Source organism: Camelus ferus, chromosome 11 (assembly GCF_009834535.1).
Source record: "Camelus ferus isolate YT-003-E chromosome 11, BCGSAC_Cfer_1.0, whole genome shotgun sequence".
Classification (NCBI taxonomy): domain Eukaryota; kingdom Metazoa; phylum Chordata; class Mammalia; order Artiodactyla; family Camelidae; genus Camelus; species Camelus ferus.
This window is the reverse complement of record NC_045706.1, coordinates 54,234,638-54,496,949: the sequence shown is the minus strand read 5'-3', so window position 1 is coordinate 54,496,949 and position 262,312 is coordinate 54,234,638. Positions and strand designations below refer to the sequence as shown.

At 49.9% G+C, this 262,312-nt stretch overlaps 1 protein-coding gene, 2 long non-coding RNA genes and 1 other non-coding gene across 5 annotated transcripts; 1 reads left to right on the top strand and 3 right to left on the bottom strand.

The window, feature by feature from the left end:
* Nucleotides 1-33,588: 33,588 nt before the first annotated feature.
* TRNAG-ACC lies at nt 33,589-33,661 on the bottom strand. Its single transcript has one exon. It is a non-coding gene; the product is annotated as a tRNA-Gly (tRNA).
* An 8,871-nt stretch (nt 33,662-42,532) lies between these two features.
* LOC116667206 lies at nt 42,533-149,487 on the top strand. Of its 2 annotated transcripts, none has more exons than XR_004324020.1 (8): nt 42,533-44,064; nt 44,800-45,070; nt 45,174-45,515; nt 78,133-78,249; nt 86,669-86,738; nt 120,538-120,684; nt 147,334-147,466; nt 149,128-149,487. It is a non-coding gene; the product is annotated as an uncharacterized LOC116667206 (long non-coding RNA). The 2 variants fall into 2 exon arrangements; XR_004324019.1 differs by having other exon boundaries at nt 149,066-149,487.
* Nucleotides 149,488-178,194: 28,707 nt separating this feature from the next.
* On the bottom strand, nt 178,195-179,997 carry LOC116666854. The gene is made up of 5 exons (XM_032490532.1): nt 179,990-179,997; nt 179,782-179,900; nt 179,076-179,470; nt 178,711-178,911; nt 178,195-178,320 (listed from the first exon to the last, which is right to left on the bottom strand). The coding sequence occupies exons 1-5, from the start codon at nt 179,995-179,997 to the stop codon at nt 178,279-178,281; spliced, it is 765 nt and encodes a 254-aa protein (XP_032346423.1). The 3' UTR covers nt 178,195-178,278.
* Nucleotides 179,998-224,331: 44,334 nt separating this feature from the next.
* LOC116667207 lies at nt 224,332-242,818 on the bottom strand. Its single transcript, XR_004324021.1, has 4 exons — nt 242,622-242,818; nt 235,245-235,342; nt 233,808-234,233; nt 224,332-224,422 (listed from the first exon to the last, which is right to left on the bottom strand). It is a non-coding gene; the product is annotated as an uncharacterized LOC116667207 (long non-coding RNA).
* Nucleotides 242,819-262,312: the final 19,494 nt, after the last annotated feature.

Below are 262,312 nucleotides of genomic sequence, written 5' to 3'. Positions count from 1 at the left end.
TGTGTAATCTGGGCAGCTTCCAGGAGGATAATGTCTTTCCACCGTGAATCGCCTCCTCCCTCCCAGGCTGTTTTCACAGGAAGCAAATCCTGGAGCATTTTCAATGTGCCCCTCGAGGCAGAACAATGAGGCCCTTGAAGCCTCGGCCCCGAGCTTCCTCCAGTTATCCGGAGCCCCGGCCGAGCCCCTCCTGGAGCGGGGCGGGAGGCGGCGGGAGCGGAGGGGCGCGGGGACCAGCTCTGGGAAATGGGGGAGGGGGAGCCTGCGGGGTGTTGCGGAGCCGCACGAGGGAAGCCCATTAGCCAAATAATAGGTTTGGATCCGACTGTTTTGCCAAGGTACCCGGCATTTATCCGGCTCCCCGATTGGGGGCGGGGAGCTGGGAGGAGGCGGCGCGGATCCAATTACGGCTGCTCCTGCCCGGTCGCCGGGAGGTGGTGGTGGCGGCGGGCCGGGCTGGGATGGGCCGGGCGGAGCAGGCGGAGAGGGGCTCGTGCGCGCAGAGCCCGGGCTGTGGGTCGGGGGGCGCCTCTCCCCCGATCCCCGGCCCCGGCCCCGGGTCCCGGCCCGCGCCGCCTCCCCCCCCCCCCCCCCGCCGGCTCAGCTGCCTCATTGTTTATTGTGGAGTCTGGCTCGCCCCCCTTCCCGTCCCCCTCCCTCGCTCCCGCCTCCCTCCCTCGCGCTCCACTCTCCCCTCCTCCCGAAAGAAAGAAGAGCCAGTCTGTGGAGACGAATGAGTCATGAATAAACAAACAGCGTGGGGGAGCTGTCACTCCGGGCTGACTTCCTGGCCGGGCTCGGGCTCCGCGACCTCCTGGCGGGGCGCAGAAGCCCGGCTGGCTGGGGTGGGCAGGGGCGGTCTGGTCCCCCAGCGGGCGTGGGTGGGAAGCGAGGGACCCCAGTTGCCAGACTGGCCTTGACCACGGCCCTCACAAACAGCGTGTCCGGTAGAGCAAGTGAGTGTGACCCAGTGTCCCCTATCTGTACACGTATGCTGAGGGTTGTGAGTCTGATTTCCTTGGATTTGACAAAAGCCATACGCCACAGACAGGGGAGGCATGTGAGCATCTGCTGTGTGGGGTTGATTTCCCTGTGTGGGCTCACCCTCTGGGAATGCCTCTGTGTGTGTGTGTGTGTGTGTGTGTCTGTGTGTGTGTGTGTGTTTTGTCAGTGTGTTTTCTCCTGCATGTGTATGTCTGGTATATGCTGCAGACGCCAGGACACTGTGAGGACTTGTATATGGGATGTGTGTGCACGTGATGTGTGTCTGGGTGTCTGGAGTGTGGGATACACAGCAATGTGTGTCCATGTCAGGGCTGGTGGTCTGTGTGTCTGTTGTGTGATCATTTTTCTGACTCTGAATCTGCTCCTGCCACTTTAAGGTTTGAAATTCTTGCTTTGTGCTTAAGTTCTCTACTTGGGCCTTTTCCCTTTCCCTTGTGTGATCCTGTGGGTCATTCAGGGCCATCTCTTCCTATTAGTGAGGCCCCAGGGCCCCAGCAGACCTCCAGGGCCTGGCCTGGCTGGCCTCAGCGTCCAGCCAGCTGTGGCCACACGCAGGCTCCCGGCGCTGACTCACGCCTGGCGAGAGCTGAGCAGAGCAGAGCAGAGTCTGACCCGGCCCGGGCTGGGTGAGCCCCCACTGTGGTGAGGGCACTCTGGGCCTGGCCTATGGGAGCTCTCATGAGCTCTTGAGCTTGGGGAAAGGGGTCTGAGCTAGCCCGGACTTTCTGGGGGATTCTGGTGCAGAGAGGAGCCCACCCTGTGGGCTCAGAGTCAGGGACAGGAGTTGGGCATTTCTTCTAGCTTCCTTGGCAACCACACACCCACACAGAGGTCCATCCAGGGCTCGTGCTGACCGCTAGGCCTTCAGGAAGAAGAGGTGGTGAGACCGAGCGTGGCTATGTCTCAAGTTATAGCCTGGGACCTTGCTGCTTGACTGGGTCCAGAACCCTGCAGCCCTGGCCCTGCTCCCTCTGCACAGGCCAGCCCCAGCTCCTAAAGTTCTCCAGCTTTGGAGATTTGCACACAGGGCCAGATCCCCCTGAAGCTGCAGCAGGGTGCAGGTCTGCTATTGTCCCTCCATTTTCACCCTTTCCTGCAGCTCCACAGCCAGAGCCTACTTGCTAGATTTGGTTTCCTGCCACTGGAATCACAGCACTGGTTGTGACCCTGACCAGGGAGGCAGGCTCTGGGGGCAGCAGGCCAGCCCTGGTCACTTCCCATCCTTCAGCTGGCAGGCAGTTTGTAAGACTAGATCAGCATGGGTTGGGAGGCAGGTAAATGTGAGCTCATAGCCAGGCTCCTTGGTAGCTGTGTGACCTGGGGCAAGTCACTTAACCTCCCAGAATCTCTCTTTCCTCTTCTTTAAAATGTACATTCGGCCCCCACCTCATGGGATGGTGTCAAATATTAAGGAGAAAATGCCTCTGAGCCTTGAGCATGGAATAGCGGCTCAGAAAAGGAGAGTTCACTCTCTGTCCACTCCCAGCCCTGCCTGGACCTGGATCATCAAGGCCAGAATATTACCTGTCTGATCTTGCTTATCCTCTGACCTTGGGAAATGCTGGGCTCTGAGGACCTTGTCCGGAATTTGAGGACTCAGGAGTCCCACATAGTAGTTGGGGTCTCTGAGTCCCAGGGTAGTGTGGGGTCCATTTAGGCAGGACAGCTTGGACCCACAGTCCTTCTAGGGCTTTCCCTGTGGGGAGAAGTCTCCACCCATCAGGTCATACTCTAGGTGTGCCTGGGCTGGTGTTGACTTAAGAACATATTGTTTGGTCTATGTGGGATTAAAAAAATAGCCAATACTTAGGAATGAAGACATTTCCCATGAAAATGTGGATTTTCAACCTCCTTGAATAATTGGGGGATTTGGTCACCCTGGGTTCACATTCTTATTTGGCAACTGTAGGCTGGAGCTGAGGGGTGGGGGTGTGGGACCCTTCAGGCAGGACATGTGTTCTCTGTTTTCCACAGTCTCTACCCCTCCCTATTGCCCTGGTTCTCAGACTTGAGTGTACAGGTGAATCACCTGCTTGTTAAATCGGATTGCTGGGCTCCACCACAGTTTCTATTTCAGTGGGTCTCCGGCGGGCCTGCCACTTTGCATTTCTAACAAGCTCCCAAATGATGCTGACACTGCTGGTCCAGGGACCCACTTTGAGTATCCTACCCCCGCTGGTGTTGAGCCCGTTACCATATGTCATCTCACTTGGCCTGTTGTTTCCCTGCAGAGTAGGGACATATTCCTCTGTGCTCAAACTCTAGCAAATGTAGAAAAATAAAAAAGGACAGAAAGTATCATTTGTTCTAATAAAATGGGAGAAGTGTATATTCCTTTGGGGACATGAAGGATATTCCCTTGTGTTTGCATGCTAACAATTTACATGTATGTTAAATCAACACTACTTAAAATACCACAGTGATGCCTGCCCTGAGTGCATCCCCGAGGGGAAGGGGCCAGGTGGGCACTCTCTGCGCTGGATTCTTCTAACCTGTCCATCTCACTCATTTATGTTATCTGGCCCAGTGGGTGTTTGAGCACGTGACCCCTGCACATTGCGGTTTATTCATTGAAAAACCCTCATTGGGATCAGTTCTATTTCTGTGCTATGTTAGGATACGGAGATAGAACAAACAAGACATAGTCTCTACTCTTGTTGGACTCAGACCATTGGAACAGATGGACAAAACATTAAAGAAGGAATTACACATTGTAATAACAATCAGGGTGCTAAGATGGAGATAATGGGGGATGTGGGGACCTCCTTTGGTCTGAGTGGTCAGAAGTCTCTTGGAGGTCCCCATTCTATGTGGGGGGAGAGGATGTCCAGGGATCCTGGACCAAGTCACCCTGAATCTGTGCCCAAAAGATGGAGTGCAGACCACAAATCAGGAGACCAGAGCTCTAATCCTGGCCCTAGGGTCTGTCTCCTTGGGCCCCCTGCACCTCTATCATTTTAACCCTTTTCAAAACCCAGCTCCAGTGGAGCCAGGGAGCATTCCTGACCTTCTGGTCCAAGTTTTGCTCTCACTCTCTTTCTCTTTCTAGTTCTCTCCATCCTCTGACCTGCAGCTCAGTCTGCGGCCTCATTCTTCGGGGGGTGGGAAGCGGCTAGCCACACAACAGCTCTTGTAACGTAATGGCTTCAGGAAGCTCAATTGGTGCGTTCAGGAGGCTGGGCCAACCCTTGGCGAATAACTTAGTCTTTTTGACCTCAGAACCTCCAGGGCCACTTTGAGAGCTTCGGGAGCTCCCAATCCAGTGCTTTCAGTGCCCCCCACTTCCCAGTCATTCTTCAACAACTTGGGTCAGAGGGCAGAACTTTTCCTTCCTCTTGGCTTTCCTCACAGAGTCCGGCCCAAGGCTGAGCCCAGAACAGTGATTTCAGATGTGCTCGGACATGGGACTGGGAACTGATACTTCCCATATTTATATCTCCTAAAATGGCTAAAGACTCTTGCTTGGTGTGGCAAACCAGTGGCACATTCTTCCCATAGTGTGCTCACAGCAGACATCACTAATCAATCATGACACTCTTTCCCATTGAGCCCACACATAGCATCAGAATCCTTCTCAGTATGGTCCTCTAGGAAGCTGATGCCAGTGAGTTGGAGATGCCTTGTGGGATGATATTTATTGGCCACTCCGGTTTTAGGAACTGGTCTCATGTCATGTGGGTCTCATGTGGCCTCTTAAATAAGTAGAACTCTGAGATATAGACTTAAGATGGGATTTTAGGCACCTGAGCTGGGCATGGGGGTGGGGGCTGGACTGGTCTGTTAGTTAATGAAAAGAGCTGTGGGAAGTTGACAGGCAGCGGTAGGGGTGCAGCCAGATGCAAATCAGTTTAGAGTCCCACCTGAGTGTCCATCTAAGGAAGGGAGCACAGGGTGTGAGGCGATTGGGGCGAAAGTGAGGACCCAGACAGAGCTGAGTTCCAGGAGTGAAGAGCAGGCGGTGGGTCCTGCTGGGGACCCCTGAGGGCCGGCAAAGGGCTCCTTTGGCTCTCCGGAGAGTGAGGACCGGGGAGAGCAAAGTCAGAGCTGAGCTGAGACCTGTCCTCCTGCCCACCCAGGCTGAAGTGTCATCCACCTGAAAGGTCAAGAAGCCCCCTCCTCTCCAAGTTCAAGCAGAGGCAGCCCAGACTTTGGAGGGTCCCTTTGTAAACAAAAAAAGCTTTTATGGAAATGAAATGTAGAAACCTGTGTTCCCGGAACATCAATATATCTGACAGAGCTGTGGTCATTAGGAGAAGGCACAGGGATGCGGATGTCTGTCAGAGCTCCTGTCGGGGTTCTGAGGAATGATCCGGACATCCCGTAGCCCTGCTGTGACCAAAGGCCTGGGGCCTGGCTCCCAGGGCTCTGGCCCCTCCCCGGGGCTGGAAGTCAGCAAAGTGTATGGCAAAGGCCTGCCAGCTCCCACCGTGCTTTGCTTGCCCTCCACCCCTCTTGGCCCAGCTCCTGGGCTCTGGGATGCAGCAGGGGGTGGGCGCAGCTCTGTGGACTCTAAGCTCCGTCGTCTGCTCGTTCACCATCCCATGGCTGGTGCACAGCCCTTGAACGAAGGGAGCACTGACTGATGGCCCCTCTCCTCGTGTAAGCTTGCCTTGCTTTCACGCTTGCTGAACACCTGCCGTCTCTGCTACACCATCGCTGCGTGAGGACAGGGCCCAAGGCTGGGAGGGCCACGCTGGATCCGGAGCCCAGAGCATCCCCCATACACAGTGGTGGTACACAGGCCAAGGGAAGGCCACATCTTGCTGCGCCCTCACGCTCTGCTGAGTTCTGGGACTGAGACATGAAGGGCTTCGGGCGGTTCTGGAGCTGGGGCCCTGATGGTCCCTGAGACTACCGGACATCTCAGCCCCTGGGCCCTGCACGCTGTTCCCCTGATGCTGCAGGCACTCCCGCTGCCAGGCCTTTGCTTCCGTTTTCCAGGCTGGAGTTCCTTTTTCTCCTCCATTGTGCCTGTTCGAAATACTGGCAGTTCTTAAGGCTCAACTCCAGGGCCACCTCCTCCAGGAAGCCTTGCTTGGAGAAGGTCTCTGCCTTCCACACACCCTGGGTTCTCCCCGCTGCTGTCCTCGTAAGGACAGTGGGCTGCATCATGGTGTCTGTGAGAAGCTGAGGTCAGCATGCTTTAAGCAGGCTGGGAGGGCAGTGGTGGGACCTCCCCCAACCCTGCGGCTCAGGGGCGAGGCCTTGCTGGACCTCATTACCAGCTCCAAAGCTATCTGAGGAGACACTTGGGCCTGTCACTGGGCCCCCCACCCCTAGCTCTGGCAAGAGAACACGTCTGGGTCTTTCTCCTGCAAGGAGAGCCCTCACTCTCCTCCACGCGTGTGGGCTGCAGGCATGAACAGATCCGGCCTCTCCCTCCACACCTTTGCCTCTTAGCTTCAGGGCTCAGGCGCCAGGCTTTGGGGATTGGGAAGGCATGGTGTGTGGTGTAGGGCCTGGGTCATGCACCCCAGCTGGATGTGTGGGGTCTATGGTGACTCAGCCTCTCAGAGTTTCAGTTTCCTCAATTATAAAATGGGATACCTGTTCCCACTTCATAAAGCTATTGTGGAATTACTGGCACCTTTGTGCCTGCTCCCTCTTGCCTCAGGGTCACTCAGCCTGAAGTGTTTCTCCCTTCTTCTTTGTCTGGCTAACTCCTCTTCTTCCTTCAGAAAGTCTGGGCTCAACGTCACCACCTCCAGGAGGCCCTTCCTGGTCACTGGTTCGTGTGCGACTCTCTATTTGACATTGGCCTCCCCCATTAGAGGGTGCGCTCTGTGAAGGCAGGGGCAATGTCTCCCTGGTACGCAGACAGGGCCTGGTACTTCAAAGACACTCAGTGAATATTTGCTAAGTAAATAACAATTTTAAAGAGCCTGTACATAGTAGAGACTCAATCAGTTGCAGCTCTTCTTATCAAATGCAGCTCCCAGGGGCCAAGTAATTGCTATTCATTTCAGGCTGCCTATGGGAAGCTCTACTGGCAGAAGTTTCCATATCCAGTCTGCACCAATCTGCCTTTGCTGGGGAAATGCCTGCCCACTGGGCGATTTACCATCCTCTTGGCCCCTGATGCAGTGGGGACAGGGAAGGACAGGTGAGGTGCACCTGCGACCTGAGCCCCGAGCGTTGATCTACCTGAAAGAAAGCCCTGTGTGCCAGGGCCTCCCAGGATCCATCCCGGGCATGGAGAGCGTCCACACACAAACTGGCTGGCTTCCTCAGCCTGATAACGGGGCCTTGCCTGCCCCTAAGCCCACAGCTAAGAGGGAGCGTCTGTGCCCACTGAGGTGGCTGTGTTCAGCCTGGGTTCTGGCTGTCATTGTCCACACATCCTCAAAATTGTCTGGCTCTTGAATCCACTTCTGACCACAAGCCTGGTGCACATGTCTCCTTAGCAAGCCACCTGGGTCCTGGATCCTCTATTTCAGTCCTCTGGGCCTTGGTTTCTTCATCTGTCAAATGGGCATTAGAACCTTGTAAGGTGGGTGGTATTTTGGGGATCCAGTGGGATCACTAGCCCTCCTGGTGCCTTGCAGTCTGTAATAGCCTGTCGTGTATGTTTTCCTGACCATGCAGAGACCCTTCTCTAGGGGAACCAGAGATTAATGGGTGCTGGGGAGATGAGACACCCACAAGAGAAAGTGCAGGGTGCCATGGTGTGAGTGCAACTCTGGGGGCACCAGTCATGTGGATACAATGTTTGTGCCCCTAGCAATAGAGCAAGGTGGCTATCCTGTGGCCTGGGACGGACAGACAGCTGACAGCGAGTTCTGCCTGTTGCTTGGAAGAGAAGGTGTCTGAAGCAGCCAGTCTGCCCTGCAGAGCCATGGCGTACAGCTTACCTGAATTTCTCCCATCAGTCATGAGTGTCCAGGGGAGCCCCGAGCACTGAGAATAACGGCTTTGGAAACCTTTTGCCTTAGGCCCTGTTCTGCCTGGGTCATGGCTTGGATGGCCTGAAAGATGGACACATTCATGGTGGGGACACAGCTACCTGTCCATTCATGTGTTTCACATGTGCACACATATATGCACACACACAGGTGTGCACATACACAGGTATGCGTGCACACACACACACACAGAGGCACATGACGCAGACACACAGTGCACTTGACGGCCCCTTCACTTCCGTGGACCTGAGCGAATGTCTCACATCTTTGTCTACACAGGACACATGGAAAAATGATTCCTCAGCAACTTCCAGGAAGACTGCTCTGTCCAGTCCCTCCCTCCTCCCCATCACCATTTTGTGAACTGAGAAACTGAGGCCATAGACGGTCAGCACTTTGCCCAGGGCCCCGCAGCAGGGCAGTGGCAGAGCCAGGAGCAGCAGGTGTGAGTCCAGGATGCCTGCCCTTACCTGTGTGTGAGATGCCCTTACCTGAGTGAGAGGGCAGCCAGCTCTCCTCAGCTCAGCATTCCATTTTACAGACAGGGCAAGGGACATGGCCATGATCTCCTTCAAAGGGCACGCACATCCCAGATCATGCAGAGTGGAGACTCAGAGGCTCTGAGTCGGAGTCCTGGGTTGTGGGTTTTGTCCCATACTGCTGGGAAATTCCAGGTCTACAGCTGCTATTAGGAGAGCAGAGCTTATTCAGGCTGTAACTTAAAAATAAAAAAGGGAATTTAATAAAAAGGGTATCATGCAGAGGCTGGGGTAGGGGGCAGCCTCTCCCAGTGACCACCCACTTGGGGCTGCCCACCCAGAGGACCTTGTCCCACCGTGTGTGGGTTGTGTGGCCGTGGCCAGCAGTCCTGGCTGGGCAGCCCTCCTGCGGCTCTCCCCCTCCAGTCCTGCTGACACAGGCTCCCTCCTGGCCTCTCACCTCCCCAGCCCTCTCCACCCTGCCTTCCCGCTGGCAGGCTGTGGTAACAAGATGCCCTTTGTGTGTGCTGGGCGGGGGAGGGGGCTCCGGTACTTCTTCTTGCTGCTGAGTCACAGCTCCCTGCCAGGCTCTGGGGACACAGAGTCGCAGGTGACTGGCCAGGCGGCACGGAGTCCAAGACCTTGGAGATGACCTCAAGCAACCCCTTCCTTGCACTGATGGGGAAACCGAGGCTCAGAGAGGGGGAGGGGTGGCCTCATGCTTTCCTGTGGGCAAACATCAAGTTGCCCTCCCCCCACAAATCCAGTCTTATGGGTACCCAGAATTGTGGTCACCATAGTGTCCTACTTCTCAGAACGGCCTGTTGTGTCTGTGTCCATGTGCATGTGCACACATGCTCACGCACGATAGGGAGCATTCGAGGGAGCAATGGTTTGAGTATGAGTTTGTGTGTCAGTATGTGTGCTTTTCCAGGGTCCCCCATGCCTTCTTCCAGCGACACCCACGGCCCAGCCGGGCCTCCACAGCACTGCTTGTTCCATCCACCTCTTAGGGCTCACCTGGCCTTGTCCTGCCCCACTGCAGGAGCCCCTGCCTGCCTGCCTGGAGAACTTTCAGCCCAGGGTGGGGCTGCAGTTGAGCACCTGTGACAGGCAGCTCATTATCTGGCAAGTCATCCCCCTGAACCTAAGTTAGGGGGTCCCTCTGCCCCCCTGCACTATGCCATGTAGGACTCACCAGTGGGGGCCCGGCCAGAAATGTGGGGTGCTTAAGAACATGGACTCCAGAGCCAGGCTGCCTGAGTTTGAATCCTGGCTTTGCCATTTCCTAGCTGTGTGGCTTGGCAAGTTACTTCTCTCCGAGCCTCTGTTTTCTCATCTGTAAAATGGGATAATAGCCTTGCCTCAGTGTCATTACCAGGGTTGAATTTGTACTTGAGAAGCTCTTAATGTGCAGTGCATAGTAGACCCTCAAGAAATGTTAGCAATTATTATTACTGTTAGAATTATTCATCATAACCTAAGAGATCCAGTTAGAGACTCAAATGGGGACTCTTCAGCTTTCAAGCAGCATGAAAGCTCCAGCCCTTAGGTAACAGACAAGTAGGCAACGAGGGGTGGGGGCTGAACCTGCGAGGAGCTTCTTGTTCTGGGCTGTGCCCACTAAGTGGTGCCACCCTCAACAGTAGGGCCCCGGCAAGGTCTGTACAGCACGGGGGCCAGCCCCTGCCTCTATGCTGATAGCCTCCCTGGCCTCTGAGCCAGCCCCAGGAGGCAGGGCAGGGCAGCCAGGAGGCTGGAGCTGGCGCTTCTGCTTCTCCAATGGGCCTCCGGTGGCCTTGGCAGGCAGAGGGCTTCCTGTTGCTGCTGCTGCTGCGATGTCCCACCCAGTGCCCAGGACCGCCATCTGGGCCCACGGGCTGGGCGAGGGGCCCGCCGGCCATCTGCCTGCCTGGAGCTGGCTGCTTCCGAAAGGCAGCGGGTCACCTGTGAGAACTGGAGCTGCTGCAGGAGGCTCGGGGGTGGTTCTCATGGCCCCAAGCTGCCCTGGGAAGGCCTGGTCCCCCAGCTTCCTGCCCTAATGTTCCTTGCACACACCACACAGGGCCCAGGAGTCAGGAAGCTTGGTGTGTTGTATCAGCCACTGCAAGGACTGGCCTGTGAGTTCAGGGGAGTCTTTGCCCTCCCTGGCTTCAGGTCTTCCATCTGTACAGTGGGTGGCTGGGCTCTGGTGCCCCAGACTTCCGTTCAGTCAGAGCTGCCTTTCGGCCCAGGTCTGACTAGGGGTCATGCTCTGGGTTGGAGAGGGTTTCTTAGCTGTAAATTTTTTCCCTAGCTCAGACCCTGAGGCCTGGTTTCCCAGCCATCCGTGGAATTACACAAAATCTCAAATGATCAGGTGCAGATCAGGCCCAAGCTGGGGTTCTTGCTTGGCCCCAGCCCAACCCCGGTGCTTTGCCTGGTTGCTGCAAGGTGACAAGAACCTGAGAGACATCTCTCCAGAGATTCAGAGATTGGCTAGGCCTGAGGAGGCAGCCTCTCACTCATTCATTCATTCATTCGTTTACTCATCCATCCATCCATCCATTCATTTATTCATTTACCAACCATCCATCCACCCACTCATCCATCTATCTTTCCATTCACTCATTCATTCATGTATCCATTGATGTATTCATTCACCATCCATCCATCCATTCACTCATCCATCCATCCATCTATCCACTCATCCATCTATCCATCCATCCATACATCTATCCATCCATTCACTCATTCATTCATCTATCCATTCATGTATTTATTTACCATCCATCCATCCATCTACTCATCCATCCATCCACTCAGTCACCCATTTATCCATTCACTCATTCATCCGTCTGTCCATCCATCTATCCATCTATCCACTCATTCATTCACTCATCCATCCATTCACTCGCTATTTAATCCATTCCCTTATTAATCCAATCATTCACTCAGCAGTTTACTGAGCATCAATATCATGCTCCACACAGCGCCAGCTCTGAGGACATGATGGAAAACACAACAGTCAGAGTAGGAGACATGCCTGTGGCTTGTCAGTTACCACACAGTGTGACACACTCTAGGGTGGGATGACCTAACAGGGAACTCACTTCAGTCTAGGGAGCCAGGAGGACCTTCTGAGATGCCACAACTAAAGGAAAAGTTGGAGTGAGCCAAGGGTGTTTAATCTCCATAATAACCTATGAGATAGGTAGTTACTATCCCCGCTTCATCGGTGAGAAAAGTGATGCTCAACCAATAAATACATGAGCAGCTTTCCTATCATTGTACCCTAAGTAAATGGCAGAACAAGGATCGAAACCTTTGTCTGACTCCACGCGCCACTGGGCCCCAACATGCTCCAGGTTCTATGGCGTTCCTGCCAGCTGTGTGCTTCTCACCCTCTGGTGAGCAGGTACTAAGCAGGAGGGGAGTGGACAGCAGAGGGCAGCGGTCCTGGATGTCCTTTCTTTCACCTCGCTGTGCAGGGTCAGTGGGTTGCCTCTGCTTCCACCTCTTGGAATAGGCTAGGATAGAGCCAGGCAGCCCCTGCACTTCTGTTTGGGAACAGCAGTCACACCTTGGCCACCTGGGGCCGGGGAGCTTCTGATCTGAGATGACACAGCCAAGTGGGAGCTGGGAGTTCCAGTCCTGCTTTATTGTAGACACCCATCCCCAGTGGCTCAGCCATTGGGTATTGCTGGTCTGGTCCCTTGGTTTCTTTCTCTGGGATAAATTCACTGGAAGTCATCGGGCAAAGGCACTGCAGTCCCTGCCCCACAGGCAGCCTCGGTCCGACCTGCACGCTCTGAGCAGGCTCAGAACTCGGGGTACTTCCTCCTCTAGATCTCTCCTTGAAGGGAGCTGGCACTAAGCCTTACATCTCCTGGGCTCAGGGAGGGCATTTACTAACCCACATGGCTGGGCAGACTCTCAGAGGGTACCCCATCCAAAACGGTCACGGCTCACACCAGACTCTTGATTTCTCCCCAAGCCGGTCTCTAGGAGTGCTCTGCACCGCCCTGAACCACTCTTGATTCCCTGCCTTTCTTTCCTTGCTGAAAACCAGTTCCATTGACTCTACCTAGGTGCCAAATTTCTCCATGTCTCATCACATCCATTGTCACCAATCCTGTCCACACCCTCATCGTCTTTCTGCCAGATGACTAAGCTGGCCTCCAATCTGGTCTTTGATAGTCTGTTTCTGCACCCTTACGCTCCCCTCTCCACACTGCTGCCAGGAGAGCCCGGCTCTCCCCTGTGGGACCCCGATCCTGCCCCAGTGGTTACTGCCTGTGTGGCCCAGTCCTGCCTACCTCCCTTGCCCTCCCGGCCTCATCGTGCCTTGGCACCACCTCTCCTCTCTCATCCCTGACTTCTCCACTGGTCCCACCTCCTGGCCTTTGCGTGCTGTTTCTGCTGCCTCAGATTCGCTTCCTCTGGGTCTGTGTGGCCTGTCCTTTACACCTAGGGCATGAATGCTACTCAAAGAGGTCCCCCCAGCCGAGAGGTCCAGCATTGCCCACCCCACTCACTCTCAACCCCATTGCCCTATTTTGCTTTCTCCAGAGCTCTTACTTGTTTTGTTGTCCTCCCCACCACCCCAGCTAGAATGTAAGCTCCAAGATGAAGGACACTCCCTGTCTCGTCCATCCTGTGTCGCAGAGCCTAGGCCGCAGCTGAGCGGGTACTCCAGGAACATCTGTCAAACGAAGTGGATTTCATAGTGCTGTAGACACCCACTTAGAAGGGGTCTAGGTCTTTTCTTGGCTGGATCTTGGAAACTCCTCTACCCTCCTCCCCAGCCCCAAGAGGCAGGGAGCTCATTGGCCCTAAGGTAGCACTTCTTATCTCTGGGCAGCTTGGACTGTTAGCCACTATGCTTGTCCAGACCTGAAATCTGGTCTGGACAAACCGCCTTCGGTGGTTCCACTGGGCCCGGCTTGGCTCCCCTAGCCTGACACTCCTCTGCAGGAACTTCTGCTATTTGAAGAGCGCGGCGTGATGAGGACAGAATGGGGGACACGGCGTCACAGGTCATGGGTTTGAGTTCCCTCGATTCCATTTCTCCAAGGTCAGTTGGCGGTCACTGAGGTCTTTGACCCTCAGCTTCCCCTCCGGAAACACTAGAAACCGTGTCCCTCAAGGCTGCACTTGGAGCAGAGGAAATGCTTCCAGGGCAGGTACTTAGTAAGTGTTGTTTGAGTTTGGAAAAGTCTCCATGATTCTTCCCGCTCCGGGGCATCTAGGACCTCACTGCTCCCTCTGCCTGGGGGGACGTCTTCCACATAAGAAAAAAACAGATCAGCAGGCCCTCCCTGCTCAGGTGGGCCCTGGGTGCAGGAGGGAGGTGGGGCATGGGTGGAGTGCCAGCTCTCCGGCAGTGATTTATGGTGTTTTGCCTTTTGGAAAACATTGCTGTGCAAGGTTGCCCAAGGTCAGTACCTCTGTACTGTGATCGCTTTATAAAAAAGGGAGGAGAGAAAGTGGGCAACGTTTCCAGTTTTTTAAGGAGCTGGCTCAGAGCCAGTCACTAAGCATCAGAGCATCAGAGGAAGGCAGCTGACTGCGCTCAGCCACATCCCGAAAGTGTCTGGAAGTGGCGGAAGGAAGCAGATGTTTCTTAAGGAACTACTGTGTGCCCGGCCCCATGCTAGGGAGGTTGAAATAGGGAACAGTTAATGCTTGCTTGGGATGGGCCAGACATTCTTGTAAGCACTTTATGTGGATTAACTCATTAGGGATTTAATCCTCACTCCATCTCGATGAATGGAGTGAGGTTTATTGTTCCTATTTTAAAGATGGGTTAGCTGAGGCAAAATAACATGTTCAGGATCCTGCAGCCAGCATGGACGTTCTTTAATCCCATTGTCACAGATGCCTGGAGGTGAGAATCCTTATCACCGCCGTTTTATAGATGAGACTGCCAAGGATCAGAGAGTTAGGCAGTTTGTCTGAGATCACACAGCAGGAGGATGTGGCGAAGCTGAGGTTTGAATTCTGGTCTGGGTGGCTGCAAGCAGTGCATCGTTCTGTGCTGTGCAATTTGGCTGTTTTCCTCGTCTGCTCCCTCTCCTCTGTCCACTAAAATGGATGAACCAGGGAAGGGGTGGGCTGGACAGACGGCTGCTGACAGTCTTTGAGGACCAGGAGAGGGAGTGGGAGTTAAGCCAGCTCCAGAGCTGCCGTGGGTCCCTCTGGTTTCCCTGCCAAGGTGCCTTGGGTTTTATGTGAACATCCGTGTTTCCAACACAGACCTAGAGGAAGAAGCTGAAATCCCCAGTAAACCTTCCGCTCCCTGTTAAGCTGCCTTCTTTGTTATCAGAGGGGTGTCAGGAAAGACTCAGATAAAGAGGCCATGTCTGGGCCCCACCGTCCCGGAACAGACCCCCACACACTACAGGATGAAGTCAGATGGGAGAAGTTCCTGGGCTGGAGCCAGGGCTGCCTTGGGGCCAAGGCAGGAGTTGGCCCAGTGCGTTGGCCTGCATCCAGCCTGTGAAGCCCTCCCTGCCTGCCTCAGGGACAGTCCTGCTCTGCCCTCCCTACCACCATCAGAACCTCCTCCCCAGAAAGGATGACATGTCCCCCAGAACCTGGGAGGCTCTGGAAGTCAAAGTGCCTGTCTTTACAACTGTCACCAAGGGTGAACTGTATCTGTGCTGATGTGGGAAGAGTTCAGCTCTGAGGGTCTGGAGAATGGTCTCCTGTCCAGCCTTAACAATGACTGTCACAGGAGACAAGGCAACATCCTAGGCCTTACTTTTCTCTTCTATACAATGGGTATAATAACATGGTTCCTCAGCCAGCAGATGATGATCAGATGGATGGATAAGAAAGCACTTTGAACATGGTCAAGTCTTGGCCAGCTGCCCACAATTACTGTCCTGTCTTGTTGCCCCGTGGTTCCCAAAGTCTGAGTCAGCCAGAACTACCTAGGGATCCTAAACACACTTACGCCTGGCTCCTCCTCCCAGGCATTCTGCCTTCATTGGTCTAGGATGCGACTGAATCCCAGGAGATGCTAGAGCTTCTGGGGGATTTGAATGTGAGGTCACAGGAGGGAACCACTGCTTGGCCCTTCCATTCTGTGGTTTCACTGCTGACAGAGGAGCCCGGAGTCAACCTCAGGCCTAGGTCTTTCTCTGTTCCTTTCCTTCTCCCTGTCCTAACGAGGCCTGCTGAGAGTTTTGAACCCTAAACACCTGCTTTCAATGGAACATGCCTCTGGTGGATGTCTGGGGAGCAGAAGTGCCCCATGATTTTTGCTGACCTCCTTTTACCAGTGGGCTCTGAGTTGGGAAGGGAGGAGGAGGGGGAGACTCGAGCAGGCAGGTCCTTGGGGGCTCTCACCTTAAATGTCCAGGGCAGGAAGGGGAAGATGACAGAGCATCTCTGAGCACCTATTGCCTGCTCAGTGCTTTCACGTGGATTAGCTTGACTAAAGGAGGAATGGCTCCCCGACTTCCCCACTCACAGAAGAGGAAGCCGAGGCCCTGAAACGTTCCATACTTGCCTGAGGTCTCAAGGACCACAAATGGCAAAATGCAGTTGAACCCTGACCGCCTGCTCAGCCCATGCTGGGGCAGGAAGGGGACAGGTGCAGATGGAGGGGAGGTGTAATTCAGTATAGGCAGGCAGCAATGGGGGTGGTGGTCAGGGTTTTGGGGACAGAGTGGATCCAGGGTCCCCTCTGCTCTCTCTCTGGCCCTCCCCATCCCCCCGTTCCCCAGAGCTGAGGACCGTTCTGGATGTCTGGCGCAAAGGAGGATGAGGAAGAGATGTTTCCTCTCCCGGGGTTGCGCTCTGGGGATCTGTGGGTCTATAGTTCTCATCCTGCAGTGCTGGCTTGTCTTCTTCTTCTTCACTTTTGGAATAATCAGGCAGGAGTCAAGTGATCTGTGAGAGAAAGGACGACATCCTCAAGATCAACCTCAGTCTCAGTGGCTGGATCTGGAGAGGACCAGGAAATCAGGGCCAGGTCAGGACCTGGGAGCACCACGTGATAAGGTGACCGCAGGGAAGACTCCCATCATGGTGGAGGTCTTCTATGCCAAGCGACAGTGATGTAACTTGAGTGGGGAGTCAGGAATGGTGTTCCAGGCCCTGCTTATTCATGTTCCCTCAGTGAGTTGGACGTGGAGTCCTGTCCCCTCAGCCTCACTTTTCCCCATCTGTAAAATGGGAGGAGCTCTAAATCACTACCTAGCCAAGTGCAGGGTAGAGCCTTATAATGAGAGTGCATAAAAGCCCCCATCCATCTGTGCTTTCTTTCAAGCAGACACTGAATCTTACGAGCTCCTTTGGGGAGCTGGCTCTGAGCAGATATTCACACCCAGAGATGGAGCAGAATTACACCTCCTTCCAGGGGCTCTCAGCCACAGTGGGAAGGCCGGTGCTGTGGGTGAAGAAGGCCATCATCAGCTCGGCCTGGGCCACTGGGACAGACTTCATAGAGGAGGCGCCCTTTGAACTGGTTTGAGATGAAGGTGAGAGTTTGCTAGGGGGTGGTGGGGATCAGCATCTTAAGTACAGAGAATGGCCAAGGCCAGTGTGGAGCAGGGTAGTGAGGGCTTCTTGGCTTCTTCCTTGGGGCTGAAATTTGGCGGTAGCCACAGACGAAGCTATTGGTGGCGGTCCCTGAGCCAAGGACAACATGCTAACAGACCCCACTTTAGGCAGCAAAATCTGCTTGACTCCATTGGGCAGGGAGGGTCTGCTGGCACAGCAGGGCAGAACAAGGCGGGGCCGGGCAGCTGGGGAGGGTGATGCGCTGATCTGTCTGTTCCCCCCACCCACAATGGATTGGGTCTCCCCACTCTGCCTAGCTTCTATCTCTCTTATTCTGTGGGTTAGGAGGCTTGTCCTGAGCAAATGTGGACAGACAGGAGCTGGGAAGCCCCAGCCTGACCTTCATCGTTCCCCATTCAGCCCCAGTGGAAGTTGTGATGCCGTCATTTGCATTTCAAAACCTGTATCTCCCCTTATCTTCCCTTAATAAGAGCCAATTACACCTCTGCCCCAAACCGCAGGTTGCCTGCCTGTCATTGGACTTTTATCCTGTTTGGGGTGGGGAGGAACTGCTCCCTTAAATGTCACATTTAGCATATGCAAATAAAGATAATTGTCCTTAATGGAAGATGAACTCACCTGCTTGCTGAGAGCTCCTGACAAAAGCAGGCATTGATGAAATAGGCACCAGGGTAGGCCCAGGGTCTGCTCTTCCATTTCCTGCCTCAGCCAGGGGCTCAGCTGGCCTTGCCCACTTCCCTCCACCCATCTGGAAGATGGCAGTCCAGGAGTCTTTGCCGGTTAGAACGCAAAACACCACGTAGACTTCATTCTTGCATTTGATATCTGTGGACACTGGGACCTGGAGGTGGGGACTTGCTCAAGGTCACAGGCTGAGTCAAACCTCTTGGGGGCAATACAAGTGGACGCTTTTAGCAGTCCAGGCCGGGGAAGTGAAAGCTCAGGAGATCTGATGGTTCTCCAACTAGGCAGACAGGGATAGAGGCAGGCCTGGGATTTAGCACTTGCTGGGAGCAAAAGTAGGTAATGGTCAGGTCCTGAGTAGGGATGATTTCCAACCTGGGAGCTGTGCTTGGAGATCTGGAGGCTGAGAGGAGAGGGTTGGAGATGGGAGGGGCTTTGGAGACCCTGTCATCCATTTCCCTCGGATCCTAGTGCCTCCACCCATCCCTGCTGGGTCTCAAACCCAGGGTGGAGGTGAGATGCACTCAGGGCGTGAGCTGTCTGTCACTGCTGTGTACAGACAGCATGGAGTGCCCTCTGAGTGTGTAGCCCCCAAAGGGTGGGGGTCTCTCTTTGAGAGTGAACCCCTATTGGACGCCACTTGTGCCGTGAGCTGACCACAGGATGAGGAATTTAAGGCCTGGGTGGAGCTTGGAGATTTGGCCTGCCCTGCTCCAAGAATGAAAACTCCTGCCTTGTCTAATTCTAAGGTCAGGAGTTGGGATTCGTGCCACATGCCTGGGTCCCATCCTGGTTCTTGCCTGGCCTTAGGGTCTAGCCCCTGACCCCTGGGAATGTGGTGTTGTAGAGTTTAAAAAGTCTAGATTCTAGTCCTAGCATGTCCACTTAAGCTACTTGACCTTGAATGTTTGTCTTATCCCCTCTGAGCCTCGGTTCCCTCCCCAGTGAAGCAGACGTGGCGTATCTGGTTCCTCATGGTATGGAGAGGGTAACACCACTGGGCTCAGTGTGATGCTGGGTACATGGAGGAATTCACTAGTGATTTGCTTGAAAAATCACTTGCTCTCTCCCCTTCCCCTGGTCTGTGGAGGACCCTGCAAACCCCACCCCAGGGGTCTGCAACCCCCCAGGGGCCCCGTGCTCTGCCCACCAGCCTGCCTGGCTGCCCTGGACTGTGTACCTTCTGTTGTCTCTTGCTGGGTCTCCCAGATGACCAGCTCAGCTCAGCCACCTCATTGCTGTCTCACCCAGGAATGTCAGTGACCTTGGGGATGGGGAAGAGTCACGTGAAGTCACCAGGCTGTCTTTCCCCAGGTGTCCTGATGGGTCTCAGACAGGATCAGGAATTTGCCCAAGGTCACATGGTGAGGTCAGGGGTCAGCCAGCCCATCTCCAGCTTTGATGGCCTATGAGATTCTGACTGTCACCATGAGGTCCATCCATCTAGGATATGGAGAGCTTAGGTGTCCCAAGGGGAGGCCACAGCCCTTGGCACCAAAGGCAGGGTTAGGATGGGGAGATGGGGCTTGGTCTGAGCAGGGTGAGTGGAAACCCAGCTCCTGGCAGATGTCTGTCTTCACTCCTGCCACTGCTCCCAGCTTCCTGCTCTCTGCCATGGCTCCTCCAAGAGCCCTGCTCCTGTGGCTGCAGTAAGTCAACTCCCACTGCCAAGCCTGCTCTGCAGACAGGCAGAGCCAATTCCCAATCCCAACTTGCCCAAGGTCTGCTGCCTTATTTACCACTGGGTCTTGGGTGACTTCTCTGGGCCTCAGTGTCCTCATCGGTAAAATGGGGATGGAGATACATACCACGTGTGGTTTGGGGGAAATAAGATAACGTATTTGTGAAGACCATCCTATGCCTGGGTTCTGGTGGGTGTCCTACTAGGTCAGACAGACCCTGGTTCCAATCCTTGCTCTGCCACTTTTCATCTGTGTTATCCCTGGCAATTGTCAACCTCTATGGGCCTAAGTTACCCCACTGTAAAATGGGGCAATAATAAACCCTACACCACGGAGCTGCTCTAAGTCTCCAATGAGATGACGAATGCACTCTAGCACAGAGCAAGTGCTCCGGGAGGCCAAGGTTAGCCAAAGCTCTTATTGAATGCCTAAGTTCACAAGATGGGTCCAGGGTACATTCCGACAGGAGCTGGCTCCTTAGCATTATAGTCGAGGCCATTCTTAACTGGGCCCAGCCATCCCTTCCATCTCATCTCTGTTCCCCTCACACGCACTCCCCTGTGGCCACTCCCAACTATGAATCCTCCCCTGAACGTCTTTGCCTTTACCTGCTATTTCCCAGCTCAGCCACTTGACAGACACCTACCTTTCATTCAGAACTCATCCCAAATGCCATCTCCTCTGCCTAGAGGGTCAGAGAACCAGGAGATGATAGCTCCCCTTACCCGACCATGTAACAGCCACTCAGACAGAACTCAGCTGAAAGTGTCACGTTTATGTTGTGTGCCTCACCTAGACCCTGAGTTCTGGGGCAGGGAGTCTGCTCTATTTCTCACTGCATCCTCCCAGAACTTGGCATCCCAGCATCTCAGCGCCTGGTACAGTGCTAGGCCCGGGAGCAGCTGCTCAGGGGTGTCTGTGGGAGGGTCAGGAGCTGCTCCGGGTCTGCTGCCAGTCTTCGTGTCTTCTGCATTTCGCAGGCTAGAGCCTCACTCAATCTACCAGAGGCTGTAAGTTGCTGCCTCTGGCATGTGATAGTCATTAAGACTTCTCAGTTCTCCTTCTTATGCCCTCCTCATGCCCCTCTGATGGGAGGTGAGGCCATATGACTTGCTTTGGTCAGTGGAATGGGAGCAGAAGCAAAGGATGCTGCTTCTGAGTGGAGGCTGCAAGGGCAGAAGTGTCACTTGCCACCTTCCTCCCTGGCCTTGGTGACCATGTAAGCACGTGATGAGATAGAGACTCTGTCAGCCCGAGTGACGCAAAGACCCTTCCAACCCAGGTCTGACGTGTACCTTGAACAGAAAATCTTTGCTTTGTTAAGCCACTGAGATTTGGGGGCTGGTCCTTCCTGCAGCAAAACCTAGCCCATCTTGACTGATTTCAGGGACCATGTAGGCAAGTTAAGTATGAGAAGGTGTGGGTTTCAGGCAGTGTGCAGTGGTGGGGATGGGTGTGTCTGACCAGAAACATCTCCCACCCAAAGACATTCAAGTGCATAGTTTTTAAAAACACCATGCTGGCATGCTGGCCCAGTGACACCACTGCCAGTGACTCAGATTAGGCCAAGGACCCCAGCTGACTTCCTCTTATGTGGGTCTAGGGATGGAGGGTGTGGGCATTGGTAGGGGCCCTCCCCACAGTGTGAGGACTAGTTCTAGGATGTGTACACAGGTAGAGCCAGAGCTCTTTGCCCAGTTTGCAGAATCTGAGGCCCTGGGAGGAAAAATCACTTGCCCAAAGTCACACGATCGGCCAATGGCCAGGCAAAGAACCAAGGTTACAAACTTTCTGACCTCGGAGGCTTTTTTGGATGCTCACTGGATAGAGGAAGGAAGGCGTGATGGCAGAGGACACACCTACAGGAGGACCACCCTCTTCTCCCAATGTCCAGGCTGCAACCAGGGCTGACTGGCTCTCAGAGATTCCTGGGGCACCAGAAGGCAGGCCACCGACTGACGGATTCTGTGCTGGGTCAGAGAGGGAGCCCTGACCTCCCCTGGGAACTGTGGGGAGCTCCGTCCCAGCTCCAGTCTCCTCGGCCTGTCTTCGAGGCTGCCCGGAAGCCATCTCCTGGTGATTAACGAGCATTTCCCCTCCCGTGGGCCCTGCACTGGGGGACGGATGGGATGTGGCTTTGGCCGTTGTGGGTACTGCTGGGGTTTGGGGAGCCTCGGAGCGTGGGCTGCAGCTGTTTACTTGGCAGGCCTTGCTCGCAGATGTGAGGCTGCCGGGGTGAGCGGGGACGGGAGGGTTGGGGTGGGACCCGGAGAGAAGCCTGGGCCTTTGGCCCTCCTCAGAAGAAGGGGCCCATGCTTCAGCCCCACGTGCTCCCGAAGAGGACTCATACTCACTGCTGGGAGTTCAGAGCCACTGCTCTCAGAACCTGCTCCTGATGGTGGCCCAGCTGCCTCAGCTGTCTCCAGATGCTGGTCCAGCTTCCCCTGCGCCTCCTACATGCTGACCCCAAGGCCCCTCTTACTCCAGCCAGTGTGGTTTTGGTTTGGGGATTGAAGCAACATCGGGCTCAGGCCTCAGCTCCAATTACCCTGGGCAGTGGAATTTGGAGCTGGGAGAGGCCCGGCTTGGAAGAGTTCTTAGCTAATGGAAAGGCAGAACTGCGGGCTACTCCCTGCTTAGCTCATCTCAGGGGACAGGGCAGGCCTGCGTCTTCCTAGAGTACAGCCACAGGTTTCCAGGATGTGAGCTCAACACAGAGGGCGGGGGGCCTTTCCCACCCCGTCGGGGACATGTTTCTGCTCCTTGCCCAGAGGGGCCCGCCAGGTCTTTTTCGACCTGGAACAAAAAGTTGTATGAGGTGCAAGCAGGGAGGCTTCTTGAGCTATTGGCTTAGTGAGGTTCAAGGGGAGGGGAGGGACGATACTCCACACAGTCCCCCAGTGCTGAAGAGCTGTGTGCCCGTTGATGTGAGTATTTCGCCTGTTCCTCCTTCTGCCGTCCTTCCAAGCTCCATCCATCTCTCCATCAGTTTTTCCATCTTCCAGTCAAGTCATCAATCCATCCACCCAACCAATTATTGCAATATTTTTTCACATCTCTCTGTCCAAGCATCCATGCATCTATTCTTCCATCCATCCGTCCATGCATCCATCCACCCCACCACAAACTCTAGCTGAATGCTTGTGTTAGGCCAGGCCCTGTGCCAGTTGCTAGGACACAGTTCACCGTCTCTGTCCTAAGAGCACTGCCAGCCTGGTGACCAGATATAAACACAGTGTCTCCTCAGCAGTATCACATTGTAATGAATGTGAAAGTTGTTTCATGAATCCAGAGGATTAACTGACTCCAACTCAAATGACACCTCCTCTAGGACACTTTCTCTGATCCCACCATGTGACCTGAGAATTTGACCGGCAGAGAAGAGGGCGAAGGGCATTTCTGGCAGACGGACCAGGCTTTGCCAAGGCCAGAGCCCTGCAAATACCTAGCATGCTCAGGGGAATGCGGCACCGTGGCCTCAGGGGGCCAGTGGGTGGGGGACCGGCTGGAGAAGGAGCAGTGCTCAGGGCCAGTTGGTGGATAGCCTTGGATGCCGGGTTAGGCTCTTGAATTTCCCTGTGGTCCTCGAGGCACCAGGGAGCAGTGGGAAGTAGAGACGAGGCTTGGGCAGATCTGTATTTTAGAAAGATCATCTCAGCTGCATTAGGCATTTTTGAGGCATGTGTACCTGGGTTTGGGTCCTTCTATTTGTGACCTTGCACAAGTGAATTAATTGCTCTGAGTCTATTTTCTCTTCTCTAAAATGGAGGTGATGCTCTTTGCCTCACTGACTTGTGTATAAATGAGGTGTTACCTGAGAAGTCCCTGACACAGTTCCTGATACTTAGTAGATGACCAATAACCACCTTATTCTGGGCTCTGCTGGGACCCAGTTGGGATGAGAGCTTGGGTCTCCTGCTGCGGATTCCGACTCAGTATGTGTGTTTGGGCCAGTCATTTAATCTCCGAGGATCTCAATTTTCTTATCCCCAAAATGGGCACAGAAGTAGCCACCTTGTAGGGTTGCTGTGAGGAGTGGACCAGGCGATGAGTGTGCCTGGCAAGTTGCTTGGGTTGCCAGCACCGTGAGAGTATCAGAGTCAGAGAACCAGTGATGTTCCAGCTTGGGAATTGGGGACTGGACCGGTGACCCCACGTGCTCTGGCACGGGGCCACCCAAAACTCTTCCCGCCCATGAGCAGCTCCCTCATTCCCGCCCTGCCTCTCCTTGCCCAGCTGCTCTGAGGAGATGGCTCTCTGGCCCCATGACTGCAGCTGCTAATCTCCGGGAGCAACGGGTGAGGCGAGACCCGACATGTCCGTGGCATTTGGCAGCCCAGTTTACCCAATGCTGTGGCTCCATGCCATCCCCCCAGCTTTGAGGCCGGCGCCGCCGCCTGCCACCCCTGCCTGGCTCTTCACACTGACCTTGGCTCCTGCCTGACTCTCGATCCTGACTGGCCAGGAAGAAGTCAGAGAAAAATGTGTCCAAGAGAAGAGCCATGTACATAAATGGCCCGCTCCACCTGCCCTTCTTCAGTGACAGGGAATGTGGAGTGGGGAGACCCTGTACACAAGTCCTCCCCTCTCACTTGTCCCTTGGCCTCTGGGGGGGGGCCTCCATTAGCTCATCTGAAAAATGGAGATGATGATACTAACCTCACGGGTTCTATCTGGGAGTCAAGAGAAGACAGGGAAGGGAAAGACCTTTGTAAATCATCATTGAACGTGCGTTCCAAGCCTAACGGCAGAGTTACCTAGTTCCCAGCCTCGTTCTCGAGGAAAATAACACCATTCTGGTGGAAGGGCAAAGAGGGGCAAAGGGCAGGCCAGGCCGATGGCTGCAGCAGGAACACCTTCCAGAAGGAAGTAAAGGGAACTGGGAACCAGGACGGGCCCTCGAATTCCATCCCTTCTACCTGGCCCTCACTGTGCTGCACACACACGCATGCACACTCATGCACCCGTGCCTTGTAAGTGCCCATATGTCACAAAGCCACAAATGCATACGTGTCCATGTACACAACACATGTACACACAGCACGTGCCCCATCCACATGTACCCGCACTTTTCCAGGATGCATACATGTGTCCACACACAAATGCACAAACCCGTGCCTGCATCTGTATGCACATGCCTACAACCCCCTCCCGAATGATGGCTTTTCAGAGGTAGAAACACCCACACTTAGTTGTGTTGACTTTGATACCCTGCAGCAGAAAGTGCCAGAATCAACCTCACACTATAAAATTGCAGCTCTATAGATCTGGAAAATAGGAGAGATGACAGAGCCCCCCTCCTCACTGGCTACTTGCTTACTTGCCCATGGGGAGAGGCAGGGGCCAGGCGGTGGCCAGCTCTGTGACCTCGGCCAAGACAGGAGTCTCACTGTGGAGACTGACAGCCCACGCCTCTCCCCCTCACTTCTCTGCTCTGAACACTGGTAGTGGCCGTGGTCACCCAGCCCCCAACTGTGCTTTCCACTCATTTGGAGCAGGACAGAGGTAAAGCTCTGACTTGAGGGGCATGACCAGCCCCTGCTGCGAAGACACAGATGGTGGGCCAATTGGCAACTGGGCCTTCAGAGAGGACAGGAAAGCCTGACCGTTTACACCAGGTAGGGTGGTGTCCAAGGGTTGGTTTTTCCATGGGCACCCCAAACCCAGAGCCTGTGGATTACTAATTTTTCAAGAGCATTTGATACCTAAAAAAAGCGATCGACTTCAAAAAATGACTGTGAAATCAAAATTAATTGATGTTTAATTGAATATGTGCATAATGTAACATCATGTCAGCTTGTTAAATTCAACTCATCTCAGCTCCTATGAAGTTATATGTAAATGATATTTGAAGTGGGATGTAGACACATTCTGATGTGTGATGTGTTTATTACAACGTGGTATGACATTCCAGAGTGAGAGGGTTGCAGGGAGGCTATGAAGATTTAAAAACAGCTCTACTGGGGTGCTGTGGGGTGGGGGTGCTGCTCATAATAGCTGAGCTGCTTTCTGACTGTCCTGCCGATGACAGAGGGGCACCCCCTGGAAGAGCTGAATGTTTGCAGTGCCCACCGATGGATAAGCTAACCTCTGGAGAGCCGTTTGAACTCTAGAATATTCCAGAATCTTCCTGGACAATCCAGTGAGTTCATGCAGCAGCTGACTCTGTTCTGCTCCCCTGGCCTGTCTCCCTGGGCGGGGCGTGCAGATGGGGTAAGGCAGGGCAGCCTTGAGAAGTAAGACTTAACCTTGGCCTCTGTAACTGAGGCAGCGCCAAGGACCCACGGGCAGCACTCTGGGGACCAGGGACCACCAGATTTTGGGTGACTGTGGGAAGAATGACAGAGCAGCTCTGCTAAAAAGAACTACAATCGGGGGCTCACTTCTGCATGGCCCGGGGCTATTTGCACAGCCTTTTTAGGCTCTAGCTCTTGTTTTCTCTTCACAGTCACGTTGGGCAGTCAGGATCAGTTTACACACCTAGGCAATGGAGCCAGAGAGGCGCAAGAAGGGTTGAATAAGTCACTGGGTTCTCACTGTTGAGAAGGCACAGCTCTGGGACCAGAGCCCCACCCTCCTGACTCTGGCTGGGCGGAGCTCCCCTGCCCCGCCCTCCCTCCTGCTCTCCTGGATCCCTGCACTTGCATCTGGCTTCTGCCTGCAAGCCTGCACTCCGCGGGCCTCCATCACCCAGCTGCCGTGAGCTCAGCATGCTGCTGGAGAAGGTGCGTGTTCACAAAGAGACAGGTGCTCCCTTCCACCTCCCAGCCTCCTAGGATGAGACTGGGCCCGTGTCCTGGTTCCGGCCAGTGGATTGTGAGTCGCTTTCCCGCCCGGCGGATGCCGATTTACTTTAAGGTTAACGGAGTGTGGGCTCCAGGGCCCTCACTTGACCCGGCCCCTCTCTCTGGGGCCCATGGGTATGTTGTTTTTGTAGTTTCTGTGTACAATGGTGTTGGAGCAGCCGTAAAAATGTATATGTAAAATATAGGTTAAAAATACATACATATGTTATATGTATAATTTTGTAAAACTTTTCTTAGAGAGCGCTCCTAAGCTGTGTAAGTTTCAGACCGAGAAAACCTAGATGTGCCCCTTTGGCTGAAGTAATACACACCTCCGCCATCCCGCTCTCCCCTCTTCTGCAGTGGCCCTGGAGGCCAGAGCCACCAGATGAAGGAGGGCTGCTTGCCCGATGCAGACCTTTATGTGAGTGGGAATAAAGCTATCCAGTGAAGTCATCGAGGCGTGGGGATTTTTTATACAGCTTAACCTACGATGCTGACCCATATACACACGTTCTTATTCCCATTTTACAGAAGTGGAGACTGAGGCTTTGTCCTTGGTGAGTAGTGTTGGCGCTCCCAGAGCTGTGGTGGAGGGGCAGGGACTTGGGGCTTACTTCCCACAGAGACCAGGACCATACGAACCCTGGTCTGTGGACCCTAGTTCAGAGCTGTGAGCACTGGAGCCTTGGGTTAGGCCAGGTGTCCCAGAAGCTTCATGGAGACCAGCCCCATCTCCCAAGGAACCCCAGAGGGAGGGGTAGCTGTTATAGGGCTGAGCTCTCAGCCTGGACTTGCAGGGTGTGGGCAACGCTGGGAGTATCTAAAGGTGTCTGGTTCTCTCCAGGACATCTGGGTCCCGGCAGCCCAGCATCCCTGATGCTAACCTCACAAAGGTCAGAAGTCACAGCCTCAGGGCAATCTGTTTCTCTGTGCATGGATGGAACAAGTTGTCCTGATTTCTGGCACAGCTGTCCCCAGACTGGACTCTAGAACCTGGCTCAGCCCCTTCCTGGGAGTGGGGAGAGGCTACAGCTTCAGAGATCTGAAGGACCAGGGCAGGAGGTGGCTGCGTACTGGGGGCTGGCTCTGCTGGCTCTGGTCTTGGAGGTCAGTGGCTACTGGAGCGCAGGGGATGACAAGGGCCTTTGAACTACAGCTGCAAGGGCGACAGGGAGTTCTTGCTGCTGTCTTAAGGGCAGCATCCTTAATAAACTGTTCCATGCATAGTACTGCATTTGTTCTTCAACAGCTAATCAGAACAGTGACACGTGGGCTGTGTGCCGTGTGTACGTATGTATTTTTCTGGCTACATGCAAGCACAGATGTGCTATGCAAGTGGGCGTGGCCACCATTTTATCTAAAGTGGAGATTGTAATCCTCGCCTAGAATGGTGGGAGGAGTAAATAACAGACTTTGGGCTGGCAGTGGCTTGGCCCAGAACAGCACTTGTTGCATGATACATATTATAATCACTGTTATAATTGCTCTTGCCTCTGTTGTAAATATTTGCGCAGTTTGGTACAAATAGTGCTAGTGCTCCGTCTTGTGTCTGTGCTGGTCCCCAGTCGACTAGGCTGAACTGGTCAGCAGTGCTTGAGCCCCAGTGAGTCCTGCAGCTTCGGGTAACCTCTACCGGCTGAACTGTGCTCCAGTCCTGTCGGGGCTGCTGTGGCCTGGGCTGGTCGACCCTTCTGGGTGTGCCAAGCTGCGCCAGGAAGCTCTGACCCCGCCAGATGCCAGCTGTCGAGTGCCCTCTGCTCTCTCCTGCTGCTGGGTGAGCAGCTGGACAACTCTTTTGGCTTTAGATAGGAAAGACTGCTCCTGAGCAGGGTCTTGTCTAGAAAACTCTCCCCGTCATCTTAGGCCAGGTTCACTAGAAACAGAGGGTAAAACCTGGATTCCTGCAGGAGTCCTGTGTTGAGGGGTGTTCTCAGGAGAAACCTGTAAAGCAGTGAGGGAAGCAGAGGAGGCTTCCTGCCAAGCAGAGATGTGACAGTCCCTTAGTCTGATCCCATGGGGAGCTCTGGAGTTCAGTGAATTATACCAAAGATTTGTCCCAACTGGAGGCAAAGGGGCTGAGATTTAAACTCTGCCACCTGTAAGTCATGGGTAGAGGGTTGCCGTTTAGAAGGATGGACCGATTCCCTGATATCTTCTGATGAGACAGCTCCCATCACCCAAGGGCAGTTCTGTGAAGGGTACAATGTGTGCTGTTGGCAACCCACCCCCTCGGCAGCTGGGGGATGGAGATATGGGCCCAGCAACGGTTCCAAGGGGGGCACTGATCACGCCCACCGCCTCCTCCAGGGCCATTTCTTCTCTTCAAGGATGGTCTTGTATTCTTTCCTGATTCAATTCTGCTTGGCTTAAGAAACACGGATTATCTGGACCTACTGCGTGCCCGGCCATGGGGAGGGTCTGTAATATGCTGAAGTGCACACAGATAATAGGCTGGTCCGGCAGGGTCTGTGGTTGCTTTTGCCAAGGGCTTCCCCCTCTGATCCCATGGGGCTTGCTGTTTTGCTGTAAGACCTGCCCAAGGCCATGTTCACGAAGGCTGTGTGATGGTGTCTGCTTCAAAGCAGATGGAGGGTGCCCTGGAAAATGTGCTTTCTGTTACAAAAGACGTTAGGAAGAACCCGTTTTCTTTGGAATTGGTGCTGGGCGGTGGAGGAAGGGGCTAATGCATGCATGTTTTTTCCTTTTAGCAAACTTTCTAGCCAAGCAAAGGAGGTTGCACAGAGAAGCACTCTCTCTCCTGCTCTCCTCCCCGCCCTCTCCCTCCCTGCTGGGCTGTCTCAGCTGCAGCCCTGGCCTTGTAGCTACTGCAGGGGAAAACAGAAAACCACAGCTATGCAGCACCAAACAGGCCTGCATCATGTTTACGCAATGACAGAGGCCTGGGACCGTCTCCAAAGAGGTGGAGGCCCTTGTGGCGGTTCAGACAGCCCTTCCACATCCAAGGCTGTGCTTCAGAGGCCGAGAGGGCTGAAAGGCCCTTGGCGGTCACTGCCTCCAAGTCTCTCATTTCTCTGGGAGGCCTAGAGACAGGGAGTGAGCTGGCTAAGGTCGTGCAGAGCACCAAAATCTGGTTGGGGAATGGGGGAGGGAGGCTGAGGCTGAGGTTCCTAGGGGTGGGAGAGGGAGGACTCGTTCAGCTCAAGTGTGGCTGCTCTCAGCTCCTGCCCACACCTCCTCTCATGTCGAATCAGCTGCTGGCCTACACCCTGAGGTCACCATCACCGGACAAGAACAAAGAAGGGGAAGCAGAGGAGACCAGGCCTCCGAGCTGGCCTGCAGAAGCTCTGTTTTCCCAGCCTCACGTCTTGTACTGAAGGGACGAAGACTGGGACCTCTGCTGATAGACCGGGGGCCTGAGAGGGCCTGGGTTCCGCCTGGAGTCACTATGGGGATTTTCTTCGCTGCCACTGCCCTTCAAATACCTCTTGCCTCTCCCTGTCCCATTCTCATCTCATGACCTTGTCTCCCGTTTCTGCGCAAAACTGGGATGGATTTCTTTTCTTTCCATCTTCGATCTGTTCATCATGGGTGCCCAGCCTCTCCCGCTGGCAAAGGAGGGGGAACCCGTATCCTGGCTCTCCCTTCTCCTGTGCTGTCCCATCCCTTCGAGACTGGCTCCAGGAATTCACATCCTTCTTCTGCAACACCAACCCCTCCCCAGGCTGGGGGTCCTGCTCAATGCGAACAAATTGACTCAGTTTCGGAGGCTGCCATCTCAGTCTCCCACTGTTTCACTCCTCAAAAAAAACATGTGGCCAGCCTTGCTTCAGAACTCTGGAAATCTGGCCACTGGTTTCCACTCTGCTCCAGTGTCTTTGAGGTCACCAATGAGTGGTCAAACCTTAGTCCTACTCTACCTAGTCTCTGTCTTATATCTGACACTGTGACCCCCACCCCACCACCGCTTGGTCATCTCTCCCACCCCTCTTTCTCAGAACAACTCTAGGATCCCTCCTCAGTCTCCAGAAATGCCTCCTCCTCTGTCTGATGTCCAGTACTGGTTCTTCCTCTGCTTTCTAGTCTTGACGCTTTTTGCCTAGGAGATGAGTGTGAAATAAGGAAAGCTTCGTTTATTCCTATGGATATAGCTCTGTCTACATTGTTGAAGACTTGAAAGTCGCACTCTGGGATCACTCCTCCATTCTTTGCTCTGAATCTGCATGGACCATGGTCTATTGGATCCCCTGGCTGGCCGTCTCCCAAGTTTCTAATTAGAATCATTATCTCCTACATCAAGCTCAACATCTTCTCCACCAACCTCCTCCATTCTTGGTTGAAAGTGTCACTTCGTCGCCAGTGTCTGTGATCTAGGTTTCATCCTTGTGGTAGGCTGAGTGACGCCTCTCCCCCGCCCCAAGATACTGACATCCTAATCCCTTTGCAGATGTGGTTAAGTTTAAGATTTTGAGATGGGGAGATTATCTTGGATTATCTGGGAGAGCCTGGCATAATCATACCAGACCTTGTAAGAGGGAAAGAGGAGGGTTAGAGTGAGTAGTAGATGTGATAATGGAAGCAAGAGGTTGGAGTGATGTGGCCACAGGCCAAGGATTGCTGGCAGTCACTGGAAGAGGCGAGGAAGGGTCTTTCCTCTGGAGTCCCCAGGAGGAAGAGCCCTGTGGACACCTTGATTTTAGCCCTGTGAGATGCATTTTGAACTTCTGGCCTACAAAACTGTGAGAGAATAAATATATGTGGTTTAAGTCGGTAGGTTTGTGGCAACCTGTGATAGCAGCCATGGGACCCTGATAGGGTTCTAACCTTCTCCATCACAGGCTAGACTCGTATGTCCCAAATCCTATCACATTTCTCTCCAAACCATCTTTCAGGTTTGCTCCCTCCTTTCTACCGTCAAGCCCATAACATGACCATTTCTCCCAAGAGATTTAACCTGATTACCATCTCTTTCTAAACCATCCATTCTATGGCTTCAAGAGTGAGGCTCTGACCTGCGTTTTATGGAGAAGATGGTCCCTTCTTTCACAGCCTTGACTTACAGAGCAGGAGACTGATGTGCTTAGACTGTGGGCAGTGTGTGTGATGATCAGTGCTCTGGCCTCTCTCTCCCGCCCGTATCCCTACCTCGTGCCCTACCACCTGGTCTCATGGGACGACAGCGGCAGGTGCTCTCGCTGGTGCCGTTTCCTCACTTGAAAATTCTCCTCTGTGACTTCTACTCAATCTTGAAGAGTCTGGGCCTTTTTAGACCTCAGTTTTCTCATCTGTCCCATGAAGGAGCTTGTCCAGAGGAGCTCCAAAGCTGTATGGAACTCTTCACTCTGAATAACTAAACCAAGTAGATTTTGTTGATCACCAGTGCTCAAAATGTACCTCAGTGGCCATGAACCCGCCCCATCTTGGGAATCAATGGTGTGTAACTGGTTGACTTCCCAGTGATGCCCTCTCAGAGTCAGTGGGGTGTGCATACATGTGCAGCATATGTGGGCTTGTGCTTGTGTGTTTTAGGGGGAACAACAGAATTCGAAACAGTTTATTAAAGAGCTGCTAAAGGCGCCTTGGCTATGAAATTTCTCTAGGAAAAAAAAATCTCTATTTTGACGATTTAAGTGTTAATGATTCAAAACCATATGGATCGCATTTTCCTCCCATCCGTATGGTTTTTAAAAAGTATCAGTGAGACTGCTTAGGGCAAAATGCATTTATGATTCTATCGATCCGGCAGCTTTGCGAGGGCTGTTCAGCAGATCTGAGTGAGAGGAGAGCCTGGTGGGCCAGGATGTGGGCCCGTCCCTGGGCTCTCTCCTCAGAGTCTCCAAGGAAAATCGCTCTTGGCGCCTGGGGAGAGTTTTCAGCATGCAACTTGGTAGGAAAGAAACGCTGCATCCTGGTGGTTTTTTTTTTTTTTTTTTTTTTTTTTTTTCAAAACCTCCAGAACTAATTTTAAAATGACTTAGGCTTTGGCAGACTGAAGAGGTGTTAACTCAAACCTGGGTGTATTTCAAGGGAAATGTAATTAGAAAAATGCTCTCCTAGTTAGCTGGGAGACTGTGCCGAGCACTACAGATTCTTGTTGGAGAACTGTTTGGTGAGATAAAAATGTGCTGCATCAGGGTCAAAGTGCAGACATGCACATGGGCTCCCCACCTCCCTCTCCTGCCCAGGTACTTAGGCCATGAAACCCAGTGTGAAAGGGACACGTGTAGAGACCGAGCAGGGGTTCCTGCCATCTCCACCTAGTCCTGCCCTGAAGGACCAGGTTGTAGCTGAGCCAGTTAATGCTGGTATCTTCCATGAACCAGAGTAAGATGGAGTGAGGGCACCTGGTTGACGGTGAGGGCAGGTTTTGATCCATACAGATTCCTTGGCTTAACTTTTTTCTGAGTCCAGTCAGAAGACTCTGCCAGTTGGTCTGATTTGGGCATCTCTGGCTTATGGGTTAAGTCCCACCTCCCTGTGTGATTGTCCCACAGCCCTCCTCCATCATGTTTCTTTTGCTAATAGCCCTTCCAGAATGTTCATGACCCCACTCGTACCCACCTGGTTCAGGCATCCCTCTGCCTGGGACACCAGGTCCCCTTTCTTCTCTAGAACAATCCATCCTGCCAGGACCCATCAGAAATTCTGCTTCTCCTGTGGAGAAGCTCCTACGGGAGTTTGTCCCTCCTTTCACTTTGACCCTTCAGCACAGCGGATACACATCTGTGACCGCACTGTCTACAGCACTGCATGTTGTCTCCCCATCAGGCCTGAATCTTGGCCCCAGCCTTGTGCTCTTGTGCAGAAGTGACTTGTCAGACTTATATGCACATGGTTGGAGACTAGCATGGGGCTTGACGTGTGGCCAAGTGGGATGAATGTGGGATGAATGTGGAGTGAATAGGGTAAACTTTGGGGATCTCTAGCACTGTTTCAGCCATCCATTCGTTTGACCATTTACTGGTCAATCTGCCCATCCATTTACCTGTCCAACCACGCACCACCCATCCATCCATCTATCCTTCCAGCCACCTACCCATCCATCCTCCACCATCCTTCCATTCACCTATTACCCATTTGTCCTTCCATCTACCTCTCCACTGACCCATGAGGGAATCATTCAACAGGTTGGATGCTTTTTCTTTGATCACACTGCATTCACTATAAAATGATCTTGGACTTTTTCAAGCCCTTAGACTCTGCTAGCATATTCTAACAAACAACCAAGGACTACCCACCCAGCTCTATCTTATCTTAATATTATGCCATATGTACTTTAGATTTTCTTATTAAGAATGAAAACACTGTTAGAAATGATTGAAGAATCATATGTGAATCTCCACAATTCTGTCTTTCTTCTCATCTTCCCGAAGATAGTATTTCTCATTCTCATGCATATTTTAATTTTTTTTTGCTATGCATTTATGTGTTCACAGACAATAGGTAGGTTGGTTTTTCAGGTTTTAAAGTTCTACTCAAATGATATTCCTCTGTATGTGTTATTTTTAAAAAGCTTTTAAAATTTATTTTTAAATTTTGGGGAGGAGGTAATTAGATTTATTTATTTGTTTCTAAATGGAGGCACTGGGGATTGAACCCTGGACCTCATGCATGGTAAGCACGTGCTCTACCACTGAGCTATAGCCTCCCCCCATGTGTCATTTTATAACTTGATTTATTTCTGCTTATTCTTATGATCCTGTTGCACTTTTTACGTGCCTCTCCATTAAAGCAATTAGCTTGCCATACGATCATCTTTGTCTCCGCATTTGGGTTGTAAGCACACTCCTGGGGGGCAGAGAGCCCATCTGCACAGCCCCACTTCCCCAGCACTTGGCATAGTCTAGTCAGTTGATGGTGTGGATAATGGGCAAACTTCTGAGTGCCACTGCTATGCCAAGCACTGTGCTCTGTGGTGGGCACCCAGCTGTGGCCCAGACTCGGCCCTGACTCCAGGGATCAAAGACAGTCCAGATCAAGGGCCAGGCAAGAAGAGGGGGCGTCTACAGAAAGGCAAAGGAAGAATGAGAGTTTCTCCTCTCATTCTGAGAGTCTCAGGAAGGGCTTGGCTTGCCACGGGGTGACAGGAGTTAAGCATTGAAAGACAAGTAGAAGTTTCACAGTCAGGTCAAGAGGAAGCAGAACACTCATAGCAGAAGAAACAGCACAGCTGAGACGCGGCTGTCTAACGTCACTGGTTCCTGTTTCCTGGCCTGGGAGATGCCTCCGTTAGAATCTTTTCTTCACTTGAGGCCTTGGGTTCCCTTCCCACGGAACTTTTGAAGCTTTATTTCATTTACCCATTCATCCCTTCATTCGTTCATTCAGCAAAGATTTACTGAACACCTACTACGTGCCGGGCTCTTTGCCCATGCTAGGACACAGCAGTGAGCCATAGGCATGCTTCTTGCCCTCGGTCTTGCGGGGAGTGAGACAGAGAACAAAGCAAACAATTAGGGAAAGTGTCAGACGGTGGGCATTCTCCATGCAGAGTCCTTAAAAAGTCCAATGGGATCTTGAGTTGCAGATCAGGTCCTTACGGGGGTGCTGGGGACTCCTCTCTGAGGAGGGGACACCTTAACTTGAAATGTGAATGAGAAGAAGGAGACAGCCACAGGAAGACCCGGGAGAGCACCCAGAGGGAGAGAACCTGGTGGGTGGGAGGCAGTCGTCAGTTTGCCTGCAGAGCAGGTAAGGGCCCTGTACTTTATTCCAACCAGATGAGGAGACTTAAGAGGGTTTTAAACAGAGAAGTGATGAGATCAGTTAAGTTTAAAATGCATTAAAGGTAAAAGGGCCTGAGTCCTGGAGTCGGAGGGAAGTCAGGAGGCTCCTGTGCAGTCCAGGTTGAGATGGCTGTAGCTGGCCCTGTTGGCTGGCAGCAGTGATGGAGGGAGGTGGCTTTGGAGTGTGTTTTCCAGGCCAAGTTCATAGGATGGCTGGAGGAGGAGACGGAAAGGGCGAGTTTGTGACCTTGAGCCTTGGGTGGATAGTGGATGTCACGGTCACTGGAAGAGGAGCAGATTTGGAGGTTGGGGCAGGAATAAAGAGTTTTACTTTAGCCCCATTGGATTTTGAAATGCCTCTGAGATAGCTAAGTGGAGCTGCCGATCAGGTGACTCATGTTGGGGTCCTAGAGAGAGGCCGCAGCTGGAGATGCAGCTCTCTGGGCATCTGTCCTTAGAGTGGGGATGGTATCTGGTAACTGGTAGGTGCCCTGTCCCAGCCACCTACCAGTAGATGCTGCTCACAGCCTCCCCCCCCACATTCACCATGTACCTTCTGAGGGTTGAGCAGGGAAGGGATTAATGTGCCCATTTTAGAGCTGGGGAAACAGAGGCCCAGCAAGGGCAGTGAGAGGTCTGACCACCCAGGCAGAGCCAAGATCCCATGCCCTGCCCCGGGCGGGGATTCTCTTCCTGTAGGCCTCCACATAGCTGGGTGAAGGAGGGCAGCTTCAGCCTTCTCTGGGTCTCTGGATCTTCCTCTGTAAACTCCCTTTTTCATTTTCACGATGCATCCAGGATCAAAGTGGCTAAAAGGTACCAGAGTCAGAGCTCACACCAGGCCTGCCCTGCACATGCTCGTGTGTTCTGGCTGTCCTGGTGACCAGTGCCGGCCAGGGGCTGACGGGCCCCCAGTGGGGAGCACCATGTCGGGTTACTAACCCTCCACATTGTCAAGGAAGGGCAACAACCAGATCTAAGCTTACGGCGGGCAGGGAAAGGGCTTAGAAAAATCATAGCTTGCACCCCTAAGCGCTTGCTGTGGGCGTGGTTCTAAGTACTTGCACGTATTACGCACTTGGAAAGTAAGTACCCGAATCCTAGTCATTTTACAGAGGGCCAGCAAGGCACGCCTTGGTGAAAGGATCTTGATCCTCAAGATCCTTCAGCCCTCAGCAGTCCCCTCCCTTCCCCAGCTCCCACCTCTCCCTCACCCCTCAGGGTGCCACGGTGAGGAGCAGAACTGGGACTCAGACCCAGGCAGTCAGATTGTGAAGCTCAACCCTGGGCCACTTCACTCCAGGTGATGTTAAATCAGTAAGTGGTTGTCATCTATCGTGTCAGAGGTGGGGAAACTGAGGCCCTGTGTGTGAGCAGTTTCCAGCAGGAACACACAGAAGCCAAAGGTGCCCATGGCTAAGACCTTGTGTTGGAAGGAGGTTCTGGGGACAAGGTTCCCTAGGACACGGGTCTCTGCCTGACTGTTTGCGATAAGCCCTTGACAACGTAAACAGCTGTGTCCCGGGGAAACAGGAAGGGCAGACAGAAGGCCCTGGCACATGGGTCGTGGCCAGATTAGCTAATGGCTGGGAAGGACAGGCTCACGCGTCTGGGCTGTGCTTCCCGCCCACAGGGAGCTGCTGTCAGGGAAGGGGAAGACACAGGGCCCCTTTCAGGGATGGGGAAGCCTGGCCTCCACTTCTCCCACCAGCTAAGCAACTGAGTGACCCCCGGCAGGGCCTGGTCCTCTGCTGGGCTTCACCAGCTTTGTCTGTAAAACCAGGGCTGGGTTAGAGTCAGATCTTCCACTCAACAAGTAAACATAGTTAGGCCTTCGCATCTGCGGGTTCCACATCCACGGATTCTACATCCACGGGTTGAAAATATTTGGGAAAAAAATTCCAGAAAGTTCCAAAAAGCAAAACTTGATTTGCTGTAATCCAGCAACAATTTATGTAGCACTTACACTGTATTTACAAAGGTTTACAGAGCACTTCCATTGTATTGGGTATTATAAGTAATCTAGAGATGATTTACAGCATACGAGAGGATGTGTGTAGGTTACAGGCAAATATTGCACCACTTTAGATAAGGGACTTGAGCATCCACGGCTTTTGGTATCTGTGAGGCCCTGGAGCCCATCCCTGTGGATACGGAGAGACAATTATACTGAGTGCCTACTCTGTGCCATATGAGGGGCAGCGGTGGCTGGGAACCACACCCTGCCTCATGTCTTAGTGAGGTACCAGCAGCTGGACACTGAGCAGTCTGTGATGATGTCCCTGCCTGGGTGGGGAAGGCATAGCGTTAGGGGGCATCTCCTTGACAGGCCCGTGGAGGAGCCCTGGAGGAAATGACTTCTAGGATGAAGACTGAAATGTGAATAGGAGCTAACAGAGCAGAGGGAACCGCCAGGGTAGAGGCTCAGAGGCTGGTGAGCATGTCACATTTAAGATTGAAAGGAACTCGATTTTTTTTTTTTTATTGAGGGAAAAGTCACATAACATAGAATTAGCTGACTCGTAGGTATTTCATACATCCAACGTGCAGCCATCGCCTCTGTCTAGTTCCATCAGCTGTTTCTCACCCTGACCTTGCTGGTTTCTTACTCTAAATGCTACGATTCCATGATTCAAACGGCAGAGGCAGGCTTGGCAGCATCGTGACAAAACACACTTTGGTCCCACAGAATGATGTCATATTTATAAAAACCATTTGGCGGTAGAGGTGACACCCCCATTTTACCCATGGGGACACCGAGCAAAATTGAAGCGATCTCTCTAAGGTCACACAGTTGGGGATAGAGCCAGGATTCGCACACAGGCATCTGAGTTCACGTCTCGGGCCCTGGTGGTTCCCAAATGTTGGTCTGCAGACCAGCTGGGCACCTGGTGGAGAATCCAGATTTGGGGCTGGGGCTCAGGCATCCGTGTTTCTCATATTTCTGTCCCCCCAGGGTGTGGAGGCACCTCACCCAGTGCCTCAGGGAAGAGTCAGCCAGGGACTGTCTGGCTCAGGCCCGGGGCACAGGGACCTGGGGCTGCGGAAGCCTGAAGGTGGGCCGTTTCTGGGGTGGCAGCTGGTGGGCCTGTAGCTCAAGCATGGTGGGCGTCTGGGGGCAGCAGGGAGGGCAGGTGGAGCTGGGAATCAGCCCCGGCAGCTCTAGGACAAAGCCCTCTCCACCCGCATCCCTGGGGCATTGGCCCTGATGACAAATGGGCCATGGCCTCTCTTATTAATTTGCGGAGTTGTGTGTAATAATAAAACGCTCCTTAAAGCCGGGACGTGGCTTGACTGACTGCTTTCTCAGGTCCTAATAAGGATCATTAACAGTGTATGAAAAGGTTTTATAAACATTTGTTAAACTCCCCGAGCTTACCGTGCCCATGGCTCGGGGCTCCCCGAGACGTCTCGGCCAGCTGGAGCCAGCTGGAGAGGGGACAACGCGGGGCCCAGGCTCCCGCTGGCAACTTCGGAGGCTCCCCCACTCCCAGACACCCCCCACCTGGCTGTGAAGTGACTCAGGGCTGCTCATCCAGGAGAGCCCTTGCTCTGAGGAGGACAATAAATACTGCTGAATGAGTGGGTGGCTAAGTGGGTGGGAAAAAAGCCAAGTCCACCACTTCTTAAATCTGAAATTTGGGCAATTCCTTTTACCTCTCCCAGCCTCCCACGCCTCACCTGTAAAGTAGAGATCATACACACTTCCCAGGTTTCTGGGAAAAGATTGGGTGAAATAAGAGACAGATAATGGGCTCCCAAATACTCTCTCCCTCCCATCCTCTCCCTCCTCCTGTCTTCTCTGTAGTAGGGACTCCCTTCCCCATGGAAGCTCGAGAGGAAGAAGGGATTGGGGTTGCAGGGATTCAGAAGAAAGAGAGGATGGAAGGACCCTCTCCTAGGTGAGGAAGAAGGTCTGGGGGTCAGTCTCCTGCTGCCCGTCAAACCATCCATATTAAGTTGTTCCCACTGTGCTCTGTGCAGTAATTACTTCCCAGAGCTTCCCAGTATTCAAGAAAATGATCTTATACATCATAGTCTGCTGTTTATGGCCTTTTGGGCCATGGAAGAGGGTGGGCCCGACGGGGCTGAGCAAGGCGGCTGGACAGCAGGAATCAGCCACCATGGACTGGCCCAGAGCAGCCTGGCCTCCTTCCCAAGGGAGAAAGGAAAGAGAGGAGGCCACGGGGCTGGCAGGGTCCCACCTCTCTCCCACCTGCAGGATGGCTTGGCAGATTCTTCCTTGGTTGAGGAATCCTGTACCTCTCTCCGTGTCCCACACATGGTTTCCACGGAGGTCTGGACCACACCCCGGAACTGGCTGGTCCCCAAGTTCCTTCAACCCTCAGCAGTCCCCTCCCTTCCCCAGCTCCCACACCTCTCTCACCCTTCAGCTGCTACTTCTTCGTTCCCGAGGAAACTCAATTATAAAACCACAAACAACACTGGTTTGCTTCTTTAAGCCGTGCGCACGTGTGGCCCACGCCCCCAGGCCGACCGAGTAAGAGTTTCCAACAGGACAGCCAGGGAGGAAGGGTGTGGTGGGGGCCGGGGTTGGGGGACCAGTACAGAGACAGACCCGTGGGCTGGGAATGTTTGCAGAGGAAAGGTCTTTATCAGAAGTGACCCTGGTGAAGTTGAAGCTGGAGCTGGGGCTGGTGGGATGTGTGTATGTGCACATGTGTGAGTGTGTGTGTACGCACAATGCACGCTTGGGAAATAGTGCAGATGGGAGTCGGGGAACACATCTAGATTCACTGACCACGTTCCCAGGACCACCGTTCACCAGAAACTGTGCCAGGCTCATTGACAGCCATCTGACCACAGCGCTTCACCCCAGTCACTCTGAGAGGGGCACACTCCTTTTATTCTCATCTTGCACACAAGGAGAGTGAGGCTTCAGAGGTTAGTGTCTTGCCCCACAACACACTGCCGGACACCTCAGCTGGAAATCCTGCCTCTGTGCTCCCACCTTGACCTGCCTGCACGCTGGTTCTAGTTACACTGCATTCAGGGGGCCACACCGTGCTCCGTGTCCGCCTCTGGCCCCTCACACTCAGGGCTGCGTCTTCTTCGCCCTTGTTGCACTGGTAGGTGGTATGGGTCCTGAAATGCGGGAGGGAGTCAATAAAATCTGATGGACCCATAAGCAATTGTACTTATGGGGGTGCTCTGTGGGGATGGGACTGGCTGCCCTGATGGTCTAACTGCATCAAAACTTCATTCCAGTGGGATTCGGGGCTCCAAATTGGGCCCGCATCAGAATCACCTGCACAGTCCCACTTGCTCAGTCTGCCCTGGGGTCCTGGAATGCATATGTAAATGAGCCCCCCCAGGGGATCATGACACCAGCCTGGCTTGGGGACCACTATGCACGCCTTGCTCTGTTTTTCCCAAGGAGTCCTGAGTGTAAGGGTTGAGAGAAGGTTCTAGATGACTTAGTCTCAAGAGAGGGAGAAAAAGCAACCAACCCACTATCAGCTGAGAACCTCGCAGTCAGGACTCATGGACAGATAGGGGAAGCCTGGCCCTGAGAGGGGACAGGCTCACACAGTGTGTGGGGGCAGAGCTAGACTGAGCCTCAGTTTTTTGTCACCTGGACTCTCAGCCCTGTCTTGGCAGCTAGAATCAAAGTCTGAGAAGGGAGCATGTGGATGGCGTGGAGGAAGAGGAGGGACGGGGGAGGCGGGTATGAGACTACATAATGCTGTCGGCTTTTGCTATGAAACCACTAGCTGCCTCACTTAGTTAAATTTATTTCATGTTTTCCTCCTTCAGTCAGCCAAGCACACTCAACCTCAGGCATCTCTCATGAAGCTAGAAAGAAGGACAGGAAAGAGTTATAAGATTCTCTTTCAAAAGGAAAAGAAAAAAAAAAAAATCCTCCCATCTTTTTAGCTCCCTCCCCTTTCCTTAAGGGCAAAATATGGATCGGAGATGTTTTTAGTTGCAACGTTTCCTTGCAGCTCCTATGCCTGTTTGTCTAGCTCCTCGTGGGCGCTGCGAATTTACAGCTTGGCATCGCTGGAAGTAGCTTCAGGGAGAAAGATGGTGGAATTTTAGTCTTGCTAATTTAAAACAATAATAATTGTTCACGCGTTAGGAAGCATTCCTATTAAATCAATCCAATCTTTCAGAACAACTGCGATAGAATGAAGCCAAATTTCCTGATAGGGCCTCCGTTGGCTTTGTGACATTCACTGATTCATCCTGCCTTTTGTTTTAGCAAACGGTGGCTGGTGGCTGAGAGATGACCATGGGCCAGTCCCATGCTAGGCACCACGCGTGGGGAAAGGGGAGACGGCAAGAAAGAAGTGGTGCTCCCTGGACATGAGTGTGATGCGATTATTCTCATGGGGACTAGGACAGGGGTGTAAACCGCGGTAACATGGTTACAGCTATGGTTCTGGGGACCAAGGGCGCTCCCCTTGGTGACTGGACACCTGCTGATGTCTTTTACTGGCATCAGGCATGCAGGAGGAGGGTAAGTTCTGGAGAAAGGTTGGGGGTTCACTTGGGCAGGTTTGTGTTTGGCAGGCAGTGAGCTGGGGTGAACATGATGGAATCAGGTCCAGGATGGGGGTGGGAACTGGCTTAAGATGAACCAAGACTTGAGTCAGACAGGAGGTGGGTAGGGGTTTGGCTCCTCAGAGAAGTCCGGGCAGGGAAACTGAGAATCAGGCTGACAGGGGAGAAGAAAGTGGGTAATGGACATCCATCTCCAGTTGGAGAACAAACCCCAGGGGTCTGGTAGGGATGAGGAGAGCAGCCAGAATTGCTGGGCGGTCTGTGTCAAGGAGAGAGGTTGAGCTCAAGGCTGTGTCTGTGCTGAGAGCTGGCCTTTATTGTAATTCCTTGTACATGCTGTGGGGTAGACCAGATGCCTGCATGGAACCAGGACCCACACAGGGCTGCATCTGAGGGCCTGTGAGTCATTCAGGAGGAGGTATTCGAGTTGGGGGGGGTGGTAATTGGGTGGAACAATCTGCATTCTAGAAGGAAGGTCTCAGCTAGCGTGGAGGAAATCTACAGCATCCTCAGAGATGCCACTGCATAAGGGGTGGTGCTGGGCTCTTTGAGGTGGGGATGTCAGGGCAGAAGAGGCTGGCCAGGGGGACCTGGAACTGGACACCTCTATGGCAAGAGGGCCTCCTTGCCAGAGGTGGGCCCTGGTTTGCCAGAGGCGGTCCTGGTTTTTGCCTGTGTTCTGTATAGACATGAACAGTGCCCCCTCACAGTCCTAAAGACCCAGTTTGGAAGATAATTGATGCTGTTTATATTATCACACCATCTAAAACAAACCCAGCATTTTGTGGGCCTGCCCATCAGACTGCCAATGAGCCTTTGCCTTAAAGAACCTCTCTGCCTCCTCTTCCAGTGCCTACCTCTATTAGCTTGGTAACCTCTGCCTTTCTGAACCTCAGTTTTGCAAAATGGTCATCACATAAATAACGCAAGTGTCCATTTCTCAGAGTTGTTGTGACACTGACAAGGATGAGAAAGATCTTTGTAAATTCTCATGGGCTCTTTAGGAGACTATAACATCTCTCTGTCTCTCTCCATCTCTCTGTCTCTGTCTTTCTCGCCCTCTTGAAATCAGGTCACTACATCTTTGAGACAGGGAAAGCGTGATGACTATTCTGGGATCAGAAACGTGGTGATTTCTCTTTCACGTTTCTGCCCTCTTTCTTCTTTGTCCTGAAGATTCCTGAGGCTCTGCAGAGCCACAGAGTGAAGACTTCAGGAACTCAACTTAAGGTGTCTGGCCTGGGGGGACAGATGACTGGGCTTCAGGGGGTGGGAACAGCAGTGATCACACTTGTGCCCTGTGAGAGTATTTCCCCCTTCAGGTCTAGAAGAAAGCCTGGAACCATTTCTGCCAAAAAACTGCATAGGCTCCGTGAGCAGCGAGGCAGGACGTTTGGAAAGAGGGAGGTAGAAGTCATTCTTGCTTTGGCTGTTCAGATCCAGGGGGACGTTGCATTGACTCAGGATGATAATGAGACTTGAATCCATGGCAATCTCAGTGTGTTGAAGAAACAGGGATGTTTGGCCTGAAGAAGACTTAGAGACCAAGGATTTACAATCTTCTAAGAAAGGAGGCATTCCCCTTTCTAGAGCTGATGTGATGTGAACCAGGAGGCCCAAGGAGGTAGTAAGTTCCCCATGGGAATGGGAGCAGGAATTGCCTAACTACTTGGCAAGGATGTGGAGAAGCAACAAGGCACGCGTTGAACAGTTGACTTTCAAAGTCCCTTCTAGGCCTGGGCTTCTGGGACTCTCCCAACACCAGCCTCCGCTTTCGGCAGCCAGCTGCCTTCTGGATGAGTCGAAAGCCTGTCCAGCTCTGGCCTCCTTGCTGGGTGGGGCTCCAAGGGAGCCGCCAAGGCCTCCCACTCCTGCCATACAGGGCCACCGCACTCACCGCCTCTGGGGTGCCTGTTGCAGCCACCACCCGCCTGGAGTCAAGAACTGAATAAATTGGTTAAATAAGGAAAAGACAAAAACCACACACACACACACACACACACACACACACACACACACAAAGAGAGGGAGACTTAGTCTGTCTGAAATGAGAAATGCTGTCTTGCTTTGGCCTTTTATCATAAGCCCATGGAGATGAATATTCTGACCTAATAATCAAAACAGGCTGTAATTGCAAACAGACTCTCAAGGCTGCACGGCCAAGGAGAGAGCAGATGAGATACCCGCTGAGCACAGCAGGCCGGGCCCCACCAGCCCTCCTCCCAGCCTCGGCGGATCGATGCGGCCAGCCAGCCACACACCATTTCGCTGGCCTGGCTTGATGGAGCCCTGTTCACATTCTGCCTTCCTCCAGGGACCTGAGGCTGCCTTTGCAGGGGAACCTGCTCAGAGGAAGCCAGCCCCTGCTCCCAACCTGAGAAAAACATGATGAAATGCCCAGCAGCGTCCTGCGAGACCACAGGGAGGAGGGAAGGAGGCTGTGCTCCCACCTCTCCCCAGCTCCACCTCCTCTTGGCTCTGGGACATGTTCTCCTGGGTGCGCCACCAAAGCTGGAAGGTCTTCTTGTCCCCTCCCTGCTCCCGCCTCCTTTTTGTGTTTTGTTTCAGACACACCCTCAGCTCAAATTTGCTTTGAAGGTCAGTGATTTCCACTCCTTTTCAAAACAACTGCCCAGCTCTTCTGGGACCCAAATGTTGATTCTCTGTGCTGAGGAATGAGGCTCCCTCAACAACAAGTACATTCCAGAAATATCCATCCAACATCTTCAATGGGCAAGACATCCAGAGAGACCAAAGATGATCCAGGCCTGGGCCTTGTGCCCAGGGCACTCCCTCCGGTGAGGATCCAACCACTGATGGAGGACCAAGGGCCTGTCTGAGCCTTTCTTAGGAGTCATGGGAACCCTGAGGAAAGTGTGCTTCCACTGGATGGGTTGAGGTAGTAAAGGATTTTGAGTTAAGTTTTGAAGGAGAGGAGGATGGATAAGATGAGTTGATTAGGGAGGGGTCTACCAGGCAGATGGAACAGCTTGGGCAAAGAGGCTGGACAGTTGGGGGTGTTTTTGAGGACAGTGTGGTGGTCTGTTGTGGCTGGTGCCTGGAGTCTGGGGTTCACTGATGGTGGGGCCTGTGTGAAGAGATGAAGCCGGAAAGGTACTTGGATTGAGGCCACATTGTGATGGGTTTTGAAGAGCTGCTCAGGAGCTTAACTTCAACCCCAAAGGATCAGGGGCCCCTGGAGGGTGAGAAGCAGAGCTGAGATTTAGAGATGGCCTTCTGGTGGTGACTTAGGGGATGGAGAGTAGAGGGAGAGAGTGGACACAGGGAACCCAGGAAGGGGTCAAGAATCCAGGTGAACAGAAACGCAAGTCTGGCTCAGAGCTATGGTGCCAGGAAGGAAGAGGAGCAGAGTCTGGGCATGGTTTCTTCTTGAAAAGATCCTAGCTGGGTCAGGGTCTTTGCTTGGATGCTGGGTGGATTGTCAAAGGATCATCAGGTTAGTGGCATCAGGTACTAAAGACCAATGTCATGACTCCATATTTTTGTATTTTTTCATTTTGGAATCACTTTAGATTCACAAAATGTTGCAAAGATAGTAGAGAGTGGTCCCTTCCCCAAGCTTCCTCCAGTGGAAACGTCTGGCAGAATTATGGTACAACATCAAAAGAGACCAATGCTGTTTGACCTTCAAACCCACCCAACCCCTGCCTGGAGAGCCTGTGGGTATGAACTGTGGCTTCTCTGAAGCACAGACCTGCTCCAGAAGATGGAGAGTTTAGACAAATTGGACAAGACAAGAGGTCTCAGGAGGGTCAGCCCCATCAACAGACAGTCCTGGAACTAGTTAAGTAGATTTTGTCTCAGAATCTGCAGGGCTGGGGTGAGCTGTGTTGACTCAAGCTTCCCAATAGAAATCCTGCATCAGTTTCCCTTCTTGTCCCTCCAGGTCCTGGCTGAGCTGGGCTCCTCGCTCTGAACCCCAGCTTGTCTGTTTGAGCGGTGCCTCTTCTCTCTGTCTTACACCAGTCACAGCTTGGAGGGATGCTACCTGCCCCCACCCCAAATCCAGACTCTCTCCAGAGACTACCCAGAGTGCAGCTTCATTGCCCAGAACCCCTAGGGGCCACCTTGCCATCTTAGATCCAAGGCCAAGATGGTGCATCCTTCTGAGCTGTGTACGAGGTCCTCCAGGGTCCTACCTGCTCACAGATCTCCAGCCTAGCCCTCCTCCAGTTCCCTCACCCCACGGAGGACTGGCCTGCTGAGAAGACAGCCCCTCTAGTGCCAGGTAACTCTGCTGTCTTTGAGCTCTTCACCAGGGCAGATGTGGTAAAGGGGGGCTGGGTCCTGGGCTGGGAGGCAGGGCACCCGGCCCCTGGTCTGGCCCATCACTGATTTTCCACATGACTCCAGGCAAATGACTAAACCCTCTCCTGGGAACAATCTCAGCACTAATCCCAGGTGATTAGGACCCACAAGAAGTTATTGACATGAACAAGTTTTGGAAAGAAAAGTGCTATAAAAATTACAGACAGTCAGTCGGGCGTTAATTCCCTCTCACAGTTTGAGTCCTACTGATCACTTGCTTTACCGGTGAAGGATAATTAACAATGAAACCATTTGTGGAGCTTCTACCATATTCTAAGTGCATTACAAATACCCCAGAGCTAGGGATCTTACAGGAGAAGGGACCAAGGCTCAGAGACAGAGCAGATGCTTCATTCAACCAACTCTGTAAAGCCCTCGCCATGGGCAGTGTGTTACTGTGGACTCTGGGGCTTCAGACCAACCCTGTCCTCACCTACCTAGAGTCATGACCACACGCCAGAGATGCCCCAACCCTAGACTGTCTGCATCCAAAGCCAGTGCCCACCTCTATCCCTACCCGTGTCTTGCTCACTTACTCTTTGTGGACAAGTTTTTCCTGAGATAAATCAAGGACCTAAAAGGACTGCCTCCTGATCTCTTTCCAAACACACAATAGAGTCCACGTCTGTAGACGGCCCTCCTGGAATTATTTACACTCAGCTGGGGAGGGTCCTGGCTCTCCCACCTCAAGTGCGGCTTCCGCCCTTGATAGTCACCAGGCATCCCACTGTCCTTCTGCTCTGGTCTCTCCCCTACATTCTGGCTGACGTTGGGTTGGCGTTTCCTCCATTCTAGAGGCTTCCATGGTTCCCTAGTTCCTGTTGACATCAGCTGGACTCCTCAGCCAGTGTCTCAGTCCTCCTCAATTTACCCCACCACCTCCCCACCCACCACTCCTCCGTCCTTGTGCAGATCGTGTGGCTGGCATGGGTCTCTCTGTGTCAGCAGGAGTTTCTCGCAGGGTCTGGGGTCTGGGTGGTCTTCATTCCTCCCTCACTGGGGCCCAGGATCCACCCCTTCCCTGGCTTCTGGGCACTCTGTGCCGTAGGACTTTCCTAAGCTACTTGGATGGGGAAGAGGAATGAGATATCTTGGAGCTAGAATCTAATCAAGCAGGGCCTTGGGTCATGACTATATTTTACCAGTTTCTGTCTCTCTGGAAATGGTATTTTCCTATGAGGAGAAGCATTTCATAACTGAGGCACCCACCTCAGCCAGAAGCTTGCCAGTCGGGGCCCAGGAAGGCAGATGCAGTGTGACCTGGGGCTGGGGGTGGGGTGCAGGGAGAGGTAATAGCTCTTAAAACACCTGCAGAGCTGAAGGTCCCATAGAGGGCATTCAACCCTCCTTTACCAAGTGCCTCCTGGGATGCCAGGCTGGGACGCCACTCCTAGGGGTCCAGAAAACATCCTGAAAGGCCTAGGAAAAAAGAAAATGACTCCAGCTTTGTTTCCTCCCCTTCTCGGCTGTCCCCTGTCTCACTGCCTTCAGAAACAATACCTGGGAGGCTTCTCTCTTAAAGGGAAACTGAGGGAGGCCCCCAAAGAAAAGCGCTGATGTTTTGTCATGCTGGGAGTTCTTGCATGGAGGCCCCTGGTTAGTGTGTTTATTTGCTCATGGACTCAGGGACTCATTCAGCTGAGCAGCAGGTCTGTACCGAGAGCTCACTGAATGCCAGGCAGCGTCTGGAGCTGCAGGTGAGCAGTGTGGAGCCAGGCGGAGGAGGCTGTGCTCTGGTGGGGTTCCAAGTCCCCACTCCATTTGTTATCTCCTCAGGATGCTGTGGACCAGCATCCCAATGGCCCCTCCTGAGACTTTGCCCAAGTCCCTCCTGTCTCCTGGAGTGAGACCCAGCCTGCCTCCCTGGCCCCCACGAGCCCTTGCTCTCCTCGCCTCCACCTCCTTGCCTGGCTCCTGACCTGGCTCTGTCCTCCCTCGGGCCTTGGCAGAGCCAGCAGCCAGACAGGTTGCCCGGGTTGGGATGACATTCCTGGTGGCACCAGATGGGATCAGCCTGCAGCTGCTTTCACTAGGTCCCGGGAGGGCCTCCCAGCTTTCCCGTGTCCCAGGTGCATGAGTCATCCGTCCCTGGAGCATCCCTTCATTCCAGCGACACTTAGGAATGCCTGCTGTGTGCTGGGCACTGCATTCAGGGTTGGCTATGTCCGGGATTTCTGCTTCACTGCCTTGGTAACATCTTCTGATTTCCAAATGACCTGTCAGCATGTCTCCCTGTGTCGCCCTTACTATTGATCTCTGTATCGTTAACACCTGGGCCCGAGGACCCACAACAAACATTTGTTAACCAAGTGAATGAGGACCTTTGGGAAGGGCTCCTTAAAGAATAAACATTTGAGCTGGGTCTTGAAGAGGGTAGGAGTTTCCTGGGTGAATAAAGGTCTGGGAAAAGCCATTCCAGGACAGGACACAGTCTGCACAAAGGCTTGGGGGAGTCAGAGAAAGAGCTGGGGTCCCAGGGGCCTGGGGAGGGGTTCCACATGGTTACAGGTGAGAAGAGCACACTCTGGGGGCAAAGATGCAGGTGAGACTGATGGTAAAGGGGGAGCGAGTCAGAGAATCTGAGCAGCCTTGAAGGATGCTGGGGGGGGGGTTTAGACTTCCACCTGATAGAGGTCAGTGGTGATTTTTGAGAAAGGGAATGACAGCATTTTATTTGTTTATTTTTTAGGTCAGTTACTGTGGGGGTGAGTGGAACGTGGACTCAAGGGAGAATGATTGAGAAACAGAGAATATTGGGAAGGCTTTTGTGATAGCCTCTTAAAAATACATATTTAATGAAGCTCCAAATAGTGATAAAGGAGCAGCTAACCTAAATATACACCCTGATGGGGAGAGCAATGGATTTTCCAATTATTCTGTTGTTTACCTAGAATCAAAGCAGCTGCCTTCTCGGAGGGACTCACCTGTAATTCTCGTGGTCACACTCGTGAATATTAACTCAGCTTTTCTTTTTGCTCTATAAAAATAATCTTATTTTCTCATGGTCTGTCCATGCAGCCATCAGAATATAATTATTCCGAAAAACAGTCTCAGCCTTGTTTATCAGATGGCACCTCGGCTTTCCTGGATAAATGAGAACTAGATTTTTGTTAAGCAAAGCTGTATACAATCTCTGTTGCACAATTAGGTGGACATGTTTAGCATACCTGCCAGGGGAAAAAAAAGACCTTAGGGGCTGAAAAGCTTGCCAGGCATATTTATGCACGTTAGAGGTGTCATGCTATCCCCAGAACCCTTCTCTGTTTTGAAGGCAGTGGAGACTGGAAGTGAAGTCTCTGCGGTCTGTGTTTATTTGTCGGCACCTGACGTGAGGCGTTAACAATCCAGTGAAAGGACACTGAAAACATGCACACATGTACCCCGAGCATGCACACACACACACACACACACACACACACATGCAGGCATGCATCCACACGGCACACAAGTGCACACACATTCACACACTACGACCTGGAACTAAACATCAGGCTGACGATTCGACCTCTAGGATAGCGTAGCTGGAAAGGATTTTGAAATCATCTCAGTTATGTTACAGGTAAGGGAATTTGCTGCAGCCCAGAGAGGGGAAGAGTGGAGGTTACTCAGCAAAGGGAAGGCTATCAACGGAATGGGAACCACAGCGGCCAAACCCAACTCCAGCAGGCTGCACAACCAAGACCATTTCCTATAGCAAAGTGTTCCTTCCAGACTGTGCCCTCAAAAGAGCTGAGCTGTCTTCTGCAGGGCCTCAATCTCAGCTGAGAATACCCACTTCAGACAATGACAGCTATATTACAATTCGTGTTTACTGCAAGGAGCAGGGACACATCCTCAGAACTGGTTTTTATATAGGCTGGATTCAATTCCACCCATCTAGTTCCTCAGGATTGGTAAAATATGTGGATTAAAACTTCCCCGGAGAATCGTGTCCCCATGTTCTGAGTCTCTTCTGGATTAACACCCTTGTCAGGCAGGCAACTGTGACTTCCTGGAGTCTAGTCCTTTGGGGGTCTGTTTCCATTTAGCTCCTATAAACATCCCTGCCTCTTTCCTTCTCCCTTGTCAGATAGATGTGGGGAGGAATTACCGTTCTCTGCTGGTGTTCCACCAGCAGGACTTCCCCGAACACCTGCTGTGCACAAGCTCGCCTGCGTGGACGCTGGGAGAGATGCTACAGAGGACAGTGTGGGCTCAGCACGTAGGCGCTAGCTGACAAATGTCACAGTTTCCTGGAAATCAGGGAACGCCTTTTATCGTTCATTCATCCATTTCTTAATTATTTTATCAAAGTACAAACTACTTTAGGATTTTCATATGAACATCTATTGAACTCTTGCCACATGGCAGACAAATGACCCCATAGGTGCCTTTTCCTGCATAACATCGTTTTGTTCTTACACACAGCCTAGGAGCGGGTCGTTATTGTTACTGTCATTTTTCAGATGCAATGCCTGCATGCATTTCGCTTCAGGTTACACTGCAGGCAATGGCAGAGATGCAGCTCACTGTTGAAGATACTATGTTGTGTGTCCTGGAGGTGAGTGGCCTTTGAGTTGGACCTGGAAGGATTTGGAAAAGTAGAGAAAAGAGGATGGAGCTCTGTAGAAAAGAGGAGACTTGCACACGCAGGCAAGGGGAAGAGTGTGTCTGTCATGACTCTTTGTTGCAAACAACAGGATGCGACTCTAGCTAATTCGAGTTGAAAAAGGAAATGAGAACCAGGCACAGAAGCTAGGCTGACTCACTCACTGATATGTCCATCCTGAATGTGCTACCTGAGACCCAGCAGCTCATGGTCCAGTGGGAGGCACCCTGGACTGAGAAGGGCTGGTCTCCACGGAGCTGCAGCAGAGGCTGGCATCTGCAAGAGCCGGGGCACCATCTATGCGCGCAGCTCACGTGCACAGCAGATCAGAGCCACTCATGCTGCCGGGGCCCAGCCCTCGGGTTCCATCAGTGGAAGACCTGGGTTTCTGGATCTGGGACCCTGGGCAGGCCTGGAGGCTTCTCTGTTGGGGGGCTACTTGAGCTGAGTCTGAAAGGAAGAAGGATATTCCAGGGGAAGGGGACTGGATGGGAAGGACATTCAAGCAGACTGAGGTCCTTGAGTGTAGAGGATGGAGAAGCAGCTGCTTCTGCCCCTGCCTTCCCATCACAGCCTCTCTGTGCCTCAGTTTCCCTATTAGTAAAGTAAGGGTAGTTGGCATATTTGCTGGTGGGGTAGTTGTGTAGTGTCAATAAAGGATGGCCTACAATGGTGAGAAAAGTGCCCAGCGTGTGTGCCAAAGGTCTTAACAAATGTCAGCTGTTGGGGATACTATTATTATCATCATAGCTGGAAGACAGGCCACATGGGGGTGTGTGTGTGTGTGTGTGCGCGTGCGCATGCTCAGAGTGCAGGGTGAGGACCATCCCTGTGGGCCTCTAGGGTTTGGCTTTAACTTTGAGATGTTGAGAAGCCATGGACCCTTCACTGGCAGGCAACCAACCTGACCATGTTTGTGCTTTAGAAAGTTCTCTTTGGTGAAGGTCTGGATGGTGGAGTAGAAGGAGGCACGCCTATAGGTGGGGAAAGAGTGGAAGGTGGGCCCTCACCAAGCCTCTGGCAGGAAGACTGGGGAGCAGGGGTTTTGACCCTGATGGGATGGAGGATATGAGTGGAGGTGAGTGGAGCAGACCAGCTTTCTACTAGAACAACAGGCTCCGCCCACTAAGAGAAGAGGAGGAGGATCAGATTCCATGAGTGGGGGTTCGGGGGTTGGTAGGGTGCCTGGGGGAGTCCGTGCCTTCAGTTACTGGACTTACTCCCTTGAGCAGCCATCCAGGGAGCAATGCCCAGAGGGTGAGTAGGGAGCTTCGCAGGCAGGCCTGGGGCTAGAGACAGGGCTGGGCCGTCCTCTGGCGTTTCAGACCCCAGAGAGCATGTAGGCAGTGAGCCTCAACTTGGGGACATTTTTGGTTGTCACAACTGGTGAGTCCTACTGGCATCCCATGAGTAGGAGCCAGGGATGCTGCTAAACATCCTGCTGTCCCCGGGATCACTCCCACAGGGGATAGCCAGCCCCAAATGTCCGCAGTGCCCAGACTGAGAACTCTGATGCCAAGTGAAAAGAGAAGAGCCCCCAAAGTGGAGGCCAGAGAAACACCCACATTTTCGGGGTACAGGGGGTCTTGAATGTCTCCTCATCTCAAGGAGATTCTCTGACACCCTGGAGGGGTTAACTGCCCCCCAGGCTGTGATAATTATGATTCCACAGGCTGGTAATACAGCCATCATTGTTTGCACCTAACAAGGCAGCCAAAGACGCTTTCTTTTTAACCTGAGTTAAAGATTCACCGAGTCAAGAAATATGTGTCCATTCATTCATTCATTCGTTCTTTCCTTCATCCAGTACTGACTCAACACACAGACACTGGGCCATTCATCTCCACCACCAGCCTCGCTTCAAGCCCCAGGTGGTCCTCCCTCCTCTCTACCTCTATCTCCTCCAGGCTGCCTAGGCACATCCTGATTCTGGCGACCTTTGGTGCCTTCTCTCTGTCCACGCCCCAATTTATTGCCGATCTCATAAAAAGCAAAACTTGGGAGAAAGAGATTGAGTTTGCTTCTCGCAGTAGAATTTGATTTAGGGCAAAGAAGGTGGCAATTGCTGCGAAGCGGAGATGGGCTATTTCGGGAGTGCCGTGAATGATTTTTTCTCCATCTCTGAATGACCTTACATATATTCCAACTCCTGGCTGCCCCTGTGTTGGGATTGATGGGGGGTGTGCGACTGGGCTCCCATGGGCCCTGATGCTGCTCTAATAAATCTGTCTGATGGGCAGAAGGTGCATGAGCACCTGGATCAGAGGTTTAACACATGGGATTGAGGTGGACACCGCCGTCCCTGTGGTCACCAGTACATGCTGGCTTTGTCAGATGGGGGCTGTCCACAGTCACAAAAGGCTTTGTCTGCTGTGGGAGACGATCTGGCACATTTGTCAGTGGTCTCTGAGGACTTTGGGGTCTTCACTGTCCGTGGCTCTCTGCATTCCTTGTCCCTATCGATGTCAACTTCCCAGCTCTTCTACGTGCCACCATCATCCCTGCCCCAGGATACCAGAAGCTGCTTCTGTCCTGGGTCAGGAGTCCAAAGACTTGGGTCTGGAGCTCTTCCACCACCACCAAAGTGGGCTTTCTTCAGCAGATTTCTTCTACCCTCTGGCCTTAATGTTTTAATCTGTAAAATGGGGCTAATTTTAGTATAACGGTATATCCCACCTTCTAGGATTATAAAATGGATCAAAAGAATTTGGGATGTGGAATCAGGGGACTTGGGTTTTGTTCCCAGGCTCCCCTCTTATTTAGTTCAGGGATGTTGGGGACATTTTCTTAGCCTCTCCATCTTTGTTTGTCCATCTTTGAGGAAGACCAAGTGGAATAGGAAGTGTGTGGTGTTTTGATTCATAAATACTTGGAGGAAGGCTTCTAAGAGGTTTTGCTGAGCAGTGTTGGGGCTGGTGGGTCCTGTCTGCCCCAGTCAGGCCCTGCCACTGCCTGTTATCTCTCTGTCTGTGCTGCTAGGCTGCAGCTCTGCCCGAAATTGAGAGGTGGAGTCTCCTGGAAGGCACAGAGGAGGCTGTTTTGATAAGGAGAACGTTTTGATTTGGCTGTATCCGAGTCCTCATGCCACAGTGAAGATCGCTGGCCTTTATCCCCAACAATGTGCCCAAGAGACATCCCTGCTTCCCCGCCCCCTGGACTCTTGACCATCCCTGATCCTCCCCCATCTTCTCCTCATCCCGACTTCACACTCCTTCACTGGTCCTCACCCAAGAGTGGGGCCAGGTGATGGCTGTAGAAAGGTGAGGATGGAGAGTGTTGGCGACAGTCGGTTCCACACCTTACTTGATGATTGTAAAATAATAGCTGAAAATTGAACATTTGGTTTTTAGGCAGAGTCAGAATTTCTCCACATCACCACGGCCATATCAAAATGTGGATTGAAAAGCAGTCATGATGTAGGGGACCTACAGGGCTCGCAGGGGTGGAGATCTGGGTGTGTCTGTGCTCGGGAAGCTGATTCCATGGGAGCTGAGCAGGGCTCAGATTCCAAATAATAAGTAAAGTATACAGATGGTGTTAGGTGCTCTGGAGAAAAATAAAGCCAGAAGGAGGTGGAATCAGGAGCCCGGAGTCAGGAGGTGTTACTTCTCCTGCCCTGCTGTGCGAGAGGTCTCAGCGGAGCAGGCACACCCATCTCCATCAGAAACTCCCAGTCTTGGGGAAAGAGTCCCAACTCCTTCCTGGGTACTCAAGGCTCTTCATGCTCCGGTATCCTCCACCTCTGACCCTCCGTCAGACCCCCGGCTCCCGGAGTACACCCCACTCTGTCTGCCGGGGCAGCTGGCCCACGGTGGGGCCGCCCTTCATGCCATTGTCTGCTGGCCCTTCAGGCCCAGCTGGAGTGTCAGGGCCTCAGAAGCGCCTTCCCGAGCCCTGCCCTCCTTCTTCTGCCAGACAGTTTTAATTGCTCCCTCCTCTGCACTCACACGCCACTTTATTATAGCACTTAGAACTGCTCTTCTCTTTAGAAGACGCCGTGATTTATTCATGTGCCTTATTAATGGTCCTATTCCCAGTGGCTGGTGCAGGCCTGGTAGGCAACAAGGCCCACGACAGACGTGATGAGTGAATGAAGGAAGGAAGAAACGCCGAGAGGGAGCTGCAGGGAATGGAGAATCAGGAAGGGTGGGCCTTATGGAGAGGTCAGTGGAAGCAGATCTTGAGGTTGGAGGACTGCCCAAGGGAGAAGGGAGGGAGGCCCGCTACTGGTCAGCCCACCCTTGCCCACTCCTGTCCACCTTGCCCACGGCTGGCCCACCCACACTGACCTGCTCATACCCAGCGTCCTTCCACATCACCATCTGGCCCACTTCCTGTCCTCCAGCCACCCTGGACTTGCTTTTCCTACTATCTTGGAGGCTTTCGTCTTTGCCTCTCTCCCTGCCTCTTCTCAGAGCTGCCCCTAAGCGCCCTCCCGAGTGGGGAGCTTGCCCTGATGAGTGTCCGTCCGCAGTGCCCGGCTCTGCCCCTCGTAACGCTCCTCGCAGCTGTAACGCCTGCTGGGCAGCAGGGCACAGCGGCTGAGTGAATGACTTCTGGATCAGGCTGCCTGCTTTTGAATCCTAGCTGTGACCCTGGGCAAGTTGGTTGTCTCTTCTGTCATCCCTCAGCCATTTCCTCTGTGAAATATGGGTGATAGCGACCCGACCCTGGAGGGCACCGGGAGACTCACGGAACTGACACTGCGCAGAGTGCCAGCTCAGGGCTGGGCACGTCGCAGGTGCTCGCGAGCATCCATCCTTGATGTCGGTCATGTCTTTCCTTCAGAGTGGACTCTGGGAGGCCAGGGGCCCTCTCCGCCATGTCCTCTGCCCCGCACGCGTGTGGAGGAGCCTGGTGGTGACTACTGGGTGAGCATCTCCAGGAGGGAGCAGAGCAGGCAGACCCGGAGCTGGGTCAAGCGGAGAGGGGACAGTGGGACAGGGCCACGGGGAGGACCACAGCCTGGTGACTTGAGTGCGGGGCAGAGGCCGAGCCCTTGTTTTCAGTGGGCTGGAGACCAGACTCCCATGCACACACTGGTGAGTGATTCTCTGCCTGTCTGGGAACGAGGCTGCCCGGAAACCAGAGACGCACGGAGCCGACATTTGGCCTCTTGCCAAAATGCTTCTCTCCACAAGATTATACATTCTAGGCCACGCCCCTCCCGTTGACACTTCCTCCCTCACTTTACTCCTTTTCTTACTCCTCCATCATAAAAATCTCTAGAAACAGGTTTTGTTCAAAGTGAATGAGGCAATAAATTCACTGTTTCTGACAGGCCAACAAGAGAGAGAAATTCTGTCATGGGAGATGCAGCCCTGCCCCCTTGCCCTGTGGAGCTTTGGCTGATGTTAAGGTCTGTCCAGGGAAGAGGGGACTGTGGGGGAGGAGAAGGCAGAGGGGGCTCCAGGAGGCCCCTGGACCCACCTTGGGGACCATAGTTCAGGCGGGCAGCTGCTCAGGCCAGGTGGGCTCTCAGTCATATATCAACTTGCTCGTGGCCGGGGCCAGGTCTTCTGCTTTGTCTTCTTGGCTGACTGACAAGCTGGGTGGAACAAACCCATTCATTTATTCATTCGCTCACTCACTTCTTCATTCAACCGCCTATTGATCAATTCGTTCGGTAGTCACCTAGCTTGGGTGAGAGGGACCCAATTCCCCTCGGGTATGACCTTTTAAAAGAGGCCTTTGCCACAAAGGACCCAAAATATTTGCAATTCAGGTCATAGCAAAAGATTGATCTCCCTGGTAAATAAAGAGCTTCTACAAATCATTAAGGAAAATAAACAACCCAATAGGAATCTGGGCAAAGGCTATGAACAAACAATTCACAAAAAAGGGGAGTACAAAGGGCTGTAAGACTAGTGACGTGTGCAAAGGGCTGTCTGCCACTCATGGTGAGAGAAATACACGTGAACTGTCTCCGCGACACCACCCCCACCCCGCAACGGCTCAAGCCTTGGTGAGGGTGTGTGGCACGGGGGGTGCAGTGTGAAATGCTGCAAGTACTATGGGGACCACTTCCACCCCGCTCCTCGGGAGGGTGACCTGGCAACATCTCAGCCCTGCCTCCACCCAGCGAGTCTGCTCCAGGAACGTATCCCACCTCTACGTGTCCAAGACTGCTCCACACGTACGAGGTTGTTCACTGAAGCATTTTCTGTTATCGCCAAAGATTAGAAACAGCCCAAATGTCCATCACTAGGGGACTGACTAAATAATTTATGGTAGATTTATACAACTGAACACTATGCAGCCATGAAAAAGAATAAAGAAGGTCATAGTGGGATGGTGTAACTCAGGGGTAGGGCGTATGCTTAGCATGCACGAGGTCATGGGTTTGATCCCCAGTATCTCCATTAAATAAATAATAATGACGATGATAATAATAATAAGTGAAAAAACCCTAATTACCTCCCCTCCCCCCAAAAAGAAGGTTAGTACCTTTATGCACTAACATGCATTGAGCTCCAAGATTTATTTTTAAGTGCAAAGGGCAAGGTGTGCAATGAAATGGAATACAAATTATGCTGTTATTTGTATAAAGGTGAAGAAAATGAATAACATATAGGTACATGAGGTACATATATGTATAAAATATACATATATTCATTTTCTTCACTTTAATATGAATAGTACCATAATTTGTGTTGTGCACAACACAATATAAGTAGCATGGACATTATATATTCACATGCACATATGTGTGTAAGTGCTTCTATATGTTTACCCCTGGGAAGACCAAGACCTGTGAACAAGGGCTGCTTCTGGGGAAGCAGAGGCAAGAACTGGGAGTCTGGGGACATGGTAGGAGGGAGACTTTTCGCTCCACATCCTTTGTGCCTTTTAGGTTTTGAATCTTGTGAATGTACTCTGTATTCAAAAAAAAAATAGCTATCATCAACCTTTTCAAAAAGACAGAAGCAGAGGAGGAGTCCTCCTGGGTCTCAGCTGGGGCCGGAGTCTGGGAGTAGTTCAGGTGGGGAACAGAGGCAGGGCCTGCAAGGGCAGGTGCCCGGAGACACTGGCACAATCTGGGGACCAGGTAACCGGGTGTGGTTGGAGCACAGCTTTGGGGCACTTTGGTATGAATGTGGCTGGCGGGGAACTCTGGGGATGGATGAAGACAGACATGCATGTCACGGTAAGGAGTTAGGCTTTTATTGCAGTGAGGGGCTGTTGAGGGATTTAAGCAGGCACGTTTCGGAAAGAGCTTCCTGGAGGCAGCATCGGGTGCAGTCTGGGAAGAGCAAATGTGTCTGATTCTCTGCCCACCTCTCCGGGCCTGTACCCAGTGATTCTGACAGGTGGCTGGAGTGAACTCTGTTACACACGGGGAACTGAGGCTCGGAATAGTTGAGTCCTAAGTTCTCACAGCTTAGACTCAGGATCCAGTCTCAGGTCTGTGTGTCTCTGGAGTCTGGGCTCCGATTATAGCTCCATGTGCTCCGTGTGCTCATAGGTCTGTAAGAATCGTGACCCCAGTGGCCAAGCGTTGGGACCCTTTTGCATCAGATCTGTGGCTTATTAAGTCAGTGGTGCAACTACAATATTTTATCACCAAGCTCCCACCAGCTTGCCGGTCCCCGTCCCCCCACAGAGCTGAGGTCCCAGGTGACATGTCCCTGATCTTACCCGTTGGGAGAGAAGCAGCACATTTCTTCATGATGTTTTCTCCTTCTGAAGACATTGTGAAAGTCAAGGCAGACTTCTTACAGCTGTAACGGGAGGCGTTGGAAGGAGGGTCCCTACAGATGAGGTCTGGGGGAGATGCATTTGGCTCCAATTAAACTGAGCCTTCTAAACTTCCTGATCATTTGGTTTGCATTTTCCTGTCATTTCTTTGCCTGCATTTTTCTGTGACTCCCATTTTATAAATGTGAAAACTGAGACTCAAAGAGGCAACCATTCACCGAAGGTCACCTGGTATGTCAGCGATGGAACTGAGTCTTAAATCCTTGCCTCAGGGACTCCAGGTCTTTCTAGTACAGCATTCATCCTTTTTTTTTTTTTAACTATTAATGGAAGTTTATTTGATGTCCCATGAAACAAACCCAGAAGTGGCTTGTAATTTCTTTCGCAGACATTCAGTAAAGAGAAATCCGGGTTCTCCTTGCTGTCAGGCTGGTGTTTTCACTGTTTGTGGCCAGGTGTCAGCCTTTCAGATGCTGGGCCCTGGGGCAAAATGGGTGCCTGCGGGAGGCTGGATCCGGCAGCCTGGAGGAGACAATGGGCGGCTCAGGAACGAGGCGCTGCCTGCTCGGGCCTCTGCTGTGAAGGCTACCACGGGGCTAGTTTAATTAAGAGCTGGGGGAAGAAGGGTGCATTGTGTCCAGGGAGCTGATGAGGTCAGCTGAGGGGGGTTGGGAGGGGCCTGGGAACCAGAGGACACTCTGTCCGCCCTGTCTACCTCTAGGGACAGTCCAGACTCCCAGCACAAGCAGGTCTGCCCAGGATGCTGGCAGGGAGGCGCTGCAGTGGCACTGACTAGGTTGGCTGCCTCCTCAGATGCCGAGACCCTCCCTGGCCATGAATAGAAAGTCTCGGGTTCCCTCTAGGCTCCCTGGGGATTCCCTCCTGACTTTTCCCAAGGCTTAATCTCTGCTCTGCCACTCACTCCCTCTGTGACCTTGGGTAAGTCCTATCAACTGTCTAGGCCTTAATTTTTTTCATATGCGAACATGTTTGCTTTCCCTACCTCCACAGCACCTTGGGGAGGACCAGCTGGATAAGTGGATGAGATGCACTTTGGAAATTGTAAAGCACTGTACAGTGCATGCAGCAACGCTGATAGAAACATAACCGTCCTTGCCATTAATACCACATTCAACACCCCACCTTTACCCCGACCATCCCATGCCTTCCTTTCTTATGGTAATAGCAGAGTCGGGTCGTCTTGACTTTAACCTTGCAACTGAAAATACTTTATTATTTCTCCAATTCCAAAAGTAGTACAGGTTCACTGTAAAACATTCAGGAAATTTTTTTTAAAGAAAAAAAATTAAGATTTTTCAAGTTTAACATTGTCACTATGTGACTTTGGGGAAGCCACTGCTCTTTTCTGGGTGTGATTTCCCCACGTAGCCATTAGATCGAAGATGGCAAAGGTATAACGTGTCCACGGCCCCTCTTCTGTTCAGTGCTCGTGGCAGACCTCACTAGTGGATCATAGCATTCTTTTCTGCTGTCCCTGGAGGCTACTTCAGAATCCTGCTCAGCACAGCCTCCCATGTATCAGAGGGGCTGAGAGAAGGAATCTATGTCCCTTGATGACCGGATGAGCTCTGATGTTCTCTGAGATCTTGGTTGAGCAAGTCCCAGAGAGAAGCTTGGAGAGTCCCCCAGCTGGTCCGTCCAATAGGGAGTTTCCTTGTTTTTGGTTCAAACATCCCAAGTATTGTGAAGCAGATAATGGCTTCCACTGGGGAGTTCCCTGAACATTTTTAAGAAATTAAAAAAAAAAAAAAAAAAAAGAATGAATCTTGCAAAGTCAATGGAATGCAAGCAAGTGACTTAATAAATTCACACCCACACAAATGCCTGTTCTCCTTCTTCAACTCAACATGAAACTGGGTGGGGTTGAATATTTTTGAAGCACCAGCTTCCAAAAAACATACAGCATGGAGAAGGGAGCTGACACCAGTAGGACCTTCTCTGTGGAGGCATTCTTACGATTTCTGACATTCCTAGAATGTGAATTATCGTAATCTCCCTTTTTACAAAGGAGGAAGTGGGCCTAGAGGACAGAAGTGAGTTGTCCAAGATCATCTGGCTTGTAAGTGATAAAGCAAGGACCTGAGTTCAGCTGCTAGGCACCCTCTTTTGGGGCGGGGGGAAATCACACAATCTGCCAAGCAAAAGTCCCCATAGTTTGGAAAATTTCTATGAAGGAAATGTTTTCTCATCATCGATGTGGTAAGAAACATCATCTCGGCATCATCCTCCACGGCCACCATCCCTGCTTCCCTCCCAAGTCAGCCGCGAGCCCTTTCCCTCTTTGCAATGCTTGCTTTTGTGGAGATAAAAACCAGGAGGCACAGGATACCAGGAAAGCTGGGTTCTGGTCCAGCTAGCAGGCAGCCTCGGCTCCTCTCTGGACTTCAGTGTCTTTGTAAAATAGCGAGGGGCTCCTACGGGCAACCCTAGCACAGCTGTTAAGCAGATGGGCTGCCTGGGTTCTTTCCTTACTTTTAACTAATATTAGCTGAGGCACCTTGAACCTTTCTGTGCCTCAGTTTCCTCATCTGTTAAAATGAGGAAAATAACACCCCCTACCTCATAGATTTGCCGTGAGGATTGACTGAGTTCATCCGTGTGTGGTTACAACAGTGCTAGTCTGCAGCGAGCACCGAGTCAGTGTTAGCTGTGACAGAAATGATCCTGAATTTCAGGGTCTGGGCCAGGCAGAGAGAAGTGAGGGGTGACTTGGCATGGGGGCCCTGGCAGATTTCACAGTAGCACACGGGCTGGGCTAGCACCTTTACTCTGGGGCTGTCTTCAAAGAAGCTGTGGAGCTTCATTTGAATATTTGGTCAAAGTTCTGTGACATCAGCTCCTCCTCCAGGAAGCCCTCCTGAATGGGTGGGCTGACCTGCTCCCTCTCCCCATTGCGGGCGCCCAGCCCCCGCTGCCAGTGCCACCCTTTGGCCTCAGACAAAGCGGGCACCAGCAGAGGCAGCAGCCGGGCCGGCCGGCTCGGGGCTTTCATGAAGCTGGAGCTCCCGGGAGCCCGAGTTGGGCTGGTCTGCTTTGAATGCTATTTGCATTGCAATAGGCGAGCCTAGCCTTCAATACAGGCCCCTTCTCTTTTGACAGAACAGCCTCACAATTGCCTATTGACCGGGCACCTGTTCCTGCCCCAGACATTATGCAAATGCCGGCCAGGAGCGAAGCCGCCAGCCCCCAGGCCATTGTGCATTGAACCCTGATGGCGCCCTGCCAGCTCCCAGCCGGCCTTTGTTCCCGGGCTGCGCAGCGCCACCCCCTCCGCCACCGCCTGCCCGAGGTGCCCTGCCGAGGAGCCGCCCGCTGACAGCTACTTGGGTCCTTGCACCTGAAGAAAGGCCCTTCGAGCTGGAGGCTGGCCCATGCTGAGCCCAGGCTGGGGGCCCTGGAGGCAGCCAGGGACCAGCCAGGCCCTTCATATCCCTGGGGACCACAGAAATGGGCCTGGCAGGCGGAGGAGGGGGCAACCCGGACCATGCCATCTGGGGGAGGGGGATTATAATAATCACTCTCACATCTGCTGAGGGCCTTCCAGTTTGCAACCCCGTCTCATGGCTGTCTCCCCGTGAGGCACACCTGCCCCTTGAGGAGGAGGTGGGCGGGCAAAAGGATGCATGCCTTTCACACAGGAAGGGACTTAGGCCCCCTGGGGGGAGCTGGCTGATGCCGCACAGAGTCTGGGGCAGAGGGGGACACAGACCCAGCTCTGTCGGGGTCTCTGGCTCCTGGTGTTTGGGTGCAAGGCTTCTCCTGTCTTGTTCCTCTGGGCCACCTGTCCTTGCCCAGGGCTGTGACTCCCCTGAGCCACCATGGAAGGCCCTGCATGGCATGGCTCCAGCACACCTCCTCGTTTTGGTTTCTTCATCCTCTTCTGTAGAACTCTTGGCTTCACCTTCACTCAACCCAGAAGAGTTTTCAACGCTTGGTCCTGGGACCAGCAGTCTCCACATCACCTGGAACCTGTTAGAAATGCCAGTTCCTGGGCCCTCATCCGACCTGCTGCATCAGAAACTCTGGGCTTAGGCCCAGCTCTCTGTGTTTTAACCAGTTTCCAGGTGTTCTGTGCATGGGCAAGTCTGAGGACCACCGGCCCAGACGGCCATGGCCACTCTCTTCTTCAGTCTTGCTCACACTGTTTCCTTCCCAACAGCTCGGCCCCTCCTCTTGGGACCCGCATTCCTACCTTTCCTTCCAGGCTCTTGCTGTTGGATTTTAGAGAATGTTATTGAGCACCTGCCTGATCCCAGACTCCGGGCACCCAAATGAATGAGGCAGACCGTCAAAAAACTCAGTCTAGTGAGGGCGCAGCCAGCTGTGTTATTCAGTGTTTCAAGGCAGAATGCTAGTGCTTCAGAAGAGGTCAGTGGAAGTAGTGGGCAGATGCAGAGGGTGAGGCAGCCCAGGACTCAGGGAAGGCCCTGGCTATACGTGTGTGCTGCGGGCAAAGTCTGGCTGGGGTAACAACGAACAAAGGAGAGGGGAAGTGATACTGAGGTCACTCAGGTGGCCCAGATGTCATATCACAACCTCCATGCGCTGTCATGCCATGTGATTAGTGGCTACTTTGTGTCTAGAAGGAGGCCCATGATCTAGGATGGGGGATACTGAGACCTCCTGGAGGTGGAAGTCAGAGCACGTGAGGGCAGCTCCAGCTGGGGGCACTTTGCAAAGGTATCAAGAAAGGAGCTTTCCAACCGCTGTGGGGCCAGCAATCTACAGCTGCAGCAGCGGAAGTCCTTGGTAGGGTGGGAGCCCAGGTCTCCGTCCCACCCATTGTGCCCAGTTAGGCCACTCTGCCCCATTTCCTTGCTTCAGAAGAGCCATCAGGATGGGGAGTAAGAGCAGGAGGAGGGCAAAACACCCAGGTACGCTGGGCACCATCCAAGCTGCCCCCCGCCAGCCCTCTGGCCCTGACAATCTTTCACTCGATGCCAAAGCGCTTTAAAGAGTTTGGCCCGTAGCAGGGAAATCTGATCTCATGAGAGGCCAGGGCAAGGTTCTCAGAGCCAAGTGTTGGTCTGGTCCCACAATTTGTCTTCCTCAAGTGCTGTCAGAACTCTCTTTGCCTAAAAGAAATCTAAAAGAAAAGTAAATAACGTCAGCTCGCCACAAACTACGTTCCTTAGTGTGGAATTCAATGCCTTTGAGGATCCAGACTCACTGCTTCTCCTGCCTCACCATCGTCACATTCTATCCCACTTCCAAGGCTCTGCTAGGAGCATCTGTCTGCCCAGGGGACAGGAGTGGACAGTGTCATTTAAACACTTCTTCCTTTTGTGTCCATCAGATTAACTTCTACTTGTGTTTACAGACTCGTCTCGAATGTCTCCTCTATTGGGAAGTCTTCCTAATCTGTTTTGCTAAGCAGAGTCATTTACTAAGCACCTATCAGGTTCCAATGTTCTGGGCTCTGGGGGTAACATGTTGAGAGAGAAACTGCTGTCTCTCAAGGAATTCCCAGTCTAGTGGAGGAAGCAGACCACTGTATGACAAGGCCTGAATGAGGATTTCAGCGGGCGTGGGGAAGCAGGGTTGAAGGGAATTTGAGCGGATCCCAGTTGGTGGATAGTTTAGGAGAAGTGTGAGGGGAGGAGCTTGGAGCCACAGGTTTCCAGATGTGTGGATGGTAGAATCATTCTTAAGAGGGAGACCACAGAGGGAGAGAGAAAAGTTGGGGGTCAGATGGAAGGACGGTACGTTGGGTTTTGGCTGAGCTGAGTTTGAATTGTCCACTGCCAAGGTAGAAAGAGATGCGCACTGGCAGCTGGCTGAGGGGTTGGGCCCTCAGGGAGGGTCTGGGCTAAGACTGACGCTGGGCATCCGAGTACGAAGGTGGCCGTGGGACCTTGGGCTGACTCTCTCAGCCTCCCAGATAGAAGTCATGGCAGTGCCTGCTCTGTCTTTTGCGTTCCCCATCCTACCTTCTCTCCCCCCTCATAGCACTGAGCAGGCTGTGTCCTGGCCTGCTGGCCCCGTTTCAGTATTAGGAGCACCCAGGAAGCAGGGTGAATACCGCTGGTTTCTGGATTACTGGCTTCCAGTGGCTGAGAAAGCCTTGATTGTTTGCATGCTTACCTGTACAACCCAAATCTGTCTGCTCGCATTGTTGAGAAAATGTCTAAGAGCAGCATTTCAAAGGAAAGGGGCTCCTAACAAGACTTATATTGCCCCAGTGAATCAACAGCAGGTTAGGACCAGAACCAGAGAGGGAGGAGATGCTACCCCATTTCAGAGAGGAGGAAACTGAGGCTCAGGAAAGAGCAGTGGTGGTTCCTGAGCACACCGTGATGTTCGCAGCAACAGCACTCTAAGAGGGTGAAAGACGACGATCTAATTTGGCAGGTGAGGGAAGAGAACCCCACAGAGGGGAAGCCACTGACCCAGGCTCCCTCGATGAAAACCATGTCCTGACTCCTGGTTCAGTGCCCCTTCCACTGCAGTGTCCCATCCTTCAGGACGGGTGACATCCTTGGAAGGTAGTAGCTTCTGACCCTCAGGAGAAAGTGCCCTGCAGACCTCGGCAGATGCCAAGCCCAGACACACCCAGCCGGCCTGAGCACTCCACAGGGTGTCCCAGTCTGCTCAAGGCGTTAGGGACTACATGAGCATCAGCTGAGGTCCTACTGGGAATCTTCCTAGCAAATTTTGGAAGCGAAAAAGCCTCCTCCCCTTTGCCACACGTGGAAGTGGAGGGCAGAGGCATTACGCTCTGGTTCACCTTTGTCAGTGGTGGGGGAGGAAGCAGGGCACCCTGACACCCAATCCATCTCTCCATCACCAAGCACAGTCTTCTTCTTGTTGGTCCTCACAGCTCCCAGCTTTGAGAAGGGGACCCTGGGCATCCCTTCAACTCACAGACTTGCTCCTTGAGCCCCACTGAGGGGTTCTCTCCCATGGACTTCACTCCCCTGACCCAGGTGAGAGGAGATGGCTTTGGACCAGGAAGCCCAGAACTGGACCCAGTTCTACCACCAGGTCACCCAGGGACCCTGGCCAGGTCCTTCTCTCTGCTGTGATCCCCTCTCCCCGCGGGCTCCGTGTCCAGGGCAGGGCTGCTTTATATGTGCAGCTGTTACTCTGTCCAGCTCTGAACCCTACTCTGCAGGCTGCCCAGGGCTGGGGAAAGTGCCTTCTCTCCTCAGGCTTTGGAAAACGTTCCTTGGGAATGGCGATTCAGGCTTTCCCGTTCCCCGCTCACCAGCCCCTGATTTACAATCCAGATAAACTGCATTTTCTTTGTGAATCAAGGGTGGGTGGAGGATAATGGAGGGGGACCCTGTTTTGTCGCTGTCACGGGATAAAACCGCCCTGCTGAATGGGCTCTCGTAAGACTCTCAGAAAGTGGCTTAGAGCCAAGAGGGGACCTGGGGGCCTTTGTCCCTCGAGGGGTGTCCTCTCCCTCCCCTTCCACGGCTTACACATTTTCCACGGGCCCGCCCTGCTCTCCATCCCTGTGGACAGCCCGTCAGTTCTGGCCTGTGCTGAAGCCACCCTCCCTCCTCGGGGTGAAGGGCTTAGGCTGCATTCACTTTGTTTTCAGATCTAGACTTAAACATATCAATCAAGGGCCTACCGTGTGCCAGGCCCTGGGCCAAGCACTTCCTGCTCTCTCTCCTTTCAACGTGAGGCTAGTTTTATCAGCCCATTTTATAAGGGAAGACCCTGAGGCTCAGTGGGATGAGATGCAGGCTGGGGCTGTGAACTGGTGTGAGACGGAGCCGAGGCCGGACTGGATCTGCCACCTTCTCTCCTTGTCATTCTTATCATTCCGTCGTTATCCTTTTGTTCCATTTTACTGTGCTCAAATACGAGGGCCTCCGAATGGCTTCCACTGGTGCCTGTTGGACTGTCAACTCCTTTTCAACCCCCCGTGTCTGAAATATTTTTCCTCAGTCTTTAGCACCTAGGGTGGTGATGATCTCAGAGATGGGCTGCAGAGAAAACCGTCCATGGCTCAGGCCCCAGAGAACTCATTGCCCAAGTTTGAAGGACTCGACACTGGGTGTGGCCTTTAATTCTGACTGCAGTGCTCACAGAATATTTTGGAAGCAGTGGAGTCTTCATCTAGCCTGCTTGCTGTCTGGGTTTAAATCCTGGCCCTGTGCATGTAACTAAGAGACTCTAGGCAAGAAAATCGCGCTGTGCCTCAGTTTCCTCATCTGCCAAAAAGGTGAACAACGGCACTTACTCCACGGGGTTGTTGTAGGGATTCAATAAATGCATGTGCGTAAGACGCCTCGAGTGGATAGTTACACTAGTGGTTATTCGTGGTAGTAAGCGCTGATTCGTGGTGGTAAGCGGCGGTAGTAATGGATGCGCTGGGTGTGGAGGGGACTGGGCAATTATTCTGGCTCTTTTTAAATTCCTGCTATTGTTAGAGAGCAGATCTGGAAGGTCCTGCTTTTCTTGGTCTGTCCAAGGACCCCCGTTGTTTATAATATGTATGGTTTTCTGCTATTTGGCCCGTGCCCCGTTTGCTCGGCTCATATCTAGCTACCTGCCTGCTCTAACACTATGATGCCCAGGGCCGGGGTCCAGGTGGGGAGCTGTGACCTGGGGGTCCTGTCTGCCCCATCCTTCTCTTCCTCTTAGCCCTGCCCAGCTGCCTGAGTGGGGACAGGGAAAGAAAGAGGGGGCCATTTCTGTGTCCTTGGTCCCTGGGAACCAGCTGGGGAATACATATGGGGCCTTGAAAATTCCAAGGTAACGTTAGCCAGATCCGGTGCTCAGCGCAGCCCTGGATGTGATGAGTTCCAAATGGTGCAGAAGCCTCGGTGCCCAGGAGCAGCTGGGGCAGCTGTGTCCCTGCCTAGGCCTGGGGACTGTTGCTCAGCCAACAGGAAACGTGGCCCCAGGAGCTCTTCTCATTCCCCCTGGCCTGGCCTCTGGCAGGTGGTCATGTGGTGCTCCCTGGGCAGCCAGCGGCCCAAGTGGCGGTGTAGGAATTTTTTTCTGGGGGCCGCTCACCTACTCCGACAAGCCCTCGCTCCCCGTGTTCAGAACAGAGCTCCAGAAAAGCAGGCTGGGCCAGAACAGCAAGGTCTCCTGCACCGTGCCCACCTGGCTCCCTTTCCGTCCTGCCATTAACCAGCCACTCCTGACCTGATTCAGTGTGGCAGGCGAGGGCGGGGCCATTGCGGCCGAGCCAGCGTAGCCACTGACCCCGAGTTCTTCTTCTTGGAGAGAAAGTTACGAGCCACGAATGATGCCGCGTGCTATGGACTGAGAGCAGGGATGTACAGCTTCTCCAGGACCCTAGCCCACGCTGGGTGTGTGTATGGGGTACCTAGGATGGCTTCCTGGGGAGAGGTGGAAGCTCAGACACAATGGACAATAGGAGTCAGCCAGGCAGGGATGGAACATGCGATAGAGCGTTGCAGGCAAAGACAGTATTGTCTGCAAAGCCAGAGACTTGGCGAGATCGGATTGTGGGGGAAGAGGAGGAGGAGGTTGCAGCAACAGACAGCAGGTAGTTCCTTCCGGCTGGGCACCACATTGGGGTGTGGGTGGAGACAGTGTACTGAGAGGTGGTCAGGACCAGGTAAAGAGGCCTTGGAGCCATGCTATGGCGTTTAGACTCTACATGGAGGGCAATGGAGGCCTGGGAGTAGGGTTGTGGTTATGAACAGAATGAGCTTATTCCAGCTTTAGGAAGATCACGTGGGACATGGAGAAGGGAAGGAGGCAAGCTTGGAGGTTTCGTCCAGAGCTGCTATTTCATCTAGGAAGGTGGGAAGTGGGGCTTGGCTGAGGGTGGTGGCTGTGAGGTTGGAGGAGGACAGACAAATTTAAGAGTCATTTAGTGTTTTGTGATTGGGTGAATGTGAGCAATTGAGAGGAAGAGGGAAGTCTCACCTCTCCGCATCATTCCTGCCAAGGTTGGCACAGCCTCTTCTTACATACCTCCAGTCACAGGCAGCTCACTACTTAACTGTTTAGCAAGGTAGTAGTTACTTACTTCAGTTAAAACTGTCCACATGTGCGACTTGAGGCTGCAAAAACAAACAGAAGCCTTTTCCATATGAGCCTTCCAGGCATCTGAAGGCCCTATAGTCACACCTGTTCTCCTTTTCCCGTATTCTCCCTTTGAAGGCTCTCTGCCTTCATCATTTTGGTGGTTGTTGTTACGAGAATGTCCTCAGATTTCTCCATCTAATTTGGACATTTTATCCTATTCTATTCCATTTCATTTTTTGGCAAACAAGGATACCAAATCGTGAATTTACAAAAAGAGCTACACCTGTCATGTTGGGTCGAGTAGCCTCACCCCTCTGTTCAGCAGACTCTCTTCTGGTAGAGCATTCTAGCAGGAAGTCAAATTATAATTGGTAGGTCACTTGGTAAGCATAAAAAGAGTCAAGGGGGTTGGCTCAGTAAGTAAGTAATTTGCCCAATGTCACACTAATAGAAATGGCACAAGAAGTCAAGTCCAGGTCTGTCTGGTTGCAGAACCCAAGCCCACACTCTTCTGCAGCAATGGTTGGGGTGGGGGTCAGGTGTGGAAGTCCAGAACAGAGCCACGTGGCAGGAGTGAGGAGAGGGAGAGCCCAGGAGGAGGCCAGTTTGGAGGTGGCTTTCATGGGGCACTGCTTGGGGGTGAGGGGTTTTGAGGAGCCGTCGATGACCCCAGGGGGTGGGTGGTGGTGTTTTTCATTCCCCTGATGGTACAGCCAGGAGGAGTGGGTCAGTAGGTCAGCAGTGGTGGCGGGAGGGGATGTTGAACCCTATGTGACCTGGGGAAGCATCACTGTCATTCCTGCCTCCCCTAGGATTCTAAGCACAGATCCCTCCTGGGCTGCTATGCAGCTGGCCCTGCTCCAGGCCCAGGACTAGGGATCCCTGTCTGCTCCAGGGCAGGGCTGCTCTCTGCGGGGGCTCCTCCCCGACATAGCCAAGGGGCTTCCCGTCCCCACCCGGGCCTTGCTCCCTCGTTCCACTCTGCAGGGTTCCAGGCTGTGGTTCCCAGAGACTTGCATCCAGGAATCACCGTGCTGCTGGTTATTGACATGACTGGGGACATCTGGGGCCATCTAGGGACAGCAGAGCGGTCCCTCTGGAGTCAGGCTGGCTGATCTGGAAGAATCTGGGTCAGAATAAGCCCAGAGAAGTTCAGAGCTCAGGCGGCTCATTGCAGTGAGTAAGAAGGTGATTGGGCATCGCTGGTCACTTGGTGAGGCCAGAAAACACCACACACAGATGCTTTTAGGGATATTGGCAGCCACCCCTGTTGGGAGGCGGCCCTGACAGCTGCCTTCCCCCTAGGCACAGAGAAAAGTAATCACCCCCGCCTGCCTCTTCTCCCTGCGTTCTTCACTGGGTTGTTAAGAGCAAATGAGATAACAAACGGAAAAGTGCATTCTCAACTGTACTGCAGGGCCATGTGAGAGGTAAATAAACACACTGAACACAACTACACACTCTTACACACACGAGAGAGACACAGAGACAGAGAGATGGAGGCAGAGGGAGATAGATACACACAGAGAGAAAGAAAGATACAGAGAGAGAGAGGTGCAGAGACAGAGAAAAGAGAAAGACATTGACACAGAGAGACAGACAAAAAAAGAGAGAGGGAAAGAAATAAGGAGTGAGAGGAACAGAGAGAGTTGAGAAGGACTGAGAGAGAAGAGACGTGGGCGAGGAAGAGCAGGGGGGATGCGGGCATCAAGAGGAGTCGAGAAAAGAGGCAGGAGAGTGAGTGAGTGAGTGAATGAGCAGAGGTCGGTGGGGAGGTCAGGGCCTGGGGACGGAGGGACCCGGTGGTGGATACAGGAAGGGGGCAGGAGGCGGGAAGGGGGCCTGGACTGGGGGCCTGGACTGAGGGCCTGGCTGGCCCTCACTTCTAAGTGGGGCGCTGTGGCCTCTGGCCCGGGGCCCCTCCCGGCTGGCATGTTCAGAGCATGGAGCCAGGGTTCCAAGGCTACCTGCAGGTAAGGAAGTCTTGCCCCTGAGCCTCCCATGGCCAGCAGACACACCTAAAGAGGCCCAACAAGGAGAACTGAGCTGTGAAGTGAAGCAACAGATGGCCCAGCACCGAGGGCTCCGCTCAGAGGCGGGTCCAGCAGCAGGGGTCCGGGCTGGCCCTGCAGCACACGGGCCGGGGCCCTCCACAGAGCTCTCAGCTTCCCCCTGCAGCGTGCTGCTCCCTCAGGGCCTCGACTCTGCGTTCAGAGACTCAGGCAGCCCCATGTCAGGCCCCATCCCCTTGAATGGTGGCAGTCACGACCTTTTACTGCTTTGCTATGATTATTTTAAAGCTGAATTTCCCTGCCTTTGCAGTTTCTTTTCTCTGTGTGCATGAATTCACCAGTCTCCCCAAGCCCTTAACCGGGAAAAGCTGGGACCCTTGATGACTCCTGAAGGACAGTATCACATTGTAGGATGCTGGACCAGGCCCCAAGATAGCTAAATGGCTATTGTCTGGGCCCTGAGGTTCCAGAGAGGGGAGTTTGGGGCATCAGAAGACCTACACAAAGCATTTGCTTTTAAAGGGGAGGTCCCTGCTTAGTGAAGACTTCGCAGTGGGCTGGTGCTCCGTGCAAAGGTTGGGAGGGGCCTCGAGGTGGATTAAGTAGATGCCCTCTCTTCCCTCAGCTAGAGCCCCCCTCCCTGCCCAGAGGTGTGACCAGAGCTCTGTGGGCAGGGCTGGAGAGATGCGCCATTCTGTCTCACCCATCCCTGCCCAGGACCCAGGGCCCCTCAGATGTGGTGGACAGGAGTACCTCTGGCTGGAGTCAAGCTACACTTTTGGATTTTGAGGAAGGACATTTTCTTCAGCAGAGGGTACAGAGGTCACATCTCTCTCCCAAGGTCAAGCTTAAGCATTCTTTTCTAGAACTGGGGTGGAAATGTTGGTCTTCTGACTTGAGAATGTTGGGGACAGGGGCTGCTTAAACAAGATGGAATGCCTTTCCTGAGGAACGATATACGAAGGTACTGGGTGCAGCGAGTTCTTGGAGCTGTGTTGAAGGGGGTGATGGTGGTGATATGGTGATGATGGTGGACATGGTGACTGGTCTTCAGCCCAAAATCCAACTCAAAAAAAGCAGGTTAGGCCTGAGTCAACCTCTGCTGAGTTCCTCTGCCTAGTACAGAGCCTGGCATGTGCACAGTAGATACTTGTGAATGAATTCACTCACCATGTTGAGAATCTGGATGGGTCACCAAAGGTGGGACACACAGGCAGTTGGAGTGAGCACCATGGCTTTGGCTTCTGGGTGCTGGGAACCCTCTGCTTCAGCAGCTCCCCCCTCCCCCATCCCCCAGGCATGGCTTGGGAGCATCATAGGATGGCTGTGTTTGAAGAGGAACCAGGAAAGAAAAGAGACCTTCTTTTCTCCATGGAATGGCCTCCCATTCTCCAGGAGTTTGGCACTGGAAAGAGTCTGATTTGGACCTGCGCTGGGCTCTGGATACAGTACCCTGGGCTTGTTGTCAACACAGAATTCCATCCTCACTTTTTCTATGTTCTTGGCCAAGTTTCTTACCCATTCTCTATTTATCAAACTTCCTTCAAGCTCCTGCCCTGTGCCAGGCCAGTGCTGGCATGGCATGGTGACAAGGCTGATACCAAGGAGAGAAATGCAGTCCACGGGCCCTAGGGGCTCACTGTCTAGTGGGGGAATGACCACCATCATAGAACTGTCAGGTGCTGTCAAAATGACTGCATTCTCAGGTGGGACTTAGGGCAAGAGCTCAGACCCAGGTGGGGAGACTGATCCTTTCTCCTTCGAGGCAGGAATTTGATCTGGGCCTTGAGGGGTTAGTAGGATTCAGGAGTCAGAGAAGGGGGTGGGAATTGCAGGCTGAGGGAGGAGTACGTACTGAGACAGAGGTGGAAAGGTGTGGTGTGCTCACAAAAGCGTTTGGTGGGGCTGAGCCTTGTGCTGTTGGGATCCAGGGTGAGCTGGGTGGGAGGTGGGCATGGACCACTGGGTTGGAGTCAGATTGTGATGGACAAATGCTAAGGCACTTGAATTTTTTCTGAGAGCAGTGGGCAGTTATAAACCATGATAATAATGATTATATCAGGGATTCAGGAAGAATGTCCATGCCAGGTAAATGGTTGGTCAGCAAAAGCATATATGGAGGGTGAGAGATCTGGGAGGGGGCAAGGATGCTGATGATGATGGTGGTGCTGATGAGGGTGGTGGAGATGGTGGGTGATGGTGAGATGGTGGTGGTGGTGAGGATGATGGTGGGGAGATGGTGGGGATCAGATGGTGATAATATGATGATGGCAGTGGTGATGATTCAGGTGGGCTCTTCTGTGTGACACACTGCTCCCCATACTCTTGAGGAAATGGGTGGGAGAGCTTCCCAAGGGGGCTCCCTTCTCTCTTCTCCCTCAGCAAGCTATTCAGGGCGGGATAAGCCTAGATAAGCCCCAAGGAGTCAGTATGGGGTGGGGCTGGGGAAGCCCCTTCAACACCCAACAGTGCCTGCAACTGGGTGGCCGGTCCAGTCCAGACACAGTGCCCACTCAGCGCATGGCTGCACCCACCGTGGGACCCAGCTCAGCTGCAAATGGCGCCTGGCCTGTTCTGCCCTCTCCTGCTGCAGGCCTCGCACCCGGCTGGAATGTCCTCAGGAAACGAGTTACCTCTCTCCTGGGGGTGCTGCTGGATTCCCGTTTGCAGCTCCAGCCAGGATGTTTTGCAATGAGCTTAGAGAAAGCATTTATTCCGGGAAGAATCAGGGAGTGGAATGCTCCCTGCCAGCAGGGGTGTGGGTGAGAGGGCGCAGGACGGCCTGCCGGCTGCGGCGGGGTGGGGAGGGGGCGGCGCTGGCTGCCGGGCTGGCCCATTCCTCAGCCCTCAGGGACTTTGGCCTCTGGGCTGTTACTCTGTCTGTCTGCTTGTCTGTCTGGCTTAGAGAAGCTGGCTGGCTCAGGCCAGTCCTCAGACTGTCTACCTCCTCTAAGGCACCTTGAGCTTTGTTTTACTTTATTTGTGAGTGTTTTTGAATTTGACTCAGAAGTGATTGCTGAATGAAAATGTAGCCGTTCACCTCCAACCCTGCTGCTTCTGCCTGTGCATCCCCTGTTCCCCCTTAAGTAAACTCCCCGCGCTCCTGTTTTTTGTTTATTCACCCAGTGTCTCTGCAAAAACAAGCAGCGACTTAGCTACATTTGGATTGCCAGCATTTCTTACCCCAGCAGAGGCGTTCTGTGTGTCTTGCTTTGCACCTTGTTTTTTTCATTGCACAGGATTACCTGGAGATCCCTCCACACTGGTAACAGAGAGACTGGTGTAGTCCTCTGCCAGGACAGGTCGTGCTATAGTTATCTTAGGCATTTGAGTTTTTAAACCCAGGTGCCTACAAATACTGTGCAGATTCCCCGGCCGGGCTTTTTATATTTTTTCCAGGACCCCAATCAAAGGTGCCAGAGTCTTCTCTCCCCTGTGCGGCCCTGCTAATGCCATGGTCTCCTGTCTCCTTCCCCCTTCCCATGTGGGCGGTGGTTTTACTGCCCATGTTTTGCAGGGGAGGAATTGAGAAATCAAGTAACATGCCTAACAGGATAACTAGTAAGTGATGAAGCCTGGGATTTGAACCCCAAGCAGCCTGGATCTAGAATCCTCCCTCTTCATGATGTCACACTGCTGGGGAATATAGTGCTACCTAGTCCTCAGTCTTCAGGAGCCAGATGGAGCCTCAGAGCCCAGAGAGGGATGGGGACTTGGTCAAGGTCACACAGCGGGGCACTGGAAGCCAGCTCCCCAAGGGGAAGCATCACTTGGTCTTCATCGGATGCTCTCTAATATGTGAGTAGGGCCTCTCCAGGAGGACTCCTGTCCTCTGAACTCCTAGGCTTCAAGCTTATGGTGGATCCTCTGCCCACCTGCCAGGCTTAAAGTCAGACTCACAGAAGCTCACCACCAAATGATTCAACAGATTCATTGCACACATGGACACACTGAGGCAGGAGGGAGTAGGGGAAAGGTCACACAGTCCAGCTGCAGCAGAGCTGGGGTGGATTCCAGGTCCCATGACTGGTAGTCTGGGCATCCGTCCAGGCCCGGCTTGCCCTGACCCAGCACCCTCCTTACCTGGCAGAGTCTGTGCGCCTCCCTTCCCAAGCTTCCTCCTGGTTTCTTTCAAGGTGACCACTTCTTGGCTCCTCCTGGCCCTTGCCCATGGGTCAGGAAACCCCATTTCCATTAGTGCTCATTGGCTAAGGCAGCCTCCTCCAGCAGAGGGGAGTGGGGAGGCTTGTGCATGAACTCCTGGCAAAGTCAGCAGCTGAAATAACACCCTGGTCAGCATACAATACAAGGGCTGAGTGTGTGTGTATTTGTGTGTGCACATGCATGTACTGTGTATGGGTGCACATCTGTGTGGACATGTGTGTATTGTGTATGTATGTGTGTATATGCCTGTCTTGTGCATATATGTATGTGTGTGTATTGTACATCTGTGTACATGTGGGTGCCTCAGGTATTGTGTTTGTGGGTGTATGTGTATGCATGGTGTGCATGCGTGTATTGTGTGTGTGCATGTATATGTGTGCACATGCGTGTGTACGTGTGTAGGTGTGTATATATGTGTGTGTATATGCATGTGTATATGTGCGTGTGTGTGGCAGTGAAGGCGCAGACACACAGACCTATGTGCAGCCTTGACTCCACCATCTCTCAGTGTTGAGCCATTTGTGTTCCCCCAGGTATACAGTTTGAAAGTTCAACGGGTCCTGGTGGCTCTGAGTTTCCTTTGGCGCAAGAAGGCTGAGAACAGCGTGAGGGGGTGGCCACCGCTGCTGGCGGTCTGGAGTGTGGGCTCAGACCCCAGGGAGACGTAGGATCCTCACTAAGTTCATGCTGGGTCACTTTTGGTGAATGTGAGGCCTGAGACAAATCATTTCCTTCCTTTGGTCTCAGTTTTCCCCTCCCAAAAGTGGGTGCCTGACACACCTGTTTTGTTTTACCCTCAGGGGCATTGTGACGAAGAAACGAACTGCTTGTTTTGGAAATGGTACTAAGTTCTACCCAATTTTGTGATTTCAGGTTCTGTAGGCAAAAGAAATCTCACTATAATGTGTCCTATATTGTAGATGTGTACTCACATAGGAACACAAACCTCAATTTAATTCTGTATAAGTGTTTGGGGACTAAGGTCATAGGCTTGAATGTGCAGGTGCCTGTGTGTGTTAATTAGGATTTCGTTACAATCGTGTGCCCTCCCACTCTGCAGAGCAGGGCCTGGGGGCTCAGCTTGTGTTTGAATCCTGGTGCTACCCTCACTTCCCTGGCTTGGCTTCAGTCAGCCATATAACCGTGGTGGGCTTCAGTTTCCTCATCTGTAAAATGGTGCCAGTGAGAGAGTGGCAATTCCAGGGTCTCATGGAAACCTGATGGACTAAGCACAGAAAGCTCTTGACACAGTGGGAGCCTCACAGATCACATTAGCTGTTCTTAACTCAACAAGAACTGGAGGAGAAATAATAGCATGAGTGCTGTCATCTCTAAGGCAAGTTATTATTAAAAAAAAAAGGCTGTACCTCCATCTCCCATCCCCGATCCTTTGCCTTGTCCAGAGGCCTGGATTTGATGGTCTTAAGTACTTGATACTGGGGTGAGCTTCTCTGCTTGCAGGTAGACTGCTGGAGGAAGCTGATGGGAGAGGGGCAGCTTTTGGATAGACCCGTGGGACCCCTTGCTTTCCTCTCCTGGGTGTACCTTTGCTGAAGAGGAGAAACCCCATGGCTGGGATCAGAGAACCATGTGTCTGACAAAATGCCCCTCTTTCCCTGGAACTACCATGCTCCATGCTCAGCAGTAAGAGTCTGGCTTCAAGTGAGTTTGGGAAACACTGTAAACAGACTCCTTCACGGATGTCAAAATGCTTACAGGTATTATAAAGATGCTGTAAAAACGTGTAGTAAATAAATAATTTTAATTTGGTTTAACCCAGCATTTCCCAAACACACTTTTCTTTTGCATAATCCCTGCTATGAATCTCTGCCGAATGCACTCTGACAAACACAGTTCCACGGAATTGGTAGCAGGGAAATCAACAAAGCCTCGTGTCTCCAGGTCACCCTCCCAGTCACACAAATGATATGTCATAAAGCAGCGCTTCTCAAACGTCAACGCACACACATGTCCCCCTGAACTTTTGAAAAGGCAGATTCCGATAGACAGGTCTGGGGGGGGGCGGCCCAAGTTCTGCATTTGTAACAGGCTCCCAGGTGATGCCTGTGTCACGGGTCCCAGGACCACACTTTGGGAAGATTATACAAAACCTCTGCTGCAATGGAATTTCACCTGTGTCCATCCTTTGGAGACTGGTGGCCACCAAAGCTGTTCCTAAATCAGGCCATTAGACCCATCCCCAGGGAGGTGACCTTTTTTCTGTGCTGGACAAGCAGTCCTGTTAGGGGAAGCCCAGGCTGGATCAGTGGCCGAAGAGAACACAAAGACCAAGGTTTGGGGGATCGCACAGCCCTTCGGAGCTGTGAAACCTTGGTTGAGTCTGCCTGAAAACACGACAGTCGGGTTCCACTCCTGCCATCTCTCCTGTCTGGGCAAATAAGGTTGGGATTGTTAGTGTTTTAATTTATTTATTTATTAATTTTTAAAGAGACATTTCCCCTTTCTTTTCTGGGGTCTGGAGTCATTAAACAGGGATTAGCTGGATAAATAGAGGAAGTGATTTTTAAACTGTTTGCAAACTTAATGTGAAGAGCCCAGCCTTGCAAATTATCACGTCTAATCAGAGGCCCTCGCTTCACTGCTCCAGTAATTGTACTGGTATTAGTCAAATTCTTGTTGTCTCCTCATTAGCCGTGAAAAGGAGACTCAAGATGTACTTCATTAGAGTATCCTGGAAATATATTGCTAACGTGGAGATGGAGGCGGAGGGAGGGAGGGAGGAGGGGGAGGGGTGTGGGGGCAGGGCAAGCCCACCCCTGACACCGGGCAGGGGGGTCTTCACCTCTCTCGACTCCTTCTCTCACGCCTCTGAGTTCAGTCCCTGTCTGTGCAGCCAAGGAGAGTGGGCCAGCCGAGATCCGAGTCCTCTGTCTGCCTGACGCTCTTGCATCTCTGGTTCTAAGTTTTGAGGCTTTGGAGGGCAATCCAGACTTGATGTTCTTTCAGGTCCTGGAACCTGTGCTCTTCCGGAAGCTGTGCTCACCTAGGGCGAAGAGAGCTTTGGGTGAGCTGGGGCTGGTCTGTGCTTCTCTGTCACTCCAAGGCAAACCTGCGAAGCGCTCAGGTAGCAGCCAGACACCGACCTGAAGCTTCCCTTGATATTGTCTGATAGGAGTTGTAATTAACATTTTCTCCTCCTCTCTCTCCCTCCCAAGGAACCTCCCTCCCTCCTCCCTCCCTACATCCCCCCTGCCTTCCTTCCCTCCCTCCTACCCTCCCTTCTTGATCTGATTGCATTTTCCCACCCTCCTTGTCTGTCCCCTTTTTTTCTCCTCCTTTTTTTTTTTCTGTCTGTTTCTTTCTTTCTTTTTTTGTCCTTCTCTCTTCCTCACTCTCTTGTACCCAACATATATCTACGAAGTGTCTAGTCCTGGAGCTATTTCAATTTAAATAAGTTGAAATAAAGTGAAGTGAAAAATTCAGCTCCTCATTCGCTCTAGCCACATTCTGTATGCCCAGTAGCCACACGGGGCAACTAGCTGCCATGTTGGATGGTGCAGAAAGTTCTACTGGACAGCTCTGGTCGAGTCTCCTTCTGTTACACCCTACGCTAATCAGCCCAGGAGTGAGGAGGATGCTGAGCCAAGGAAGAGAGAATTCTCCCCCTAAGACACTCACAGTCAGGTGGGGGAGGTATCACACCCCGTTATAGTTGGTTGAAGGTAAGTCCAAAGACTAGACTATAGGTACACCCTTAGAGCTACCTGAACAGTGGGAGTCAGCCTGGTGAGCTTGGCTTGCTCCGCAAGGCTTGCCAGAGAGCAGGGAATTTTCAACTAGAGGTCTGTCTGCATTTGCTCTTGTTTTAAGGATGAAACTGGCCCATCAGTACCAGTACCATGAGTTTAAGGTAACATTACTACCTGAGGGTTAGCAGTGAGCACTAATGGACACGCAGCATATCCGTCCTCCACTCCTCGCAGCCACAGAGGCCTTTTTAAGGTCTGTTGTTTATATTCCTCTGCAGGAACCAGGTGTTCCTGGGCTCAGGATCTGGCGAACTTTAGCTGGGTGTCTGGGATGCACCGTCCAGGGCCATGCCCCAAGGCACCCCTCTCTCTTTACAGAGACTTCTTGGCAGCCAACTGGAAGCACCGCCCAGGGCCATGAACGTGGGGCTTTGAGATTCGACACATCTGAATCTGAATTTATGCTGTATCACTTGCCTGAATCCACTGAGCTACGTAAGTCACTCCATGGTCTTAGCCTCAGTTATGACAACTGTAAAATGGGGATAATATCTACCTTGGAAGCTTATTGTTGTTGGAATGAATAATGTGGCATGCACCATGCCTGCCGTGGATTCGTTAGCAATAAGTCAGTTCTTCCTCCTCCTTCCCCTGCTGTTTCCCTTCCTACCTTTCTCCATCCCCTCCTCCCTCCCTCCCTGGCTCTTTCTTCTCTGTCCCACCTTTGCTCTAGACAGGAACTTTGGGCCGCCATCCTCTTTGGCAGAAGCCCTTTGTCTCTTCAGCCTTCTGGATGCCGACCTGCCATCCTCTATGGCTTGGAATCCAATTTCTCTACCTCTGAGAGGACAAAGGGCTGAGTCAGCTCCCCCAGAGATTTACTCTCCAGGTTCCAAGGAGTCTGGGGGCCTTAGCGCCAGCACTTGGGCTGCTAATGGACTCAGAGTGGATTCAGGGCTGATGACACAGCCCTAAAATGTGGAGTTCACTGGTGGCTTTTTTTTTTTAATAGCTTCCACACAATAGGTTTCCTTTTAATCAGGAACTGGCTGTCTGCATTTCTGGCTTCTGGTAACTTCCTCCCTGGCTCTACAAAGGCCACAGGAGGATCAATTAGATGCCCCTGATGCTGAGGGAAGGAAAGGGGCCAAAGCACTGTCCTGGGTGGTGTGGAGGGCATAAAGCCCCCAAGGAAAGCCCAGTTTGCTGGGCTGTCAGACAATCCTGGCACTAGGACACAGACCAGCATGTGCACAGCAGTCAGGGGTGGGAAGAGGGTGAGAGCTTTAGGCAAGATGACCTGGGAGGCCCAGAGAGGTTAATTGACCTGTCAAGGGTCACAGAGCTGGTCAGGTGACCTGAGCTAGACTATTTTTCTCAGGATCCTTTTCACACTTTGACCCTTAATCAATCTACCGTCATTGCCCCCCCCCCCCACTTGGGAGATACTGTGGGGCTCACGGATCATGTATTTCACTGTATCAGCCACTGTTCCTGGAAGAAACGCTTTGTTTGCATGTGGCGATACAGCCTGGGTCTTCCCAGCCTGACTGTCAGCCTTGGGTCATGAGAGAAGATCTGCACTCCTTGACCTTGATTGGGCTGCTCCCCCTCCAAGAGCCAGCTTCCTCTTCTAGAAGGTGAGGGAGATGGTAACGGCGCTGGCTTTGGATCGCTGCTGGAAGGCAGAAAGGAGGTGCCATGTCGACATTCAACAAACTCCTGATTCAAAATAACCCTCTTTTAAGGAAAATGGTACTAATTTCAGTTTGGTTCCATAGGGCTGAACCTGATGTTCTCAAGGTGCTGGACCAGCAGCAACTGCATCATCTGGGCACTTGTTAAAATGCAAATTCTCAAGCCCCATCTTGCACCCACTGAATCAGAAATTCAGAGGGTGGGGCCCAACAATCTGTATTTTAACAAGATCTCCAGGCAGTTCTCATGCCCCCGAAGTTTGAGACGCTCTGGGCTAGACTTTCTTTTTCCATGGGCCTAGAGGAGGGAAAGATCATTGTGGATGGGGATGTGTGCTTAAGTACTGCTTCCAAGAAAGGCATTGGAAATGGACATTGGAGGGCAAATGGTTGCTGGGTGCTGAGGAGGCATTTGGGTGCCAAGACAGTGCTCAGGGGGGGCCATGTGGAAGGCGGATCTGCCAAAGCCTGCCCTGCTCCCACCAATGCCCACAAGACTGGAAGAGTGATCATTGAGGTCACTGTCAAGATTCAGATTTGACCTTAACAAGATTCTCACAAATGCTTTGTCTGTATTGGGAATAAGAGAACTCAGGATGCCCACCCATCCATCCATCCGTCCGTCCTTTCTTCAAATAAAATTTATTTACTTGAATTAAAGTTATTTGAACTTAATTCTGTGCCAAGCATTCAGCCATGCCCTTGGCTTGCAGACATAAGACAACCAGAGATACCAACTTGTGTTTTTCTTAATTTAACAAGTTATGTGATTGAAAATCTACGCTGATGAAAACAAGTTCCCACCACACGTCGCACTCTGAAATGTTAGATTAAATATTTCTGTGTGGCATGAAACAGAAACAATATTTAAATTTAAGCTCTGTCTCCATCTTTAAGGAGCTCAGAAGGCTGGCTGTAGGAATTAGATGTGTGACAAACGGACCGTCACCCAGGGGAAGGTCATGCATAAGCACACTAAATTGTTTGCTTCTCATAGTTTCTCACCTCTCCTTCTTATTCATCTTCTGATTTAATCCTGAAAACAATACTGTGAAGTCTGAGGGAATTCAGACTCAGAATTTTAATGACTTGCCCCAAGTTACAAAGGAAATGAGCCACAGAACCATGACGGAAACTGGATCTCCAGATCCTCCCAGACCCTGAGCTCACCCACGCTGACTTCTGCGCATGACAGTGGAAGATCAGGCACTGTGTTACCCTATCTGGGGCCGGATGGGACCATTCTGAGATGTCCAGGCTGCCCACCCCACCTATGTGTAGGGACAGGCCTGGAGCCACGTCCAACCTGGAAAGCTACTCGGGAAACCCAAGATCCAGTTCCCAAGAAAGGTCATCCATTTCCCATCATGCGCCCTTCCCTGGAGACACTGGCCTCACCACGAAGCATGCCTACTCAGATTAGAATTAGCAACCCTTAACCTCCTAACACCTGGTGATTCCCAAGAATTTAACGGCTCACCCATGCCGACAGGTCACTGTGGAGAAAAACAAAACCAAAACACACGGTGGTAGTAAAATCGTGGCTCTTTGAACAATATTAAAACACTTCAGCAACCTTTCATATAGAATTAATTAACATAAAACCCAGCATCCTCATTGCGGCAGAGCCCTAAAGTGGTTGCCAGAATTTAATTAGACTTAACCTTTTTTCCTACACCAGTACCACTTTATAATAACTGCAAATCATTATTAATTCCTTTGGTGTTCACTGTAATAACATTAATCATGATGAACTTCTTTCTGTAGTAATGTGTATGTAATATGTAATTCCATTGCAATTTAGTATTAGTTAAGGCTAAATTGAAATTAATTTCACAAAAAGATACTATTTGTTATTGGATACTGTATATTCATAAAATAATATTTTAGAGCAATTTATTTGGAGGTGGCCAGATTAGGAGGCATTTGGCGAACTGTTAAAAGTTCAGAGACAGAACTGTTTGCTGTTGATTACTGGAGCATACATGATTGCTGGCGTCTGATATCCCAAGATACCCGAAATATCAAATCAGAAAATGGGTAAGCTATTATGGGCTGGTCCTTTGAGATACAGTACCTTATCAATTTAAAGGCATAATGTTGGACAAGAATGTATTTCAGAGTCATTTCCAGGCCAAGCCTATGATTTATTATCTCAGATCCAAGCCATGTTTTTGACCTCTCCCAGGCTCAGTCTTCTCTTCTGCAAAATGGTTATATCATCCCCTCGTGGTGGTATCCAGGGATTCCAAGCATGTGATGGATTTGAGAGTGATTTGGAAAATCGCAATAGCTGAGGACATTTGCAAGGCTAGAGGAGAAGCAGTGGTCTCTGTGCACGTTATTTTGTTTAGTTTCATTTATTTTTGTGATGGAATGTTTGGAAGTGGTGATCCTGGGACAGGATAGGAAGGCCTTTTTTAGATATTAGCTTGTATATGTCGCTAATTTTTAGGCATCACCTTGGCCCAGCCTTTGGCCTCTACTGGGCCTATCCAGACACTCTTATGTTGACAAACCTCTGGAGACTTTTCATTCATCCATTCATCTCACCAGGCAGGAGTTGAAGACACAAGATGAATAAGATATAGCTCTGCCTTCGGGAAGCTTGTGGTCCAGGGAACATGACTATAAATGGATATTTAAAGTCTGTGGTAATGAGGGCAGTAGATATGTACTCAGGTCAGGGGTGATATTAAAAATCAGTAACAGCACATAAAGGCTAGGCCTTGACCAGTCAGCATGGTGGCTGGCAGGTGGGCATCGGGTGGCCCTCCAGGTGTGCAGTAGATGGACACCAGCTAGACTTAGGGCATGGTGGGCTCCAAAAGAGAGCTCTCTAGGCTGGCGGTCAGGGAGGTGGGATTCAGGGAAACCTCCCTAGAGGAGGAGAGAATCTTGGATGAAAGTGTGCTCTGGCCAAGAGCAGGGATCAGCAGATGAGCAGCTCAGAGACAGGAGGCCCCTTGATGTGTATGAGACAATAACTAGCTGCATTTTGCGTTTATGGAGGACGGAGTCTCTTGAGGAGGAGGGGGCAGCCTCACTGGACCAGGACACAGGACCCTCATGGAGGGCTCTGCAAGCCACACTGGGGGAACTTGGACTTCAAAGGCTGCGGGTGGGCGGTGGGGGTGATGCAATGGGCAAAAACATTGCTTTTGCTTTTGTTTTGTTTTGAGCATTCAAAAATGACCTCACTCTTATGGTAAAAGTGATATATGCCACATAAGAAATCAGCATATATGTCTGGAAATAGCTACCATAAACAAAATCAAAAGACATATGATTAATGTTGGAGGAAAAGATTTATAGGATATATAAGGAAAATTGGTACCCTTTATCTAAAAGGAGCTTTTTACAAGTGGATAAGAAAAAGACAACTCGAGAGATAAATGAACAAGGAAAAGCCACAAATAAACAATAACACGGGGAAAAAGGCTCACCCTAACAAAGAATCAAGGAAGTGAAAACTAAAATAACAATTAAAGACCAGTTTTTAAACCAAATTGGCATAATTTTAAAGTGTTGGTAGTATCCATTACTGGAAAGGGAAATTGGGCACTCTCATAATTGGTAGGAGTGTAATCAGGGCACAGTCTTTTCACTATTGGACTTTAAAATGTGCATATTAGTTTGATCAGAACCCTCAGTTTTGGAAATTGAGCATACAGAAAAATTATGATGTAAGAAGGTGAGGTGATATGTGTAAAAAAACCCTGAATATTCATGTAGAGGGAAGTGATTAAATAAATTAATGTACATCCATGCTATAGGATGCTAATTAATCAGTGACTTGGAGGGACGCCCTTGGTAATTATTAGGTAATACAACAGAAAGTACACTATCAATTCATTGATGCTAAAAAAGTAATACATGCCCATTATAAAGAATTCAAGAAATTAAGAAAGTCACTAAGGAAAAGACAAATAATCCCCACAAAATATAACCCCCCGAAATCAACAGACATCTTGATAGAAGCCTACATAGACAGGAATATAAAGGTGGGATCACACCACACACAAGCTACTTTTTAATTAAAATTATTAAATTTAATTTTATTTTAGTTTAAAAGAAGAAAAAAGAATCTCAAGTGGATGGAAGGAATTGCTCCATTTAGACAAGTATTTCTTCAGCACAAGAGAGATTTTCGAACAGATCCTCTCTAAGGGATTATAGAGAGCATTAGGAGGTGGGAGTCAGTTTTAAAACGACATCTATTAAATTTACGCAGTATTGACTGACTTCCTGCTGAGAGAGATCAGGGGATGAGCACTCTTACACTCCCCCACTCCCTCTTCTCACTGCTGTGATATTGTTAACTCTGTTATTTTTAAAAAATATTTTAAACTTTACAATATTTCTATTCTATTCTGTAGGCATAATTACATCCATGTTTTCAGTCTTAGGAAAGAATTGAATGAACTCTGTGTATAAAACCATAGCTTCCCCATACCTAAGTTCCTTACGTAAATGTATCTGTTAATAGACTGGTATATGAGTCAGAATTTGGTTCCACAGCATATAACAACAACAAGACAACAAAAAATGGTGGTTTAAGCAAAATGAAAGTTTACTTCTTTTTCATATAAAATAAGCCTGAAGCAGCAGTCCAGAGGTTTGGCAGATCTACAAATTTATTAGGCAGCCAAGTGCTTTCTAGCTGACTTCTCTGTTATCATTAGGATGTATTCTTTGTCCTCATTGTTTAAGATGGCTGCCAGGGCTCCACCCATTGCACCTATCTTTTAGGCAACAGGATGGATGAAGGCTGAAGATGGATGTGCTCCTTCCCTTTAGTTAGACTTCCTGAAAGTTGCACCTGTCATTTCTGCTTATATACTATTGGCTAAAACTTCATGACTTGACCATAATTAGCTGCAAGAGAGGCTAAGAATGTAGCCATGTAGGTGGGTGACGATTTGCACAGGTAAATATCAGGATTCTTATGACCAAAGAAGGAGGACAAGTATATATTGGGAGGGGATAATAAGTCTCCACCAATGGGTTTCTACCGCTACTAGCTGAATTTCAAAATCAAGTAGCTTTTCAACAAGGAATCAGGAGTACTATAATTCCTTTAGTTTCTTCCTAGTTGGAAATACCTTCCTGTGGTCTTTATTCTTGAATAACTTCTTGGCTGGATATAATAATCTTAGCTTTCATTTTCTTTCCATCAGAATTTTGAATATATTCCTCTGTTGTTTCTTGGAATTATATATTGTTGCCAAAGATTCCAAGGCCAGTCTGCTTCATTACAGTTTATTGAAGACTTACTTTTCTACTTGGGACTCACAAAGCATTCTTTCTTTGTCCTTAAAAATTTAACGAATTTTCCAGGTTATGTCTGGCTGTTGATTTTTCTATATCATATCCCTGCCTCCTACCCCAAGACCCTTGGGAACAGTGTACTTTTTTAATCAGAAAATTCCATTATTTCTCTTTTCAGGGATTTTTACATTTCTATTATTACATTTCTATTTCATTTATGGTGATTTCTACTGTGAAAGGATCAATTATTCTAACATAAGGTCAATTTTTTTCTCCAGCTCTGTTAAAATCTTACTGTATCCTTTGATCTTCTTGTGTTTTCCTTCTACATTCACTGTGATCATCTCAAGCAGGGAGGTGGCTTGGGGCTGCAAGGGCCATGGACTGCAGGGCTCCAGGGGACCCCTTTCCCATCCTGGACTAGGACATGCAAACTCCCTGAAGTTGTACAACTTGACACTTGATTTCACAAGCCTTTAATTGATATCAGAAACTAATATGTCCTGTGCAATTATACTGTTACTAATTTTTTATGATTTATTTATTTGTTCTATAATGGTATGATGATTCTCCTTTTGTTTCATTGGCTCTGCAACTCTGTTTTCCTATTGTTCTAGAGCTTTTTAAAACAGCTTCACATAGATATAATTGACATACAACACACTGTACATATTTAAAGTGACATTTTGATAAGTTTTGGCATATGAATATGTCATATTACATTACATATTACGTGTTATGCCAATAACGCAAATCAACATAATGAACTTATGTATCATCCCAGAGTTTCCTTACACCCCTTGTTAATCTTTTTATCTCCTAGTTGGCTCATTTTTTAAAAAACTGAAATATAGTTGATGTACAATGTTGTGTTAATTTCTGGTGTAGAGCATAGTGATTCGTTTATACATATACCTATCTTTTCATATTCTTTTCCGTTATAGGCCATTATAAGGTATTGAATATAGTTCCCTGTGGTATACAGTTGTTGTTTATCTGTTTTATATATAGTAGCTAGTAATCTGCAAATCCCAAACTCCTGATTTACCCCTCCCCACCACTTTTTCCCTGAGTAACCATAAGTTTGTTTTCTATGTTTGTCTCTGTTTTGTAAATAACTTCACTTATGCCCTTTTTTAAAAAAAGATTCCACATATAAGTGAAATCATATATATTTGTCTTTCTCTTTCTGGCTTAGTTCGTTTAGTATGAAGATCTCCAGGTCCATCTATGTTGCTGCAAATGTTACTATGTTACTCTTTTTTATGGCTGAGTAGTATTCCATTGTATAAATATACCACAACTTCTTTATCCAGTCATCTGTTGATGGACATTTAATGTTGCTTCTATGTCTTAGCTATTATATATAGTGCTGCTATGAACACTGGGGTGCATGTATCTTTTTGAATTAGAGTTCCCTCTGGATATATGTGCAGGAGTGGGATTCTTGGATCATAGGGGAAGTCTATTTTCAGTTTTCTAAGGAATCTCTGTACTGTTTTCCATAATGGCTTTTAGCTTATTAACTTTACTTCTTTATTTAGTTATTTACTTATTTTAGTTTTGCTTTCAGGGTATGTAGTATATACATCTTCAACTTACCAGAGTCCACCTTTATATCTTTATATCATCAGTCTCTATATCTCTTTCCTTCAGTTTCTTGAACATATGGAGTGCAATAATAATTACTGTTTTAATGCCTTTGCGTACTAATTATATTATCTGTGTCATTTCCAGATCAGTTTTGATTGATCATATTTTGTGGATTATGGATTATCTTTTCCTGCTTCTCTGATAACTTGCTATTGGCTGTCAGAAATGTTGAATTTTATCTTATTGGGTGTTGGGTAGTTTTATATTCCTATATATATACATGTATTTTGAGCCTTGTTCTGGGATGCACTTAAATTTCTTAAAAACGTAATCCTTTTATGTTTGCTTTTAAGCATTGTGGAGTCTGACCAGAGCAACTTTTAGTCTTGGGCCAGTTTTGCTCTGCTACCTGAAGAAAAGCCTGTAAGTACTCTGTTTAATGCCTGTGGGATTCTGCCTGGTGGGGACAGGAACCCCTCCCACCCCACATGAACCCCTGCATGTATTGATGCTCGGAGTCTCCAAGAGTACCGCTGAGGCAATTGTAAGGCTCGTCTCTTCTATTTACCATCTTTAAGGGATCACCATTCTTTGTAGCCTGTCCTGTGTCTTGAAAAATGTTGTTTCATATATTTTGTCCATTTTCTTGGTTGTTTCAGATGATAGGATAAGTCAGGTGCCTGCAAGTGAAAGTTGTTGTATTGTTTTATTATCTGTTCTTTACCTTCTTATTTTGATACATTTATTTATTTAATTAAGCTTTATTATATTGGTGAAATATTCTTCCATTATTTGGAATTTTTTTTCCAGACTGGGTTCTGTATCTGCTTCTTACTTTTCCTTTCCTTTTTTTTCCCCCTGAACAATGTTTGCATGGTTGCCATGCTGATTATTTTAATCTTGTTTATAGCTAACATAGAGACTGCTGCTCAGTTCTTGACTATGAACTAGTGAGTGGATTTGCTTAACAATGGTCCCACTTAAACTGAAACATATTTATCTTTCTCTCTAAACTCCAGTTTAAGGCTTAAGTATTTTTATTGTATCAACCATTCTGTAGTTGGGAAAGCAGGGGGAGAAGGACAGATTTAAGGAAGATAAAACTTTCAATTTTGCCCATACACAGGGAAGTCTGATTTTTAGGAAATATTCAGGGAACTAGGATGTAAACACCATGAAGGCAGGGACTTTGGGGAGAGTCAGTTTGCTCACTGTTGTGGTCTCAGCCTGGCAACAGTCGATTCCCTCTAACTAAGATCTGAAGGAGTGATTTCATTTATTGACTCCCTGTTTTATCCAGCTACCCACCTCCAGGAGGGCCAACTTTCTTGGGAAATAGGGTAGGTAGAGCATCTTAGCATCAAACTGATACAAGTGCTCTGCAACCAAGCCAACTGACAAGGATCCTTTGGGTCAAAGTTCTTTCAGGCAGCAGTGCCCATCAGTAGAACAGGTAGGACCATGGGGATATGTGATCACATGGCATAATTTAGGTTGATTTCACCCCAAGCCTTTCAAGGGCAAAGATCCCATTTCAGCTGACATAGCTCTCAAATGCTCCCCCTTTGATTTACTTCCTTGTCCCTAGCACAGACCTTGCCCAGGCTCCTAAGGTAGAACCAGTGAGACCACGTGTTGGTCCACACCCAATTTCAATGATGCACCTACACCTTGCCTTTCTCTGTCTGTTATTCTCCTCTAGGACAGGGACGGGCTCATGCATAGACCAGCCTCTGCTGGAATCCCTGTGTCATTTGGTCTAACTCCAGCCAGTTCTCAGCTCGCCTCATACTTGAGATGGCAGGATGTTAACAGTCTGCAGCCACTCCACTCCTGGCTTTGCCTCCACTCCCTCAAGGTCCTAGTGACCTATCTATTTTCCATCGAGTTCACTGACTTCAGACAGTCTGTGTTTATTAACCACTGTGATAAATTACCCTTTCAGTAGAATTCATTGCCTTTTGATCACTATTGCCCAGTCACCAGCATTCCTGTGCACATTTCAATGAATAAACATCACAGAGCCTCTTGCCTGCAGTGCACTGCTCACTCGAACGTGTTGGGGCCCCTTAACTTCTTTCTGGGGTGAGGGGCTCAGGACAGTCATCAATATTGTTGTCTAGTCTCAGCCACGGTTTCTGGGCATGCACCGCCTCATGGGAATGAGACAGAAGGAAGGACAGGAGTGGTGGGTGAGGCCCTGGGAGAGTTGACCCTCACTGCTGTTTTTGGGGTGTCTGCCAAAAGTTGTGATGAGGTCAAGATAATTGGCCGGGGAAGACTCACAGTGCAAAGGCAGACAGCCATCGGCAGGTCTCTAATGAGATGTATCCGGGAAGAGGGCTGTGAGTTCCAAGCTTGCCAATATCTGAGACAGGGAGAGGGATGACAGGATGTTCACAGAAAAGCAATAAAAATGACTGTGCCTCCAGAGAGACTGATTTATGACAAAGTCTCCCGGGGCTACATGCATTTTGCTGTGGCCCCACAGAGCCAGCAAGGGAAGGGGAGGTGGTGGCATTCTTTGCAAAACCAAGCATGGGAGACTGGTAGGAATGGAGGTAGATCTTAAAGGGAGGGAAAGGTACTGAGAAACAAGGAGAAGGAACCTAGAGAAAGGGAGGGAAAATGTAGAGAAGGAGAGGAAGAATTTGGGAGGAAACCACAAGGACTCCTGTGCCAGGGCCCTAGGATTAGAGGGGCAGCTGGAAGGACTGAGGTTGCTAGGCTCAGTGACGTCATCCAAATGCACATCACTTCTCCGTCAAGGTCAGAGCTGGGGCTCTTCTCAAAGCACCTTCCAAATCCCCTGCCCTGGGGACCTCTGCACCTCCCTTGTCTGCCTGGAAGCACAGTTAGTGGAGATGTGCTGCCTTCCCTGGACTGTGGGCTTCCTGGGATTCCAGCGTCTAGCACAGAGCTTGGCATAGAGTTAGGTGCTTCAAGAAGACTGTGAAGTCAGATCCCCAAATTTGGGCTAGAAAGGGCTGTTCTGCTACAGGGAGTTTAGAGACAGTTAACTGTGCCTCAGGAAGCCCCTGCCTCAGTGCCTCCCTTTATTCCCATCCAAGGAGGCCTCTGGCTGTGGAAAGCTCTTTATGTTGTATTTAATAGAAGCAGTAGGCTGGTGGGAAATGATGCTCTGAGACCCAGGACTGAGACTTAGAGGAGAAGTATGAGGTTGAACTGTTAGAGAGGTGTCTCCAATTCCACTTCCAAAATTACAGTGTAAAGCTCTTCAAAGAAGAGATGAAATAAGGATAATCATAATAGTCATGGTGAGGTCCTACATTTCTGTACCACTTACAGGTCACAGAAAGCTTTCACATCCATTAACCGTTTGCCCTCGTAACTTCCTCGCCTATCTCAGTGGGTTGTCAGGAAAATCAAAGGTTTCCCCCAGGAACTGAGATTACAGGCATGCCCCACTTTAAGCAAATCCTGCTGTGAGCATTTAGGTGAAGAAAGCCTGCTTCGCAGAGGAATTTAACAGCATTATTTTAAATGGTGGGTTCCCCCAGCATGCGAAGAAATAAGAGGCAATTTACTAGAATGCGTGATTGATTGACACATATCTTGTTCAGAATGAGCCTGCATGCCTTTAGCATCTAATGTGTGCTGAGCGTGGCTATTTGTGTTGGGAGATCTGGAAATGAATCGGATGTGATCAATCCCAAGAGAGGAGAAATCTCTGTATCTTGGGATTCCTTTTCCGACTTTTCCTCTGCAGACAAGACTATCTCCAGAACTATCTTACCTACCTGAGATGGCCAGGATTGTGTTAAAACTGCACCCCCCCCACCCCTAAATGGGGCAGACCCTTCTCTGACACCTTAGATTTAGACCTGGCAAAGAGAGGCAGCTTCCCCCCACCCAACCCCCTAGTATGGGGAGCTGTCAGATGTAACACTTGGGAGCTGCTGGTGGCCATGCTTACTGCCTTATGAAGAGAAGGGGTAAAACCCAGACATGAGAAAGGGCAAACAAGGGATGTGGAGAGAGAGACCAGGTGCTGTCTGGTTCTGAGCGTCCTAATCCCACCACTCCTGCAGTTCAGTTGTTTAATTCTGCCATCTGTGATCCACTCACTTCCATTTCTTTTAATTAAAGTTAGTTCAAGTTAGATTTCTTTCACTTATAGTCAGAAGAATCACTAATAGAAGCCTTTGCTGAAAGAGACAGGATGTATGTGCCCAGTGTCTTTGATATTTGCAAAGGCAGATCAGTGTGGTGGTTGAGAGCTGGGGCTCAAATATCTGAAATAGCAAAGATTGGAGATACCCAAATGCCAATCAAAAAGGGATCAGTTAAATAAATTTTGGTGTATATCCATACAAGAAAGTACAATGCAGCTGCAGGAAAAAAAAAAAAAGGAGTAGCTTTCTATTCTGATATACAAAGAGTTACAAGCTGTTCTAAGTTAAAAAAAAATCAGGTGTACTGTGAAGTATTGCCACACACCTACTAGAATGGCTAAAATAAAAAGTACTGACAATATTAAGTGCTGGTGTGGATGCAGAGCAACAGAACTGTCATGCAGGAAGGCAAAATGAAACAGCCAATCTGCAGCACAGTTTGGCAGTTGCTTACAAAGTTATGCATGTGTGAACCCTATGACCCAGCCACCCAACTCCTGGGTATTTATCTAAGAAAAATGAAAACTTACAAAAATCTATACACAAATGTGCAAACAACTTTAATCTTAATGGTTATGAATAGAAACAACCCAAAGGTCTTCCAACATGAATTGATAAACCGTGCTTCATTCATCCAATGGAATATTACTCTGCAAGGAAAAGGAATGAGCTACCAATACCTGCACCATGTTGGATGCATTTCAAGGGCTTTATGCTGAGATTAAAAAGTCAAACTCCAAGGTCACATACTGTGAATTCCATTTATTATTTATTATTCTTTTAAAAAATTGTATTGAGGTATAGTTGACTTACGATATTATATAAGTTTCAGGAGTACAAATAGTAATTCACAACTTTTAAGGGTTATACTCCATTTATGCTTTATTATAAAATGTTGGTTTTATTCCCTGTGTATTATTTATTATTACTGAAGTGACAAAACATGGTGATGGAGAACAGCTCAGTGGTTGACAGCAGTCAGTGTTGGGAGATGTGTGTAACTATAAAGCAGTATTTTACGGACTTTGTTTGTGGTAATGGAACTGTTCTGAACCTGATTAAGGTGATGGTCACACAAATTTACACGTGTGATAAAACTTCATAGAGCTATTTACCAAGACCTAAAAAATTATGGCACCTAAACCTGATAAAATCCAAATAAGTTTAATTGTATTGTATTTTGCCGCTGTCAATTTCCTGGTTTGATAGCTGTACTATGGCTATTTAAAACATTGTCACTGAGGGGAAGCTGGGTGAAGGGTACATGGGAATCCTCCTTACTATTTTGCAACTTCTGAGTGAGTCTAAAGTTATTCAAAAATTAAAAAATAAATAAATAAAACAAGGTGAAGGGCAATATGTAAAAGGGGAGGGATAAAATTTGTGTTCTTATTTGTTCGTATTTGCCTAAAGAAACTCTGAAAGTTGAAATGAGAGGTATAGAGGAATAGTTGTTGAAAGGAGGCTGATTGGAGATGCAAGATAATGATGAGAAGGAGGCTTTGTTCCATCTTTGATGCTTTCTGGGTTTTGAATCATGTTAATGTTTTCTTAAGCTTTTTGAAAGCTAAGAAAAGGTGAACATGGGTTTTAGAGTTATGTGTAGCTATGTTTGAACCACAGTTCCAATATTTACTGACTGTGTGACTTTGTACAACTCTGTTTGCTTCTCTGTGACTCAGTTTCCATACCTGCAAAATGGTGACTACGATTATTATAGCCTATAGTCTATCATTATAGATATCTTACAGGGTTGCTATGAGGATTAAATGATCTAACTTACAGAAAATCTTTCTACCTGGAAATATGGTGATTTGTATTCTTTTCACGTATCCCTGTTTTGTAGAGAAAGGAGCTGAAGCAGAGAGAGAGAACAGGGTTGGTACAAGGTCACACCTTAGTAAACACTGGTGCTGGGACCCTAATCCAGGGCTGTCTTACTCCAAAGCCCACATTCTTGACCTCTACACTTGCCTGTCTCCATTTCCCACTGGGTTTCCTGCTGGGAGAAGGAAGGAAAAAGGGAAACCAGTCAGTCCCCAGCACACATGTGCTAGTCCTTTGCATCTCTTTCCCCATATTCAGATAATAGCCCGAATGCCACCTTCTCAGCAAGCAACTGCCCTGGGATGGGGTGGGTCCCGGCCTTGGCCTTAGCCAGGCACTGGGCTATGAGGGCCAGTGTCCTCAGAGTGGGCTCCACACTCAGGGTCCAGAGGTAGAGCAGCCATGGGACCTGGCTCCAGAACACATTCTAATAAAATACATTCATTTCACACTCCGGATAGTAATTTCCATTTGATGTTACGAGTGGCTTTCCTGGTACATCTTGAGCTGAGTGCATGTTGGGGTGATAGTGGCCCTCAGGCCTTCTGCTGGGGAAGTGCGGTTTGAGGAACTTGTGCTGCTTCAGTGGGGACAGGAGGGAGGGCTGGTGCCCAGAGTACAGGCAATGCTCTGAGAGAGGGGGAGGGGGAGGGAGAGGGAGGGTGGAGGGAGGGCCCAGGGAGCAGATGTCAAGGGCCTCCCCGCCACACCACCACACTCCAGACTCGAGGTTCAGCTTGAATCATGGTTTGGCCTCAAGAAAATCCTTTCTTCCTGCCAGATGTGGGTTCTGTCTGCTGAACCACAGCTGCCACGGACTCCACGTCCCTTCTACTTCTAATCCTCCTCGGCGCTGTTCTTAGTCTTAGAACCTGAAGACGTGGTGAGGGGAACAGAGGGGCCAGTGTCTTGGACTGGCTGCATGTGCCAGGTTTTGACTTAGGGACTGTTGAGGAAGAAGGAAGAGAACAGGCAAAAGCAGAGAAGTTCAAACGTGCATGACGTTTATTCATTCATTCAACAAACATTGCTTGAGCCCCTACTTTGTAGAGCCTTTCCTTAGTTGCCCTGGATAATGTGGTGTATAATCCATGCCTGTCAAGGGGCTCGAGTTTAACAGGGAGATGGATAAGAAGATAAAGATGGTGTCTGTGGCAAGGGTTGCAGAGAGAAATGCAGTTGGAGGGAAGAGACCAAGAGGCAGAAGGGGGAAGCTCTCCTTCCCCCGGGAAGAGAGAGGTCCACACCTTGCGTTCATCAGAGGGAAGTAACTGGCTGCTGATGTACAAGTTTCAAGATAGTGGCCCATGGATCAAATTCCAGCATGGATATATTTTATTTGGCCCTGTAAAGTATGTTAAAATGATAATAAGCTTCCAATTATAAAAATAGAGAGATTTTATATAGAAACCTGCAATTCTGCTCTGGAAGACCCAGCAGCATGGGCTGCCTTCCCATGTAATGGTGGTTGGCTGGAGCCGAGTTGAGGTTGCTCCCTAAGGGAACTGCTCCCCAGCTCCCCAGTGGCCCCCTTTCCCTGTTGTGTCCCCCCACCTGCAAACCACACTTTTTACTTTACCTTCCTGATTTGGCTGCCATCTGAGTTGTATCTGCTGCCCTTTTCTTCCCCCCTATTTCCAAGGAAATTTTTACTTAATTTAGCATAAACACCAATCAGTACAGATGTTAACTGTAAAGCAGACCATGTCCCACCTTTCTTAAGCTGGCAGCATTCATAGTATTTGTCTGTACACTAAACCGAGTAGTAAGTATGAGGAAGATAGAGAGCTTCTGTAAATTTTCAGCATGAATCCAATCATGTGTGCCTGCTGGTATTGTGGGTCCTGAAAAGCCTGACCGGCCTGGTGGCTGGGTCCGTCCTGGGCCAGGTGGACGGAGGCTGTCACAGTCCCCATGCCCCGGGAGCCACTTTGTACGTCTAATCATCCTACACATAGTCTGTGGCCAGGTTGGAAAGATAGGAAGCGTCCTTCCAGGCCCAAAGGGTCCCCGTTGGCAGGTGCAAAAGCTAATTCAAATTGTTTTCCTTTTTTATTTGCTCATCTGAAAAGTCCTCCCAGATCCTCCTCCTTATTAACAAACTGTACATCACGCTGTGCTTAAAGTTCAGAGCGCCATAGGATACGGAGCCGTAATTAATCTCAGTCCCTGAGTTCTAGAACGCTTAGAGCAATTATAATTTACTGTCGGAAAACCAATTTGGAGAAGCGGTGGTGTTCTCACCCCTGATCAGGGCTCCACCAAATGCCACTTCCTGTCCACGTGCTGCCTGCCGGGAGAGCAAGGCCTTTAGTCCCTGCACCTCTGGGAGGTGACACAGAGTGGAGAAGGCGCAGGAGAGACGAGGGAGTGGGTGAGCCACCCGCATGGCGCAGCCTTGCAGGACCACTGCCGCCGGCACTGCCTCTCAGCTGCTTTCCCTCCCTGCTGCGGGCACCTCTTACTTCCCAACTTACTCAAATTTCACAGCCACCGTCCATGTCCCTTCCGTGTCCCAGGTTTGGCTGGGGCAGATGCCACGGCCCGTTCCCTCTCTTCTGCCCCCACCTCTTTCTCAGCCACTGTCCCCGCTTTCCTGGGCTGCACTCAAGCTCTCAGCAACTCAAACAGAAGTTCCCCCTTTTTTTTCTCCTCATTTCTTTTTCCCTCAAGGCCAGATCATCATATCATCAAAATCACTCTCAGATAACTGGGTCCGATGGACTCACCAGGCACGTTTCCAATTATCATTCAGGGGATAAGAGTGAAACGGCACAGCTCAAGTGGAGATGCACATCCACGCGGGTCAGGGCACATCCAGCCGGACACCGCATGTGTTTATAGGTCGGTCTGCCCTGCCACCTGCGCTGTCGACAGCCAGGAGCCACGTCCCATTTGTCCACTGGCCCCAGGGCCCAGCGAGAGGTCCCACACAGAGCGGGCAGGCGGGAAGTGTCCACAGGGATGGTCAGCTTAACAGAAACATGAATGCAAATAGAAATAGCCACAGGGAAACAAGCTGATAATGGCCTGCCTTCACTCATTCATTCGTTCATTCGTTCAACCAGTCCTGACAAGCACTGGGACCTATGTTCAGTCTTGGGGATATTGAAATGAATCTATCTTTGTTTCTGACTCCAGCTTAAAAGTATCCTAATACAATGTGTGACAAGAGCCCTACTAGGAGGCTCATTTAGGGTGTTATGGGGGCACACAGGTGGGACCCCTGACTGTCTGGTGTTAGGAAGGCATCCTGGAGGAGGTCATATTTGAGCAGAGCCTGGATTATATTGTGTGCTTATCTCAAGTACTGCCCTTAAAAGTTGTTCTATGTGTTTGTGTCCCCAGGGAGGCTGGGGACCCCTTTTGAAATATCTTTGAATTCTTACCACCCAGAAAGGGTGCCTGGCCTGAGGGATAATGTGTTAGGTAGATGGCCACCGTATAAATGAGTGAATGAGCATTTTCCGGGTAAGGAAGGTGGAGAAGGGCACACGAGGTGGCAGGAGCATGGGTTAGTAGAAGGATGCAGAGCTGGGAGGTGAGTACTGGTGCTGAGAGCCCAGAGAGCAGGTTTGGAAGGAAGTGCAGAGGGCACCGGGGGAGTGGAGGGGCAGAGACACCAAGGGCAGCTTCCAGGGGTCACACATGGGTTGGAATTCTTGCCAACACCTCAGCACTGCTTACAGTCAGACACAAAGGCCCCATCACCCACTGGGGTCTGACTCAGACCCCTTCCCCATATGTGTGCTGCCTGGTCCTCCCTGGGGCCCTAGGGGACAGTCAGTGCAGCCCAGGACAGCCTGTGCCTTGGCCAACAAGAGCCAAGGATCCTGGGAGGAGGCTGTGCCCAGAGGGCCCCGTAACCATGTTTCCCAGGTCTTTGCTGGTCATGGGAGAGCAAGGGACTTGCCCAGGGTCTTCCATCTTCTTAGAGTTGGAATCTCGCAGGTCCTGGCTGTGCCAGAATTCTCTTTAATCCCAAGTGTCCGGGAGTCAAGGATCAGAGGGTCTCAGGGCTGAAAGGGACCTTAAAGTTGATTGATTCCACCTCCAGTTCCCCCACCCCTCCCACCTGCAGATCTGTTTCCCTCTGCTTTGTGGTTTCAGACTCCCCACTGCCTGGCCCCACCCAGCCTCGGGTGTCCCCGCCTACTGGAGAAGGTTTGGGAGGGCCAAGTTGGCCTGGATCCTAGGGTCATCACAGTTAGCTTGCTGGGGACCCTTAGCCTCATAGGCAGGGCAGAGCCCGCCACCACGTCTCAGCCCTGCAGAAGTGCCCAGCACAGAGTGGCTGTTCCACAAACAGAGCTGGACAAACGAGCGGATGCTTGAGATCCCCAGGGAACGCCAGCGCGCGGTCTCCAGAGGCCTCTGAGCAGTTAGGTGAATACTTCCTGAGCACCTACCGAGAGGCAGCAGTAGACTAGAGGCCAGGGCCACTCTGGTGGCTGGGGTGAGTCTTTCCTGCCCCGGGGAGTGCACAGAGAAGGAAGCAGACAGAGAACGGAGCACAACCCAAAGCTCCCCTGGTAGCTGGGCAGTGAGCCTCCCCCTGAGGCTCCCTGCGGGCTTTCTGAGGCCCCACTTTGCTCCTTCTTGCCCTTGTCTCATCTTCCTGCAGCTCCCATTTCCGCTCCAAGGCCTGGTTCCAACAGCATCATTTCCAAGTCCTCCCTCACCCCCTGTCCAATCAGCCTCTCCCTTAGACCAGTTCTGATTCTCACTGTTCTCATCAGCTGTACTTGGGGGGCTCTGTGCTTATGGAGTGTCTCCTGGGTCTAAGGCTGCATGCTTGGTGGGTGTTTGTTGAATGAATGCCTGACCTGTCAGCCCTTGGGACAACATTTTTTTCTCCATGAAAAGGACAGACCAGGCATGGAAGGACTTGGCCCTGCTCAGTGTTCCCGTCCCCGCCCTCTGGTGGCTCAGGGCCCTGGCACACAGCAGGAGGCACTGCTTTGCTTACATGAAAGCACATTGAATGTGTGCACTGGCTACTGTTCGGCCCTGGGTTTGCATGATCTCATTTTATTCTCCCCACAGCCCTGTGATGGGAGGTACTGTTATTGTCCTCATTGTACCAACATGTGAAAGTCGGGGCTCAGTGGCTCAGAAAGGTGTCAAAGCTCACATAGCCCTGGCCTGGTCCTAAGACAGGTGGCTTAACTGTGTGCTTGGTTAAGGAGAGAGCTATGTCTGGCCAAAGAGGAGAGAAGACCCCCCACATCACATTCCAAACACTGAAAGAGTCCCCACCTGGGAGCCTGTGACTCACCCAAGCCCTGGTGTATCTCCCACAGGGAGCTCCCTGGGCTGCACCCTCTTTTGTGGCTTCCCTGGTCCTGGGGACCAAGTCACAGATGGGGCCTCCAATTTATGCTGCTCTCCCCACATGCCCTGCCTGGGGCTCAGTCTTGGTCATCTGGCCTCCATACTTGCCCAGGTCAGGGAGTGGGCCTGGGCACACCGCAGGTGCTTACTAAGGACAGGTGGCTTGGTCATGGCCTTTTTGAAGATTATCAATCTTCACATACAGCCACCTGCATTCTCCCCTTTAGAGCTGCTGGTTTATATCCATCATCCACCAGGACCAGTGTCTTTCCTCGACACCAGTCGGCCTGGCTAGTAGGGAAGGCAGGGGGCTGAGGCTCGTGTCTCAGCATCACCACTGACTGGCTGGGGGCTTTGTCTCTGGGGTCCTTGTCTGTCCCATCTATGACTGGAAATAATCAGACGTGCCCTTCAGGGAACGGTGAGGGCTGGAGGAAATGCAAGTGCGACTCTGTGTCTCTGTTTTGGGTGAGCTGCCCAAGGCTGAGGACCAAGCAAACAAGGCTGAGTACCCTCCCCTTCCAAAGGGGGCGCTAGACCGGCTGGCTGGGCTTCAAGGGAGCCAGGTGAGAACAGGTCTTGTGACCTTAGCTCAACACTCACCTGTGGGAGGGATAGGGAAGAGGCCAAAGAAAAAGTTCCCTTGGAGAGAGGTGTGGAGGTGCTGGGGTATGTCCTCCGCCTTCCCCTCTGGCCTAGTGAGGGTGTGCTAGTCAGGGTTCTCCAGAGAAACAGAACCAGTGGGATATCCATATCCATATCTATATCTGTATCTGTATCTATAATTTCTCTCTATATACAGATACATAGAGAGAGCTCTATTTATCTATCTAGAGAGATATAAAAGGAGATTTAATGTGGGAATTGGCTCATGTGATGCAGTCTGAGCTATTCCGCGATATGCTGTTCTCAAGCTGGAGACCCAGGAAAGCTGGTGGTATATTTAGTTATTAATTTCGTCTTAAGGCTTGAGAATTACACCAATCATTATTGGGTGCTGATGTAAGTCCTGGAGTCCAAACGCCCAAGAACTTGGAGTTCTGATGTCCAAGGGCAGAAGAGATGGATGCCCCAGCTCAGGGAGAGAGAGAGGGAGAATTCACCCTTCCTCTGTCTTTTTGTTCTATTCCAGCCTTCGAGGGGCTGGATGCTGCCCGGACGACACTGGTGAAGGTCTTCTTTCTTCAGTCGACAGATTCAAATGCTAATCTCTTCTTGAAACACCATCACAGACACACCCAGAAATAAGATTTTACCAGCTATCTGGCTTTCCTAACCCAGTCAAGCTGACATAAAATTAGCCATCACAGAAGGCTTGACAAGGGTGCCCTAAAGTTGGGGAAGCCTAGTGATAAGTGTCTGCTCCATGGTCAAGATGTCTGCAAGGGAGGCGCTGTGTGTGAGGCAGAAGAAGGGACAACGAGGCATGGACAGAGGGCTTGCCACTTTCTCTTGCCGGCAAGGGTACAGGTGAGCGCCTGTGTTCTAGAGGCCAGCTGTGGAACGCCTCGAAAGAAGCAGATCTGAGGGCCTCAAGAGACCCTCAGATGCCCAGGGCTGAGGAAGGATCTGGAGATGATGATCCAGAGCTCCCAGCAGGCGACTCATCTGAGAACCTGGGACAGCCCTGTTTGGGATTTTATCTGCCAACCCAGAGAGGACAATGTCAGGTCCAAAGTGCCCTGCTCCGGGAGGCTGGACTGCCCGTCCTGGACCACCTCTCCCTCTGGCCTCACCCTAAGGGTCAGAGTCCAAGGTTGTACACTGAAGGGGGAGAGCAGAGGTTAGGGAAGTGGGGAGCTAGACTGCCTCGCTCTCTCAAGGTCAGCAGCATCCGGCCCCAACTGGTAGAGGGGACAGGTGGAAGTAGGATTGGAGTCACACTTAACCAGTCTGGAGATTCTTATTAGCAAAATAAGACTCTTTTTGATTATCCAAGTGACCAGTTGATAAATTTTTATTACCCAAGAGTAACAGGAAAAAGATATGGGACCAACCTTTTGAGATTTCATTCAACTCAGGGAAAGAACCACACCCACCAAGTCAGTTTAAATTTCGATATTTTGTACATCATAATTTTGGGGGGAGCATTAATTATGATTTTTAAAAATATTATATTAAAATGTGATTTATTTTGATTCCTGGGATTTTTGGTGCCTTCTTAAATTTTGCTCCTAAGGCCACCAGTGACTCCCTTGCCTCAACTTGCTCCCTCTCCTGGAGGGGAAGAAAAAGGCGTTTCCAGCTTGTACCCTATTGAGTTTAGCAGCTTCACTCTAGCGCTTAACAAGTACAGAGACTCTAGACTGCTGTGCAGCAAAGTAGTTTTAGAGCTAGCGATGATGATGGTGACAGCAAATGCTTACAGGGAGCCTTCTCACTAACCTCTGTGGAAGATACCATTTTATCTTCATTTTACAGGAAAGAAAAGTGAGGCGGAGAGAGGTTAGGCAAGCCACCCAAGGTCACACAGCAGATAAGTGGCAGAGCTGGGATCTGAACCCAGGCAACCCAGCTCCAGAGCCCATGGTCTTATCTGCTATACACAACTGCCTTCCTGAGAGACAGTGCCCTTGTCAGGGGTCCCCAGATGCTGCCTGCGCTTAAAGTCAGAGGCTGGTGGCTCCATGGCAGGTGCTTTCCTGGTTTGCTTTCCTTGGAAATTGATGGTGGAAATCCAACTTGCACCTGGAGTCTGGTTTATCCCCCCAACCTCTGCCTGGGGACAGTTCCACTTTGTGGGATGCAGTGCCAGCTCCCCTCCCCACCCCATCTACCTCCTGGTCCCCAGAGCACCCCTCCCTGGGTGGGCAGAGGGTGAGCACAAGGCGGGCTCTGGAGCTGGAGACCAGGGCAGCAGCCCAACGAGACTGATGTCCAAGCCGCGCTGATTTGCAGATGGAAATTTACATACATAATGTAATTTGGGTCAATTGAATCGTCGATTAAGATGGAATCACTTGACAAGCAATGCGTACTCTGGCGGGTGACCGAGGAGACAAGAGGCCCTTGAGATGCCTGTAGCAAAAACACGCTTTTGTTTTTGAAGGAGATGGCCATTTCCAAATTCCACATTTTAACAACCTCCTCTCCTTAGCCCCCCGCTTCCCACCAGGTCACAGCTGGGATCTGTTGAGATGAAAAACTTCATGGGCAATAAGCGTTTAAATCTGAGGCCTGTGAGTCTGTCCCTGCATGCAGCTGGCGAGGTGGGGGCCAGGACACCTCCTCGGTCTGGAGAGGCTGTGGGTCTGGACCTTGGATCTGAGCCGTACAACGTCATGCGTACAAGCGAGGAAGTGGTGCTCGGTGTGAACTGCTGCTGTGCGGAGGGGAACGAAAGAGACTCCCTTGGGTTCACACAGGTCTGGATTTGAATCCTCATACCCACTTCCTGCTCTGTGACCTTGGGCAGCTGGCTTCACCTCTCCGAGCCTCTATTTCATCATCTATGAAGTGGGGAGAATGTTCCACTATAACTTGTGATGACTATGGTGAGAAAGAAATGTGGTAATGTGAGAACCTTAAAAATCCTTCTACAATGTTAATAATAATAATGAAGGGTAACTACAGCATTGTCACTCTGCATAAAACTCTGTCATACTCCCTATTTTCATATCTCTTAAAGTAGTAAACTCCTTGCTGCCTCAGGGCCTTTGCATGGACTTTCTGCCTGAAATTCTGTTCCTCCCTGCTTCATTCCCCTTTGCCTGGCAGACCTCTCCTCTTTCCTCAAGCTTCAGCCTAAATTCAACTTCCCAGCGACTTGCACAGCCCAGCCTAAGTCTTCCTACTCCACGTTCTGAGGTCTTGACCTTTTCTTCTTACACAGTTATAATTCCATGTTGTAATTGTTCATGTTATATCAATGTCCAATGCCAGGCTCTAAACTCCACCAAGGCAAGGACTGTATTTGCCTTATTCATTGCTGTGTCTAGTGCAAAGTGGTCATTCAAAAAATAGGTGTTTATTGGAAAAACACACACTTTCTCTTTTTTCACCTGGCTAATTCCTGCTAATCATTTAGGTCTCAGAGTACATGTCCCTTCCTCCAGGAAGACTTCTTGGACACCTCTGAGTTGAGTCAGGTGCCCTTGCCGTGTGGTGCTACTGCAGGCTGCAGGGCTTGCCTTCCTACAGCACAGCCCCTGGATTGTCACTGTTCACTTCCTGATTTCTGTCCTGTACTAGACAATAAGTTTCCAAGGTCAGGGCTGATATCTTGTTCACTGGGGCATCCCTGGCACCTAGTTCATGGTTTGGCATACAGCTTATCATGGAATCAACAAATCGCAGAGTACCCTATCTGGGCAGACAGAGCCCACACTGCCTCACATTTTGGCTGTGGACCGCGAAGACCTGACCCAGAGGCTTAAAGAAAGGGAGTGCTGAGTACTGCCGGGCGGTGGGGCAGGGCCCTTTAAGCTTGTATGGGACCTCTGAGCATGGTCGCTGGGCATAGGAAAGACTCATACCAAATGAATTTGAGGCTCCCTGGGTCTAGGGAGAGCAAATATTGGGTTTCTCCCAGGCTTCCTGGAGGAGACAGACTGAGCTGAAGGCTGAGGGTGGGTGATGTTCAGGACTGATTGGTAAGCTGGAGAGAGGCCTGGCAGCTATAGGGTTAAAGAGGAGCATCTGGGTGGGGTAGCCAAGAGCCCCTCACTGTGCCCAGGACTGGCTGCCTGGAGACACCTCCTGGGTGTCCTTGTTCCACAGGGTCACAGGGCCTGCAGCGGGAGGGGCAGCGGCTGGTGGTGGTGGCCATTCCTCCCCACCCTGTCCTTCTTACCCCTCAGGTTGGCAGGTACAAAGGCTGTGGCTTCAGGGTTGTTTCCTTGCAACTGGAACCTGGAGAGGCTGCACAGTCACGCAGGGTAGCAGGGTGCTCACAGGACAGAGAGGCTGTGGCCAGTTTACTGCTAACACGGCTGCTCCGGGCTGTGTTAGCAGTAAACTAACAGCTGACCCACCCAAGGGTCCCCATCCGAGGGGTCCGGGTGGCCGTGTGGAACCTTTGGGGGTCTTATCAGGCTGCTCCGTCCCTGTAACCCCTTGGCCTACAGCTGCATCACCCAGGGGCTTTTCTTGCCTCAGTAACCCCGCTGCATTCTGTCCTCAGTCTCCTCAGGGCGAAGTCTTCACAAGCCCAGGGAACTGAAGAATTTTGCACATAGTAGGTGCTTAATAAATGCTTGTTGAAACCCTGTTTGATATCCTGAAGCTGTCATTCCTCACACTTGCTTTCCTGTCCATCTGATTGGTTCCCATAGAGTCTGTGTATCAATCTAATAAAAATTGACAGTAGCCAAGTGTAGAGGACAGAGCCCTGTGGCACTCCACTTCCTTCTGCTTGTCACTGTGAACCCGTATTCAGCAGAGTTCTGGAGTTTCACATGTTATTGGGTAATAAATTGTGCCCGCCCTGTGGCCATAGAGGTCATATCTTTCTGCCTTTTCTAGACTGAAGTATGGGGTAAGGAGGACAACCGCACTCAGGAAATGGGAAATCTTTGGGTCCTGTTGGTTTTCCCTTGTCTCCCAGAGCCCCTGCTACCTTCTGTGGATCGCGGCGTGAGGTTCCTCCTGGAGCGGATCACATGTGCCGCCCACCTCTGTGGAGACTGGGTCCACGCTGGCCTAGGGATGGGTACCCTGGTCCATTCCCAAAGGGTGCATCTCGGGGAGGAGATAAAGGGAGGCTTCCTGGGCTGTTCTGTCTGCTTCTCATGCTGCTCCGCCTGCCCACCCCAAACAGGCCTCCTTCTCTTCCCATCCACTCCCCTCCTCTCCTGAGGCCCCGGGCTCTCCCCAGCCAAGCTGGGAAGTCTATGGATTATATTTCCACTGACCCGGGTTACAGTAAGAGCTGCCACCCTGCTCCCCCATGGACCTGGCGTGTTCCTTCCCCTCTCTGGGCCTCTGCCCCATGTTATGAAATGAATGGAATGCTCTGAGCCTGATGATAATTGAACAGGTGTTTAGATATAACATGCCCTCCATACAGGAAAACGTGTGTTCTCAGCCCAACTCAGCTACAAACGGTGGGTGTCAGGGAAGCCCCTCTTGTCTGGCCTTTAGTGTCCTCAACTCTAAAGTCGTGGGGTGAGTTGGGTGGGTGTGGAAGTGATTGCAATAAGCTTCAAGGACACTTCTCACCGTTTCTTTTTCGGATTCTGTGAATCCTAATACGAAGTGCCTTAAAAAAAAAAAAAACCTATTTAAAGAAAAATCCCTGAAAATCACTATGCTGGAAGATTTGATTTCTCAGAAATGATCAGGAAGGGAGAATGTGGGACGCTTCAAGGTGGTGCATGTGTGTGTTCTTTTTTTTCTTCTTTTTTTACATTCCAGTGAATCAATCTTTGCAGAGAGTATGAAATGAAAATCTGGCACCTTGCAGTAAAATTAGAGCTGGCATCGCTGTCCTAAAAAAATAAAAAAAAACAAAAAGGCAGCCTCAGAAAAATTATGACCAGCTGCCTGCTGGATTCACCCTGCCGAGGAGGCGCCGTGTGACACAGTTTACGACCCCGAGGATTATGGCGGGCTCAATGCTATCATCTTAATTGCAGGAGCAGGGCTGCAGCCAGCGGGCCCCCGCGAGCCCCCGTGCTCTGGCCCACATGACATGCCTGGCTCTCAGTTTGACAAATTCTCTTCTCTCCCTCTACCTGCTCCAAATTACTTCGTGGAGGCTGCAGGCTTCCTGGCTACTACTGATTGTTGTCTCTTTTTTTTGTTTCTGCATTCCTAAAATGGACTTGTGGAAACCCAAAGAGGCGGCAGAGGGGGAGGAAGGCAGTTCATTCTTTGGCTTAGTCTACTCCACAGGTAGCAGGAGAGAGCTGAAGTGGGGACCCTGTCTTTCTGGATCACGAGCTGGTGAAGTGTAGGGATGGTGGCTGACTGGGGATCATTGGCAACACTACAATTTGGATCTCAGCCTTGACCCCAAGGAAGTCCCCAGCATCTCAGAAGCCCAGCATCCTTGGGCTGGAAGGGATGGAGGAGTCCTTCTGGCCCAAGACATCACTGGGCCCATGTGCTGGGTGTAGTGTGTGTTCCTAGAGACATTGCTTGGAGAGGAGCTAAGGAGAGGACTATGCCCAAAGCTCTGGTCTTGAAACCAGACCTCTAGGTCCAAGCCCCACCTGTGCACTATACTTGCTCTATGACCTTGAGAGATTTACCTTTCCTCTCTGGGTCTCAGTTCCCCATTTGTAAAATCTGGACTTTGGATTTGAGCTAGGATTGCAAACTAGTGGCCCTGAGATTTAGCCTGCAGATGTTGTTTTATTTGGCCTGAATTGTGTTTTTAAGCCAGGAAATTTTATATTAAAAAAATCCAAATTAAAATCTGAAGACTTAGAAAAATAAAGTTCATGTTCTCCTGTGGCAAAAAGTGGCTGGACCTAGAAATCTGACAAGCTGATTCTAAATCCATCTGGGTCAAGAGACCGAAATAGCCACAGCAAACTTGAAGGAGAACAAAATTACAGGACACACTTTCTGATTTCAAAAGTTGCTGCAAAACTACAGTAATCAAAACAGTGTGATAGTGGCACAAGGAGAGACGTATAGATGAATGGGACAGAACTGAGAGTCCAGAAATAAATCTCCATGTGCATAGTCGGGGGTACCATTTTCAACTAAGGTACCAAGATAGTAAGATGGGAGAAGAGTAATCTTTCAACAAATGGTGATGGGACAACTGGATATCTACATGCATTTGGACCCCTACCTTACACCACAACAACAATTAAGTTAAAATAGATCAAAGACCAAAATCTAAGACCTGAAACTATAAAATTCTTAGGAGAAAAAATAAGTATAAACCTTTATGACCTTGGGTTTGGCAATGATTTCTTAGATATAACAGCAAAAGCACAAGTGCCCTCCCCCACAAATTAGATAAATTGTGTTTCATGAAATAAGAACTGTTCTGCTGCAGATGGTACCATCAAGAATGTGAAAAGACCACTCACAAAGTGGGAAAGATGATTTTGGATTATTATCTGATAAGGGACTTGTAATCAGAATATATAAACAAGTTTTACAACTCAATAACAAAAAAGATAACTCAATTTTAAAATGGACGAAGAATCTAATTGGGCATTTCCCCAAAGAAGATATACAAATGGCCAATAAACACATGATGATGTTCAACATTTTTAGTCAGTAAGGAAATGCAAGTCAAAGTGCTGATGAGATACTACTTCACAGCCACTAAGATGGCTATAGTCAAAAAGACAGATAAAATCTCAAGGGCTGAGGACTGTGGGGAAACTGGAACTCTTCTCTATTGCTGGTGGAATGCAAAACAGGCGGCCGCTTTGGAAAATCATCTGTCTCCACACCCATGTTTATGTTCTTTCCCTTTCCTTCCCTGGAGGGTCTTCACTTCCCCACACCCCCTAGTGAAGCACTTGTGTCCACAGACTCAACTGTTGGGCTTATGGGTTCCACTGTGCTGGCTCAGGGTCAATCTGTGTGTGTGTGCGTGATCTGGGGACAAGTGAGAAGGGAGGCAATGCGCCAGAGGGGCGACTGCTAATTTAAAAACTAAGTTGCTCCAACTTAGGTGGGGAGGATATAGCTCAAGTGGTAGAGTGCATGCTTAGCATACATGAGGTCCTGGGTTTAATCCCCAGTACCTCCATTGAAAACATAAAACAAAAAACAAAATACCTAATTACCTCCCCCATGAAAAATCAAAACAAAAAAATTAAAACAAAAACAAATCCAAAAACTTTCTCTAGGGCACAGACCCAAATGCCTAAAAGGGCCAGGCATGTTTTGGTCATTAGTGAAGCAAGGAGGGTGTGATGGGCAACAGGGAGTAGTGGGGTCTGTGGCAAACTGGAGAGCATAGGCTCTGTCTATAGGCTGACGCTGCCATTAGTTTCTTCCAACTGATGCCTTGTGAGAAGGTGCCTCCAAAACAGCTTGATGTTTTAAATTTTCAGGAGGAACTAGGAAATCTATATTTATGTATAATATGTACTGATTTTTAAAAGTATTGCACAGGACAAGTAGAATTGTGCAGTGCTTTTAAAATTCTCATGTACTGGTCTAGACTATTTGAGGCCTCTTCTCTGTGTGACAGTCAACAGGCCACTGGGCATAGGAGGGTCTGAGAGCTGGCCTGAGCCCAAAGCCACCAACCTGCAACTCTGGGCATCACCTTAGCTTCTCTCCTGGATGCTCCTGCTGAGGAGTAGGGGTGACCAGACAGATGATGGGCAAGAGGGAAGCAAGGAGAAAGTTCCAGATGATGTGGGTTTTGAGAAAGAGAGAAAAGGGGAGAGAGAGAATGTTGAAATGGAATGAAATGATGTGAAGTTGATCTACGTGTGGTACAAAGAGCACTGACTGGACGAGGGGTCGAGGGCCCTGAGCCCTCCCATTGGTTACAGTCCAGGTTTCAGGGACACAGAGGTAGGCAAGCCAGGCTTCCTGTCTTATGGCAGGCCTAGTCCCTTACAGTAGAATCAAATATGAAAATGAATCCTTATGCCTGTGTGGTATCCTGGTTGTCACACTTTATTCAAGGGCTGCCTCGGACAAGGCCTCATGCCACTTCTCCGATTTTCTCCCCTCCTCCACAGCTGGCCCCCAGCTTGTCTTAGAAAATGCAGCAAAGTCAATGCCAGTTTCCCCTGCTGGCTTCTCCCTCTTAGCTCCCTGCCTTCCACTTTGGACACTCCCTTTGGCCTCCTGGGTGTGTCTGCACTTCATCAGTGTCCCCCTGATTTCTGAGGCACAGATCCTGCTAAGGAATGCCCCCCCAACCAACCCTAAGGGCTGAGGGGAGCTTCTGTGTTCTGAGGGCCTGGGGAGCCTGGGGAACCTGGGGCCTGGACACCTGCCTAGCACCAAAGGGCAAGCTGGCTGAAACTGATAATGTGTGGGCCACCTGGTGGGGTGGCCACAGCACTGGCTTGGAGCCAGGGTCCTGGGTTCCAACCTTGGCCCCATTCTTGACTTACTGTGTTTCCTGTGTGCCCTGTACCTCCCAGCCTCAGTTTCCTCACCTGGTGAGATGAAGTCGTTGTTCCAGACTTTAATTATATTCAAATATATATATATAAAAAATAATATTAATAATCTGAAACTCCCTTTTCTTCAAGGGAAATCTTATGTACTATCCTGATATATAAACCAGATACAAGCGGAGTCGCTCAGTCTTTTGTGATGGGGAAGGGTCCGAGGCACTGCCCACTCAACTGGACTGACGCCAGGGATCCCTGGGGTGGCTGATCCGGGCTGGGGGGTCTCTGGGCTCCTGGGCATGTTGTAATGCTGGTGCTGGAGGAGACTCCTGCAACCATTCAGGGCTGAAAATGATGGGGCCCCATGCCCGGACTGGAGGAATGAGGCCGGGGGTGGGGACGGGCCCAGGAGGAGAATCCCTGTCCCCCGACCCCACCCTGCTGCCATTGGCACCTCCTCTTGGTCTGGGCCATACAGTCTGGAGGGGCCTCTGGCAGCCAAGAAAAGGCTCTCTCCACCCACACATCCCCCTGGCTCTGGGGGGAACGCACTGGTTTGTTTGGGCCCAGTTCTCTTTACTTGCTCCCTGGTGGAGGCGGGGAGTGCTTCTTTTGTGGAAGCACCAAGCATCCTGCTCCCCACCCCTACGCTCCGCTTGATGGAATGCAGAGGGGAGAACAACCCAGGCGGAGGCAATGTCTTGAATTATTCTGCAAACACGTCGGGTTCACCCAAGCCCCACACCCATCTTGTCCCCGGCACCCTCTCCCTGGCTGTGCGAGCCCATATGTTCCTGGGTAAATGTGCTCCGTCTGCCGGGGCTGCATTTGCAATTAGCTCATCAAGATGCTGTTCTCTAATAGCCCTTTGATGTCCAACGAGCCTCCTAAGCCTGTGTGTTTCCTTTCCTTTGAAGCAGGACATCGTGTTTTGCCAGAAGTCAATGAAACACCCCGGTAGAACAGAACGGCTTAATTCCCTCCTCAGACACAGGGCTGAGGACGTTCAAACGGGCTTCCGCCCACTCCCTCTCTCCCCGCCGGCCAGCCAGGTGCCCGCGTCGGAAGCCTGGTGGGGGCCACGGCCCCCGGAGGCTGGGCCTTCCCAGGACTACCTCCGTCAGGTAACGGCAGCCTCGGCCTGCCCTTGAGCCCTGGGCCTCCTTCCCTGGCTGCATTTGGATTTGCCCGTGACCCTGATTCCCCAGCTAGTCTCACCGTGATGTGCTGTCTCCTCTGACCTGGGCCTGGCATGAGGCTCTGGTCTGGCCGGTGTCCCCCTCTGAGACTCTGGTGCCCTCTGCACCCTGATTGGGCTAATTTTGTCCGGTCTCAGCCCTGACAGCTCATGGTGACCCTATTTATTAAGTGTTTAAGGGAACACTTCCCCCAGGGCTGGCTGGGGCCTCACAGTCAGGCCTGACTTTGAGTGGCCTGGTCTTCCCCGCTGGTTTTCACGCTGGCGTGAGCACCTGCATCTCACCTGCTGACTCCATCTGCTGCCATGGGAATTTTAGTCTTGTAAAGTTCCCTTCCTTGGTGTTTTGGGAGTTGCTAAGGGTGTGGTTCCTTCCTGCATTTTTTGATGCAGCCATCACTGTTGCTCAAGAGGCCTGCTAACCAAGCCGACGCTGGGGGCCTCCGGCCACACCAGTGCCTGCTGGACCAGACTAGACTGGTTCTGCTGGCTGAGCACTGCTTCCCTGGAGCTGGACAAGCACAAGCCTGATGCTGGGAACTGTCCTGGGTCCCCCAGAAGACATCCCGGCCACCCTCATTATCTGCTGCCTGGCTCAGAGCTGAGAGGTTTGGACACAGACCCCTGCGTGTTCCTTGTGAATTTAGAAGGACCCTATTCCCTGCCTTGGAGTCATGTTGGCTTGGGGGTAGAGAGTTCCATGGCAGGGTTATTCAGGTCCCAGTGAGTTATGCATTCATTGAGTCATTGATCACTAAAACTTGGTTGAGCTCCCACTAGGTGCCTCACTCTGTCTGCCCTCAGAGAGCTTACACTCTATTGGTGGGTACACCTCATTACCCTAATAAACAGGAAGTGTTTATTACTGGACAGGAGAGATCAAAGCTAGGATGAAAATATGACAGGTTCAAGAGCCAGCCATGAAGAGTTCCAGAGGGAGAGCATTTCCAGAGGAGGAGGCAGCATCACAGAGACTGGGGCTGAGGATAAGGCTGGTCCATTCACAGAGGGTCTCGTGGACCAGGCTGAAAGTCAGATTTGATTCCATTGGGAAGGAAAAACCTAGGTGGGCTTGGTGACCAGATAGACGGGATTAGACACACCCAGGGCATTATCATTTCACTTCTTGAAGTCTCAGTTTTCCCATCTGTAAAATGAACACAATAATACCTCCTCTGTAGGCTGGAATAATGAGTGAGGAGAGAGTAAAGGTATAAAACTGTATCATGAATTTTGTGCTGAGATGAATTATAACAACTGAAGGTAGCTCTTCTTATTCAGTTTCCAGGAAACCTGGGTTAAAACAGAACAGGTTGCCCAGCAGTAGAAATCACCCAGCTCAACCCGTTTCTAGCCCTAAATTTAGAAAGGCATTTATCCCCTGAAGGCTGGGATGCCCTGTCCCTTATTTTCCACATCATTCCGCCACCCCTGAGACATCCTGCTTGTCTTTGGCCAGCGGCTGGTTTAGAACAGACCTGGGGAGATGGAAATAGGACCCATGTTTTGGGGGAAATCAGCTATTCCTGGCTTAGCTGTAAACTGCAGTTTTACCTATAGATTTGGAACACCTGTCCAGTGCTATGGCCCTCAGCTTTATCTGCCACAGTCTGTGCACTGCTCAGGGGTTGGCAAGAGGGCCTGGTATTAATCCAGTGGTCTAGACTGAACCTGGATCCAGGCACCGGTGTCTACTTCCTTTGGACCTTCTTATTTGAAACTCATGACTTTCAAATAATCTATGTGTGTTGTTGGTGAGGATAGAGGATCTGATGATGGTACAGAGTCGCTTTGAACTGTTGGCTGACTCCTGCCACAGTTTGCCCTTTATGAGCTATGTGTTTGGGGAACATCACGCTGCCCGCTGGGGTTACCGTTTCCCAGTCTGTAACACGAGATCAGGGTTTCTTTCTGGAAGGCTGTCATGAAATCAAAGCTGATTTCCTATCCAGCCTGGGCATGGAAGGCCTCCACACACCATTCTTCTTTTTATTAATGAATGTAGGCACAGTGGCAGAACCACAGCCAAATTATGAATTACTGATATACAGCTTTGTTGGTTCCAAGGGTAATCAATTGTTGAATAAGTCTAGGTCTTGGCCGGGAAGATGATGTTTGAGCATTCTGGCAAATGGCTTGAAAAAAATGAATGGCTTTAAGGCAGCTCTGGACAGCCTTCCCAGGTCCTCCCAGCAGAAACAGAGGTGGCAGAAGCCTTTCCCTGTGTCTGTGGCTGGGAACTGGGCAGGGAGCCCAGGGAATAGACATGCAGTTGACTCTCTAGGCCTACTCACAGCTGAGGGCACAGGGTCTGGTACAAGTAGATGTTCAAGGGAGCTGCACATCCAAACATGAATCCATTTACCGCTAGACTCCAGTGGTTTTAAGCAAGGCATGGCTGAGTCTTTAAAACTAAACAAATCAGACGTGCAGATACACTTTGACAATCACCTCATGCGTGACTTTGACTTAGTCCCTCTTCTACTGGACCTACTGCTTAGATACTGCCCTTTACTTGTACCCCCAGCACACTCATAGACACTCATGCACACCCCTTCATCCCCACTTACACACTGTCCACACACACACCCTGCACATGAATGCAGAGAACAGTTCTGCAGAGCGACCAAGAGCTCCACTGAGGCATCTGGAGCTTGATCCTGGCTCTAGCATGTCATTGCTGTGGGATCTTGGGCAAGTAACTTAGCCTCTCTGAGCCCCTTTGCAAAATGGATAGAAAAATACCACATGTAACTATGGTTTTGAAGAGAGGCATGTAAAGCAGTGGATGGGCACCTGGCACTTAGGAAGTCCTTACTGAACACTGGCTACTCCTCCCGCAGTGTCCCCACCTGCGCTTACACACCAGCACTCAAGGAAAAGCACATCTAAACATGCAGCTAAGAATTGGGGCTTTTCCCCTCTGTCAGCCACTGGGCTGGGGGACATCCAGGTTCTGGGGCCAGTCGTGGCTGGATGGTGCTGTGTCTCGCTCCTGGTCTCGGGCCTTGGCCTGCTGGGGCTGTGCTGGATGGGGAGCAGCAGAGGTTTGCTTCTGGGAAGAAATGGATGGTGGCCCACAAGAGCCCCTCATCCTCTTGTCAGGGGGCCGCAGAATCAAAGCTGACTGGCTTCTGTCTCTATCAAGCGGTCTTTTATATGGAGAGATAACAAAGGACAATTACTGTAGCAATTGGGAGCAACATTTGATGCCCTGGTAATTTCTCTGCCTTATAATTATTGAATAATCAGGGTTTTCCAGGCTCCCAATTAAATCAGTCAGAACCAGAGACAGCCAGAAAGTGGACACTGAAGCTGGAGGCCATGCTGACTCAAGGAAGGACAGTGATCTGTGACCCCAAGGGCATGCCTGGGGTGGGTGTGGTGGCAGGAAGAAGGGTCTGGGTTGGAAAATGAGCCTCTCACCTGGGTGGCAGCTGCACCAGCCCAGGAGAAGAGCAGACGCCATTGCTGATGGAAGGTCTGGGAGGGAGCATCTGGCCCCTGACGCTGGCACACACCTCGGAAGAGCAGGCTTTTGGCATGCCTGCTCGCCCGGCCTGGCACACCCTGGGACCGGAAGCCAGCCCTGTGCTCCATCTGGGGGAATCAGCAGCAGCTGGGGCTGGTCCTCTAACTCACTGAGGGTCGCCTCATGCAGGCACCAGCCTATTGTATCTCTGAGCTTCCTACGAGAGCAAAACACTTGAGGATTCAGGTTTAAGTAGGGTCAAGGAGAGGGAGGTTAGTTCTCCCGAGGCCAGTTCCTGCCTGGAGCACCCATCGTGATGTTCCCACCCCAGCTGCTCCGCATCAGGACATCTGTCCAGGCTGTTCACAGCTAGTGCATCTACCCTGGGCTTAGCCCCCCCATTTTGGAAACTACTCTTCAAAAGTCTCCTCTTCCTCCCTCATCATTAACGGAGCCTCCATTTATTCAGCCCCTCTGAGGTGCCAGGCTAGGAACGCCACTCACATTGTCTTATGTGAGCCCCACAACAATTCCTATGAAATACTTACTACTGTATCTGCTTTATGGAGGAGAGAATGGTATTCCCTGAGAGTACCTCACTTACCTACAGCCACGTTGCTCATAAGTGACACAAATAGAATTCAGACCAAACCTACCTGACTGCAAACTATAGCCTTAACCATTGGACCACGCTGCCTCCACCATTGCCAACTGGATGGGAACCAAGCTGGCAGCCCAAAGCACAGTCAGCTCACACTGCAGGAAGGGAGTTTGGAATGCTGCCACCAGCCTGACCACTGCTGGTCACCTGTCACCGCACCATCTCTGGGTATTGGACAGCTCTGCTGCAGCCACCTTGAGAGACTTTTACCTGCGCCTGTGTCTTTGTGTCACCTGCTTCGTACTCCAGGTCTTGAGTGGGGCCATCCTGCTGGTCAATTCTAAATTCCACTCTCCTGTCCTGGGATCTGGTAAAAAGAAATTCCCACTTCCTAGGACAATCTGAGGGATTTTGAAAGCCTGCTCCCACATACTTTGAGATTCTCTCAAATGGAAATCATATCTGAATGCTGGGAACCAAAAAAAGAAAAAGTACATTTATCTAGCTCAGATTCTGAGGAAACATCCTCCCTGCTCCCATCCCTCAACATGTGGGAAACATGCTGGGATTGATTTAGGATATCTGCAGTCTTGTAGGGGGAGATGGAAGCACATGTTTCATAGTCTCCATGTGGGATCCTATCTCACTACTTTCCTTTATAGATGGAGACACTGAGGCCCGGAGAGGGTAATACACCTACAGAAGGTCACACAGCAGCTTAGTGGTATTATAATTATAAATAACAATTCCATCCATATGTACCAGCTTGGGGTGGCTGGTCTGAATCAGTAAATGTTGAGTGAAAGGCCTTTCCCTCCTTTCCTCTATCCTTTCCTTTCCCTTTATATTAATTAGAGAGACTTTCTGATAAATGCTCTGGGTATTCAGATACAGATATGTATGAAACCTGATCTCTGACCTCTGGGAACTATCCAGGGACTGCAGGATTTAGGAAGGTGAGCAAGCTCTGCTGTTTTAGATAATGGCTTGTGTCTCCTCATCCTCTTGCTTGAGGCCAAGGAGCATCTGAGCTATAAGAAGCCCTCATAAGGTTGAAAGGAAGAATGATGGCAATTTCTCAAGGCTGATTAGGGACAGTACTGCTGGCAGAAGGATGGCATGTGGCCCACCTTTGGGCCATGCTGGAGACCCACCAGTGCCTTGTCTTAGACAAGGACTAAAACAAACAATCTCTGTTTCCTTGGCTGCAAAGTGGAGAGACCACGGTCAGACTTACTTTCCAGTGTTTTTCACAAGGGATCAGTGGTGTGTGGTGATGAGAGTCTTTGTAAACTGCCAAGGGCATGCGTACTTGTTGTTACTAACATTTTGTGAAGCTGGAGGTCCAGGGATGCCAGTTCCTCTAAGACTCATGGAGGCTTAGAGGCCCTGGGGCTCTGAGAAGGCCTGGATTTTAACTCCAAATCTGCACTGGTTTTGCTGTTCTAAGACAAACACCTCAAGGAAAGCAAGGGACTTCATGGAGCCGTGGAAGGAGCCTTGGATGGGAGCCTGCGATCTGAGCCTCACCCAGGGCTGCCTGGCTATGGAAACTTGAGCCAGTCTCAGCTGCTTCTTGGGTCTCAGTTTTCTCATCTGTAAAATGAGGCAAAAGTTGGGGAGCGGCCATGGGAGTGGATGAAACAACAGAGTAGTCAAGGGCTTGGGGTCTGAGCTGAGGCCTGAGTTCAAATCCAAGCACCGCCACATGTAAAGCGTGCAAATGGCTCAACCTCCTCCTCCTCCCTCCTGTGCCTCAGTTTCCTTACCATAGCAATGGTACAATAAGGCACATTTCTTAGGAGGTTTCTGTAAGCATTCAAAAAGCCAATACATGGAAAATGCTGAGAACAGTTCCGGCAGGGAGCATTGAACCCTGCAGCAGTTTTGTCGCCGACACTGATTTCTTCCTCCTTGGACATGCTCTGGTTCTGTGGACACGGATGGAATGTTTTATGGGAGAGCAAGGTGCTCTGGCGTAAATGAGCCGGAGGCACGGCACCCAGGGGAGGGGGACAGTGGTGGGTAATCTGAAGCAGCTTGTTTACTTGGCATCAGCCGGCTGACCCCCTCTCCTCACCCCTACCCCAAGCCAGACAGAGCCTCTAAACTTATCCACCTTTCGAGGACATTGGGAGGCTCACTCTTATATTCCTGAATTCCTCCCTCCTGGAAAAGCCCCAGGCAGCCTCCATGCCAAAGCTGCTCTTGGTGATTAGGGGTGAGTGACGGCCCGGCACCGTGGGGGTTAATGGCGTGGCCGTGGCCCATGCCCGGTGGGGGCGCACTCGCTGGTGCAGGGACAGCAGGTAAAGGGTACTTTATTACGATGTATGACTAGCTCCTTGGCTGCTTCATCATCTGCCAGTGTGCACGCAGACGCTAATAAGCGATTTGCTCTATTTTGCCCCTGAGGGTACCTCCCGAGGAGGGAAACCATTGATTTTTAACAGCAGACACATAAACTCTAAGCTATTCCCTGTATTCCTGGGTCCCCAGCGGTGCCCCGGTGGGCAGAGTTGGCAGACACACACGCAGCCAAACCAGGTGGTGATAAGCTCTTCACTGCTGAGTGGAGGGACCTTGGCGCTCTCTGCCCTGCTCTTGTTGATTGGGGCGCTTGCCCTGCAGACACGCCTTCATTCCAGTCCACTGCCTTTCCATGGCTTGTGGGGAACGGGCTGCTGAGAGAGTGAAGGAAGCGAGGTCCAGGTCGGGGAGGGAGGGTGCTGGCTGTGGGAAGTAGAAGTGAGCACTGGACGTGGACTCTGACCTCTGAGACGGGGCAGCTCTAGGGCTGCGGTCATCACTTTATTTCCTCCAGGCTCATTGTTCACATCTGTAAAGTGAGGGATCAATGCTACCGTGTGTGAACCTGTAGGAGATGGATGCAAGCGCTCCCTGCATGTTAACCATGGCTCTCACTGTGACCCAGGGCATCTGTAGTGTGAGTGTCAACATCCCAGGGAAGCAGCTGGCCTTGAGCATCCCTGGGCTATCAGGATGGAGACTTCTTTAGCTGCTGTTCTGCCTGCTCATTTTATAGGTGGGGAAACTGAGGGCCAAGGAAGGTGAGTTAGAATGAATCTTCTCGTTTCCCGCCTTCACTTGGCTATTTCATCTAGACTCCGTGGAATAGTACTCCCACCTTCCTCTTAGGCCCCTCGGCATCTTTACACTCCTACTGTTAATTGTGATGTAGCTGATCTTTAATGAGAACGCTCTAGGCTAAGTGTGTTACCTTATGAGGTGGAAGCCATTCATCTCATTTTCCTGATGGGGCTCAGACGGGACCAAGGAACTTGCTCAAAGTTGCCAAATAGCGAGTGCACATCAAACCAACACAATTAGCCAACACTCTGCCCTGCTCCTTCCCCGGAGGGTGACTCAGGGTCTGCGGGGTCCTTAGGCTGCTGTGAGCTGATGGAGAAGTCTACACTTTCACCTGAGCCCCTGGACCCCTTCATCATGGCTCAGTCTCAGCTGAACCCTCTGCAAATCCAACCATCTTTACCCGACTCAACCCCACCACCCTGCTCTACTTAAGAACACCCTTTGTCCTCTCCTATCTCCGTGATCACACCTCCAATGTCACTGAGGAAACTGAGGCCACTGTGCAAAAGTACTCGGCTTCCAGCCTCCCGTCCCACCGTCTTGCTCCTGTATTGGACCCCCCGCCCAACCTTCCTCTCCTTCTCAGAGGAGCTCTCCTGATCAGGGCTTCACCTTCTGTGCATCACAGAGCCCACCTCTCCCTGCCTCCGCAGGGACCTTGTTTTGTTAATCACGCCTGGTTTCTTGAGAAGTCCTTCCCCACTGTCAGTAACCCTACCCTGTCTCGCTCATCTTACAGCAACAAAACAAACGTAAAAAATTACAGCCCTCTACTCAGTCTGCCTCTAGATACTGCTCCTTTTGCCTCCTTCCTTTCACAGCTGAGTGTCCAGACATAACAAGAGTCTCCCCTGGTGATCTCCACTCCCTCATCTCCCATTAACCCTTCAACCTGCTGAAATCATGTGTCCCCTCTCTGTACTTCCCTGAAATTGCTCCCACTGAGGTCACTGCATCTTACCTGATCTTTCTGTGGCACCTGACCTTGTAGACTCTTTCCTGTTTCTTTCTTTCTTTCTTTTTCTTTTTGGGGGGGGGGGGTGGAGGTGATTAGGTTGTTTTAATTTATTTTTTATCTATTTATTTTTAAATTTATTTTAATGGAGGTACTGAGGATTGAACCCAGGACCTCATGCATGTTAAGCACATGCTCTACCACTGAGCTATACCCTCCCTCCTATTTCCTGTTTCTTGAGACTGACTCCTCCCTGGCCCTTCTCCCCAGTTCTCCCTCCTGCCTCCCTCCCTCCATGCTCATCCTCGGAGTCCTCCCTGGCTCCCCTTCCCAGCCCTTTGCTATTGCATTCGGCTCTCGGGGGCTCTGTCCCTGGCCACTCCGCCTCTCTGGGTGAATCTGAAAGTTCTCTTGGCTTCAGTGATCGCCCATCTCTGGCTATCTCTCCAGTGGAACTCTCTACTGCAGTTCTCCCTGCTGAGCTTCAGACCTAAATACCTGGAGGCTTCTAGAAATTTCCAGCTGTGTCAACATGCCAACACTGAACTTATGATCTTTTCCTCCCAAAGCTGCTCCTCTTGGAAACCTTATTTCCCCCATGGCCCCAATATCCGTCCCGTCATGCAAGCCAAGAGTCGAGAGCTATTCTAAGCTTGTCTCTGTCTCTCAGTCCCCACATCAGATCGGCTGCCAGATTCTGTAGATTCTGCATTTTTCGTCTCTCCAAATCCAATCCATCCCTTCCTCTTCAACTCTTCTGTTTACATATCTCTGGGGAATAATCTGATTGTTTGACTTCGTGTCTACATTTAGGCTGCTGGCAACGATCATTCAGCTGCGTGGCTTCCATTCCTCATGAATGCTGGCTTCTAACGGCAGCAAAATGCTCCCCACAGCTCAGGATTCCTTTGTTTGGGGTTAGTCAGCCCCTTCCCCGTCCTCAACCTCTGACCCAAACAGCCAAATCTCTCCAGGAGCTGGGTCCCCCACCAGCCCTCCATGCGCTCTCACAGACCACTCTAACCTGATGCATGGAAAACACCTGAGGCTCACTCAAGACCATCCCAGCTTTCCTTTTGGAACTTTCACGAATGAGTTCAGTATGAAATGGATCATTACACACATGGTAAACCAGTCAAATATTAAAGATATAAATAGACAAAGAACTCTCCTTCTCCCCCAAAACATCTGACACCCCAGTTCTGCTTGGCAGGAGCAATGTCTGTTTCCACATCTCTAGTTTTTTCAGGAATGCTGCTTTGGTTCATACACCCAAATGTGAGCATTACCAGTTACATTATTCAGCATGTGACTATTTAAATTTAGGTCGATATTAATTAAAATTAAAATTAGAAATTCAGTTCCTCATTCACACTAGCTGCATATCCAGCATCATTAGCTGAACGTGGCTGGTGGCTACCTTACTGGGCAGTGCAGATCCAAAACATTTCCATCATCACAGAAAGTTCTAGTGGATGGCATCTAGTTGATACAGTGCTGTGCACCTGGATTTTGTAAAAAATGATTTTATCTTAAAGACAAATGCTTTCACCTCATTCCTTATCATTATTGCATATCATTAGTTGTTTAACCAAGTTCCCTGGTGATGGACACTTAGGTTGTTGCTGTTACTAACAACATTACCACAGACTTTATGTACATACGTGCTTATGTCCACGCACTGGTGTGTCTACAGGATACAATTCTACAAGTAGAATTGCAGGTTCAAAAGGTATGTGAATTTTTAAAATATTTATTGGAAAATTTTCCTTACCTGACAATTACTTTATAACAGGTAGGGCCCATCTATTTCCTCATGACCTCTTCAACAACACAAATTACTGAGTTTTTCAGTTATCAGCTTGATAGGTGAAACATTATACCCACCACATTATTGTTTTACTTTCCATATTTAAAAGTGTAAGGGATTATAAGTCCTTCATATATGTAGTTTTCCTCTGAAATGCCCTCACCCTTTCTTTACATTGGATTGTTGTTGTTTTTCTTATTGATTTGTAAGACCTCTTTACATATATCAGCTCATTGTCATATGGGTTGCAATGACTGTAATCCAGGTTTGTCTCCACTCCTCTCCCTTGCTAGGGTGAACTGTTTCATGTTAATGTGATCAACATTGTCAGTATTTAAATGGCTTCTGAATTTTCTGTCTTAGAAACAAGGTGTTAGTTAGTTTACACTAACACTATGAAACGTACTCTTATATTACCTTTTACTTACCTTATTGCTTAATTTTTTTCTTTCCAACCTGATCAATGTGGAGTTAATTTTAGTGTAAGGAGTGAGGTAGAGATGCACATTATTTTTCCAGTGGGCTAGCCTCAAATTATTTATTGAGTGATTTTTCTCTCTCCTAATGAACTAAAATGTCAACTTCATTATATATGAGTTGCAAGAACTTCCCTGTACCTTGGTTACCAGATTTTTAAGAGGAGAATAATAACTTAGGGTTGTTGGAAGGGTTAATGAGATAATTACGAGCATGTGCAACAGTGCCTGGTGCAGGGTAGGTGCTCAGTAAATGCTGACCATCATTACTGATATTTCCTCCAGATATATGTGGTCTACTTCTGCACCTTATCTTCTGTTCACTTAGTCTGTGTATCAGTCAGGATTTGAAATTGCAAACAGAGAAATCTACTCTGCCAACTGGAGCAGAAAAGGAATTGATTAAAGACTATTGGGGGCCTCTCCAGAAAGACCAGAGATCCAAACTGGTGGGTGCGCAGCCAGGAAACTGGAACTTACCTCCCTGTTCTGGGGAAGATGCTGCTGCCATCTCTGGACACAAATCTGAAGCCCTCCCTGGTGGCATTAGGGGGGTGGTCATCAGGACGCCCTCACTTCTCCCACTCCCAAGTCTGGTGTCTCTGCCACTTCCTCCCTCAACTCAGAACACGTGCAGCCCCTGCTTGCCTGTTACCCTCTCCTAATGCAAGTCTCATGTTGGGCCATCTGGTTGGCAGAGCCTAGGTCATATGCCTGTGTGCTAGCTCTTGGGATTTTTGGATCGCACTAACATAGATTAATTTAAGAGAAGTGGAATCTTTACAACAGGACTCTTCCAATTCTAGAACAGGGTATATTTTCATTTATTGAAGTCATTTTATGTTCTTCAGTAGAGTGTGATTTTTTTTCCTATAGACTAGGTGCATTTTGTGTTTAGCATACTTTTAGGTTTTTAAAATCATTTTATTATCATAAATGAAATCTCTTCTTTATTAAATTTTCTAATTGGTTATTTTAAATAGGAAAGCTATTGATTTTTTAATATATTAATTCTTACTGAAGTCTTTTAGTGTTTTCACAGCTCTTTTAAAAACTGAGATTTTTCTCCTTGTTTTAAAAGTATATGATCAGATGGCCAATACTGATGATAATTTTGCAACCTCCTTTCAATTATATACCTCCTAATTCTTTCTCTTATTTAGTTGCATTGGCTAGTAGGTCAAAAACAATGTTTAATGATAGTCATGAAAATGGGTATATCAGCTTACAATAATACTGCATTACAAACCACTCAAAGTTCAGTGGTTCGAAACAATCATTTATCCTTGTTCATGTATCTGCAGGTCAACTGAGGGGTCTGATCCAGGCTGGGCTTGACTGGGCTTTGCTCCAGGCTGGGTCCAGTTCTATTCTGTGTGTCTTTCATCCTCCTGGACCAGCTAGCAAACTGTGGCATCCTTTTCTATGGTTATGATGGAAATGCAAAAGTGGTGAGTCGAAACACATAATGCTTCTTATTTCAATGCTCAGAATTGGCTCTCTGTCATTTCTGCACACTTTCCACCAGCCAAAACAAGTCACATGGCCAAACTAAACATCAGTAGGGTGGAAAAGACACTCTGTCTTTAGGAGGAGAAACTGCAACATCATATGGCTGATGACATGGACACAGGGATGGTGAAGATTTGCACAATGAGCAAGTTACAGTGGTGTTCTTTGCTTCTTCCTGACTTTAACAGAGAAGAGTCTAGTGATTTTCCATCAGAAATGATTGTGAAGTTTGGCTTCAGTTATGAGATTTATATGTATATATAACTACAGGTACAGGTATATATATATATAATATATAAATATAATATAGATATAAATTCATATTAAGGAATTTTCATATTATCCTATTTTATTAAGAATTTTTAATCAAGAATCAAAGTTTAATTTTTATCAACTGCCTTCCTAGGAGAGTTATGTGGTTTTCTTATTGATATTTGATATTGTGAATTCTATTAATTGATTCCTTTGTAGAGAACCATCCTTGCATTATGGAATAAACTCCACATGGTGGTAGCATATTATCCCTTTAAAATACATTTGTGTTCTCCTTGCTAATATTTTCTTTAGAATTTTGCATTTATATTGTCTTGAAGATAGGATTAGGGTTTTTTGTTCTTCTTCTTCTTCTTCTTTTTTTTTTTTTTTTGACTCTGTTTTCACCATTATACTGGGTTCTTAGATTTATACTGGGTTCTTAGATTCATTTAAAAGCCCTTTTCCACTACAATATTTGGGAGCACTTCCAATAGCACTGCTTCTTGACCTTGTAATAGGTCAAGGATTTCATCTGTGAAGCTGTCTGGGTCTAGTACTTTAATGGACAGTGGTTCTTTGACAACATTCTCAGTTTCTTCTCTGGTAATTGGACTGTTTAGATTTCCTATCTTTTCTGAGGTTAATGTTCATCATTTATATTTCTAGAATATCACCCATTTTATCCATGTGTTAAAATCTGTTTTCAAAATGGAGTAATTTTATAATTCTTTTAATGTCATCTATCTGTGGTGATATCCCTATTTTCGTTTCTAATGATACGTATTTGTGCTTTTTTCTTGATTATTTAGCTAGTGATGTATCTGTTTTATTCTTCAGTTTTTTCTCTCACCCCATATAAATGTGTTTCCATTAAAAATCCATCCTTTTTTCCTTCCCATTCACCTCTCTTCCCTTTTGATCCCACAACCTCTACTTTGGGTCACGTCACCTCCTTCCTTCTCAAGAAACTTGCTCCCTGCTACATCCCCACTATTTCCTGGTTTTTTCAACCCCTTTCATTCATCTGCATCTTTCCTAACAGCTTATAAACATTCTCCAGTTACCCCCATCTTGAAGTCTCCTTCCCCAAGATCCCACTCTAGCAGATGACTGACATCTTTACTGTCTGAGGCTTCCTGGGAGTGCTTTCCCAGGGTCCATGCCGTAGACTTGTTCCTCAGTGGCTACACTTGACTTTCCTTTTCATACCGCCACTTAAACTGCTCTCTTTGAGGCCAGCTATGATCTTCCTCAGAGCCAAGGCAATGGGCACTTGCTTGTACTGACCTCTCTTCACTCCCTGTGACCTTGGCTGATGTTGATCATCTCTTCCTTCCTGAAATTCACTCCACCCTTTCCCTGTTTCCATGACCCCTTCTCCCTGGGTTGGGGGTGTGGAGGGCTAAGATGGCTGGTATAGCCCTTTCCCCCTCTGCCTCTTCCTTCTTAGAATTAGAACGTGATGTCTGGAGCTATAGCAGCTATCTTGTCACCTTAAGGGAAAGGCCAAAGATGCTGGCTTTGATTTCATAGAGCCTTTAAGTAGCCACCTTCCTCTATTTTTTGTTTGTTTGTTTGTTTGTTTGTTTTGTTTGTCTGTTTGCTTGCTTCTTTTGTGGAAGGAAAAGTCCCCTATTTGTTTATTTAAACAATTGCAGGTGGATTTTCTGTTATTTGCAGCTGAACACACTCCTACTGGTATAACTGGGTTGGTAATTCAGTTATCTCCTGCAGACAACAAACCACTACTCTGAAACTAAGAGTGTAAAACCACATCTATTTGATTATTCTCTTTTGGGTCAGGAATTCTTCCAGGGCATAGCAAGAATGCCTTAACTCTTCTCTATGACTGGGGCTTCAGCTGGAGATGCCTGTGACAAATTGACTAGAACCAGCTGTCTGGGGCTTCTGTGAGATTTGCTGGGGTTAGAATGTCCGAGATGGTTCTTTCACTTATGTTTGGTGTTCGGGCTAGGACAGCTGTGGCTCTGTCATCTGGCATTATTCTCTCTCCTCAAAGTCTCTTGCATAGCTAGCTCGGGCTTCCCCACGGCATGGCAGTCTCAGTCATGGGCAAGTGTACTGAGAAGGGAGGTGGAAACTTCCAGTTCTCTTGAAGTTTCAGCCTAGACCTGGCATTGTTACACTTCCACTCGATTCCATTGGTCGAGAAGCCACAGGCCACCTAGATTCAGTGGGGAGAGGAGTCCCACCTCTCTTTAGGGGAATGGCATGCACAGGGGAGGGAGGAGCTGAGCTGCTGTCTCGAATAAGGACAAGAAGTGGTTGCAAGGCAGACCCAGGTTCAAGGTCTAGTTCTGGCTTTGACTCCTTCTATGACCTGTGTGTACACTGCCCTCTTGAAACCTCAGGGCAGTGTCCAGATGCCTGATCTCAGCACACAGACCCTTCATCCGGCCTTCCGTTTTGGCCTTGTTGAACTCCCTGCAGATTTCCCTGCTGCTCCTGATGCCTGAAACGCCTCTCCGTCCTTTCTCTGATCCCTGACTCAGCAAACTCCTACTCATCCTTCCGGTCCTAGCCCTGATGCCCCTTCTCCTAGAAGCTTGGGTTTCTGATGCCTGTCTTAGTAAAGTCTTCCACCTGTGGGCTCCTCTCCCAACCTCTGAACATGTCTGCTCGCTCATCTGACTTACCCACTAGAACGTGAGAGCTTTGGACGCAGAGGCCTGTAGTCTCCGTCTTTGTACCCCCAGTTCCCAGCACAGGGCCTGGCAAGAGCCGGCAGGCAGGCAGCATTTGTGGAGGAGAGACAGGAAGGCTGTAGATACACACAAACCATACAACAAACACATCCGGAGGTTCTCTCAGGGATTCTCCCTGCTGGCATGCTGTCTGCTCCCAGCCCTCCTGGGAACAGCTGAAATCCGGGGCTGTAATTCTTACACCACAGTTATATTGAAACATGCAATGTCTTGAGAACAGCGTTTGCTCAGCGCCTGGCTTAGGGGCTGTCAGCACCCCTGCTCACACGCTTCCACATTTCTGAGGCTGCTTTTGTCAGCTCCAGCTCACACGCCTGCTGATACGCGGGGAGCCTTGCTTGCTGCTAGAGCAGACTTCCCTGATGGACCCCTGGGGCTGCCGCATTTCCTGCCTCTCCTTTAAATCCAATACATATTTTTAAAACAACTATTTTGCGCCCAGCTGTCTGCTGTTACGTGGTGTCCTCTCTGCTGGGGGGGACAACAGAAACATTGAAGTGAGAGAGGAGTCCGGTGGAGGACAGAGCGTGAGGATGGGGGAGGGGTTGATGTGGCTGCAGAAAGTGGTCAGGACTGGACCTAGTTCCGGGCCTTCTGCTCGGCTCATCCTTACTTAATTCTCAACACTTGGCCTTTGTGGTTGTTTCTCGCATCTCTTCTTTTTTGGCGGGAGGTGGGGCATGCGTTGGGGTAATAGGTTTATTTATTTTTTTAATGGAGGTACCAGGGATTGAACCCAGGACCTTGTGCATGCTAAGCATGCGCTCTACCACTGAGCTGTACCCTCCCCACTCCCTGCATCTCTTCTGGTGGGTGATAGCCAGGCCTTACTGATGGCTCAATATTATGAATACTGCTCCTTCCCTTCAAGGTACCAGGTTGGCCTTTAGGAGAAATGGAGAAACATCAAAGCGTTCTTTGCAGGGAGCAAGATGATCAGATTTGGGTTTAGAAAGATCACACTGGCTGAATGGTTTGGAGGAGGCATGAAGGAGGTAGGGAGACCAGGGGAAGCTGTTTCAGTCTTCTTGAGGATAGATGTTGACAGCCTGCAGCATGGTGGGGCCGCAGGGATGGAGAAGGGGATTGATTCAAAGGGTGTCTGGTGTGGACTTCCCATTCCTGGTGGGTAGTGAGTGCAGAGGGAGAGGGAGGAATCAAGGCCGACACTGGAGGGGGTTGGGGGGAGACTGGCCCTCACAGAGAAAAGGAACACTTCGGTGAAGATGTTTTAGGGGAACACTGGCCACCTCCAAGGATGCTTGCCTGCCTTGCTTTTTCTTAAAACCATAGCTACCAAGTGCATAGTAATTTTCCTCAATAGTGGGGGAGGTAGAGGAGAAATCTTCCTAATATCAGTGTTATGAATGTCCCAGCTTCTATGCTGTATGTAGCTCCATGAAAACCAGGGCTATCTGTGAGCACAGAACGTAAGTTTCCTTTGCACTGTGGCTCAACATGCCTCTACCAAGTCCCTCCTAGTGACTGGGTTAGGCTGTGTCCTTACTCTCAGTCACCCATTCACTCTGTGATATGCAGGGTGATGTACAGAGAGTGCCCTGAGATCACAGAGGACAGAGTATCCAGACCTGGGGGAGGGAAGGAAGGCTTTACAGAGGTCTTGATGTATGAGTAGGAGTTTGCTAAGGAGCTAGGGGGATGAAGAGCATTCCAGGTGGATGGAAAAGCAGGTGTAGAGGCATGGAGTGGGGACTAGAGAACGTGGAGAGGGTGGAAAGGGAATGGCCAGAGATGAGAATTGGAAGAAAGGCTGCGGTAAGGTCCTAAAGGGTCTAGAATGCCATGCTCTAGAGGCTGAACTGTACCTTGTAGGATAAATAGGTTTCCTTTTGTACACCGTCATCATCTGATTGCCAGTGGTTGCCTGGAACATGTGTTAAGAAGGATTCTGTGGTAGAGTCGGGGGAAAGAGTGACATACTCACTGGTGGTGCCTGCTGTGGCTGCAGGAGTGGAGCTGGCAGGGGGTGTGGGGATTTGCCATCTCTGCTGTAAGAGATGAAGAGCCACTGAAGGCAGGTGGAGGGTGGGGCTGGGGCGTGTGGGCTAAGAATGTGCATTGGAGGAGATCAGCTGGAGGATCTGGGGAGCAGGAGTTGCTGGGAGGCCAGACTAAGGCCATGTTGCCCATGAGCCAGCAGTGAGTTTAAAAATAAATGCGGAGCGAACGATCTACCAAGTGTCTGCAAGGCGAAGGGCAGAACGTATTGTAGCTGCTTCTGTAATGAGGGCGCGCAAGAGGAAGAAAGAAATCTCAGCACAAACACTGTCAGGCTCCCTTACCCCTTCAGCAGAAATGCCCAGGGTAAAAAAAAGCCACACACATGCACACGCACGTACGCGCGCGCGCACACACACACACACACACACACACACACACAGCAATGACCCCACGGAGAGGCACTTTCTACCTTCCCTTCTCTGCTCCCTGTGAAGTCAGTGCATAATTACCGGAAAGCATTTTTGACTGAATTTTAGATGAGCATTTTGACAAAATATAATATTGGAAACAATCTTTATCAAACATTCATGTGTCGTGTGAGAGATAAAGCCTCGGAATCCATAATTCATACGGCGTGTGTATTACCAAGTGTGCATGAGAGGCTGAATTTCAATGAGGCAGCCTGAACAATATTTTCTGCCAGACGCAGGCTTTCAGCATTTACATTATTCACTAGGTTTTCCAGAACAGTAAATCTTAAATATATATTTGTGTTGGGAAGAGCTCGTGTGCGTGTCTGTGTACACACAGAGGGACGCACACCCGTTTGGGCACAGGATCGGCGGATGCACGTTCCAGCTGGAGGGGCACACAGTGACAGCAGGGAGGCTCGACGCACAGGGTTCCTTCTGGAGGACAGCCCACGTCACCATGGACTCCACCGCTCGCTGCACAGGCATTAAATCCACCCACCCTGTTGCCTCCTGCTTCAGACCCATCCAGCATCTCACTTGGAACCCTAAAAGAAAACAGGACCCAGAGTCGGGGCTTTGCCACGCATACCTAAGAGCAGAGCTACGCAAAGTTTATCAGCTGGACTGGTCCAGCGGAAATCGCCCACATCTCCAAAGCTCAAGATGGGAATGAACGATGCTTAAATCTCTTCAACAACAGCTTCAACAGTTGATAGGATAGTCTCTGCTTGTTTACCTTACAGCCAGGGAGCTCCATCCTTCCGGAGTTTGCCCCAGTCTCTCTCCTAACAGTCAGATGGCTGAAAGGCCTTCCCTTGGTGGAGGCAACATGGGTCTTACAATTATCGCCCACTGTTGCTGGGCTGGTCCATGTGGTCCTACAGAGTAAGCATGCCTCCTGGAGCAAGGCACAGCCCCTCAGGGCTCTGAGCACGGCATCACGTCCCTGGAACCATCTCTTTCCCAGCCTCTGTTCCGCTGGCTTCTCCCCACCTGGCTTGCATGGTGGATGCAGCGGCGCACCTCCCAGACTCTCCAGAGGCCCGAGGAGCTGGCTCTCCCACTGTCAAGAGTATTGCCTACCAGTGGCTCACACTGCCTCCCTGAAAGACTGGGGCTTCCTCATCCGGCCAAGGGCCTGGGGATCCCCTAGCAGAGGATCCACAAACAATGATTTCCCAAATGACCTCCACTCCAAGAAGGGAGTCCTGCTGATGGTGGTTCCAGAGCCATAAATAATGCTGGACTATTCCTGGTAAAGCACTACTCACTTTGACCTAGAAAGAAAAAACCCCGATAGTTTTCTGTCTGTTTCCTTTCTCAGGACTAAAGACACACTTCCTATGGCTTCACAAGATGTGAAGTCAAATACTGAAACTAGTGAAGGGTAAGGTTAATTAGTGTAAAAAAAAAAAAATCCTTCTCAGGAATTCCCCTGGGCAGAAGGGATTGGCTGGCCCAAGGTTTCGCCCCTCCCCACGAGCAGCCACAGCCAACGACTGGAAGAAGCACCTCTGAAACGTTATTCCCAGCTTTAGAACCCCAGTGGGATGGGCTGAGGCTCTGCTGCGAATGCTTTGCAGTTCAGCCTCCCCCTCTGCCCAGCCCTGCCGTCCCCAGTCCCCACTGGAGTTGATCTGAGGACATGCCCCAGTAAACTTCCTGCTTTGTCAAGCTTCATGGCGAACTCCCAGGGAGCCGGACCAAGGACAATTGGAACTGGGAGTGAGCTGAGGAAGCTAACTCCAAATGGGATTGTGGAACTAGATCCCCCGCTGGCCAGCAGGCAAAGAAAACCCCATCATTCATGGTGGGTGCAGGACCCAGAGCTCCTGGCTTGTGCGATTGTTAAACTTTTTCCTGCTGGAGAAACCGGGATGGGATGTTGGTGGAAGGGAATGCAGGGCAGGGAGCCTATTTCAGGAGGCTGAGCGCATTGGGAAATTAGTCATTATAAGGACAATGGAATTGTATGGCTCTTGCTGGGTTCAGTGGATGGATTGGGGGAAAAAAAACAATGAAAGGCTGTAGGTGAATAATTAACAATTGGTGGCAAGGAGTGAAAGTCAGTGGGCTTCCTTGATTCCATAGAAAGAGGGAAGATTCACTTCTCCAGCAGCTGCGGAAAGGAGAATGCTGAGGTTCAGGACCTGGACTTAATCATAAGGGTGGAGCTCAGGGAAGACGGCATCCTGAATCCTCACCCTGGGTTATTTGGCTGTGCCAAGATCAGAGCTCTGATTTGGAAGAAGCAGAACTATATGACTTGGGGTCAATGAACCTGAGAACTTTGAAACCCCAGACCTGCTGAGCTCACTCCCTGCCATTACAGTCCCGTGCTCCTCGCCTTGCTTGAAGATGATGCAGGGGCTTCCACCTCACATGACAACATCTGTCTGCTCAGGAGCTACCCCCTTCCCTTCCCGGACCCTGGCCCAACAACCAAGTCACTACACAAGCCATCAGGGGAAGTGGGAGGAAAGGGACTAGGGACCGAAGAATGTATGGGACCCACCACGTGTACTGGGAGGGCCCGGGGTGTACACATGGCAAAGTGAGGGTGCTGAATGGGAGGGAATGGAATGTAAAGCTGAATGAATGAGTTTATCAATATGGGAGCTCCTTCCCTGATACAGGATTTCACACCCTGACAAGGACCCTGGGAAATGATGCTAACGTGCTGCTTGGGAAGCTCTTGGAAGCCTGGAAGAAGACATGGCCCACACTACGTGAAGTAGAAATGCCAGAATTACCATGGCAGATGGCAGGAGAGGGAATCAAAAAACTCTGAGGAGTGAGTGTGCTCGAGAGGATATTCTATGTAAGGCCGGAAAACCCACCAACTGACTGTTCCACAGAATGGCCTGGACAACATGCCATTTGCCAAAGCAAGGAGAGATGCGCTGGTGAGAAGTTTTCCAGCTGTCAGAGGGGAATTCAGTGGGGGAGGGGTCTGCAGACCAGGCCTGGCTGTAGGAGGTATCGTGACAGACCCGCGTTCCCTGCCAACAGTCGGGATGGTAGGAAAGAAGAGAGGCCAGGAGGTGGTGCTTATCTGTCGAAGCAAGGCGGGCACAAGGATTGTAGTGAGCAGGAAGGTAGGCAGGGCAGTCGGGCCTGACCTGCAGATTTACAGGTGTGGCTGGAGTACACCATGTCCCTAGGGCGGGGTGACCAACTGTGCTGGTATATCCAGCACTGAGGGAGTTCCTGGGAGCAGACCTTTCAGTGCTAAAACAAGACAATCCTATTCAAACTGGGATGACCTGGCTGTCCTACCCTCGGGGTAGAGGTAGCTAACAGAGGCATTGCTCAAGTCTACAGAATCAAAAGAATTCAAAGATGGATGATCAGGAAGCTAAAAGCTGTCCCAGTTTAAACAAAAACAAAAGTGAAAACCTCATAATCCCTTGCCCAGTTTTTGCGTCTGAGCCAGTTTTCAGGCTGGGAACCCACCCACTGAAGGAGAGGCTAGGTGCCCATAAGGAGGGACCCTGCATCACCATGGAGGCAGGTTAAGTGATGACAACTCCAGTCCTTTTGGGGTTTATGTACTGAGGAAAGGCAAATATCCAGAGTTGACATTGATAAACAGTGGCCCCAAGCCATCGTGGCCAGCACTGGAGTGGGTGCTCATGGGGTCAGGTTATAAATACACTCCTGGCACAGATCTGACTCATGTGGGTCTGCAGCATCCACTGAGACACTCTGGGGACATTTCCCTGGTCCCTGAATGCAGAGTTGTAAAGGAGATACCCGGCAGCTGGCAGATCCCCTGTATTAGTTCCTTGAATTCTGAGGTACAAGGTATCCTAGTGGGAAAGGCTGAGTGGAAGCTTCTGAAACTCCTCCACCCAACCCCCAGTTAAGATGGAAAGGGAAATGGCAGAGATTAGAGCCGCCTTTAAAGTCTTAAAGAATGCAGGGGTGTGGTCCTCATCACTTTACCATTTAATGCACACCAGCTGGAGCCTACAAAAATGCGATGGATCTTGGAGGATGAAGGTGGACCCATTTGACTGAAGAGTAGCCCTGACTGTAGCTGCTGTCATTGTGCCAGAGCAGATGAAGACAGCTCCGGGTACCCGACATGTGTTCACCGGCTGTATCAGGGGAGACAGGCAATTCACATCCTCATGCGGGTGGAAAACCAGACAGTTTTAAGGTCCTTCATCAGGGTTAGGTAAGTCTTTTATCCTCCATCACAATACAGTCCCAAAGGTCTAGAACTGTCTAGACAACTTATAGAACATCTTCCTGGTCTGTGGAATTGATGACATTATGTCAATAAATCTGGATGAAGAAGAAGTGGCACGTCTGTTGGAGAACGTGCTAAGACACAGGTGCTCCAGAGAGCGGGAGATCAGCCTACAAATGTTCGGGGGTGGGGGGGGTGGAGGCGGGGGGGGACACCACATCAGTGAAGGTTTTAGGAGTTGGTGCTCTGGGGCTTGCGGGGACATCCTTTCCAAAGGAAAGGACAAGTTACTGCATCTTAAACCTTCCACCACTAAGAAGGAAGCGAAATACCCAGTGGGTAGGTTCTGGAGGCAGTATATGTCACACGTGGGAAAACTGTTCCAACCCAAGTGCCAAGTGACACGGAAGACCCCGAACTTTGTGGGAAAGGGTCCTGTGGCAGGTCCGGGTTGCTGAGCAAGCAGCCCTGCTGTGCGGGCCACGTGACGGGCTGACACCGCGGTAGTGTAGGTGTCTGTGACGGGCAAGAGTTCACGATACGCTCCAAAAGGAAAATGACTGTGTAGACCCCCGGGTTCTGGAACAAGGCCATGCCATCTGCACTGGAGAATTATACACTATTCAAAAAATAGCTCTTAGTGTGCTGCTGCGTTCTGGTACAGATGGAGCCTTAACCATGAGATATCAAGTGACCGCGAAGCCAAAAGTGTTCAGCATGAACTGGGTTCACACAGAGCCACCAAGGCATAAGACAGGTGTCATGTGGAAGTGGGGCATCTGGGATCAGGCGTGATGGAGCCCGATGACACTTCACTTTCTGGTGTTATGCTTCCAGGAGACAGAACGAATGGGTATGAGGAATGAGAGGTAGAAACAGGAGCCTCTCTGTTTACCGTCAGTCCCAGAGACCCACTTGGGGAATGTGTCCTTCCTGTCTCCACAACACTAGACTCTGTGGGTCTGGAAGTCCTAATTTCTGGAGGAGGAATGCTTTCACAAGGAGACACAGGGAGAGCCTTGTTAAATTTTAGGCTACAGTGTCACCCAGTCCCTTTGGGCTGCTTATTTATATTGAGAGACCAGAAGGCAAAGGAAAAGGTCACTACTCTAGTAGCGTTAAAGGGACCTTGATTGTCGGGAGGAATTAAGGATGCCGCTACACAAAAATAGGGTAGTGAAGAATATGTTTGGCCCCAAGGCACGAGGGAGTCTCTTGCTCTTTCCTGCCCAAATTTGATGGTAAACTGAGATGCACAGTAGCCTGTGGAGTAAGTCCTTGCGACACAGAGAGGCCTGGGAGGGTACGGAAACCAGGGGCTCAGACCCTTCAAGGGGTGAGCGTCTGGGTCACGACACCAGATGAGCCACAGAGACCAGCATAGGTGTCGGGGGCTAGTGAAGGGGCTCTGGGATCCGGAGCAGAGGAGGAGTGTCTTCTACAGCAGTGCTGTCTGCATTTGGTCCCATTAACTCTCCTTTTGTGTGTTTCCCCAAGAAGAGACAACCAGAATCCTGGAGACAGAATAAGCTGCTCCAAGAACTTATACCAAATAGCTGGAGCCATGTGCTGTCGGGGTGGGCAGTAGTGAACTCTGCGATGTGGTGCCCGGACTTCCTCCAGCACCGAGCACTCGCTCCCGCAGCTGCCAGGAGTGTTATTTACTGATGGCCCCAGGCCAAGTCCCTCCCCAGGAACTGCCCTTGGCCAAAAGGAGACATCCTGTCCAAGGTCATGCCTCCCCTCTGGGAGCAGCTCACAACTGATGGTCGGTTGATAAGGAATACCAGGCTCCATCCCCCCTTCAGGACAATTCTGAAGGGTCACGCCAGCTCCAGGGCCCCCCAGACATTTGTTGAGGTGTTCGTTGCAGCTGGCAACACAGTTCTCCTTCTCCTTCTGCCCAAACTTGCTTCCTTCGCTCCTTCACAGCTGGTATTACTGAAGGTGCTCCCTAATAAAACTTCTTGTAGAGAAATCTCCATCTTAGAGTCTGTTTCCTGGTGAATCTATCCTGTAACAGCTTGGTTTTGAGACCTCCACATCTGTTTTCTTGTCATGCTCTCGGATATCAGTATCCCTCTTGACAAATTGTTTCCAAAATAAAAATAGAGCTCTGATTTTTCAGGGTAGATTAGACGACTCTCACCTCCCTTACTATAAACACTATACATTTATTAATGTGACCTAAGTTAGCAAAAACTCTTTTGCAGCCCCACCACACTGTTGACTTTTCTAAACTCAGTCTTGGTTAAAATTCCACATCTTTTAGAAGCCTTGAGGCTGTTAAATCTTGTGTGGGTTATCAAGCGTGTACAGTCAGCTTTGGGGGATCAAGCTCAGGACTTTGATTCTTCTGTTCAGTTCCCTCTGGTTGACTACCCCTTATCATTCCTACCTGTTGAAAGGTTTTTTTGGATCAGACTTTCATTCGATTCATTTAGCTTTCCTTTCAAATTCATGTCAGACTCAAGTTTGATAAGCTGGCCTTCCACGTTCTTCTACAGGCCGTTAACAAAAATGCTCATCAGGCAGTTCCAGGCCTTCCCAGGGCTTGGCTGTCTCCTTGCTGGAGTGGGACAGAGAGCTCAGTCATATTGGAGACCACACATCTACTCTCTTCTCTGCTGTGGGTCTTTTTAGGAGTTTATTATGACCATCGCTGACACACGTTGGTCCTTTTTCTCTGTGACGCTGTCCTAAGCATGCCCACCTCATCCTCCCAGCAGCCCTGTGAAGCAGCTACTGTCATTAGCCTTCTAGAGTGGCTGAATAGCAAGCCTGAGGTGACACAGTCAGGAGGTGGCAGAGCCCAGATTGGCACCTGGCTGAGCTGATCCCAGAGCAAGCTGTCACCCACTGTGCAGTAATGCCTCTTCCAGGAAGCGAGTCCCAAGGCCCTCAGCTTCCTGCTGTAGGGGGTATGAAGAGGGATATGGAGGGACAGGTGACTTGGGTCAGGTGAGTGGAGGGGAGATGCTGAGGCCTGGAGAGGTACCCATAGCACCTCTTCTCTCTGGAGAGAAGTCAGCCTCTCGAGGGCAAGGCAGCAGAGGGAGGAGTGAACTCACCTTGTTTTATGTTCTTCGGATGATAAGAACCCTTGCTGAGTGTTCCCTGTGTGCTGGGCTCCTGCAAAGCCATCAGCCTGCACTAAGTTGTTTCCCCACACTTCTCTGAAGCAACTGTGACACTGAGAGATCAAGGAACTTGCCTTCAGTCACAAGGCTGGTTGAAGGATGCAGCCTAGATGGGAAACCACCAGTGTCTTCTCAAGAGAAGAATGCTGGTCTCCTTGCTTCAGTTTACAGATGAGCCAACTGAAGTCCAGGGGAGGGACAATGACATTGCAAGTCACACTGTAAGCTGTAGCAGAGTCCTGGCAACAATTCTGTAAGCCCTGCAGATCGCGTTGTCACTTTCCATCCTCGCTCTGTTAGAATGCAGGGTCCATGAAGGCAGGAAATACGGGCTCTTTTATCTACTGATTTACTACTGTGTCCCAACACCTGTCATGGTGTCTGGCACAGAATGAGCACTCAATCTGCTATTTATTCACCAAAAGAAAAATGGGTTTATGATCTCTGTGGTCATGGAGCCAAGAGCCCTGTATCAATGTGCAACTTAGCACCACGTGCAGAGGGTCCGCCACACCAAACGCTTTGCCCAAGATCTCACCCCAGTGTGGTTAATACTTTTGAATTGGTGGGTCCATTGCAGGATGTTTGCCACGTGACCTCACCCGGTACCGTCACCTTTCAGCGGTTCTTTGCTGAGATACATGGGGAAAACCAGCACCGTTTTCTGAGCAGGTCTTGGTTGCTGCCCTGTCTGTTCTGTCACCGACACAGCACCTGGTCTGGGGCTGGGCACCAGACAGCTGACCCCGAGGGACCTTGCAGCTTCATGCCAACGACAGCTGGCATTTTTGCTGGGCAGGTTGTTCAGTCGTTGGAATGTCTTTCTTTCCTTCCTTCCTTTCTTTCTTTCTTTCTTTCTTTCTGTCTGTCTTTCTGTCTTTCTTTCTGTCTTTCTTTCCTTCCTTCCTTTCTTTTCTTCCTCTCTTTCTTTTCCTTCCTTCCTTCCTCTCTCTCTCTCTCTCTCTTTTAACAGAGAAATAGGAACACACTATGCTCCTAACACAACACGAAGAATCTGTCTTAACAAGCCCTTCTGTGAGCTAGTAGTAAATACTGCAAGAAACCCACTGAGGTTTTAATTATGCAGGGCCACCCAGCCTGTAGGGAGTGACAGTGGGGACCTGGCTCCTTTGGGGACCTCTCTGGAGAACAGTGCAGAAGGGGACTCCCCTGGGTCCTCAAAGGGCCTGGAATCTAAGTCACTTTTTAATTTCAGGACAGACTGTGCATTTACAATAACAAAGTATTTACTTTGAACTATTAGTCAATAACTAAATTCATTGGGCAAGAAGACATCTTTAGTGGTTAACTCGCAGCTTCCTCTGATCTGCCTCCGGGGTTCAGAGGTGGTAGCCATGCTTGTTACCACGTGGTCAGTCAAGAGACCATCAGTCCTTGGTGTCCTGACACAAGGGCTGCTGTGTTCCTTCCCACAGGGTCCTGACAGTCCCCACACCGGGACCTGTGCTCACCTACTCCGAGCTTCCTCTTCAATTAAGAGTCCAGTAACTCAAGTCGATCCCGAACATCGTCCCTCCGATACAAATCAGCCACGTCAGCAGAAACATCTTCCGGCTATGCCTGGAACGTCCCTTCATTTTTGCATCTTCTGCCACATGGCCCGTTCTTCTGGGGCCCTGTTGGGACGGCCCTAGTATCTCACAAATGGCCTCTCTTGCTGTATTTTAAAGGTGTATGCGTTTGACTTGTGGCGTATTTGAGCTGGGAGGCCACCTACTCGTTCATCTCCTTTTTTTTTAATTGAAGTATAGTCAATTTACAATGTTGTGTCCATTTCTGGTGGACAGCATAATGTTTTGGTCACCCATATACATACATAGATTCCTTTTCAAGTTCTTTTTCATTGTATTTCATTACTACAAGGTATTGAATGTATTTCCCTGTGCTGTACTCACAGACATCTCCTTTTATAGAGGAGGAAACAGAGCTCCAGTAAGGTGCAGGGCCTTGGCCAAGAGCACACCACTAGTGCTGGCAGTGCTGGGATTCAAGGCCAGACAGGTGGGCTCCCGGCCCTGCTCCCCACTGCTTCTGCAGTCTCTCCAGTGCAGGTCTGGGGAATGAACTTGCCCTCGTCATTCAGCAGGTAGAAAGCCACGTTAGAACCTCTGTTTATTTTCTAGGGCTGTCGTAGCAAAACACCGCAAATGAGATGGCTTAAACAGCAGACGTGTTCTCTCACAGTTCTGGAGGTTAGATGTTCAAGATCAACATGTGGGCAGGGCTGGTCCCTTTGGAGAGCTGTGTAGGGAAATCTGTTCCTTGCCTCTCTGCTACCTTCTGGGGGTGTGCTGGCAAGCTTTGGCCTTCCTTGGCTTGTAGGCACACCACCCCAATTTCTGTCTTTATCTTCACATGGTGTTCTCCATGTGCCCAGATCTGTGTCTAAATTTCCCCCTTTAAAAAGGACACCAGTCATATTGGATTAGGTGTGCACCCTCCTCCAGTATCTTACCATGTCCGCCATGACTCTATTTCAAAGTTCTCAGTGGGGAAGGGTTAAGACTTTAACATGTAAGTTTGGAAAGACATCATTCAACCAGTAACAGACCCCCATCTTCTTCTTCTTCTTTTTTTTTTTAGCATCTTTATTGTGGTATGATTCCTGTAAACTACACATATTTCAGATGTACAACTGATGAATTTTGATAGAGGTACACCAGTGAAACCACCACCACAATCAAAATAGGTAACATTTCCATCACTCCCCAAGAATTCAAATTCCCAATTTATCCCTTCCCACCGCCTTTCTCCCCTGCTAACTATGAGTTTGTTCTCTATGTCTGTGAATCTGTTTCTCTTTTGCAGATAATTCATTTGTGTCTTTTTTTAAAGATTCCACGTATAAGTAATACCATATGGTATTTTTCTTTCTCTTTCTGGCTTACTTCACCTAGAATGACAATCTCCAGGTCCATTCATTTTGCTACAAATGGCATTATTTTATTCTTTTTAATGGCTGAGTAGTATTCCATTATATGTATATGTGTGTGTATGTGTGTGTATATATGTGTGTGTGTGTGTGTGTGTGTGTGTGTGTGTGTGTATGTGTGTGTATATGTATATACACACCACATCTTTATCCAGTCATCTGTTGATGGACATTTTGGTTGTTTCCACATCTTGGCTATTGTAAATAGTGCTGCTGTGAACACTGGGGTGCAGGTGTCTTTTCAAATTATACTGTTCTCTGGCTATATGCTGAGGAGTGGGATTGCTGCTGGATCACATGGTAAGTTTATTTTTAGTTGTTTAAAGAACCTCCATACTGTCTTTCATAGTGGCTGCACCAATTTGCATTCCCACCAACATTGTAGGAGAGTTCCCTTCTCCCCACACCCTCTCTAGTATTTATCGTTTGTAGGTTTTTTCATGGTGGCCATTCTGACTGGTGTGAGGTGCTATCTCATTGTAGTTTTGATTTGAATTTCTCTAACAATTAGTGATGTTGAGCATCTTTTCATGCGCTTGTTGGCTATCTGGATGTTGTCTTTGGAGAGATGTCTATGTAGGTCTTCTGCCCATTTTTGAGTTGCTTGGGGTATTTTTTTTGATATTAAGTTGTATGACCTGAACAAACCCCCATCTTCTAAACTTAGGTGATACTCTTCTTATCCAGAACAACTTTTAATTTGACAAGTCATAATCAAATTGAATAAAATATGAATTCTTAGCAGCCTGGAAGGAACTCTTCTAGCTTTAAATAATTGAATAATTGGACACCATGAGTCTGAACTACTGCCACGTAAATTGGTTGTGCCTCCAGCCCACTCTTGCTGGAGTGACCAACTGTCTGCAATGTTTGAAGAGGGTGTAGTTGAGGAATCCAGAGAGAGGAGAGGAAGGGCTTAGATCCAAGGTCTCATGTCTGATATATTACTTTCTCGGAGGCTTGTTTGCATTGTCCACCTCCATGCTAAGTGTCAGCTTGTGAGGGCAGAGCTGGAAATACTGGATGGGCGTCACTCGTGACAGCACAGTGAGGCTCTGAGGTGCCAGGTCCCCTCCTCAGTGGAGCTGGGGTTGGACCACACGATCTTAATCACACCATGATATTGGTGCCTGATTTACGCATTTCAGACTTGTTTTCTCAACTGAACTGTAAACCCTTTGAGGGCAGAGACCCCTGCCCCACTGCCATCTCAGAATGTATCCTGATTGGAAGCCACTGAGCTCTGGGAGAGGTCTGACTGTGACCAACAGCATCAGCCTCTTTCCCACAACAGAAATCTCAGAAGAGCCCCAGCACGGCCTCAGTTCTGTACAATTACTTTGGAAGCACAAAGCTTCACCGTGGCCCCTCACCCTCTATCCTCTGCTCCCCCCACCTCACATCCCCCGCCCACTTCTCCTTGTGTAATTAAAGGGAAAATGGTCTGCATTCATTTACTTTATACTTTATCAAATAACGGAGAGATGAATTAAGAGGTCCATATTTCTATTTCAAGGTTCATGTGCTTTCACAAACTGTGAAGTTGGGCTCTGAAAACCTGCCGCCTCAGCAGGAAGGCTCCGCTCAGATCGCACCATCTCACCCTTCCTCTTTTCATTCCCCTGTGCGATTTCAAATAGATGATGATTGGGAATTCTGCAGAGACAATTGTGAAATAATCCTTAGGGCCTCCAGGATTCTCTAGTCTCTCTCTTTCTCTCCCCCCCTCACATTCTGCACAAGAAGTCTCCTGGGGGAGGATGCCAGGCTTGTGGTTCAGCCCATCCGACTGCAGCAAGCTTTGCTCAGTACCTACTGTGTCCCGAGGACTGTGCCAGGCACCACTGGGGAAGTGGAAATGTTCATATCTTCAACTTCTATAATTCTTTCTAGTTAACAGAGTATGTCTACATTCATAACTGCGTTGAATTCTTGCAAAAACTCTCTGACATGGATGTTATTATTATTCGCTTTACCACTGCCATGAGGAAACTGAAGCTGAGTGTGATTAAATAACAGAGTTTCTTCATTTTCAGTGGGTCAAGGACGCCCTTGGTTAGATCGGTGACGTCTGTGGACCCCATCGCAGAACAATTCTTTTAAATGCATAAAACAAAATACATAGGCTCATAAGGGCATTCGCTGAACAGTTTTCAAAATAATTTTTAAAAGCCTGATATAGTAATTTATGTGCTTCCTGATGAAGGCATTAAATAACAAGATAATAACTACTGTAGCTATCTAATAACTAGTGTAATTTGAAAGTAATGTCTTGGCTATACCAGGGATCAGCAAACTGTCATCTGGATCACACTTGCTTTTGTGAATAAAACTTTATGGAACAGAGCCACCCCCACTCATTTTCCTATTGTCTATGACTGCTTTTGAGCTACCACAGCAGAGCTGAGTGGTTGTAAAGGAGAATGCGTGGCTCACAGTGCCTAAAATATTTACTATCTGGACCCTCACAGAAAAAGTTTGCTGACCCCTGTTGTGTTCAATATTTTGAAATATGTGCAACAACTTTAATGGAATAGGAAAATACTTGTGATTTCTACTGGTGACAAAAATCTTAGCTGTTGCAAATACTCTTGTGGTTTGTTGCCTCCGCTTGTCATTGAAGCATATTGTTTTTCCCATCCATGTTCCTGGGTCCCCGGAATTCTAGCCATGTTGTTGGTGGGGGTTAGAATTCAAACCCAAGTTGGTCTGGTTCAGAAACCAGCATTTGTCCTTCAACCCATGATGTCTGGTACTTGAGAATCTCACGATCTAGCAGAACACGCACATACACCCACACACCTCCAGGCAGGCAGCCCCTGCCTGGTGCTATCATGAGGACTACGAGTGACACGGAACCCAGGGGGAAGCAGTGGTGCTTTTAGCCTTCTGAAGCCCTTGCTGGATCCAGGGGCACCGCATGTGATTTTGTGGGTTGGCAACTGGCCAAGAGGGTGGAGCAAACTCTAGCTCAGCAACCAAGTTTGCTTAGGTTGTGCGGTGGGATGCCCTCCTAAATTTCTCACAAAGGTGCCCTGGGTACGTCTTCCCTTGAGCAACGTGGATGGGCCTCTGTTTGGGCTTAGGCTCAGTGGGTGCTTATCAATGTGTGGTCAGATCGTTCAGTAACAAACACAGTTTCAGTGATGGCTTGATTCTGGATAGATAATATAAAGAGGGACAGCTAGCGTTATACTGAGGGATTTTCAGGACCTCACTCTGCAAAGTTTTCACTCACTCATCCTTTCACTCACTTCTTCTTTCCACCCTCCTTTGTAACAAACACTCATTAATTATCGACTACATGCCAGCCTCTTAACTAGGTGCTTCTCTGATGTATATGAGCCGGGGAAGTTTAGTCCTGGCTCTGTAACTTCCTAGTTGTGTTGCCTTGAGCTGCTTCTACTCTTTGATCTCCATTAGCTTATCTATAAAGTAGGGATCGTAAATATACCTGCCACCTACCTCACAGAAGTGAGATGAGTCCAAGGAGGTAATAGATGGAAAGAGCGATGGGGAAGAGTTGTTTCAGAAATTGAGAGGGAGAGGGCTCTGTATGGCTTAGGTTGGCTGGGCTGATTCATAGAAGCGGCCTTGAGCAAGACCTTGAATGATGGACAGGATTTGAAGAGGCCAGTGGTAGAAACCAAAATGGTCCCATGAGTGGGGGCTGGGAGGCTGAGAAGGAGCTGTATAATCTGGCTGTTTCTCCGAGGAGCCGTGACACTTAGCACATTCTCTGCTGAGACTTTAGAGCCAGCCAGGAGGCATTGTTATGAGAAAGTGTTTATTATTATCATCCTCATCAACATTATTATCATTATTAATAATATGATATTTGGAGCATTTATGCACATTAATTTTAAACAAGCATGTGCCGTGGCAAGATCTGATGCTGCTACCAATAAACAGCTATAACGTGGATCTTTAATTTACATAAAATCATTTATGTTAATTTAATTAGTTCTTTGTTTACAACTGAGGCTCACTCACCGCTGGGCTGTGAGATGTGCTCTCCGGCAGCACACTGCAGAGCTGGAGGCCAGGCACGCACATCCTTTGTGCAGGGATGCTCCACTTATAGAGGGGAAAGAGTCCCCTGCTCTTTTGTGGGAGGACACATTCAGATTCAATAAGTTCTTATTTACAGCTTCCTCCCTGTAAAGAACTGTGCTGGGTGCTGCCATGTCTTTAACTCAGTCCCGACAACCACATTGTGAAGAGAATCAGAGAGGTTTTGTATCCAACCCAATATCACACAGCTACCCAAGGGCGAGACAGACATGAAACCCACACGTAGCTATTTCTAGTCCTCAGATTCTTTATACACCCTTATGACAGCTCTCAAACAAGAAGCACTAACATGGCTTGGTACACGGGATGCACTCAGAAACTGCTGGTTGAATGAATGAACAGCACTGTTCCAGTTAAAAGTGATTTCAGGTGCATTTTCTCCCTGATACCCTGCAGCAGCCCCGAGGGACTGGTCCAGCCAGCGCCGTTTTGTAGAGGAAACTTGAGCAGGTGGGGTAATGGAAAGGGCAGGGCATTGCACTGTGAACTCAGAGTTCTGCAGCCTCCCGCTGACTGTGTCACTGATTTATGCCCTGACCTTGGCCTGACCTTGACTCTGGTCAAAGTGCTGCCCTCACCCGAGTTCCTCCATTTCCCCATTTGCGAGGCAGAAAGAAGAATCCCTTGTCCTTCTAATCCGACGGGCAGAAATGGAAAAATGAGAGTGTGGAAGGGGCTGTGCAGGGTGCCTGAGAATTATAAGGTGGTATTTGTCAGACTTGCCTTGGGAAACCTTGAAAAATTGAATGGAAACCACTGGGCTCATTCATCTCCTTTTAACAGCCCCATGTCATCCAGCCTGGTCTTTTCCATTCCTGCTCTGTCCAATCCTGACAACATAATTTAGTTCCAGGGAACTTGAATAGAACACAGTGGACTGATATTTCTACGCACTCCGGCCTTGATTAATACCGTCAGGGCAGCAGCCGGTGAGGATGAGGAGCCAGAGACGAGGTTGCTCGGCAGCACCCCAGCCTCCCATGCTGGCCGCCCCTCCCCTGCCTGGGGGCTCTCCCCGCCACAGGCCCTGCAGGTGTTGCTCCCCCACACCCCTCTTCCTGCTCAGGCTCTGCTCCAAGTCCCTTACCTGGTCTATTTGTTCTTCCCACTGTCCAGCCATCCATCCATTCTGCAAACAGACTGAGTATTTACCACCGCCAGGCAATGGGGATTCAGAATTAAGGACCCCTGTCCTTCAAGCATTCAATCCGGGGAAAATGAAGACCAATCGACATTCTAGCCAAAATGGTTCCAGGAAGGAGGCAAGAGTTAGAGCAGAGATGGAGGGAGATGGGGGCAGGTAGAAGGAGGCTGCTCTGCCTGGGGAGGGGTGGAGAGGGCTTTGCCAAGGAGATTGTATCAAACAGGGAGTTTCAGGATGAGTGACATTTCCCCAGGTGGAGGTGTCCAGAGAAAGGAGGGAAGGAGAAGAGGTTTCTGGCAGTGACCACAGTGCAAACAAACTCATGAGGGCCCGAGCTAACCAACTAGGCAGGAATGGCAAGCTCTCTGGGTGGTCCTCCTGTGAAGTGGAGGACGAGGTGAGGTCAGTGGCGGGAGCAGGGCCTGAAAAGGGAGGAGAAAGGAGTGAGTCCGCTCTTTAAAGCAGGTGTTGCTGGGTTTGCATCAGCTGCGGTTTCACTGGCACATCTTTCTTTCGGAATGCACCCAAATCTGCATGGGGAGATGAAGACATTGAAGGCTTGGTGAGTAGAGAGTTGGAAAGCAGATAAAGGGAAATTCCATCCACATCCAACTCAGCGAGAGTGGAGGTCAATCTCAAATGCTGGCGGCGGGGGAGGACAGGCAGTAGGGACAGCGTACAGGGCAGGAAGTTTCCTTCCACCTGTGTGACAGGGACAGAGGGCCAGTCCTCTGAAAACGGGGTATGCTTCTCTTTTTTGAAGGCTTTCTTTAAAACATGCACCCACCCAGAGCTACCTACAAACTGCTAAGCACACACAGGCCTCCTTCCTAATATCCTGTGCAAGAGTGCTCTTCGCCCAGCACAGAGGAGGCAGGACTACCCCGCCGTGAAGGCGTCCTCGTCCCTGCCTAACAGCACCTGCATCGATGGCTTCTTTCCATGGATATCAAGATTTATTGTTCCTCAAAATCAAATATTGACCTTGGCTTTTTGTCCATCAATATATGACCTTTCAAGTCAATAACCCTGGATATGCGAGTCAGTGGTTACTTATTATTTTTCCCATCCTGTAATGGAAATCTCAGCCCCCAATGCATGGATTGAACCACAGCGATGATCTGTTTATAACCCCCTGCACCTGGCATTTGTGATTGAAGAGTTTGTGGGCAAGCTGCACAGTTTCTGGGGAGGCTGTTCTCCCTGCCTCTCCTGCTGTCAGAAGCCACTCACGGCAGATCTGCAACCCCGTGGCGCCTACCTCCCTTCCCCACTGGGAAACACTTAGTGTGTTGACTTCTTTTCCACATTGGCTATGGATGGTCCCAGCCACAGGGAAGCATGGCGTCCTTCTCCAAATTTATCTCATGCCTAGAGGACATGGATGCCTTCATAGGGCTAATTGAACGATGGCACTCTGGTGATGGATTGACCATTTCTGAAGTACCAACGGCCTCAGAGTCTGGGAGGAAGTAGAGTGAGAGTTAAGCCCCAGACCTTCTGGGTTTGATTAATTACTCTTCCACTACTAGCTGGGTGGTTTTGGGTAAGTTCTTTCTGTTCATTCTCTCATTCTCATGCCTCCATTTCTTCATATGCAAAGAGAAATAACCTATGCAAGGTATTTAACCAACCCCCTTGAAGTTCAGTGGACAAAGTGCCATGTTCAGGCCAATGAAACTTGAGCAGCAGTGACAGGTGCCACTTCTAAATTGGCATCATGAAAAGCCAGTGTACCATTCTCCAGTCTCTCTTGCTGCAGTTGTGACTGAGAAGGTCACACAGCATAGCTTTGGATGGTGAAGGACCTGTCAGCCGTGTGGCTGAGTCACTGCATGGAGATCTTGCATCCTGGAGAGTTGCCAGGATCTGCCATGAGTCTTGTGTGAGCAGGAAACACATCTTTGTTGTGTTAAGGTGCTGAGATCTTGGAGCTACTTGTTGCTGCGGCATCCTCAGACTCTCCTGACTGATATGGTGCTCAGCAATTATTAGCAGTTATCATTGGTAGGGCGTTTGTAGTCATAGATGAGCAGAACGCCCTGGTAATCCTGTGTCTCCAGCAGCAGTCACTTGACCGTGACCACCTGGGGCTCTTGTTCAAACCCATCTTGGCTCCGGATTCTGCCCTGATCCTCTGCCTCTGTCTAATGATTTGGCTTCTGCCTTCCCCCTTTGCCTCTGTCCCTGCAGCTCCCCTCACCTTCTGAGACTCTACTGAGATCTTTTTATCCCATGAAATGACCATTTTATTGATGCCCAGATCAATTTACCTGATGCAGTTAGGGTGGGAAGAAAGTATGGCACTGGGGGCCAAGAATTCTGGGTTTAAATACCAACTTGGCCTCTGCCTTTTTCTGAACTTCTGCCCAAGTTGGGAAGGACCTTCCCTGTAGTTACCTGGGTGCTGGCTATGGGTACCTCCTCCCCCAGCCTAGGTGCTCCTGAAGGGCAGGGACCTGTCTGTTTCCTCCACACCCAGCTCACAGTGTGATGTGTGCCCAATAAATGCAGACTGACTTAAGAAGGATGTTAAAGAAGACAAGCTTGTTATGATCATCTGTGCTGTCACAGCCTCGGAGACTGTCTTCCAACAACTGCCTGCCAGGAAGCTGATGTCTATCTGGGGGGACTGGCGGGAGTGGTGGCCTTGCACCCACCGAGGGCAGCCCCAGGGCACCTCTGTGGAAGTCCAGAGCTCTAAGGAACACATTTGGAGAACCACTGCCCTGCTCTGAGCTCCTCATCCTGTAAATGGGGTCACTGAGGCCTGAAGTCATCCTAGGAGATGTCAAGATGCGATTCCAGATCTATTACCCTCCCACCCTCTCGCTGGTTGCATCTCATTTTGTGCAGTTTCACATCATTCAAACCAACTCTCTCTTAGGTAACTTTCAAGTGTGTCTGATACCTCTCTACGTGGAAAAGGTGGCCCCTTTGAGTGCGTTCTGAAGACAATGGCACAGGTGGGGTGTGGAGGCTTTAGCCTAGGGGCACAAGAGGTCACATTGCCCAAGCTTGGATCCTGGCTCTACCGTTTATTAGCTCTGAGACCCTACTGAGGTGACAAGTTACTTATCTTCTTGGATCCTCAGCTTCCTCATCTGTTAAATGGGGATAATGATAAAACCCACACACAGACCTGTTGTGGGTATCTGATGAGATGATGCGTGGGATGCACTCAGTGCAGAGGCTGGCACGCGTTCAGTCCTCAGCAATGCCATGCGTCTGTCTGCTTGCCCTCTGCAAACCCACTGAGCTCATCTGGATTCTGTACAGAGCAGCTGTCAAATCAATCATCTTTATTTACTTCCAGAAAGAGATGTCACAGAGAGGGGAAGTGGTCCCTGAAAGGCAGAAACCAGACCAGAAGGTACATGTGGTCTCTCTCTTCCCCTGGCAGGTCCTGCCCCACCTCCAGGTCCCAGTGGGCTTGGAGAAGCCCTCCCTCTCCCCCTCAGATGAGCATGTCCACGCTCTCCATGCCACACTGCTCTGCTCCATTCAGGACCAATCACCACTGTAACTAAATAAATGTTTATGAGTTGTCTTTTGTCTGTTCATATCTGTCTCCCCCCATGAGGGCAGAGGACCAAGTCTGTTTTGTCTCACCACTGCTGACACAGTGCTCGGCACATAGTAGGATTTCAATAAATGTCTGTTGACTGACTGAATGATCCCAGGCATCATTGCTTAAATTCCTGCCATATGCTGGATTTGGAACTGGGGAAGTCGTGTGCATGGTCCTAGCCTTACGTATGCGAGATCTGCAGGCTGCCTTGCTCCTAAAAGGGCTCTTAAAGCCACCATGTATTGAAAACATTTATGAGTGCAAAGTGAGACAGAGAAGGTTAGGAATTTGTTCTTAGTCACCCAGCTGGCTAGCTGCAAATCACAGCTTGAGCCCAGTTCTGAGTAACTCTAAAAACCACTCTCTTTCCCTTTCATCACCGCACTTCCAGGAGATTCCCAACTTCAGTGAGCATCAGGGTTCCCTGGGGCATTTGTAAAAAAATTCAGATTCCTGGGCTTTGTCCTTAATGTTACTATTTTAGCAGGTCTAGAGGCAGGGCTGCCCCTTGGGCACGCAGGGCCCCAAGCCAGTAGTTTTTTCTCTCTTTTTTGCAGGCGAGGCAAAACACTTGAGTCATTCACAATCATGTGAGCGCCATTCTGCTGGCCTGATCTCATGTGATTCTGTGAAAGAAATACTTTGCTGGCTACTGGGAGCAATTCACTCGCCAAGCTGTCTGCCTGGTATAGGGGCCCGACCATGAGGTCCTGGGATGACCCCGTATGTGTGAGTCCTAGTTGCTCTGTGGGGCATCTGGTCAACCTCAGAAACAGTAGTGGGGTGGTAGAGGGGATACACAGTCTCTGAGGAAGAGAAACAAACAGGGATTGGGATTCATACAGAACCAGGTCTAGGCATGGGAAACCCATGGGGATGGTACTCTGATCCCAGTGAGTCCTGAGGTGCGAGCCACATGGCAGGGGAGAGCTATCTGGAAGTAGACCTGGGAGCCTGAATTTACATCCTAGGGAATTCCGATGGAGAGGTACCACAGGTCATACTTTGAGAAATATTGTTCTAGGACACTAGTGTCAGCTCAAGGTTGGAAGAGCTTCTGAGAACCAAACTAGTCAGGGATGGAGGGGTTCCTGGGTCACTAGTGTGCTCTGGGGTAGGCTCACAGGCCCCTGGGCTCTCTGCCTAGCCTGGTGGCTGTCACCTACCCCCCTGCACCAGGTCTCTCTAACCAGAGGAGGGCGGCGGGCGTCGGATGGTGACTCTGCCTCCCGCGGGGCCTTGCAATCAGACAGGCCCTTGGCAGTCTCCTAATTTGTCTCCTCCTCCCAGCGCCAGTATCAGCTTTCTGATGCAGAGGGACCCCAGTAATGAGTTTCTATTAAAAGAGCTGAATCCCAGCTCTCGGAACTGAATGTTCAGAATAAACAATGGGGCAGAATCCTATTAAAAAAGGCTTCCAACACGGACAAATTAAGCCCTTGGGAGTGCCTTACAAAGAATACATTTTTCCAGTGTCGAACCAGGATCAATAGAGAAAAACAAATAATTTCAAGTGGGAGTCGTCATAATGATATCCAGGTAGAGGCTGGGGTTGGGTGCGTTATTTTGGCCTGAGGACACCCCAGCAGAGATAATGAGGGAGCAGAGGCGGGAAGCTCGTAATGGGCGTGAGGGGTGTCTGGGTCTCCCAGGCGGCTGAGCCAGGAGGACGTCGCGTCTCATTTGTCTCTGTCGAGACGAGACTCGCTCTCCCTCTTTCTCTGGGGGATGGTTAAGCCCACAGCGCTGTTTTCGGCCCACGGAGGGCTAGGGCAAGCCTGGGGAGTGGGTGGGAGACCTGGCTTTGTTTGCCAGGGAGATAGATCTTATCTCTGCTCAGGCAGGGTGGGGACAGAAGCTGTATCCACCTCATCCCCAAGCAGAGGAAAGATCCCCAGACATCGGCACAGATGCCTGAATCGTCACTGCCAAGGCTCTACCCCCTCCTCTGCTCTCTCCACTTGTGAATATCACTCTTGCAATATTCAATTTTGTTCCCTGGAGCCCAGTAAAACTTACCCATCATCCCAGGCTCATCTTGAGTTCCTCCTGCTTCATGAAACCTTTGCTGAATTCTTTCCTCCTCTTCTAGATTCCTGGTGATCCGAGTAACACCCTTGAGTATTTCAGGAATGCCAGGAGGCTCCCTGCCTGGCACATCTCTGCCCCTGCTCCCCTGCTTGGAGCCTGTCCCAGGGCTGTTGACTGTCCTATTGATGCTTTAGGTGAGTGCCTCTTCCTCCTTCCAGCTCACCCTGTACTCACTGAACAGTACTCCATGGTAGTTTCCACACTAGGCTCTGGGAGACCCAAGTTGAACAAGACACAAACTGGGGTCCCTTGCAGTCAGGGACTCACCCAACCTTCCAATGGGGTCTAGCTGCCTCCATTAACAAATGAGGAAGCACAGATCCTGAGGAAGAGGCTGATGTGTCAAGGACAAACAGTGGCCAATGGAGAGAGCTGGAACCCAGTTCTACTGCCTCCCTGCTGGCAGAGCTGCACTGAGGCCCTCCTCCGTGCAAAGCATTTCTCTGCTCTCTCAATATTAATGCACTTCAGCTGTACATAATACCCTAAGTTAGCTATTAAATATTCCCCCATTTTACAGATGAGGAAACTGAGGCATAGTGAGGTTGAGTAACTGGCTCAAGGCCTTGGATGACCAGGTCTCTGCCTCTGGTTCTCTTTCCTCTGCACTACCCAGGGAGGACTGTAGAGGGTGGGGCATGATACAAGCAGACCTGGAGAGAGGACAGGGGCCCCAGGGAGACCCTGGGAGGCTGCAATGGGGAGCAAGAAGGAGAGGAGGGCCCTGAGCTGTCGGTATTTCTGGCCGACAGGGTGCACTCCTGTCAGCTGGTCGTGAATCCAGTAGGGGTTGCTCCCCTGTGGCTGTCCTGAGTTCAGTGCCGACTGCAGCTGCATATTGCTTCATTCAATAAAGGCCATGAGAAGTCCTGCAGCAACTTTAATTTTCCCAGTGTCTCCCAGACTTCCTTGACAATGGATGCCCTATTTTGTCAACTCAGAGTGCCTTTTAACATCCTTGCCAGCCCTCTTGGGAAGCTCACCTCTAGATAATGTGGCTGTCAGGCCAGAACCGGCTGGTCAGTGAAGAGTCCGTGACCAGGACTTGAAGTGTATAGTGGCAGAATCAAGGCTGTGGATTGTCCTGGAGGCCAAGGGCGGGAGAGGATTTCAGGGCGAGGAGGAAGTCAGTGGTGTAAATAGCTCAGATGCTGAGGAGGGTGAGGGGTGAGACAGCCTGCAAATTTGGTAAGGAGTCTGGGGTAGGAATCCTATGCAGGTGCCTGCGTTTGTTGCTGGTAGGAGCACCCACATGTCCGGTCTTCCGTCCTGTGTTCCACGCTGAGCTATCGCAGGTGCCCTGGTAGGAGTGCAAATGAGGTGGGTGGGGGGGGGGGAGGTTGGCTTATCTATCTATCATCTATCTCTCTATCTGTCTATCTATCTATCTTTTTAAATTGAAGTATAGTTAGTTACAACGCATCAGTTTCTGGTGTACAGCACAATGTTCTAGTCATGCATGTACATACATTTGTTTCCATATTCTTTTTCATTAAAGGTTAAGGTTATTACAAGATATTGAATATAATTCCCTGTGCTATACAGAAAGAAACTTGTTTTTTTAAATCTATTTTTATATATAGTGGCTAACTTTTGCAAATCTAAAACTCCCAAATTTATTCCTTCCCATCCCCTTTCCCTCGGTAACCATGATTGTTTACTATGTCTGTGAGTCTGTTTCTGTTTTATAGATGAGTTCATAGTGTCCTATTTTTTCTTTTTTTTTTTTTTAGATTCCACATATGAGTGATATCATATGGTATTTTTCTGTCTCTTTCTGGCTTACTTCACTTAGACTGACGATCTCTAGGTCCATCCGCAATAGAAATACCCCAGCAGTGTTCTCCTGTGGCTCATCTACTAAGGCTGGGAACACGCATACCTCAGGACGCACCAGCTCTGCTTCTGTCTGCCCGCCCGAGGGAGACACTCCCGCACGAGCTCGCGGAGGTCGGCTGGAGGCTGTTTATGGCAGTCTTGCTAGGTAGAGCCAGAAATGGAAACAACCTTAATGCCTATCAATACGAGAATGGCTGAAGGCCTTACGGCACGTTTATATTTCAGCAGTTGGAAAGAACGGGGCAGAAACTGATGGACTGATACAGAAGGGGCTCCAGGAGAGTACTGTATTAAAGCCCAGCACAGGATGCACATATAATATGATCCTTCTTAAGTGAATAAAGACATGTGTGGGCGTGTGTGCACACGTACACACAGGCACACATACACACATAGACATGCACACACAGACAAGCAATTACACGCACACACAGACACACACAGACACACAGTGCACACGTACACACGCAGACATACTCGGGCACACAGCACACACGTGCACTCGCACACAGAACGCTCAGCCTCCTCGGCGGTGAGGAAAGCAACCTCTAAATCCAGAATTCCTCTGAATCCTTATTCTGCCGCTTACTAGATTTGTAACCTTGGGCAAATAATCTAACTTTTCGGTACTTCAGTTTGCTCATCTGTAAAATATGGATAATTACATTTCAACCTCAAGAAATTATTGAATGAAGTAAGTAGTTCACTGAGTTAATACGAGCAAAGGGCTCGTGAGGACGCCCAGCCCATGGTAAGGGCTAAGCAAGTTGGTTGTGGCTATGACCGCCCTTCATCTATTCTAATGCACACATCTTTTTGCACATCTTAAATCAGCAATCGAGATGTGGTTTATAATTGATAGATCTTAACATTGAGTTATGGTTTCATAGGCAACTTTTTTGGTCCTTCTTGGTAGCACACAAAACAAGGGCACGCCTCACAATTGGAGACGTCTTGGGCACAATGGGATAGAATATTATTTCCAGGAATCGTTTGCTAGGGCTACATACGTTTGTGTGGAAGCATGAACCAGTAAGCTCTGGGACACACGCATCCAGCTCACACCAGTGGTTCCCTCGGGGAAGAATGCTGGTGAGGGGGTGTCAGGAGGCTTGAGGCCTCATCAGGACTGCCTTGGTTTTACAAGTATCGTGGGCTCGTGTTTACATGTGGTTTCACTTAGCGTTGCTTGGCTGCAGCCGGCAGACACTAACACCGGTTAACTTAAGGAAAAAGGAATTTATTGGCAGGATGTCGGGAGCTCACAGAAGTGACAGGAGCTGGGAGAAGCTGACTTGGAGAGGAGCGGGGGCCCAGGCTTCTCCCAAGGGCCTGGATTAAGAACCACAGCCACCACCTGGTAGTGGGAAACATCTGGTCTGCATGCCACCACGCCTGAGGTGAATGGCCTCCAATCTTCTCCTCTGTCTCTGGGTTCAGTGGCTTTTGCTGTTCTTTTTGGTTGTCCGTCACCTGATGACCCCTCCTTCCTGGGCTTGAGACATTCTCTGCCTTAAAAGCCTTGTGGGGAAGTGGCAGGGTCAGCCTCCCACTAAGGACCAAGAGCAGTGGATCCGAGCAGCCCCAGTCTCCCTTGCAGCTAGGGCACAGGCGCCTGTCCAGGTGGGTCACCTGTCCAGGTGGGTTGCCCGCCAAGGTCCCTCCCCATACAGTGAGACAGGAGGAAGCCAGGCGTTGGAACAGGGGCAAAGCACGTCGCTGCTGATGGCGGGAGGTTGGGGACAGCAACTGCAGCAGCCAAGTCCACTGCACTGGCTTTGGAAGGACACTCGGCTGTGATCAGCTGTGGCCTGGCCTCTTTGCCTGTTTCTGTTCCTGGTTCCCATCCCTCCCAGTGAGTCTGTGGGCCACTTCCCCTCTTTCTGACTAAATCCCCCTTCCTGCTTCAATCTGATCAAGTTAGATTCTGTTGCCAGCAACCAATAAGCCTGGCTGACACCCTGCGTCACTCACTCCAGATGCAAACTCCCAGGGAGAGAGGTCAGGACACGTGCCTGCTCCCTAGGGTAGACCAGGAGATGTAGGGAGCTGGCTTTTATAATGGGAGGCAGAAGACAGGAATTTCCCTCCACCAAGACCACCCACAATGGGGAAGAGGCAAGTTCCAGAAGGAAATCAGGCCACTGTTAGTGAAAGTTGGGGTAGGGGGCAGCTAACAAAACATGGCAAATGTGCACTACTATTTAATTAAAATAATGCGTGCCCTGCTTGGAGAGAACTGAGCCATTCATTGGTTCATTCATTCATTCAACAAACTGACTACAAGCTAGCTAACTATGTGCAGACATGATTGGCTCTGGGGACATAATGATGACAGTCCTTTAGGAGCCCAAGTCTAGTGTTGGTACCAGGTAAGTAAATAGACAGGAAGAGGCAGTGGTCCCAGTGCCAAAACACCAGAAGGCCCAGGCGCAGTGGTCTATGGTGGAGGCAGTCAGGGAAGGCTCCCCAGAGGAAGTGGTAAAACAGCTGGGCCTTGAAGAAGAGGCAAGAAGGGCAGGGGTTGCCAGACTGATGGGGACAAGGGTACGGAGGAAAGGGGCAGGGAAAGAGCATGTGCACAGGATTATGATCACGAAGGGGCACCCACCTGGTGCTCAGGGAAAGGAGAGAGCCTCAGAGGGCTGGATGTGGGGTGATGGTGGAACATGGGGAGGCGAAGGATCCACAGGAAGACAGAAGTGGTGGAAGATGGAGGTCAGGCTGGAGCCAGAAGGCTAGGGCCTTGAATGTCAAGTGTAGGTGAGTCAGCCAAAGTGTTTTAAATGGGAGAGACACAAGATTTACCTTTGAGAAAGATTATTCGAGTGGATGGATGAAGAGCAACTGATGACCCAGGGGAGGAGCGGACGTGCAAGAAGCGAGGAGAGGGGTAGGCACGGGTTCAATCTCAGAGCCGTGGTTTTGGAGAGCTGAGATCCTAGGGCAGTAGTCACCCCAGCTGCCACTCCTGTCTCTGCCTCTAGCTTGCTGGCTGACTGGACGTGTCATGTCCCTTCCAGGGCACAGTGATTTCCAGTACCGCTCGGTGGAATCCCCAGGGCTTTCCCAGAGCAGACCCACCTGGCTCCGTTTTACGCACTGCACCCACGATTTTGTCCTACGAATAGTTCTGCTACTAAAAGTCCACATGTAAAACTCCTGGACCAGCTCCCCATGTTCCTGCCAGGCTCTGACATCTTGGAGTGACCGACTCATTCTGGTTTGCCTCAGGTGTTCCCCATAGTAACTCGGAAAGTACCCCCTCAGTCCCAAACAAACGAGAGGGCTGTCATTTTATATCTGAGATCCATGACTCTGCAGCCTGGTTCTGCCTGAAGGGACAGGACCTCGGCAGAGAAGAGGTACTGGGGGTGAGATGGAGCAGTGTGACCAAAGGGCTCAGCTGGGTTAGGAGTAGGATGGCTGGAGGCCTCAAAGTTTGCAGAGCTGCGACGTGGGAGGCGCCCTGGCCGCTGGAGGGGGCGTGAGGAGAGGAAGTTGAGCTCCAGGAGGAAAGAGCATCAAATCCTGGGAGCCTGGGCATTTCCGGGGCAGCCAGTCCTGGAGTGGGATTTGCTTTGGACTGTGTGTCATAGAATATCCAAAGAACACCTGAGTGATTGAAGGATGATTTATTTTTCTCATTGAACGTTTTGTCGGGAGGGCCAAAGTCCCAGGTTGTGGCGGTGGCTCCATGAAGCCAGTGAGGTCTGGGCTTCTTCATCTTGTCCGCTGTCTTTGCTGTGTAGGGTCACATCCCTGCTGTCCCCGGAGGTCAAGGAAGTGGCAAGGAAGAAGGGGCAGTGCCTATAGGAGAAAAGTGAGCTTTCCAGGCATCTCTTTCAGATGCCTGCTGCTCTCATTGGCCAGATCAGTCATGGGGTCTCCTCTGGTTGAAAGGGAGCCTGAGAAATGCGGTGAACGCTTCAGCTGATTTGAGCAAATTGAGGGGTTCCGTTTGCAAGAAAGGAAGGAGGCACGGATGTTGTGTGGGCAGCCAGCTGAGTCCTCCCCACCAGGGCTTACAGGAGTCTACACAGCACCGAGGCATCCTAGCTCCCCACCACATGACCCCAGTCCCTGCCCCAGGGCCCCTCAGGGCCACTGCTGCCCGTCGTGACATGATGGGCACCCCAGGGTCCAGCTGCTGGGGCTTCTCCTCATTTCTCCTCCCAGCAAAGCCACATGGCCCGCAGCACGGCCCCATCTCCTGGCAAGGGCCCGAGGACCTTGACCCCTCCCTGGCGGGGGGTGCCGCATCCCCTCTAGGTGGGCTTCCTGTGGCCCAGATCCCGGCCTCATTCCGAATGTGACTTTCCCCTTCCTCCTCCAGCGCACAGCCCGGAGTGAGTGGGCCATCTGGTTCTGTTTCACTCCATGTTACTCATCAGGATGTGTTTGCCAGAAGTTATTTGATGTTCAGAAAGAATTCCAAAGGTTTTGAAAAGAAGTAAATACAATCTTTCATCCCCCAAAGAGTCGTGAAATTGCGTTTTGCTGAGGAGACGGCGGGGGCAGGCGGGCAGGCCGGTGGCTGGTGCACGAGGTTGGCCATCATGCCAGTTGCTTCCCCTCGCATCCCTGGGCTCAGCTGGTCCTCCTGGAATCCACTCTGGGCCTCTCGCATTCTTCTCGTGATGCCCAAATTTGGGAACAGAAGAAGGCTGCCAGTGGGGGACACCCTGGCCTGTCTCTTGCTCTCCAGCCAAAAAAGCTTTTAGGGAGAGCTCCTCCCCACCCCTGGCCTTGCCCAGGGCCTCCCTGTTGGGAACCTGTGAGCCCCAGAGGGAACAGAGGGATTCACGCCTCTGATCTCTGCTGCGGTGGCAGCCTGCAAACGTGGACAGCACGTTTCTCAGCATCCTGGGAAAACCTATTCTGGATCTTCTGGGGCCTGCTGGTCATAAGGCAAGGGGATGTGGTCTCTCTCCTCCTTTCTGAGCTATTTGAGTAAATGAAAGGACCCACTGGATGTTAGTCTATCCAGAAGGGAGAGGGAAGTCAGTGCACCTCGCGGGGACTTACCTGCAGGGTGAGGGGCCACCTCTGTCCCAGCAGTGGAATCCACACTGCCTCCTGCCTCAATACAGCTGGTGGCACTAACCTCTTCCCTTTCTGACTTGTGGCAAGGCTGGGATTTTCCAGCAAAGTTTCGGAGAAAACTCAAATAGATATTTTGTGGCAAGTGCTAGATTTGTAGTTTCTTGTGGCCATGTGGCCCTCCATCTGTACCTAGTTACCTTTAAAGCACCCGCTGGATGAGTGAACCAGTGCAGGAAGGAGTGGTCCCGGGGCAGATGGAGGTTGGGTTGTATCCTCAGCCTTTCTTTCCTAATCACGCCCATGCTCTGATCAAGCCCCCAGGACAAGTCTATGGATGGTGGGGTGCGGGTCCCACACCAGAGCTCTGTCTGATTTCCCTGCTCCCGCAACGGGGACTCTAGAAGGCTGATCCTCCCCAGACCTTGCACCGCAAAACCTGCAATTCACACGGATTCCCTCCCGGAGCATCGTTCATGACAGCTTACAACTCTGACTATTAAACATTGATCACTCAAAATTTAACATCCCATCTTCCCTTTGATATTCTCAACTGCTCTCTGCATAAGACAACAAGCGCTTTCTGCAGCTCAGCATGAGGGAAGACTTCAAAGCTGCCTCCCTGCTCCCCCACTCCCAGCAGCTCTGGTGCTCAGCAAGCACATTCGCCACACGGAAGGGATGGGGCTCCCCCGCCGGGCCCATCTATGGAACTCAGACTAGGGGGAGCCCTCCCAGATTAAGGTTCTGGGGTGATTCTGGGGCACAGCCTGAACTCAGGGGGACCCTGGCTCTGTCTAGAAGAAGCTGTGGGTAGTGGGAGGTGATTTGGATGGAGAATCAAGCAGAACTGGCTTTGAATCCCTGGCGTGCTCCGCACCATCTCTGGAACCTCAGGTGAAGAGCCTTATCCTCGCCCGTGAAACGGAGACGACACACTCCCATCTCGAGGAAGCCCTTGAGGTGATTAACTGAGAGGCTGGGAGAGAGAGTGCCTGGTCCAGAGATGAGAGAAGCTTGGGTAAGCCAAAAAGTGTGCGTACGTTTGTAGAAAAGACGTCTACATGGCTTCGTGAAACAGGTGATTTGAAACTCTTCTGAAGGTAGCCACTTGCGTAGCCACCGCTGACAGGCTGATTGCAAGTGATTACCAACCTTTCACTCAATCAGCCTCCCAGGGGGCTGCATTTTATTAAAACTTTATTAATTAGCATAGCGACCATTGGTTAAGCCTGACATGAACCAGGCCCCGGGCAAAGCGATTTCCCTTCTCTTGTAATTGGCACATCAACCTGTGTAGTAGGTTCTTTCACTGGGCCCTGTGGACATGTGAGAGTCTCAGGGGTGACAGAGGGCACCCTCCAGGAAATGGCCAAACTGGGACTTAAAACTAGGTCAGTCGGATGCCGAAGTGCGTGTCCTTCCTCTGCCTTCCAGTTGTGCTGGCCTTGTCTAGAGGTGCTCTGTACTTCGTGCACCTGAAGTCACCTGACATGAATGGACTGTGTTCAGATTCTATCAGGGAGCCCGTGAACGCCATCCATCCAGATGGATGACAGCGTGGTCACGTGCACATGTGTGGGGTTTACATCCTCCCGCGTGGCTGGAGACCGTGTAACTTGACCCCCTGCAGGCTCCCAGTTTGTCTCGAGCCCCCCTGCAGGAGAGGGGTCTCAGGGCTCTCGCAGTTTGCATAAGACCTCGTGGCGTGGCGGTAGGCAGCTCAGCATACCCAAGGCAATGCCTTTCCATTTCACACACCGTTTCTGAGAACTTCTCCAGTGCAGAGAGCAGTGCCAGGCCGGAAGCAACATGTGCCTAGCACAAGTCTCTTCACATTGCCAGCCCTTGTGAATGGATTCCTCCAAACCCTGACGTGGCCTCAGTCCTCCCTGACACCACCCTCCAAGCTGCTGGTTCTAATACGAAAGTTACTGCCATCCCTGTGCTCAGGGATTTTCACAGATGGAAAGGAAGCCGAGTGCAAGGGGACAGTCTCAGCACCGTGGGGAGACTTGAAAGCCCTCTCTCATCCCAGCACATCTTCCCCCACATCCCTCATGCTTGGCCCCTCAGCCCTGGTGCTGCTTCGGGGATCAAAGAGCCAGTTTGCCCCTTTGTCAGAGACTGAGAGTGGCACTATGCCCCGAGTCTTCTCTTTGACAGGCCAAATGGCTCCAGGTTCATTCTTCAGAAATTCCTTGCATCGCATGGCTCTGCATCCTCTAACTCGTGGGAGAAAGCTGGGTGGACAGCTGCAACCTTCCAGGAGAGCCGCAGGAGGCCAGGACTAGGCACAGTGCTGGGCTGGATAGGGCTGGCCAAACCCAGTGGACAGTGACGGGGGCCCCACTCCCAACCCCCCAACCCTGTGTGCTCAGGGGGCTCTCCCCGAGCCCCTCAGAAGGAGAGCAGAGTGACAGAGGAGGGCCTGTCGCAGCCAGGACGTCACCCAGCAGCTCACTCAGTGCTTCGGGGAAACTGCTGATTTCCCGGGAAGTTGCAGGCCTGGAGGCTTGATAATACCATTGTCTAAGGTGTCACTTGTACTTGTCAAGGGCAACAGGTATTTTCTTTTCTGGAGAGGAGCTCTTATGCTGTGATGGTTCAGGCTTGCTGAGTAGCTTTCAAACCCCTCCACACGGCGAGTCTGGGCAACGTCACTGGAGAGGTCTGTTCAGCTGCACCTCCCTTCCCATCCCCATCAGACAGTGTCCAAGATCCCACCTGTCACAGCCTGCCCCCACCCCCGAGCCCCAAAGCTCTTGTGGGACATTTAGTTGGTCATCCTTGAAGGTTTCCTTTACTTTCTGCACCTTCAGGAAAGACAAGGTAACAAGGTAGAAGAGGAGCTGGATTTTGAGCCTGGAGGAGAGAATGTACATCATCGTCCCCTTGATTTGGGGCAATTTATATTTTATTTCCCAAACTGAATGCTTTGTTTGCATAATGAGGTTAATGGTGCAAAACGCACACTGTCTCTGGAAGGGCTGAGTGTAATGGCATTTGGGAAAGTGCCAAGCCTGGGTATATAGTAGGTGCTCGATAAATGTTAATGGAAAAGAGAGCCGCTTCCAGATGTGAGGAAGATGGGACATCTGGATATCAGACTGATAACAGCTTGTAAACGATCTGCTGGTAAGAGGTTTCAGCTGGGGCTGGGGGTGGAGAGCTGTAGAAGCAAAGAGTAAGTTCTTTGGGCCTGAGAGCCTCCCACACCCACTGGGAACTCTCCACCCCTGAGCTGGCTGTCCGGCTGCGAGCACCAGCATCTCAAGGACAGCTGCAAAGAGGGTCACTGCAAAGAAGGGATCACGGTCAGCCTTGTCCCGACAGCCTCCAGAGACGGAGCCCCATTAAGTACCCGGCCCCGCCACACCAGCCTCTCGGCGGGACCCTAGCGAAGCCATTAGAGATCCACTCAAGGACTGAGAGGTTGTAAATTGGACCCCAGGACAGATAACAAATTAACCCATTATCCCCTGTGAACACCCCGCCTTGGCTTCATTTGTCATAACGAGCTGCTACTCTGAAGAAGTGAGAGCTGGAACCGGGGCCCTGGTGGGTGTTTCAGGATCCTGCTTCTGAGCCAGCGTTGCCGTGACCTTCCCCGGGGAAGGGAGATGGGGGAGAGCACCCACTGCCCACACCTGCTGGGTGCTTTACCTCCAGCCTGCGGGTTAGAGAGCATTGTTTCCATTTAGTCACGAATGGACTTCCGAGAAGAAAGAACTGGCCTGGGGGACTAGATTGGGACAAAAACCCATGCAGAGCCAGCCTTGCTCACCCTCATGCAGTGTTCACAGGGGGCGGGCATTAAGGGAAGCGCTCTGTATGTGTCACTCAGATAACCCTTCCCACCGTCTTGCGAATACATGCTATATTATCATCCCCGTTTCTGAGATGAGGAAACTGCAGCCTAGATGGCGGAAGGGGCTTGTTCCAGGTCACACTTGCAGGTCATTGTGGAACTGGGTGTTGAGCCCAAGTCTGTTCATTTTTGGGGCCCCCAATGCTAATCATTCCATTAGGCTTCTTGCTTAAAATGAATCCATCCATCCTCCAAACTTTACCAGGTGTTATGGGCCAGGCTCAGCTTTAGAGATGGCTGTGCCAGGGTCCCTGCCCTAAGGAGTCTGATCCCTCTTTCCACTCTCAGCTGGGCCTTCTCCCTTCCCTGTTGGGAGGCTTTCTTCTTTTCCCTTCTCTGAGTTCATGTGATGGCCAGAGCCCTCCTGGGGTGCCTGAAGAGGCAGGGCAGCCCTGAGGGAGCTGCACCCATGGAAAGAACTGGAGTCTGGGACTCCTGGGTCAGTGCGTCCTCCACTGGCCACTCCAGGAGCTTTTCCTGTCCTTCAGCAGAATTGACACGAGACAGAACAGTCTGGGTTGTGCTGGGCCGACAAAGACCCCAAAATCTCAGTAGCTGACTGAAACTAGGCATTCCCCTCTCATGATACACATGCAAAGGCGGTCAGCAAGGGAGCTCTGCTCCTCACCACCGCCCAGAGGCTGAAGCCAGCCCCGTGTGCATCCTGCTTCCCCACTGCCACAGAAGTGAGGAAGGCCATGATGTAAACCTGCACTGTCTCTTAAAGACCTGCCTGGGAGGGACACCTGTCACATCCAGTCACATCTCATTAGCCAAAGCAGGTCATCTGGCCTGGCTACATTCAAAGTGTGCTAGGGGTGCCGTCCCACCATGTGCCTCGAGGGGGCTAGACTATGACCAGCTAAGTCTTGCCCAGGGGCCCACCAGGAAGGTGACCATCATCAATACAATGAAACCAAAACCAGGGGATTAAATTATTGCCCTGGGAGAGAGACTCAGAGCTCCTGCCTCTTTGTTCAAAAGGGAGATTAGCCGGTTGTTAGAGATATTAGCTCCCAAATGAAACTTCCTGTTTCATTCAATCACATTTAACAAATGTTTATTGAGAGCGTTCTGTGTGCCAAGCACTCCTAAAACAACAGGACAGGCCCTTAAATAAAACGGACAGAAATCTGCCCTCAAGGAACTTGTTTTAGAGGAGGATATAGTTCAGTGGTGGAGCATGTGATTTGCATGCACAAGGTGCTGGGTTCAATACCCAGTCCCACCATTAAAAAAAAAAGAAATTTTTTTAAAAACCTAATTACCCCCCACCAAAAAAGCTTAAAAAATTCTTTGTTAAAAAATAAAAAGCTTGTTTTAGAGGGACAGACATTGAGCAGTAGGAATCAAACGTAAGTCAGTGACACACAGACGACAGGAGGTTATAGAAGAGCCGATGGAGATCTGAAAACGCAGTGGCTTTCTCCACGTGGGACTCCGTGTCACCGGAAGCACCAGCCATGCCCTTGCGCTACCCTACCCGCAGGTGGGAGCCTCTCCCGAGCTCTTGTTGCTTTGGTCTCTGCTCTTATTTTAAATGAGAACCTGGCTGGATTTCTCTATGTTCAGCAAGAGTCACGGGACATGAGTTTTCTCACTCCCCCATCAACACCTTCTCTCCGTCTTCACTGGCTGGTTTCGTCCTCACTCACTCACCCGACCACGTGAGGGCCCTGGGCTCTCTGCCTGCTGGGGGACCCATGCCTCGTCGTCTCAGGATACTCAGTGCACCTGCACCCCATATATGTATAACTTATAAATAATGGTGAGACGAATTGTGGGTGCCTCCTTGACGCAGGACTTTAGTAGGTGATTATTATTGGGGACCTCTTACGTGTCAGGCCTGGTCCAAGATGCTTTACACGTATATGTGTTACCTTTTAATGCTTAGCGGGAGCCCATGCAGCAGGACTTCTCTGTGTCTCCATCTCACAGAGGAAGCAGTTCAGGGTCACGCAGCCCATGTGGCTCGCCCAGGTCACACAGTGCAAGGTCAGAGGACAGCAAGGGCGGTCCATGCCCGTCACAGCCTTTGCTCTTTGTCTCCCTACAGAACCACTCTCTGTTTGGGGGCCAGTAACTAAATATTTATTCATTTTGAGTTTGCAATATTCTTTTCTTAGTTTGGCGTGTGTGTGCGTATTTCCACATCTCTAAGATTCCCGTAGACTTTATGGTGCCAGATGTATAAAACAGCCCTGCTTACTCGTGACACAGACATCTATCACGTGGGAAGCTGGCACCCACCTTCCGGGCTCCCGGGAGGAGTTAAGAAGGTGCCATGTCATGGAGGACAATTTGGAGGAATGGGTCTCTAAATTAAAACACGTGTGCTTTTGAACACCACGAACCACCTCTAGAACAGACAGACTTCCCCATGTGCTCAGAGACGCAAGTACCGGGATGCTCACTGCAGCCTTGTTTGTATTATTAATAGCGTGGAGGGGCTGGGAACTACCACGTGCTCAGCAGGAGGGGTGCTCAAATAAAGGACGGTGCGTGTGTGCAATGGAAAGCTACACGAGCGTGCGGGTGGGGGACTGTGCGTGGCCTGGAGTGGGAACAGTAGTTGCAGAGCGCTTGTGGTGTGTGACATCCATTGGTGTAAAAGCCTGCATGGACGTACGTTACAAATAAATGATTATATGGCTCCCGGGTATTTCCTGAGCTATTGTTATATGCCTAATATTCTACCCAGCACCGTATACATTAATGTATTTAATCCACACGACTATGATTGTGGTGCTCTTTCCATTTTACAGATGCTAAGACTGAGGCCCAGAGAAGTTAAGTAACTCCCTCAAGGTCCCTTAGCTGGCAAATGGTGAAGGGAACATTCTCATCCGGGAAGTCTGGCTCCAGAGCCTGAGCTCTTAACCTCCAAGCAAGAATGCTGCTGAGAGGGTCCCAGCCCTCCTCTCACCCTCAGATCTCAGAGGGGACCGTCATCTCTTCCAGCCTGAACACTTCCCCAGGCCTCATCAGCCCTCTTCTGTCTTCGTACCTCACTCTCTGCTGGTTCCTTTATCACTGTTTATGAATGAGCCAAATCCACCTACGGTCTAGAGAGCGTTCGTGTGGCAGAGCCAATGTTGTGTGTTTGTGGAGCCATTTCCTTTTTCCAGGGCACCTGACAAGAGCATGTTCCCAGACGCCATGCATCCAGGAGCAGTTGTAGCCCTAATTCTTGCAGAAGTGAGATGCCACCCGTGGTCCCAGCAATTAAGAGCAGGCGAGATTCCTCCACACACGTTCTTTTCTCTCCTTTCATGTAATGGAGGTTAAGATCCCTGAGATGCACGGGCAGCAAGGTGGAAGCAGCCTGGGTCCCTGAGTCACCAGCAGTAGGAGGACCATGCAGGACAGCTGCCATCCGACTGTAAAGGCAGCTGGCTGGCCCTCTGTTGGGTTGAGCTGCTGAGATTTGGGGCTTTCTCTATTGCATTAGCTAGCACTGGTTACCCTCTCCTTGGAGCCCTGTCTGTTCTCTTTAATATGAAATTCTTAAAGAAGAGACAGACCCCAGAGATGTAGACTTGCTCATCTCTCATTGTCCCAAGGATTGTCATGCCTCTGCTGGGCCTGTCATCCACAGTCACCTCTGATGGGCAGAACCAACCATCAATTCTCTGCTCAAGGTCCTTCTGACTCTTTCTGAACTTTTGTACCCTGATGTCTCCTCCCTCCTCAGGGGCATGTTCTCAGTTGAGAATCCCCATTGGGAGGCATGGGCTGAGAGTCAGCTGCCTGATCTGTCTCCTGAGTAGGTCACATGGTCTCTTAACTAAGCCTCAGTCTGTCCCGCTTCCTCAGGGCACCAGGAGCTCGGTCTCAGGGCTGTTTCCAAGAAGAAGAAGATGAGCCAAACAACGAGCCAGTGCCTTCTTTTCTCTTTTTATGTTACATTTCTCTTTTTTCTTATTCTGTTTCTGCCTTGTACATCTATGCAGCAAATACAAATGGTATCATTCGCTTCTCTCTCTTTCTCTTCTCCTCTGAGGAACCTTAGCCACTCCCACAAAGTTATTCACTTCCTTGCAGGTAACTCCAAATGAAGACCTTTGGTCTCATAGCTTTGCCCAGCCCCAGACCTTGATCTCAGACTTTCCAGGATACGTACAGTTAATCAATCTGCTGTACACTGATTTTTAAAAATTCTTTAAAAAGAAATTTTTTTGGGGGGGAACTAGGTTTATTTATTTATTTTTAGAGGAGGTACTGGGGATTGAACCCAGGACCTCGTGCATGCTAAGTATGAGCCCTGCCACTTAAGTTATACCCTCCCCGCTACACTGATTTATTGAGAACCTACAATGAACCAGGCACTGTGCTTGGTGCTGGAGACCAAAGAGTGAGCAAATGCAGACACACTCTTCTGCCTGGTGGGGCTTACAATCTAATTAATCAAGTAATCTTGCAAATAAATGTAAACTTGGGATTTTGACAAGCATTTTAAAGGAGAGAGAAGTGATTCTTGGAATTCCAATAATGGATGCTTTGTCTTAGTGAGGATGTTTCCTATCAAGGCAAAGGTTAAGCTGAGTTCTGATGGGTGAATAGGAGTGAATTAGAAGAGGTGAGAGGGGAGAGAGGTCACAACACAGACAGGCATCTCGTATCACCAGGGAGCATGGCGGATAGGAGGTGGGGAGTGGAGGGGAAACTGAAAGGGGCATGGTTGTGATCAGGGTGGAGAGAGAATATGGAAAAGACTTCCCTTTGTCCCCAAGATAAAGTCTCCCCTTTATTTCTGGCTAGAGAGCTCAAGACAGCCTAGAATAAAGACTACATTTCCCAGCCTCCCTTGCAGCTAGGCATGGACAGGTAACTAAGTTCTGGCCAATGGAAGGGGCCATGTGCACCTGTTGGGAAATGTTCTTAAAGGGAAAGGCACAGCCTTCTTTGTTCATTGCTGTTGCTGATTGTGGAACTCAAATATAGCTGCCACTGCTATGCTGTAGAGTCTCGTGTTAGGGATGGCAGAATGACAAAAGGGAAGGAATCTGGGCCTCTGATGACCAAGGACCTGCATTCCCTGCCCTCCAGCATTTGTCTCTGTTCAGGAGAGAGGAATACACTTCTCTAATATTTAAACTACAGCTATTTGGGAGTTTCTATCATTCATAGCGGAGTGTGAGCCTAACTCATACAGAAAGGCAGAAGCCAAGCCGTGCATGGCTTGGTCGGCCTTGGTAAGAACTCCGTCCTCAGCCTGAGAGCGTGGGAAACAGTAACTGAAGGGGGTGGGATGCTGTGCCCAGTTGCTCCCACAGGCTCCAAAGCCAACTGTTTCTTACGTGTTCCTCTGCTCAGTCCTTCCAGCCGCAATCACTGAGTATCTCTGACGCTTCAGGCATTGCCGTGGGTCCTTGAGGAGTCAAAATAAATATGACATTCCATCTTTGTGTCCGAGGCAGTCTAATGAGAATTACAGGCATGTAAATAATGGTTATAGCTTAATCAACAACATTTCTCGAGCACTAAGGTGGTATTCAGTGATGGCACTGGCATGGGCCACCGGGAAGAGAGTCAGGACCCCACAGACATGGCAGTGGTGTGGCCACTCTGCTCTGTCTTAGCTGACGCGTCCAGCTGAGCACCTGCCATGTCAGGGCACAGACTCAGACAGGGAGGCTGTGACTACCAAGGAGACAGGGGCTGCTCTCAGGGAGCTCACAGTCCTCTACTCTCTAGGAGAGAAAAGGGCCATGGAAATGCTAGAAATGAAGACCCGTGGGTGCTGTGATGGGTGTAAGGCAGTGAGGTGAGGGGTGGAGTGGCCAGTTTTACCCGAGGGCTCGAGAAAGTGTGCCCAGAGGAGGTTACCCTTGAGCTATGCTGGGGAAGGTAAGTTGCAGTTACAGTGGAGTGAGGTGTGGGTGTGAGGAGCACTGAGGACGAAGGAACTCATTTAGTCTGGTCGTGTGTGTGTGTGTGTGTGTGGTGGTGTGTGTGGTGGTGTGTGTGGTGGTGTGTGTGGTCGTGTGTGTGGTGGTGTGTGTGGTGGTGTGTGTGGTGGTGTGTGTGTGGTGTGTGTGGTGGTGTGTGGTGTGTGTGGTAGGTGTGGGGTGGTGTGTGTGGTGTGCTGTGTGGGTGGTGGGTGTGGTGGTGTGCGTGTGGTGTGTGGTGGGGTGTGTGGTGGTGGTGGTGTGGTGGTGGGTGTGGTCATGTGTGGTGTGTGGGGGTGTGCTGTGTGTGGGGGGGGTGTGGTGGTGTGTGTGGTAATGTGTTGTGTGTGTGGGGTGTGTGTGTGGTGGTGTGTGTGGTCGTGTTGTTGTGGGCGGTGTGTGGTGTGGGGTGTGTGTGCTGTGTGTTGGTGTGTGTGTGGCTGGATGTGTGTGGTGTGTGGGTGTGTGTGTGGTGGTGTGGGGTGTGTGTGTGTGGTGGTGTGTGTGGTGGTGTGTGTGGTGTGCAGAGTGCATATTTTTAACAAGGCGAAGGGGATTACTGGAAGGCTTCACAGAAGAGGTGACTACTGAGCAGAGTTTTGAAGGAAAAGTAAGAGTTCCCCAGGTGGACAAGAAGGAGCAGAGATTTAAGGCAACTGGAACCTCACCTGGAAGGCCACCTGGGGCACAGAAGGACTTCTGAGAAGTTTGAGGTGGTGGGTCAGAGAAATGGCTTGAGATGAGGTTCAGAGGGAAAGGGGGCTCTGTTGTGGCGACTCCACTAGCCAGAACCAGGGCTTCCAGTTGTGTTCTGTTGGTAGAGAGGAGCCAGGGAGAATTCTAAACAGCAGAGAAACCTAGTCAGCTCTGTGCTTAGGAAGGAAAATTAATTGGAACAAATTCCCAAATAGAACAATGTTCCTCTATAGAAGTTGGGTGAAAAATGATGGTACATCATCCGATGGAACCTCAAATAGCCATTAAAAACAGCAAGGTGGATCTATACGTGCTCACGGGGCACCATTTCCAAGATAAATCGTTGAGGTTAAAATAATCAAGGTGCTGGATGGTGTTTGTGGCCTGGTTCTATTTGTTTGAAAGCTGTGTGTGAATGTGCATGCATGAAGGCATCTATCTATCTATCTATGCTTGTACATACCGAAAACAATTCTGTAAAGATACACCAAAAGCCACGGACAGTGTTGCTTCTGCGGAGGAGAACTGGGAGTGGGAGCTGTGAAGGACACTGGCTTCCCACTGTAAAACTTTTGTACTGATCGAGTATTTTTTACCAGGTGCATGCATTATTTTTTCAATATATTAGATAAATATGTATTAAAAAATTTATTCTGCCAGAAATGTGAGTGATGGATTGAGGAGAGGAGAGACTCGGGATAGAGCGAGCCCTCCCCCACCTCCATTTTCTTGATAAATGGCATCACCATCCATCCGGTTATTCAGTCTCAAACCTTGAAGTCATCTTCAACTCCCCCCATGTCTAATCAGTTATCAAGTCCTGCCTGTTCTCCCCCAGAAATCTCTCTCCCCTCAGCCCCAGAACAGACAGAGAGATCGATGGGACAGAACCGCAAGCCCAGGGACAGACTGGAGTATGTATAAATATTTAGTATGTGATAATGGTGACATTTCAAATCCTTGTGGAAAGGATGGATTATTCAATAAATGATGTTGGGAAAAAAAATTAACTCCGATCCTTAGCTCAGTCATAAACTAAAATAAATCCCTAGTGAATTAAAGATATGTATATAAAAATAAAGTCACAAAGGCACTAGAAGAAAATGTAGGTCAGTCTGTAAAATATGGGGCTGGAGAGGGTCTTTCTCAGGAAGATACTGGGAGAAGAGATAATAGAGACAAATCTGATCAGTCAGACTATGTACAGTTATTGCTGTTAGATGCTAAAGACAGCTTAAAAAACAGAAGCAAGTGTAAAAATGGGGAAAATACTTCTAAAAATATGGCATATTTAAAGTGTTAATAAGCTTAACCTATAAAGAAAGCTTATAAAACAATGAGAAGATAAACACTCCAATAAGCTAACAGGGATGTCGTTAACAGAAGAGAAAAACAAACGGTCAGTAAATAGATGGAGGACTGTTTGGTATGGCTGTTTTGTTGTTGTTGTTGTTGTTTTAAAAAGAAGCACATTAAAACAACAATAAGATGCCACATTTAACCAAATATTTTTAATTAAAAGATAATCCCCTTTCCTGGTTGGGGTTCTGGGAAACAGTCTTGAACATTATAGGAGGGACTGCAAATCAAATCAAACGCCACAGTGTAACCCACCAGCATATAGTAAAAGCCTCAGAAATGTGCATGTCGTTGAGACACTGATTTCATGGCCAAGAATGCACGCCGAGGACGCAGTGAAGGATATCTCAGTGATGTCCATTACCACGTTGTAGGTAACTTCAGGAGTATGGAAAACAAAGCCCCGAAAGTCCTTGTAAAGAAAGACCAATTAAATATATCATGGGACATCCAAACAGTATAATACTATGTGAGCAGTTAAAGTAGTTTGGTTTCAAATTACTCCTGTGCTGGAAAAAATGTCTATAATATAACGAAGTGAAACAATTGTGTTTAGAAGACAGTGTGTCTAAGGCAATCCCTGTTATGTTTATACAAACATCATGCACAGATGAAAAGGTACAGATGAAAGTCCAACACGTTCAAAGCAGCTGTTTCCAACTAGGAAAATTAAGGATGATTCTTATTTTCTTTAAAATCACTCTATATTTTAAAAAATTCGCTTAATAAATATCAATTAAATATCAATTACTGGAAAAACAATGAAAAAATTGAAAATACACTTGTCCTTTGTCCCAGAAATTATAGGAATTCATTATAAAGAAATAAAGAAGTGAGAATGGGTGGTGGTAAGAAGGCATTCAACACAGCATTACGAGTAATGATAAAAACTGGAAACAGCCTGAATGTTCAAAACCAGGGTATATTTAAGTAAATGATGGTTGGGTAAAATGCACTGCTATGTAATCATAAAAACTGAGTTACAGAAGAATATTTGTTAAAATGAAAAAAAAAATTTGCAAGAATAAGGGAAGGCAAAGCAGGCTCTGAAATGTACAAAATGACAAACCCCTGTTTGAACGAAGCAGAAAATATTAGGAATTCTATACCAAAATATTAGTGTGCTTATTTCTGGTTGGCTGAGTTACAGGTAAGCTCTTTTGTTTGACATTCTTCTGTGTTTTTAAGGGTTTCATATTCCACATGCATTACACATTACACCACTTTTTAAATCCAGGGAACCATCAAAATATCATAAATAACATTAAGTCAAATGACAAAAATAGGAAAATATTGCAACATATGTGATACCCAAAGTGCTTTTAATATTCTTAATCTGTAAGAGCTCTTACAAGTCAAGAGGGAAAATATGAACATCTTAATAAAAAGATTTGCATGAGAAATATAAAGACACTTTAAAAAGAAATATAATCATTCAGTTAGTATATAAAAAAAGGTTGAAGATCGCTAGTAATAAAGGGAATGTAACTCAGAGAGAGAGAGATGGAAATTTTTGCTCTTCAAATTGGAATTCATTCTTCAAACACTGATAATACCCAGTGTTGCTATTGGGTGGGAAATAGTCTGTCTCCCACACAATGGGGCTGGCAGTGTAAATTGTTCAGCTTTCTGGAGAGCAGTTTGGCAGATATATCGAGAACCTTGATAATGTTAATTCTTTGTGACCCAGGAGTTCAATTTCTAGGAATATATTCTGAGGAAGCAACCACGGATGTGCAAAAAATTTATGGGCAAGAATGCTTTTTGCAGCCTTACTTGTAATAATGAAAATTCAGAAACAACCCAAGCAGTCAACAACGGATGTGTGGCTTGGCTGGCAATCACAGTGTAGGCCTGCAATTCAATATGTGCAGTTCCAGAATCCACAAAACTTTTTGAGCTGATAGATTTTGTAAGTTTGCTGCAAGTTCATTGGTGGCAAAAAATCTGACCTGCACTGAAAGGTTTTTCACAGCCATCATCCGTCTTCCTCTGTGTGATTCTTCAGATGTTTTCTTGCTCAGATACTGTGTTTGGTCCTAGGCTACTGCTAAGTTTCTATTGCAGGTGCTTCAAAAGACATTATTTTTTACCAGGTCTTCACTTTTTCAAATCCAAATAATTCTGATTTCTGAAATCAGAAGTTAAATTCATGTTTTCAGGGAGAATTGTTGGATATTTTGGTTAATCACACTTTTCCTTATTGTTAAAACCAAAAACCAGAGAATATAAAACTATGTGTATTGTCATATGTTTTTTTTTTTTTTAAGTATGTGTCTATAGATTCTTTTAATAGAGTAAAGAGACTTGAAGGAATGTATCAAAATTTTAACAGTGGTTATCTCTGGGTGGTGCAAGTATGAGCAATTTTAATTTGCTTCTATACATTTTTTATATTCTCTAAATTCTCTATAATGAACCTATAGTATCTCTAACAAATATATTTTAAAAACCTAAACTAAATCTAGATGATTTTTCTATCACCTAAAAACTGAAGTACAAACTCCTTAGAATAAAACTTCAAAGACATGTAGCCAGAATTCAAACTTAGTTCTTTCGAATCTGACTCCTGCATTTTTTGTCCTCTAATGTGCTACAGTTAAACTCGTGTCTTTGAAATAGGGTCTAGCAGAATTTTAATAAGTGCTACGTGCTGACAGACTTCTGTGGACAAACGCATCTTGAAAAATACAATCTACACGGCTTCACTGCGGGACTTCTCAGGGCCTTTCATACTCTAAGATACAGTATGTTGTTTCCACAAGAGAGGTACCATATGCTGAGTTCCTCCAGCATATTTGGCCATAAATCTTTTCTGTTTTATTTTATTTGTATTTTAGTTTTATGTTATCTTGTGGAAAATCTCCTAGAACATCTTCAGAATGTGCTTCCCATAAAACACTTTGGAAATGCTAATCTAGTGGAAAACTTCATTCTCCAATTGAGGAAAAATACACAAGAACCATTAGAGTGGTAACAATTTCCTGCAGGAATGCTGGCCTTTCCTAGTTACTAGCTCTTCCCTTTTAAGAGTGATCTTCATAAACACATGAAAAGGCCATGTCACTGAGATGCAGACTTCTGTTTCTTCCTGGCAGCCATTTTGACCTGACGTGCTTCTGCAGAGAGCCATGGCCTGCCTGTTGCACAAATACTGACTGAGGCAGGAAGTCTAAGCTCCCAGATTTACTCTCTGAATCCTCTTTTAGGTACTCTGGCGCCTCAGGACTTCTCACCTCCAAAAAGGGACTTGGGAGACACCCAGGAAATAGGGAGTTTGGTGAAATAAATCCTAGCCAGGGAGGCAGCAGCAAAGCTGGAAGAGAACTTACTTATATGAACATTTCGTGTACCCTCTATCAGGTTGCTTCCTCCCTCTGTGTCTCAATCACTTCATATGTAAAATGAAGAAGTTTATTAGGGCAAATAAGCAACCTTGTCTCAGCTTACTTGCCAGCTCTCATCAATGGATAGAGGTTTCCTAGAGTCTTGAGTCTGCATGCCTGCTTAGTAAGAAAGAGTGCTATGATTGATTATTAATGTCTGCCCTGGTTGTAGACTGGAGGAGTGGCATCACTTATGCCCTTCCTTTGCCATCTCAGAGTTAAGGAATATCTAAATACTCTTGAAGATCTTGGATGCTTCAGAATGGATACACGGGAGCTGGCTCCCAAATCTACCTTTTGTTTCATGAACTCTCTTTAGAGTTTTGCCTCACCCCCACCACCCCACCTTGTAAAAATTTTCCTTTTATCCATGGTGATTCCAAACTCTTGGATCTTGGTCTGTAATAGCAAAGTAATGGTTTGCTATAGTAATCTTCATATACTCCCTTTCTCTCACCCTCTTGCCAAAGATGAATCTGTTTTTACTAAATGAGAAAAAAAGGAAAAAATACATATGTAAAAATCACACATCCTCACCATGTGCAAAAATCATGTGTTTGGAAGCAAGAACATCTTTCTGAGGCCAAATGGCATTTTTCTTTTTTTGCAAAACGAGCAAAAAAAAAATTATATATATATATGTGTGTGTATATATATATATATATATATATACACTTTCCTAGCAACTGGCACTGAATTATTGGCCCTTGTCAGTTGCTGCCACTAAGGGGCCTCTCATCCTGGAAACCCATAATGCTAGGAGACCAACAAGTCCTGTGGGAATCTGGTTACAATCGCCTCTCCTGCTTTGCACAGGGTCTGAAACACACAAAACCATGGCTGGCAGAACCATTGTCCCAGGTGTAAGAGGGAGCATGGTATGGAGGATTGATAGACCAGTTACTCTCTGTAACAACTTTATGATTTACCAGCTATGGGGTCTTTGGCAGCAATCCTAACTTCTCTGAGCCTCAGACTGCTCCATAAGATGGTAGCATAGTCCCCGTACCCATGGAATCAGTTAGTCCTTGTGTGCAAGGGTACCCCAGAGAACAAAACAGGCAATAGTCCCTGCCTTTGCAAGCTGATATTTTAACAGGGAGGGGAAGGCTGGGAGGGGAGAGGGAGGGAAAGATGGACAATAAACTAGTTGGTATGCACGTTAATATCAGATGGCCTGAAATACTGGGAAGAAAACTCCACCTGGGCAGGCAGTAGGAAACGGCTGGCTTGTGGAGCCATTTCCTGTGAGATGTCCAGAGAAGGAGCCACTGATTTGCCATTCGGGCAAATCAGGAATTGGTGAGGAGCTGTGCTACCTGGCTACCTGGCATCTACCTGGGGAATTAGGGCTTCAGGCAGAAGGAATAGCAATGGTAAAATCTACAAGCAGAAGTATACTCAGTGTATGAGGACGGCAAGGAGGCTGGCATGTATGGGATGGAGAGAGTGAGGCAGAGGGGAGCAGGAGGGGAGGGAGAGGAGGCAGATGTGAGATGCTGGGGTGGGCAGGTGGGGCTTCTTTAGGACTTTGGCTTTTTCTCTGAGTGAGGTAGGAAGCCATGGGAGCTTGTTACACCAAGGAGTGGCTTCTCTCATTTACATTTTAACAGGGACCCTGGACCCTCGTGTTGGGAAAAGATAGTGGGCCTGGGAGGTGAGGGTGGAAGCGAGGAGACTCAAGAGGCTGTTGCCAAGGTCAAGAGAGTGATAATGATGGCTTGGACCAGGAGGGGACAGAGGAGATAGTTGGGGGGGGTGGGGGTGGGATCTATGCACATTTTGAGAGCCTAGCTGACCCAGCTGCTGTGGGAAATTGTGGAACAAGGTGGGAAAGCCGCAGCCCAGTGCCTAGAATGCAGAAGGTGCTCAGTTAAGGTAAGGCCATTCTTCCCAGTCATCTGACCAGGGCTGTTCACCCTAAGGGAGGAGGAAGAACATGGAGCTAAGTGGCTCACCCGAGGGCATCCTCTCTCATCAGGCATCTCACCAGATGTTCCTTTGCCAAGTGCGGTGGGATTGGAAAGATGGCAGAACGACTTACGACAAGTGTTGGTGCTTCAGGAAAGCAGGATAGGGGACCCTCCTTGACCAGAGGGGAGGCGGAGAGAGCAGTAAAGGAGGGAAGAGCCGCGCAGGGGACTCTGTTTCCCAAAGAGAAACAAATAGTAAAAGCTTACGAAGGATTACCTTGAAGGAATCTAGTTGATGGAGAGAATTCTGGAGCTAATATTTGAATTGCTTTAGGGAGAACACATTTCAGTTGGAACTAAGGGGTGAAACTGGGTTCTTGGGAAAGTTTGTGGAAGATGAACTCCTGAACACAATCCAATGACAGAGTGAGGCTGTGCATGGAGTCATGGTCAGTACATGTCCAGGTGGCTGCCTCCCATCCCTCCCAGGCTGTGGCCCCGGGGGCTCCCCACGTGGTAAACAATGGCGTGTCCCTCACAGTTGAACTTGGCTGATGCTGAAGACATTCCCCAGGAGGAGCAGTGGGGCAGAGGACACAAGAGGCTCTGGCTCAGGACTGGCAGGTCCGAAAGGGGACAGAGGGCCCCCAGCTGTGCGAGCCAGTGCTCATGGTAAGGGTGTCTGAGCTCCGAAGCAGTAAACAGCAAAAGTTTGGGCGAGCAGGGGAGGGAAGGACTGGGGCAGCGTCCCGCAGGGAAGGGGGCGATTTGAACTGGTACATAGAAAACTGTTTCAAACATTTTAATAGATAGTTATTTTAATATTTTAGAAGAATACTCATTTCTTCTTTATGATAGTGATATAAAATGTTCTTTTAAAATGTACTTATGGAAGCTTAAAAATAAGTTGACCTAATGAAAAGGAATCAGCCCGTATCTGTCCAGGGGTTTAAAGGCATGGGCAGCCCAGAGGGCCCTGCAGGATGACCGAGGTGTAGGAAACCGTGGCCTCGAGGGCTCCTTTGTCCTCTGGGTGGACTCAGGAGAGACGGTCAGCGTTGGCAAGGCCCTGGATGGGTGGGATCTGTGGTCACAGCTGAAAACTCCCTGCACGTGGGGCTCCTACTTGTCAAAGGACATTTTTCTCCTTTCCAAATGCTTCTATCTCATTGAAGGAACAGGTATGAAGGGAATGGGATGAGGCAGAGAAAGTCCTGGGGCTCCTTTTTATGGAAGAACCAAACGCCACCCGTGGGCCGGCCCACTCCTGACTCGCTCTCAAGGCTTCTCCCAGGCCCCTTGCTCACTTCCTGGCTCACAGGGTGCCTTCCTGTCCACACAATTCATAAAACACAGACTTTCAGAAAGCGAAGTTAAATGGAGACCTAGTTCTCCTCTGTCAGGGCAGGGGAAGGGGTGATGGCAGGAGCAAGCCTGTCCCATCCCTGCCCCCCGACTCTGCCTTCCTCCCCGCACCCTCCCCTGCTTGCCCTGTGTCCCTGAGAGCTGGCCGGACCTCAGGCCCTGCGTCAGGGGGGAGGCCTCGGGCGGGCCTGAGGCCCATTCAAAAGCCTCGGGCCTCAGAGGCCTGTGCACCGGCAGCAGGGTGGGCAGTAGGGACGAGTTACTGATCCGCTTACTGACCAGCCTGACGGCAGGCGGCAGGCCCATGGGCTGGAGCCGAGAGCCCGCTGGCGCCCGGCAGTGAGCCGTGAGTGCCTACGAGCGCCTCTCACGGAGGCTCAGCGTTCTCACCTGTAAAGGGGCCGTGCCAGCACTTCCCTCGGAGCCTGGGATGGGAATCAGAAGACATCTGCGTGTGCAGAGCTCGCGTGTGGCCCCAGGTCAGATCTCAGTAAATGAGAGCTACTGTTACTGTCACTGTCATCATCGTCATCGTTGGTGTTAACTCTCAGAACAAGTCTGAAAATGGTCCTCATGCTCGCCACTGACCAGGCATGTGTGATGTCCTGCTGCTCGTCTGGTGGCCTCCTAGGGCTCCTCTAGGTCTGTCACCCTCACCTATGGGACAGCGCAGGCCCCAGCAGTGGCACCACTCAGGAAATGCTCAGGATGGGTTTCCCCGCATTATTTCTGTCTCGGGGACCCTCCTCAGAGGACCGAGCTTTGGTGGCCTAGCCCCCGTGCAGTGCTCTGCTGGCACTCCTGGGATAAGGCACCCGGGGATGCTCCGCGTCTCCGTGGTCTGCAGTGTGGCTCCCCACACCTTGCCTGAGCTCCTGCCGCGTGCCAGGCCCCTGCCGGCAGAGGGAGTGAGCAGCAGACGCTGCCCAAGATGGGGGCGATTCAGTGAGGCGGGCTGAGCGACACCAGGTATCAGCTCTGAGATCTCCCGTGTTCACGGGCATGAGGTTGGGGCAGCTCCTTTCCACAGCTTGCACCACTTCCCCCACACTTCCCCTGTGAAGTGAGGACCAATGTCTATTTCACAAGTAAGGACACTGAGACGAGACCCAAGAGTGTCGGTGATCTTTCCAAGCTGACTCGGCCTCTGTGTGTCAAGGCAGGTCTTGACCCTGGTGGCAAATCTCCCAGCTCCATTCTCTACCCCTGGACTGCACCACCCAGCAGGTCCCTACATGTATCACAGACTTTCAGAGCCCTGGACTGGGCGGCGGGGAGAGGGCGGGGGCATGTCCTGGGAGGGAGAGAAGGATTTAGACTGGAGGGTTCTGGCTTCTTGAGACCCAGGAGATAGCCCAAAGCCAGACAAGAAAAGAATTCCCAACAGACCGTGAACTTTCCCCTGGGGCCTCTGAGCACATGCATGGGCATGGTGGTTCAGCAGATGTTACCATGTGCCATCCTCAGTCGGCCTCTCGAAGTCTGAATAGAGCCCCCCATCTTCAAGGTGCACCTGATAGCTCAGGCCTCAGGCTTCCTGATCCCCCACACCCTCATCTCTAAGTGTGCATAGCGTGGGGCAAGGAGAGGGCAACACCCTGTCCTTGGAGTTTGGGGCATTCTTATTAGAACGTGGACCCATGGGGCAGAGGCTACATGAGGAGGGAGAAAGCAAGGAACACAAACTCCCAAGTCAGACTGACCACATTGGAGCCCTGACTGGGCCATTCTTAAAATGTGTGAGCCTTCTTCATAATTTTCAGCCTCAGTTTCCCCATCTGTAAAATGGGCACAACAATGCCTGCCCCACAGGGCTGTAGTGAGGAATGAAGCGGGTCAGGCATGATAATCCACCGCCGGAGCCTGGGGTGGTGAGTCCTCAATGCATCTACAGCCTGTCCACCAAACCCTCCCCGCCACACTGGGCTGGGCCAGGCTGGTCTAAGCCAATGTACTCGATGGACAGATTGTCCTCAAGAACATGCTGTGTGCCCCATCGTCTGGGGGCACCTGTACTGTCTCCGCCAGCTGTGTGACCTCAGGTTGGTCCCTTTCTCTCTCTGGGCCTGAATGTTCTCTCCAAGCAGGGGATGTATGCCCTCTTGGGCTTCCCAGTTTGGACATCTCATGGTGCCAGGATGCAGAAAGCAGCCAGCACAGCTGGTCTGGCCGGGGGGCAGAGGACTCTGGCCCTTTCCCAAGCCCTCCTTGGCCCAGGTGACCAGCCAAGTGGCTAATTAGCACTCTGGCAACCAGGTAATGAAGGTCAGCAGGTCAGAAGTTAATCATTTCTGCAAAATGCAAGCAAACACCCCATTCCCACATACCTGGGGATAATAAAAATCACACAACCAGGGCAAGGCTCAGGGGCACCTCTTCTGATCTGGATTGACTCCAATTAGCCGGGTGACCTTGGGCGTTTACCTTCTCCATCGTGGCCTCAGCTCACTCATCTGTGAAACTAGAGTTTGGGATTCCAGGGTAGGTGCAGAGGACACTGTTCCTTGATGCAGTCAAAGGCCGGAAAGTGGTCTGGGACCAGTGACCTCAAGAGTCACTTCTCCTCCTCCTGGAACAGTCCTCTCACTCCTTTTGCCCAGAACGCAGGCGCCCTGGGTTTTCCTGCCGCTGTGCGGGCGGGAGCTATTCTGCCCAGCCTGTTTTGTTCTCTGACCCTTGGAATCCCATTGATCCCATACCGGCCAGTATCCCTCCCCTCGAGAAGGGGAGCCCTCCATGCCCTCTCTCTCTTACCAAGCCCCTCTGTCTTCCCATCCTGATCGTCGTGGGCAGCAGTGAAGGTCTACCCAGGGTGCCCAGTGCAGGTGATTAAAGGGCACTGAGTTGGGGCAGGCAGGAGAATCCTCAACTTGCACCCAAACTGTGTGCTTCCTTAGGGCAGGTGCCACATTTCCGCCAGCACCTGATACTTAACGGCGCCAGGTGTTTGCCAGGATACACACTGCAGGGGTGCCGGGTAGGGTTGGGAGCCTGGGAATGACGTTTGTCTGGTGGGTTTGTGAACACACATGGGGAGCCGATTCCAGAAATCACTGAACATACTATTTCTAGGAGAATGCAAGTAAGTGTCAGACTCGTCCCATAAAGGTACCTTCATATCCAAAGAACAGACAAACCAAAACATCTCTAGCGGAGAAAGGTCTAGCCCCGGCTCTGCTGTGGACTCCCCAGCGAGTGGCCTGGCTCTTCCCTGGGGTGGAATGAAAGGATGTCATCCCTAAGGCCACATGTGGCTCCTCTCCCCGCACTGTGGGCCTCAGAGTCCTTCCCAGTGGCCACCATGCCTAATCGGGACAGCCTGCTTCTGGAGAACAAGCATTTGGGCTAGGCTTGCTTCCTGTCTGACCCCGACTGTGCCCTCGGCTTCCCTTCGGCTTCCCTGGGTGCAAAGCCCAGAGACCTCTGCCTCCCCACCTGACTCCCGCCAGGGGCCTGGGGGCTCCAGCTTCCAGAAATCAATCATGTGCTCATTCCCACCAGCAGGTCTACTCGTTGTCCTATCCCCAGGGTGAGCAGTACAGGGGGAAAAGAAGAAAGAAAAGTTAGATGTTATAAAGCAAGAGAAAAAGCTTACTGGGAGAATGCCTGCTAAATGTCTGCTTTGTCTCTCTTCACATTGGGGTGGGCAGGGGAGAGGCTGGGCGGCGTGCAGGCTGCACAGTGCCGTTGCGGCTGCCTAGGGCCAGGGTAGGTCTGTGCAGGCTCTGCCTCTTTAAGAGAACCCTGAGGCCAAGATTTATTGGCTGCTGGGGCCCTGCTGCGTGTGTGGCTTGGTGTTTACAGGCCTGGGGAAGGCTGAGGTCTCCCTTCCCAGGCTGCGGGGCGATGGTGAGCTGGAGGTTGGATGAAGAATGGCTACCATTCATGGTGGGCTTTGCAGCAGGACTTGGTGTGCAGCCCAGGGTAGTGGGAGGCTGTGGCCCTGTGACAGCCCGGCTGGGGACGGAAATCCCACCCCTCTGGGTTCGGACAAAGAGGGGAAGGGCGGGAGGGCTTGTCCACTTGGAGTGCCTGAGCATCCTTGCTGGGGCCCAGCAGGCAGGCAAGAGGCACTGACTGTGGATCTACCCTGGGTGTGCAGGCACTGGGGGCAGCCCAAAGCAGGGCAGGCAAGATGCACCCCCGAGAGCTGAGACCAGTGTGAGACCCCTGAACCAAAGTGGGCCACACATTAAATAACAAAGATGAGGGAATGGCTGGACAGAGGGGCTGCCTCTGCGTACTGGGGATGTCCAGCACCAGACATCGTGTCCCTGGCCCAGACACCCCAGCAACCTGAGTCTTTGTTCGCTCATTTAGGAAATGGAAAGGACATCTACCTCATAGGGTTTTGTGGGGATTAAATAATGCAATGTATGCAAAGGGCCTGGCATAGGCCGTCCTCAGTAAGGGTTATTATTTTTAGCATCGGCCCTTCTGCTGATTGTTCCAGAAAGCAAACTAACCTGGCTCTTCCAGCCGTGTGGCCCAGCTGACTGAGCACTCTGGAGGCCTGGTTTCAAATCTCAGCTTTCCTCCTGCCGACAACGGGACACTGGGTACATCCCTCAGGGTTGAGGGACATACCTGGTGGCCCCCCGCATCTCCTTCATGGCCAGAGCCTGGCTCATCTTGAAGGGACAGGAGCTGACTTTTGCAGAGGCTGATCACTTACTAGGAATCAGGAGTCAGGCCAAGCATGTTACCCGCTCCATCACTTTCTAATTTATTATTGTGAACCTTTGGTGGTGGAAATGGTCCAGGGTGGACAAAAACAGACAGGAGAGTCACAAACCCCCTAGGGCCCATCACCCAGCTTCAGTAATGATGACTGATGTTTGTCCTTTTTTCATCCATCCCTTCTAACTTATCTTTTCCTCCTCTTCCTCCTCCTCCAGAATTTTCTGTCTTCTCTCTCCCTGTCTACTGGAAAGTCTAAAGCAAATCCTAGACATTGTGTCATTTCACCTGTCAATACTTCAATGTGTATTGCTACAGGGTATAAAACTTTAAAAAAGAAAGCAAAACTATTACCATACCTAAGACAGTAAACAAACACTCTTAGTATCATCTAAACTCCCATCTGTGAATCATCTCATTTAACCCTCAAAATAACCCTTTGGAATTACAAATACGATTGCTCACGCCTTTCAGGTAACAAACCAAGTGAATGAGACACTTACACACAGTCACCCAGCTTGCAGCCCCATCTCCTGGGTCCAGTCGCCTGGTGGTGCTGGAGGCAGGATTTGGACTGGGGCAGTCAAACCCCAGAGCCTGAGTCCTTCCTTCCCCGCTGTCATCCCTGAGCCCCAGAGCCCATGGTCACTTAGTTGCAACCTCACACTCAGTTCAGCGCCTCCCCAAGCCTGTTTTCCTTATGGTCTGGCATCAAACTCAACTTTCTTGAGCATAAAATGGCAATCAGGCAACACTCGCCTCCAAGCCTTGTTCATTTCTTTATGCCTTTGACAAATATTCATTCTGCAGCTACTATGTCCCAGTGCTGTTAGTGGTGCTTCAGATCCAGCAATGAATCAGTGAGAGTCTTCGCCGTTGAGGAGCTGACAGGCTGCACCCTTGCTACTCAAAGTGTGGTCCAAGGACCAGCAGCTCGGGCATCCCCTGGAGCCGGGCAGAAATACAGACACTCAGCCCTACCCCAGCCCTGCTGAACTGAGATCTGTATTTCAACAAGATCTGTAAAGGCTGAAGTTTGAGAAGCACCGCCTTGGGCCATGGTTCTCACCCTGGCTACATGTTGGAATGCTCTGCAGGGCTTAAAAAAAATACTGACCCCCACCCCCAAACCATTAAGTCAGAACCACTGATGCTGTTTAAACACTCTGAGATAGAACAGGGAACGCTGACCCAGTCTGATCATTTTAAGAATAAACAAACTAAGATGAAATCTTCAGCAGACTACTTAGGACACAGTAGGTGCTGAATTAGTGCTCTATTTTTTTCCTTTGCGGTCTCAACCTTGCTCCTCGGACCCCCTCACCTCGCCCTCACCTTGCCAAGAAGGTCTGTTGCTCTTGGGTGGTGTACTGTCTTTCCTGGTGCAAAGACTTCCTTTGGCCTCGGGCTTCGGACCAGAGTGCTGTTCTTTTCTGGGAAAGCCCAGAACTGAAACCCCGCGACCTTCCCCTGGGAAGTCAGGCTGTAGGAGAGACATGAGCTTCTCCCCGCCATGACCTGGTGTGCCGAGCTGGGCTGAGAGCCGCAAACACAAATAAATAAACAAGTGCAGGTTCAGCCGCGTGTGCAAAGCGCTTTTCTTTCCCCACGCCGGATCCCGGTCCAGACGTTATCTCATCCCGCTCTCTCCCGCCAGGTGACGGGGTGCAGGGCAGGTGCCACCAGCCGCCGTGACCTACCAGGCAGAAGCTGCGGTTTGAGTCACCCGGCACATGGGAGAGGGCGCTGACCCCGGACCCTGGGGCACAACAGCAGCCAGGGCCCAGCCTGGCCTTGCTGGGTGGCCTGAGGGGCAGAAATGTTTTCCTGCTGGTGGTGGCCTTGGCAGCATCCCAAGGTGGCGGGGGTGGGCCTGTTCGAGGTTCCTCCTCACCGCCCCCCTGCTGCAGGCCACCAGGACGCTGCTCCTGGGGCTGTTTGCAGGCCCGTAAATGAGCCACAGCTCGGGGGGAGGCTGGAGAGGGGTCAGAAGCCCTTCTCTGAGAGCTGGCAGGGGTTAGATCTGCTGGGGAGGGAAGGGAAGAAAAGGACAGAGGTGAGAGCCGTGAGCTGTCTCCTGGGAAGCCAGCGCTTCCTGCTGGTTCTCCATCCGGAGGAGGCACCACTCCTCACACTATATAAATGGGGTGACTGAGGCCTGGAAATGGGGAGGCACTTCCCAGGGAGAGGCAGGCTGGTCTGCAGAGATCAAAGCCCGTGTTCTCTCTGAGATATGTGGGGACAAGTTTAGAGAGTTGAGACCCAAACTCTGCACTGGGGCAGGTCCGGGGATGCCAAGGGATAGCCCCCTGACCCCAGACCTTAGCCGTTCCAGGATGGGGAGAAATGAGGCCAGCAGGCAAGGCATGGGAAGGGGGCTCAGGCAAAACTAGGCTCTTGTCCTACCTTTGGTGCTTGCTGGGGACTCTGGGCATGTCACGGCACCTCCTTGTGTCTCAGACGCTCTCACCTCTCCCGTGTTGTTGGTGCTACCGTTGACTTCACAGTATGGCTTTGAGGATTCACTGAATAAGAACGTGGATTGTGAAGATCAGCCAGAAGAGCTGCCTGAAATGACAAGTCCATTCTCCAAGGGACGGTAAGTAGCACACACTATGCCATTGCTCCCCACTTCTGAGCCCACGGCAGACATTACTAATTGAGCACAGCACTTTCTCCCCCTGAACGTGGATCTGTCTCAGAGCTCCTCTTAGGCTAGAGTACTCCAGGCAGCCACTTCCAGTCTAGCAGAGCTTGGATTTGAGATGAAATCTATCTTCCACCCTTCCATGGTCGGCTGAGAAGCTACTGCTCTGGAGCCAGACATCTCCGGAAAAAGCCAGAGCTTGAGTGAAAAATGAAGCAGGAACTCAGGAGCGGTAGGAGAGGAGACCCAGCCAGGGTAAAGGGCTCTTAGTACCAAATGGACCATGGGCAGTATGGACAGTATTTACGAGTCCCTGGCAGTGGGCGGGGTGCGGAGAGCGGCAATCAGGAGGAACAGGCACCAGCAGAGGGGCCCCTCTTGGCTGAGCCACTGCCCTGGACCAAGGACTACCCTCTGCCTCTCATTACACAAGCACAGCATTTCTGTGGGGTCCCTGCCGTTATTATCTCCACTTTATATATAAGGGAACTGAGGCTGGGAGAGGTTACAGTCAAGAGTGCATGGAGCTGGCTGGTGTTGGCACCCAAGTCTGCCAGACTGTAAAACCCACATTCTTCACACTGCCTTTCAGAGAGCACAGCTTGGTGCCTGGGGCCCCTCTCCTGAGCGGGGCTGGGATGGGAGGTGACCTGTTCTGGCCCCAGCATTTGGGAGCAGGAAAGCTGGTCCCTGCCACATGCAGTGTGCAAGGCAGGCAGCCCCGGGGAGCTTTGCTGGCACCTGTCTTCCTGCCTTCCCAATCCTTTGAGGCATTAGAGTTGGTGAATCCTGAAGCAGGGGCAGAACAGCCGGTGGGAGTTCCTCTCAGCTCCGCTCTTTCACGGTGCAACTTCAGGCAACTTTCTGCTCCTTTCTGGGCCTGTTTACGTAATCAATGACCAAGAGCCTTAGGACTCAAGGTGGGGTCTACCAAGTGTCAGCATCGGGGGTCTGCTGGAAGGGCTGGGTTTCAGACCACTGGATCAGAACCTGCACTGTCCCTGGGCCCTGGGTAATTTACATGCTCAGAGACATTCCAGGACAATGAAGCTTGTGAGTTCTTGAGTCTCTTACACACTCAGCAGCTTGGACATTCTGTGATTCACAAAGGTAGCACCTGAGGCCGAGCCAAGCCCAGCCTTGAAGCTCAGACTGGTTGACGAGCTTGGAAGGCCAGGCAGGGCCTTTGTCAGGACAGAAGGGCCGTGAGCAGGCCTGGGATGGCCAGGAGAACACAGCCAGCCGCAAGGAGCTTCCAGGCTGGGGCAGGAGGCCCCGCTCACAGATACAGGACAGCAACCTGGGCCTGGGGAGGGAGGGGACAGAGGCTGCAGGAGGCCAGAGGAGGGTGTGGTCAGAGTGATCCTGAGGCTGGAGGCAGGAAAGACAGAGCACTGATGTGGGCTGGAGCCCTGGAGGCAAAACATTTCTTTCTACTTCTCTGCAGGCGACCCCAGGGCCCCCTAGGTGATATCTCCCGGCCCCATCACAGAGCAGCAGGGGCCCACAATTAAATTTAAATTCTCATCCATTTTCCCCCCAAGCACCAGCATTTTCCAACCCTTTTATGGATTTCTGAGGAATGATAAAATGCAGCTGTTTTGGCTCCCGAGCCAGTGGAGTAACGTAAGGTGGCCTGAGTCCTCTCCAGGGAAGTCAGCGGCTTAGTTATTTATTTTGACTCCAGGACTCCTATCCAGGTCTCATCATGAACTTGAGTTTCTAAACCTGCCCCTTCCTCACCTTGGTCCTCACCTCAAAGCACTTTTGGGGGATTTCTTTGTAGACACTCAAAAGCCTTCTGGTGATGGTCAATTTTTATGCTTCACTTTCCTTTTCTGAAAAAACAAAACGAAACATGAGTCTCTAACCCCTTGGCACAGTTGAATGAGACCCTGTGGGCCATGACCTCACAGAACGCGTGGCACATAGTAGGTGCACAATAAAGCCACTGGCCTATTTGCCTGCCTTTCAGATCTCCCAGGGGTTAAGGAACTCATCTGAAGCAAGCTGCCTGCTCCTGTTCCCGCTGGGCCCCAGAGGTTGCAACTTCCTTTGCTGTGGAAACAGCTGTGGCCTTCCCAGACATACGAGGCTCAGGTGCACAGGTTACACGGATCTCACAGTCATCTTGAGACTGTGCAGGGCCAGCATTGGCGACTCCATGCGCAGGGAACGCCCACAGAGCCAGAAGGCCAGCGTCCCTCAGGCCCGCTCTAAGTGTGGATTCGCACGGAGATCTGCAACCAGGACTCGGCCACCGCACCGTTCACGTTTCTGTCCTGGGGAGAGAGCCTTGCTCCCTTTGACTCCCTGAGCTATTCTTCTTCATTTTGCCAGGATCCACTCTACGATGTCAAAAAGCGCAGGAACCTCGAGTATTCAGGAAAATGGGAGGAGCCTTGAATGCAGGCCTCACCCTTCCCGCCCGTGGTCGGGCAGCCTCAGCCTCGCCACTCACCCAGGCTCCCCCCCAGCTGCGCGTGCCCAGCGGGTGACGTGCTACCTGTCCGTGCAGGTGTTCCAGCCAACGTGGAGACCACCTGGGGGACCCCTTGCCGGGTGTGTTAGGTGACTTCCACCCCCGAAAATCCTGGGGTCTCTGTTACTTGTTATCATCAACTACTTAGGCCAAAGCGCTACTTTTGAGTTTTTAGCACAATAACTCCATGAAGTGGGTTAAATTGTGTCTCCCCAAAAGATATGGCCAAGCCCTAACCCCCAGTACCTGTGAATGTGGGATATTCCCTTATTTGGGAACAGGGCCTTCGCAGATGTAATTGAGTTAAGAATCCTGAGATGAGATCATCCTGGGTTTAGGGTGGGCCCTAAATCCACTGACTGGTGTCCTTATAAGGAGATAGAGATTTGAGACACACGGGGGAAAGCTGTGTGGAGATGGAAGCAGAGACTGGAGTGATGTGTCTACAAGCCACGGAATGCCAGGGATTGCTAAGGACCACCAGCAGCTGGAAGACGCAAGGAAGGCTCTCCCCTGGAACCTCTGGAAGGATTGAGGCCCTGCGGACACCTTGGTTTTGGACTTCTGGCTTTCAGAACTGTGAGAGAATGAATTTCTGTTTAAGCCACCCAATTTGGGGTAATTTGTTACAACAGCCCTAGAAAACTAATACACTGCATAAAGAATTAAAAATTTTAAATAAAAAGATTATCCCTGTGTTTGAGATGTTTTCAGAGTGGTGGGGCAATGAGGCCCCCTGACGGAGCTGGGAGACCCCCAGGGGTGCCTCACTCTTCAATGGGGGCTCTTGGGGCAGTGAGGCCAGCAGGCCAGGCAGTCAGCAATGCTGCTGAGAGGTGGCCTGCACTGGGCTTTAAGGATGCTGAGCATCAGTGCAGATCCAGGGTACCGCGGCCATGTGGGAGTTCAGAGGTGGGAACTGGAGTGCTGTGTCTTAGGAGGTGGTGATACATTAAAGGAGACAGAAAATATACCGGCTGTCAGGGAACTGTGGGAAATCAAGTCCCCCAGCTTAGTTATCTGCCTGAGGGGGCTCTGGGAGCTATCTGCTCATCCAGAGGCAGGTATCGTGGAGATTACTGAGTGCCAGGCCGTGGACCCAGTGTGGTGGAAAACTAGAGTTGAATTACACATTGTCCCTTCCTGTCTGCAGGGAGGGAGGAGTCGGTGAGGTGGACAACTCCAGCCCAAGGGGTGACCATCAGAGAGGCGTGCAGGCAAAATGCAAGGGGATCAGGGGAAGGCGGCTCTCCCTGGGCTGGGGTGTCTGGGGAGACATCTGGCAGGATTGGTGGGTTTGGTTCCGTGAAGTTTGTAAGTGGAGAGTGAGGGGCTGGATGCTCTTTGAGCAGGTGAGCCGTGAGTGAGATGCTCTAGGCAGTGATGTGGCCGTGCGTGCATGCAGGACGGGAGGGTGGGGGCCAGGGCACTGCAGTGAGCTATGGGGGAGAGGCAAACGACAGCGAGGGAGGGGGAGAGGGAGACTCGGCTGGAGAATGTGTTCTGAAATGCTTTGTGATGAAATGGGCCGAGAGGAGAGGACAGGAGGGTGGGCCATGACTCAGGCTGCAGAGCCTAGAGAACCTAAGTGTAGCTCAAGGGCACTGTCTCCCTGTGGTGGGACTGAAGGCAAGGCTTGACCTGCAAGGATTTGTCCCTGGCCAGACAGATGGCCAGAGGCCACACACACCACACACATGTGCGCGCACGCACTCACATACACACAGACCCACTCAGACCCACAGAGACTCACAGAGGAGCCTTTTTCTCTGACTCTCTCCTTCCTGCCCCCACCTGCCTCTTACTAACACTTTCTCCTTTCCCCCTACTGTCCACTCCCTACTCACAGGGAGGGTGAGGCCTGGCCCCAGCCCAAGGGTGGTGAGGGAGAGACAGGAGCAGAAGTCTAGAGTACCAGAGAGTCATCTCTTCACAAAGGACAAGGGCAGAGAGGGACAGGTCCATGGCCAGGCACTCGGTGACCTACCAACACACCAAGAAACTGAGAGACACAGACTCCAGCTATACCATGACGCAGACAAAAATGCTCAGGTACACACGGACTTGCACACATTCACCGGCCCACACAGGAACACACACACAGATACAGCACACACAGACAGACACACAGCCACACCCAGACCCACACTGGCATGCACACAGACACACATATCCACTCGAAATAGGAAGATACACACACAGGGAGATACTCAGACACACACACAAAGACACTCAGATGCACAGCCAGATCGACACAGGCAGAGCCATGGAGACAAAGAGGCTTTGAGCGAGGCCAGCCCGCCCCCAGAACCCAGACATCCCAGCTTTGCAGTCCCCCTAGGAACCTTCTGAAACGCCAGGAGAAATTCCTGGGATATTAGCTAAATTTCAGACACAAACATTCCGGTCTCGCTCTCCAGATGTAACGCTCGTGAAAACCTGCACAGCCCTCCCTCGGCTGGCCCCTCAGGCCCCCACTCCCTGGCTTCTAGGAATGCTGCCATGTGGAGACAGAGACAGACTCCAGGAAGGGGGTGGTCCCAGGGGCGTGAAGGGACCACACTGGGCAGGGAGCGTGGGGCCACACTGGTGGGGCTCTCTGCACACTGGGGGAGTCCTGACAGATTAGGGGGTCAGTCAGAGAGGGGTCTTCCTTGCAGCAGGACTGGGGGGAGCTGCTCAAAGCCGGGGCTGACCAGGTCCCTGGCTGCTTGGAGAGGGCTCTAGAATGAAGTCAGAACCCACCAGAAGGTGCGGCTCATCACAGGGGCCCTTGCAAGGGTAGGGGTCTTGCTCACCTTCCCACAAACACACTGGCAACCTCTCCACTCCAGGAAAGCGGCAGGTCCTTCCTACCTCAGGGACTTTGCATACACCCATCCCTCTGTCTGTTATAGCCAAAGCTTAATGCAGAGCCAGTACTCAACAAATATGGTCTTGTCTCTTGGGCCATACATACCCTTTTAAAAGTCTTCAGCCTCCAGTTTCCATATCTCTAAAATGGGTTGAAATTGCATTTTTCTCACAAGATTCTCGAGAGAAGAAAATGAGATGAAGAGTGCAAACGGGCTTTGGCAAACATCCTCCCACCTCGTGTGAGGGCTGCATCACCTCCCTTCTTATCTGCCCCTCCCACCACGAGATGGGTGGCCACCCTGATTCAGCCACCGGCAGAGCTCCGGAAACACGTGCCCAGAAATGTTTGGCTGCCTAAGAGGCACGTTTTCAGAAGTGCTATGAGGTGTCCTGACTCTGCTGATGCCTGAAATTCCACCATTCTTATCACAAATCTGTGTCAACTCAAAGCCCATTAGAGTAATCAGTCATTTACCATCAAAGTAAAGAGGTGGCAAGACATTTCCCTGAGACACAGGCAGCCTGGAAAACTGGGTATTTCATACTCAAAGCAGCCTCTTGCCCACCTGCCCTGACACCTGGGATACCAGGGGCATAGCAGGGCACTCGGGACATCACAGGACAAGCCAGATTTTGCCCTCCCCACCTCCCAAGTCACTCCATCTCCATCTTCTGGGCTGATTTCAAAGGACAGTAGCTCTCAAGGAGCAGCTTGCCTCTTGCAAGGCGGTTGACCACAGGCAAGTTTCTTAATATTTTTGAGCTTTGGTTTCTGCCTGTCTCCCTTGCTCCACATTTTCCCTTTGAAAATAAAGTGGTTCAGCCTATGAGCTAGTCCCTGACAGTACTCCGGGCACACAGCACTGACTCGGTAAGCGGTGACTGAGCTGATGATGACGATGACCAGGGAGCTCCCCAAAGGAAGATGGAACGTGAGTTTCTTGCCCTCCTCAGGGCCTTCTGGGTCTGGGACATGGGCCTGCCTGCCTCCTGCCTGGACAATGCTTGCTTTTGCAAGAGGCAGCTCGTTATGCGGGAGATATATGTCCTGTCGTAAAGCGTTTAATATTTTAGCTCCTAATTGCGTTACCAGAGACAGACAGCTGTTTATCCTCATCACTCTCCCATCGCTGTCTTTGGCAGGACCCACTGGGCTGCTCCAGGTGTTTCCTTGCCTCCTCTTCTGAAAATCCAGGACGGCTGTACAGGCACCTCCAGGCTGTTCCGTGTGGTCCGGTGGTGAGTGGAGCCAGCGGGCGGGGGTCTGCACTTGGCACCGTGAAGGTTCAAGGCCACCAGCACTCCCTATCTGCCCCTCCTGTCTGCCTGCAGCCTTCCTCTTTTTTTTAAGCATCATGGCAGCCATCAGCTCATTTGATTCCCAGAGCAGCCCTGAAAGGCAAGAACTGTTGTTACTGATCCCATGACACAGAGGGGACTGCTGCTGGGTGAGGCTGAGAATGTCACTCACTCATTCATTCATTCATTCACCCTTTCAGCCATTCTTTTTGTTGGGAGCAGCACTATGGAAGGCACTAAGGACAGTGACGTGAATGAGGCACAGCCTCCACCCGCAGGGACCCACAGCCTTGCCCAAATGGAAAATGACAATGACATGACCATCCTTGGGGTGTCTCGGTCTCGCAGTGAGTGAGCGTGCTCCGTGCTGCTGGAGGGCTAGATCTAAAACACGAACCAAACCCAGGTCCGGAATGCTTGGATGGGCTGCTCTCAGCTTAAAGTCCCAGACTAAGCATTCTATTCAAATTCTTGTCTGGCCAGCCTCCCGTCCCACCACCCTCAGCACACTGAGCTCCATGGAACCTCAAGTTTGCCAATGTGTGACACGTGACAGCACCGATCATTGCCCACCTAATGGCCATTCCTCCCTTCCAACCACCTGTCTTCCCTGCTACCAGAGCCCTGATGCTGTGGGAGGTGGGCAGAGATTCTGGCCCCCAGCCCCTCAGCGACCCCAGTGTAAATGGACCATGGTTATCCTAATCCCCTTTGCCAGGCACTTCCCCAGTCCTCCTCACAGATGGGGGTGGCCAGCCCAGAAACAAAGTCAGTGCGAACAGGGGACTGCTATGGACTGAATGCTTGTGCCCCTCAAATTTGTATACTGAAACCCTACCTTAATACCCCTGATTGTATTAAGAGGTGGGAGCCTTTGGGAGGTGATTCGGTCATGAGGGTGGAGCCCCCACGGACGGGATTAATGGTCTTATAAAAGGAACCCCAGAGAGCTCTCTTTCCCTCTTTCTGCCGTGTGAGGATGTAACAGTAAGTTGGTCGTCTGCAACTGGAAGAGGGCTCTCACCAGCACCTGACCGCGCTGGCACCTTGGTCTCAGACTTTCAGCCTTCAGAAGCGTGAGAAATAAATGTCTGTAGTTATCTGCCACCCAGTCTTTGGTACTCTGTTACAGCAGCCCAAATGGGCTAAGGGACATACGCGCAAGCGCTTCAGGACAGACGCTGGAAGAATTCCCAAGTCTCCCTAGCCTCTTCCTCCTATCATGAATGTGGCTGTGAGTGGATGAGATGTTTGGCGCCACAGCAGCCATCTTTTGATCACATGATGACACACAAAGAGCAAAAAGCCGGTACACCGAGGAGGGCTACACTGAAATGTGGGTGAATCTGGGTCTTGCTGGGCATCTTTGAGCCTCCACATAACCCCGGGCTGGTGCTGCTTTTAGGTAGTGAGGACGAGCCCCTCGGCTGATAACCTGCTCCAAGGATGCATCCTAACGGACACCTGAGTTAGCCTCTTTCATCCCTCTGCCTGGAATGCCCTTTCCTCTGGTTTGTTTTGGAAACTGCCTCTCGTCTGTTAAGACCCAACTCAGGAGTCCCTTTGCAAGAAGTTTTCACCCCATTCTGACCACGCTTCTGGGCCCCCTCAATACTGAGTTCAGCCTCCTGGTAGCCTTCCGGCAGTGGTGGGCACTGCCCACAATGGTGAGGTTCACAGGGCGGTGGGGGACAGTCAGGGGCACAGCCTGGGACAGCCGATGGGCCCTGCTTGTCCTGGCACGGCCACCTGGGTAAGGGATCAGGGCCACTCTCTCTAGGCAGTGGGGCTGGGACCCATAGAAAATGAAGCCTCAAGCAGGGCCTGCCGGGCAATGAAGTCATGTGGAAAAACACTCAAGTCAGAACAAAACTGTCTTTCTGCGAATGACTTCATCACATTGCCAGAAGGCTCGGATCACTCCACCTCTCACCTCTTCCAGCCCGCTCATGGGAGTAGGGAAGACCGGCTCCTCAGGTCCTGTTACATCACTTAGGCAAGATAAACATTACAGACACCCAGCCATGAGGCGCGGGAGCCCATGCCTGCATCTCCCTCCACACCTGGGGCTTCCTCTGCCCCCTTAGGCTGGGAGGACCTGCAGGGCACACAGGGGCCTTCTATACCTCTGTGTTCTCAGTGCCCAGCTCAGAGACCAGCAAAAAATAAAATAAAATAAAATAAAATAAAATAAACCCACTCACTAAATGCATGTGTTCATGAATTCTACCAATACTCAGCATTTCTTATTCCTTCTACTGGGCATTGTCAGAGCACTAGGGTTATGCTCGCAGAAAGAGGAAATAAAGGAAGGACAGAAGGATTCTTCACTAGGGTGATAGAGCCCAGCAAAGCAGGATAGGCCCTGAAAGAGGTGTAAAGAAAGCTGAGTCCTATTTATTATTCCAGTAGGATGTTTCTATTCAATGACTTACTTGACCAAAGCTTCTATTCCTGGCTGCGCGGTGGGCCCCTGGGGAGATCTAGGAAGCCATTCTAGCACTCTGGCGTTGACAGTGACCGAAAGAAGATAAAGGTAGGTAGTCCCAGACTAGTATGGTGGTTCCATTATTGTCAGAGATCCAGACTCCTTCCATCTTGTTTCTCTGCCGTTTTCAATATCCAGCCTTGATCATGTGGCCCAGAATGGCTGCCGTAGCTCCTGTTGTCACATCTGCATTCCACCTTGTGGGGTGAAGGAAAGGAAGAAGGGGGTGCACCCATTCTTTTCAAAGATATGACTTAGAAATCTGATAATATGCCATTGACCAAACTTAGAGGCAAGACCATACAGAGCTGTAAAGGGTGCTGGGAATTGTAGGCTGCCATGAGCCCAGCTAAAACTTCTTCCATCGTGGAAGAAGAGAAGGGATCCATGGAGAAAAAAGCAGTGATGCTGTGCAAGCCCGCTGGCTTCTCTGAGTTTGATATTTCTTACTTGCAAAAAACATTCTGTGAATAATTGTACTTATTTTTAACCCAATAAATGTTAAATATGATCAAATCTCTGCCAGCAACATGCTGTGTTTCGTGGCGGAAGTCAGCTCACCCTATTTGGCCTTTGTTTCCCCAACAACTGAGGGAGGCATTGGAAGATATTCTGAATGTAGACTCCATGAGGCTATCCAAGGGGGCGTTAGAGGTCCCTGGATGAATACCGTATACGTATAGGCTCAATTTGCAGGAGGAGGTATACATTTTTCTTAGGAGAGAGTCTATAGCCTTTAACAGGTTTATGAGCAGTTTTGTGACTCTAAAAAGTTGAGAAACAGAATAAAAGAATCACTCAGGACCCTTCATACCCATGTTGTATGATTCCTTTGTACCCACCTTGTAGTGTACATTTGGAAAGGAGTCCGGGGAAAAGAAAAAGGCAATTGAAGGGCACTGGGGCCGTTGGAGCATGTGGCTCCAGCCTCATCCAGACAGTGGCCGCATGGCATGGGTGTGGTCCGCCATCCCCAGGCCTTCCTCTCTCGCCCTTGCCCTGGCTGAGCTGGGATTTGGCCGGGTGAACGCCTGGCACACTCTGCCCAGTGCCTCCCAAGCAGCTCCCAAAGCTCCCAGCCAGGAGCCAGTTAGGATTTCAGAGGCACAAGTGAGCCGCTGTGCCTGGCCTGCCAGGTGAGAAGAACAGAGCCCGCATTAACGAGACGCTCCTCTCTTGGTATCGGCTTTCGCTTTGCAGGCAATGTCTCGGGCCGGGAGCAAACCTGTCTCTCTGTCCGGAGCCAGGGATTTGATATTGTCCTGAATGGAGGTTTTCATCCCCCAGCGAGTCGTCTGCCCTCCGTGGCGCCTGCCGCCGGTGCCAGGCTTGGCACGTGAGCCCCCAGCTGTAGGAGGAGTGGGTGGATGGGGCAGAGTTGGGCTCAGCAGCTGCCCACTCCGCCCAGACTTGGAGGAGGGAGAAGAGGCATCATGCCCTGGGAGAAAGAGCAAGGAGACAAGCAGAGGAGCTCTGGCTGGACCCAGAGCAGTCACAAGGCAGGATGGGTCCTGAGGTACGGATAGTGTGTACCACGTGGGGATCTCTCCACGGCCCAGACTCATCAGAGCAGAATCACTGTCCACAGTCAGGATGGTGCAGAATAAAGCTAGAAACAAGGGTCTGATCAAAGGGGAATGGGAAAAGAGAAAAGCACTGTGGCACCAAGAAGCTGAGAGCAGTGATGAGCATCTCCAAACACAGAGGACAGGGGAGGGAGAGGAGTGAAAGGCAGCAGAGGGACCACCCGTGGTCACGCCCGGGAGATGGGTCAGGAAGAAGGCATTGCTCGGGGGAGGAACAGGCACAGCCTGCCATAGGAGTCCCAGCTCAAGGTTCTGGCAGCTGGAAAGTGGCACCTTCACCCCAGGAGAGCTAGGCTAGCAAGAGAGGTCAGGGCTGGGTAGCAGGATGTGGCCTTGCAGCCGCCAGGGACCTAAATATGGGCCTAACTTCTTGAAAGCTGGCCTGTCACATTCTGACATCTTCCCCCTGCCCTGAGCTCTCACTCAGCACAGGCTGGAGGCTTTGCTATGGAAGCCTGTGACTGGATGTGTGAGACCAAGGAGGGAGGCCAAAGAAAAACAAAGGGGAAGAAGGGAATAACTATGCTTTCAAAGAGCCGCAAGCACAGGTTGGAGTCCTGGCTGCAAAACACTCACTTGTCCGTTCTCTGGTCCATTCTCTGGTCATGCCCTGTGTGTTAGGGCAAGTCTTTATAAATGCCACTGGACTACGGACGCCCCCAACAGCACCACCATTTACCAAGCATCCATGCAGGGCTAGCTCCTGGCATGGGTATGGCCCAGACAGAGACAAATTCACCCCTTTCCCTGCCCCGAGAAAGCCCAGTCTGGAGGAGGAGGAATCAATTATCTACTAAGAGCTTCTTGAAGGTCAGGCTAGGGGTCTGACGTGCCTCTCTCGAATCTCAGCCTCACAGCATCCCTGGGAGGGAGGCAGAATTCCCCATTGGAGGAAACAGAGGTTCAGAGATGCTAAGTAACCCACTCAGGACCACACAGCTGGGTGTGTGGGAGTGAATCTTAAATTCAGGTCCGTCTGACTCCAGTGCCTGCCTATTTCCACCGGGGCAGACCCATCCTCTCCTCGTTAGGAGGGGTGTTGTGGATGGCCACTGTGGGTGGCTTGGAGCCTGAGGGTGGAGCTGCTTACAGGCCCTACCAATGGATGTTTGCCAAGGCACAGTGATTCCTGGTTAGGTAGGTAATCACAGAGATGAAAGGATCCTCCATGTAATAGGCACCCACGGTGGACAAGGTGCCAGGCTCTGTGGGGAGTCTGGAGGTGAATGGCCGGGCCCTGTCCTCCAGGAGCTCACAGACCAGTAGGAAGTACATGGCAAATGTGTTAAGATGACTCCACGGGGGGAAGGTATAGCTCAAATGGTAGAGCGCATGCTCAGTATGCACAGGGTCCCGGGTTCAATCCCCAGTACCGCTTCTAAAAATAAATAAATAAGCCACCCCCCTAAACAAACAAACAAAAAAAGATCCACTCAATGGGCACCCACCCAGGCAAACCTCTGTCCCTTCTGAGCAGGTTGACCTGAGGTGAGAACCAGGATGTCTCGGAACCTCAGTTTCTTTGTAAAATGCAGGTAGCTGTACCCAATTATTGCACTGGTGTGGAGATTACATAATATGGTGTGTGCTAAGCCCAAGGCCCGACACAAAGTAGGAGCTCTGCAGCAATCACAGTGATGATCCTTACTCCCATCCCAGACAGAGCTGAACAGTTAAGAGCAGTTATGTTTAAGGATTCTACGAGAGTCACAAATAAAGGGCTACGGGGATCCATGGGTGGGAAGAGGGCGGGGAAGACTCAGGAAGGCTTTTGTTACCATGTTTATCTTTATAATCCTCTTCCATCTTACTCATGCTGAGTCTCCCAGTGATTCTCTGTGGATGACTGAATCCATGCACCGTGTACCTGGCCCCAGAGCTCCGGGGGTCGCAGGTACCGCCATCTCTCCCCACCACGCCCCCCGCATCCCAGTCACTCTGGCTCAAAAAGCTTCATGGTGGACTCACAGCCGACGGTGGCCGAGCATTCTCTGCCCCACACAGGCCCAGTGGGAAATCCCTGCTCCCCTTCTGGAGAGGGCAGCCTGGAGAGCGTCTACCACCATCTGAGGAACCAAGGAGGATGCAGAGGGCAACTGAGAGGGGTCCAGGGACCTGGGTTAGCACCTGCCACCTGGAGATGTGGACCAGACTACTCGTCCCTCTCGGGAATGGCAGGACCCTATGCCCCTGGCCTTCCCAGGCTCTACAGCAGAGGGTGTTAGTTTTGCCCGTGGGATAACCAACCCTTGATCAAAGAGGTAAGAGTAGGTAGGTATACATCCCAGTCCCTTAACCTCACAGACGGTCCCCAGGTGGAATATGCCAGAGACGTCCCATTCATTAATACATGCTTAATTTGCTTGTCTGTACAGCGAAGATCAACGCATGGCTGGGTCACACCACGGCTGGGGGCCGGGAGGGCCTATGGCTGGGAGACGCTGTCTCCATGGCCGCGTGGCTCCAGGGTTGCCTGGCCCTGCTTCAATGTGGCTGCCTCACCCACACTCCCAGGCTATGCGGAGAAGTCAGGACCTTCTGCTTGCTGTCCAGTTTATACAATGACCTTCTGTTCCCAGGTCACAGCATCTTCCTCGATGGGAGGACTGGGCAGTTGGGAAGAAATGAAACTTCTTTGGGCTGGCTTCAGGAGGAGCAGGAGGGAGCTCCCACACACCTCCTGTAAAATGGGTGTGCCGGCTTTGTATTTAGAGAGAACGTTGTCAGGGGACGGGGAAAGGGGCTGACTCATCGGTTCCTAATGACACTTACAGGCAGCATCTGTGAGCCTTCCTGGGGCTTCGTCGTGGGAGAAGGGGGGTGACTTGCTTGCTGTGGCTCTATTATCAGAGTCCCCATCTCTGCCTCCCCGAAGTGTGTCATGCTCTGGCTTTTCACAGGAAAACTGCCTAATGCCATGGCAAAAGCAAGGTAATAAAATATTCATCTGCTGAGGCTGGAGGATGGAAGCGATCGTGTCCTCCAAGAGAAGCAGAGTCCTAAATTAAAGACACGCACAGACCCAGACAAAAGCATATGCCTGACTGGCAGACAGTCCCAGATGCATGAAAGTACATGCCTAAACACACACACGTACACATGTGTGTGCTTGTAACACACCTACTGCAGCACACAAGCCTGTGCTGAGGACACAAGGATGCTACATGTGAACACATGCACCTGTGAACCCCCACCCCACGTGTGCAACGACTCGCATATCTGTTCCCCCACCGTTGCCATGGAAAGTGACATCTTAGCTGGTGTACTGGGGGCAGAAAAGCCCATCCCCCGGCCCTGGCTTTGGAAGAGTAGTCGCCTGTCTGGCTGTCCTGGGGAAGCTGGGCTCTGTCAGGCAGAAAGCAAATGCTGCGCTGGGGGAAGTGTGACTCAGAGGTGAGTTACACAACTCCGTGCTGCCTGTCTGCTCTGCCCAGGAGGGCGAGGAGGAGGAAAGCTGGCAAATGTGAATGCAGAAAGGGCTGCTGCACATCTGGAAGCTTCCATATTATCATGTTGCTTGTCTAGGCTAGTGGAGGCCGAGGCTCCCTGAAGGCAGCGTGAGGATCTGCTGCACTGTCATGACCTCAGAGGGGTGGCTGTGGAGTGTCACCTGCCCCCTAGAGCCAGCTCCTTCCCACTGACCCACTCCTGCATGTCCGGCCTGCCTACAAGGGAGCAAGTTGGGCCCTGGGCTGGTGAGGTAAGCACGTATGTTGGCCTGGGTCTACAAAGATGATCCCACTTTCTGATTGTTCTAGAAGCTCTAATGGAGCAGCTCACAATGAGAGATTGATGCCAGACCTTCAAGTTTCGAAATCACCCCAGTTCAAGCCCTCCTGAGAGAAGGCAGTGTTCAGTTCCCTGGGATGCTGTGTTTTTCCATATATCCATTCTACAAACATCCACTGAACGGCTCCCAGGACCTAGGACCTGGGCCGACAGAACTGGCTGCCTTAAGGGTCTCATGGGCTGCGAGGGACACAGACAAGGGCCAAGAGAACATTGCTATTTGTTTTGGAGGAGAGGACTCTAATTGTTTCTGGAAGGTTGAGAAGTTGTCCAGACGAAAAATAGGTGTGTGTGTGTTTGAGTGGGTGGGGCAGGAGGTGGAGGATGGAGAGGAAGGAGATTTAAATTCCGAGCAGAAAGGCAGCATTTACAAAAAGAGTAAACAGCTCCTTGCATAGGGGATTGTGGACAAGGGGCTGACAAACTACCGCTCACTTCCTGTTTTTGTTAATAAAGTTTTATTGGCACACAGCCATGGCCATTCATTTATGTGTTATCATTGGCTGCTTTTGAGCAACAGTGGCAGAGTTGACTAGTCACAGCATGGCCCTCAAGGCCTAAAATCTTTCCTATCTGACCCTTTATTGTGAAAATTCGCCAACCCCTCTTCTAGATCTGTCAGTTAATTCTGGAACCCATTGTGGAAACCTCAAACCAACCACAGAATATCTAGAACCCACTGCATAAGTCTAGAATCCAGCCTGGTTTGTTGAGCTCCCTGTAAGAGTAACATTTGTGTAGGGATTTAGACGTTTACAGTGAGCTTTTGCATCAATTATCCCATTTAATCCTTCAACAAGCCTGTGTGAGGTTAATGGTAATTTTATCCCAATTTTGCAGATGAAAAAACTAAGACAAAGGGAAATAAAGAGACTTGCTGAAGACCACATGGCTGGGAGATAGCCGAGTCCCGGGCAGCCTGATTCGAACATTCCATGCTCTTTCCACCACATTAACCTACAGATGTTTCTCCGTCACACATTCCATCACTGAGCTGCCCTCCCTGACAAGCCAGCCATCTCCCTCCTCCTTTCTAACATCTCTGCAGCCACTGAGGACCCTTTTGTCCATTGTGCTGCTTTGTGGGAGAGGGCGTTCAGAGGAGAATTGAATTTCCTTTTTGCCTCTGTGTGCCGGTGCCCGGTGCACCCTGGGACACTAACGAACAGTGACAGATGAGCTTCAATTGGCTGGTGCATTTGAAGAACCACTGGACCAGGTAATTCCAATCCACCTCCTCAGAACTCCATCCAGGAGGGAGCCCAGGGTGTCAGTGATGGCTCTGCCCCTGGGACTGAGGGGGTGTCCAGAGAGCGCTGTGAGGGACCGGGCTGTGGCTGCCCAGGAAAGGTAGGCATGCCGAGCGACCCCCCTCAGAGCACAAGACTGCAGCATTGGTGCTCATTCATTTTCAGGGGAGCTGCTCTTAATGGAATTACATTCCATTTATTAAATAAAAGGACCTCAGATGTGGCTGTGTTCTATCAGGAGAATTCTGAAGGTCCACTCCTGCTACACACGCCATACACACCACGCACACACACACACAACACACACATTTCCTGCAGCTCTGCGCTGGTGCTGACTGGAGCTCTGCATGCTGTGGGTAACACATTTAGCTCGATAAAATATAATATACGACGGGATCATATTTAACAAGGAAAACAGGGCCCGAATGGACAGAGGAGCAGTGTGGCTGGGTTGCCATGGAAACCCCTGGTTCGGAATTTCCTGACTCCTAGGAGATTACATTTTCAACCTTAATGCTGTATTAACATAAGCTTTGGCACTTAATGTCTCTGTTTTTCACCTCCCCTCTCTCCCTTGCTTACAGGGGAAAGGAAGCATCATCGGCGATGAGCCAGGGAGAGGGAGAGAGGCTTCACTTCATGAAAGCCCAAACAGGATCCAGCCAAAACCAACTGCCGCACCTTGACAAGATGCTTTACAGTCTTCAGAGTGCCTCGCATCCATTATCTCCCGTGACCCACAGACAGGCCGGCGAAGCAGGCTGATGTGAGGTCACCAAGCCCCGCGCATGCGGTCCCTCAAATGCCTCTTGTGTCCATTCCTTCTTCTCTGACCTTTTAATCTCTCTGGGGGATGTTGCAGTAGCGTCTCACTGTCTCCTGTTCCCAGTCTGTGCCCTCCCGTCCCCTCTTGCTGTCTGAGTGATCTTTCTGCACTGCAAATTTGTTCATCCTGCAGTTGGTGTCACAGCCTCCCACAGCCCCACCAGCTATAGACTAAAGTCCCAACTCCTGTGCATTCAAAGACTGCTCTCTCTCTCTCCAAGCCCCTTTCCTTGTAGTTTCCACCATCTTCCCCACCAGCCAGCCCCTTGGAGGTGGTGATGGGCTTTCTGCATACACAAAGCAGACTTCCAGGGGCCATGCCTTTGCTCGTGCCATGAGCTCAGCCTGGACACCTGGTCTCTCCTGTCTTGCTGACCAATTCTTATGCTTCCTTAAGACCCGGTTCCGCATCACCTCCTTTGGGGGCCCCCTGACCACCTGGCTGCCAGTGTTCCCATGGCGCTTGTACTGTAGGCTGTTAACTCATCGCCGCCTGATGGTCCCCTGGGTCCTTCCTGCACCTGGCCACTTCTCCACCACATTGAGTGCTCAGGGGTCATGATTCCTCACTACCACATCCCCTCCACCCAGCATGGCCTGGCACCTAGTAGGTGCTCAACCGGCATTGAGTTTACAGGTGCAGACATTGATGCTCAGAGAGGTCAAGGATGGGTTGAACGCTTCTTGTCCGTCAAGAAGTCTAGCTGATGCCTCTCTCCTGTCACCACTGCTCCCTGCCTCTCTGCTTGTTCTGGGGTCTCTGCACCATCCACAACCCATAAACTCCGACTCTTGTCTCCAGCACGACACAAGTCTTTTCTCTGCCAAACCCTGCCTTCCTTCCCTGTGTTTTCTCCACCAGCTGCCCAACAGCCTTGGACCATCAGGGCCATTGGAAAGCTGAGGTCTGGAAGAGTGAGGCTCAGAGATGCCAGAGACTCTTTGACTCGTGGGAAAAGCTATGACTTTCTTTCCAGGAGATTTACCATTCTTCTAAAAAATGAGGTTCTCAAGGTTTCAGGGAATAGCCACTCACACAAGCATGCCTGTGCTTTGACGTTTTAAGGGAAGGATCCAGGAAGCCATAGTGAAAGCCAGAATCTTCCTTCCTACATCTCGCTTACTGGATGCCACCTCCCCCTCCCAAATGATGTCCACTCGGGACCTCAGAATGGGACATGAATTGGAATAAGGATACTGGCAGGTGTAACCAGTGTCAGGACCTTGAGATGAGCTCATCCTGGATTAGGGTGGGCCCTCAATCCCATGGTGGCTGTCCTTACCAGAGACAGAAAGGAGAAGACACACGGAGACACAGGAGAGAAGGCCACGGGAAGGTTCCCGGGAAGATGAAAACAGAGGCTGGAGTGATGGGTCTGCAAGCCAGGGAGCACCAGGAGTTGCTGGCAGTCACAGGAGCTAGGAGAGGGCGTGTGATGGATTTCCTTCCAGACCCCCCAGAAGGAACCAATTCAGCTGACACCTTGATTTCAGACTTCTGGCCTCTAGACCTGTCAGAGAGTAAATTTCTGTTACTTTAGGCCCCCAACTGTGGTCTTTGTTACCCAGGCAGCCGGAGGAGAGGGATACAACCGGACAGTGTGAGAACACGGGGGAGGCCTGCCAGGCCACAGGGGCCAGGGTGTCAGGGGTCCTCACCCCTCACCATCACTCTGCTTCTCACGCTCGCACTTCTCAGCTCCTCGGTCTCTCTGCTCCAACTTTTAGTGGCCTCTCGCCGCCCCACTCCCCCAACTCCGTGTGCCTCCCTCTCAGGCCCACACGTGGCTTCTGTTTGCTTGAGGCTCTGCAGCCTGAACTGTCCTGCCTCCATCTGCCTGGTGGCCTTCCCAAGTCTCTTCCCACGCCAACCAGCCAACTCGCTCACTACGCCAGAGGAGGCGAGCTGATGGCCTAGTTCACCACCGTTACCCCAACAGGGCAAAGCTTTCATCCCAGGCCAATCCCAGGCAGTAGACCATAGCCCTGCTCCTCTTGGTCAAAGTCCACCTTGTCTGGTCAGCTGTGACCAGGGAGGCCGGCTGTGTGTCCCCACCTGCCTAAGGAGGCTCTATGAGGGTAGGACAGATGACTGGAGCCCCGGGTTGGTGGCATCTTCTGAGACTGCTGAGACTAAACTTCCTGAAGAATCACATACAGTCAGAGGCAGAAAGGGAAGAGGCAATTTTTTCAAACGTAAGAATGAATGTGTCATCAACAGAAGCTTTCAAAAAGTCACAATTGCAAACCACTGGCCTCCTCTGCCTGGGGAGGACAGCCACCTGTGATGAGCTGCTCAGAAAAGTCATTGCTCTGGGGCAGTGTGACAGCTGTTGGTGACGGAAGGGGTGGGCAGGGAGAGGCTGGGTGGGACGGGCGGGCTGCCAGGGCCCTGGCCGAGCCAGGGTCGGCCTGTGCACCCGCGGCAGGATGGTCCACGACAATGTCCCTGGTGCGCTGGGCTGCTTTTGCTATAATCCCACTCCCTGAATCCCTCCTGTCTGCAGCACTGGGTTCTCGTTCACTGTCTGCAGACGGCCTCTCGTTCACTCTCCCCCAGGCCTCAGGGGGGTGGGTGTCAGGGCTGAGCGGGTACAGCTCAGGGACCACAGGTGTGAATGCCCAAGGTCACAGGATGAGTAAGTGATGGAGTCAGGATTCGACCTCAGGTCAGAGGCAGCTAAAGACACAACGGCCAAACGCACGCAGTACGTGATCCTGGAGTGGAACCCGGGGGGCAGGAAAGACAGCTATAAAGGATGTTGTGGGGACAACTGGTGACATTTGAATATGGAATCCAGATCAGATAATAACTTCATATGGGAGTTAAATTTCCTGATTTTGATAACTATACTATGGAAATGTAGGAGAAGTTCTTGTTCTTAAGAAATACACGCTGGAGTGTTTAAGACTAATGGGGAAAAAATGCCTCCAGTGTACTCTTACACAGCCTGGGGGGTGGGATGGTGGTGGAGGGAGGGAGGGAAGGGGAGAGACAGTAATAAAGTGAAAAGGACAAACTGTGGCAACTGGAGAATCTGGTGAAGGATGTGCAGGGGACCCTTGACTGTTCTTGTTACCCTGCATTTAAAACTACGTCGAAATTAAAATTGTAAAAAAGAAAACCGCAAAGTCCTGGCTCTTCACTTTGTTAAAGCCACTTTATTGAGGTATAATTTGCATATGATGAACTGCCCGTATTTAAACTGTCCCCTCTGATTAAGTGTGACATGTGTATACGCCCATGAAGTCATCACCACCACCAAGACAACGAACACATCCTTCACCTCAAAAAGTCCCCTCCTGCTCCTTTGTGACAATTCCCTACCAGCCCTTCCCACGCCCACCCCAGCCCCAGGCAACTACTTTTTACAGATTGGTTTGCATTTCCTAGAATGTTACACAAATGTTGTTATGCAGCTTGTACTCTTTTTTACCTGGCTTCTTTCACTCAAAATTGCTTTGAGATTCACCCATCTTACAGTATGCATCTATAGTCCATTCCTTTTCATGGCTGAGTAGTATTTCATCTAATGAATACACCACAGTGTGTTTATCCATTCCCAGTTGCTGGATACTCGGGTTGTTTCTAGTTTCTGGCAGCCATGTATTAAGCTGCCACTAAGATTTGCATACAGGTGTTTGTGTGGACATGGCTTTCATTTTGGCAGAAGGGCTGGAGCATCTGGTAGGTGTGTGTTAACTGTTTAAGAAAGTGCCCAACTATTTTCCAAAGGGGCTGTACCCCCCAGCAGCGTGAGGCTTCCTGTTTCTCCACAGTCTCTCCTTGGTATGGACTCACTTGCGTTGCCAGTCTATTCGGTTAGAGCCCTTCCCGTGGCCTGTAGTGATGTCTCATCGTGGTTTTCATTGGCATCTTCCTAATGACCAGTGGCGTTGGTGTTACCCCCCTGCTGTTCCCTCTCCTACTTCTCTGGGAGCACCGGCCCCCTCTGGGTGAAGCAGCACATGCAGGAAGCCTGGGAAGCTCAGAGGCTGCCCCCTGCAGCCCAGAGGTGAATGCGCAAGTGGATGGGCCCAGGTTGAAGAATGAAATGCCAAGTGAGTGTCCAGGGCACCAAGACCAAGGTATTGGTCCCATGGCTCCGACTGGCAGACACCACCCCTCAGGTGGGCACCCACCTGCTCAGCAGCCAATCTTGGAGCTTTCCTACAGGTAATCCTTACGCAGGCTGCATCAGGTCCTAAGCCTCAGACTTGATTTGTTTGTACAGTGTTCAGTTCTGTGACCAGCGTTAAGTCTTTGATGGCCTTTGGTTGTTGGCAACTTTCAGAGTAAAGTCAAAACTCTTAAGGATGAGCTTTAAGGTCTTTCTTGATCAAGTTCCTAAATTTAGTTTCTCCCACCACATCCTTCCACATCCACCCACCCCGTGCTCCAGGTCTAACAAGCGCCCCAGTGTCCCCAACTCGCCAGCTCCTTCCTGCCTCCCCGCCTTAATCTTCCCTCGTGCTTCTCCCTCTTTCGGCTGATGGAGACCTTCTCAGCCAGGCGCAGCGCCAAGCCTCCCTCGTAGCCCTCCTCGTGCTCACAGGCGGGACTTACTGGGGACAGCACTGTCTGAACGTGGATCCATATGCAGTTTCCGGGGGCTGCAGGGGGCGATGAGCCCCCGAAGGGTGGGACACCTGCTGCACACCCCCATCTCAGCACACAGAAGGCTCCCAGTCAGCGCATCCCCCGCCGAGTCAAGTGCATCCCTGCGCCCCTTCTCCTCCTGCGAGTGGGGACGGGGAGGACTCGCCCCCGCCGCCACCACCACACGCGGCTCACAAATCACTCCAAATGCTGGAGGTGGCACCTGCCACATTCTGAAAAGTTAAGTGCCTCTGCCACCTTGCCCACCATTACCTGGAACAGCCATTATCGTTGTGTGAACACATGGCCCAGGAGTTTAAACACCACAACCAATTAGTTTCTCGGGGTGCATCATCTTAAACACGCCAAACTCAACGAGGTATGTCTGAGCTGGTCCTAGAAACCTTCTTTTGCTTCTTCCTTCATCTTTTTCTGTTTCTGGTTCCAGCAGCACTTACCCATCTGTACTTCCACTACAGAGCTATTCCCACTAGAAATGCCATGAAACCTTTCAAATAAAATATTTAACGTGTGGATCCGGTAATTTTATGTTGTGAGTTACGAAACCTTTATTTCGGTCCCACCTTTTATTAAACCTCAGGGTTCTCCTTTGGTCTCTAATGACATTAGGTTGTATCAGAATTAGACAGTTTTTTACAGGGGTTTGTATTATTTGTTGTGACTCGGTAATGCTAATGTTTAAATTTTGAGTCCTTTTACTGCTGATTAAACCTCTAAAGACTACAGCAGAATTTCCGCTTCGCTGCTAGAAGAAAAGAAAACAGCGCGGTTTGTACTGCAGAGATCACTTGAAGAATGTGCGGGAAGGTTGCTGCATTTATGAATAAAGCGAGGCATTATCATTTTTAATAGGAATTAAACAGCTAGAGGGAGAAGTCGGGCAATGCTGTGATCAGTGCAAAGGAAAACAATCTAACAATTTTAATTAACTGTATTTTAATAGCTTTAGTTATAATTGAATAATTTAAATACCAAGGGAAACAGTTAAATCTCCTAAAAGCCTTTTTTTATTTACATTTTAAATACAGTTCACGTTGAAGAGATGACAGTATGTGTGCTGGGGGGAAGTCACGGGGCAACTCTAGCAGCCAGGCAAGCCTGCAAGAGGCAGGATGGAGCCCGTGTGACCTGGGCCAGGGGCTGCCACGCCCTGCTGCCTCAGGCTGAGATGGCCCCCAGAAAGGAGCAGGAGGCAGGAGAGGGCAGAGAGGACTTCCCTGCCTGCCCAGGGCCTGCAGCACATTCGGTGTTGCAGCCCCCTGACTAGTGGGGCCTGGAGTGAGTCTTGATATTCATTCAATGTTCAAGCCATATTTATTGCAGGCCTACAGTAACAACCACCACGGCAGCAATAAAATAGTAGAAATAACAGCTGACACTTACCGAGGGCTTCCTGAATGTTTGGGGCTGGCAGTAATGGCAAGTGAGAGAGTGATCCCTGCCCTCCTGGAGTCTTTCAACTAGAGGGAGAGACAGACAATAAACAACTAAATTATCAAATAAACAAGATAAATGTAAATTATGATAAGAAGCCTAAAGGAAACAAAACAGGATGTTAAAATTGAAGATAATGAGATGGAAGAAATAATTCTAGATAAGATGAGCAGGGATGTCTTTTCCTAGAGTTGATACATAAGCAAGATTTTGAGAAGGATTGATTGGATCAAAGTATCAAAGCCTGAGACAGCTAGAGCTTTCCTGCCAGCTTAGGCAGCATGTGCAAAGGCCCTGGGGTAGGGAAAGATTTTCAGAGTGTTTAAGAGGAATTGCGAGAACTGGCAGTGGCTAGACCACAGGGAGGAGAGGAGGGTGATGCAAAGTGGGGTGAAGAATCTGCCAGGGCACGTGGCACAGGCAGTTGTTGCAAGGTTTTAAGCAGTAGAATGATGCGATTTGATTAGTGATTCTCAAAAATCTCACTGCTGTTTCCCTAATCCTTGTGTTGGGGTGTGACCTTCTCCCTCCCTCACCCCTGCGGGCCTGCCCAGGCAGTACAACTGGGCCCTTCCCTGGACTGTGCTTGGAACAAGAGCCTTCCCCTCACAATTTCTACCCTGCCCCTGCACTGTGCCGGCAGCCTTTCCCTTCAACCAGCCCCTGTGTCAGCATTCCTAATACCCTGGTTCCCCTACACACCCGATCTGAGAGCTTTCTTTGTTCTGCATCCCTTGCTGATGGGGGCCCAGCTTGGAACTGAACAGATTCCTTCCAAGTGCTGCCAACTGCAAAACCACAGAGCTGCAGCCTCCCAAACTCCACATATCACCGCTAGCTGAAGACTCCTGCTACTGCATGCCCACCCTTGGCTGGGGACACTGTACTGACCAACAGCTACCTCTCTGGAAGTACCTACCCCCCATTTTTTCCCATTAAATATTCAGGTATTTATTCACCCCCTCAATGCCCCTTCCTCTCTTCTCACCAGCCTTCTGAGAAAGCACCCCCATGCCTTGCAGCCAAGTCCTTGAGGCACAAGAGTCTCCATCAGTGCTAATGAGAAATCCTGGGCCAGGAAAACGTCCACCCTCGGCAAAGACGGAACCCCGGGAGACGGGGAGATGTGCTCCGTGGGCAGGGGCTGGGGTCACTGCAGATGCAGCTAATGGACAGTGCTTTAGCTTGCCAGCCCCTTCCATTAGGAGCTGGGCACTCCCGCAGCTCCAGGTCACCCTATGACGCTGGTGTCCTCTCCTGCTGGAGGAAGGCTGGGCTGGTTCACTAATGGGGCCCCCAGCCAGCTCATAGAACAGCAGGGGAAAGCCCCTGACTGAGCAATCCATTTCTTCCTCCCAGGAACCTCACTGGCTTCTTCAAGGGCTCCAGCTCAAACTCCAAGTGAAAGCAGCCGGCTGCCCTAATAGGTCTGGACCACGAGTTTATTCATGGAATGATGCAGAGAACATTCATTCCAGAGGGGAGGGGCAGGCTGTGTGGGGCGATGAAAAGGTCTGTGGACATGCAGTCAAGCAAGATTGAGCATAACAGTGAGAACAAAATCACACGCGTGCTGAGCATGGATGGCATTCCGTATGCTCTAAGTCCACCCTTGGGGTGAAGCACCCCTTGAGCTGAGCCTCATCACCCCGCTTCACACAGAGGAAGTGAACAGCAGAGGGTACAGCAAACTGCCGAAGTCACCCGGCTAGTGTGTGATGGGTGGGGGACCTGGAGGGCTGTGCCCTTGTTCTCGACCATGGTGCTGTGTGCTCGCTCCGATCCCAGCCCTCATCTGACACTCACTGGCTGGTGTCGCCCAGGAGTACCGTCCACGCCGTGCCCTCACCCATTTGCCCCACAGTTATCGAGTGTCTCCTCTGCCTATCATCGATCTCATTTACAGAAGAAAGTGATGCTGGGAGACACGAGAGCCTACACAAATGCATACAACTCTTCATGTCCTCAAACTTGAGCTCTGGTCCCACAAAGCCCAAGTTCTACCTGACTCAGTGATGCTCTTTAGGGATGGCTGCAGTGGGCTGGGTGCTTGCCCTCCTAGTTCATGGCAGGTCTGCTGGGCTATGTCCAGAACAGGAGGCAGCGGAGGCAGGAAAGGGCTGAAGTTTCTTTGGGGATAAAGGTGCAGAGATGACATGTACTGAAAGTCAGACTCCACAGCCCAGGGATCAGGACTCAGTGGGGGGCGTCTCAAATGCCCTTTCCTGCACGGGGAAACCACACAGTTGAGGGGAGCCCAGGTGTGTATCCCGCCAGGGGCAGCCTGGGGCAGTCTTTGCTCCAGGTTCCTGGAGTACCGGGTGGAACATGGCGTGTGACCATGTCCTGCTCCAGCCCCCCAGGTAAGGGTTGCCCCTTGGAGGAACCCCTGGCCTGCACTAAGGAGGGAAGGGGAGAGCTGGCCTGGGCAGCAGGGCCAGGAGGAGAGGGAAGACCCAGATCAGTGGGTGGCAAAGCTGAGGGGGGAGGTCAGCAGTCTGGGACTCATGTTGTGCCCTGGGTGTCCAGGTCTCCCCGGCAGGACCAGAAGACTTTCTCCTCCAGCTGCTGGGAAGGTTGTCAGCTAAGAGTACTCTGTGGTCAGCCTTCTTTAGGAATCAACTGGCTAAAAGAGCTGCACTGCCAAGGTCACACCCCCTCCCCAGGGCAGCCCATGTCCACTGACCAGCCACGTGGAGGTGGAGAGGCCCAGCCCCTTTGCCTAAATGCAGAACCACCACCTTCAGCGCTCTCCCACGGGGCCAGCTGGGGTCTCGCCGTGACTACGCTGCAGCCTCTCTCCCTCAGTCCATGCCTGCTTTCTACTCTTCTCCCGCAGGAGTGGATCCTCAGCGCAACTTCTAATTAACATCCCACACTAATCTCCAGCTCAGAGCCTGCTTCCCAGGGAACCCAACCTGCAACAGCCGCTGACCTAAATCCAACTGTATTCAATAAATCTGCATCTAGTTCCTGTTCTGGGCTAGACATACTTGGGCACCGGGGACAGATCCATAGACGGAATGCCTCGTGTGGGCTCCCGCCCGTCTGGGCAGCCAGACAGGGAAGCACATCTTAGTGCAAAGTGCAGTGGGCGCTGTCACAGGGATTTGCTCCAGGGCCACTTGTGTCTCTCTGACTGCACCCCCGGTGTCCTGGAATCGAAAAGCAGGAAGGGGAAGGGGCTAGCCTCGTTCAGAGGCTCACTCCCCTTGTCGTCAGCCTGCCTGGCCTCGCACACACTCCTTAAGTGATGGGAGGGTCTGTGGTCCAAAGCAGTTCTGCGTAAGTGCAATGTGCTTATAAAGAGCTCGTCCCTGCCTCCCTGCAGCTGTTCCCACACTGGTTTTGTTCTCACCCTCGGGACTTCCAGGAAAGGTCCATTCTGGGGATGCTAATGGAGTCAGGGACTCCCCAGCAGGGTAAAGAGTCACAGTCAGAGATACCCAGAGCCTGAGCAGGGGGAAGGGGCTCCATGCTGCACAAGTCCGTAGAAAGGGGGGTCTCCTCCTGGCGGGCGTGTGTACTACTGGAGGGAAGTGTCTCCCGACTGAGCTTGGTTTCCCCTCCAGCCTTGGAGTGTATTCTCCCATTCAGAGCAAGTGCTCTGAGGATAAAGCATAATTTGGGAAATTCTGCAGGACTTCTCAGTACCTGCATCACTCCAGGGTGCACTGGGAACCAGCAAGAGCAGGGCCGAGTATGCGGCATCTCCCCAAACTTCCTCTTCTTCTTTTTTTGCAGAATACCTCTCAGGGCCAATGTTTTAGAGAATGTGCTTTGAAAAAAAGTGCTGCTTTCAGAAATTTCCAGAGCTGCTCCTGTTCTTGCTCAGAAGGGAGGGAGGAATTCCATCCTGGTGGAGGCTCACAGCAGAACGGGGGTTGGAACAGGCAGTAGTACCAAAACGTTATGGGGGTGGGAGGGCAGGCAAGGAGGAGCAGGAAGTAGGGCGCCCCCCTCTCTTACCGCCCCCAGAGCTGGGGTGACGGCACGGGGCTGTCTGGCAGGCCACGGCAAGAAGACTGGGGAGGCTTGGGTGGCATCCATAAGTCCCCGTCTCTGACAAATGCCGTGCTGACAAAACAAACGCGAGTGTGCACCAGGCTGTCCTCACTCTCTGCCAGTTCAGATGCTCAGACACCAGGCTCTGGCTTGCATCCTCCCTGACATCTGAATCATGGCAAGGCTGCAGGCAGGGCCCGGCCGGCTCCGGAGTGGGGAAATGATAAACAGATGTGGGAGGACAAAGGGGCAGGATGTGCTGGAAGGTTTGTGGCACATCAGGCCTGCTTGCAACAGCCCTCCGCCCTGGGGAATGAAGAGGGCAGCGGGGCCATGACAAAGAGACACTGGTGGCAGAGGGGTTAAAGCCATGGGCTTTGAAGCCTTGCAGGCTGGGCAGGATCCTGGCTCCACTGCTTGCTCATTGTGTGACCTTGGACGAGTTATTTAACCTCATGTGTCAAGTAGGGAAAATAATCGTTCTTTACTCAGAGTGTGGCTTTGGGTGGATTAAATAAGATGATGCATGAAAAGGGCTTAACACGGTGCCTGGCACACTACACTCAACAAATTTAGTTGTTTACGCTGCTGCTGCTGCTGCTGCTGCTGCTGCTGCTGCTGCTGCTGCTCTGGGAACAGGTCCGGCAGAACGAAAGATTTATTTGTCCGGCAAATACAGACTGTGCTCTGCTGGGTGCCAGGTGCCAGGGCACAACCCCAGACGGGCCTTGACCCTGGCCTCAAAGAGCTGACAGGCAGGGAGAGACTGTGCCAAGAAGCCACTGTTCGCCACAGAATGACATCTAGACCCAGAATCCTCTGGGCTGTTCCTAAAATGAGAATGTTGTGGAGGATCCTGGAGGCAGCAGTGTGCAGGAAGCACTGAACCATGTCAGAGCCTGGGACCATCATCAGCTAGTGGCGGTGCCTGTCCTCCCGCAACTTGCCTCTTCCAGAGAGACTCTTACTCAGCCTTCAAAGCCCAGTCCAAATGGCCCTTTTTCCAGGCAGCCTTTCCCAAACAGAGTTCTCCTAGCATTTGATGCATGTCTTGGTTGTGGCGCATGCCACCTTCAGCTAACTTGTGTCTCTTTTTGGACTAGAGGGTGCATGTGGGTAAGAAATGTTTGGGGAGCAGTGTATCATGATGCTTAATGGTGTGGGTTCTGGAATCCATCACATGTGGGTTGATATCCTTGGATGCACCAGATTTTGTGACCTTGAGTGAATTCATTAACATCTCTAAGCATCAGTCCCTTTATCTATAAAGCTGAGCAAAAAATAGAAATCTCATGGAGCTGTTTATGAGGCTGAAAAAGAGATACTGACCACAAAGGGCTTGGCCTGGAGCCTGATACACAGGAATCACCGGGGACACTCACTAGCGTGATTGTATTTCCATCTTTATGTCCATCTAGTCTTACTCGTTCTTGGCCCATTGGAAGTGCTCTACAAGTAGTTATCAATTGAACAAAATCAATTCTGCACCCAGGACTCCAGGATCAAAATCTGTCAAATGAGGCAACTTCAAATCAATTCTATGCACCCAAAGGAACTTGAAAGCAGTCCAAACCTACTCCTTCAATTTGCGGATGGAGAAACTGAGGCCCGTACAGTTGTGTGGGGCCCGTGCATGCAAGGAAAGGCATGCAGATTCTCCTTGGTGAACCGGAGTGTTATTTTGGTTTGTTCTGTGGAGCACGGATTCTCAATAGCCAGTTTCTTTCCCATCTGAACTGTTTTTGTGTAGAGGAAATATCAAGGTGTATGATGTCAAGGCAGTTAAGTAATCCAGCCAGCTGTGTAAACATCTGGAAGTAGTAGAGATACAGCCCCAGAACGAAAGCAGGGATCAGTGAGTCCAGACGTCTCGGTGAGGTTTCTAAACTGGAACCTGCGAGGAGCCAGCTAGGAGAGGCAGTGCTCTGATCAGAAACCCGAGAGTGCACTCTTTTGTCTTCAGCTCTGAGTTGTGGAGGGCCAAGGAGGAAGACAAGAAGGCCCCTGTGCCTGGTGTGACTTTGGAAAGTGGATGTGAGGTTTAGGAAAATCCTGCTAATGATATGCTAGCAGCAGCTGGAAACAACTTGTCAGATTCACAGGGACTCGCCTCTTCCCACTCTTTCCCCATGGCAGGGAGTGGATGGGGCCATGCCCTGAGTCTAGACCCCCAAGAGACAAGGGGTTTGGAAGTCTGGAGTCTAGGGCTTCAGATGCGGAATCCCTGGTCTGCTTTCTCCTTAGAAGTGACTATTTATGACCCAGAGAAGCCAGTGGGGAAAGGTTCTGCAGGAGCTTCTAGCCCAGTGCTCAAGTTCTGGATAAGGGAATTGAAGCCCAGAGAGGGATGCTGCATGGCCAAGGTCACACAACAGAGCAGGGAAAGATCTGAGTCTAGGAGCCAAGCTTCCTGACTGCACATCCATGCTGGTTTCCCTATAACCCAACTGCCCTCTCTCCTTATTTAAAACTAGTTTAATAACACTTATTGTTTCTTTTTTTAATGTTTATTATACAAGTAACATTGTAAGAAATGCAGAAAACACCCAGAAGCACAAAATAAATTTGTTAAAATCTCTAGCTGGAGCTAATCGATGATTCTTTCTCTCTCTCCACAATACACACACACACACACAAATGCTATCTAGCTCCTTTGGTAAACTTTCTCTTTTCTTTACACTCCCTTGACAGGTGTGGTTTGTAGTTTCCCAGAACCAGATTTTTAAGTTGTATGCAGAGAACACAAGGAAAAGGGGGACCTGGATTCTGTTCATCCCTCACAAACTATGGGGTCCCCTCTGAAATTTACCTTTCTCATCTGTAAAATGGGTTATCACATACACCTTAGAGTAAATAACTTACAGCAAGGATATGCAATCGCTTTATGAAATATAAAGCACGTTGTTCAAAGAATGAATGAATGGTGATGACGCCCATGGCTGGTGCTGGGGAGGGCGATGCTGGTTTCTGCTGCAGGTCACCTGGGGCTCACTTCCCAGCTCCACTCCAGGGCAGCTTCCTTCTTCCTCCCCAAGTCCAATTCCAGCTCTCAGCCCTGTCCCTCTCCCACTCCACCCCCATGACAGCCCCCAAATAAGACCCCTGCTTCAGAACCCTTCAAGAACGGATGGACAGGTTTGGTGGGCACTGGGTGGGAGGGGTGGGAGGATGGCCCCGCAAGCGAGACAGGAAGCCCTACTGCCTCAAGCATCCTCCCGTCACTGGACCTCAGAGGCTGCCATGCTCAGCTCTCAGATTCAGAATTCCAAACACTTTGGGTAGTAAACCGTCCCAGCCACTATGCAGGCAATTTCTCCTACAGCCTCGCACAGTCTCTCTACCTGAGTGGGAAGGATTTTTATATCTATTTTACAGATCGGGGAACTGAGGCCTTTGACACTCCTTACAGAAATGTTGCATTTGAAAAGGATGCTCTCAAGGACCCGAGGGAACCGATGTGGAGCTGCAGCTGCTGTGTCTGTGCCGTTGCTGGTTAGGGGGCTACGGGGTCCTGTAGAGGTCCTGTCTTCCTCTGCAGTCTGCAGGCAGCGGGGCTAGAACTGGTCTTTATTGCCATCTGCCTCTCCTCCTTGTCTGCCGGAGGAGATGCCGGAGATGGAGGACACTGTCATTCCCCTGCGCACCAGCAGACAGACCAGAAGCAGAGGCTGGTGCTGGTTCACACCAGCTGAGCACGAAGGTGGCCAAGCCCTGGGATTCCACTGGCATCCATCCCTGGGCATCACCACACGGGCCCTCGGCTGGAAGGCTGGCATAGGCACCTGGGACCAGGAAGCCGTGGCCTCGCCTGGAGAGTCCTGGCAGGTGCTGATCACATCTCAATCATCTCAGCTGAATCTGGACTTCAAGGGACAGAGGCGAACGAGTGTGGGTCTCGCTAGGAGACGACTTCTTCCTCCAAAGTCCCCCTGTCTTAGTGACCATCTCCTCCTTGGATATTAGACAGTTTCAGCTTTGCCCCTTCATACTCTGACAGAGAGCTTAGACAGATGTCCGGCCGTCTCTGCACCGCTATTTGCTTATCTGCAAAATGGACATGACAATAGGCCTGTTTTGCTTCCCCCATGGAAACGAAGGATTATTCAAAACTCTGTTTAAGTTTTACCATGGGACAGACAGGAGATGACCTCTGGCCAAAGTGGCAGGTAACCCAGGAGTTTAGGGAGAAGAATCCAACAGTGACACCCTCCCCCTCCGATGAATGGCAATCTTGGCTTTATCCACAGAAACCCAGAATTGGCACCATCAAGGAGCGAGGTCCAAACCCTGGCCCCACTGCTCCATCGCTTTGAGAGCATCACTGCTAAGAGTACGTGTTCTGTGTGCACCTCCAGTTTCAGGCACAGTGTGCTGTCTCCTGGGGCTTCCTGGCACTGCTCCCCAGGCCCCATCAGCTTTGGGTGCAGGGAGTGAGCAAGTCTCTACCTCCTCGTGCTTCCTGTGTAATGTCTTCATCTCCCCGTGGAAGGTGACTTTGAACTTGGCCAGCTTGCACAGACCACGGTTGGGGAGTTCAGCATGTGGCAAGGGGCTTTGGAACCCACCTTCAGTGCAAACTTCTGAACTCAGTGTGCCCAGGGCGTCCCAGGGAGGAATCCTCTGGCCCAGGCCTTGTTATCTTCTCTGTCAGAAAGCAGGTGATTCTAAACACCCGGCTCTGGGGCGCCAGTGGAATCCCAGCCCGGTCCCTTTAATGGGCCTTGTCGAGCAGGCCTTGATCTAGCGGTGATAAGGAGGCTCTGCTGCTGGGGACAGCATCCGGGACCAGCCAAACCTCCTATCTTCTGTCCTCACGGGCTTTCGCTGGAGTTCAGTGGCTTCCATTTATCAGGCAGATGTAATCTCTTCAAATAGCTGCCGAGTCCTGCTCTTCCTGAATTCCCTAAGATAACTGCTTCTCCAGGAGGTGAAGGGGCACTTTCTTCCCTAGGAAGAGATGCCATCTGCACACAGGTTTGCATGAAGCCACTTCTAGTAGTTGAGGTTGCTGATCGCTTTCCACAACATCAATTCTCCCTTTTCTCCTTAATAACCGCGTGTGTTCAGGGCAGCAATAGCTCCAGCTAATGGACATACTATTTCTGGCTTTCCTTGGGGCAGAGGGGGACTATGTTACTAGGCTCTGGACAATGAGGTATAAGCAGAAGTTGTATGGTACTTTAAGAAATATCTTTAAAGGGATAGGGCAGATCCTGCTCCTTCCTTTTCTGCTTCCTGCTACCTGGAATGGGGATGTGATGGCTGGAACTCCAGCACCTTTTTTGGGTCTTGAGGTGACCTACACAATAGAAGCCATGTGCTGGAATCTTGGGCCAGCAATATTGAAGATTTAATCATTTGCTCTTTGCAAACACTATACAGTCCTGGAATGCCTGCCTATGGACTTCTTTATAGAAAAATCTAAGAAACTATCATTTTGCTTAAGCCACTATTATAGGTTTTCTGTCACATACTGCTAAATCTAATCCTAACAGATATACTTTGACTCCAAAGTCTGACCACACCGTACTGCTTTATTCATTCACTGATTTCCTGATGTATTCTTTTAGTCATGCAGAAAACATTCTCTGTGCTAGGCAGTGTGCTGGGAACTGAGCGCCTAGAGATGAGTGAGACCCAGCCTCTGCTTCCTAAAAGCTCATAGTGCAGATGTGATGCTCCTCTGCTCAACAGCCTCAGCCACTCCCCTTTGCCTTGGGCTAACAGTGTGCTGCCGAGCCCCCTGCCCCACCTCTCCCCCACCTCCTCTCTCCATGCAGGACGACTTGGTCCCTGGTTCTCCCTTTCAAACACCCAGTCACCTCTGCATAAAGTTGAGCTCTATTGACCCTGGACTTTTCTCCCTTTTGCAATAGTTATTACTGTTTAAAATCTGTCCTGACCACATGAACTAGTGTCCAGCTCTGCTTGTCTGTAACAGTGCCAAACAGACTAGAGGACCACAGGACCACAGGTCTGTCTGTCTGAACTGGGACTCTGGGCTGTGGCTCTGCATGCCCAGTGAGTGCTGGTGTGGCCGCTGGGCCTCGCTCTGGATGTGTCTGGTGAGGAGGGTGTGGCAGGGGTTGGCTGGCTCCCTGCAGAGCCCAGACACTCCCAGGTGCAGCCACAGAGCAGGGACTTGGCCCTGAGAATAGGTTTTCTAGGAAGGCTTGGCACACTCATATTTGTCACACCATGTGCCCTGATATTGCCACTCTATGAAGGTGAAAAACTGAACTGCTGGGTGGATATCTTCCTGTTACCAGGGGGAGGTTTCTTGCAGGAGACATGGCGGGGCTCCTGTGGCTCCTTCCCGCTGAGGGTGTGATCCCCTCATCCCTCAGCCCCTGTTTGCTCTGTCTGGCCTAACACTCTGAAACTCCCACCCCAGGCTCTGTTTTTCTTTACTTTGCTGTAAATGCCAAAAATGTCAGTTTCATAAAAAGTCAATTGGAGGTCTTTTTGACCTCCAGAGCTGGAAGGTGACACCAGCAACTAACTGTCCAGATCTGGGTTTTACAGCTCTGATGACCCCACAGTGGAATTTCCAGGGCAGTTCTGATCCCCTAAATTCAAAATGCCCATCACAGTCAATGTCTGGGTGTCCTAGAGGGCACTCCTGGCTGCCTCGGATACACAGGATCAGCACAGAACTCTTTCATCCATCAACATGTCCCTCTTGTTGAGTCACTGGATGTGGTTAACTCGTTAACGGGGACACACCCTCTCCGACCACCATCAGGGGCGTGAAAGCATCAAGTAGCACAATGTGCACCAGCTGGTCGGCTCCTTCCTGCCTCCCCTCCTCTCCGTGCGGTCCTGCCCTCCCACCATCACTCAGCTGTTACCCAGCTGAGAGGAGAGAAGCAGGGAGAGGTGCCGTGGGCATGGACAGCCCTGCCCCAGCAGAGTTTCTCAGCCTCCTCGGCAAGGTCGACAATGCAGCCTGTATAACTGTTGGCTGCTGTGCACAGGGCTGTCCTCTGCACTGGAGGCTGTTTAGCAGCACCCTGGCCTCTACCCGCCAGAGGCCAGCTACAGCCTCCTTGTTGTAACCTAAAATGTCTCCAGACTTCATCAAACATCCTCTGGAGGCAAAGCTGCCCAGGGTGGAGAACCCCTAATCTAGGGAAACGCTACAGAGCATGAGAAGGTGAGACCCACCCAAACCTCTCCCTTTCCTCCGGCTGAAGGAGGCAGTGCAGTCTGGAGCAGTCCGGAGGCGAAGAGCATGGCCTTCAGAGCCCTCTTCATTCGCTGTGTGTGTGCCCATAAGGTGACAATCTCTGTGCCATGGTTCCTTCCCTTAGACGTGGGGAAACACTGGGAGCTGCCCTGGCAAGCTTTGCGGCAGTGGGTGGTGCTTGGTGAGCGCTACACCAGGTTAGGCGGAGGCGAGCATCCTGTGTAGCGAGGCTGTGCCTTGTGTCCTTCTACTCTGTGCCTTCCGGACGCCTCCGGACCAGGGTCTCCATCTTCTTGACCTAGTCCTCACCCCACCTTCAGCATCCCCTCTCACGAGCCCCCATCCCCTGAGTGAAGCACCCACGGCTCACAGGAGGCAGGGAGCTCTCTCTTGCCGCTGCAGCCTTGCCCTTGGTGCCTGCGCCTCAGCGGGGACCGTGGTGCCCTTCCCATCTCTTCCTCACACAGCCTACCCTACTCAGGTTTCTGGAGTCACTTCCTCCAGGACCTCCTCCTGCCCTCCCAAGACAGGGTTAATTGCCTCTCTTAGCTTGTACCCCCTCCCCACCCCCCAACTGGCTCCTAGGTCAAGGGCTTGCAGGCAGGTATTTACTGGGGGAAATGATCTCAGGGTGGGTGGACTAGAAAGAGTAGAAAAGGAAAGGAGAAGCCATGAAATGTGTCATTGAGCTGGTTACAGCTCTGAGCAAACTTCTGGAATGTGCCTGAGAACTTCAGCCCCTTGAAAGACCCCGACAGGCACAGGTCCTGGACTGTGGGTTAGGCAGCAGAGTCGGCAGCAAACTGGAGAGATTCTTGGCCGCAGAGAGAGAGCTGACTCTTAAGACCCAAGAAGAGACTTCAGTGCCCAGGGCAGTGTCGGAAGACACCAGTTCTTTTTTTTTTTTTTCTTTTTTAATTGAAGTATAGTTGATTTAAAACATTGTGTTAGTCTCTGGTATACAGCATAGTGATGCAGTTATACACACATTTTTTTTCATATTCTTTTTCATTGTAGGCTACTATCAGATATTGAATATAGTTTCCTGTCTGGTACGGTAGGACCTTGTTGCTTATCTGTTTTATATAAAGTAGCTAGTAGCTGTACATTCCAAACTCCTAATTTATCCTTCTCCCCTCCATTGTCCACGGGTAACCAAAAATTTATTTTCTATGTCTTTGAGTCTGTTTGTTTTGTAAATAAGTTCATTTATGTCACTTTTTAAAATTCCACATATAAGTGATATTATATGCTATTTGTCTTTTTCTGTCTGACTTACTTCACTTAGTATGGTAATCTCTAGGTTCATCTATGTTGCTGCAAATGGCTTTCTTTTATTCTTTTTTATGGCTGAGTAGCATTCCATTGTATAAATATACCACATCTTTTTTATTCATTCATCTTGTCAATGGACATTTATGTTGCTTCCACGGAGAAGACACCAGTTCTTAACACCCAGGCCTTTGTGGGTGGCAGGAGGCTTTGAGAACACCCTCTCCAAGGAGCCTGTTTACAGACACAAGAACTGAGGCTCTGCCTGAGCCTCACTGAGCCGAGGTTTGGCCGGCACCCTGATTCCTGGTCCAGCCTCTTGTCCCCTGTGGGCACTATATACTGTGGAGGTGAGGGCTGTCCTGAAAGAGATTTCACAGGTTGTTCTGGTTTGCATTCTCCCCAAAGTGGATGCTGATTGAAGGACATGGGTGCTGGTGGTTTATCAGGGAGGTGATCTTGGGAAGCAGAAGTGATGGAACAGGGAGAGTGAGGTTCAGAAGCGGGAAAGCCACGGTACAGGGGCTTTAGTGAGGTCACTGCCATCTGCAGCAGGGCCCAGTTTCACTAAGACTTCTGAGGACAGTCTGATGATAGAGGATGTCTCTGAACTATCTGAGGGAAGGCTGAGAAGCAGGGCCATTTCTCCACTGGCTCCAGGCCTCACTGATTTGAGGGTTGCCCCTGGGGATAGTAATTCCCTCCTCTTCTCTGTGTGCAGGTTGAGCGATCCCTGACAGTGCTGGACAGAGGGACAGAATACGGAGAGTTGCTTGGCTGTCCTGGAGGGGAAACACTGGCAGTGGAAGGTGAGTCTGAGCCTGCACGGGGCTGCTCATGGGGCTGAAATCAAAACTGGGTCTGTGGGATATGATGCAGGCCCCTGAAGTGTCTGTTGCACTCCTGGGGTCAGATACAAGCTTCGCAGCCCAGGCAAGAATCTTTACTAGGGGCTCTCTGGCTGGATCCGGTGGATTGTTCTGAGTTCCTTCCCTAAACTTTGGCAATCTGGTGTCACGGACACCCCAGCACTGCATCACATTGGAGCCTGTCTGCTGTCCCACACTCTCTAATCAAAACTGCCTGCAAGCTCTGAGCCTGAGAAGGGCCATGAGATACAAACAGCAGAAGACAGCTCAGGCTAGCCCAGCCAACAGCGGATTTGCTAGAGTTTTGGCACCTTCTGACCTCATCCCATAAGAACTGAAGGAACTGGGCCTCGGGTTCCTCTCCCAGTTCCTTCAGTCCTTATGGGCCAAGGTCGGAAGGTGCCAAAACTCTGGAGAAAGCCATGACTCTCTCCAGGACAAAGGACCTGAGTGTCTCAGTCGTGTGCCATTTAGTCCTCTCTTGTCCTGATGTGTAGGTTGCAGTGCTGGGCAGAGGCTGACTTTGGGGGACCGGTGTCACGTCGGCCAACGGGAAGGAGTCGGAAGGCTTGGTCAAGAGGTCCAGGAGGGTTGACACGTGGGAGTCGACACCCTGTTTGGGCCCCCTGTGGCACTCAAACGCAGACGCATCACTGAGTCTCCCCAGTCATTGCTCCCCCAGGGATACCTTGTCTTTTTACATTTTAGTTCGGTACCGCTCAGAATGGTGACTGGTCACTTTACCAGAAGAAATGTCCAAGGCCCAGAGCAACTCAATGTCTTGTTTTACAAGTTGCCCCTCAACCGTGCCCGCTGTGGGCATCCAGATCCAAATGACTTATTTCTGCAAGGGTGTTTGCAGCTGCTCTGCCATGCATGGGACGGCCCATCCCACCTTGTCATCCCTCCACCGGTCCTCCATGGGGTTGGGGTAGCAGCCAACACTTGGGGCGTGGGCTCCCCAGCTGTCTCTGGAGTTGGGTTTCTCCTCCCTGCCCTCCCTGTCTTCCACACGTCTGAACCAACCTGATAAGCCATGCACAGGGAGGATCAGTCTAGACTGGGGTTGTGTGGGAAACCGGAACTCATTCTGCGGTGACAGAGCCACATAGCAGGTAGCTCCCAGCTCGGGATTCGTGCCTGTGAAGTATTTTAGAGCTGAATGTCCCATCTATGGAGTCAGGGATTAATCTGGCTGTGCGCCCAGAGCCTGGGAGTCAGCTTTGGTGCCAGAGACCATCCAGTGTCTTGTAGACACACCTTCATTTCCTTTTTCACAAAGGGGGCACTTCCTTTGCCTTGGGCTCTGAGGGTCACAGTGGGTGGACTCAGGAAACTAGGTAATTTATTAGGTACTAGGATGGGGGTGGGCGAGCACAGACACAGAGAAGGGAGATGGGGAGGAGGCAGCCAAGCCCAGCAATGATGCCCTCAGGGACGCCTGATGAGAAAATGTCTCTGCTTTGCATTGTCATCTGCTAATCTGCACAGAGGGTTATTTTCCCTTTTGAATTTCACAGCCTCGATGTAGGTGGGCTTGTGGGAGGCCTGTCAAAGAGGGGATGGGGGAGATGCAAGAAGACAAAATGGCAAGCCATTTATGCTCTGTTAAAAATAACTGGAGGAATATACAGAGGTCGTTGTGAATCCTCAACAAAAACATCTCCAGTAGAGGGAGGTGGAGAAAGCAACCAAGGTGAACTGACCCCCTATTGTGTGTGGATGCAGTGCTAGGTGCTTTGCAAACACGAACTCATTTAGTCATCGTCACACGCCTGTGTGATGACTTGTATTATCTTCGTTCAAATAATGGTCCAGAGAGGTTAAGAAAAGTGTTCCAAGAGTCATCTGTAATAGGTCATCTGTGGTCAGTAATCTGTAGTAAGTGACAGGACCAGATTGAAGCCTGGATGCATCTGGCCCCGGCCAGGTAATTCAGCAGAAAATCAGGCTCCAGAATGGAAGGGGCCACATCTATTGCTTGCTCTCTGTACCCCGGCCTTGGGCCCGCCAGTTTACCTACGGAACCCCATTCCTCCTCAAAAGCCTCTACTAGGGGGTGCTGCTATGGCCCCCAATTACAGGTGAAAAGACAGGTTCACAGAGGTGCAGGAGGCAGGCAGGCCGTGTTCTTTCCAACGAACTCAACCTCTCTGTTCGGTGCCACTTGCGTGATCTGCTAAGTCTCACTTTCAGAAACCTTCCTCATGCTCTCTTTCTTTTTCTTGTTCCAGGAAACCACTTGAAAGCTTTGCTGCCCTTGACGAAGAGTGTTCCAGGTCAGCTCACATTCTAGAAGCATCTGTGACTGAGGGTATTTTAAGAGCGAGTGAGCCAGGCAGGGAAATTTGGAAGGCAGCCAGTTCCCTGATCTGTGTCTTCCAGTGGGGCGGTGGCGGCCAATAGAGAGGATGGAGGGTTTTCCTTCTTTTTCTTTTTCTTTCTCTCTCTCTCTCTCTCTTTTTAAAAAAGCTTTCTTTAGAGGGAACATCACTGCTTTTGCAAATACAGACTTGGGTGAGAACTATAGAAAAATTAGTAACTTAAAAAATTCTTCTCTGTGGGCATGCTCTAAATCCTCACTGCTCCAAGTGCAGTCTTGTAACCATTAACATCATGGGCACTCAGTGGAAAGGCAGATTCCTGGACACAACAAGACACCTACTAAGTCAGAATCTGTACTTTAACAAGGTCTCCAGGTGACAGGGTGAGGCGGATGCACTTCAGCTGGAAAAAGCGCTGGTCTCTGCCATCTCGGCAGAGCCCACATTTGGACTTCCTCTTCTCATCTCCAGTGGGTTCTGCTCAACACCAAGCTGGGTTCTCCCCCAAACTTGCTCCTTCCTCTGTGGTCTTATTTCCGAGGCTCCACCTCCCATCACCCAGGACCACGCTCAAGTCCGGGAGACCCCACACTCCAAACACCTCTTATGCCGGTGCCCCGATGCCTGTCCTCACTGTCACTCCCCATTCCACAGACACCTCACCTGGGCTTTCCGATGGTTCTCAGACTGAGGCCAGAGTGCCTGTCCCTCCACCCAGATCTGAAGGTGTCCTCCCCCATGTAAATCCCTCCCTGGCTCCCCACTGCCCCTTGAATGAGGTCCCAGTCCCTCTAGGCTGGTATGACCTGGTCCTGCTCATTCCTCCCGCCTCTCTCTACCCACTCCTCCAAAACGATTGCAAATGTGTGTTCCTCTGTGTATAACATGTCCCCCACCCCACCCCCTCGATGCTTTGCAGTTTTTCCTTTATCTTTGTCAGCAATTTGATTATGATGTATTGTGGTTTGCTTTCCTTTGTGTTTTTTCCTGCCTGGGGTTTGTTGAGCTTCTTTGGGTCTGTGGGTATATGAATTTCATCAAATTTGGGAGTGTTCAGCCAAATATTGTTTGGCCCCCCTCCCTTTTATTCTTCTGTTTGGTTGTCTGATATTATCCCATAGCTCACTGAGGCTCTTTCTCAGTATCTGTGCTTCACTGTGAGTAAATTCATTTGCTAAGTCTTCAAGTTCACTGACCTCTTTCCCTACTGCAGCTAATCCACTGTCAGCCTCGTCCAGGGGAATATTCATTTCAGACACTGTGTTTGTTTTCATCTCTAGAAGTTCCATTTGCTCCTTATCTGTAACTTTCTACTTCTCTCCTTCTGCTCCTGCCTTCCTGTCCATGTCTGACTATGATAGTCCTTTTAACATCCTTGTCTGCCAGTTCCACCACCTCTGCTATTCCTTACATCTTTGTACTGACAAGCTTTTCTTCCTGAGAGTCTGCTCTCTTCCTGCTGGCGTGTCTGGCGACTTTCAGTGAATGATGGGCACGGCGAGGTTTACGTTGTCGAGTGTCTGGATTGTCGTCTTCCTTTAAAGTGAGCTGGGCTTTGCTCTGGAAAGCAGTTAAGCTGCTTACAGGTTAACTGATCGCGCTCAGACTATTTCTGAGATTTGCTAGGGCAGATCTGGTGTAGCGTTCACTCCAGGGGTAGTTCAGCCTGAATATTCAGACGTGAACTCTCTGAGGTCCCACCAAATGCCCATGTGACTGCCAAGGACTCACCCCTCTTGTTGTCAGTGTTCAAACATCTCCTCACCTTGTGTAAATACTGGGAATTGTCCAGCATACGACCTCCCATTCACTGTTTGCCTGATTTTGTGAAGTTTCATGCTATGCAAGCAAGGACCGGTACTCATTAAAACCCAAGAGGATGCCTCTGCAGATCTCTGAAGCTCTTTTATTCTGTTCCAAAAATACGTCCTGTGACTTCCAGTCACTTCACCCCTCCCAAACTTCCATCTCCACCCCTTCAACTCAGCAAGACTGTGAGTCCCATTGGACCTCCCCTCCCTGTGTCATGGTCGAGGAGTTGCCTCTAGGCAGAAAGCTGGGGTGTAGGGCTCCCCCAGTATGTTGCTCTTCTCTTAGGGATCTCAGTCTGGTGCTGCCTGTCACCTCACCTATTTGCTCCATTTTCCTTCTTGTTCACAGCAGTCCATAATATTCCACCCTGTCTCAGTTTCACGATTTTGCTGATATTCCCTCTGGTTGGAGAACCCTGCTCTTGGACTCTCCCACCCTGCTCCCCAGTGACTTCAAACATACTGTATCACAGGAGATCCCTGTCAGGGACAGTTCCCTGTGGGTGGGCTATGCCCAACCTGAGCTAGAATCTGATTCTCAGTGCTTCCTGCATTGTCAGGAAGAGTTACAGCAGCAATCACTCACAGTTTGGGTGGCATGTTGCAATACACAAAGCACTCCTTTTTTAAAAATTATCTTCACAAAAACAAGGCAAGGCCACTAAGACTCGGTGGCTCAAAGATGCACAGAGCCTGCTCCAGCAAGCGGCAGGGCTGCCTGACTCCAGAGCCCACACTTTGAGATTTGCCACCAGCAAAACTTAAAGGCCCCTGGTTCTGGTCCTGCACCCCAATCGAAGATGCTGACACCTTCTCCTCCTGGCTTGCAGCTGCACAGGCTGCACTCTACCTGCCAAATCCACAAGCCTCTGTCTGTTGCGACATTACAGTTATTTCAGGGCACACGAGTCTGCACTCACAGCAGCACTGTTATGACTCCGGCTAGGGAAGGAGCAGTGGGAGCCCAGGAATCAGTGTGGCCCGTGAGCCTGTTAAGAGCGGTGATAAAGCCTCCTGCAGCCTAGCCGGTGAGGGGGAGCGGTCCTCTGAAGGGCACTGGCTCAGGGGGACATCAGTCACCTGGGTGGACGCGAGGCAAAGAGGGAACATTCTATTTATCAAGCACCCATTCTGTGTGCAGAGCTGGGCGAGGAACGGTACTCTCCCCGGGGAAGCTTTTGATATTACTAATGTAATACATGCTTATCGAGAGGAAAACATGGGATCCACCCAAGAACAAAACTAACACATTGCCTTTGACTTTATTACTCAGAGATAACAGCTTATCAGCTTGATATCTATCCTTTCAGAAACTTTTAAAAACAGCTTTGTTGGAATATAATTTACATGACATAAAAGTCACTCATTTTAAGTGTAGAGTTTGAGGAGCTTTAGTAAATTTTTACAGTTGGGAACGTATCAGCACAATCAAGTTTTAGAAGGCTTTCGTCACCTGCCCAATCTCTCCGGTGCCCATTTGTAGTCAAACTTTGCTCTCACCCCCAGCCCCAGGCAAACACTGATCTGCTGTCGCTTTTCTAGAAATTTCATAGAAATGGCATCACGTGACATTTAGTCTCTTGTATCTGGTGTCTGCTATCTTGCACTTAACATCACACTTCTGAGGTTTGCCCTGTCGCCTTCTGTCCTGTGTTCGTTCTTTTTTTTATTGTTAAGTGTATTCCTCTGTATGAATGTACCCGTCTGTTTATCCATTCACTAGCTGTTGGACTTTCAGGTTTCAAGCTCCAGTTTTGAGCTATGGTAAGCCATGCTGCTGTGAACAGTTTTGTACAAGTCTTCACGGGGACATCATCTCCTTTAGGTAGGTATCCGTGAATGGAATTGTTGGTCTGTGCGGTAGGTGTCTGTTTAACTTGAGTAGGAGCCTGTCAAACTGTTTTCCAAAGTAGCTGTACCATTTTATATTCAGACAACAATCTGAGAAGCTTCTAGTTTCCCCACATTCTTTCCAGCACTTGGCATTGTCAGTGGTTTTGGTTACAGCCACTCTAGGTGAGGTGTAGTGAGACCTCACTTTGACTTTAAGTCACATTTCCTTAACACTAATGACTGCGGGTGAGCCTGTTTTCATGTGCTCATTGTCCTTTCATATATCTTCTTTGGTGAGAGATCTGTTCAAATATTTTACCATTTTTAACTACGTAGTTTACCTCCTTATTGAGTTGTAGGAGTTTTAAAAATATATATATATATATATACATATATATATATATATATATTCTGTATACACATCCTTATCACATGTATGACTTGCAAGTATTTTCTCCATCTGTGATTCATCTTTTCATTTTCTCAATGGTGCTTTTTAAAGAGTGAACTTTTTTTTGTTGTTGTTTTGATGAAATTCAGATTAGCAATTTTTCTTTTCAGAGTTTTTATATAAAGGTATATATAAATGGGATAGTAAAGGCACAATCATGTTTTTGTATTATTTTTAACTTGATAAATTATGTTGATTGATTTTTAAACCTACCATACCCAGATTATACCCTACCTAATCATAGTGCATTGTCCTTTTAACATACTTCTCAAATTTGAAGTATGTATACATGTAAGAATCTGTACATACAAATTCGCAGTGATATTATCTTGCAGATTTTTTAATATTATCTTTGTCAAACATGATTATTAGGCATATTCTAACTTGTAAAATGAACTGGGTATTGCTTCATCTTTTTATTTTTTAACATTCTGGAATACCTAATATAGCTCGGTAATGATTTATTCTTTGAAATTTTGAAGGAAAGAAAGCCTGTGAAACTATCTGAGTCTGTTGCTTTTCTTACTTACAAAGATGCAAATTGATTGGAGATGTAACTCATTGACTTCTCCCCTCAATTTTCCTGAGGATTTTGCTCTGATGGAATTTTCATTTTAGAAGTTAATTTTAGCAATTTACAGTTTCATAGAAAAACACGCATCTGATCTTGACTTCAACGTATTTTACATAGTTAGTCCATATATCCTCATATTTAACAACGTGCTCCATACAATACCCATGGTCATGTTCCCTTTCCCAATCCTAATTTTGAGTATTGTTTTATCTCTACTATTTTTCTTAGACTAATTAGTTGTTTCTCTGGTTTGTTGGCTTTCATGTTCTCCACTCACCTCACCTCCACCCTTGGTTTTGACCAACCTCATTTGGTTTCTAAGATAAGGCTACTGATAGATTTTTTTATGCCAATTTCTGAAAGTCACAGCAGTCCTTTCAAGGAGTTGTCATTTTATAGATGAAGATACCAAGGTTCAGAGAATTCACAAGACAAGGGAAGCAGCAGAGCTGGAACTGGATACAAGGCCAGTCCTTCTTCCCCTAGATCACTGCTCATCCCAGGCAAGTGCTGAGTGTGTCTGGGGTGAAATGACCAACCTCTTCCAACGCACACATAAACCATCAGGAAATAGCCAGCGGCAGGGTACATAGGACAATGACCCCTCTCTCTGATGGGTAGGGCAACCCCAAGCCCTCCCTTCCCCATGCGTGGTCTCCGTGATCATCCCAGCCCCTCCCTGGGAGGCTGCAAGGCCAGAACTGCTAAGTGCCTAAACTATAAATGTGCATGTTGAGGCCCAGGAGCATCAGGCCACACTCTCTCCCCTTGCTGTCAAGGAGATGAATGGGTGTGATGGGGGTGTGTATAGGAGAGGAAGGCAGAAGGCCAAGAATATGTGGTTCCCCATAAGCACAGCCCAGAGAAAACAGGCTGACCAAATCCTGGGCAAGATCAGATATTACAGTCTCTGGAAAGATGTTCTCTGAAAAGGAAGAGAGAGGGGTGTGGTACCAAGTTCTGCCACAGCCTGTGCCCATCTACCACCTTTCCTTCCTAAGCCCCCTCCCAACAACTCACTTTCTGATTCCAGGCACAACTGGAAACCCACCAACCACTATTGTGTTTCCCAAGTTTTTTGACACTCAGGTAATGTACCAACAGTCTGGTTGCAGAACTCTTTCCCTTATTGTGAATTAAAAAGTAGTCTTTGAACTTCTAAATGAGGCAGGAGGATACCCTGTAATTCACAGCCAGAGAATCCCCAAAGCGTAAATGCCACCTCCTCCATGAAGCCGTCCCAGATTCCCCCCCCCCCGCCCCTGGGGGAGGTGATGCTCTCTCCTCAAGCCTCCAGAGGCTTCTTGGTTTTACCTTTCTGTTGGCTCTCCTCAGGATCTGCCTTGGGTTCATTTATTCTTCTTTCAGTATTTATTAAGATACAACCATGCAGTGGGATGCCCAGCAGCGATGCACAAAGGAGACCTGGTGTTTGCCCTTGTCTGTGGCACAGAGAGAACACAAATAAGGATCTATTACAAACTGTGAGGGGTGCTCTGGAGGACAGAAGTCAAATGGGAGCTAGTTTAGGTGGGGGGAATGGGGGAGAATCAGAAAGTGAAAAGAGCCAGCCGTGTGCACAGTTGTGGGAGGGGACACACTGGGCAGACGGTCCTGGGAGCAGAAACCCAACTACTATGTGGCTGAAGCTCAGTGAGGAAGGGGGATGGAGGGATAAACAGAGAGGGATGCGGAGGCCCGTCTGCACACTGCTCTCCCCTGGCTCCTCGCGGGTCTTCTTCATCCCTTGGCACTGCCCTGTCACCACTGAGACCTTATTGGGTGTCCCTCTCCAGCTCGAGAGTGGAAGCTTCTTTACCACAAGACCTGGGTCTGGGTCGTCTCCAGGACCTCAAGCCCGCTGCACACCTGCTTGCCCCCCTCTCTCCCCATTTACTACCTCCCTCCTGGTTAGTTTCTTGACAAGTTCATTGCTGTTCATTAGAAAGTGATCGGCAGATTATGGGGTCTGGCTCTGAACCAGACCATAATTAATGAACAAGCAGAGCTGGGTTCAGCATCCTCCTTGGTGAAATAACAGATCCAGGAATTATCTGCCCACCAGGTTAGGGACTAGGTCAAGCCCAGCCAGAACCCACCAGGCAAATTTCCACATTGCCTGTGCCTCTTCAAGTTGCAGATTCCTCATCGATCCCAAGAGCAGCTCTGCTCGCCCAGGGTCTGCATCTCAGGGTCCCTTGTAAGCTCACAGTTCAGTGAGAACGTGCATTGAAAGCACTCTTGGTCCCAGAGCCACACTGGTTTAACAGAGGATAGTCCATGCCCCTTACTCATGTTTGAGAGAGAAGCTTCCAGACCAGCTCATCCCTTTCCTTGTCCCACTTAGGCTTTGGCACTGGCTCCCTGGAGGTTGTCGACTGGCAGTGCCTCATCTTATCTCCTCCCCGGAGTGGTGTGGGGTCACCTGCTCAGAGGGAGTGGTCAGGAAACGTCCCTGACACAAGAAGCCAGCCTGCGAGGTATGTTGGGGAAATGCATAATTGATGGGCTGCCCAATGGAGGCCCTCCTGGAGGACCAAACTGTCATCCGCAGTGGCACTTAGTCACGACACAAATTCCTTTTACATCCCGGTGCAGCCATGAGCCTGGTGAGCAAGTCCCCCTGGTCCTTAAGAAGCATTCTAACTTCAGCAGGTCTCCGCGGGTCACTGCAGCCGCCTGCGCTCTGATTGCTGGATTTGAAATAGGCATCAGGCTCAGATCAGGGCCCTGGCATCCTTGGGGAGTGAACAGCTGAGTGCTTGGTCCCGCACACACTAGGGCAGGTGGTGGGGGGAAGCCATCTCTCCCAAGGCAAGAGCAGGAGAGGGCGTGCACTCTAAAATGTGAAAATGTGATATGGCTACTGCCGCGATGAATTATTCACACACCAGGATGAATTAATAATCCGAGCTTGGAATTCATTTTATTGGGTTTCCAAAAAGGTGAGCGTTTCAGAGGCAGGAAGAGGTGGCCCGCACCCTTCCCCCAACCCAAATCATTAAGGATGGGGCACACAGGCTCACCCACACCAAGTAGCCCAGAAATTCCATTTTTTTCTGTGTTGGAAGGTGACTCACAGGTTCTATCTATAATTTCTTTTTGACCTTAATAAGAAATTACAATATCCCTAATTGCCCCAGAATCTTCCCCTGTGGTAGAAGTAAAAATTTCAAATTAAATGACTTCTCTTCTTCCCTGAGGTTGGTGAAGACAGCCTTGTAGACACAAATCCCTTTACACTTGGACATGGAGAAGAAAATCAAGATGGATGGCCCCAGCCCTCCAAGCCTGCTGCACACCTGCCTGCCTCCCTCCCGCCCCTTCACCACCTCCCTCCTGGTTGGTTTCTTGACAAGTTCATTGCTGTTCACCAGAAAGCGATCAGCAGAGTCTTGCTTCTGGAGAAGCTCAGTGCAGGCCTACAATTCCTCTGGGGTTCAGTGGATGAAAGCCTGCAAAAGAGGGTTTGGAAGCGCTTCACAGAGGGGCCCACGTCTACACATACGTCAGGAGAACTATTGTGCAGGGAGAACAAGTTGTATTGGAGACTTTGGGAATTGCAGAGAGGTTCTGCAAGAATTCAAAGAAGTAAATGGGAAAAAAAAGACACAGCCAACATTTATTGAGGGCGTACTATGTGGCCGGCTTCCTGTCAGGCCTTTCAAGTCATTATTTCTCTGAATCCTCAGAACCCCGGGGGGACTGGCTATTGTTATTAACCCACAGAGGTTAAATCATCCTCTCAGGTCACTGAATGGGCGGGTGGGAGAGCTGAGATGCAAACTCAGACCTGCTTAGACCTAGTAACCCATGCTTTTAATCTATGTGCACATCCCCCGAGTTTGCAGAGAGGAAAAGGCACCAGGCACCCACATGCATGAGGTTGCAGTGACAACAGCACAGAACAAAGAGCAATAAGGCCGGGAGCCCTGGACTTGTACCCAACTCCACCACCAACTCCCCAGGACACTTTGGAAATATCCCTTCATTGTTCCAGCCTTCCTCTCCTCACTGGTGAGACGGCAGGTTTGAAGTCCAAGACCCCTCAGGCCCAATTTTGTAACCCTTTCCTCTTCCCGGTCCACAGATGAGGACACTATGGCTCCGGAGGCAGGGTCACAGAATTTTGTGGCCAGTCTGGTCTAACCAGTCATAGGGGCCGGAAGCCTGGAACTCCAGGCCTAGCCGTCAAGGCCTCCAAGATGGAAATAAGGCCTGAGGCTGTTCCTGCCACCTCTGGAGAGGGCTGAACAAAGTCCGCTGCCTGCCCGCCTGGAGCACTGTCGGGATTCAATACCTAGTTATTGAACAGACGTAGCATTTTTAGCACGACTTCCCTAAGTGCTTGCACTCGCAGCAGCACGGAATTCCTTGTCTGCATTGAATTCCCTCCACCCAGGGCCACCAGGACACTCTGGGACAGCTGGGCACTCGACCACTGGAACAGAGGATGGGGGAATTCAGGGCAAGCCTTGACTGAATTTGATGGAGAGGAACCTATTTCTAGCAATAAGAGGTTAGAAGAAGGACAGAGTATCTAGTAGAATAAAAAGTCTGTGGTCTGGTGTCCAGGGGATCTGCTTTGAACCATTTCTGACAGTTACTGGCTGTGTGATTCCAGACAAAACCCCTCCATCTATGTATCTTGGTTTCCTTCTCTGAATCAGGAGATGTAGAAATCCAGCCTGTCGAAATCCAAGCGCGAGAAGGAAAGGATGTGTGTGCGTTCAGGGATGCTCACTGCACCGTGGTGTCGTGGTTCTGGGCCGAGATGGCAAGGCAAGGGCCCAGCAGGAGGCTGTGGGTGTAAGCACCACTGCGCCTCTGACCTCAGTGCAGTCTCTCTGAAAGGCAGGTTCCAGTTGACTGGCAGGGTTTCAAAGGCAGAGAAGTGCATATAATACGATCCAACGTGTAAAATCAAGACTAACAGAAGGTATATTTATATATGATTACGTGAGCGTTGCGGAAGGTGTGTGGGGGACACATTTCAGATTATTAACACTGGTTGCCTGGGGTTTGGGGAGATGGATTGAGAGATGGAGTCAGGAGGAGAGAGGAAAGGAGAGGGTGGGGAAGACAATGATATGTCAAAGGGGGAAAAGTGAATGAAGGTGTCCATAAGCCAAACAGCTGGTCTGTTAGGATATCTGCATGCATTTACACACAGAGAAATAGATGTAAGGATGGTCAATAAAACATGACTCTCCTCAGTAGGATGCTAATCTGCCGAGAGCGCTGTCCCAGGGGTCAGGTGATGTCACGATGTGTCAAGACAAGAGAACTGTCCCAAGTTACATCATCAGAGGAGCTCCCAGATCTGACTTCCAGCCTGCCGACACCCAGGCCAGTGCTCTTCCTTCACCCTACAACCGCCTCGGCAAATCCTCATGATGCAGACCTATTCCGGTGATTGACTTGTTGAACGTGGGACATTGATTATTAGTCATTCTCTCAGGCTAAGAGCGGGAATCAAAACAGATGACAATCCCCTCAGTTGAGGTGGGAGAGTTTCACTCAGTCAGCCACGAGTGCTGTAATCATGATGTCAAAGCAGCAATCACATTTCCGTTTAAAAATAACTGGAAAGGCCCACTGGAACTAAGGATGTGACAAGCCTGAGGCTAACGGGTGCAACCAGTGGATGGTTTTTGACATGAACCCGTGGTCAGACACAGGAACTCACGTCAGTGACAGCCTTGTGCCTGATGCCCACTCTGTGCAAAGCATTTTGCATGCATTCTTTGAAATAACGCTGCCAAGAAGCCCACACAAATTTCCCATTTTGCTGACCAGGAAACTGAGGCTCAGTGAGGTTAGGTAACTTGCTCAAGGTTTCATAGCTGGTGTATTGTAGGACCAGGATTAAAATTCAGAGCAACTTGACTCGAGAACCCACACTTTTACTCCTATGCTACAATGATACGGCTCCAAATTGGGAGTTTTTTTAGGCTTTATCCATCTAGATTGCTATGTGTGTCCATAGTGAACTAACGCAGCTTTTCAAGCCACCAGTGGTAGCTTAATTATGGTGTGCTCTCGATATTGCTGGAATGTGACATTAATCAGTGTATTCATCTGCAGTGGGATATGACTCGCAGGTGTAATTTATGTGTCCTTTGGTGTGTTATTAACGTGTGCTCTCTCTGGAGGTTTAATTTTGGAAGTGCGTTTCCACATCACTGTGGAGACTTGAGAGATAGCTGGAGGAGAAGCACTCCTTGGAATGAAAAAAAAAAAGGCATCCCCTTGCCCTCTCAAAGGTCACCAGTGACCACTGAGACCCCAGAGCACTGGACAGCTCTCACTCTGATTTCTTCTCCACTTTGCTGCACATGGGACACTGTGGCCATCCCCTCCTACCGTGGGCCCTCCTATGGTCATGGAGATCCAGATGTGTGGAAGTGGAGGAGGTCTTGGTAGAGTCATCACTTCCCATGGTTCACTGAAAGCTGGAGCCTCCTCCACAAAACCCCTGCCAAACAGGTGTCCAGCATTTACTGGGATGCCTCTGATGCCGGGGAGCTCACTTCCTCACAATACAGTAGTTTCAATTTTGGGCAGCTGTACTGTTCTTCTTTCAAATTATGGAAGGACCTAACATATGGAGGGCCTCTGCTTCTTGGTACTAATTCTAGCTCTTGGGCAGCAGACATCTCAGTTGACAGTCTCTTAAAGGGTTGAAAATAGGGTCTATACACCTTCTGGATATTTTTCAGGCTGAACGTTTATACTTCCTTGTACTCTTGTGATGATGGTTGAGCATGTTCAAGATTGCCAGTTTTCCTCCTCAATCTTGGTGTTGAGAACTGAACACAAGACTAGGCGAGGCCTGCCTAGGAAAGCCTTGAATATGAGACTTTGACCTTCTTAGTTTTATACACTCTACTCCTGTTAATGCAGCCCCAAGTTGCTTCTCATCAGTGAGAGCCAGAGCACAATGTGGGTGCTTATTGAGTGGCTGAGGACCGAACTCCTCTCTCATCTCTCTCAGGCTGCTTCCAAGACAGGGATCTCTCACCCTGTGCTCACACAGTAGAGGCTCCTGGGCACAGTTGCAGAAGCTTACCTTTCCCCATGATGTCTTCTGCCTTGTGAGTTTCGTTGCTTCACCACAACCCACTGAGAGCTTTTTGGATTGGAATTCTCCCATCTGCCTCATTTGTCATCCCCTCCCAGTTCAATGGCGTCTACAGATTTGATAAGGAGCTTTCTATGCCTTCATTCAAGTATTCACAAAATTTGTTTTAGCAGGAGAGAGCCAAGGACAAAGCCTTATCTCAGGCCCCTGGAGAGCTCCTGAAGTGACAGGCTGAACAGGAATGAATTAATCAGCAAGCCCTGGGCATGGTTCTTGAAGTGGTTACAAGTCCACCTTCCTAACTGTGTTATTACCTTAGCTAAAGTTTTTCATGTTACTCAAAAGGCTATCACTAAAAAACTTTATTATATACTATGTGGAAATCCAAATATACTGCACCTGATTGCATTTCCCTGATCTAACTAACAATTACAAACACCCTCAAAGAAAGGAAGGAAGGAAGGAAGGGGAGAGAGGGCGGGAGGAAAAGAAGTAAGATTGCCTCAAAGGGACTTATTTTTAAACAGACACCCTGACTGTCAGGAATCAACATTAGTTCCCAGGCCGTCTTTTCATGAAAACCATCCCTTCCATTGTTAGATGATTGCTCAGGAACAATTTAAAAGCATGAGCCTTTAAATGTTCTCATGTTATTTTTGAAAACTGAAGTAGCCTTGCCTATCCATCTTCATCCCTCGAACTTTGTCAAGGCCCTGCTCTCTGTCTGGCACTGGGCTAGCAGCCAGAGCTCAAAGTATGGGAAATTCATGGGCCTGCATCAAGATACTCAGCGTCTTCACTTCTCAACTCCTTCCATATCTCCAGCCAAGAATGAGTGACACCACATTCAAGTTCTCTTTCTGCCCAATAGCCAGAGGTCTTGAATTAATTTGAAACTCTCAAATGGGTTCTTTCTCCAGAGCCCTCAGCTCTCCCTTTCAGTCTAAAGTACATCATCCTTTGGAAAAGACAAAGGTCCATTCCCATCATCACAGCTGCAGTACCTTACTGGGCCCCCAGCAGCAGGTTAATTTCTTCTTCATCCTTCTTCTTGTTCTGAGTATGAATTTAAAAGCTCATTTCCTCAAGATCTCCTCTGGGCTGTGGCCCTTTTGACACCAGAGTATTAGGACAATTTTATCTGCGGTGATCAAAAACCAAATGCAAGCCAGCTAAAGCAAAACAGGTAATGCATCAGATCACATAATTAAAAAAGTCTGAGGACAGACCATGCTTCAGGAAGTGCTGTGTTCAGGGTTGCAAATCAGCACCCAGTCACTCTCTCTGTCTCTCAGTTCCCCTTGGCTTCATTCTCAGAGGGCAGGTTTGGCCTCTCAGAAGCTCTAGGTTTTATCTTCACTGCTATAGAACACAAAAAGAAAAGCATCCTTCTCGTCATGTAATCAGAAGTCCTGGGGTTAGCAGTGACTGGAGCCTTGGCTTGACTCACATGCCTATCCTGGCCAGTCACCACTGCAAGGCCGTGATGTGCTCTGACTGGCCTAAGAGCCATTCTCCCTTTCTCCCTTGTAAATAAAACTTTATTTGGCTGTGGACTCCATGCCTCAGGGAAGATGATGTTTGAGACAGAGCCTGAACGACCTAGACTAATGGCAGCCTGCTGAGCAACACCTCAAGGGCTCCTTCAAACACAGGTTATGGGCCAGTGCAGGGATCATGTTTTAAGAGTCATGCTCTAGAGAGATCACTCCAGTATAGGATGTACAGTAAAGTTTGAGAACTTCTGCTCTGGAAAACAATCAGACCACAAACAGAAAAGCCCAGAATGGGTGGTGTTGGTAGGTCTTGACTAAAGAAAAAGCTCAGCCAAAGCCCTCCCATGTTTATGAGGCAAAACCCAGCCCTCCCTGTCAGGGCTTTCTTGGCCACAGCTTGTCTTCCAGCCCCAGCTCCGCTCCTGGCATGAGCCTCCTCCCTGACCACATGGAACCACGAGCTGTCATGGGCTTCTTCCTCTCCTACACTCTGGCCCACCTGGTCCATCCACTCATCCTCCAAGGTGACTTTCTCTCAAGAAGCCCACCACAACTCCCATTCCCTCTCCTGTGAAGCCCTTAAATGGACAAACCACAGGGTATCTCCCCGCCTTGTACTCAGCTTCTGGAGGGCAGACGCCCATGTCTTCCCCTGACAATACAGTGCCCAGTACTAGGCCGGCCCACACTGAAGATCAGTTGAGTGAACGAAGTTGCCCAGAAAGAATAACATCTATCATCTGTGTACCCTTCACCCTGCTGAGCCTAGAAAGCCCTATATAAACAATGGCTGACAAATGAGGCATCTGAAAGGCCACTGAACACCTAATGCCATTCCAGGAAGCGCAAGGCCAAGAGTTTCAACGCAAACATCAGACAAAACGATGTTTGATCCTGGCTCTGCAACCCTGAGCAAATTATCTAAGTGTGCTAAGCTTCACTGTTCTCACCTGTAAAATGGGAGTATTAAAGAACCAAAGTTACTATCCTTAAGATAACATGAGATGAGGCACCTAAATGCAATAGGCACCATGCCTAGCACATAGTAAGGCCCCATTAATGCCAGCTCACATTATTATTTTATGACAATCATTCAAGTATGGTGCAACCAGCTTGGTAAGGTTTGGCTTCAATGGCTTGTTTCTAGGAGAGAACCCAGCACTGGATGCTAAGGGGCTCATGTAACTTGGCCTGAGGCTATTAAAGCTGCCTGACACAGCCAGTTGGACCCAAATTCACTAAGAAATCTTTCTTTGGCGCCCAAACTTGTTCTAGGCAACCTCTGTGTGTGCTGGGGAGGACAGGGGAACCATTCATCAGAAATGAAGACATGGTTCTACAGAAATGTCCTCCCCATTAGCTGCCTGTGTGGCAAACTCTTCTCCATCCCCCAATGTAATCCAGGCTTTCTTTGTCCTTATGCTTTGAGTCATCACCCAGCTTTGATGTCACCTCTGTCCCTTGTCCCTCCTCTGGCCTCATTCCCACTGTGTGACACTTCATTGTTGGCGGATGTGTCTTCAGCAGGAGACTGGCAGCACCTCGATCCTAGCCCAGTGCCTGGTACAAAGTGGGGGACAACGATGGTGGTCTCCCTCCTTCTCTGGGGAGCTTTAAGTCTCTTTAAGGGAGTCTCTAGTGAGCCACAAAAGGACCACAGTGAGCTTTAAGTGTGGTACTTACGACAGCCTGGCCTCAAGAGCCCATCAATCCTGTCATCATGCTCTGTGAACACTCAGGAGGAGGCCTGGGTGGCTGGAGGAGTCAAACAGCCACAGGATGAATGCATTTATGGAGAGAGAGGGGACGGGAGGACAGTCAGGAAGAGAGCACAGCTCTGGAGGAGGAGGGAAGGGACTTACAGGACAGTGAGAGCCTCAGCACTTTGCATCTGGTGAGGCTGAGCTGGGCTCTGTCCCAGCCCCAGGGTCATCGGGGTTGACTGGTCTTCTGACTCCACTGATGGTGGATGAGGCCCAAGTCCTAGTTAAAATCACCATGGTAATTTGTTTACTGGATTCAAGCCCTGGCTCTGCTGTCTGCTAGCTGGGTGGTAACCTAGGGCCGTATTTGCCATCTCTGAATGCCAATTTCCGTATGATTTTGTCCTAATCATTTGGTAGCAGTTTGCTACATGGGTGTGTTAATACACCCCTACAGGTATTCATCCCACAGGTATGGAGAGGGAGGGAGGGGCATCACGGGCAGAAACACCAGGATCCTGGCAGATCACAACTGTATACCCACCTGAGCTTTTCCGTAATCCTCTCCATCCTATCTTCTTCTTTATTCCAATCACTAATACTCGTGGGTTACGCAAAATGCCAGAAGCCAGCGCCACCAGAAAAGCCAAGAAAGGAAACAGAGAAACCGGCCATTTCTTCTTTCCTGTTAGCACAACAATCTCATGATCCACTGCCTGTGTTTTTGGAAGAGGGATCACGGAGGCCAATCCATGCATCAGCAGTCCTGATGTTTCTATCAAATGAATCATGTGAAACGGGATCCTCAGTTTATTTGAGCAGAACCATGTCAGCGCTGCTCGCAGCGAAAGGGGTCCAGGCAACATGTTTGGACGGGAACAAGTTTTCATCACAGCCAAGGTCTAAAGCCCACATCACAGCCTGGTGCTTCCTGCAGCCTCAAGCTTTCTGCTCGGTTGGAATTGACGTTCTTTAAAAAGAAAAGAAACCTACATATGACCAAGCTTAATAAGGAATGAATGGAGCCCAGAACAGTTTCCATGGTGGTAAAATAACACCACCCACAAGCCACAAAACCCCAGTCCGAGGGAGAAATGAGGCTGACTTTTAGCCCATTGTACCTTTTATTCTTCCCTTTCCTCCCCGCTTTCTTTCCCACACACCAGGGTGGTTAAAGACACCGTGTCATTTGTACAGATCAGCCTCTCTTCTTGTAAGTTTCCAGTTAAACATTCTTTTGTAGCTGACACCTATTAATAATTTAAAATGCCTGTTCTTTTGAACAATGATCAAAATTAAGCTATTACCCACAGGGGGATATTTACATACAGTTAGTCGGCAGCTGTTTTAACAGCCTTTTCCACTCAAGATTTCTCGCGACCCTCACATATCATTTGTAAGCAGAAGAATATTTGGTTATTGTATGATTTTTTCTTCTGTATATTTGACAAACGGCCACTGGGAATCACTTAGGAAGTAAATAAGGTAATTCTTAGTGATGTCTGCAGGCTGCTGAAGTTACAGGAGCAGGGCAATTACTTTTAGATCCCTCTACATGCAATTTGCTAATAAGCTACAGAACGCAGAAACATGTAATTAGTAATTACTATTGTATGCAGTGATGCGTTACTTACCAGTCAGTCGATGGGCCTATAATCTAGAGGCAGAAGATGAACTGAGCTTGGAGCTCGGTACACCCTAGCAACCCCCGTACATTTGAAGAGACTTGTGATGATAAACCTAATTGCTGTTTATAGAGACTGTGGAGGACGCAGTAAGCATTGTTCCATCCAGACCCTTACCTGACCTCCACAGCAAAGCTGACGTGAAACTGCCTTTTTGCTTTCATTTTCAATGACAGGTCAGATTTGAACAACGTTGAGGACCTGCCTGAGATCACAGGCTAATGAGGGGTGGACCCAGGCCTGGATCCTGAGCTTCGGGCTTCAAGCTCACCCTGTCAGTCCCACCAGGGCATCACCTGGTCATACTGCTGAAGCAGTGATGGCATCTCCCAGGGCTCAGGTGTGGGTAGGAGTCAGGAAACAAAGATGCACATTTTCATGGCAGAATGAGAGGCTATGAAGAGAAGAAGGAAGAAAAACAGACATAAAACAAGTGTCTAGTTTGGAAGGGTGGACATTGCATACTTGATGCATGTTACCTCATTTACAATTCCTAGATATTATTGTGCCCATTTCATAGGAGAGAAGACTGAGGGTCAACTGAAGGTCAACTGCGGTTATGTCACTTGGTTGGGATCACTCAGTGTTAGGTGGCAGAGCTGGGATGTGACCCTGGGTGAGTCTGACTTCAATGACTGTGATCTGTCCCTCACACCAAAAAGTGACTTCTTATTTCAGCAAACTAAGTGTCTCTGCACTAAATATCTCAAAATACTGGGGGAAATGAGGGGCACTCACAGACAGCAGGATCTTAAAACTGAGTACTTTCACCCAGTATTCTCAACTTCAGGAATTCATCCTGAAAAGAACAAAGATAATCCAAAAACTGCATAAAAGAGTTTAGGCACAGATATGTTCAACAAAGATTTTTTTTTAATAATAGCAAAATCTGGGGAAAGAATGCAAACATTCAATAATACAGTAATAGAGAAAGAAACTGTGGGTATAGCCATATGACAGAATACTAGGCAACCATGGAAAATAGTATCAACAAAGAGTTTCTAGTAACATAGGAGAAGCCTTAAAACCCAATGGAGAGTGATATACAAAATACAAAATTATGTATACAGTAAGAACTCATTTAGGTAAAATAATATTTTTGGAAAGAGAGATCTAGACCAAAATTGTGTGTAGTAAGTTAGGGGTGACTTTATTTTTATTAAATAACAGCTTAGTTGAGATGTAATTCACATGCTAAAAATTCCACCCTTTAAAATGTGTAATACTTATAGGTATTAGTGTATTCACAGAGTTGTGCAACCAACACCACTGTCTAATTTTAGAAAAATTTCATGATCTTATACCCATTAACTGTATTCCCATTACCTCCACCCTCCCAAGTCCAAGGCAAACATTAATAAATTTTCTGTCTCTATAAATTTGCCAATTCTGGACACTTCATCTAAATGGAATCACACACTATTGTAGGTCATTTGTGACAGGCTTCTTTCACTACGCATAACGTTTTCAAGGTTCGCTCATGTTGTAACGTGTATTGGTACTTCATTCCTTCTTAAGGCTGAATGATATTCTGTTGTATGGATATATCATATTTTGTTTATTTCATTCATAATTTGATAGACATTAGGATTGTTTCCATGTTTTGGCTATTATGAATTTTGCTGATATAAAAAGCGATGTACAATATGTTTTTAATTCTCTTGGGTATGTACTGAGAAATGCAATTGCTGGTACTTCCATGCTTAACATTTTGAGGAACTGCCAAACTGTTTCCAGGGTGGTCACACCATTCTATATCACTATCAGCAATGACTGATGGTTCCAACTCTTCCACGTCACTATGAACACGTTATTATCTATCTTTGAACCGTATTAGTGGGTGTAAAGAAGTATATCGTTATGATTTTGATTTGTATTTCCTAATGACTAACCATGTTGACCATCTTTTAATGTGTTTGTATCTTCTTTGAAGAAATGTCTATTGAAATTCTTAGCCAGTTTTAAAATTGGGTTGTCATTTTGTTATTGAGTTGTTAAATGTTGTCTATATATTCTGGATACTAGTCCCTTATCAAACCCATGACTTGCAAATATTTCCTCCCATTCTAAAGGTTGTCTTCTCACTTTCTTGATGATATTGTTGAAAGAACAGAAGTTTTGAGTTTTAAGAAAGTCCAAATTATCTATTTTTTTTCTTTCATTGCTTGTGCCTAATCTAAGCTTATGAAGATTTACTTGTATGTTTTCTTCTAAGAATTCTATAGTTTTAGATCCTGCATTTAGATCTACAGTCCATTTGTATACGGTGTGAGGTAAGAGCACAACTTCACTCTTTTGCATGTGGTTATCAGTTGTCCTGGGACCCTTTGTTGAAACAGCTCTTCTTTCCCTTTTATATTGTCTTGGTGCACTTGTCAAAAATCAGTTACCTATAAATGTAAGACTTTTATTTTTGGACTCTCAATTCTATCCCACTGATCCATGTGTCTATCTTTATGCCAGGACCATGCTGTCTTGATTACTACAGCTTTCTAATTGAAGTTTTGAAATTGGGAAGCAAGAATTCTCCAACTTTGTTCTTTTTAAAGATCATTTTTGCTAGAGTCCCCTGCAACCCATACGAATTTTAGAACTGCTTGTCAATTTCTACAGAAAAGGCACCTGGGATTTTGATAGGAACTGTGTTGAACTTGTAGATCTGTTCACAGGGGTTGCCACACTGATGACAAAATGATGGCTGTGCCCACTTCAGATCCTGCGGCTTATTCGGAGCTGTAAGTGCATCTTTTCCCGGCAAGAGCAGTGCAGCTCCATGGAACATTAAGGCAGACTGGGAAATTACATTTGTACGGAGACGGCCTATCAGGGCAGGACGCCTGCTCCCTGGAGGCCAGTTCTCGGCCACTCCATACACCATGCGGCTTCTATTACTTAGGCCCGCAAGACTCTAAATACCTCCGGGCACCCCTCCCCCATTTCCTGTGGAATACTATTTCACAGTCTAATAGGTCTTCCTGTGGGGAACTTCTCCTGTTACTTAGCCTACATTTCCTTTTGCGTTTTTGTCCGTTGCTTCCTCAGGACCACGCCACTCCAGGCTGACTTGCCTACTTGGGATTCCCATGTTTCACTGCCTCAGAGCCCGATTCTTTCCCAGTTGTTGGGTAAACTCTGGCTTTTACAGATGAGGGCTCTGGAAAGCGGCCCCAAGCGAGGGCTGACACCAGGCCTCCTTGGATCCTAAAGCCGAAGCCAATGCAGCCAATCCAAGGACAGCAAGTAACCAAGGTCCTCCCCATCAAGAACTGGGAGAGTGCTTTCTGCAGTTTGGGGAAGAACGGCTCCCTCTTTTATAGTGTGGAGCTAGGGCTCTACTGCCCCTGTATGAAGGGCCGGGCATGGGGTGCCAGCCTAGTGCCTGCTCGGTAAGCTCACGGGAGAGCCGGCTCCATAGCTACGGGGGCTCACCCGTCACTCTGGAGGGAGCCTGGAGGTCCCACGGAGGCTCAGAGGAGAGAGAGAGGCCAGAAAGAACAAGGACTCAGAATGAGCTTTGTATACCCAGGGTCTGATCCCTGCTTTGCCCACATTATCTGTTTGATCTTGAATCAGCCGACCCAGGCTGGGAGACCTCAGGGGGGGACTTCGAGGCAAGAGGTGAAGTCACCAGCCTGAGCCAGGCAGCAAGCAAGGGAACAGGGTGGGGGCTCTCCACAACCTAGGCCCTTTTTGAGGCAGAGCTGGGCTTTAGTTTCCTCACCCGTGGGATGGAGTGAATGCAGAATCACAGGGCTGCTGAGAAAGCCGAGTGGGAGAATCTAGGTGAAAAATATCGGGCTCAATAAATGTTGTATTACTTCCTGCCTTTCTCCCCCTGGATGGCTGATCAGGGCCATTTCTCCAAGTAATTTAGCAAGGCGAGTGTCTGCAGTCCCTCTCCTCCCAGACTCCTGCCCTGCACTGATAAGTTTTATTAGCAAAGAGGGAAGGGATTTTCTACAACCAAATTTCTTCTGGGCTTTCCAAGAGAAATTGATGGAGCTGCCCGGCTCCTCGCCGGCACTTCATCCTGATGGCATTGCCTGGCCTGAGCAGGGACTGAGCACTGCAGAAACCTTTCTAGCCCAAGGAGGGAGGGCAGGCAATGTTATTCTTCTGAAGGGGAAAATCATCACTTGGCTTCTTGGGTTTATGTACCCAGGGCACCGGGGAAGCAGCTGGAATTTGCCTGGAAACCACAGTGCTGTCTGCTTGGTTCTCAATAGGTGACTGGGGACAAGACTGCATTTGACAGTCCACCACCTGCCTTTCTGTTATGCATAATAAAAACCAATTCTCGGGGCATCTCATTGGCTGTGCTGGGCTATGGGTTGTTTGGTTTCCTGAAAAGGTGTGTGTGTCCGTGTGTGCACACGTGTGTCTCTGTGTATGGGTGTGTCTATGTATGTGAGTATGCATGCGGGGCATATGTATGTGCTGTGTGTGTATGTACGTATGCGGGTGTGAGTATGTGCTGGGGACATACGTACACGTCTGCGTGTGAGCATGCGGGTACACAGGTGCATGACTATGTTACGCTTGGGGCACAAGAGCGCGTGTGCATGAGTGCATTTCTCCGAATGTGTTTGTGTGTGTATACGTGTTGTTTCCACTTCCATCAGGTTCTTAGGGGGAGTCCCAGAGACACCCTGAGACTTAAAGCTTCAGGAGATGCAGAAACACATCTGTAGATGCCCGGCCAACTACTGATCTCAACCTACTTGGGAAGCAGTGGATTGTAAGGGAAGGTCCACCCAAACTGTGTCCTGGGTCTGCCTCGCACAAGCTGAACATCTCAGGCAAGATCTCCTGTTCCCTGACCCTTGATGGCTACAGGGGTACCTGTTACTTGACCCACTCTGCCCTCTGCTTCCTTCCTGAAGCCCTCTGATTCTGACTCCCATTCTACACTTGGGTTGAGCTCCTCTCTTTGAGCTTGCATTTACGTCAGCACTATACATTGTGTCCTGAGTTGACACAGGCTCTGTCCACACATCTGCTCCTTGCTCTGGGCTGCTAGCACCCTGAGAGCAGAGTTGTTTCTGCTCTGCATCCCAGGCCCTAGTACTCTAAGGCACCTCTTAGGTTAATGCAATAAGGGATGTGCAATGAGTAAATGAACGAACAAATGTTCTCACTGTTCTTTCTCATCTGTAAGTTGCAGGTAAAAATACTTTACATGGTTCCTGGGAAGATGACCTGAGATAAACTATATGAAAGTATGCTTTAAAGTGTTATGAGTTAACACAGAAAAGCAGCCCTTTGGGGTCTGGGGCACCTCAACAATTGAATGGGATAGCAGGCAGCAGGCATGGTATAAGGAGAGTAGGCTTTGGAGTCAGAAGGTCCTGGTTCAAATTCTGGTTCCACTACTAGTGTCTGATTGACCTTGGGTGACACACTTTGCTCTCAGCCTTCATCCCCTCCACTGTAGAAGAGAGCCATTAGCACGCTCCCTGTTGTGTAGGGAGCAGCCTCTACAATGTGCAGGACACACAGAAGCATCCAGTAATCGTTGATTAAGGAGAGGAATATGGGCAGGGACATGGGCATTGACAAAGAGTCAGCATACAAAGAAGTATCAGGACCCTCAAGCAGAGGGAACAGCATGCCCTAGAGAAGAGGGGGGCTGGAGTGGAGATCAGAGACAGGGGACTTTGGAAAAGCAGGAGAGAAGATATCTTGGGTGGGCAGGCCAGAATGAACCCATGAGTAGAAGATGGAAGATGTGAATTTGGAGTTTGTATTAGTTTCCCACTGCTGCATAACAAATGAACAGAGACTTAGTGGGTTAAGACACTATCCATTTGTTATCCCATACTTTGTGTGTCAGAAGTCTACACACAATATACCTGAGTTCTCTGCTTCGGGTCTCACAAGCTGAAATCAAGGTGTCCACTGGGTTGTGTTTTCATCTGGAAGATAGACTGGGGAAGGATTTGCTCCCTCAGGTTATTGGAAGAATTTCCCTTGCAATTCTGGAAAAGATGTTGTATTTTCTTGTTGGCCATTGGCCTAGTGTCTCTCTCAGCTCTTAGAAGCTACCATTCAGTTCTGGTCACATGTCCCTCTCATAAAATAGGTTACTCTTTCCTTGCTCCTTGCTCACTTGCTCCTCAGGAAGGACCATGTCCTTCTAGTATGTGCTTTCATTTCATCAGACTCTTTCACAGGTCAGACTCACCCAGGGTTATCTCCCTTTCACTGGTTTTGGACTTTCACTACATCTACAAAATACTTTCACCTTTGCCAAACATAGCCTACCATGAGAGTGATGGCCCATCATACTTACAGGTCCCACCCAGACTCAAAATAAGGAGATTATACAGGCTCTGTGCACCGGGGGTGGGGAAGTGGCCATTTGATAATTCTGCCCACTGGCATGTTACCAAGAGTCTTGCCTGGCTGTGCCATGAGGCTGGAATTCTGCAGAGAAGCCACTTTGCTGTCTGTCCTATACCAGCTCATAGCTGACAAAACCAGTAATGGAAGGGTGACCATATGTCCCCACTGGCTTAGACAGTCCTGATTTATTCCTGGTTTTGGGGGTGTTATTCACAACAGTACCTCCTTTCACTCTCAAAAGTGATGCAGATTGGAGGAAAATAAATTATCACGCGGGCTAAAGGAAGAAACTCTTCAGAGTTTTCCAGGTTCTTTTGGAAGAAAGGCATGTTAGGTGTCTTCATGGCCAACATGAGTGAAACTACTCAGTCATGGACAGACTTTAAAATGAGAAGGTAAAAGAGGAGCATGTGCAAAGGACTTGCTAAATGCCAAGTGATTTTGATATGGTGTCTTGTTTAATTCCCATGGCCATCCTACAAGAAGAACATCATCCCAAATTTACAGCTGAGAAAACTTGGGCTCAGAAGGTGAAATCAGGAAGGTGGGGATCTGACCTGCCTGAACCTCATCTCAAGTTTGATGCACCTGCCCCATCCTGCAGCCTCCTGCCTCAAGGGCTAGTCCAGTAACTCACCCTGGGCTGAATTCTGAGATGTAATGAGCTGAAGCCATGGATGCTGGAATCTGCTCTTCTATGGGGAAGATCAACCAACTCTTAAGCACAGGCTTTTACCCTGAGGGTGAGGTGATCAGACCCTTTCTACCCTAGCATGGAGCTTGAATGTCAGTTCCATGGAAGCAACAGCTACATCTTCATTGCTGCATCCCTGATGTCTAGTGATGCTCGCGTATACTACATGGAACACGTTAAATATTTGTTCAAAGGATGAGTGAATAAACCCTTCACTCAAGGGAAACTCAACTTTAATATCAAAGCCAATTTATCTCTTTGAAAATGCATTCCGACAAAGAATCCACAGAGCCCAACAGTTCCCCTACCTGTCTGGCTGAACCTTCCTTTCCTAAGACCTGGTGTCACGAGAATGAAATAATACGCATTTTAAAATAATAGCTGAGGCCATCGATTCACATGAGTTCTCCGAGGCTGAGAGCAAATTAACCAATCAACGGCCACTTCCATCAACTCATAGGTGATGGTGTGAGAGATCTGCATGGTGTTCTGAATAATACACTCGGGTGTGCTGGGTTTGTTCTGACTCAGAGGTTTCAGGATTTGTGTGACGTGGCCCTGATAGAGCTGGCAGGTCTGAAAATCCGATGGGAGAGCTTTTGTATGGGATGAAGTGATGAAGCTGATTACTCACCTCCCCTCTGCATCCTCCCAGGTAGTCCTGATTGCAGGGTGATGCCAGCCAGAGCAGGGTTTCTTCCGACTGAAAGGGGATGGTGGGGCGTCTGATGGCATTTGCCACAAAATCCCTTCTGAGTAATCAGGCTGCTCCAATGTGTGAATCAGAATCTCTCAGGGAGAGAAATCTGCCTTGAATGAGATTATCCTGAATTCTGACGCCCATGCAGGTAAGCTCTTCAAAAAGCAGAGGTAGCTCCTGGGAGGCCAGGCTTCTTGGTGCTGGGACACAAACTTTGTGAGAAGAAAACAGCTGCACAGAAAAGATGAGAAAGAAAGAGAAAGGAAGGCTAAAGGATTGTACTTCCATTTCCCAGGGATTGTGAAAGCCATTGAAAGGGCACTGTATTTTTCCATTCAAGGCAATTTTATATGAGGCAGATGCATAAGCACTGGGTTCTCTTAGACCCAGGTTTGACACCATTTGGACCACTTATTAGCTGTATAACCTGGGTGAGTTGTATGCTTTGAGCTTTAGTTTTTCTCATTTGTTAAAGGGGGAAAAAACAACTACTACCCCCAATTCCCAGCATTTTGTAGAATGACATACCACAGTGGAATACTACTCAGCCATACAAAGAATCAAATAATGCCATTTGCAGCAACATGGATGGACCTGGAGACTGTCATTCTAAGTGAAAGCCAGAAAGAGAAAGAAAAATACCATATGATATCACTCGTATGTGAAATCTAAAAAAAGACAAATGAACTTATTTACAAAACAGAAACAGACTCACAGACACAGAAAATAAACTTATGATTACTGGGGTGGGGAGAAGAGTGGGAAGGGATAAATTGGGAGTTTGGGATTTGCAGATTCTAACTACTATATATAAAATAGATAAACAACAAGTTTCTACTGTATAACACAGGGAACTACATTCAATATCTTGTAGTAACCTATTATGAAAATGAATATATGTATGTTTATGTATGACTGAACTATTATGCTGTACACTAGAAATTGATACAACATTGTAAACTGACTATACTTCAATTTTTAAAAACGCCTATATGTCGTAGTGGGTTTTTAATGAACGTTAGGGTCTTTCCCCGTTGTGTAAACCAAAGGTATATGTATGTAGTCTGACAAAGGTTATTACATTTTTTTTATAAATACATTTGAAGGAAAGGTCTTACAAAGGTATACAAATTAATTGCATTGAACATGTTATTTTTAACAAAAATAACAGAATTGCACAAAAAATTCAGAAACCCAGGACATGTAGGGCTGCCATGCCCTGCCCTGTAAGGACTGGCACCCTTCCAGCATTGTGGCCATGGGCTCTCAGGCCCGTGTTTGCAAATGCAAGGGAACCAACCTTCACTTTTTAGCAGAGCCAAGGTGGTGTATAGTCAGACCCCAGGCTTTTGCACTAGACAACCATGCCTGGCCCCAGGGTGGAGGTGACAATCAGAATAGGTACAAATATCTTGGCTGAGACCCCAGCCTTCAGCTTGCAGTGTTTCCCTCCTGCTGCCTGGCCCCCTACTCCTTGACCAGTGGCTGTTGTCATCCATTGCTGATCCTCTGCCTTCTCACCTTGAATTTATCCTTGCTTCCCTCTCCTCAGTCTTGGACATGCCCCTTGGAACACTACTGTCTCTGGTTCTTTGGGGATCTCTGCTCACTCCGTTCAAGGAGAGGAATCAAATAATCAAGGGGTTGTGTCTCCCTGGGAAAAAAATAAAAGGATGCTGATTTTTTTTCATTGCTCACAGATCATCATTGTCTCTTTCTTCAGAATATGGATAAAGTAAAGATTCTAAACCAACAGACTCTGGAGAGACAGTAGGGTCTGTGAAAGGCAGGAGCTCTCTGGCCCTGGAATATTCACAGCTAAGCCACCCAGAAGCCTGCCAAGCAGCTGAGTATTTTTTAATCATTATTACTCTCTTCTAGTGGGGGAAAAAGAGTCATTTGTAGCCTGGCAACAGAGATCTGCATGTTCTTCCTTCATGCCAAGCCATAAACACAGCCTTCCCTCTGCTCAACCTAATGATGCTAAAAGGCCAGTGACCAGGAGAAATCAGGGCAGTGGCATGGATGTCTGCAGGCACTGGTGGTGTGGACAGGTCAGTAGGGAGAGACACAGACATTGGTACTGTGAACGATGGGCATTCAGTAGGAACCCAAAAGCTCATTGGAGAGGGAGTTCCTACCAGACTCAAGGCTCCATTTCTTGCACTAGTAAGTGATGAGTTTCTGGAGGTCAGGGAGGGGCAAGAGAGCACCATGAGGAAGGGTTTTGACTTGAGCTTTGACAATGGAGGCGTGCTCTGCCCCCTGCCTCTGCCCGGGAGCCCTTCCTGCTCCCTCCTGGGCCCTCCCGCTGGCTGCCAATGTCCAGGCACAAACCTTTCACCTCAGCAGGCCACAGAGGGCTTGAAAGGTTCCTAGCAAAGTGTTTTTGAAGTGAAGGAAGAAACAGGACAGAAACACTGACTCAGGAGTATCCTCCCCACCATTTAGCATCATCTTAGAAAGGCTGTGTGCGGGAGTGGCTAAGAGCACGCTCTTGGGCCAGACTCCCTGGCAGCAAATCCAGATTACCATCGGGGTGGCCATGGGCAAGTCACTTCCCTCTGAACCTTGGTTTTCTCCTCTGTGAAATGGAGATAGAAGTAATTCCTATAAAATAGGGGTTTAGGTGAAGCCCTTAGAACAGGGCCTGGCAAGAGGAAGTAAGTGCCAAAGGACATCGAATATTACTATTATTTAAGGACAAAGGGGCAGGAGGTCTCAAATTCTCAAATGGCTGTGAAAATTATATATTTTATTTCATATATATGTATACGGGAAGAGATAGATACAGAGATCTACATCTCTACTTATCTATCTATCATTTAGCGATACCACCTACCATCTAACTATCTATGTCTATCTACCCAACCATCTAGACCATCCTAGTTATTACTCAGCTCCAAGGATATCAATTCTCCCGACCTCTTCTCAGTTTCATCCGCTTTTGGACTTTATGTAAATGAGATCACACCGTATGACCTCAACCTTCCTCCCTGCTTCTCACTCATTTCCTGCTCCATCCTTCATCTACCTACATTTGCCCTCCTTGGACTTGTTGACTATATCAAACAAGGCTGGTTAAAAACTCTGATAACTGGTCCCAACTAGACCCTCAGGTCATTTGGCTGATGCCCCCCAGGTGGAGCCGGGAAAATGGCCCTGTGTGATGAAAAAAACTCCCATGGGAGAGGATGGAACCCAAGGGTCACCCTGGCTTAGATTTGAGCCCCGTGAGCTGACTGTTGGTAAACTGTTGGTAAAATATCAAAATTTCCCAAGCCTTCTTTCCACATCTGCAAAGTGGGGTTGATAATCCACCTCTTAAGTTTACCCAGAGTCTCCAAAGAGATTATAGCCAAAGGCATCTACTCTTATATTGGGAAGCAGTTCGATGTGCCAGACCCTGGGCCAGAAGCACAGCAGGTGCTTAATGGATGATTCTTCCCCTTCATCCAGACAGACTGCAGAAGTTGAAGGGAGGAACTGACACAATGATTCTACCTTCTTCACTTCTGGGCTGTGCTAGGGGAACATGGTGTCAGGCATAGCTTTGGTGCCACTGACCCAAGAACAGGTGTGCTGGGCAAAGTTTCTGTCTCTGGAGGTCACAGGGCTCATGCTGCCGGCTGAAGGAGGCCTCCCTTGGATGGCCCGGCCTCTACGCTCAGCCTGCACAGCGAGGGCCTGCAGGCCAGCCACCAGGCAGCAATAAAGGCAAGGAAAACAAGCTGCAGATTCCTTGAAAAGCAAACCCTCAGCCAGTGCTTTACCAGCAGGTTAAGGTCTGGCTCATGCTCATAATGGAAAGTCCAAGCAGGTTCCAGGGCTTGAGGGTTTGAGGGCAGGGCCTGGTGGGGCAGAAGGAAGGAAGGAAGATGCAGGGCAGAGAAAATTCAGCCCAACTCATAGGGTTTCTAATCAGCTCCAGGGCTCAGTCTTTGAGTCGTGGGAACATTCACTGTGATCAGCATTTTCTACACGTTATTTTATCCAAACCCAAATTAGCCTGTTGAACAGATAAGGAGACTGAGATCAGCTGGAGTCAATGCCTGGTGTGACATCAGCTTAAGTGGCAGAGATGTGATGAGAACACATGTCGGCCGACTCTTTTCTGCTACTCAAGACTGACCTGGGCCACTGGGGAAGTATCTCATCAGGACCTTAACAAAAACTGAACCCTGAGCTAAAACCCAGACCAGTCCATTTGTAGTAACACTTAAGGGGAACAGAACTAGCTCCCCTGCCCCTCACCCCAAACACCTAATTAATCTGTACAGACCAGGACCACCCCACATCTTTTATTATTTAACTGGAGTTCAACTGTTATTAAAGGTGCTGTGCTGGGCGAAGAGGAGAAATCCATGGTCCTTGCTTCCCCAAAAGAAGAGAAAGATGAGGGGACTGCACACAGAGAGAGAAACAGAGAGAGGAATGTGGGGGCAGGGCAGAGGGTGCCAAGCTCAGAACTAACCAGCTCTGAATTGCAAACTGGAACATTGTCACTAGCATGTTGAAACCCCCGTGGTCCCAGCGTTGTGCACCAAGCCAAGCACCAGCGTATCTGTAGAAAGGAGATGACCAGCACGGGCTGCTGGCCAACCTACCCCACAAGGAAAACTTGGTCTCACGCAGGGCCAGCCTCGGCCCTCATGCTGCACAGCTATCCTGTTCTCATCGCCCACCGGTGCTGGCATCACCACCAGCTGGCAGCGGCTCTAGAACTGGAAAACCCAGGTGGATCCAGGATCTGCCGCCTGAAGACAAAACGTTCTCAGCGCTCCCTAGCAACCCGAGCGGCTCGCAGCCTGCAGTTCCACAGCTGACGCCCTTCCATCCATTTGCACCGAGGCGTTTGGTTTTTGGTGCTCCAGAACGCTTCCTAATGTCCCTTCAATGATCTACGAAGCCATTTGCTTAGAAAATCTCCCTCCCTCCTCCTCCCGCCCCCACCGCGCCCTTCCGCCAGCTTTTAGTACAGTGAACCCTCTGCGGCAGATGCAGTAAACGGAGCCCTGGGTGGCTTGTTGAACAAAGCCCTCATTCCAGAGTGGCAGCAGTGTGGGGGTGACCCCCCTTGCGGTGATGCTGCCTGCTGTGGGCTGTACTGGGGCGGGGGGTGCGGGAGGGGATGCATGGGATTCAGAGACAGAAGCAAAACCAGCCCAGCTCCAGGCGGAGGGGGAGGAGGGAAAAGGGGCTGAGGGGATTAGAGGAGAAGGAACGGGGTGTGGGAGGAGGAGGAGAAGGACAGGAGGAGGGGAAGGAGGGGGAAGGGGAAGGGAGGAAGGGGAGAAGGCGGAGGAAGGAGAGGAGAGGCTGCTTCGTTTATTTATTATGATGCCAGTTGTAGTGTCGGTCTCATGTGTGGGGAGCAGACTGTATTTTATGTTTTAATCCTCCAAGCTGTGTGTGTGGGCTGGGGATAATTACATTGAAAAATGTGTATAATATGCAGAAGGTTCTTTTTGTGGGGAATGGGAATGCTCCAGTGGACTATCTTCCTCATGGCAACCAGTGCCTTTTCCACAGCCACTCGGAAGGTGCCAGTAATTGGGAGCACAGTGGAAGCCTGGGGCTGCCCCCCCAGACGGCCAAGTCCTCCTCTATTTTAGGGGAGGCCTTGGCCTGGAGGAGCAGGGCCGGCATCCTCTCGCCCCGCCTGCCTGCCCGCCAGCCCCGTAGATGACAGGCAGGATACAAATGGGAGGCCTGATTGCTTTCTTGGCGCAGCCTTGGGGCGGCCGCTGAAGAATGCAGGAGATGACAGGCAGGCTGCTAGGAGACAGCGCAGGGCTGATGCGAGCACACACCGTCTGCACACGGCACACACACAGGCACATGTGTACGCACACCTTCACCTGCATGCGTGCGTCCACACACAATACACCTGTGCATGTACACAACTGGAACACAACATACACAAACTCACACACAGTATATGCACACGTGCACACCCACACATGCTCACCCCTATTCATACACACACATACATACACACACACGTGTGCACACACATCCACACCTTCAGACACAAAGACACACATGCACACCCACTCACATGCTTACATACACAATAACACACACGCACTCAGATGCCCACAAACACTTCACATTTGTACACGTTTACGCAAATTCACAATCTTACCCATGGCCATGCATATATCCATGTACACCTTCCCGGTCTCTAACATACTCACACACACACCCTCATATGGATTTATACACACCTAACTATACATACAACTGCTGACCATTGTAAAGTGGAATCAGGAATATGGCCAGTGACCTTTTCATTTGAAATTAAAAAGAAAAGAAATTGACATCTGCCTTCCCTAAAAGGCCACAAAAGTGTATCCCCAACCCTGACATTCTGAATGTTTATTTTTTGGTGCACATGCTTTAGTGATGGCACCGCTCACTTCATTTGAGCCGCATGGCGAGTCTGCAAATTTTCCCTTGGCTCATGCCGACTGCTGATTTGATGCCTGTTTACCCAGAAACTGCAGATCCAGTGGAAAAAGCACCCCAACCTATGGAGATGCCAATACGTCACTCTTCCCACAGTGGGCCTGCATCCCACAGAAGGAAATCCACGGAGAACAGCAGCGTGGTCCCCAGAAAGCCCAGCTGTGATGAATAGGGCTTCTGGCTCCCTTGGGACTCAGCTGGTTATTTTGTAGGAAATTGAATTTCTTGGTACATTAGAGGATGTGCTAATGAGCACTAATGTGAGGCCAGGAGGGCTGGGGGTAGGTTCCGACCTGGGTTGACTTGCACGTCTACCTCTGGGATCCCTGGCTCCCCTCTCCTGTCCCCATCTCCTGCCAAACCTGCCAATGCCACCCCTACACGCCCTCCCCGGGCACTGGCCAGGCCCTCTGGAGAGTCTGTGTTGAGCTCAAGCTCCCCGCCAGCCTCTGGCCACATCCAAACCTTCCATGGACCAAAGCCTGGTAGGCAACTTAGGGCCTACAGAATTTAGCCAGATTTTCTCCGCCTCTTAAGGCCGCTTCTCTGCAAACAGGCACTGGATCAAGGCTCCTCTTCTACTAGTTCTCCACTCCTGCCCCGTGGCCTAGCCCGGCAGACAATGCTACTCACTGTTCCCTGAACTCGCCCTGGTCCTACGTTTTCCTCCCCACCCGCCCCGCCTCCCCAGTCAAGTGGAGAAAGCTCACACCCTCCATTAGCTGCCAGGGCAGTGAGAGAAGTCAGCGTCCCGGGGTGGGGCGGGGTGGGGGCTCTGCAACGCCTAGAACATCTGGCTCCCCGCAGCATCCGGGCTGTCTCCTGTCATGTTCCCCTTCGTGCACTCAGCCACAACATGCTGGCCATCCTCAAGTGCGGGGGCACCCCCAGCTGCAGGGCCTTTGCACTGCTCTTTTCTTTGGAAGTTCTCCACCCAGGCATGCACACAGCTCACTCTCCACCTGCTGGGTCGTTCCTGGAATGTCACCTCTGTGAAGCAGTGCCCTGTCGCCCTGTTGGAAGCAGCACCCTCCGCCCAATCTGGTCCTCCAGATCCACTTCTCTGCTTCCCCCTGCTCTCCCTGCAGCCCCTGCCACCTGACACTGTGTGTTACTAGAAAGAGAGCTTTTGGAAGGCACACACTCTGGCTGTCTTGGTTACTGCTATATCTTCTGCACCCAGAACAGAAGCAGGTACTTAGCTGATCCACAATGGTCTGTTGAAAAAAATTAACGATGAAGACCGTCCAGTCCTCCATGCCCACCCGATCTTCCCAGCCCATCTTCAAGATGGCCTATTCTGGGTTCACATTAGGCTGGCAAAAGGTGCTGAACTTTTCTTTCTCTATACCCCAGACCTAAGTTCAGGGTTCTTGCTGCATATGGACCCAGATCACAGACTTATATTTTTTTAATTGAAAATATATTGAGAATTTGTCATTTGTTTGTAAGTATTTTACATGTCTTATCTGATTTGATATTCACAAAATGCAAATAAAGCAGGTGGTTTTATTATACCCATTTGACAGATGAGCAAACCGAGGCTCAGAGAAGTGAAGTGACTCGCCCAGTTCACACAGTTTCCACCTTCCTGCTCTTTCTGCTAGACCCCTCCACCAGCACTATTTGTACCCCCCCAACCCTGGTGGGCAGTGATCTCTATTCCTTAGTTAGCAGCCAGTTCACCATAATTGACCTACACCATGTTTGAAGAGTAAACCACAGCAAGAAGACCCTGCTGGCCAGCCAAGAGAGCATCGCCACAACTGAGACCCAAGGAGAGAATTTGTTCCCACTAAAGAGTGGGTTCCCTTTGAGGGTCTCTCACTTACTGGTCATGTCGTCTCAGGCATATTTGTTTACCCTTTGAGTCTCTGTGTCCATATCCATGAAGTGTGTATAACACCTGCCACCAGGGTAGTCATGAAATGGCACAGCTGATATATAGAGAAGGACCTTAGTAAAGTTTAGACTTGTTCCAAACAATCTTTCTATAAATAACTTGCGAATTCCTGACTTAGGGAAGTCCACTCGCTTACCAGTTGATGCATTTGTCATCACCCAAGATTATTTTTGCTTTATTGGGCAGCCACCCTACCCTGGGGACCCATGAGGGGGTTAGCAGACAACCAAAAGTGCCATGCCTTTTCCTAGAAGCTCCCCTACAGCACAACTCCCCACCCTCGCTCGAAGTGTCTGTGCGTGTCAGGATGCCCAGGGAGGATTCCACCGGCATCCTCAAAAGAGGGGTGTACAGGCGGTGTGGGATAAAACCCCAGTAGAGAAGGGGTGCCTAGGGCCCAACCAAGGCTGGGGTGGGAATGACCGAGAGGCAGCTGTGGGGATAGCTGGTGCAGGGGAGCTGTGACGAGGCACAGGGTGCAAGGATGTGAGCTGGTGGGAGGTGTGTGTGCATTTACAGCCAGGATCCTGGGGACGTTTCCCTGCTGCAGCCTCTCAGCCACTGTGGAGCAAACAAAGCCAGAGGTGCCGCTGCAGACATTGCACGCGGCTGGGAAACAGGGGCCGTCTGTACCTTTCAATGCTCTCATCTCATTAATCTTGTACCTCTGCAGTCCTTCTGAAGAGCGCACTCACAGCGGCTCATTCATTACAGCTCTAATAACAGCGGCAGGCATTAAAGCACCGGGCTGCGGAGGAACTGGCCTCTGCAGCTGCAGAAAGCCAATACCTTTTTAAATACATTTACACAGCAATAAATAAAAGCGGTCTCAGTTTACCTCTTTATTAAACTCTATTTGCTCGTCGGAGTTAAGGGCCGCATTTGTGTCTTGCTATTCAAATTTATTCGTGCGCGTCTCCTAGGCTGGCCACATTTATTCCATCACGCGCAATAATGGTGGCTGAAGCTTAACGGGGCCTTTCATCACCAAGCAGCCCTCATTAAGGGCTCTGCTCCAGGCTCCTGGGCTCAATTTGGCCACCACGAAGACCACCCCCATTATCCAGAGGGGAAAAGGAAGGCAGAAAAAGAGTACGCCTTGATTAGTCTCGCCCAGCAACCAGCCAGCTGATGACCCGAGGCTGATGAGATCAGTGTTCCCCACACTCTAGTCCAGAGATGGTCCCCCGAGGGGGCTGCTACCTCTTACGCCACCCTGCTTCCACAGTACTGAAGAGTCACAGGCGAGTGAGCACGGCTCAGGCTCTGGGGACGCAGGCACCGTTTCAAAGAGATGTTGACTTTGGATCTTTTCTCTCTCTCTCTCAATACGTGCTCTTGTTCCAAGGAACCAACATTCTGCGTGTTTGTGGGAAGTGCAGGATTTCAGTCTGGATGCTTTCCCCATTTGAGATATCTTGACTGCTCCCATCTATTTAAACCTCAACAGGCAGTTTAAAGAATTAGGTGAGGGTCTTACTGCCTCCTCTACAGGACCCCGTCTTCTTTGAGAATCCTGGGCTCTCAGAAAAAGATCCCAGTGGATGAGTGAGCATACTCACCAGCCATAAACCCCTGTCCCAAGGTCATGGGCCGCTGCTGTTCTTCTGACTGGAATGCTCCAACGCCTTGGGGCCTAGGCCACTGTTCAGACTCAGGCCAGAGCAAGTGGGCACCAGGGTGTTGGCTGATGGTGACCGGAAGACCTAGGTGAGGTGGGACTTCCTGGGCAGATGCTGAAAACCTCTGGGCTTCCAGGGTTTTGCAGCTGCAAGATGGGGAGAGCCCCAGGAGGGTCACGTGAGGGTGCCTGGAAGTGTGAACCTGGCCTCAGGCGGAGCTGAGTGGTGGCTTATCCCCTAGCGAGGTCCAGCAGTGGAAGAATGGCTCCTCGGCTCACCTGGGGAGTTCTCCCTCTCCACGTTCACTGCAGTGGCTCACCTGTGCTGTGACTGACATACCAGGAATGCATTAATACCTCCAACAAGACGGCAGACTCGGGAGGCAGCAGGATGCTTGTCCTCATTTCATGGATGGGGAAAGTGGGCTCAGAGAGGCCATATGCCTTGCTCGAGGTCATACAGCTGGTCAGGATTCCAATTCAGGAGATCTACTCCCATTCCTAACCTCACACTGCTGCTGCTGCAGAAGGTGTCAGGAATCATTTCAGCACCAGTGGGCCATGGAGAGGTGCTAAGGGATCCCTGAGTCAGAGACTGAGGGAGGCCCTGTGGGGTCAGAGTGCTGTAGGCCCCTCAAGGTCCTGCAGCCAGTTCCTAGCTCCAAACTACACAGAATATTGGGTCCTCCTTTACTGGATTTTCTACTATTTACTGACCCCTCCTCTTTCCATTCTCCCCCTCCTCCCCTTCCATTCTCCCCTCATTACACACCCAAGAGCCACCTGGCCTGAGCACAGCAGAACAAACTACTATCAGGAGACCAGGAGACAGAGATTCTGGTCCAAGATTTACTGATCCTTGCACAGGTCACTTCACCTCTCTGAGCCTGTGGGAGCCAGAGCATGGATCCACATTTTAGACATTATTCCAAGCCTGGTGTGGAGATTTCTTTTGAGAGAAAGAGTACAGGTGTTATGGCCTTAGACTGGCCTTGAACTCTGGCTTGCTGACTTCCAAGCTGTGACATTCCAAGCAAGGCCCTTCTCCCCTCTGGGGCTCAGTGTCCACATTTGGAAAATGGAGAAAGAATGCACACATCACATACTATGTACACAGGGTCGTTGAAAGGATAGGCTACACAGGAGGCACCCAGCACTGAGCACACAGGACATGCAAAATAAATGCAGATTTAGTTCCCTTCCTTTATCTCAGCTTCTAGGCAACTGTAGCAGGGGCGAGAGTCAGTTCTTATACATTTACATTCAGGGACAGAAGAGCAGACAAGTGGACCCATTTATTGACAGCACTGGAGCACTGACGTAACCAGGTCATGCCAACTAAGTGGCCGAGAGCGCTGACCACCACCAGCTACAGGATGAGGGCCAGGGTTGTTCTGCTCACCCTCTTTCCCCAGACCTGGGGCAGCAGGCCGGGTAAACACAATTCATTAGCTGTCCCAACATTCACACTCGATTCCCTTTTCCCTTGTCTGCCGGAAATCACAGTAGTGACCTTCCCAGTCACTCTAGCAATTAAGAGTGGCCAATGAACCATAAATAAGAAATTCAAAATCTTCAGGGTGAGCAGTTGGCTTCCAGAAAAGTTTTCCTGGGGGTAAAGGATACATTCACCATCTTGACTGTGGTGACAGTTTCATGTGTATACATATATCAGAACTGATTTTATGTTTGAAAGTTGCTCAGAAAGTAGATCTTGAAAGTTCTCATCAAGAAGGAAGACTAACTGTGTGTGGTGATGGGCATTTAAACTTATTGTAGTGATCATTTTGCAATATATGCATGTATTAGATCATCACGTTGCACACCTAGAACCTTAATACAATGTTAACATGTCAATTATATCTCATTTTTAAAAAAATGATCAAATTATACACATTACATATGTGGAGTTTGTTGTATGGCCATCATACCTCAACAAAGCTGTTAAAAAACAAACTCTGCTGGGGTTCTGAGAAAGACTGGCTTCCTTGATCAGAAGGACCTTCATGGAGATGCCTCTTCTTGGCCCTCTTCCTGTTCACATGCTGACTGGAAACCTGAAGCCCTGTCTCATAAACAGGAGTGGCCGATATGCTAGGAAGGCCAAGAGAGTTCCTGAGAGGTTGACTCTAAACCATTCTAGAGGCCCTTTCTTATACAAGGAAAATTAAAACCAATTTGTTTAAACCCCTGTAAGTGAGGTCTGGGGTTCCTTGTAGCCCAAAGCCCTTCTACCTAGGTGTTCAATCAATATTTGTTGAATAAATGCATGAAGAACTGGGCAAACCAGTAATTTCAGAGGAAGAAGAGGTTCCTGTGATCTTTTGGGCCTAGGATTAGAGCAGGCTCTGGAGGATGGGAGAAGTCTAGGATGGCGCAGGGAGAGGTCCAAGCCCGGGAGAACCACAGGGGCAACAGGCACAGAGATGGGGGTGAGCAAGCCCCCTGCTCCCAGATAAGCCCCCTCCCAGGCAGAGGCAGCCTCGCACCCTCCCTCCATAGTGGCTGATAAGCCATCCCATATTTTGCTTTCCTCCCCATGTTACTTTTTTCAGTGGCAGAAAATTACAGCTGACAAGTGGCAATTGATCTCTTCACATTATTTTGAAGCAATTACATTGAAATGGGAAACAAAGCTTCCAGGAAAGAGCCCGATAACAAAGTCCAATACAAAGCGCCATCCAAGACAGATAGGGGAGGCCAATTTGCACTGCGTAAAAACTGACCAAATCTCCCTCTCCTGAAATTACAGTTAATTATTGCCTGGAAATCTTCAAACTTCTGCTTCAACCCAAGGGGCAGAGAACAGGCTAGAGTCGGCCAGGCACCTCCAAGAGGGACTGCCAAGCCTCAAGCTTGCCGGAATCCCTCAACAGGTGACCCTCAGACCCCTACCATGTACCAAGAGGGGTTCTCTGGACCCGAGTCTGGGCACACAATACTCACTTCTACAGAAAGCAGAATGCTACAATTCCCCAAACATAGAACCACCGAGGACCCCTAAAAAACCAGATTCCCACAGGCCCCCAATATTGACTTAAATTATTGTACTTGAACGTGAGTTAACTGCTGTTCAAACCGAAGCTAGGAATAAACTTCCATGAGGCAAGTTCCCGCTACTTCTGTCTACTGGAACCTCTGCGAAGAATCCGTCCACACAGTGTGGCCGTGGTGCCAGTTGGCCCTCACCTGGTGAAGGGGGCATCCTGGGCCTGCCTGTGACCTTTCCTCATTAGTCTGCAGCAATTAATATGGTGGCATCATAATTGCAGGACATTTAGAACATCTGAAAATATAAGGGACAGTTTGGTATAAGGTGGTCTTCTAGATTAGAGGTTCTCAAACTTGGCTGCACTTGGGAGTTGCTTGGGGAAACTTTAAACATTCTAATGCCCAGGCTGAATTTCAGACCAACCAGAATCTTTTTATATGCTCCCTGGGTAATCCCAATAAGCAGCCAGGTGGAGAACCAATGGCCTAGATCAGGCTCTGAAACTTGAGTGTGCATCAGAACCACATGGAGAACTTGCTAAAACCTAGACTGCTTGGTCCCACTCCCACAGTTTCTAATTCAGTATTTGTTGGGTGGGGCAGAGTAACTAGCATTTCTGATTTGTTCCCAGTTGATACTGATGCTGCCAGTCAGGGGACCACACTTTAAGAACCAACAACTTCAATATCCAAATAAGCTAATATTAACTTGCTCTGGATTATCATAGAATTAAAGCATTTGCACCAAGAATTTATGAGTCCCAGAGAGAGCATCTAAGAACCTATTTGAGAAATATCCATGAGTGGACCCAGCGTTGGATTTGGAGTCCAAAAAGCAGGGCTCAAATCCTGCCTCTGCTCCTGTACCACCTTCTTGGGGGAAACACTCACCTCTCTGAGTCCCAGTCTATAGGAATAATGTCTGACTCAGACAGTGGCTTGGATGTCCAGCATCACTAATCAGCAGGGAAATGCAAATCAAAACCACAATGGGATACCATCTCAACTCCCCGATTAGAATGGACAATATTTTTTTAAGGCAGACAATAACAACTGGAATAGGAATAAGAAAATAAGAATAATTGGAATAAAAACAAGAATTGGAGTCCATGTGCACTTATGGTAGGAATGTAAAATGATTCAGCTTCTATGATTCATTAAATAATTAAAAATAGAATTACCATGTAATCTAGCAATTGCACATCTGGGTATATACCCAAGGAATTTAAAGCAGGATCTTTATCTTTTTGTACACCTCTGTTCATAGCAGCATTATTCACAGTAGCTGAAAGGTATATGCAATCCACTGTCCCTCAATAGATGAATGGAAAAACAATCTGGTCTATACATATAATGGAATATTACTCAGCCTTAAAAAGGAATGAACTTCTGACACATGCTACAACATGAATGAGCCTCAGGGACACAACACTAAGTGAAATAAGTCAGTCACAAAATGACAAACACTGTGTGATCCCACTTGTATGAGGTACCTAGAGGAGTCAAATTCACAGAGACAGAAAGTAGAAGGTGGCTGCTAGGGGCCGGGGGGAGGGAGAATGGGAAGGAGCTGAAGAAAAAGAGACAGAGAGAGAGAGAGAGCAGCTTGGAAAGTGCACTGTGGGGCTGCCCAGAAGTCAGGCTTTGTTATGTGGGGAGAAGTTGCAGGTTTTGGTGAGCTCTGTAGTTTGCTGGCTCTGTGACCTTGGCCAAGGTGATTACTGGCACCGTTGAGATGAGAAAAGAATCAATAATAGCCTACAAGTTCATTATCAGGCTTAAATGTATGTGGAAGTACTTTTTAAACTGCAAAGCCCTAAATGACTATATTTTAAAATTAAAACCAATTTCGAAGGCTTTAGGGACACTTGAGAAACAGTTTACAAAGGCCACACTAATCCATCTCTTCTGTCCCTGTTTAGGGTGGTGTTCCTAAAGGGGACCCTACTAGGAGTTTATTAAGAAGTCCTTCGTGTTTGCAAAGCTGACAAAATTATCTAAATTGCAAAGATGGCTGCTGGTGGGTGGTCCATACATGGGGACCTGTTCAGTCTCTCGGCATTTATAGTCAAGGAAGCTGTGAGAACAGCTCCTCTTCTGCAGACACTGTGTAAAACAGTATGGAGATTCCTTAAAAAACTAAAAACAAACTTACCCTATAATCCAGCAATCCCACTCCTGGGCATATACCTGGAGGGAACTCGAACTCGAAAAGATACATACACTCCAAATTTTCATAGCAGCACTGTTTATAATAGACAAGACATGAAAACAACCTAAAAGTCCATAGACAGATGACTGGTCACAGAAGCTGTGGTATATTTATACAATGGAATACCATTCAGCCATTAAAAAGAATAAAATAATGCCATCTGCTGCAACATGGATGGACTTGGAGATTGTCATTCTAAGTGAAGAAAGCCAGAAAGAGAAAGACAAATATCATATGATATCACTTACATTTGGAATCTAAAAAAATGACACAAATGAACTTATTTACAAAACAGAAGCAGACTCACAGACAGAGAGAACAAACTTATGGTTACCAAAGGGAAAAGGCAGGTGGGATAAATCAGGAGTTTGGGATTTGCAGATACTACTATATATAAAATAAATAACAAGGTCCTACTATATAGCACAGGGAACTATATTCAGTATCTTATAATAACCTATCATGAAAAAGAATATGAAAAACTATATCTATCTATTTATCTATCTATCTATCTATCTATCTATCTATCTATCTATCTATCTATCTATCTATATAAAACTGGCTCACTATGTTGTACACCAGAAACTAACACAACATTGTAAATCAACTAAATGTCAATAAAAAAAGAAAAAAAAAATCAGCTCCTCTTCATTATCTGCCCCATGCATAACTGATGCTCAATGCCAGCTGAATGAATGCTTGAATGATGAAATGAAATGTTTTAAAGACATCTCTGTATAGCACAGAACTCAAAAATTTGCTGATGCTTCAATATTTGTAAGATAGCAAAGAAGAGGGTATTTTATGAGGAAACCAAGAAGGGTCTTGGGAAACCAAGTAACTGAGTAACATGACAGCAGATGAATTTCATTTAAGGGAACAATTTAAAGAGTTCACACCAGCTGATGGATTTGGAATTAGCTGCAACCTTTGAGAGGAAAAAAAAAGGAAAAGACCTTGGTGTCACTTTGGACAACTCAATGAAGAAGTCAGAACACAGTGGAAGATTTCCCAAGTAAGATATTCAGTTTGACTGGGGAGGGGATAAAGGAGATTTAAATTATTTTAATATCTGCAAGAGAAATCTATCCAGAGAGGGGCCTGGATCATCTCCTTCCAAAGATACCTGGACCCCAAACCAGAAGGTTAGAGAATCAAGATTCAGGTTTGTGAACAGCAGCAGATCCAAAGAGCTTTCTCTCCTTTGGAAAACTGAAAAATAGCAGCTGGGAACAGAATGAGGGGAGTTCAAATTAGGAGCTCGCATTTATCTTATTCCATTTGGCAGGCGCCAACAGTCACTCACAATGAAAAGCCCCAAATTTAAGACAGAAAGAAGGAAATTGTTTTTTCTGGGCCATGTCTAATTAACCCTTGGAGCAACAAGGCAATTTTGTTTTGCTGTGACTTCTCACTTAGGAAGACTCAAAAATAAAGATTAAATATGGGGTGTCCGTGAGTGGTTATTTTCACCAGGATGTAACTCACAGAGGCCATCAATCCTTATGCCCAGAGGAGCCTTCGGGGCCAGCAGAACATCTCTGCTCCTGCCACATCCGACGTGGGGAATTAGATGCATTAAGGGAATGAGTTTGCCTTCTGGAGTCTTCACCTATGATTATAGTTGAAAAAAGGAAAAATGAAAAAAAAAATGAAGGAAAAAAAGAAAGAAAAGTCAAGTGTTTACTTATTGCTGCTGGTTCTTCAAGGCAAGTGAGAGTTTCCTTTGTCTGGTGTATCCTGACAGTGACCGTGACTCTCCTGAAACAAGACTTCGTAAATAGACACATCCTTTCGTAAGGTCATCTCTCTAATTCTCTTGAGATATGGGGAAGGATTTCTTAAATTGTTGGAAAATCTATTTGAAGAAAAAAAGAAAGAAAAGAAAAAGAAAAAAAAAAAGAAGCCCGCAGGTGATCAATTACTCTGGGCAAAACCCATTTGAAAGTCTTCTCAAATAAGCTGCAGAGCTGGTTTGAATGCTTAAACAGACATGACAGCCCAACTTTCAGGTGAAAGATCTGCTTTGGCTCCTGGTATAAATAGCTGCATTAGCACCCCAGGCAGAGAATAACACAATCTCCACCTTGAATATGCTAAATGTCCTCATTATTCAAAAGGCATGCAAACTGAGCAGGTGCTCTGTTTAAATGAAGAAACAGTTTGTAAGTCAGCAGCACGAGGGTCAACAAAAGGCAATCTTCAGTTTAAGCGGATTAGTTCTACTGAATGTCTAATTTCCAGATATGATAGAGCAGGGAAGTAGGCAGGACGTCTATTTGGACTCTAAGACTTCTTCTACTTTTAGTATTCCATGACTTTTTTCAATCTTCAGGTTGTATGTCCACCATGCATCAGAAAGTGGCCTCTACTGGTGAAGTATGAAATTGCAGCCCAGCTCAAGTGGACATGGTGACGGGAGGCAGCATGTTTAATTAAGGAGTGCTTCCAACATCAAATGTTTATGTGGAAATCCTTGGTTGAGGGTGAAGAGAAAAATACAGGCTCAAATGTCAATTTTGGAACAATCCTAAAGTGAGAGATATGCAAAGGTCTGTGGAGTGCTGAAAAGAAGAAAAAACATAAACAGCACATTGCGATTTAATCATCACAACCTCCTGCACACCAGAGGGAACAGAGCCTGGCACAAGCCTTTCCTTCACAGAATATCTTTGATTCAGTATTTTGAGATAAGCCCCTACCCTTGTAATGGAAGTCAATGCAAAAGAGGTTTATTTAGTTATCTCCTCACAGCCAATTAAAAAAAATTTTTTTTCCTATCACATGTGATAGTCAACTATGGGTATCCTCTGAATTTTAAGGCACATACAGTTGGTTTCCAGAAAGCAAAGGATGATCTGTCAAGACAGTTTAAAACCTCAAGTCAGAAAGATGAGGTGTGATGCACAGAAATAGCACATCAAGGTTGGCAGCATCCCGGAAGGCCATCTTACCCAATTGGCTCATTGTCCAGATGGAGAAAGAGAGGCTCAAAGAGAGGTGGTGATGTCCCAAGGTCCTTTCAGCAAGAGGCTAATCTAGTCATGGACAGACTCTTGGCTAATTGCTGCCAGCCCAGGACTCTTTATAATTTGATAGCCCAGCTCCTGGATTCTTTTAGTGACGTTCCCATTTAAATAGGCTGTTCTGTAATCCCTCCAAATACGATTTCATATTGGAAATTCCAGCAATTCTACACCAAACTGTATTTCCCCACTGAGGAAGTGATCCTGACTTTTGACTCAGAAATTATGGTAACATCATACCCCTATGATCGTATTAACCCAGATGACTATGTCAGTAAAGTGTGCCTGGAAGGCTAACCACACTAGAGCATGAGAAGGAGGAGCCCACCGCAGCCTACCCTGAACCCTCTTCCTGCAGAAAGAGCAGCTCCAGTTGCCCAGCCCCCAGGACCTCTTGTAGGAGAGGGGAACTTCCGTGCCCTTCAAGAGACAATTAGAGTCGTCTTAAAGGAAGCGGAATTAGAGAGAACGAGCCTCCATGGACTCAAAAGCTTCTTCTCTCCCAACATCCCTTATGTTCCTCATAATGGATCCTTTCTTTAAACATTACACCCCTCAATTAGCTCATAATTGCTGTCCAGTGCCATATGAATTATGCATCATGCAATGCAAATCCAGGTTCCATGGCACTGGACAAATCACAAGCTGTTGAAGAAGCTGGAGTAATTACCAAAACAATCCCAGGAGACCTGGAGAAAATGAGCAGTATCTGGTCGACAGGCCATTCTTCCGCTCTGACTTCCCCACATGCTGCCCAGATTCACCCCCACCCCACTCGGCTCTAATAAATAGGTGCTGGGTTTTGAGCGGTACTGGGTGCCAAGCAATGGGATAACATATTCCAGGCTTCAACGTCTTTATTCCTCACAGTCCTGGGAGGCAGGGACGGCTATTTGATACATCTCACCCCTTAGCTTGAAATACCCTCTCCTTCTGGAGTTTCTGGGTTTCACGTGCTGGGGCTTGGGTGAGGTTCACCTTTGTGATATAAATGGAAGAAAGGGCTTGTTCAAGCAAGTAACAAATGTCATAACAAAGGATGGCTTAAAGCTATAAAAAAGAGGACAAAGAGGGCACTTTAGAAGCACTTAATGCATTAATTACTAGTTTAATTACATTTATTGAAACTACTTCTTGAGAACCACTAAGGGAGGGTTATTAAATATATTCGAAAGCATTAAAATCACACTTCTTCCCATATACTCAAATTCATGTATTTCAACAGTCTATGCCTTCGTACAATGATCTCAAACCATTTAGCTAATACTATACATATATATACCCACACGTATATGTGCCTGTTGGTGATGTCGGTTTGATGATAAGCCAGGTCCCTCAGTGGTTTCCTCCCACCACCATCTCTAGATTCTAATTTGGAGAGTAACACATTACTGCAATGAT

Bases quoted from the DNA above. Each gene is read 5' to 3' on its own strand.
- LOC116666854 (XM_032490532.1), bottom strand. The intron at 179,471-179,781 runs GTAGGACAAGAG...GAGAACCAGCAG, and splicing joins GTCCCCAGCAAGCACCAAAG to GAAGCGCTGGCTTCCCAGGA. The intron at 178,912-179,075 runs GTAGGTCACGGC...TGCGGCTCTCAG, and splicing joins CAAACCGCAGCTTCTGCCTG to CCCAGCTCGGCACACCAGGT.